Consider the following 268,859-nt stretch of genomic DNA (forward strand, 5'->3'; position numbering starts at 1 on the left):
AGATCCAAAAGGTGGAGGATCTGGAGAACCGCTCCAGAAGACAAAACTTACTGATCGTAAGTTTGCCCGAAGGCATTGAGGAGCGTTTGCTGGCATGTATGCGGCCAAGATGTTGGAAAAGCTGATGAGGGAGGGGGCTTTCAAGCGGCCCATGGATATCGACCGAAAACAGAGGGCGCTGATGAGGAGGCCTCGAGGTTTCAGGGGTGGCAGTTGATTGAGCTGTTTGTTGTCTGTTCGCAGGGAGCAGCTTTGCGAGCTTAGAGGACCTGGAAGAAGAATATGCCCAAGGGGAATGATATCAGGTACTTACAGATCGGGATTTTGTAAGGAGGGAGGTGCCTCCTTCTTGTAAGGAAGGGTTGCCTTTCGGGCTGCTTGTTAAGGTGCTGTCGAGGGAGGGGGTAGGGGAGGGGAAAGTCTCTGAGGTTTATAGGGAGCTGATGGACTGGGAGGGATGTTTGGGATTCTGGCAGGGGTTTGCGTACGTAATGTCCGATATGTTGGGGGAAAAGGTGGCTCAGAGGTAGTGATGTTTGGAGTGTCGGGAATCCGGGGGGTGAGAGAGGATGATCTTTTGGCCTTTGCCTCCCTGAAAACCTAGTGACGGAATTTGCTTGGGTGGAGGGACACGGTGCTGCTGAAAGCGGGGGTGTGGGTGAGTGACCTGGCAGAATTCCTGAGGTTGGAAAAGATCAATTATGTCTTGAGAGAGAGTCAGTTGATGGGTTCACCCGGAGGTGGAAGCGTTCATTGACTTTTCCGGAGAATTGAGGTGTCAGCAGAGGGGAAAAAGGTGGTGGTGGAGGATGGTGATGATGAGGGTTAAAATGGGAAGGCAGGAGGGGAAGGGCGGGTTGGGGGGATGTGGGTGATGGTTATTTATTATGTTGTACAATTTTGCTTCCACTCTTATTTGTTGTGTTTGTTTATATAAACAAACAAAATATTTAAAAAAAAATTATTGTACTGTCCAACACCTTAATTGAATAGCATTCTGATGCAGCAGTGTGGACTAACTATAGTCATGAAAATTAAGCTCGTATTCAAAATAGCAGTTCATTATTTGCTATTGTTTATTCTGGAAAAATAAGTTGTGTGAATATATTTTAAGACATAAAGGAACTCTTGTTCACGGAAAGGGCATAACAACCCTTTAGAAAATTGCATTTCCAATCCTTTCAAAATAAATGTTTTCTATAATATAACATTTGCACAAGAAAACAAGTTATAGCTGCAATATTAAATACAGAGCAAATCTGCTTATTACCAAAAATTCCACAGTAAAATAAGTTTTAACACTGTCCATGGCTTTATAGCTTCCATCATGTTCATCGCTGAATGGAGCTCCATTTCACTCTCAAATCAAACATTCCTCCAAACATCTGCTTTTCAATAACCAGTATTGAAAGTGATGCAAAGCTGAAATTGCTAAGTAAACAGCCAATTCCAAGCAGTATACATTCAAACCAGAACTAATATTTGCATTTTCCACCACAGAAGTTTACTATGGAGTTTTCTTCAACTTGTACTTATTCATAGCTGCCCACATAAATTTGACTGGTGCTTTGTAATTGCAATGTTTCACAATTATCTTAAAACACTCTTGTAGTGGTAGGAAAACCTTGTTAGATATATAATTCTTCTGTTATTTTGCTGCAAAGATAAATACATAATCCTTGCCAGGTCTCATATATGAACTTGCAGCTGGAAGAGTTTGATATCCAAGACAGGATACAAATATACAGACTGGAATGAACGCCTAAATTCTTCACTGTACAAACAAAATGCTTCCACATTCTTTTGCTGCTGGGAGACTTTGTGTGGCCAGTTTTGTTTTGTAATCTGATGGATGTTTTGGAAGAAACTAGTCTGATCAGATGTCCACCAGCATTTTGTTCACTGCATATTTCAGTCTGCCGAGTATAGCTGGAGGCTAGACTGCTCAGTGGTGGCTGGCCGGTATCTGTTGAACCCGAGCATGCATTATACAGATATGTGTGTGTAGGGATAATACCTGTTTATTCAGAGGGACGATAGTTTGTAAATCTGTTAAAGAAACTCCCGAGTTGCTTGACCGTTATCAGTTTTGTAGGCCATAGCAATGCAGTGATTATTGCAATGTTTAATTGTACCATCTCAGTCACGCTTGACTCTAAAGCAATCAGCCTTGTTGTGCCGTGGGTCAATGGGTGTTGAGCTGTGGCTTCCCTTGTTAAGCAGGTGCTTTGAAACGTTGTGCAGCCCATGACTGATCTCAGATAAATGGCACAGTTTGCAAGGATTAGGCATGATATTTAAAATTTCTGCTCTCAACAACCTTATTCTCTTCATCAAGCAAATTTATTTAAAAATCTACCAGTTTTGAGCTTTGTCTCAGAAAATAGCCTTGCATGGTCTGGTGGAAATTATCTTTCTGAAGACCTGAACTTGAAATATTGGTTAATATGTAAGAAGCCAGTGCAGATTGTGGTTCCACTGTACCTGTGCCTGAGTAGTTGGTTGCCAATGTACACTTTGGTTCCAATGTTTGCAACAACAGGATTGCACAGAAAATGGGCTTGAGAGATCTAAGTAACACACTTATCCTGATGGATCAGGGTTGATCTTTGTTTTGAGGCACATTCTCTTGGTATTCCCCTCTCTGATATAATTATGCGAGTGTTCTGTTTTATTATTAATACTGCTAATGTTGAGAGGTCATATTAAATGAGTGCTAATTAATAAGCAGTTTCCCAAAATTGAATCTGTTTGCACAGAGACATAAAAATTCTAGACGGCATGTAAACCCGAAGGAAAGATTTGACAGAAATTCACAACATTGAAATGACTGTTAGGTGCACGGATTTTTGAGAAGCATGGTTTTACAATTAATAGTCCTTCAGCTACATCTGAGCTTTTACATAAGAAGACATTAATTCAAGTTCCTTTAAATAAATCCATGAATCTGCAAATAAGTGAGTCCTCTATTCTGAACTCCGAGTCTGATTATGGTGATGCATCCGATGTCCTGCACGCACCCGAACCTTGCGGATCTTCTTTACTCTCCTTCCTCGCGTCAGGAGCACATTGATGGGCTTACGTCCAAATTCTTCCATGATTTGCTGAATTCTGTGCCAATTGGATTTGCGTAAATTGAAATTGCACTGTGTGGCCTCATTCTCGTAACCCACATGGCATACACGTGTGCTGGTTGCATAACCCTGTGCTTTCACAGTCACTTGATAGTCGCCAGGGTTTAGTATTCGCCAGTAGTCCCCATCACTTGCTGTAAGATGCAATAAATAAAATATTAATCATATGATTTGCTGGAACCATTCAGCTAGTCAAACCGTATCTGTGGAGGGTGAAATAGTTACCAGTTCAGGCGAATTATCTTGTATCAAAACTGGTTATTAATTTGCTTTTGTTAAAACGTTTATCAACTTTCTCTATCTCACCATCAGTTTACAAACATGAAAAGAATGAAACTTTCATCTCGACTAATCCTCACGGTAGCACAGTAGTTAGCACTGTTGCTTCACAGCGCCAAGGACCTGGGTTCGATTGGCTCACTATCTGCGGAGTCTGCATGTTATCCCCATGTCTGCGTGGGTTTCCTCCAGGTGCTCCGGTTTCCGCCCGCAAGTCCCGAAAGACGTGCTTGTTAGGTGAATTGGTGTGGTGGTCGGTATTAGGGGTATTACGGTACCCTGAATAATGCTGTAAGACCATTGGTGTGGGAGGTACCTGAGACTGCTATTTTCATTGGTGAAGCCTGCCTGCTGGTTCTGCCCAGTAAGGCGGAGTATAAGAGCCTGAGTCTCCCCAGTAGCTGCATTCTGTACCTGTGCTGCTGGGGGAAACATCTAGTGCAATAAAGCCTTCAATTGTCTCCAATCTCGTCTCAGGAGTTATTGATCGAGCATCAATTTGACATTCTGAATTCTCCCTCCGTGTACCCGAAAAGACTCCGCCGGAGTGTGGCGACTAGGGGATTTTCACAGTAACTTCATTGCAGTGTTAATGTAAGCCTACTTGTCACACTAATAAAGATTATTATTATTAATGTGATTAAACACAAATAAAAAGGAAAAAAAAGCTTTTCTTTAAAATCCGAGATTGGGACCTCCAGAGTTTGGGAACTACATTTCCCAGTGAGCCTCAAGAGGGCTCTGCTGTTGCTGTCTGGAGTATGGCCGCATATGAGCAGTTTGTGTTTCTTTTCCATTTCCACATTTCCTGCGCATTCGTCAGCTGGAGAATGGCCGCACCTGAAGTTGCTGCGTTTTCTCATTTCTAGATTGGGAAATGGCCCTGTGCGCATGCTCAGGTTATTTCTGAATTTCCTTAGCTGGAAACACACCTCCAAGGAAGAAAGTGAAACAGCGTGACAAGGTCAGATGACCTGGAAGAGCAGTACCATTCCGAAGGTGTCCAAAGGAGCAGGACACTGTAGAGGTCAGGAACCATGTCCCAAACCTGCCTAATCAGAAAATGAGGTGCTGTTCCTTCAGTTTGTGCTGGAATTCACTGGAACATTGCAGCAAGCCAATGATAGACATGTAGACATGAGAGCAGGATGGAGAGTTGAAATGGCAAGCAACGAAAAGGTCTGGGTCCTGCTTGCGGAAGGACCAATATGTTCTGCAAAGCGGTCACCCAGTCTGCAATTAGTTTCTCCAGTAGAGTAGGCCGTATTGTGATTACATGGGTCAGTGCTGTGGGAAGAAGGTGAGGTGTTGGGGGTGATGGAGGAGTGGACCAGTGGAAACCGTCACTGGAATGCTGATGGCATCATGCTGGAGTTGATGGAACTGGCGGAGGATGATTCTTTGAATCAGGGGCTGGTGGGGTGAAAAATTAGGGGAATTGTTGTGAATGCTGGAATCTGAAAAAAAATCAGAAAACATTGGACATCTCAGCAGGTTTGACAGCATCTGAAGAGATAGAAGGGAGCGACGGTGTCCGACCAGGGCATGCGGATCGCCTCGCTCGAGGCCGAGGTAGCACTGTTGTTAACAACCTCGAAAGAGGTCAAGAGGAAAGTTGGTGATCAGTAGAATCGGTCCCGCTGGCAGAACTTGAGAACTGTCGGGCTACCAGAGGGCGCAGAAGGAAGCAACCCAACAGAATACGTCGCCAGGATGTTTGGGAAACTGGTCGGAGAGGAAGGCTCTGCCAAATCCCCAGAGGTCAATCCGGCAGAAGCCCAAGCCAGGAGATCACCGATGCACAACTGTCAAGATAAAGAGCGGGTGCTTAAGTGGACGAGAAGCACACAGTTGTGTTGCTGGAAAGGACAAACAATCCGCAACTGCCAGGACATTTGAGCTGACCTGGCCAAGAGTTTAACGGGGCCAAAACGGCATTATTTAAAAGTAAGGTGTGGGGTGGACCCGGCGAGACTATAGGTCATGTTCAACAGTAAAGAACATTACTTTAACACGCCGGAGGAAGCAAAAGAGTTCATCTGAAAACGGACTTGGAGGGCAAAAATAAGGGACAGTCGGGAACTTTAAACCTTGACTTTCTTTTTGTTCTCTTAAAAATCTATACAATGTGGAAGAGGGAGGGTAGAGAGGGCCTACATGATCTGAGAGAGGGGAGAGTGGTGAGCTTACAAAATCTGAGTGGGGGAAACAGAAAACAAATGGGCCAAAAGTGAAAAGAATTGTTCCTGGAAGGAGCCACCATACTGGTGGGGAGGCAATCGGGTTATGGGTAAAGGGAAGAGGGGGCTTTTAGATCAAAGGGGCATGGGGGTTAGAGGGGGTCGGTCTGCAGCGCGTTAGGGCAGATAATTCAATATTTCCACTCCCTTTTGTGAAAACGTTGTTTCAATATTGGGAATTGTAACGGAGTGATATGAACTTGTAATTTTACCAGTGAACCAAATATATGCTGAACTGTTTAAATAGAACCTTTGAAAGACAAGAAAAAAACACTGATCAAAGATGGCTACCACAAGTCACCTGATGTCTGATCGTGTATGTTGACCACTTTTCTCAAAAAGCTCCTCAACAGATTGCACTGCAGACATGCCCTGACATGTTGGAATTTCACACCTAAGGATGTCACAGATGTAATGGAACTACAGAAATGAATGGAATACCGTATTTGCGATACTATTTTTCCAGCAGTGACCACAGATCTATGAGGACAATAGCTACCTGGAAGTGGGTCATCACAATCGATCGTGACTCTTTAAGGAGTACATGACCGGGATAATATGAGTCATATAACAAAAGCCAGATTCAGACATCCAGATAAACATAGCCCTTCTGAATCCCTTGTAGGAAGAGAAGGTCATGTGGAGTCACCATTTTGAAATTACTTTAAAACATCGACTAAGCTCAAAAATAACAGTAGTCTGGAGAAGCTGCCAATGGAGCTGTAAAGAAGCCCCTTCTCTCTCTCTTCTTAAAATTCTATCTCTGCAGTCTAAAAATCCACAACCGAGATGGTGAATATCCATCAAAGGAACTTCAAGAAAAAAACTAAGATTTTCCTTCATTGGAAAAGAAGAATTGGGTACTCTAAATTTATAAAATAAAAAAAATATTTAAAAACAAAACATCCTAAATTTACAAACAAACCTGTCCTGGTCTGACCTGGAGCGGTAAATTAGGGAGTAAATCTTCCAACCCCCCCACCCCCCTCCCCCCATCTCACTTGGTTGTAACAAAATGCCCATTTTTTTCTATTCCTTTATAAATTAGCTCGCATGATAGGATTATATTAATCCCCATGTTTTCAATTCGGTCCATGCTGCCTTGTTCCCCTCCCTCTCAATCTTTAAATTCTTTTTCCAATTACAGGGTAATTTAGCGTGTCCAACCCCCTACCCTGCACATCTTTGGATTGTGGGGGTGAGACCCACACAAACACGGGGAGAATGTGCAAACTCCACAGTGACCCAGTGCCGGGATTGAACCCGGTCCTCGGCGCTGTGAGGCAACAGTGCTAACCATTGCGCCACCGTATCGGTTACTCAATCTTTCTTAACTCAATGTTAAAATTCTCTTAGCCACAAATTCTCTGAACGTGACTGATCTCCAAATTAATTAACCAATTCAAGGTGCATCAGCTTTAATCTGAACCTTTCTTTGAAGTTTTCAGGAATTGTCAACTTTTACAAGACCAGAACAATAACACACTGCAGTACTAGTGGATACAGTGGCCAATTTGTCTCTTACTGTAACTCTTTTAGATATTATGTGTCTTAGTCTTCATTTCTTCCATTGTGCTTTTCAAACCCAAGCCTGGTATAATTTTATTAATACTGCATGATTTGTGTATCTACTCTTTTTCTGCCTCAGTGTCCTGCTTTGCTCTTCCTCTTGGTGTGGATAAATTGCATCTGTTGCAATTCTGAAGGGATTTGATTACCTGTTAGCACGTCATGGTTTATCCCTTCAGCTGACACTGTGGCATTTGCAATTGCATTTCCCTCCAAATCACGAACAAATCCTTTGATTCCACGATGGACCTGAAACAAAATACATGAGCTAAAGGTCCTTCCATTCAGCATACTTGGGAATAACATTCTTGATTTTCAGATCCTGCTTCCAAGAAGTTGTTAATAAGACAAGGCCAGTAAAACAAACAATACAGTGCCATCAGGCTTCAAATTGATCATTTAGAATTTTGCCTGTAAATCCAAACCTTTCTGAACCAGATCCTGAGCTTTGTTGAATGGTCCAATTGTGTATTACAGCACATGGGAAAATATTACTTGAGTAGTTAATGGTTCTAAACAAGAAATCATTTTGTGCACTTCTATCTTTTGGCTTGTTTTCCTGATAATTAGACCCTCTAGTTTGTCCCTTTGACTTAATTTGGTATGAATGCCTCCCTCCACATTATTTATAAAACTATGAATGAATTTGACATTTGATTTTCTTTTCCCAATTAAAATAATATCTTTCTCCATTTTTCTCTTTTAATGTGTGACCTGAAACTTTGATCACTGTATTTTCTCCTTTCCTCTCCATAATTCTACAGGTGCTGCCTGCTACCCACTATGTAACTTCACTCATGGCTATAGACTTGAATATTAACATTGTGCGGCAGTCCAATACCTGTTCCATAAAAAAGAGCAATGCCTCCTGGCTGTTCTCCCATTCCTTTGCCAGCTCACTTTCATGAGGGAATTTGTCACACCCAACATAAATGGAGAGCTGAAAGCAGTTGGTGTGCAGGTAGCTGAAATCATTCATAGCTGCAGAGAAGACAACAATTTTCAGGAGGCGAGAAGCAACTGAAGCAACACACCTATTTCAAAGAACTTGCAAGATTTTCTCTACTCTCAGCAGAGCATTGTGGCATCCACTCTGAGAATACTTCAAGATGGAATGGAGTAAGCCTGAGATAATTAATTAATAAGAAATAGGAGCAGCAATAGCAGGCCATCTGGCCCATTGAGTCTGTTCCACCATTCGATAAGATCATGGATGATTTGCCTGTGGCTTTAACTCAATTTTCTTGCCTGCCTCCCTATTCCTTGACTCCCTTGATGAACAATTAGGCTGCACGGAGGGACATTGGTTAGCACTACTGCCTCACAGTGCCAGGGACCCAGGTTCGATTCCGACCTTGGGTGAATGTGTGGCGTTTGTATGCTCTCTCCCTGTGTGGGTTTCCTCCAGTTTCTTCCCACAATCCACAGATGTGCAGATTTAGGTGGATTAGCCATGCTAAATTGCCTGTTCGTGTTCAGATGTGCAGGTTAGGTCGGGGCGAGGGAGCCGTCTCAGGTATGGTGCTCTTTCAAAGGGTCAGTGCAGACCCGATGGGCCTTCTATGAATCTAACTCAGCCCTGAACATGTGCAATGACCCAGCCTCCACTGCTCTCTCTGGTTGAGAATGCCAAGATTCATGAAACTCTGAGAGACTTTGTGCTGTGGTTCTGCTTCAGAGTGGTTTCTGGCTAGTTAGATTTATTAGCACTTTTAACCACCAGAGGGCAAGCGCACCATTATTCCAGCAGTGTGGAGAGCCTGCACCAAGCCAAATCTCTCATCCTCTGTGGGAGATGATTGCAGCCCCTCAGTTTGTGCAAATTAACTCGACACAACTCTCATCACCTGCTACAAGCTAAGCAGCAAGACTTTCACGACCACCGGATGTCTGAAAACGCTCTGTTTTGGTAGCGTAGTCATTGATGCAACATAGGGAATGTGGCAGCAATTTGTACACAGCAAATGGGAATTTTTGAAAAGATTAAGTGCTTGCTTTGCAGTCAGTCCAACCTAATTTATGTGAAATAGATAATATTTGCAATGTCTCCCTCTTTATTCAGGATGGATGCGATGTATTAGATAACTTCTCTGCTTACTCTCTGGAAAAGGAGTATTCACTGTCCACAGAGGACAGAATCCCTGTCACATTGTGGGTTATATTCCTATGTGTGCATAGTAAAGTAATTCATACTTACTACCACTAGATGGATGCCATGCGCCACCATTGATGATTCCAAAACCATTAGTAAAATCATCAGTATGACATTTGCCTCGATATGTTTCTGTCATTGTAAGATGCGCAGAAGCATAAGAAATAGCCAGCCACTGGAATATTGCGTCATCTGGTGTTTCCATGTAACGTAACCGTTCATCTGCATCTTCTTCATAATCATCTACTCTCTGTGGCCTTTGCATTATCTCTTCCTCCTCCTCCTCCTGAGATCTGCCCATGTTGTATGGAAATGTCACCACTTGTTCGCCTCCAAGGAAGTTGGCTCCAAGCACAAAAGGTATTTTTTCTAACCATGCTACAACAGCATGCGTTTCCATAGCAACCTGAAAAAAAATTGAAACGTTTGAGTGAAAAGGTTGTTCACAAACACTGTTTTCACAGTGTGAAATTAAACTACTTGTTCCACAGTTCACTTATCTTTTCGTAGTTTACCCACAGTAAACCACAGGACACTGTTCCCACACCCTGCATTCTTTAAAGTCATTCACTTTGTGAGAGAGAGTGAGATTGAGATCGAGAAACAGACACACACACACACGTTGATGATTTTTCAGATGGAGGAGGAGAGGGTGAACAAAGTTGAGGAATTTAACAGGGTGGAAGGCAAGAATGATTCATTGACAAAAGTGATCATCTTGTTCATCCTTCAAGACGGAGGTGACTATGTTCATCATCTGCAGTACATGATAGGTTTCGATGGGTGACTACTAAAGCAGATCTGCACCAGGAAGGTTCTGCTGCAGCGGACAGGTTACTGATGATGATTTGAGTTTTGGACAAGTTGCTAGCTCCAAATTTCCACACCTTGCATTTTCAAAAGTGCTATTAGTGCAAAAGCGGGTGGTAATGAAATGTAATGGGACAAGTACAAAAACTAAAACTGACTCTTGTGAGCTGTAAACGGTAACCAAAGACCCGCTTTTCGAAGAATTGCAACGCGTGGTTATCCGCTGGAATTTTTGAACTTGTTTTGAGTCCAAATGCTGAAAGGGGATGGGAGAAAGCGTTAGTGGTGCCATCACACTGGAAGTAGTGGAACGAGCAGAGTATGTTGAGACTGGTGGCGAGTGGTGAGGACAATTCTTGTGGAACGTAAATCCTGCTGTGGATCTGGGTGGGAGGATAAAGGCGTGCCAGAAGAACAGGAAATGGGACACAGTCGAGAGAATCCTTGGCTGAGGCGAAAGGAAGATATATCAGAAACAATGGTACCAATAATTCTGTGTTATCATCAGAACAGATTAGAAGAAGACTGAGAAACTAGCGAGAATGGAATAGGATAGTTACAGGAAACCAGGAGGCATAAAGTGAAACATTGAGCACTATTTAACGGCCACGTTACGTCCGGCGAGGATTGGGGCCAGTCAGCTAGATTACGGGAGAGGCGAAAATCGGGACCTCTGCTGGGCCCCAGTCAGCTTCCAATCTAACCGGCTTGCCCCCATTGGCGTGATCCGGATCATGTCTAAATGTGGAGAGAAACCAATACTCACCAATTAAAGCCAACCACAGCATTAATGGGAAGGACCCCAACTAACGGCCTCCCATGATCTTCCCGGCTCCCCAGTGGGAAGTCACGCGGCCCTGATTAGTATAGGTCCACGCAAACAAGCATGGACCAAGCATCACGGCATCTGGGGCGCTTTCGGGCCATCAAAGGCCCCTGGGTGGTCAGGGATAGGGCAGGGTGGCCCCCTGGCCCTTCCCCTGGAATGTGAGGACTATGGCACTGCCAGGTTGGCACCGCCAAGGTGCCCAGATTGCACCGCAAAGCCGGTAGGAGCACCCAGGGTGGCATTGCCAAGGGTCAGGGCCTGACGGGGGCTGTGGCCATGAAAAAAGGGTGGGGGCGTCGGTATGAAGGGTGGGCAGGAGCAGGATGGGTATGAAGAGACCAATAAAAGATTGGGGGGGGGGGGGGGGTGAAGGAGGGGGCCCTGGATGTGGGTGGCCCGAAAGGGTCTGTGGGAAGAGGGAGAGCCCTCAGTGACATCCCCACTACGTGCCATGTGTGAAGGGGGTGACATTGCCTGTGGGTGGGAGGCCCTGAAGTTCACTTGGAGATAGGAGCGCTCTTTCAAAATGACATCCTGGGGCGCAATTCTCCCATCGGGAGACTAAGTCCCGACGCCGGAGTGAAAACCGGAGTGTTTCACTCCGGCGTCGGAGGCTGTTCCCAGCCCCCGATTCTCCTGCCCCCGGGGAGCTAGGAGTGGCGCCGCGTCATTTACGCGCGCCGGGCCTTGGCGCTGCGTAAAAGCGGCGGCGCATAAATGACGTCACCTGCGCATGCGCGGTTGCCGTCCTTCCCGCGGCTGCCCCGCAAGATGGCAGATCGATCTTGCGGGGCAGCGGAGGAAAGGAGGTCCTCCTTCAGAGAGGCCGGCCCACCGATCGGTGGGCACCAATCGCGGGCCAGACCCCTTTTGAGCCCCCCCCATTTCCCCCCCCCCCGGTGCAGGAACCCCCCTCGCCCCCCCACAGGCCGCCCCCCCAGCGTTCCCGTGCTGTTCCCGCCAGCAGCGACCAGGTGTAGATGGCACTGGTGGGAACCTGTCGTGTTGGGCAGGCTGCTCAGCCCATCCGGGCCGGAGAATCACCGCTCGCCCATTATCAACAGCAAGTGGCGATTCTCCCAGTGGCCAGCCGTGATTCACGCCGCGCCAGTTTGGGGGGGTGGGAGAATCGCGTCGGGACGGCATGGCGGGACTCGCGAGGCGCTCGGGCGATTCTCCCACCCGGCGTGGGTGGGGGGAGAATTCCGCCCCTCATCTCTGGGGAGCCAGCAGGTTCAGTGTGGGCTAAACTGGTGAGAAGCTCCTCAGGGCCAAAGAGGTTATGTAGCAGTCGTGAACCTGCTGACAGAGCTGGCGGGATACACCCAGAAAAACCCACAACCATTGGGTTTCCACTAGATCGTGCCCATCAACTAAGTGCTGAGGGGATTTATGGACCAGATAGGAGGGGTGGACCCTTGGAGATTTGCCATGCCGGGGGCTAGGGTATTTTCATTCTTCTCACATGTCCATAAGGTTTATTCCCGGATCGACTTTTTTATTTTGAGCATGGTGCTGATAGCGAGAGGAGAGGATACCGAGGACTCGGCGATAGCCATTGCAGATCATGCCCCGCATTGGGTGGACTTAGAGCTGGGGAAGGAGAGGGACCAGCGCCCGCTGTGGCACTTGGAGGTGGGGCTGTTGGCGGACGAGGAGGTGAGTGAGCGGGTCCGAGGAAGCATAGAGAGATACCTGGAGGCCAACGATAACGGGGAGGTCCGAGTTGGGATGGTATGGGAGGCGCTGAAGGCGCTGGTTAAGGGAGAGCTGATATCCATTAGGGCCCACAAGGAGAGGAGGGAGCAGAGGGAGAGGGAGAGGTTGGTGGGGAAGATGGTGAGGGTAGACAGGAGGTATGCGGAGGTGCTAGAGGAAGGACTGTTGGGAAGAGGCACAGCCTTCAGGCCGAATTCGACCTGGTGACCACCAGGAAGGCGGAGGTGCCGGGAAGAGCGAGTTGTTCGTGGTTCACCCAGGAAACCAGGAGAGGGGGATTGGCGAGCTCCCACTAAAAAGGGCGGAGAGGAGCTTCAGGTATTTGGGGGTCCAGGTCGCCAGGAGCTGGGGGGCCCTGCATAGGCTTAATTTCACAAGGCTGGTGGAGCAAATGGAGGAATTCAAGAGGTGGGACGCTTTGCCGCTGTCCTTGGCGGGTAAGGTGCAGTCAGTCAAAATGACAGTGCTCCCAAGGTTTTTGTTCCTGTTCCAGTGCCTCCACGTGTTTATCCCGAAGGCCTTTTTATGGTGGGTTAACAGGAGTATAATGGGGTTTGTGTGGGCGCGAGAGACTCCGAGGGTGAGAAGGGTGTTCCTGGAGCGGAGTAGAGATATGGGGGGGGGGGGGGGGGGGGGGGGGCTGGCGCTGCCCAACCTCTGTGGGTACTACTGGGCCGCCAATGCAACGATGGTGCGCAAGTGGGCGATGGAGGGGGCTGCATGGAAGAGGCTGGAGACGGCGTCTTGTGTGGGTACGAGTCTGGGGGCGCTGGGAACGGCGCCGCTGCCGTTCCCTCCAAGGAGGTATACCACGAGCCCGGTGGTGGTGACTGCCCTCAAAATCTGGGGGCAGTGGAGGCGGCACAGTTGGGGCCTCGGTGTGGACCCCAGTACGGGGGAACCACCGGTTTGTCCCAGGCAGATGGAGGGTTTTCGGGGTGGCACAGGGCAGGGATACGAAGGTCGGGGGACCTGTTTGTGGACGGGAAGTTCGCGACCCTGGGTGAGCTGGAGGAGAAGTATGGGCTCCCCCCGGGAACACCTTCAGGTACTTACAGGTAAGGGCGTTTGCCAGGCAGCAGGTGGTAGAATTCCCGCGGCTGCTGCCACGCACAGTACAGGACAGGGTGCTCTCGGGGGGGTGGGTGGGAGTGGTGAAGATCTCGGAAACCTACCAGGTGATGCAGGAGGAGGACGAGGCCTCGTGGTGGAGGTGAAAGGTAAGTGGGAGGAGGAGTTGGCAGAGGAGATCGAGGAAGGAACGTGGGCAGATGCCTCATCGTGCGCGAGACTCAGCCTCATACAGTTTAAGGTGCTGCACAGGGCACACATGACCGGGACAAGAATGAGCCGGTTCTTTGGGGGCAAGGACAGGTGTCTTAGGGCTGGGGGCTCGCAATATTTGGGGTTGCAGAGGAGCCGGGAGTACAGGAGACGAAAGAGGCCGGTATTCTGGCCTTTGCGTCCCTGGTAGCCCAGCGAAGGATTCTTCTTCAGTGGAAGGATGCGAGGCCCCCAAGCGTGGAATCCTGGATCAACGATATGGCGGGGTTTATTAAGTTGGAGAGGGTGAAATTCGCCTTGAGAGGGTCGGTACAAGGGTTCTTTAGGTGGTGGCAACCGTTCCTAGACTTCCTGGCAGAAAGGTAGACATTGGTCAATGGCAGCAGCAACTCGGGGGGGGCGGGGGGATTTACTTTATTTTTGTTTTTGTTATTTACACTGAGGGGGTGTATATATTTGTTGTGCTAAGTCGGGGTGTTAGTGTTAATTTATTATTTATGTACAGGGGGGAGGGGTTTAATGGAGGGTTGCTTTTTTGGACTATGTTTTGTACTATGTTTTCATTTTGTTATTGATATTTTATGAAAACCTTAATAAAAATTATTTTTTTAAAAAAACGTCTTCCTGTAGATACTGCCAGACTTACTGAGTACCTCTGAAATCTTCTGTTTATTTAAACAGATTCACAGCAGCCGCAGTATTTTGCTTTTGTATGAGAGTCTACTTTCACTCCTCGAGCTCAGCCAGACCACACCATCACTTCCTGAGCCCACAAACGGTCATAATAGATATCTTGCAATTTTATTCATCCAATAATGAATAAATAGGATTCAGACAAAACAACCCCCTTGTAACAAATATTCCATACGGTTGACATGTAACTGCTGCGAACTCACTGCACTTTCTTCTGATTGATATTCTTCTGGTATAGGAATATGGTGATTGGGGACTCTTTGATGACCTCTTCTTTGGTCTTTTGCACCCCAGATCATTGAAGTCAGGTCAGGAAAATTGTCACTGAGGTCATATCCTTCTTCTGTCCAGTACCCTAGTGCCCAGCTGCTGAGTTCTGATCCCTGTGGCAGAATGAAAATATTTGATTATTTTCTTTCTTGTGGTCCCTTCCAATTTTTGAGACCAACAACTTTTGGTTTTGCACCAAAATGACATGTTTTCACTCATTTTATTCATTCATAGGGGCTGGTTTAGCACAGTGGGCTAAACAGCTGGCTTGCAAAGCAGAACAAGGCCATCAGCGCGGGTTCAATTCCCGTACCAGCCTCCCCGAACAGGTGCTGGAATGCGGTGACTAGGGGCTTTTCACAGTAACTTCATTTAAAGCCTACTTGTGACAATAAGCGATTTTCAATTCATTTTCATTTTTGGAAACTGCCAATCTAGTCTCATTAAGATTGCAACATGGATGCCCATGCATGAAAGATGAATTTTTAGATTGACAGTCATTTCCAACAAGGCAAGTATTCACTGCCATGGAAACATTTTAGAAGATGTTGAACAATGCACATTTAATCAATCAGAAGTACATTTTCCAACTCCACATTTTAAGCCCCATCGACTCGTTAAAAGACTCTTGGACTGTATTCCAATCAGGTGCTCACTATTTCATATGCCAGTTCGTAACCATCTGGATTGAGAGAGGGTACAAGGTGTATTCTTGTGCTATCGATTAAATGTGTGATCCGGGGGTTTCCATAGGTGTATTCCGTACACAGGAATTGCATTAGTAGCAACAGTAACTCGCGGCCTAAAACTTCGTTGCCATGCATCCCAGCTGTGTAATGAAATTCAGGCTCCCCTGCAAAACATCAATTTATCACAATTAGGTGTGAGCTTGAGGACAGTGTTAAAATAGTAACTAATCTCAAAGGTAATGATTGCATCCAAAAGAATTTTAGTCAATAATTAATTTGACTTATTTATTTTCATTCCTCCTCTGGCTGTGGTGATAATTTATGCAGGACAGTTTCAACAAATCCTCTCAAACAGCTACTGTGAGCTGAACAGTCAGTTTTTGGGGGCCCTTTTAATCATAGAATTCCATTCCTACAATGCAAAAGGAAGCCGTTCGGCCCATTGAGTGCATCGACCGTCCGAAAGAGCACCCTTTCCTAGGCCCAGTCCCCCACCCTCTCCCCATAATACCACATGACCATTGGACACTAAGGGGCAATTTAACCTGAGCAATCCACCGAACCCAAACACCTTTGGGCTGTGGCAGCACTCGGAGGCCACGCAAGGCTGCAGGCAGGCTGTCCAACCTGGCGGAATTTCTCAAGCTAAAGAAAATAAAATACGCCATTAGAGGATCAGGGGAAGGCTTCCACAAAACGTGGAGGCTGTTCACCAACTTGTTCCAAGACCTATTTGGAACCAGCAACCAATAAAGTAGGGAAGGGACACACACACACACACACAAGAGCAGAGCATGAAACAATGAAACAGGGAGGGGTGTGCGGGGGTGGGGGACGAAACCACAGGAAATACAGGGCAAGCAGGAGGGAACTGGAAGAGACAAAGAGCAGTAGGCAAAAAAGTGTGAGCAGCCCCTATGTGCTCCCCCCCCCAATCCCACCATCACCAAGCACAGCCCAGTGCCAGGACAAAACCAAGGCGGGGGACAAGGCCGCACAGTAAACAGGGAACCCCTCCAAAAAAAAACTAAATGAAAGCTCCCTCCCAGGGGAGCACAGCAAGCAATCGGTCTCATGTGACCCAGAGGGCACACCTCGGGCCCAGATGGCATCAGCAGCCGTTTTTTTCTGTAAATTCTTTTTCCTTTTGTATCTTTCTCTATGTATGATAATCAAAGCTACAGATGTTGTTGTAATTGGTGTTGATGCATGTGTGGGTTCTGTCTTACTCTGTAACTTCTGATATTAAGTGTTAAAAATCCATTAAAAATATATATATTTTAATAAATTTAGAGTACCCAATTATCTTTTAACAATTAAGGGGCAATGTAGCGTGCCCAATCCACCTAGCCTGCACAACTTTTGGGCTGTGGGGGTGAGTCCCACGCAGACACGAGGAGAATGTGCAAACTCCACACGGACAGTGACCCGGGGCCGGGATTGAATGCAGGTCCTCTGCACCGTGAGGACGCTATTCTAACCATTGGCAATGATCTTTTCGTCCTCACTGTCAACAGGGGTGGTACCAGGGGATTGGAGAGTGGCGAATGTCATGCCCCTGTTCAAAAAAGGGACTAGGGATAACCCTGGGAATTACAGGCCAGTTAGTCTTACTTCGGTGGTAGGTAAAATAATGGAAAGGGTACTGAAGGATAGGATTTCTGAGCATCTGGAAAGACACTGCTTGATTAGGGATAGTCAGCATGGATTTGTGAGGGGTAGGTCTTGCCTTACAAGTCTTATTGAATTCTTTGAGGAGGTGACCAAGCATGTGGATGAAGGTAAAGCAGTGGATGTAGTGTACATGGATTTTAGTAAGGCATTTGATAAGGTTCCCCATGGTAAGCTTCTGCAGAAAGTAAGGAGGCATGGGATAGTGGGAAATTTGGCCAGTTGGATAACGAACTGGCTAACCGATAGAAGTCAGAGAGTGGTGGTGGATGGCAAATATTCAGCCTGGATCCCAGTTACCAGTGGCGTACCGCAGGGATCAGTTCTGGGTCCTCTGCTGTTTGTGATTTTCATTAATGACTTGGATGAGGGAGTTGGAGGGTGGGTCAGTAAATTTGCAGACGATACGAAGATTGGTGGAGTTGTGGATAGTAAGGACGGCTGTTGTCGGCTGCAAAGAGACATAGATAGGATGGAGAGCTGGGCTGAGAAGTGGCAGATGGCGTTTAACCCTGAAAAGTGTGAGGTTGTCCATTTTGGAAGGACAAATATGAATGCGGAATACAGGGTTAACGGTAGAGTTCTTGGCAATGTGGAGGAGCAGAGAGATCTTGGGGTCTATGTTCATACATCTTTGAAAGTTGCCACTCAAGTGGATAGAGCTGTGAAGAAGGCCTATGGTGTGCTCGCGTTCATTAACAGAGGGACTGAATTTAAGAGCCGTGAGGTGATGATGCAGCTGTACAAAACTTTGGTACGGCCACATTTGGAGTACTGTGTACAGTTCTTGTCGTCTCATTTTAGGAAGGATGTGGAAGCTTTGGAAAAGGTGCAAAGGAGATTTACCAGGATGTTGCCTGGAATGGAGAGTAGGTCTTACGAGGAAAGGCTGAGGGTGCTAGGCCTTTTCTCGTTAGAATGGAGAAGGATGAGGGGCGACTTGATAGAGGTTTATAAGATGATCAGGGGAATAGATAGAGTAGACAGTCAGAGACTTTTTCCCCGGGTGGAACAAACCATTACAAGGGGACATAAATTTAAGGTGAAAGGTGGAAGATATAGGAGGGATATCAGAGGTAGGTTCTTTACCCAGAGAGTAGTGGGGGCATGGAATGCACTGCCTGTGGAAGTAGTTGAGTCGGAAACATTAGGGACCTTCAAGCAGCTATTGGACAGGTACATGGATTATGGTAAAATGATATAGTGTAGATTTATTTGTTCTTAAGGGCCCCAGGTTCGATTCCGGCTTGGATCACGGTCTGTGCGGAGTCTGCACATCCTTCCCGTGTCTGCGTGGGTTTCCTCCGGGTGCTCTGGTTTCCTCCCACAGTCCAAAGATGTGCAGGTTAGGTGAATTGGCCAATGTTAAATTACCCTTAATGTCCAAAATTGCCCTTGGTGTTGGGTGGAGGTGTTGAGTTTGGGTAGGGTGCTCTTTCCAAGAGCCGGTGCAGACTCAAAGGGCCGAATGGCCTCCTGCTGCACTGTAAAGTCAATGATAATCTATGATTAATCTAGGACAAAGGTTCGGCACAACATCGTGGGCCGAAGGGCCTGTTCTGTGCTGTATTTTCTATGTTCGAACCACTGTGCTAATGTGCCACCCTTAAAAATATTTTTCAAAGCAAAAATTAAAGATATTTAGCTCCCATATGAAGAAAGTTTAATAGTGAGCAGCTGGAGGGCACTAAAGTGCTCATATTATTTTGGAATAAAAGATGACTCACCAAAAATGAGCTATGAGTGAAAGTATATGAAAGTGTTATTTCAATAAACCAGTTAAGCATAGATTCGGCACCACAGAAATGATCACAAATTCGCCTAGGATAAACAGAATGAAGATATTATTTTTCTCTCCCAGGTGAGAGAGACTTGTCTCGTAAACTAGCCTACTGATGAATGACCAAAAGCAGAACTAAAGAGAGCTAAGATGCGGAGCCAACAGCCCAAACATTGAAACCCAGTCAATGAGTTAAGTCCAGAGTCTGGAAGAAGAGTTACGAGGCAGAATTTTACCTCTCTGTCGCAGAGGAGGTAGGCCATTCTAATGTTCATTGACTTCAGTGGAACTTCCGTAATTCGGCCCACGGAGTGACAGAATACGAGAAGTTAATGTTGACAAACCGATTTTCAACATTTCTTTTAGGATTCGGTGCAGCATTTGTGAGAAAGGGCTTAAAAATCCTCACTTGTCAACCTGGTAGCTTTTGGCCAAGACAGTGAACTGTAACATGAGCCACAGTTATCTGAGGGCATATGCAGTCACCAGCACTGATTAAATTGTCCTTAAACCATTCCTGCAACATGCAGAAATCTACAATTTGTTACCCTAATTTGGATCAGGGAGAGTATAATAAATACTGACGGATATTACCAGGTTCGTGCTCTCCTGGGTTATCTGACAACTCCATGGCATAGATCTTCAGTCCTTGTGAAGTTTTCCCAATGTTATAAATCCTGGTAATATTTGGACACCGCTCATTCACAACCTTCATCAGCTAAAGAGAGAATTAAAATTAAAGTTTTTTTTTTTCATTTGTCCAAATATTGATGTACTCAACAAGGCACTGATTGAGTGAAGAACCAACAGGGAAAACCGTTGAGAAGTTAACATGCTGTCAAACGTCCCTTGACTCTGGAAAACTATGAAGGAATAGGCAGAAGATACCATTGGGGGGGAATTTTCCAATGGTTTCCAATGGTTCTCGCCAGTGGGATCTTCCGGTCCTGTTGGCGGCAAACCCCAGCTACTGGTTTCCCGACAGCGGTGGGTGGGGTCTATGGGAAATCCCATTGATAGCGGCGGGGCCAGAAGATAAAGGTAAATTCCCTCCCATTTACCTGCAACTGTCAAATATTTAAGCATAGACATTTGCTGGCAGAAACAAATAAGGGAGTACAGAAAACTGAGGTGGGAATTAAGAGCTAAATGTAGACAATTTAAGAAGTGGACACTTGCGTACAGTGCATAAAAATGTTAATTAGCATGTTGTGATTCAATTATTTGTCTTGACAACTAAAGTTCACTGCTGTTAAATGAGCTCTTGAGCCCAACGTACAGGAATATGATTGCATGCCCAAAACCTGATACACATTGGTCTGACTGTACCTGCCGCATATCCTTATAGTTGTGATGCCTGAAGTCAAGACCTTCTTCTGCAGTCAGTTCATTGGGTTCATATTGATTGGAGGCTGTGAGAGAGGCAGAGCAAGTTTTATGGTTTCAAGTTTTATATGATTGTTGTAATCAGTTGATCAGATCTGCGGTTTTCAAAATTAAGAAATACTGAGAGGCAAAATAGTGGAGCATTATTTTTTTTTTAATTTAGAGTACACAATTATTTTTTGGCCAATTAAGGGGTAATTTGGTGTGGCCAATCCATCTACCCTGCACATCTTTGGGCTGTGGCAGTGAGACCCACGCAGACACGGGGAGAATGTGTAAACTCCACACGGACAGTGGCCCAGGGCTGGGATCAAACCCGGGTCCTCAGCGCTGTAGGTTGCAGTGCTAACCACTGTGACACCGATCCGCCCTGTGAAACATTATTTTGTTAGTTGGCAAATTGCCATTGTGGATAGATGAAAATTACTATTGTAAGTAATAAGGGGGAGATTACAAAAAGTGTCTTCACATGGAATGCTTTCTCCAAGAGGTGAGTGAGAGACATCATCTTGTTGCGTATACATAGTGTTTTTAGGGTTTCCTCACAAGCAGCCTTGTAGCTGAAATGGGGTACTTTTAAGAGAATGATTGCGTGACATCATCGGCCATTTGCGCTGAAAATAATGGGGAGTCTAAAATCATAGCCTGTAGTGTTAACATCTTCTAAATAAAGCTCTATGTTTTGGTTGAACCTCCATAGCCTGCAGATTCAATCTTGAACCCACCACAAGTCTAAAACATAGAACCAAGCCACTTGGCTCATCTGGTCTATGCTGGTGTTTAATGCTCCACTCAAGTCTCTTCCCACCCATCTGAACCCATCAACAGGCTCATCTGTACCTTTCTCCCTCATGTACTCATCTTGCTTCCTATGAAAATGAAGACAAGATAATATTGAGGAAACAAACTGGCAGTGCAGTCACTAAAGTTGGAACTGTTAGAAGGATAAAATGTTAATTTAAATGGGAATGGCCTGAGTGTTGTAATAAGACTCCAGTGGACTTGCATAGTAACAACTGCTGACACTGAAATATGAAGGTAACTTGTAGAATCAATAAACATTCATATATTTATCATTATGTATTTCATAGCACAGAGTAAACTTGTGTATTGGTTGTAAATATTTAGTGCACACAGTGTATACCCACATACTGTTGTGTTTCCGAGAGTACACAAGGAAAATACGCCTCAACTTGTACCTAAATGCTGAGGTAAACATTGCAGGTAGACAGATTTTTGCTGATTTGAGTCAGAGGACGTTATTACCTGACACTGAACAACCGAGTACCTCCATTCTCATACACAGGCTTCCATTCCAGGTTTGTGGATTAATTCGGATGTAGCGAGCAACAACCGTTTCTGGGAATTCATTCAGAACTGGTGTGTCAGTATCCACATTTCCATAAAATAGCTACAGAAATTGAAAAGAATCAGTAAACTACCTGTTAACAGCCATGGTTATTGTCTTTATAATATTATTTTTAGCAATCATGCTGTGAGGAAATATCACTTGTACAAATCTCTGTTTTCTTCAGGATATGTGAGAATTCCAGATAATGAACACGCAGGTAGGTGCCATGGGGCTTAAACTGCTATTTTCAGGCACAGATCAGACTTTATTAGTCCTGGGGTTAGGTATCTGGGCTATTTTTCATTTGTGAAGTGATGTCGTTTGTGACTGTGCAAGAGTGACAAATCTGGGGCGAAATTCTCCGTTATCGGCGGAAAGTCCGCCGATCGGCGCAAAAAACGGCGCAAATCCGACTTGCGTCACATTGGAAAAATGGGTCGATAGTCTCCGGCCCGAATGGGCTAGCAGCGACGTAACGGGATCCGCGGTTGCGCAGTGGTTCACGCCGTGCAGCGTCATACGCGCTGCACAGCGTGACGGCTCATAAGGCCGCGCTGCTCCCCCCCACCCGACCGGAAACACCCGACCGCAACACCCGACTGGATGGCTGGCCGTCGCTCAGCCCCGAGGTTCGAGTCACGCGATGTGGAGGCGCTCCTGGACGCGGTGGAGCAGAGGAGGGACGCCCTGTATCCCGGGCACGGCCGCAGAGTTGCCCCACGCCACAGCCGGCGTCTGTGGAGGGAAGTGGCAGAGGCCGTCACCGCTGTGGCCCTGACACCACGGACAGGCACCCAGTGCCACAAGAAGGTGAACGACCTCGTCAGAGCAGGCAGGGTGAGCCTCCCCCATATCCCCCATATCCCCCCTCCCCCATATCCTCCCCTCCCCCATATCCCCCCCATCCCCCATATCCCCCCCTCCCATATCCCCCCTCCCCATATCCCCCTCCCTCCATATCCCCCTCCCCCATATCCCCCTCCCCATATCCCCCCTCCCCCATATCCCCCCTCCCCCATATCCCCCCTCCCTCCATATCCCCCATATCCCCCCAATCCCCCATCCCCCCTCCCCATCTCCCCATATCCCCCCTCCCCATACCTCCCCCTCCCCATATCCCCCCTCCCCCATATCCCTCCCCTCACCCATATCCCCCCTCCCCCATATCCCCCCTCCCCCATATCCCCCTCCCCATCCCCATATCCTCCCTCCCCAATATCCCCCTCTACTCCCCCATATCCCCAAGTGAATCCAGCCCTAACCTTAACCTCTGCAATGCACGCGCAACCGATGGCGTGCATTCATATACCTGCCTAACAGTGTTGCCTTTTACCCCTGCCACCCCCCCCCCCCCCCAGGAGAAGCGCGCACACAACAATAGGGAGCATGTGAGGACTGGAGGAGGGCCCGCTGATGAGAGGCCACTGATCGTACACGAGGAAAGGGCCCTGGAACTGGCTGGCGGACCTGAGGACCGGGAGGTTGCTGATGCAGAGGTCGGGGGCGTACTAGCGAGTGAGCCACCGACAGCCCGTCCCCATATCCCCCCTCCCCTATATCCCCCTCCCCCGTATCACCTGATCACTGCCTGATGTCTAACCATGCATGCTTCATTGTGTATTGCAGGACCAAATGTCCAGGCACCCATCCCCGCAGATGCAGACCGCCCGCAGGATGCCCCTCGGAGACCACAGGAGACGGAGAGACCCGCACCCTCCAGCATGCGACGCCCGCAGGATGCCCCTCGGAGACCACAGGAGACGGAGAGACCCGCACCCTCCAGCATGCGACGCCCGCAGGATGCCCCTCGCACACCACAGGAGACGGAGAGACCTGGAGCAACAGGGAGACGACACCCCCGTCACGTGCGGGAGCGACCACCCAGCGATGAGGGGGGCAGCCACAGGCCCCCGTCACATCCGAGCCAGGACACCACTACCCAGGACACCACTACCCAGGACACCACTACCCAGGACACCCCTACCCAGGACACCCCTACCCGGGACAGCACTACCCAGGACACCCCTACCAGGGACAGCACTACCCGGGACAGCACTACCCAGGAAGACGAAATACCGGACAGTGACTCAGAGTGGATGGGTGGAGACGAACCCCCACCCCAAAGTGCCATGGACTCAGAGTGGGACGAAGAGCACGACACAACGCCACTGCTGTCACCAACACCCTCCACCATCGCAGAAACACTCACCACGGTTGGGCACTTTAGTGATGAGGCGTCTGGTACACTCACTGGTGCGCACAACACAGCCGTCCCGGTACAGCAGGTGGAGGTAGGAGCAGCAGAGGGACCGGGCGGTCGGAGGGCAGCCCAGGCCAAGCGAACATCTGCCGCCCAGATGGATCCCGGGTTCCTGCAGTTACCACACCCACACATAGATCCGATGCAACCACCGACCCGGAGACGAGCGAAGAGGGTGACGGGCGGCTTGCGGCGGCTGCGGTCGCAGGTGGAGGAGTCCACCCGCGTCCAGGAGCTGGGAGTGGTGCCGGTCATGCGTGCCACCCAGGCTGACACCGCACGGGTGGCATCCGCGGTGGAGGCAATGGGTGCGACGGTGTCAGACATGGGGAACGGTTTGCGAGGCCTGGGGCCTTCCGTGCAGGCGGCGTCTGTGGCCCAGGAAATGGCTGCCCTCTCACAGGAGGCCATGAGCCAGTGCCAGCGCCAGATGGCAGAGGCGCTCAACGCCATAGCCCATTCTCTGCAGGCCATGGCCCAGTCTCAGCAGGCCATGGCCCAGTCTCAGCAGGCCATGGCCCAGTCTCAGCAGGCCATGGCCCAGTCTCTGCAGGCCATCGCTGAGGGCATCGGCGCCAGCGGCCATGTGCGAGCCGCCGTCGCACTGTCACAGACAGGGTTTGCCAACACCCTGGGCTCCATGGCTGCAAACCTGCAGACCCCTGTCGATACCAGCACGGGCCTCCAGGACTGGCAGCGCCAGATGTCGGGGGGGGCGTCGGATGGCCAGTCCGTTCGCATCCCCCACCCATGTAGAGGCCTGGGGGCCATCGGGCACCCCGAGGGAGGAGGAGGTGGTGTGGTCCGTCCCGGCTCCCTCTGTAGGGGGGGTCCCAGTACACCGCGACACCTCGGACTCCCCCCCTTCCGTCCCAGGTGCATCGGGTGGGCAACGGGCAGGACAGGCTGGCAGCTCGCCATCCCAGTCGCCCGGGCCGCAGCCTGGCCCATCTAGGCCAGGACGCCCCAGGAAACGGCCGCCAAAGGGAACCAGTGTCAGAGGGCAGGAATCACAGGAGTCCACCTCCAGTTCTGCTGTACCGTCTGGGGAACCACGTCGACGTAGTCAAAGGGCCCGTAAGGCCAAACAATTAGACACTGAGTAAGTTGGCACGGGTGCAGGGCACAGATGAGTTTTAGGGGCTAGGGCATGTGCATGAACTCCTTTGGTTATTAAAGTCAATGTTACACCTACCGAAGCTGCCTTTGTGCTCTGTCCAAAGTGTGCGGGGGTGTCATGTACGTTGAGCGCAAGTGTGTGTGTGAGGGGTGGTCTTACCTCAGCCCCAGGTGAGTCTGCCCCCTTCCCCCTGGGCCGCCATCAACGTCCCCCGGGCAGAGGACGGGACCGTGCGCTGCAGTGTCACAGCCGCATGCAGGGATGGTCTGGGTGGATGGTGGTACTGTGGCCATGGGTCAGACATAGTCCAACGATGTAGAGCCAGGAGCTCATCGCAGGGCGGGTTGTCATCATCCTCCATGGCCTGCGATAGACACGCGTCCACCCGCAACTGTGTGAGCCCGGCCCGTTGTGCCGCAGGTGGATCGGCAATGGGGGGGGGGGTGGTGTGCATGCGGGTGGGGTGGGTGGGGTTGGGGAGGGGGGTGAGGGTGCTGGGTGGGTGGATGGGTGGGGGCTGTGGGTGGTCGGCTGTTGCCATGGTGTGCGGTCTGTGGCCATACTACCCGATTCCCACGCCCATCTAGTCAGTGAAGCGGGCGTCTATCAGTCTGTCCCGTGCCCGCTGGGCCAGCCGGTAACAGTGGACAGCCACCCGCCTGTGTCTACCCCGTCTGCCCTGACCATTGCCCCCATCCCCCTCATCTGGGGAGGACTGGGCCTCTTCCTGCTGCTCCTCCACTCCGCCCTCCTCTGCCTGCGGCACATCGCCCCTCTGCTGGGCTATGTTGTGCAGGACGCAGCACACCACAATGATGCGGCCGACCCTATCTGACCGATACTGGAGGGCGCCCCCAGAGAGGTCCAGGCACCTGAAACGCATCTTCAGCACGCCAAAGCACCTCTCGATCACTCCCCTTGTCGCTCCATGGGCAGCATTGTAGCGGTTCTCCGCCTCATTGCGTGGCCTCCGTATAGGCGTCATCAGCCACGATCGCAATGGGTAGCCCCTGTCGCCCAGCAACCAGCCCCTCAGCCGGGGATGGCGTCCCTCGTACATGCCGGGGATGGATGACCGCGACAACACGAATGAGTCGTGTACACTGCCTGGGTGACGGGCGCAGACGTGCAGGATCATCATGCGGTGGTCGCAGACCACCTGTACGTTCATCGAATAGGTCCCCTTCCTATTAGTGAACACGGCCCTGTTATCTGCAGGTGGCCGCACGGCGACGTGCATCCCATCGATCGCGCCCTGGACCATGGGGAACCCGGCAACGGCAGAGAAGCCCACGGCCCGGGCATCTTGGCTGGCCCGGTCCACGGGGAAGCGGTTGTAGCGGTGCGCCATGGCATATAGGGCATCTGTCACCGCCCCGATGCACCGATGTCTGCGATATGCCGGACAGGTCCCCACTCGGTGCCTGGAATGACCCCGTTGCATAAAAGTTCAGGGCCACCGTAACCTTGACGGACACGGGGAGAGGGTGTCCCCCGCCAGTGCCACGCGGTGACAGGTGTGCCAGCAGGTGGCAGATGTGTGCTACGGTTTCCCGGCTCATCCGGAGTCTCCTCCTGCATTCCCGGTCCGTGAGGTCCTGGTATGACTGCCGGGGCCGGTACACACGGGGCGCCCTCGGGTGCCTCCGTTGCCGTGGGGCCGCGACGTCCTCCTCCCCCTCCTCGTCCTGTCGGTCAGGTGTCCCTCCAGCCTGGGCGGCTGCCGCCTGCCCCTCTGCGGCAGCCTGCGCCGCCTCTCTGGAACGGCTCCTCCTCCTCCTCCTCATCCAGGGCAACATAGACATGAGCGGCTGCCACCACGGCAGCCAACATCGCTGGATGATCTGAAAACATGAAGGCCTGGTGGGGGGGGAGGGGAACGACGACATGTCATCATTGCCCATATCCCCTCCTCCCCCCAGCCAGGTGGCATGGACCGCATGGGTCCAACTGTTGGAGGCTGGCACCTGGCCAGGTGGACCAACTCACTTGCCCTCCCATCCCCCCCAACCCGGCACGGACCCCCCCAACCTCCACCCCAGCACGGACCCCCCCCCCCCAACCTCCACCCCGGCACGGACCCCCCCCAACCTCCACCCCAGCATGGACCCAACCCCCAACCTCCACCCCGGCACGAACCCCCCCCCCCCCCCAACCTCCACCCCGTCACGGCACGGACCCCCCCCCAACCTCCACCCCAGCACGGACCCCCCCCCCCAACCTCCACCCCAGCACGGACCAACCCCCAACCTCCACCCCGGCACGGACCCCCCCCCCCCCCAACCTCCACCCCGGCACGGACGCCCTCCCGGCACTCCCCCGGAGCCCAGCCTACTCTAACCACCCCCCCCCGCCGCACACACACACACACAACCCGAGACACACCTCTCCTCACGCAATCAGACTGTGGCCACGCCATTTCCTGCCCAGAGCCAACCCCCCAGGCCGTCACTCACCTCCACGCTGGTCGGCGTGAGCCTGGAGCACCGGGTCACGCCGATGAAAAGGAGGTTTGATTCACGTCGACGTGAACGGTCATCTCGTCGACGGGACTTCGGCCCATCCGGAAGGGAGAATATCGGCAGGCCGAAAATCGGCTGCCTTGTGCAGACCCGTGACATTCTCCGCGGCAGCGGCGCCATTAACGCCCCGCCGACTTTTCTCCCTTCGGAGACTTCGGCGGGGGCGGGGGCGGGATTCACGCGGCAAACGGCCATTCTCCGACCCTCTGGGGGGGGCGGAGAATGACGCCCCAGATCCTATCTTCTCAATTTCTTGCCCTGGCTGAGATCATTTAACTCAGCCCAGATTGGAGATTGAACCCACAATTTTCTTGATCCTCATGTGACTTTGTTCCACATTCAGCAGAGTCTTTGGAGAGTCCTGTAACCTTGTTTTATGTATTAAAGCCACATGAACCTCTGCAGCAGTTTATTGTGATCCACGTAACACTGATAGGAAAAATATCTGGATATAAAATTCATCCATGAACAAACCACACATATCAGTGAGTCAGCCTTAACAGTTACCTTGTGTGATACTTATTATATCTGTCATCTTAAATGGCACACACTTAGTCATAGCCCTTATCTATGTGATACTTCACCTATGTTATCTTTCAACTTCTGGATAGTCAGGACTGTCAACTTGTCTGATGCATAGCTAATAAAACCTGTCAGCAGGTGATTCCCACACACTATATATCCAGTTACTGCTGTTCATTGGTGTACCTCATACTTAATCACATTGGTCATTGTATGTGGTATGTAACCATTCATACCAATCTGTGTGATGATGTACCCAGTCACATCTGTCAGTTTCAGTTATGAAATATTTCAGATACATTTTCAGTTATGTCTATCAGGTTTTTAGACACATACCCAATCGTAATATCCATCTGAGTATGTCATCCATCCACGGCTGTCATTGCTGAACTGCACATAGAATGAGTTCACCCAGTCATTGCTGTCAGTAAAAAGATCTGATTGTTAGCTCCAAAGATATTTGTGGGATCACTGGTTTTCAAATTCTTTATCGTCAATGATGGCATGAATTCAGTTCTGGTATGATTTGACTGTTGGGTATTTTTGAAGAACATACAATTGACAATGAAAGGTGAAGCATCCCTCTTAACTGAGGGAACCAGAATGAATGACAAGGTCAAAAACACAAGAAATGATCGAAATTGAAAGGAAGATGAGTTCACCAGGATGTAGTGATTAGTTGATCCAAGCAAGGGCTTTAGAAGTCTGAAGATTGTCAGGAAAGGGAAATTAAGAAGTCAGAACTTTGATGCCCTGATGAAAGAAGGGGTTTTGGTGACATTCTGATGAGTTTTAAAGAAAGGAGGAATGTATGTATATATATGATATATGATATACAATATATATAGATATACATTGAGAGCTTTGGAACAGCAGAGAAAAACAGTAATTTTCTTGTTGAAATAGAAATTGACAAGAAACGTTACATTGAGGAAAGAGGTATTGAAAGCTGGAGGTGAAAAAATAAATATCTATTCTGTATGATGACAAAGCGTTTTCACAGCACCACTGTGAGAGAGTACTGGGCCATTATTCCAAATTTCAGACTGACTTCGACCTGAGTGAAGAATTATTGAGTGTAAAAGAAGCATTTGGCATAAAACAGTAAAGCAAACATCTTGTTGACACTTAGAGCCATGCATAAGATGTAGAAATTCCATCTGAGATCGGGAGAAAAATTGAGGCCACAAATGTCAACCACCAGACAACGGCATTAATTTTGTTCTCAGAATGTGAGCAGCACTGTCAAGGGTACATTTATGCTATCCCGTGAGAATGTGGAAATGGGCTTTTTCACAAGCACTGCAATCCATGAACTGATGGGAGTGCCCACAACAGTGCTTGGGAGGAATTTACAGATATTGACCCAGTGGCAATAATGAAATGGCGTATGGCTTGAGAGGAATTCAGAAGTGATGGTTGTATCATGATATTGTTGCTGCAGTCCCACCGGCAGATGTCACAGGGGAGCATTCTGAAAATTAAGCGTGCTCGTTTATGGTTAAACTTGTGAAGGATATGTAAAAAACTGTGTTTCAAGTATCAAAACACAAAAATGCAATTGTCCTTTAGAAGACAATTCATATCAATTACATATGATTCAGCCACTGCATAGGTCTTGAGCCTTGAGGCCATAAAATTGAAAGGAAATTAATTGAAAATGAAATCATAAACACACAGGTGGATATAATTGGATGATGTGTGAGTGATCTGATGTCAATAAGATGGTAATGGTAACAATAGATTACACGTTCTCTTAAGAGTAACAGTTAAGACTGCACTTTGGTGTCACTAGCTCTTATCCGAGCCTTATTTGCCCAAGCCTGAAGGATCTAATAGGGGGCAAACTATCCACTGTTTTGAGCATGTGATTTGACAGAAACTGGATAGCCGTGAATGGAGCTCAAGTGAAAGCTCATAAAATGGTATTTGTTGGAAGTTGTAAAATGTTCAAACGTAACTACTGCCAAACTATTGGATCAAAGTTAAGTAGGACAAACAAAAAAGTCACCAGTAGATTGGCTATGCCCAAAACCATACTGACAATTAAGAATTAGATCAAAACTTTAAAGGTGATGGATTATCAATTTCCTTTTCATGGTATCTTATCCTTTCTATTATCCTCAAGATACATGTCTCCAAACTCAGCTCTGAATTAGACATTCTCATCATCCCCCATTACATTTTTCCTTTTCTTGGAGATTCGCCATTTCTAATCCAAAGAAAGGTGATGTCAAATACCTTTATAAATTTGCTTGTTTCCTTCACACCAGTACTTTCTAAAGGTATGGAAACTACCTTGAATGTTCAGATTAACAATCTATTAAGATTAAGGTTTTCAGCATGACGGGCAATTTTCTTGCCAATACTTAGGTAATTTAGAAATCATGGGCGTCATTCTCCGCCGGCGGGAGTCTCCGTTTTGCCGGCGCCCGGGGGTTTCCCGACGGCGTGGGGCTGCCCCACAATGGGAAACCCCATTGACCGGCCGGTGTTACGGAGACTCCCGCCGGCCGGTCGGGGCAGAAATGTGGCGGGGCGGGTAGGAGAATTTCGCCCCATGTTCCTGTAAAGATTTCCCATCTCAGACACAGAATCCTTTAATTTCGCCACTATAAAATTGCAACAATCATTGGAGCTAAAGGATAGACAATGAGGCGATAAACTTAGCCATTAGGAAACAGGAGGAATGGTTTAATCAACATACTGCAGCAATGAATCCCGGCCCTGGGTGATCACTCCACTGAATTCAATCAGTTTTCTGGCATCCAATTCAATCCACTGTGACTGGTCCTCTGTATGAGCGCACCAGGCCCCATCAAAGTAATCCTCTTCGTCCTCATCCTCAGCACCTGCCTATAAATATCAGAAGCAATTTCATTAAGGATTGGGAGGATTTTACATATCAGAGGAGGAGCAGGAAATTGAGAAGGAAAGGGAAAAAAAGAACATGAGAGTAGATGAACAAGACACATAAAACCACATTGTAAGTGTTTCTAATGGTATGTAAATCGTGAGAAGGGGCAAATAGACTCTCCTCTATTCAACCTCCTTGGCAGGTCACAGCAAAGCGTAAGTTGCTTTCTTTAAAAAATAATTTTTATTAGGATTTTCACAAAATATCAACAACAGAATGAAAAAGAAACCCAATAGAATTAAATACAGAACAAAGTAAAACAACCCCCGTGCCCCCCTCCCCCTATACATAAATAATAAATTAACAACCCGAGCTAACACAAAGGAAACAGCAAATATATACACCCCCTCAGATCCCCCAGGGTAAATAAACAAAAATAAAATAGAACCCCGCCCCCCCGCGGGTTGCTGCTGCTGCTGACCATTTTCTATCCTTCTGCCAGGAAGTCCAAGAACGGTTGCCACCACCTAAAGATCCCTTGTACCGATCCCCTTAAGGCGAATTTCACCCTCTCCAATTTAATAAACCCCACCATATCGTTGATCCAGGATTCCACGCTTAGGGGCCTCGCATCCCTCCACTGAAGAAGAATCCTTCGCCGGTCTACCAGGGACGCAAAGGCCAGAATACCGGCCTCTTTCGCCTCCTGCACTCCCGGCTCCCCTGCAACCCCAAATATTGCGAGCCCCCAGCCCGGCTTGACCCTGGATCCTACCACCACTGACACCGTCCTCACCATGCCCTTCCAAAATTCCTCCAGCGCTGGGCATGCCCAGAACATATGGGTGTGATTTGCTGGGCTCCCTGAGCACCTAACACACCTGCCCTCTCCCCCAAAGAATCGGCTCATCCTTGTCCCGGTCATGTGTCCCCTGTGCAGCACCTTAAACTGTATGAGGCTGAGCCTCGCGCACGAAGAGGAAGAGTTCACCCTCCCTAAGGCATCTGCCCATGTCCCCTCTTCGATCTCCTCTCCCAACTTCTCCTCCCACCTACCTTTCAACTCAACCACCGAGGCCTCCTCCTCCTCCCGCATCACCTGGTAAGTTTCCGAGATCTTCCCCACTCCAACCCACCCCCCCCCTTGAGCATCCTGTCCTGTACTGTGTGTGGCATCAGTCGCGGGAATTCCACCACTTGCCGCCTGGCAAATGCCCTTACCTGTAAATATCAGAAGGTGTTCCCCGGGGGGAGCCCATACATCTCCTCCAGTTCACCCAGGGTCGCAAACTTCCCGTCCACAAACAAGTCCCCCAACCTTCTTATCGCTGCCCTGTGCCACCCGAAAACCCTCCACCTATTCTCCCTGGGACAAACTGGTGGTTTTCCCGTATTGGGGTCCACACCGAGGCCCCAACTTCCCCCCTGTGCCGCCTCCACTGCCCCCAGATTTTGAGGGTAGCCGCCACGACTGGGCTTGTGGTATACCTCATTGGAGGGAGCGGCAGCGGCGCCGTTGCCAGCGCCTCCAGACTCGTGCCCTCACAAGACGCCGTCTCCAGCCTCTTCCATGCAGCCCCCTTCCCCTCCATCACCCACTTGCGCACAATCCGCGCATTGGCGGCCCAGTAGTATCCACAGAGGTTGGGCAGTGCCAGCCCCTCCCCATTCCTACTCCGCTCCAGAAACACCCTTCACACCCTCGGAGTCCCTCGCGCCCACACAAACCCCGTTATGCTCCTGTTGACCCACCTAAAGAAGGCATTTGGGATAAACATGGGGAGGCACTGGAACAGGAACAAAAATCTTGGGAGCACCGTCATCTTAACTGACTGCACCGTACCCACCAGGGACAGCGGCAACGCGTCCCACCTCTTGAACCCCTCCTCCATTTGCTCCACCAGCCTCGTGAAATTAAGTCTATGCAGGGCCCCCCAGCTCCTGGCCACCTGGACCCCCAAGTACCTGAAGCTCCTCTCCGCCCTTTTAAGTGGGAGCCTGCCAATCCCCCTCTCCTGGTCCCCTGGGTGAACCACGAACAACTCGCTCTTCCCCATGTTGAGCTTGTACCTTGAGAAATCCCCGAACTCCCTGAGGATCCTCATTAACCTCTCTTAGGGGGAGGGTGAGCAGCCAGAAGTCGTGGTGCACATTGGTATCAACGACATCGGTAGGAAAAGGGGTGTGGAGGTAATAAACAAGTTTAGGGAGTTAGGCTGGAAGTTAAAAGCCAGGACAGACAGAGTTGTCATCTCTGGTTTGTTGCCGGTGCCACGTGATAGCGAGGCTAGGAATAGGGAGAGAGTGCAGTTGAACACGTGGCTGCAGGAATGGTGTAGGAGGGAGGGCTTCAGGTATTTGGATAATTGGAGCGCATTCAGGGGAAGGTGGGACCTGTACAAGCAGGACGGGTTGCATCTGAACCAGAGGGGCACCAATATCCTGGGAGGGAGGTTTTCTAGTACTCTTCGGGAGGGTTTAAACTAATTTGGCAGGGGAATGGGAACCGGATTTGTAGTCCAGCAACTAAGGTAGCCGATATTCAGGACACCAAAGCGTGTAATGAGGCAGTGGGGAAGGGAACACTGACAAAGGAGAGTACTTGCAGGCACGGAGATGGGTTGAAGTGTGTATACTTCAACGCAAGAAGCATCAGGAATAAGGTGGGTGAACTTCAGGCATGGATCGGTACTTGGGACTACGATGTGGTGGCCATCATGGAAACTTGGATAGAAGAGGGGCAGAAATGGTTGTTGGAGGTCCCTGGTTATAGATGTTTCAATAAGATTAGGGAGGGTGGTAAAAGAGGTGGGGGGGGGGGGGGTGGCATTATTAATTAGAGATAGAAAACAGCTGCAGAAAGGCAGTTCGAGGAGTATCACCCTATTGAGGTAGTATGGGTTGAAGTCAAAAATAGGAAATGAGCAGTCACCTTGTTAGGAGTTTTCTATAGGCCCCCCAATAGTAGCAGAGATGTGGAGGAACAGATTGGGAAACAGATTTTGGAAAGGTGCAGAAATCATAGGGTAGTAGTCATGGGCGACTTTAACTTCCCAAATATTAAGTGGAAACTCTTTAGATCAAATAGTTTGGATGGGGTGGTGTTTGTGCAGTGTGTCCAGGAAGCTTTTCTAACACAGTATGTAGATTGTCCGACCAGAGGAGGGGCAATATTGGATTTAGTACTTGGTAATGAACCAAGGCAAGTGATAGATTTGTTAGTGGGGGAGCATTTTGGAGATAGTGACCACAATTCTGTGACTTTCACTTTAGTAATGGAGAGGGATAGGTACGTGCAACAGGGCAAGGTTTACAATTGGGGAAGGGTAAATACGATGTTGTCAGACAAGAATTGAAGTGCATAAGTTGGGAACATAGGCTGGCAGGGAAGGACACAAGTGAAATGTGGAACTTGTTCAAGGAACATGTACTACGTGTCCTTGATATGTATGTCCCTGTCAGGCAGGGAAGAGATGGTCGAGTGAGGGAACCATGGTTGACAAGAGAGGTTGAATGTCTTGTTAAGAGGAAAAAGGAGACTTATGTAAGGCTGAGGAAACAAGGTTCAGACAGGGCATTGGAGGGATACAAGATAGCCAGGAGGGAACTGAAGAAAGAGATTAGGAGAGCTAAGAGAGGGCATGAACAATCTTTGGCGGGTAGCATCAAGGAAAACCCCAAGGCCTTTTACACATATGTGAGAAATATGAGAATGACTAGAGCGAGGGTAGGTCCGATCAAGGACAGTTGCGGGAGACTGTGTATTGAGTCTGAAGAGATAGGAGAGGTCTTGAACGAGTACTTTTCTTCTGTATTTACAAATGAGAGGGGCGATATTGTTGGAGAGGACAGTGTGAAACAGATTGGTAAGCTCGAGGAAATACTTGTTAGGAAGGAAGATGTGTTGGGCATTTTGAAAAACTTGAGGATAGACAAGTCCCCCGGGCCTGACGGGATATATCCAAGGATTCTATGGGAAGCAAGAGATGAAATTGCAGAGCCGTTGGCAATGATCTTTTCGTCTTCACTGTCAACAGGGGTGGTATCAGGGGATTGGAGAGTGGCGAATGTCGTGCCCCTGTTCAAAAAAGGGACTAGGGATAACCCTGGGAATTACAGGCCAGTTAGTCTTACTTCGGTGGTAGGCAAAGTAATGGAAAGGGTACTGAAGGATAGGATTTCTGAGCACCTGGAAAGACACTGCTTGATTAGGGATAGTCAGCACGGATTTGTGAGGGGTAGGTCTTGCCTTACAAGTCTTATTGAATTCTTTGAGGAGGTGACCAAGCATGTGGATGAAGGTAAAGCAGTGGATGTAGTGTACATGGATTTTAGTAAGGCATTTGATAAAGTTCCCCATGGTAGGCTTCTGCACAAAGTAAGGAGGCATGGAATAGTGGGAAATTTGGCCAGTTGGATAACGAACTGGCTAACCGATAGAAGTCAGAGAGTGGTGGTGGATGGCAAATATTCAGCCTGGATCCCAGTTACCAGTGGCGTACCGCAGGGATCAGTTCTGGGTCCTCTGCTGTTTGTGATTTTCATTAATGACTTGGATGAGGGAGTTGAAGGGTGGGTCAGTAAATTTGCAGACGATACGAAGATTGGTGGAGTTGTGGATAGTAAGGAGGGCTGTTGTCGGCTGCAAAGAGACATAGATAGGATGCAGAGCTGGGCTGAGAAGTGACAGATGGAGTTTAACCCTGAAAAGTGTGAGGTTGTCCATTTTGGAAGGACAAATACGAATGCGGAATACAGGGTTAACGGTAGAGTTCTTGGCAATGTGGAGGAGCAGAGAGATCTTGGGGTCTATGTTCATTCATCTTTGAAAGTTGCCACTCAAGTGGATAGAGCTGTGAAGAAGGCCTATGGTGTGCTCACGTTCATTAACAGAGGGATTGAATTTAAGAGCCGTGAGGTGATGATGCAGCTGTACAAAACTTTGGTAAGGCCACATTTGGAGTACTGTGTACAGTTCTGGTCGCCTCATTTTAGGAAGGATGTGGAAGCTTTGGAAAAGGTGCAAAGAAGAATTATCAGGATGTTGCCTGGAATGGAGAGTAGGTCTTACGAGGAAAGGTCGAGGGTGCTAGGCCTTTTCTCATTAGAACGGAGAAGGATGAGGGGCGACTTGATAGAGGTTTATAAGATGATCAGGGGAATAGATAGAGTAGACAGTCAGAGACTTTTTCCCCGGGTGGAACAAACCATTACAAGGGGACATAAATTTAAGGTGAAAGGTGGAAGATATAGGAGGGATATCAGAGGTAGGTTCTTTACCCAGAGAGTAGTGGGGGCATGGAATGCACTGCCTGTGGAAGTAGTTGAGTCGGAAACATTAGGGACCTTCAAGCAGCTATTGGATAGGTACATGGATTACGGTAAAATGATATAGTGTAGATTTATTTGTTTTTAAGGGCAGCACAGTAGCATTATGGATAGCACAATTGCTTCACAGCTCCAGGGTCCCAGGTTCGATTCCGGCTTGGGTCACTGTCTGTGCGGAGTCTGCACGTTTTCCCCGTGTCTGCGTGGGTTTCCTCCGGGTGCTCCGGTTTCCTCCCACAGTCCAAAGATGTGCAGGTTAGGTGAATTGGCCAATGATAAATTGCCCTTAATGTCCAAAATTGCCCTTGGTGTTGGGTGGAGGTGTTGAGTTTGGGTAGGGTGCTCTTTCCAAGAGCCGGTGCAGACTCAAAGGGCCGAATGGCCTCCTTCTGCACTGTAAATTCAATGATAATCTATGATTAATCTTGGACAAAGGTTCGACACAACATCGTGGGCCGAAGGGCCTGTTCTGTGCTGTATTTTCTATGTTCTATTACATCCGGCATTCCCCCCACTGGGGCCGCCACATCTAGCAGCAAGTCGTCCGCATAGAGCGACACCCTATGCTCCTCCCCGCCCCGCACCAGCCCCCTCCAGCTCCTCGACTGCCTCAGGCCATAGCCAGGGGTTCAATCGCCAGTGCGAAGAGCAGGGGGGAACAGGGGACGCCCCTGCTTCGTCCCTCGATGCAACCGAAAGTACTCAGACCTCCTCTTATTCGTGGCCACACTCGGCATCAGGACCTCGTACAACAACCTAACCCACCTGACAAACCCCTCCCCCAACCCGAACCTCTTCAGCACCTCCCACAAGTACCCCCACTCTACCCTATCGAAGGCCTTCTCAGCGTCCATCGCCACCACTATCTCTGCCTCCCCCTCCCTTGCTGGCATCATAATAACGTTCAGGAGCCTCAACGGATGTGGACCGCACTATTCAGTGAATTTGCTGGAATTAATTAAGTTTATGCAAGACATCAGAGTCAAGAGTTTGCTAAAATTAAAGGCTGTTGGATAGGTTTCTGAGGTTTGTTCTTATAAGGATCGCCCCGAACATAGAGTGTTGCAGCAAAAGGTTATGTTGTTCTTGATGCCTTTGAATAGAACCAGCTGATCCACAGTTAGCAACACAAAAACCATTGAGATTATTCACTGATATTCAAAGAACACAGCTATGAAGGTGGCAATAAAACCAGCAGAAGTTTTTTACAGTTGGATGTGGGAAACAATTCAATGATGAGATTGGGCGGCACGGTAGCACAGAGGTTAGCACTGTTCCTTCACAGTTCCAGGGTCCCAGGTTCGATTCTCAACTTGGGTCACTGTCTGTGTGGAGTCTGCGCGTTTTCCCATGTCTGCGTAGGTTTCCTCCCACAATTCCCAAAAGACATGCTTGTTAGGTGAATTGGACTTTCTGAACACCCCCTCAATGTACCTGAACAGGCGCTGGAGTGTGGCGACTAGGGGATTTTCACAGTAAATTCATTGCAGTGTTAATAATAATAACTTAAATTAACACTCCAATGAGGTTACTGCGAAAGACCCCTCGTCGCCAGACTCCGACGCCTGTTCGGGTACACAGAGGGAGAATTCAGAATGTCCAAATTATCTAATAGCATGACTTTCGGGACTTGTGGGAGGAAACCGGAGCAGCCGGAGGAAACCCATGCAGACACAAGAGAACGTGCAGACTCCGTACAGGCAATGACCCAAGTCGGGAATCGAACCTGGGACCCTGGCCCTGTGAAGCCATAGTGCTAACCACTATGCTACCGTGCTGACCATGTAGGACTACTTGTGACAATAAAGATTATTATTATTAGGTGGCTCCCGCTGGAAACCTGACTTTTTATCCGAGACAGAGCCAAAATAGGAATTGGTCCGAAACCTGTCTACTGAATCTGAAGCCTCTCGGTGATCTACTAGAGGAAGATGGTGGAGTCTCCGTCTCAGGGCTGCATGGTAGCACAGTGGTTAGCACTGTTGCTTCACAGTGCCGATTCCCAGCTTGGGCCACTGTATGTGTGGAATCCGCACATTCTCCCCGTGTCTGCGTGGCTTTTCTCCGGGAGCTCCGGATTCCTCCCACATGTCCCGAAAGACGCGCTTGTTCGGTGAACTGGACATTCTGAATTCTCCCTCAATATACCTGAACAGGCGCCGGAATGTGGCGACCCGGGGATAATCAGGGATTTTCACAGTAATTTCATTGCAGTGTTAATGTAAGCCTACTTGTGACAATGATAAAGATTATTATCATTGTGGAGTAAACGGGGCCAATCTCGTACAAGATCAAGACCAGGGGAAAAATCATACGAAAACACGTGGACCACCTCAGGTGCAAGGAAACCCACCTTTGAATAAACCATGTCAGGTAAATCGGTACTCTCACATTCCTTCATGCCGTCCTACAGTCCAGAGGCACAGCCTGCCAGGCACCAACGTTCAAGGAAGACAAAGTCTCAGACTCCGATATTGACAGAGATGACAGAACTCCCAGGGGACACCATGGTGGAAGGTGAGCCCCCAACAGTGGCCTTTCCACACTCTGGGCAGAAAAGATGATCACCAAATCACTACACACCCCCTGACCTGCCGCTGGAAGACACGTGGCCATGTGCAACACGGTGGAGAAGGCCCCATCAGCAGTACGCTGAGGGGAAACATTCGGACTTTGGTGGGGAGGGATGTGATAATCCTCACGAGGTCTACAGGGATACACTGATAGATCTCCCCATGGGACTCATGGAATACGAGCTTCCCCGCTAGTGTAGCCACCTGAGTTGGCCACTTCCCGACTTAAAATGGAGAACCGCAAAGGCTGAAGGGAAATTCAGCCAACACAGGCAAAGACTAGAAATCATGTATATTGGAACCTGCAAAACAACCCGACAGCACTGAAACCAGCAGCCATCTGCATAGTAATGTAGCAGCCATCTACATATTAATGAGCGATCCCCAGGAACAATCAAAACATTTTAAGGTAAACAAAGCCAAGCCAGACTCCTCGGCGCCAGCAGTAGCCAACACAAAAGAGGTTAACGAACACTTAAAGACCGCCCAACGATCAGGGAACCACTTGAGCATTGGAGAAATCGAACCAAGTGATTGGAACAAAGTCCAATCACCTGAAACCAGGTACGGGGTCCGCCCCGAAGGGCGGTAAGCCCCTGGGGACTATAAAGCAAAGCCCCCAAGTTCAAATCATTCTTCTTGACAGGGTCACTCAGCAACGCGAAGCAACCCCTGAGAATGAACTGTCCAGCGGCCTCCAAACAAGTAAGTCTCAAGTCAACGCTCGCTACGAGATAGGCACTCCTAGCTACCAGTCCATATCAGCTTTTGAATCCTGCAGACTCAGGACTGAACGAAAGGCCATTTGTTCCCCTGACCTGGTGGGCCAGTCCGAAGCTAAGTATAGGCCTGTTAGTGATAGAAGTAGCCTAGAAAGTAGAGTTTATGCATGAGTAGCGATTTACTGTGTATAATAAATGTGTATTGATTTGAATCTTACTAATTGGTGTGTTGAGTTATTGATCATTACTTGAACTTGAACCTCGTGGCGGTATCATAAAGATACCTGGCGACTCTAGAGCAAAGGTTATAAAACAGAGCCAATTGAACCAACCAAAAGTTAGCAACACTAGTGAGCGTAGTTCTGTCCAGTTTTTTCTCGTGACTTAGCCCTTTAAATATTCGCCAGGTCTGGGATTCTTGCGAGTCCCCAACTGGGACCCTATTGTCTGCTGCGGTAGTGGTCTTAACTTCAGATTTACAATAAACTTAAGTAAATCTTTCATGTCCTCTTGGGCCATTATACTGAACAATGAGGAAGCTTGGTTGTTTTGAGGGGAAGGGAACAGATTGTGACCTTTGTTTGTGCCTGTCATAGGAGATGGACTGGTGAAACCTCAGCAAACTGCAGAGCAGTGAGTCAGGCAGCAGTGAGTGTAACATGCTGGTCTGGCCATATCAATCTCCTCCTCAGCACTGTCTCAGGAGTCTTGGTGCTCTGTGCCTTGTTCCTCCTGCAGGTCCAAGTTTCATTACTGTGCACTGTTCAGCACACTGCGATCCACCCGGAGACCCCAGCTGGTGCATACTGAAGGACGCCCTCACCTTTGTCTCAGGCACCTAAAGCGCATATTTAGCTAAATGGCTTGCTCAGTAACACATCTGGTTATCACGTGGATTTTATTGTCGATCCTGAACCTCATTGATTGGGTTCTTTAAGCGTGTTATCAGTCATGTTTTAAGTGGATATCCCTTGTCTGCAAGCAGCCAGCCGGTAAGTCTGCTTCACGATGTAAAGAGTTTAAGGAGGGCGAGCTACCACAGGATGCAAGCATCAGAGCTGCTGTCAGAACTTTTGCGATCACCTGCATCAAAGTTTGGATGTATATTGATGGAATGGAAGCCCGTGTTGTTGACAAAAACTACTGGGTGATCTGGGGGTACCTTAATTTACACATACATGCACCCGTGAGAGTCCAGATAGAGCCTCAACCTAAGCACCCACTCACTCTGACTGGCATCATTGGTGGGAAATAATTCATCAGTCATCTCTCTCATGAATTTGTTGGTTGCTGACTGCAAGATCCTGCAAGTGTTTCTGGCAGAGGCTGAAAAGGAAGCAGAGGTAAAGAAGCTGAGGGAGATGGTAACTTTGACTGCCACTGTAAAGTGTGGCTGCCAGGTTTACTTGGCAACAAACCTTGCTCCAGCATGCTGCAAGTACCTGCCACCACCTGACCAGCGACCTCAGTCTCCTGAGACATTGTTGTTCCAACACATCAAGGAAGTTGATCTTCCGTCTGCATTTCTTGAATTATGCATCCGGCTCCTTGAGAGCTACATGTTCATCTCCTCCCTTTTGTAGGGCAGCAGTTGACGTTGTGGACTGGTGATGTTGTGCTGCTGGTGGATAGTGAAGAAGGTTATCTAGGATTGCAACGGGATCTTGATCAATTAGGCCAGTGGGCTGACGAATGGCAGATGGAGTTTAATTTAGATAAATGTGAGGTGATGCATTTTGGCAGATCAAATCAGGCCAAGACCTACTCAGTTAATGATATGGCGTTGGGGAGAGTTATAGAACAAAGAGATCTAGAAGTACAGGTTCATAGATCCTTGAAGGTGGAGTCGTAGGTGGACAGGGTGGTGAAGAAGGCATTCGGCATGCTTGGTTTCATTGGTCAGAACATTGAATACAGGAGTTGGGACGTTTTGTTGAAGTTGTACAAGACATTGGTAAGGCCACACTTGGAATACTGTGTGCAGTTCTGGTCACCCTATTATAGAAAGGATATTATTAAACTAGAAAGAGTGCAGAAAAGATTTACTAGGATGTTACCGGGTCTTGATGGTTTCAGTTATAAGGAGAGGCTGGATAGACTGGGACTTTTTTCCCTGGAGCGTAGGAGGCTTAGGGGGGTGATCTTATAGAGGTCTATAAAATAATGAGGGGCATAGATAAGGTAGATAGTCAACATCTTTTCCCAAAGGTAGGAGCGTCTAAAACTAGAGGGCATAGGTTTAAGGTGGGAGGGGAGAGATTCAGAAGGGCCCAGAGGGGCAATTTCTTCACTCAGAGGGTAGTGAGTGTCTGGAATGTGCTGCCAGAGGTAGTAGTAGAGGCGGGTACAATTGTGTCTTTTAAAAAGCATTTAGATAGTTACATGGGTAAGATGGGTATAGAGGGTTATGGGCCAAGTGCGGGCAACTGGGACTAGCTTAATGGTAAAAACTGGGCGGCATGGACTGGTTGGGCCGAAGGGCCTGTTTCCATGCTGTAAACTTCTATGATTCTATGATTCTACAGAGAGAGACAGAGGTACAGAGACACAGTGAGATACAGAAAGACAGAGAGACACAGAGAGACAGAGGTACAGAGACACAGGGAGATACAGAAAGACAGAGAGACACAGAGAGACAGAGGTACAGAGACACAGAGAGATACAGAAAGACAGAGAGACACAGAGGTACAGACACACAGGGAGACACAGAAAGACAGAGAGACACAGAGGTACAGAGACACAGGGAGACACAGAAAGACAGAGAGACACAGAGGTACAGAGACACAGGGAGATACAGAAAGACAGGGAGACACAGAGGTACAGAGACACGGGGAGATACAGAAAGACAGGGAGACACAGAGAGACAGAGACACAGGGAGATACAGAAAGACAGAGAGACACAGAGAAACAGGGGTACAGAGACACAGGGAGATACAGAAAGACAGAGAGACCGAGAGACACAGAGGTACAGAGACAGAGGGAGATACAGAAAGACAGAGAGAGACAGAGGTACAGAGACACAGGGAGATACAGAAAGACAGAGAGACACAGAGAAACAGGGGTACAGAGACACAGGGAGATACAGAAAGACAGAGAGACACAGACAGACAGAGGTACAGAGACAGAGGGAGATACAGAAAGACAGAGAGACACAGAGAGACGGAGACACAGGGAGATACAGAAAGACAGGGAGACAGAGAGAGACAGAGGTACAGAGACACAGGGAGATACAGAAAGACAGAGAGACACAGAGGTACAGAGACACAGGGAGATACAGAAAGACAAGGAGACACAGGGAGATACAGAAAGACAGAGAGACACAGAGAGACAGAGGTACAGAGACACAGGGAGATACAGAAAGACAGAGAGACACAGAGGTACAGAGACACAGGGAGATACAGAAAGACAAGGAGACACAGGGAGATACAGAAAGACAAGGAGACACAGAGGTACAGAGACACAGGGAGATACAGAAAGACAGAGAGACACAGAGAGACAGAGGTACAGAAACACAGTGAGATACAGAATGACAGAGAGACCGAGAGACACAGAGACACAGGGAGATACAGTAAGACAAGGAGACACAGAGAGACAGAGGTACAGAGACACAGGGAGATACAGAAAGACAGAGAGACACAGAGAGACAGAGGTACAGAGACACAGGGAGATACTGAAAGACAGAGAGACCGAGAGACACAGAGGTACAGAGACACAGGGAGATACAGAGAGACAGAGAGACACAGATGTACAGAGACACAGGGAGATACAGAAAGACAGAGAGACAGAGAGAAAGAAAGTGGAGATTCAGGGAGACAGAGAGATACATAGCTTATGGAAATCCAGAGAGGCAACCAGATACAGAGACACAGTAAGATAAAGGGAGATACAGGGACATCGGGAGTTGAGAGATACAGGGACACAAGAAGATACAGGAAATATAGAGAGACAAGGAGATGCAGGGAGAACCGAGAGATTGAGAGAGAGATAGGGAGATACAGAGACACAGGGAGATACAGAGACACAGGGAGATATAGAGACACAGGGAGATACAGAGACACAAGGAGATATAGAGACACAGGGAGATACAGAGACACAGGGAGATACAGAGAGACAGCGAGATATAGAGACACAGGGAGATACAGAGACACAGGGAGATACAGAGACACAGGGAGATACAGAGACACAGGGAGATACAGAGACACAGGGAGATACACAGAGACAGGGAGATACAGAGACACAGGGAGATACAGAGAGACAGCGAGATATAGAGACACAGGGAGATACAGAGACACAAGGAGATACAGAGACACAGGGAGATACAGAGACACAGGGAGATACAGAGACACAGGGAGATATAGAGACACAGGGAGAAAGAGACACAAGGAGATACAGAGACACAGGGAGATACAGAGAGACAGGGAGATACAGAGACACAGGGAGATACAGAGAGACAGCGAGATATATAGACACCTGGAGATACAGAGAGACAGGGAGATCCGGAGAGACAGGAATATATAGAGTCACAGGGAGATAGAGAGACACAGGGAGACACAGAGGTACAGAGACACAGGGAGATACAGAAAGACAGAGAGACACAGAGGTACAGAGACACGGGGAGATACAGAAAGACAGAGAGACAGAGAGGTACAGAGGTACAGAGACACAGGGAGATACAGAAAGACAGAGAGACACAGAGAGACAGAGGTACAGAGACACAGGGAGATACAGAAAGACAAGGAGACACAGAGGTACAGAGACACAGGGAGATACAGAAAGACAGAGAGACCGAGAGACACAGAGGTACAGAGACACAGGGAGATACAGAAAGACAGAGAGACCGAGAGACACAGAGACACAGAGGTACAGAGACACAGGGAGATACAGAGAGACAGAGAGACACAGAGATACAGGGAGATACAGAAAGACAGAGAGACCGAGAGACACAGAGGTACAGAGACACAGAGAGATACAGAAAGACAGAGAGACACAGAGAGACAGAGGTACAGAGACACAGGGAGATACAGAGAGACAGAGAGACCGAGAGACACAGAGATACAGGGAGATACAGAAAGACAGAGAGACAGAGAGAAAGAAAGTGGAGATTCAGGGAGACAGAGAGATACATAGCTTATGGAAATCCAGAGAGGCAACCAGATACAGAGACACAGTAAGATAAAGGGAGATACAGGGACATCGGGAGTTGAGAGATACAGGGACACAAGAAGATACAGGAAATATAGAGAGACAAGGAGATGCAGGGAGAACCGAGAGACTGAGAGAGAGATAGGGAGATACAGAGACACAGGGAGATATAGAGACACAGGGAGAAAGAGACACAAGGAGATACAGAGACACAGGGAGATACAGAGAGACAGGGAGATACAGAGACACAGGGAGATACAGAGAGACAGCGAGATATATAGACACCTAGAGAGACTGGGAGATCCGGAGAGACAGGAATATATAGAGTCACAGGGAGATAGAGAGACACAGGGAGACACAGAGGTACAGAGACACAGGGAGATACAGAAAGACAGAGAGACACAGAGGTACAGAGACACAGGGAGATACAGAAAGACAGAGAGACACAGAGGTACAGAGACACGGGGAGATACAGAAAGACAAGGAGACACAGAGGTACAGAGACACAGGGAGAGACAGAGAGGTACAGAGACACAGGGAGATACAGAAAGACAGAGAGACACAGAGAGACAGAGGTACAGAGACACAGGGAGATACAGAAAGATAGAGAGACACAGAGGTATAGAGGCACAGGGAGATGCAGAAAGACAAGGAGACACAGAGGTACAGAGACACAGGGAGATACAGAAAGACAGATTAATGATTTAGATGAGAATTTAGGAGGCATGGTTAGTAAGTTTGCAGATGACACCAAGATTGGTGGCACAGTGGATAGTGAAGAAGGTTATCTAGGATTGCAACGGGATCTTGATCAATTAGGCCAGTGGGCTGACGAATGGCAGATGGAGTTTAATTTAGATAAATGTGAGGTGATGCATTTTGGCAGATCAAATCAGGCCAGGACCTACTCAGTTAATGGTATGGCGTTGGGGAGAGTTATAGAACAAAGAGATCTAGGAGTACAGGTTCATAGATCCTTGAAGGTGGAGTCGCAGGTGGACAGGGTGGTGAAGAAGGCATTCGGCATGCTTGGTTTCATTGGTCAGAACATTGAACACAGGAGTTGGGATGTCTTGTTGAAGTTGTACAAGACATTGGTACGGCCACACTTGGAATATTGTGTGCAGTTCTGGTCACCCTATTATAGAAAGGATATTATTAAACTAGAAAGAGTGCAGAAAAGATTTACTAGGATGTTACCGGGTCTTGATGGTTTGAGTTATAAGGAGAGGCTGGATAGACTGGGACTTTTTTCCCTGGAGCGTAGGAGGCTTAGGGGTGATCTTATAGAGGTCTATAAAATAATGAGGGGCATAGATAAGGTAGATAGTCAACATCTTTTCCCAAAGGTAGGGGAGTCTAAAACTAGAGGGCATAGGTTTAAGGTGAGAGGGGAGAGATTCAGAAGGGCCCAGAGGGGCAATGTCTTCACTCAGAGGGTAGTGAGTGTGGAATGTGCTGCCAGAGGTAGTAGTAGAGGCGGGTACAATTGTGTCTTTTAAAAAGCATTTAGATAGTTACATGGGTAAGATGGGTATAGAGGGTTATGGGCCAAGTGCGGGCAACTGGGACTAGCTTAATGGTAAAAACTGGGCGGCATGGACTGGTTGGGCCGAAGGGCCTGTTTCCATGCTGTAAACTTCTATGATTCTATGGTCACCTTGGTCCTCATCCGAGGTTCCAAGCACACAGCACAAGCAGTAGTCATGCAGATCTGACGAATCAGGGGCAAGATTCTCCGACCCCCCGCCGGGTTGGAGAATCGGCGGGGGCTGGCGTGAATCCCGCACCCGATGGTTGCCGAAGTCTCCGCCACCGGATATTCGGCGGGGGCGGGGATCGCGCCGTGCTGGTTGGCGGGGCCCCCCGCTCGATTCTCCTGCCCGGATGGGCCGAAGTCCCGCTGCTAAAATGCCTGTCCTGCCGGCGTAAATTAAACCACCTACCTTACCGGCGGGACAAGGCGGCGCGGGCGGGGTCCGGGGTCCTGGGGGGAGCGCGGGGCGATCTGGCCCCGGGGGGTGCCCTCACGGTGGCCTGGCCCGCGATCAGGGCCCACCGATCCGCGGGCGGGCCTGTGCCGTGGGGGCACTCTTTCCCTTCCGCCACGGTCTCCACCATGGCGGAGGCAGAAGAGACTCCCTCCACTGCGCATGCGCGGGAATGCCGTCAGCGGCCGCTAACTCTCCCGCGCATGCGTCGCCCGGAGATGTCATTTCCGCGCCAGCTGGCGGGGCACCAAATGCCTTTTCCGCCAGCTGGCGGGGCGGAAATTCTTCCGGCGCCGACCTAGCCCCTCAAGGCTGGGGCTCAGCCCCCAAAGATGCGGAGCATTCCGCACGTTTGGGGCGGCGCGATGCCCGCCTGATTTGCGCCGTTTTGGGCGCCAGTCGGCGGACATCGCGCCGTTTCCGGAGAATTTCGCCCCAGATCTCATATTCAAGCCTCCAAAGTTGTGAAAGTAACTTCTGAAGTTTTTAAAGTAACCACTCAGCACAAATACTGTGAACAAAGCCTTTCACACAGTCAGGCAATAAGCAGGTGAAATTTCAGTACTGATTGGCACATTTTCCCAACATATCTTCAGCTCCCTAAATTGCTGCTGCGCTTTTGCTTTGCTTTCACAAGCAGATTCCAGGAAACTCGAGGACCTAACACAGCCTATGTTACTGTCACTGTAATTGAGCAATTAACAAAGCGGAATTGATAACGCACCCCTCCCAAAGTTGTTCGCAGGTAGCCTAATGTGCTGCAGTTAAATAGGAAAGATAATGGATGTTAGAGAAGCCTGCCTGATGTGCTGTAAATTTCCTGGGGTTTAATCCCCATCTGCTCCCAAATGCACTCACCCCTGCAAGTCAAAATTTAGCCCATTCAGTCTGCTGCTGTAAAAACTTTAGTTAGTTCCAAGCTAATAAAACCATATTGGAATGTTTCTTGCTGCGCAGATCAAAATAAACAATGAGCTCAGCTTTTGAACAGATTGTACCCTGGTTTTCAGCCTGCCCACCAAAACTCTACTATTGAGTCAGTTTAATACAGTGTTTCTGAAGTTTTAAAGATAATTTACTGCACTTTGTTGACATCAGCTTAATTGCTGGAAAGAATGTTTGGGATGAAAACTGGGAGAGTTAAAAATGCTTATCTAGAAGACATATCAGTGGTTGGGGGGCGATATGATAATGATGACATCATCGGTGCTCAGAAGGAAAAAATAACATTCCTATTCCTTTATATAAATTACTTTCTACCTGGGATTTATGAGTTCTCGACTGCACTACTGTTACTGTCCCAAACCGAGAACAAATGGAGATTATATGCTACACGCATCAGCATTAAAGAATGGTGTCGAGAGGAGTAACTTTGTGACAGAATATTGTGCATTCAAATCCTTCTCCTGTGAGTTGAGCACAACAATTTAAGTTGACACTGACAGTGCTGCATTATCAGAAGGATTGGGATGAATTCTCTGTCTTCCCAGCCACGGGGGGCGGGATTTTCCAATAATAGGGCTATGTCCCCACACCGCGTGAAAACCGGCGGCAACCACTCCGGTGTCATCGGCCCCCAAAAGTGAGGAATTCTCCCCTTTTTAAGGGGCTAGGTTGGCGGCGGAGTGGTTCCCGCAGCTCCAGCCGGCACAGAACGGCCCACGCGAGTTTGCACATGCGCGCAACGGCCGGTGTATTTCCGCGCATGCGCGGGGTTTCCCTTCTCCGCGTCGGCCCCCGGGCAATATGGCGGAGCCCTACTGGGCCCGGCGCGGAGTAAAGTAGGCCCCCACGGAACCAGCCCGCCTGCCGATCGGTAGGCCCCAATCGCGGGCCAGGCCACCATGGGGGCCCCACCCTCCCCGGGATCGGATCCCCTTCCCAAGAACGGCCCCCGCACACTTACCTTCCAGGTCCCGCTGTATGTGAGGTGAGTAATCCACGCTGGCGGGACTCAGGCCACTCGGCCCTTCGGGGCCCGGAGAATCGCCGGGGGGGGGGCGGCAACAGCTCCCGACCGGCGCGGCAGGTGTTCCGCCGACGCCCGAAAAACGGCACCGGAGAATAGGGAAGCCAGTGGAGGGGCGGGATTCGCGCCTCCCCCCCGGGGATTCTCTGACCCAGCGCAGGGTCGGAGAATCCGGGCCATGTTTCTTGGTGGTGCGCCGTCGTTGGTCAAAGGGATTTCCCATTGTAGCTACCCCACGCCGCCAGAAAACCCACGGGTGGGGGTGTGCTGCCGGCAGAATGGAGAATCCCGCCGGCGGAGAATTCACCACACTGTCTTTCAGATGAAGCTTTTCTGGCAAATGTAAAAGATCCCGAGGCACTATTTCAAAGAAGAACGTGGTTACCCCTGAGATTCTGGCCAATATTTATCTTTCAAGTAACCACTGAAACAGACCATTTCCTCATTATTGCACTGCTGTTTGTGGAAGCCTGCTATTCACGCATTGGCTGCATATTTCCTGCACTGCTACAGCAGCTAAATTTCAAAAGTACTTCATTGGCTCTTGAGTGCTTGGGATGCCATGAAGTCATGAAAAGCTCTGTATAAATCCAGAACAGTTTCCCAATTTTTACTGCACAAAATAAGGCATACATTTATTTGACAGTACAAAATGGGCAGTATTGCATTGAGCTCTGTTATTTGACCAATCATATATACCATACTGTTGAAGTCAGTTGGACTGAATATTGGGTGGGGCATATGTATCACTGACGACTGTCGATAATGCTGCCTGTTTTGCATCCCTACTAATATCTAATTTCACCTCCAATTATTGGAAAACAATAACGTCAGCATGTGTGAAACTGGTAGGATCTCAGGAGCTTTGTTCTGATACTGCTACTTCAAGTTTTCACAGGTTTTCCAGGTGGGAGCTGGCACATGGCCCTTGCAATCCCCATGATTGGTAAATTTGCACTGACTGTACAGCTATGATATATTCCACCTTGGATACGAAGCTGTTTATCTTTGTGTTTCAGGTCCCTGTTAACGTTTTCTAGCCCAGTGTAGTATGAAAGCCTTCATAGCAGCACTGAGGACTTTAATTGAATGTTGTGAGGTTGAACATTATCATCATTCTGTACTTTTGCCTGTTGCTGCATTGGTGTGCATAATACCAATTTTATTGGGTTTGCTGAGCTCGTGGGTTTGTTTGTCTGAATGGTTGAATGTTTGAAGATTAGCAGTGTCTAGGTATGCTCTCAAATCTGGGGATGCACGATGCTTTGTTGTAGCTACTGTATTATCTTGTTCCTTGAATGTTGTGCTGTGCCGTTAGTCTTTGGAATAAATTAAAAAATACAACTTTTAATGGCAATATGAAGGAACTTTGCTTGTGTGTTGAAGTGGATGTGTGCTAGAAATCTAAGCCCCCACTTCCGATTGCGGCTATGCAGAACTAAGTCGCACATTTGGCAGCTCCCGCTAAAAATGGACTTTTGGGCTCTTTTCAGGGCCCCCAACAGCATTTTTCCGATGTTTCCCGGTGTGAGAAGGAAATTACAATAGTTCCCCGACAGTGTATGGCTTGGACCAGGAGCGGGGCGACTAAAATAGTGGTGGTGAACCCAAAGAAGGTGCGAGGGAAGAAGAGAAAAATGGCGGTAGGCGGGGACCAGGCAGCATGGATGCAGTGGGCGCAGGAGCAGCAGGAGGTTATCAAGCGCTGCTTCAGGGAGATTAAAGCGGACCTGCTGGAGCCGATGAAGGCTTCTATAGACAAGCTGCTGGAGACCCAGAATGCCCAGGGGGTGGCGATCCGCGAGGTCCGACAAAGGGTCTCCGACAACGAGGACGAGATCTTAGGTCTTGCGGTAAAGGTGGAGGCGCACCACAAGAAATGGCAGGAACGGTTCGAGGAGATGGAGAATCATTCGAGGCGGAAGAATTTGCGGATTCTGGGCCTCCCCGAGGGGCTGGAGGGGTCGGACGTGGGGGCCTATGTGGTCACCATGCTAAACTCGCTGGAGCAGCAGGTGGGAGAACGGGGAGGTTCGAATATACCAGGACTGGAGTGCGGAGGTGGCGAAGAAGAGTGCCGGGTACAATCGGGCGAAGGCGGTGCTGCACAGAAAGGGGGTGAAGTTTGGCATGCTGCAGCCGGCGCGTCTGTGGGTCACCTATAAGGACCGGCACCATTATTTTGAGTCTCCGGAGGAGGCGTGGGCCTTTGTCTAGGCCGAGAAACTGGACACAAATTGAGGGTCAGGATGGGTAGTCGGGGATTGTTGTTGGGGCGTTACACTTTGAGGGGGGGTTCTTTGCTCTTATTTCTGTTTGGTTCGGTGAGCGTGGTTAGGGTGGGTTGGGCACTGTTTTGGCTGGGTCTGTCGAGTGGGCTCTTTGAGGGGGATAAGTAAATGGAGTAGGGGTGGATGGCCGGTAGGGGGCGGGTGAGGCCCGAGTCGGGGGTGAGGGGACTGGGCCTGTAAAAGGAGCGGCGACATTGGTGGCGGGACCGGGCAGGTGGAAAGCGCGGGTTTTTTCCCGCGCTGGAGGGGGCGGGGCCGGGGCGGGGAAGCGAGGGTTATTTCCCGCGCTTGGGATGGAAGGGGGAGGCGGGGAGCCTGTGGATGGGTAATGGAGGAGGAGGATATGTCCCACAATGGGAGGAGTCGAAGGAGAGGCGGGAGTAGCCGGGGTCAGCAGGAGTCAGCTGACTTGCGGGAGTGCAATGGGGGGAGTAAAGCAGCGAGGAGGGATCCTAGCGGGGGTGGTGGGGGTTGGGGGGGTGGGTAGGGGGGAACTGGGTTGCTGCTGCTATGGTCAAGGGGGAGCTGGAGCGAGTCGAGGGTGTTGGGACGGGGGTCTGCCGCCGTGGGGAATGGGTCGGGCGTGGGGTGCGGGCGCGTGGCTGGCCAAGGAGAGGTTATGGCTAGTCGGCGGAGGAGGGGGGCGGGTGCCCCCCCAATCCGGCTGATAACCTGGAATGTAAGGGGACTGAACGGGCCGGTCAAGCGGGCCCGGGTGTTCGCGCACCTGAAGGGGCTGAAGGCGGATGTGGTCATGCTCCAGGAGACATACCTGAAGGTGGCAGACCAGGTAAGATTGAGGAAGGGGTGGGTAGGTCAGGTGTTTCACTCAGGGTTGGATGCCAAAAGTCGGGGGGTGGCGATCTTGGTGGGAAAGAGGGTGTCGTTCGAGGCGTTGAGCATTGTGACAGACAATGGCGGCAAGTATGTAATGGTAAGTGGTAAGCTGCAAGGGGAGTTGGCATTGGTGCTGGTCAATGCTTATGGCCCGAACTGGGACGATGCGGGTTTTATGTGGCGCATGTTGGGTCGGATCCTGGACTTGGAAGTGGGGGGTCCTGATAATGGCGGGGGGGACTTTAACACGGTGTTGGATCCTGCACTGGATCGCTCCAGGTCTAGGACGGGTAGGAAACCGGCGGCGGCTAAGGTGCTGAGGGGGTTTATGGACCAGATGGGAGGGATGGACCCTTGGAGATTTGCAAGGCCGGGGACTAGGGAATATTCATTCTTCTTGCATGTCCATAAGGCTTATTCTTGGATCGACTTCTTTATTATGAGTAGGGCGCTGATAGCGAGAGTAGAGGATAGTGAGTACTCAGCGATAGCCATTTCGGATCACGCCCCGCATTGGGTAGACCTAAAGCTGGGGGAGGAGAGGGACCAGCGCCCATTGTGGCGCTTGGAGGTGGGGCTGTTGGCGGACGAGGAGGTGAGTGAGCGGGTCCGAGGAAGCATAGAGAGATACCTGGAGGCCAACGATAACGGGGAGGTCCGAGTGGGGATGGTATGGGAGGCGCTGAAGGCGGTGGTTAGGGGAGAGCTGATCTCCATCAGGGCCCACAAGGAGAGGAGAAAGTAGAGGGAGAGGGAGAGGCTGGTGGGGGAGATGGTGAGGGTAGACAGGAGGAATGCGGAAGCGCCGGAGGAGGGACTGCTGAGGAAGAGGCGTAGCCTACAGGCCAAATTCGACCTGTTGACCACCAGGAAGGTGGAGGTGCAGTGGAGGAAGGCCCAGGTGGCGATTTATGAGTATGGGGAAAAGGCAAGTCGGATGCTGGAGCATGAACTTCGGAAGCGGGACACAGCTAGGAAGATCAGGGGAGATAAGGATAGGGGAGGGAGTATGGTGCGGAGTGGGGTTGACATCAATGGGGTCTTCAGGGACTTTTATGAGGAATTGTATCGGTCGGAGCCACCACGGGAGGAGGGAGGGATGGGCCGCTTTCTGGACCGAGTGAGGTTTCTGAAGGTGGAGGAGGGACTGGTAGCGGGATTGGGGGCCCCGATTGGGCTGGAGGAGCTGGCCAAAGTGATAGGGAGCATGGAGGTGGGGAAGGCACCGGGGCCGGACGGTTTCCCGGTCGAATTCTACAAGAAATATGTGGACCTGTTGGGCCCGTTGCTTGTTCGGACCTTCAATAAGGCAAGCGATGGGGGGGGGCTTTGCCCCCGACGATGTCCCGGGCACTGATCTCCTTGATCCTGCAGTGTGGGTCTTACTGGCCGATTTTGTTGTTAAATGTAGATGCCAAGGTGCTGGCAAAGGTCACGAGAATTGAGGATTGTGTGCCGCAGGTGATCCACGAAGACCAGATGGGATTCGTGAAGGAGAGGTTAGGGAACGCAAATGTGCGGAGGCTCCTGAACGTTATTATGATGCCGGCGAGGGAGGGGGAGGCAGAGATAGTGATGGCGATGGACGCTGAGAAGGCCTTCGATAGGGTAGAGTGGGGGTACTTGTGGGAGGTGCTGAAGAGGTTCGGGTTTGGGGAGGGGTTTGTCAGGTGGGTTAGGTTGTTGTACGAGGTCCCGATGGCGAGTGTGGCCACGAACAAGAGGAGGTCTGAGTACTTTCGGTTGCATCGAGGGACGAGGCAGGGGTGTCCCCTGTCCCCCCTGCTCTTCGCGCTGGCGATTGAACACCTGGCTATGGCCTGAGGGAGTCGAGGAACTGGAGGGGGCTGGTGCGGGGCGGGGAGGAGCATAGGGTGTCGCTCTATGCAGACGACTTGCTGCTAGATGTGGCGGACCCGGTGGGGGGAATGCCGGAGGTAATGAGGATCCTCAGGGAGTTCGGGGATTTCTCAGGGTACAAGCTCAACATGGGGAAGAGCGAGTTGTTCGTGGTTCACCCAGGGTACCAGGGGAGGGAGATTGGCGAGCTCCCACTAAAAAGGGCGGAGAGGAGCTTCAGGTACTTGGGGGTCCAGGTGGCCAGGAGCTGGGGGGCCCTGCATAGACTTAATTTCACGAGGCTGGTGGAGCAAATGGAGGAGGAGTTCAAGAGGTGGGATGCGCTGCCGCTGTCCCTGGCGGGTAGGGTGCAGTCAGTTAAGATGACGGTGCTCCCAAGGATTTTGTTTTTGTTCCATTGCCTCCCTATTTTTATCCCGAAGGCCTTCTTTGGGCGCTTCAACAGGAGCATAACGGGGTTTGTGTGGGCGCGAGGGACTCCAACGGTGAGAAGGGTGTTCCTGGAGCGGAGTAGGGATGGGGGGGGGCTGGCACTGCCCAACCTCTGTGGGTACTACTGGGCCGCCAATGCGGCGATGGTGCGCAAGTGGGTGATGGAGGGGGAGGGGGCTGCATAGAAGAGGCTGGAGACGGCGTCTTGTGAGGGTACGAATCTGGAGGCGCTGGCAATGGTGCCGCTGCCGCTCCCTCCAATGAGGTATACCACAAGTCCGATAGTGGCGGCTACCCTCAAAATCTGGGGTCAGTGGAGGTGGCACAGGGGGGAAGTTGGGGCCTCGGTGTGGACCCCAACACGGGGAACCAGGTTTGTCCCAGGGAGAATAGATGGAGGGTTTTCGGGGTCGCACAGGGCAGGGATAAGAAGGTTGGGGGACCTGTTTGTAGACGGGAAGTTCGCGAGCCTGGGTGAACTGGAGGAGAAGTATTGCCTCCCCCCTGGGGAACACCTTCAGATATTTACAGGTAAGGGCGTTTGCCAGGCGGCAAGTGGTGGAATTCCCATGACTGCTGCCACGCACAGTACAGGACAGGGTGCTCAAGGGGGGGTGGGTTGGAGTGGGGAAGATCTCGGAAACTTACCAGGTGATGCAGGAGGAGGAGGTGGCCTCGGTGGTGTTGAAAGGCACGTGGGAGGAGGAGTTGGGAAAGGAGATCGAAGAGGGGACATGGGCAGATGCCCTAGGGAAGGTGAACTCTTCCTCATCGTGCGTGAGGCTCAGCCTCATACAGTTTAAAGTGCTGCACAGGGCACACATTACCGGGACAAGGATGAGCCGGTTTTTTGGGGGTGAGGACAGGTGTGTTAGGTGCTCAGGGAGCCCAGCAAATCAGACTCATATGTTCTGGGCTGGAGGAATTTTGGAAGGGCGTAGCGAGGACGGGTGGTAGGATCCAGGGTCAGGCCGGGCTGGGGGCTCGCAATATTTGGGGTCGCAGGGGAGCCGTGAGTGCAGGAGGTGAAAGAGGCCGGTATTCTGGCCTTTGCGTCCCTGGTAGCCCGACGAAGGATTCTTCTTCAGTGGAGGGATGCGAGGCCCCCAAGCGCGGAATCCTGGATCAACGATATGGCGGGGTTTATTAAATTGGAGAGGGTGAAATTCGCCTTAAGGGGATCGGTACAAGGGTTCTTTAGGCGGTGGCAACCGTTCTTGGACTTCCTGGCAGAACGGTAGACATTGGTCAATGGCAGCAGCAACCCGGGGGAGGGGGGGGGGGTCTATTTCATTTTTGTTTATTTACCCTGGGGGATCTGAGGGGGTATATATATTTGCTATGTTTGCTTTGTGTTAACTCGGGGTGTTAATTTATTATTTATGTATGGGGGGAGGGGGGTACGGGGGTTGTTTTAATTTGTTCTGTATTTAATTTTATTGGGTTTCTTTTTCATTCTGTTTTTGATATTTTGTGAAAACCCGAATAAAAATTATTTTAAAAAAGAAAAGAAATCTGAGCCCCCTCACCTGCATGTTAAGTCGAATACGATGAGGGCCAAGTCCATGTCGCAGAAAGGAAGATGCTGTTAATTGTTCATCAACAACTTCATGGGACTCGAGACCCAGGGGAGGACATTCTGAAAATGAGAGATGGAGTTAGGTGATGAACTACAGATGGGAGAATTGGATTTTAATACAAATGTGTACGATTCACACAGGAGATTGTCTGATGACAGAATTCTCTGTTTGGTGATGTCTGAACACAGAAATGGCTCTTTTGTAAGATTGCGAATGTGTTCACTGAACGAGTCTCCTTTTAATCATTCCAGCCATTAAAAAGGATATTTCCAAATTAAATCTTTCTTTACATCGAAAAGAAATAGCTGGTGACCCAGCCAATATTCCACAAACCAATTATATCAAATGCTCTTGCAGCTTGGCAATGTATATAATTCAGTGCTTCCACGTTTATACGCCGCACAGAAGATGCACATCAAAACTATGCAAGGGGAGATGAGCACTGCATACAAGTGCTTTGCTATGAATCTAGTGTTTGCATATTCATGCTCTGTCAGGACCATCTGGGGCGGCACAGTGGTTAGCACTGCTGCCTCACAGCGACGTGGTCCCGGGACTGTCTTTTTAAAAAAAAATTTGAGTACCCAATTCATTTTTTTCCCAATTGAGGGGCAATTTAGTGTGGTCAATCTACCTACTCTGCACCTCTTTGCGTTGCGGGAACAAGACCCACACAGACACGGGGAGAATATGCAAACTCCACACGGACAGTGACCCAGGGCCGGGATCGAACCCGGGTCCTTGGCACTGTGAGGCAGCAGTGCTAACCGCTGTGCCGCCCCATCTCGGATCAATGTGGAGTTTACACATTCTCCTGTGTCTGCGTGGGTTTCTCCCAAAGATGTACAGGTCAGGTGGATTGGCCATGCTAAGTTGCCCCTTAGGATCTAAAGATGTACAGGTTCGGTGCGGTTACGGGGATAGGGTGAAATATTGGGCCCAAGTAGGGTGCTCTTTTGAAGGGTCGGTGCAGATTCAATGGGCCGAATGACCTCCCTCTGCACTCTAGCATTTCTATGATCTAGTACCTCCATCTCCCTGCTCAGTCAAGACAATCTAGTGCCCATTCACCCTGGCTCCATCATGGCAGTCTGTTGCCTACAAAGCTATACTTGTCCAGAACATGCATGTCAATTACTGGAATTACTGTAGAAGAAAAACTTGAAATCAAAATTGAGCAAACAACACAAGGAACAGTTTAATCTTTTGATCATTTAACCTAAGTCATGAGAGGAACACAAAGTCTGCAGTGGGCACTTTGAGAACAAATTGTTTACTTGTGTTAGTTCTAAAATTGGAATCGAACATACTGCACAGTGCTAAAACATAACTTTTAAATTCTTAATCTAATTAATGAATGCAGTGTATCCTCCAGAGAGCCAAGTCTTGAAACCATTACTATCACAATCTTTGTGCTTGGCCAACTAAATAGTATGTCCAGTAAAATCCAGGAAACTGGATTAAAAACAGGAAACTGGAAACAACTGTGGTGATAGGATGAGAGTACAATCAGCAGAAATGACAATCGAGCACCATACTACTAACTAGTGCAATAATGAAATACAGGGGGCGCGATTCTCCGCTCCCGCGACTAAGTGCCCACGCCGTCGTGACGACGGTGCGAAACGGTCACCATCGATTCAGGGCCCGAAAATGGGCTGGGAGCGGGGCCGCGAGGAACTCGGGGGGCGTGGCGCGAAAGCAGCGTCGTAAGCGCGCGACGCCCGAATGACACGGTGCTGCGCCATAAATGGCGCGATCCACGCACGGAAGGACCCAGGAGGAGGAGAAGGAGGAGAGATAGCTGAGCCCCGACGAGCCGCACCGAGGTTCTGGGACACGGACCTGGACACCCTCCTCGATGAGGTTGAAAGCCGAAGGGCCACCATCTGCCCAAGACGTGGGCATCACCAGCTGTCCAGCAGGATGAGGCACGGTTGGCGTGAAGTTGGCACCGCTGTGGGTGCTGTGGGGCACACCCCCCGGTCCGGGGAGCAGTGTCGGAAGAAGCTGCATGACCTCACTCGGGCTGCCAAGGTAAGTGCCATGAGGGTGCCCCCGGGTCACAACCCCCCCCCCCTTCCCATGCACAAGGGAGGGTGGGGGAGGGTTCAGGGTGCACAACGTTGTACTCGACCCACAAGAGCACCGGGACCCCCCCTGGATAGATGCCATGGCGTGGCTCCAACTGTCTCCTCACCCAGCATTAATATAGCTTATATCTGCACGCCCTGATGATACCCGCCTAATTCTGATGCTTTATCCTCTCAGTCTGGGACGCTGGATGGGGACGCACATACGACGGCCAGAGACAATACTGAGGGGCACAGGATGGACAGTGAAGATTACGCACAGAGAATGGTCACACAGTCCACGGATTCACCTGGAGGGCAACATGACATGGGCCGCATGCACCTAGCGCCGGGCCATGAGGGGGACCAGTACACACCAGACTTCCTAACGGACGATGACCTCGAGCTAGCGGCACTGCTGTCTCCCACACCATCCACCATCGCAGAGACACTCACCTCGGTTGGGCAGATAAATGATGAGGCTCCCGGGTCACGGTCTGGTGCGCACCACACAACCGAGCAGGTACAGCAGGTGGAGTTTAGAGCAGCCGAGGGGTTGGACGGTTGGAGGGCAGCCCAGGCCCAGCACACAGTTCCCGGGTTCCTGGATGTACTTGACCCACCTGGACAACCGATGCATGTGGACACCGAGGGACTGAATAACAGGATGAGGGCCATCTTTCAGGACCTGCACACGCAGTTGGAGGAGTCCATTCGCGTCGAGGAGCAGGGAGTGGTGCCGCTCATCGCAACTACCCAGGCCGACACTGCACGGGTGGCGTCTGCGGTGGAGGCAATGGGTGAAACGGTTTTGGCCATTGGTCAGGTTCTGCAAGGCGTTGGGCTTCACGTGCACGCGTCATCCATGGCCCAGGAGAGGGCTGCCCTCTCACAGGCAGCCATCTCACAGAGCCAACAGGACATTGCCGCCGCTCTCCAGGCCCTGGCCGAGTCTCACCATGCCATGGCCCAGTCCCAGCAGGCGATGGCACAGTCCCAGCAGTCAGTCGCGGTGAGCATAGACCGCCTGGCGCACGTGATGGATGGCGTAGTGCACTCACAGGTTGAGATAGCACAGTCCATGGCAGGAATGTCGCACTCCCTGAGCTCCGTCTCTGCGAACATTCGGATAGTGGCCGATACTGCTGTAGGGCTCCAGGACTGGCAGCGCCAGGTGTCAGTGGTGCGACGGGGCATGTTTCTGAGCGCACCTCCGTCCCACAGTGAGGTCCGGGGGCCACAGGGCTCCCCGAGGGAGGAGGAGGTTCTGGGGCCCATCCCGGTAACTCCAGCAAGGGACATCCCGGAACACTCGGCCTCCCCCCGTTCCGTCCCTGGCGCATCTGGTGGGCAGCGGGCAGGACAGGGTGGCACCACGCCATCCAGCACGCCCGCCGAGCAGCCTGGCCCATCGAAGCCGGTCCGCCACAGGAAATGCGTGCCGACGGGGAGCCATGTCGCAGGGCGCGATTCTCAGCAGTCCGCCTCCACTCCTGTTGTACCATCTGGGGAGACACCTAGACGTAGTGGTAGGGCCCGTAATGCAAAGAAGTTAGGCACATAATAAGTTGGCACGGGTGCAGGGCACAGTTTAGTTGTAGGGGCAGGGCACCTGTATGTGAATGTCACAAGTAAACTCACTGTTGCACTTAACTTGTAAGACTCTGTGCTATGTCCGGTGTCGGGGGCTCGTGAGGGTGACCGAGTGGCGCTGTGGTTAACGAGCGGTTCAACGTCGGTGCCGGATGTGCTGTCCCTTTCCCCCCTGCCTCCCAAAATCGGACACCGTAGTCCTCGGCACTCCGCCACCTACCCCACACGGGCATGTGATGAAATGTCCGTTATGAAGGCTGTGACCACCGGAGTGCATGGTTCAGCTATAGCCATGAGTCAGACCTTGGCTGGCCAATCTCAGCTCACAGCTCATCGCAGAGCGGGCTGTCATCATTCAACATGGCACTGATCACAACCGCTTACACAATCATCAATGTTGTGCAATCCCGTAGTGCCGCAGTGGTAAGGTGATGTGGAATTGGTGCCGTGTACGCGGTGGGGGGGGGGGTGCGGTGGATGCAGTGTGGTGCCCGTGTGCAGGACTGGCGGTGCATGTGGCAGTGTTCAGCGAATCCCTCCCACATGGTGCGTGAACCGTGCGGCCACCAACGCGTCACGTGCCCACTGTCCTTGACGGTGCCGTCACGCAGCCTCCTGGACGTAACCAGCACCCGGGCAGTGTCTGTGTCCTGCACCCCTCCCCCCACCCTGATGCACACCACCCTCCTCCCCTTCGTTTGCGTCAGCTCCGGTGCCGTCGGGTCCTCCCTCCGACTCCTCCACCAGTGCATCTCCCGTCTTTGTGGCAATGTTGTGCAGCGCACAGCAGACCACAACTATGCGACAGGGCTCCTCCGGAGCGGTCCAGGCATCTGAATCGCACCTTCAGCAGGCCGAAGCACCGCTCCACCACACCCCTGGTTGCTGCATGTGCCTCGTTGTATAGGCTCTCCGCGTTGGTCTGAGGCCTCCGTATTGGCGTCATCAGCCATGACCTCAATGGATAGCCCCTGTCGTTCAGCAACCAGCCCCTCAGCCGGGTGGGGCATCCATCGAACATTGCGGGGATGGACGACTGTGCCAGAATGTACGCGTCATGCACACTCCCGGGGTACCTTGCACACACGTGCATGATCTTCATGTGGGGGTCGCACACCACCTGAATGTTCATGGAGTATGCGCCCTTCCTGTTCATGAACACTTTCCTGTTGTCTGCAGGCCGGCGCATGGGGACGTGCACACCATCGATGACACCCTGGACCATCGGTATCCCGGCCACCTTGGCGAATCCACGTGCCCGTGCTTCCTGCTGTGCTCGGTCCTTGGGGAATTTAATGTACCTGTCCGCGATGGCGTACAAGGCGTCGGTCATGGCCCTGATGCAGATGCACCTGTGGACCGATGCCTGTGAGATCCCGGATAGGTCCCCGCTCGGCACCTGGAAGGAACCGGGAGCGTAAAAGTTTCGGGCCACCGTCACCTTGACGGAGACTGGTATCGCATGTCCTCCACCCATTCCAAGTGGTGCGAGGTGCGCCACGAGGTGGCATATATGTGCGACCGTCTCCCTGCTGAACCATAGTCTCCTCCTGCATGTGATGTCCGGTAGGGCCTCGAACGACATTCTGTCACAGTACACCCTAGGCCTTGCTGGATGCCTGTGGCGCCCTGGCACCACCATCAGTGGCTCCTCCTCCTCCTCCCCCCCAAGCACTTCGATATCAGTGCCCGCTTCCTGTGCATTCCTCGCCGTCGGGGGGTCAATGTTCCCCTCGGCATCCCCCTGGACATTCCGGGCCTGAGCGCCTGCGGCCTGCACGACGACGACGGGCCACTCCGCGGCCATCCCCTCTGCTGCAGCAGCAGCAGCCGTTGCATCTGCAGTCACTCTTGGCCGTCTGCGTCTACGCTGCCGGATGGCCACCTGCAGAGCTGCGGCTCCAACCACGGCAGTGAACATCGCTGTCTGGTTGGCATACATGGTGACCTGCAGGAGGGTGGTGGGGGGCAGAGAAACAACATGTTACACGGAGGTTCTTCCACACTTCGCCAGCCGGGTTGCATGGGATATCTGTGTGCCCCGGTGGCCTGGTCGCGCTGCAGATACGCAGCCAGCCTAACGCCTGGTTACTGTCTGAGTCCAACAGGCAGTTCACACCGTCCTCCTCACCAGTGTGCCAGTCGCCTGTGCCCATCAGCCACACGACAACCTGCGGCCGTGTCCTCGTCACCGTCCTGCCATATCAGGGTGGCTGACATGTGGCATCCGCGGATGGCGACACCCTCCACACTCTCCCTCACCCCCTCCCACCTCCACTCCCTCCCTCACCCCCCCTCCCACCCCCACCCCCGTTGGCCGCAGCGTTCTCGGGGAAGCCGACCCGGTCTGCAGGAGCTCCGGAACAGTCCGCTCACCTCCTCACTGCTCAGCGTCAGCCAGCACGACTGGCTGACGACTTTATTTACCAGGTGTGAATGGCGAAGGTGTGAACTGGGGTCATGCCGTCAGGACTTCGGTCCACCCGGGCCGGAGAATAGCGGGGGTAGCGGGGAATTGCCATTTTGGGTGTCTTGGGCGATTCTCCGGCCTGCGCCGCGCAGAACTCGACGGGGCCGATCGCGCCGTTTGGGTGAATCGCGGGAGGGCGTCGGACCGGCGGCGCGGGGAAAAATGGCGCGGCAGGCGATTTTCCCAACCGGCGCGGCATCGGAGAATCACGCCCATTACATTGGTCAGAACTGCTATTCGGCAACAATAACTAGCAATAGAGTACAAGGTTAGTATTTAGGGGTAATAAAATAATGATAAAATGCTATTTGTGATCTGTAACAACACGGTACTTCAATGATAGCAATGAGCGAGCAATGAATATCTGGGGCTGGTTTAGCACATTGGGCTAAATCGCTGTCTTTTAAAGACGACCAAGGCAGGCCAGCAGCACGGTTCAATTCCCGTACCAGCCTCCCAGAACAGGCGCCGGAATGTGGCGACTAGGGGCTTTTCACAGTAACTTCATTGAAGCCTACTTGTGACAATAAGCGATTTTCATTTCATTTCATTCACTACAGAACTGGTTTGCTCTTCAGAGACAAGAACTAGTAGGAGCAGTATGGATTATTATTCCAGTGCAATAACTGGCAGGAGAGCCTGGACTGTTGTTCAGGGGCAATAATTAGCACCACAGAACTGGATTATTACTCAGATATCCTGGTAGCCTTCTTGGTTGCCATCATTGGTTCAGATGACAGGTCGTCGAAGCATTGAATTTCTCCTGGGAGCTGATTTGGAGTATCGCAGGGAATCTGGAATATCTCACTGGTCATTGGCAAGTTAAACTCAGGGTCTGATATACCTTTAATGGGTGTCTAGTTCCAGACTTAATTCCAACTGCAATCCCTTGGGCACATACTTAGGAGAGAGAAACTAGAAAATCTGGCAGCAACTGGTGAAATTGAGGGCAGCAGAGCAATAAGATGGTGAATAAGGAAATACACTGACAAGCCTAAGAAACAGAACAGGTCCAAGATTTGAGAAAAACAGCAAGATGTTGGCCATTACAAAAGACTGTAAAAGTAGAGAACCAATCACCGATATTACAAAATGTGGCACCTGAAGGAAAAGAATTGCAGATAGCCTTGGGCAGAGCCTCACTACCTTGAATAGGGCCTTGTGTTATTTGTATCAAAACTCGACAGCTGTTTTGATTGTTGGTACTGATATCAGTGTATGCATTTATTATCTCCATATTTGTTAATAACTTGTCATTTTTGTCACAAATTTCGATTACATTCTTTAAGTAGCTATGTGCAGATGTTGGAAAAGGATAAATTTTTGTCGATGTTTTTCATGTTAAAGCTGAGGCCTTTTCTACTATATATTGTTTGAGATTGCGATATGTGGTGATCTTTTAGAGCAGGTAGCATTGTGTTATTTGTCATTGTTGTGTGCCTCCTCCTTCAGGTACCATGGCCTAAGTGGGTGTTGGCGACCATTGTCTTCCATTGGATTGGTCCAGGATTAGGCTTGGCAAAATACTGCAATGGTTTGCCATTGCTTTAAGGGCAGCATGGTAGCACAAGTGGATAGCACTGTGGCTTCACAGCGCCAGGGTCCCAGGTTCGATTCCCCGCTGTGTCACTGTCTGTGCGGAGTCTGCACGTTCTCCCCGTGTCTGCGTGCGTTTCCTCAAGGTGCTCCGGTTTCCTCCCACAGTCCAAAGATTTGCAGGTTAGGTGGATTGGCTATGATAAATTGCCCTTCGTGACCAAAAAGGTTAGGAGGTGTTATTGGGTTAAGGGGATAGGGTGGAACTGAGGGCTTAAGTGGGTCGGTGCAGACACGATGGGCTGAATGGCCTCCTTCTGCACTGTTTGTTCTAAGTTCTATGTATGTTCTATGTATGGCTGACCAGGAATCTGTCCCACTCGCCAACAGGCATATTGGAAGGATTTACAGGTTTCTAATCAACCTGTTTGACCACGTTATGAATGCACCAGAGTGAGACCAGTGGTACCACTGTATGTGCCATGAAAGAAAACAAATGTAATTTATATGAATGGAGGAAGGGAATAATATTCAGCTGCAACAAATTTAAAGCTTTGAAATGGTTAACCTCATGCAGTCTGCAGTAACCCAAAGCACAATGGGTTTTCACTTTGTCAATTGCAATTAATTGTTTGACATGAAATGTCATGATTGGAATTTTATTTTTCTGTTGTTAGGACCACCAGCACTCTGCACTGTGTCAGCATCCAGAAGCTACCAGGTCCACTGAAGGGGAATTAGGACAATCCTGTCACAGCAGGCAAGTCTGGAACCGTGGGAGAGTTAAAATCCATTATATAACATGGTAGCATAGTGGTCAGCACAGTTGCTTCACAGCTCCAGGGTCTCAGGTTCGATTCCGGGCTTGTGTCACTGTCTGTGTGGCGTCTGCACGTTCTCCCCGTGTGCGTGGGTTTCCTCCGGGTGCTCCTGTTTCCTTCCACAGTCCAAAGACATGCAGGTTAGGTAGATTGGCTATTCTAAATTGCCCTTAGTGTCCAAAAAAAGGTTCGGTGGGGTTACTGGGTTCCGGGGATAAAGGGGGATAGGGTGGAGGCGTGGGGCTTAAGTAGGGTGCTCTTTCCAAGGGCTGGTGCAGACTCGATGGGCTGAATGGACTCCTTCTGCACTGTAAATTCTATGATTCTATTCTAAATTCTAGATATTATCCATGTACTTCTGGCGGGTACAATGGTGCTATATTGCGTCTGGTCTGGCTTTGGCTTAGAGTTGGTGACGTATGTGGCAGTTCAATGAAAAGGTGGGCATTAATGCCAACAATAATGCAACACTTTCTAAAATCTCAAGAAATATTGACTTTGGGTGAGGTTAGTACCATAACGGTATTTAGGAACAAAATCAGATCAGAGTTAGTGGCAGTCATTATAAACATACTATGCTTGAGGAAATACATGTCATATTATGAAAGACATGTGAAAATTTGGGCTGCTGCTTCACACAACACATCAATGGCAGTCTTTGAACAGAGGGTGTACAGATCTCGGACTTTAGACTTAACTTGGAGACACTATGACTCCATGGTCGTTTTCTTTCTTCTGGAGATGTTAAAACAGCAACCAAATGAATACAACAATCTGTCTGCACTATTTTGTCAGCTGATATTAAAGGAAGTGAGTATAGAATCGAGTGGAATCTCTAACATCTCATAAGAGTGTGAGACTGGCGGGGCAGCACGGTGGCACAGTGGTTAGCACATGGCGCCTCATGGCGCCGAGGTCCCAGGTTCGATCCCGGCTCTGGGTCACTGTCCGTGTGGAGTTTGCACATTCTCCCCGTGTTTGCGTGGGTTTCGCCCCACAACCCAAAAGATGTGCAGGGTAGGTGGATTGGCCACGCTAAATTGCCCCTTAATTGGAAAAATGAATTGGGTACTCTAAATTTATTTTTAATAAAAGAAACAAAAATGTAAAAAAACTTCCCCTTAGTTGGAAAAAATGTAGAAGGTACTCTAAATTAACAAAAAAAAGAGTGAGACTGTGGGCCAGATTTCTTTAGAGTTAGGACGACTTCTGATACCATTTAAAATGGTAGGTCGGACCTGGAGGCAGAAGTCCCAGAACCATTTCCGGCCGCTACCATTTTTGATGGCAGACGATACTGGCTGTGAATCACACAGCAGAAACTGTTGCTGTTTCAAGGGTCTTATCCTGCAGGTGGAATCATGAATTTATGAAGGAGGTATAAATGCTCTTGAAGGATGGTCCGTTTAAATGTCAAATCTGCTGAAGTTCATTGTTGACATTTCCCAAGGGCTGTTGTTATAGTGGAACCAGTCATGAATGCTTGACCGAGTTTCAAAAGGTCCAAATTTTGAAAATGTTTGACAGCCTTCTGGATAAAAGAGTTGCAGATCATTACTCGCCTCCGAAGGAAAATATTGCTTCCTGATTTGACTCCACTCAACCCTGTTGACACTTTAAAAGACTTGAACATATCTTCTGGACTGGACAGTGAGTGTAGCTGGCCTGTACCACTGAACTGAATAAAGTACAATGCGAACTGGACAAATGAATGGGGATAAATATTAACAGTAAAGTCCAAACAATCAATCCCTCAAAAGAATTTCTCTCACTTTTTCCAAGTGGTGGCAAATATTCATCTGGGTCTATCTCTTCAGGAGTCTTCTTATCTGGTTTCTTGGGTTCCACTGCAAAATATAGAACAATATGTCACTGCAGCCATTCTTATGCACCCGTAATCATCTGAATCACAAGTGTACAGTGCTTTTCATAACCATTTGAATCGTGTGTCAATCCATTTTGCAACCCCACCACCTAAATTGTCCAGTCCATATTGTAACCCTCAGTCTAAGCTTATCCAGTCCATTTCCTAACCCTAAATTCTAGAGTCCAGACCTTAAGTCTCTGAGCACTCAGTACACCTTTCTTTTCCAAAATTTTTCCCTGTTGAAGGCAATGACTGTGGAAAACATTTTTGTGGTCTGGACACCCATGGTCCAGAAGAATGCCACCCAAGTAGCCATTATTTAGATGTGAGTGTTCAAGATTGATGTTGGCATCCAATTTGATGGAGGTGAGCACAGGTAGTCTAATTCTGTTCTCATTTGATATTCACACATGCATGCTTTTCAGCTGGTGTCAATGAATAATGATCAGTGATGGAATTCCGAACTAATATCTTTCCTTTCAAGCCCAGCGGTGTTGGGGACGAATATACTTTCCCAAATGCTGCTGGATTGATGATTAAATCTTGGATCTCCTAATCTCTATGATTTTGTCCCATAACAGGTGGGACTCCCTCATTATTATTATTCAATTTATAAAACATTTAATCTTACAAGGATTCAATGTCAAATATACCTTTTATAACTTAATTATTTCAAACATTGCAATTTACTTATTTATTATCATTTGGAATCCCCTGCAGTGTCTGTTCTCTTGTTGGAACAAACTGCAACAAAGATCATGGAATGATTCTGACCTGAGTCACCGAAGGTAATACTCAAGGAAAAGAGTACAATAAATCCATCATTGCAGCAATAAATTCCCAAAATGTGCTGAAATGTAGAAGGGTGCTTACTGTCATTAGTTTGCGTTCTATCTCTGCTAACAACGTCTGAAAAATTCCATCACTGTTCAAATAACTTCATTGACAGAAGTGTCAACTATTGTCATCCTATCTCTCTCCACTGGTCACTTATGACAATTTGCTAAGGCTGTCTCTTGTGTCCCGCTGAGAAGGCATGAAGAAGAAAGAAATTGTTTCACTTCCATATTCTCGTCTTTAAATTCTGTTTTTTTAAGAAAGAACAAATAGCTTCACTGATAAATTGTCCACAGCTGACCACATGATGATAATTCTGGCAGTTTCTGATGATGGACTCACCCAACTCCTGGAATGCAACCCCTTTCATTGTATAAATCTTCCAACCATGTCAACAGAATGGATTAGAAGAAGAGACTTCTGTACCAGCCAATTATGGACAAAGGCATAACCACCAGGACTCCTCATCTCCAAAGTCGTGCTGATGGTTCTACAGTGACTGCTCAAAACACAATGGGTTTTATTAAGCTAAATAGCTCCACCTGAAACCATCATGTCATATGATCTAGAATTGGGCTCTTTGAATTGCTTTAATTGTACAGCTTTTGGATTCCGTTGTCAGTCGCTGTTTGACCTCAAGTGAAACAGAACTCCAGGCTCTGCCTGCCATCTACCATTGAAAGCAGCAACAGAAACCAATCTCTCTCCAGGTTAAGGCCCTCATCTGCATTGTTTTCTACTGGAATGTCTGAACTTCTTTACCACTGCCTGCTCATCTCTATGTGCTCCCATTGCTGACGTCAGCGCTGCTGGAAAGGCGGGTCACCCTGCATCAGTTTCAGCCAGATAACCTATCTCAAGGAACACACCTTATACCTTTTGATTCTGGCCTCTGGACTCGCTTGAAACAATCATTCTTATTTGGTAAGTGGTCTTTTCCCTGTACCTATTTATTTTGCTTATACCCTCTTTTATTGTATGCATGCAAAGGGGGGACATTGCGTACCCCTTTTCTGCATTTTGAGTGTGTGCAAAATAAACTAACCCTCTTATTTTATCTTAACTCAAGTTTGGTTATTAATAGACGATTGGATCATCCCAAAACTGAAGGTTTGGGGAAAATACATCGCCACTAATAAGAAGGAAATCAAAAATCAAAACACCTTTTTTTTTAATGGATAGGTGGTGAGAGAAGAAATCAGAGCTGTTAAATTAATTCTCCTCCTGTCTGTAATACATAGAACATAGAACATACAGTGCAGAAGGAGGCCATTCGGCCCATCGAGTCTGCACCCACCCACTTACGCCCTCACTTCCACCTTATCCCCGTAACCCAATAACCCCTCCCAACCTTTTTGGTCACTAAGGGCAATTTATCATGAACAATCCACCTAACCTGCACGTCTTTGGACTGTGGGAGGAAACCGGGGCACCCGGGGGAAACCCACGCAGACGTGGGGAGAACGTGCAGACTCCGCACAGACAGTGACCCAGCGGGGAATCGAACCTGGGACCCTGGCGCTGTGAAGCCACTGTGCTATCCACTTGTGCTACCATGCTGCCCAAACATGAATTCTCCTTGTTACTTGAAACATGAATTCTCCTTGTCAATCTCATCAATGACATTTTAGACTCACTTTGCCTTTCTAACTGTACAGTTGATCTGCGGAAAGAACCATTCTCTACTGCTCCTATATTGCTCTATCAGTTTTTAAATATGTGCCATTTGTATCAGATCCCTGGCTTCCTGGACAGTAATAAGGCTTCCAGTTCAGATGACATGTTTCTGTTGGGCGAAAGTTTTATACCTGTGGACCTTTTCTTATTCCACACCACTTACTCATTCACTTTTATTTATTTTCTCGTTGAAAATTTACTCATTGTTACCCTGTCCCCTGATTCCTTTGTGCTGACATAAAGTTCCTTCTAAACTTATGGAAATTCTTGTCGACTTGAAGTAATCCTTGCAAGACTTCATTGCAGTGTTAATGTAAGCCTACTTGTGACGCTAATAAAGATTGTTATTATTATTTTAAAACTACCACCACGCGGTTGTCCATCTAAGATATTTCAGGGTGTTTGAAGGTACTTTCAGATAGCTCTATTTATACTGAAAGTAGTCATCATCTTATTTCTTTCAACATCAACTCAGTGATTCTGCACAGCTCCGTCCTCTTTTCCAGTTTATTCCTTCTGTGGTATTAACCACTCATTTTTCTCGGAGATATTCTGTTGCTAATTTTGGACTCTGAATTCATCACCTTCTTTCAGAGCACTGAACTATGACTGTGTCTGTACTGTAATGGACTTGAATCATCATCGATTTATCTCCTTCTGCCCTTTGATGGGGCAGTAGAAATCTAGATTTGCTCAGTTCTTTGGAAGCGCACCTTCATGCTAAATCTGGCATGTCCTGTTGGCAGCCTCCACCTTTGTCTTTTGATAGCTTCACCGTAGTTCTTCTTTGTGAAGGGAAATTCTTGGGCTCACTCCTTCCTCTGAATTCAAATAAAATTCCTATATGTCCTCTCATGCTGACACTGCATCTCGGAAACTTAGCTACATCTTCATGGCATACTTCTCCTTCCCCCTCTATACAGTAGAACTCTATAACAATGTGTTCAAAACATATAGATTGTGCCCAAATGTGGGAAGACATCTAACAACTGTCTCGGACTTTTGACTAGAAGCATGTTATCTATCTAGGTATACTTACATCACCTCCAATCATCCCCTCTTTTTCATAACCTTATTGTTTTATTGATACAGCTATGATGCCTCAATTCAATTCTTCTGGTTTAACTTCAAAAAGATCATTGTGAATGTTCCTCCACTTTCCACTCTCTCTTCATTCATACCCAATCCTCATTTCACTCCTTGGCTGAGTGCCAACCCTGACCCATCCCATGGACTGCGACGGTGGCCACCAGCTCCCCTGAGTTCCACCCCTCGGATGAGGTCGCGTCTCGAAGTTAGCACAAAGGACAGGGCTGTATGGCTGTGCATGTGCCATCAACAAGTGAGCCGGGGCCCTCCGGCCCCAGAGGACGGCCGTCAGGGGTATCGGAGGCCACGGGACAAGGTAAGCTGCTGGCTGTCTCCACTTCAGTTGTGCATCCGGGGGAGATGTAGGTGTAGAGCTAGGAGGGCCAAGCACATTGAGGATCACTGAGGGCACCGGGGGAGGGGGGTGGGGGTAGGTAGGTGTGGGCGCCCCATCATGAGAGGTGGGATTTGTATTACACATTAAACACCCTTGTGCACAACCAGTATGATGCCTCTGTCACTTTCTTCTGAAATGCGGGCCCACCTCCGAACCCTTGGCCCATCTCTCCAGGCATCTCCCCCTCCCCGTGGCACCCACCCACCCTCCGGCCGTGGACAGGTCCCCGGAACTGTGTCCTATCTCCTGGGCGTTCGGATGTTGTCTCCACCAGTGTTCAAGCATAGTGTCCAGGCATCAAGATGCAATGCTAGGCAATGACACCCACCCATGGGAATCCACTTGGGATGTGTGAAGTGCCCACTTAACCACAATTGCCAATTCCCTATTAGCGATAGCCTTCAGCCGCACGGCCAGAGACCTCGGCAGCCTGGGGGTTACGGGTAGTCGGTGTCAGATGGGCAGGGACAGGAGTTGCCGCCAGAACGGGTACACATGATCCAGGGATTGGCATGGTGGTGCAGGGCGCGGTTTACCCCTCCCCCCACCCCGCCCCCCCCGATTTCCCCCCAGTACCTCCCCCCACCCTCTTATGGCGGCCCACCCCTGCGGTGGGTCCCCCCACCTCCAGCCGAGCACAGGGGCAGGAATCCCAGCATCCCCGGGCTCTTTGCCTGTGAGCAAAGATGGCTCCTCACCTCCTCAGCTCTCCACAGAAGCCCTTCGCCAGGTTCACGTTTTTCAAAGGAGGACTATTCGGCGCCAGCATGACCGCTTGCTGGGGAGGCCGATGAAGGACGGGCGGCCGTTGGATATGGGGTGGCTCTCATTAATTGTACAGAAATTGGGCTTAAGTGGTGATAATTGGTTTCTCGCCACGCTACGGCAAGATCCCGATTTCGCCTCGGGGAGTGGGCCAGTTGCATCGCAAATTGTTTGGCGCCCGGCGCGGTTCTCATTTTTGGCCTCTCACTATTCACCGACCTCGTTTCGCTTTTTTATAATGGTACACAAACTGAAATTTTCAGTATTTTCTAACTGTATTAAGTGTCTCTTATTGGGATTGGTTTGTATCTGTTTCGCCTATGGTGCATGATTCGAGCAACTGAGGAACCAAACAATGTTATTGTGCCTTATGCCACTTAGTCTACCTTCAGGAAGGTCAGAGTAACATGTGTATCAAGGCACAGGATCCAGTTCGGATCTCTGTACACTCGCAATTCTTGCTACCACATCGGCCAAAATAACAAACAATTGACAAGATTACTTATGGGAGCAACTAATCAAGAATATATCTGTGGCATACCTGAATTCCTGGTGGTCTTGGTTAGTTTGACATTTTAGGTACAGACTGAAAGCTGTCTTTGAAATTTATCGTATTGGCAAATATATTTAAATGGAGAAATATTTCATAAAACTGGTAGCTTGTGAGTGCATGTTGATCCAATTTAGTTCTGAGCGATGCAGTTCTCCGCAGCTTTTTATTTCAGTGTACCTATAAGATATTGAATGAAATACCCAAGACTAACAATTTCAGAAGCCTGTCAAAGGAGTTTGAAGACAGCAGGAGTGACTGTACTAGATCTGACTCCATGTCAGCGTTTAGCCATGCAAGAAATGAATGACTTTGATTCGAATGTAGAGTGAAACGCAGCACAGGGAGAAACATCCTGTTGCTTTCACTCCGAGGAAGCAGTGACAAGGCAGTCACCATTCTGACATCACATTATTTTTGATTTTAAGTGGGAATTGAAGAAATTAGAAAGATCATCTATGTTGTTGGGGATCCCGGGAAATATCACAGACAGAAAACAACAGCATGTATCACCATCATAAAAAATACCTACAGTTATCTTCGAACCAAGGGTATTCCTCCCAGAGATCGTCATAGTTGTCTATTTCATCAGATTCGGGCTCTTTCGGTTGCACTGAAAAACACACAATCCATTTCATGTTGCATTAATCAGTATTTGCTTTCGAGCCAGGAATACTTCTGGATTCAAGGTGATATACCTCAGTTTCATTCATTGCTGTTCACAGCTCGACAATTTGTCTTGGTGAATATTGTGCATTGTTTTGGAATTGTGAAAGCCCACAAGCAAGTGGAAGACTGCAAACTCATTTTGTCTAGGATCTTTACCGGCATCCCACTTTCACCATAGATGCCATCTAACTAAATTTGTTCTAAGTGTGGTAGGAGGAGGAAATGCCGGAGGTTTCCCGACAGCCGACCTGGCATGGCCAGCACCGGTGTCTTAACGTTAATTAGACCACTTAATGGAGCCCCACGGGCTTGATGCTGCAAATGACTATCCCGCCGGCTGATTCGCCAGGACTGCGCTCGGCAGCTCACCACTAACGAGGTGGAGCAACACTTGAACATATTCCACGGAGCAAACCACTGACAGCTCGTTGCCATGCCAGCGTGCAGACCAGTTCCATGATTTGGAAATGCCAACCTGGCCAGGCTCATGGATGTAGTGGAGTCAAGGTGGGACACCCTGGGCGTCATTCTCCGACCCCCCGCCGGGTCGGAGAATGGCCGTTGGCCGCCGTGAATCCCGCCTCTGCCCCCGCCGAAGTCTCCGGTACCGGAGATTGGGCGGGGGCGGGAATCGGGCCGCGCTGGTTGGCGGGGCCCCCGCTCAATTCCGCCCAGAAATTGCCTGTCCCGCCGGCGTAAATCAAAGCTGGTATTTACCGGCGGGATCAGGCGGCGTGGGCGGGCTCCGGGGTCCTGGGGGGACGCGGGGCGATCTGACCCCGGGGGGTGCCCCCACGGTGGCCTGGCCCGCGATCGGGGCCCACCGATCCGCGGGCGGGCCTGTGCCGTGGGGGCACTCTTTCCCTTCCGCCTCCGCCACGGCCTCCACCATGGCGGAGGCGGAAGAGATTCTCCCCACTGCGCATGCGCGGGAAACTGTCGGCGGCCGCTGACGCTCCCGCGCATGCGCCGCATTTCTGCGCCAGCTGGCGGGGCAACAAACGCCATTTCCGCCAGCTGGCGGGGCAACAAACGTCATTTCCGCCAGCTGGCGGGGCACCAAACGCCATTTCAGCCAGCTGGCGGGGCGGAAATCCCTCCGCCGCCGGCCTAGCCCCTCAATGTTGGGGCTCGGCCCCCAAAGATGCGGAGCATTCCGCACCTTTGGGCCGGCGCGATGCCCGTCTGATTGGCGCCGTTTTTGGCGCCATTCGGCGGACATCAAGCCGTTGGGGGAGAATTTCGCCCCCTGTTCCTCCGAGGAGGTCGGAGGATCAGCCACAGGGCAGTCAGTGTGGCTTGGGAGGCAGCGGGGGGGGGGGGGGGGGGGGGGGGGGCGTCAGCTCGAGGAGTATGACCAGGAGACCACCAAACAGTGCCGTAAGAAGCTCAAGAATCTCCACTGGGCTGCATGGGTGAGTTGGCATCAGCCCTTGGCACTGGTTCCACCGGCTAGCCACAAGCCCTCGCACACACTGACATCCATCAGCACACCCCAGCACATGCATGACCAGCAGTAGTTCCCCCATCATGCAGCCCCCCGCATCACACACCCGCAATGCATGAACGCGCGGCTTATGATGCCCTCTCTCTGTCTCCGCAGGAGAAGTTGGCCGACAACTGACGAGAGTGCCCAGACAGGCATTGGGGTGCCGGACCTCAGGGTCCCCACCCCTTTCGAGGAACGGGTTCTGGAGGTATGGAGTTAGTGGGAGTAACCGAGGAGACATCGAGATCGGCCACTACCGTGGAGGTAAAGATCCACCGGCCTCCACCCAGATGATCTGTCACATGTGAGTTGTTCATGTCAGGATGATGATGACAATGGTGCTGGCCCATCCGGGGTTCAATTCAGCTGCCCCTCCGTCCCAAGGTGACCCCAGGTCCTACGGGCAACAATCGGGAGGAGGGAGTGCTGGAAGCCGTCCTGGAGCCCCCCTATAGAGAGATGGCTCTCCCGAGTCCACCCCACCGACAACAACACGTCTCAGAGTCAACATGGCGATGGCACGGCCAGGCATGTGTCACCACTAACTTGGGAGGGGCCTTTGGCCCCAAGCCCTCCAGAGGATGCCCGTCAGGAGCATCAAAGGCCACAGGGCGTGGTAAGCAGCAGGCTGCCTCCACCTCTGATGTGTATCCTGGGGACAGACCCAAGCGTAATGGTAGAGCACGGAGGGCTAAGATCGATGAGCATTTGGTGGGGGCGGCACCATTGCGGACGCAGGACGGTTGGGCTCACTTTTCTCCCATTAGACAGACGTTACACCTGAGTCATGTGGAGCCTCTGTCACGACGTGGGGCTGGAATATCCCACTGGCATTAACAGCCGGTAAATCCCACCCGTTATGAAGTGCATATAGCACTTATGATCACTGAAGCAGTGTCAGACTGATAAACAGAGTCACACAGTAGCTAACTTACACTCTCCATATTCATCTGGTTCAACTTCTTCAATCTCCAACTCAAATTCTAGCTCCTTCTCAAGTGCTGTGTCATATGGTTCTTTTGGTTTTTCCTCTGGTATGCTCCACCCATCTGTAACAAAGAACAAAATTTGGTTAGAATGGGACCTTCACTTTCCGTTTCTTACATGCTGATTCTCAAAACTCTTGAAAAAAGTCACAGCTGTTGCTTAGTTAAATAAAAGAGATGGCAATACACTTAACTATACTGAACAAGGGCAGTATTAGTTATTTGAAAAGACAGACTAGAAATAAAGGAGGGAGCATTGTAAGAATCTTTGAATTTCCTCACAGCGCCGTGAACCCGGGTTCGATCCCAGCCCCGGTTCACTGTTGTTGTGGAGTTTGCACATTCTCCCCATGTCTGCATGGGTCTCACCTCCACAACCCAAAGATGTGCAGTGTAGATGGATTGGCCAAGCTAATTTACCCCTTAATTGGAAAAAAAAGAATTGGGTACTCTCAATTTATTTTTAAAAATAGATAGATCCAGACGACAAGTTGCATGTTAAATGTGCAAGTTCCTTCAGCAATCTGGACTACTCGAGCGAACTGTAACATACCACCGCCACTCTGCTTAACATCAGGAGTCAGAAGGTTGTGGGCTTTGAGACTGGATCACAAAATTTATGCTGACACAAGATTGAAAAGTTACATTTAAAAAGTACTTCAGAACACTTTGGAATGACAGGTTGTGAAATGTGTAATATGAAACCAAATATTTCTACTGAAATGTTGCTATATTTGGATATTCGTTCTGAATTTGATACTCAACCCTTAATGTGTGAAGAAATATATTTCTACTTTCATGGAGGCATAGAATATAAAACACAGAAGAAGGCCATTTGACTCTGCCACAACTGTGCCAGTAGACTGATCACCCTACCCTAAGCCCATTTCCCCCTCCATCATTTCTTTGTTAAGTATTTAACCAATTTCTTTCAAATTATGTTGTGGCCTATGTCTCAAAAGCCACTTTCCTCCATTCTTCCAGTGATTATCCTGAAGGCGGCACTCGGCGCAGTGGGTAGCACTGGGACTATGGCGCTGAGGACCCGGGAGCGTATGTGCTTCTGTTCGGGATTTGCTAACCAATGAAACACAATCTTTCACTGTTTAGCCTCTATAACGGTTCATAATTTGAAAAGCTTTGTAAAAAAATCTCTCAATCATTTCTGTTTCAGTCGAAAAAGTCTCAGTTGTTATGGCTTTTCTTTATAGCTACTTAGTATGTTTTCATATTTAAAAATCAAGGCATTTAGTTTCAGTTAAAATATTGATACTTCACCCACTAATTTTCTGGGAACCAAGAATAAATATACATACAAAGCAGGACTTTGAAGCTGGAATGTGCTGCAGAGGCTGTGTCTCTTAAATTTCTTGAAATATAGCCTCTGTTAATCAGAAAATGGCTGCACTCAAACTGTTAAAGAAACTAATAATGTTATTTTTTTAAGTATCTGATTTTGGGACACAAAGGATGATTCATCCTGCAGGAGGTTTTCTGGAACTTGCGTAAGAGTGCTGGCTGATGTTCTGACACCATAAATGAGACCGTTTTTGCGAAATGACTTCCTGACATTTTTTTCCCTTAGATTTTGATTAACCCCTTCAATGTTAGCTCTCCTCTCAAGGAGACACTGCGCATGATTCTCCCCCCAAAAATGACTGAGGGCGGGATTCTCCGGCTGCGTTCGCCCGGCGACTGGAGAATCCCACCCGATGTCAGTGAAGTTCTCCATTAAACTAATGTGGCAGGGGGATGGGAACCGATGTAGGAAGTCAGTGGGGACAGAAACAAAAAGCAGGAAGGGAGAGTGTGTAAAGCATGACCTGAGAAAGCAGGGCAGAGAGCAAGGAAGGTCTACATTAAACTGCATTTATTTCAATGCAAGGGGCCTGACGGGCAAAGCGGATGAACTCAGGGCATGGACGGGCACATGGGACTGGGATATTATAGCTATGACTGAAACATGGCTAAGGGAGGGGCAGGACTGGCAGCTCAATGTTCCGGGGTACAGATGCTATAGAAAGGATAGAACAGGAGGTAAGAGAGGAGGGGGAGTGGCGTTTTTTATTAGGGAGAACATCACGGCAGTACTTAGAGGGGATATATCCGAGGGTTCGCTCACTGAGTCTATATGGGTGGAACTGAAAAATAAGAAGGGAGAGATCACCTTGGTTGGACTGTACTACAGGCCCCCAAATAGTCAGCGGGAAATTGAGGAGCAAATATGTAAGGAGATTACAGATAGCTGCAAGAATAATAGGGTGGTAGTAGTAGAGGACTTTAACTTTCCCAACATTGACTGGGACAGCCATAGCATTAGGGACTTGGATGGAGGGAGATTTGTTGAGTGTATTCAGGAGGAATTTCTCATTCAGTATGTGGATGGACCGACTAGAGAGGGGGCAAAACTTGACCTCGTCTTGGGAAATAAGGAAGGGCAAGTGACAGAAGTGCTAGTGAGAGATCACTTTGGGACAAGTGACCATAACTCCATTAGTTTTAAGATAGCTATGGAGAATGATAGGTCTGGCCCAAGAGTTAAAATTCTTAATTGGGGCAAGGCCAATTTTGATAGTATCAGACAGGAACTTGCAGAGGTAGATTGGGGGAGACTGTTGGCAGGCAAAGGGACGGCTGGTAAATGGGAGGCTTTTAAAAATGTGTTAACCAGGGTGCAGGGTAAGCACATTCCCTTTAGAGTGAAGGGCAAGGCTGGTAGAAGTTGGGAACCCTGGATGACTCGAGATATTGAGACTCTGGTCAAAAAGAAGAAGGAGGCATATGGCGTACATAAGCAACTGGGATCAAGTGGATCCCTTGAAGAGTATAGAGATTGTCGAAATAGAGTTAAGAGGGAAATCAGGAGGGCAAAAAGGGGACATGAAATTGCTTTGGCAAATAATGCAAGGGAGAATCCAAAGAGATTCTACAAATACATAAAGGGGAAAAGAGTAACTAGGGACAGAGTAGGGCCTCTTAAGGATCAACAAGGGCATCTATGTGCAGAGCCACAAGAGTTGGGTGAGATCCTGAATGAATATTTCTCATCGGTATTCACGGTGGAGAAAGGCATGGATGTTAGGAAACTAAGGGAAATAAATAGTGATGTCTTGAGAAGTGTGCATATTACAGAGGAGGAGGTGCTGGAAGTCTTAAAGCGCATCAAGGTAGATAAATCCCCGGGACCTGATGAAATGTATCCCAGGATGTTGAGGGAGGGAATTGCGGGTCCCTAACAGAGATATTTGAATCATCGGCAGCCACAGGTGAGGTGCCTGAAGATTGGAGAGTGGCGAATGTTGTGCCCTTGTTTAAGAAGGGCAGCAGGGAAAAGCCTGGGAACTACAGACCGGTGAGCCTAACGTCTGTAGTAGGTAAGTTGCTAGAAGGTATTCTGAGAGACAGGATCTACAAGCATTTAGAGAGGCAAGGACTGATTCGGGGCAGTCAGCATGGCTTTGTGTGTGGAAAATCATGTCTCACAAATTTGATTGAGTTTTTGGAGGGGGTGACCAAGAAGGTAGATGAGGGCAGTGCAGTAGACGTTGTCTACATGGACTTTAGCAAAGCCTTTGACAAGGTACCGCATGGTAGGTTGTTGCAGAAGGTTAAAGCTCACGGGATCCAGGGTGAGGTTGCCAATTGGATTCAAAATTGGCTGGACGACAGAAGGCAGAGGGTGGTTGTAGAGGGTTGTTTTTCAAACTGGAGGCCTGTGACCAGTGGTGTGCCTCAGGGATCGGTGCTGGGTCCACTGTTATTAGTGATTTATATTAATGATTTGGATGAGAAATTAGGAGGCATGGTTAGTAAGTTTGCAGATGACACCAAGATTGGTGGCACAGTGGATAGTGAAGAAGGTTATCTAGGATTGCAACGGGATCTTGATCAATTAGGCCAGTGGGCCGACGAATGGCAGATGGAGTTTAATTTAGATAAATGTGAGGTGATGCATTTTGGCAGATCGAATCAGGCCAGGACCTACTCAGTTAATGGCATGGCGTTGGGGAGAGTTATAGAACAAAGAGATCTAGGAGTACAGGTTCATAGCTCCTTGAAGGTGGAGTCGCAGGTGGACAGGGTGGTGAAGAAGGCATTCGGCATGCTTGGTTTCATTGGTCAGAACATTGAATACAGGACTTGGGGCGTCTTGTTGAAGTTGTACAAGACATTGGTACGGCCACACTTGGAATACTGTGTGCAGTTCTGGTCACCCTATTATAGAAAGGATATTATTAAACTGGAAAGAGTGCAGAAAAGATTTACTAGGATGTTGCCGGGACTTGATGGTTTGAGTTATAAGGAGAGGCTGGATAGACTGGGACTTTTTTCCTTGGAGCGTAGGAGGCTTAGGGGTGATCTTATAGAGGTCTATAAAATAATGAGGGGCATAGATAAGGTCGATAGTCAACATCTTTTCCCAAAGGCAGGGGAGTCTAAAACTAGAGGGCATAGGTTTAAGGTGAGAGGGGAGAGATTCAGAAGGGCCCAGAGGGGCAATTTCTTCACTCAGAGGGTAGTGAGTGTCTGGAAAGGGCTGCTAGAGGTAGTAGTAGAGGCGGGTACAATTGTGTCTTTTAAAGAACATTTAGATAGTTACATGGTTAAGATGGGTATAGAGGGTTATGGGCCAAGTGCAGGCAACTGGGACTAGCTTAATGGTAAAAACTGGGCGGCATGAACTGGTTGGGCCGAAGGGCCTGTTTCCATGCTGTAAACGTCTATGATTCTACGCAGCTCACCCATGGCGTTCTTGCGGCGGGGGGTTGGGAGAATCCAGCCTTAGGCAGGTTTGGCCGGGTGATTCGCGCCAGGTGTTTTGGTGCGATCCAGACCGGTATTCTCCCACGCTTAGTCACTGGGGTGAATTCTCTGCCGACGGAATTCTCCATTCCGCCGGAAGAAGACTCCGCCCACAGGTTTCCCGGCGGCGTGGGGTGCCTACAATGGGAAATCCATTTGGCCAGTGGCAGGAATGGAGAATCCTGCTGCCAGCGACAGCGCGCTGCCCAGAAACACGTGGCTAGGGGACCGGACAAGCGTGATCATTTTCTTTGGAGTTCAAGGAGCTTCTCACTGGTAAATCCCACATTTTCCACAGACCTGTAGCTTGACATCAATTATGGGAAAACGGATGGAGGCCATAATATGGGATGAGATAAATATACACTTCGAGAAAAATAAGTTCATACTAGACAGTCAACATGGCTTTGTCAAGTGCAGGTCACGTCAAACAAACTTAATTGAGTTCTTTGACAGGGTGACACAGGTGGATGAGGGTAGTGCCGTGGATGTTGTATATTTGGACTTTCAGAAAGCATTTGATGCAGTGTCACATGGCAGGTTGGGTAGCAAATTTAAAATGTCTGGGATTGATAGGTCCTTGGCAGCATGGATTAGAAGTTGGCTAAGAGATAGGAAATAGAGGGTAGGTATAGATGGAAATTTCTCAGACTGGAGACAAGTTGAAAGAGGTGATCCTCAGGGCTCAGTGTTGGGACCCTTGCTTTTTCTGATTTATATAAATGATTTTGAAGTGGGCATTGAGGGCAAAATCTCTAAAATTGCAGATGATACTAAGCTAGGGAATTGTGAGGATGACGCTGAGTGATAGGACTGGAGAATGGGACTAGCTAGGTTGCTGTTTTGGGAACCAGTGCAGACACAATAGGCTGAAAGGCCTCCTGTGCTGTAAATAACGACAATAACAATCTCAAATTTTTTTCTGCAGTGCAAACTAAAGAGTGCCATTTTTAAAGGGTGCCCAGATCTCAAAGTGAGGTTGAGGGTCCCCCACATCCCCCAGCTATGGACATTGCGATCTCCCACATCATGGGCAACAGTCCCAACCCGTGACTCCAGAGGGCAATCTCCACCCCATCACTAAACGTCTGCGTGACCCTCACACCATCCAGGCATGAGCGTGACCCAGCCCCACACCCATCCATCCTGTCAGTGCCACCGTGTCAGTGCTAACCTGGCACTGCCCTGCTCTGATCACCCAGGTGAGCTCCAAAGCCCCCCCCACTGCCCATGGTTCATTTAATTATGATCATCTGGATCATCCCCAGCGAGGGGGTGATCCAAATCGCACCGGGCATAGCAGGTTGGGTGCACCGCCTGCGGCTCAGCACCAGGCGCAAAACCAATTTTGGGCCTCTTCCACTAACGGCGGCGGGGGCAACGGGGTGGGAAAATCATGCCCACTGTGTCCACTCAACAATGCGTTGATGTAACATTTCACTTGTATCCACTAATTTAGTCGAAAGTACAAATGAGTACAGAGGTTTCCATTTTGTAGCTCTGCACTTTTTTTTTGCTTTTGCAAGCGAAGAAAATATTGCTTTGAACACACATTCGTCCACGGCTTCATCTATTCCATAATCATAATTCTCTCCATACGACTCAGTTGGAATTTCTGTCGGTTCAGCTGTAAAAGGAAGAAAAATTTTAATTGAATACTTCTCATCCAAGAATGGAATTAACTGAGGTACACGGAACATAGCAAGATGAAGAGAGCCTAATATACACCAATAAATTTCAGAAATGGTCACATAGAGCAGCTATTCAGCCCATAATGCCTGTGCTGATCCCTAGAAACTGCTAACACTCCTCTCTCTTCTCCTTGCGACATGCAATTTATGTTTTATTTTAACTATGTGCTATTATGAGTTAGATCCTAGAACGAAGAGGGCTCCAGTTGCCAAAATTGTGATAAATATATTCCTCTTAGCTCATGCCTGCCATCAGCTTGAATATACTGTTGATTGCTCCCCACGATTGCTTTAATTTCACCTCGACTTCCGATTTTGTTGAGTTGCACTGTCGAGTCACATCGCATCTCATGTGCCTTTCATAATGGTTCTCATTCAATTGAGGATGAAATTCACTTTGGGGCAATAATGACGTGACTGCACATTGCGTACCCCTTCCAATTTTCTTTTCCACTGGGATCAGGTTTATAATAGTGACTCATTTACTGTCATCTGTTTTGTGCTCCTTCCTCCTAAAGTTAAATTTTACCCTCTTTTCTATTTATTGCCCCAATTCAGTAGTTCTCACAATGTTTTCCTCAAAGGACCCCTTTTCAAATGAAAAAGTAATTTGTCTAAATCAATGATACAATAAACATGCTGCATGTAAACAAAGTTTTGATAATACTTTTAAGTAAACAGACACTTCCTTCCAATTATTTTTACTTGCCGATTACATTCATATACAGCCATCTCCCCGCTGTTTTTAACATTCTTTCATGCAGGCTCCCCTCCTCTTGTGAAACAATCAGCTCACTCTACATTGCACATGTGGCAGCCACACTCCACTTCCGTCTCGACTCATGCCAAGCCTGCCTCTGGCTGCCTATTTGAGCACTTTTTCATTATCTTACAGACCTTTATTCTTGAGAACCACTGCCCTAATTATTTCTGCACTGTTTGTCAGATCTCCTTTCTCATTAGTTTTCTTCCAGTCCCTCACTATCTTTATCCAACCACACCATGGGCGCGATTCAACTAAATGGAATAAAGTCCCATAGCGAGTAGGTTTAGCCGCATGTTTCCCGGCACTCGCAGCACCGAGAAACACATGGCTATACAACACCACTCGCATTAGGTAAGAGGCCTCAGCGGGGAACGAGCGGCCAAGGCCACACATAGCCCCGTTGTCTACACTGAGGAGCTCTGCTCACCGGAGCTTCTCAGTAGAGCGAGAGATCGGGATGCCATTTTTAAAGGGTGTCCCAATCTCTGAAACCCCTGCTGTGTCCACGAACCCCCCCCCCCCCCCCAAGCCCCAATGCAATATGGAGGTGCTCCCTCCCCCCCGGTTTGATTGCCAGCGTACAGAAAATGCCAGCCTGACACCTTTGGAATGCCAGATGACACTGCCAGGGTGCCAGGCTCACAATATTAGGGTGCTCAGGTGGCACCAACAATGTCAGGGTACTACTCTGCCCAAAGGGCATGCACCTGGGGGCCTCCGATTCCATTTTGTGGGGCCAGTGCTGCATGGCGCTCGCCCGAGGTCTCCGAGGCGAAGGTGATAAATCCCAACGCCTCGAGTGCATCGGGAATCTGCATGTTAAACTGAGACTAGCTGTCTCGCTTTAATATGCAGGTTTTCTAAAATGCGATCTTGCCCACAATGGGCGGGATTTACATCGCAACGTCTTGTGAGATCGCATTAGATCTCGTGAGGCGTTGCGGGCTGGGTAGATTCCGGGAGAGGGGTCTCCCATCTTTTATTGGCCACGCTGCACCGCGGTGAGCAGCCATTTGGGCGCAGCATAGCCATTGGATCGCGCCCCATGTTTCTCAGTTAAAACTACAGAAAGAATGCGAAAGGCCTTTTGGTTAATTAAAAACACACTTGTAATGCAAGGGTGGATTGGCTCAGCTTTCTGATATTGCCACACATCCTCACTCAATCACAGTGGGAGAAATCTTGATATTCCTTCTCTCCAATGGACAAATGAGTGAAGAGAAGCGCAGGACCCTGTTGCAACCCCACCTAAGGCACTTTGAACATTAGAGCATTGTGATGCCTGACTCCACCTGGAACTGACTCCATCCATAGGTGTTCAGCTGATATTCTCTCAATCGTTCTGTTCTGAATAGTAAGGGCAATGTAATGAACCTACCCATTTTCTCCCCTTCAGTGATTTCCATTTCCCCAGTGTTGTAAGGAGATGCACTGAATGGCTTGGTGGGGGGTTCAGTTGGCCACAAGTCATAATCAACTGGGAAAAGAAAAGCAGATTTTGGTTATTTTCCCCTCGGTTCTGCCTTCACAGCACAGGTATCATTCATTTATACCAGCAGTACTCAGGAATTCCAATCTCCCAGGTCCCCAGGTGAACATCAAGATCCAGCAAGACTTGAATTTACCTTTATATTTTCTGATGTAGTGTGCCTAATAAATTGCATCTTAAATTGGTGAATGCTAGCCCATCTGTTTCCTTCCCCCAAGGAGACACCAGGGTTTCCTCCTTCTTTAAAATGTCAGCTTCAGGTCTTTCTCTGGGTTCTCAGTCTGGTTGCTACATCTGCATTCAATTGATTTTTTAAAATATATGTAACAACCCATAGGACTACATAAAGAGAGCTGGAACTGTTCAGATCTGAATTTGAATAGATCTTTCCAATGATGTTTTGTTTCCTTTTCCCCATTGGTCACAGTGAGGGGGTGAGGCATTCATTCCACTTTGAAATGGGACCACGAGAGAATGGAACTCTGAATACCTTCAAGGAACCTGAAAAATAGTCGTGTTGATTCTATTTGACCTGGAAGATCTGATGCAAAGAGCTAAATGCAGGAACTGACAAACATCTGATAAAAATGTTGAGCTGACACTTGCAAATGGAACGGTGCAATGGGGTAATTCTTCAGTGCAGATTTATTACGTTTGGTACTTTCTGTAATGGAAATTCACATTGCTAGAAAATTGCTTTCTTGTCCAAGTCATTCTCTGAGAGTTAACCTTCAGGCTGCCAGCAGCCTCAGTGAATTCCAGTTGCTCACGCCTGACCACTTTTTTCAAAAAAGACTTTAATCTTACACACAGTGATGCTGAAACAAGACATCAGAAGAAGAAATGTCTGCAGTATCGCTGTAATGCTAACCCGACTTCGAACAGTTCAAAGAGTTGAGCTCCTCACCGATAGCGTGGCTGTGGATGCTAGTGTGAAGGTTGGCTCAGACTCAGAGGTGATTTCTCTTACAGACGTATAATCTGTCTGCACTCACTGGCTCGGTAATATGGGGCAAGTAACTGTCAACATGTCAAACAGGACATCAGCAAAAGTCAATATACCATATATACTTGAGTAACAGTAGATCTCATGTAAAAGTCAAGCTCTGGCTTTTGGCCATAAAAAAAAAATTAATTCTTCAGAACTTGGGCGAAATTCTCCGTTATCGGCGGAAAGTCCGCCGATCGGCGCAAAAATCGGCGCAAATCCGACTTGCGTCACGTCGGAAAAATGGGTCGATAGTCTCCGGCCTGAAATGGGCTAGCAGCGATGTAACGGGATCCGCGCTTGCGCAGTGGTTCACGCCGTGCAGCGTCATACGCGCCGCACGGCGTGACGGCTCATAAGGCCGCGCTGCTCCCCCCACCCGACCGGAACACCCGACCGCAACACCCGACTGGATGGCTGGCCGCCGCTCAGCCCCGAGGTTCGAGTCACGCGATGTGGAGGCGCTCTTGGACGCGGTGGAGCAGAGGAGGGACGCCCTGTATCCCGGGCACGGCCGCAGAGTTGCCCCACGCCACAGCCGGCGTCTGTGGAGGGAAGTGGCAGAGGCCGTCACCGCTGTGGCCCTGACACCACGGACAGGCACCCAGTGCCACAAGAAGGTGAACAACCTCGTCAGAGCAGGCAGGGTGAGCCTCCCCATATCCCCCCTCCCCCATATCCCCCCTCCCCCATATCCCCCCTCCCCCACATCCCCCCTCCCCCATATCCCCCCCTCCCCCATATCCCCCCTCCCCCATATCCCCCCTCCCCCATATCCCCCATATCCCCCTCCCCATATCCCCCCTCCCCCATATCCCCCCTCCCCCATATCCCCAAGTGAATCCAGCCCTAACTTTAACCTCTGCAATGCACGCGCAACCGATGGCGTGCATTCATATACCTGCCGAACAGTGTTGCCTTTTACCCCTGCCACACCCCCACCCCCCCGCCCCCCACCCCCCACAGGAGAAGCGCGCACACAACAATAGGGAGCATGTGAGGAATGGAGGAGGCCCCGCTGATGAGAGACCACTGACCGAACACCAGGAAAGGGCCCTGGAACTGGCTGGTGGACCTGAGGACCGGGAGGTTGCTGATGCAGAGGTCGGGGGCGTAGTAGCAAGTGAGCCACCGACAGCCCGTCCCCATATCCCCCCTCCCCTATATCCCCCTCCCCCGTATCACCTGATCACTGCCTGATGTCTCACCATGCATCTTCATTGTGTATCGCAGGACCAAACGTCCAGGCACCCATCCCCGCAGATGCAGACCGCCCGCAGGATGCCCCTCGGAGGCCACGGGAGACGGAGAGACCCGGACCCTCCGGCATGTGACGCCCGCAGGATGCCCGTCGGAGACCACGGGAGACGGAGAGACCCGCACCCTCCGGCATGCGACGCCCGCAGGATGCCCCTCGGAGACCACGGGAAACGGAGAGACCCGCACCCTCCAGCATGCGACGCCCGCAGGATGCCCCTCGCACACCACGGGAGACGGAGAGACCTGGAGCAACAGGGAGACGACACCCCCGTCACGTGCGGGAGCGACCACCCAGCGTTGAGGGGGGCAGCCACTGGCCCCCGTCACATCCGAGCCAGGACACCACTACCCAGGACACCACTACCCAGGACACCACTACCCAGGACACCACTACCCGGGACAGCAGTACCCGGGACAGCACTACCCAGGAAGACGAAATACCGGACAGTGACTCAGAGTGGATGGGTGGAGACGAACCCCCACCCCAAAGTGCCATGGACTCAGAGTGGGACGAAGAGCACGACACAACGCCACTGCTGTCACCAACACCCTCCACCATCGCAGAAACACTCACCACGGTTGGGCACTTTAGTGATGAGGGGTCTGGTACACTCACTGGTGCGCACAACACAGCCGTCCCGGTACAGCAGGTAGAGGTAGGAGCAGCAGAGGGGCCGGGCGGTCGGAGGGCAGCCCAGCCCAAGCGAACATCTGCCGCCCAGATGGATCCCGGGTTCCTGGAGTTACCACACCCACACATAGATCCAATGCAACCATCGACCCGGAGACAAGCGAAGAGGGTGATGGGCGGCTTGCGGCGGCTGTGGTCGCAGGTGGAGGAGTCCACCCGCGTCCAGGAGCTGGGAGTGGTGCCGGTCATGCGTGCCACCCAGGCCGACACCGCACGGGTGGCGTACGCGGTGGAGGCAATGGGTGCGACGGTGTCAGACATGGGGAACGGTTTGCGAGGCCTGGGGCTTTCCGTGCAGGCGGCGTCTGTGGCCCAGGAAATGGCTGCCCTCTCACAGGAGGCCATGAGCCAGTGCCAGCGCCAGATGGCAGAGGCGCTCAAGGCCATAGCCCAGTCTCAGCAGGCCATGGCCCAGTCTCAGCAGGCCATGGCCCAGTCTCTGCAGGCCATCGCTGAGTGCATCGGCGCCAGTGGCCATGTGCGAGCCGGCGTCGCACTGTCACAGACAGGGTTTGCCAACCCCCTGGGCTCCATGGCTGCAAACCCCTGTCGATACCAGCACGGGCCTCCAGGACTGGCAGCGCCAGATGTCGGGGGGGCGTCGGATGGCCAGTCCGTTCGCATCCCCACCCATGTAGAGGCCTGAGGGCCATCGGGCACCCTGAGGGAGGAGGAGGTGGTGTGGTCCGTCCCGGCTCCCTCTGTAGGGGAGGTCCCGGTACACCGCGACACCTCGGACTCCCCCCCTTCCGTCCCAGGTGCATCGGGTGGGCAACGGGCAGGACAGGCTGGCAGCTCGCCATCCCAGTCGCCCGGGCCGCAGCCTGGCCCATCTAGGCCAGGACGCCCCAGGAAACGGCCGCCAAAGGGATCCAGTGTCAGAGGGCAGGAATCACAGGAGTCCACCTCCAGATCTGCTGTACCGTCTGGGGAACCACGTAGACGTAGTCAAAGGGCCCGTAAGGCCAAACAATTAGACACTGAGTAAGTTGGCACGGTTGCAGGGCACAGATGAGTTTTAGGGGCTAGGGCACGTGCATGAACTCCTTTGGTTATTAAAGTCAATGTTACACCTACAGAAGCTGCCTTTGTGCTCTGTCCAAAGTGTGCGGGGGTGTCATGTACGTTGAGCGCAAGTGTGTGAGTGAGGGGTGGTCTTACCTCAGCCCCAGGTGAGTCTGCCCCCTTCCCCCTGGGCCGCCATCAACATCCCCCGGGCAGAGGACGGGACCGTGCGCTGCAGTGTCACAGCCGCATGCAGGGATGGTCCGGGTGGATGGTGGTACTGTGGCCATGGGTCAGACATAGTCCAACGATGTAGAGCCAGGAGCTCACCGCAGGGCGGGTTGTCATCATCCTCCATGGCCTGCGATAGACACGCGTCCACCCGCAACTGTGTGAGCCCGGCCCGTTGTGCCGCAGGTGGATCGGCAATGGGGGGGGGGGGTGGTGTGCATGCGGGTGGGGTGGGTGGGGTTGGGGAGGGGGCTGAGGGTGCTGGGTGGGTGGATGGGTGGGGGGTGTGGGTGGTCGGCTGTTGCCATGGTGTGCGGTCTGTGGCCATACTACCCGATTCCCACGCCCATTTAGTCAGTGAAGCGGGCGTCTATCAGTCTGTCCCGTGCCCGCTGGGCCAGCCGGTAACGGTGGACAGCCACCCGCCTGTGTCTACCCCGTCTGCCCTGACCATTACCCCCATCCCCCTCATCTGGGGAGGACTGCGCCTCTTCCTGCTGCTCCTCCACTCTGCCCTCCTCTGCCTGCGGCACAGCGCCCCTCTGTTGGGCTATGTTGTGCAGGACGCATCACACCACAATGATGCGGCCGACCCGATCTGACCGATACTGGAGGGCGCCCCCAGAGAGGTCCAGGCACCTGAAATGCATCTTCAGCACGCCAAAGCACCTCTCTATCACTCCCCTTGTCGCTACATGGGCATCATTATCATGGTTCTCCGCCTCATTGCGTGGCCTCCGTATAGGCGTCATCAGCCACGATCGCAATGGGTAGCCCCTGTCGCCCAGCAACCAGCCACTCAGCCGGGGATGGCGTCCCTCGTACATGCCGGGGATGGATGACCGTGACAACACGAATGAGTCGTGTACACTGCCTGGGTGACGGGCGCAGACGTGCAGGATCATCATGCGGTGGTCGCAGACCACCTGTACGTTCATCGAATAGGTCCCCTTCCTATTAGTGAACACGGCCCTGTTATCTGCAGGTGGCCGCACGGCGACGTGCATCCCATCGATCGCACCCTGGACCATGGGGAACCCGGCCACGGCAGAGAAGCCCACGGCCCGGGCATCTTGGCTGGCCCGGTCCACGGGGAAGCGGATGTAGCGGTGCGCCATGGCATATAGGGCATCAGTCACTGCCCGGATGCACCGGTGCACCGATGTCTGCGATATGCCGGACAGGTCCCCACTCGGTGCCTGGAATGACCCCGTTGCATAAAAGTTCAGGGCCACCGTAACCTTGACGGACACGGGGAGAGGGTGTCCCCCGCCAGTGCCACGCGGTGACAGGTGTGCCAGCAGGTGGCAGATGTGTGCCACGGTTTCCCGGCTCATCCGGAGTCTCCTCCTGCATTCCCGGTCCGTGAGGTCCTGGTATGACTGCCGGGGCCGGTACACACGGGCGCCCTCGGGTGCCTCCGTGGCCGTGGGGCCGCGACGTCCTCCTCCCCCTCCTCGTCCTGTCGGTCGGGTGTCCCTCCAGCCTGGGCGGCTGCCGCCTGCCCCTCTGCAGCAGCCTGCGCCGCCTCTCTGGCAAGCTCCTCCTCCTCCTCATCCAGGGCAACATAGACATGAGCGGCTGCCGCCACAGCGGCCAACATCGCTGGATGATCTGAAAGCATGACTTGCCCTCCCATCCCCCTCCCCAGCAGGGACCCCCCCCGGCACGGACCCCCCCCCCCAACCTCCACCCCGGCACGGACCCCCCCCCCCCCAACCTCCACCCCGGCACGGACACCCCCATCCCCCTCACCGGCACAGACCCCCCCCCCCCCCCCCCCAACCTCCACTCCGGCACGGACACCCCCATCCCCCTCCCCGGCACGGACCCCCCCCAACCTCCACCCCGGCACGGACCCCCCCATCCCCCTCCCCGGCACGGACCCCCCCCAACCTCCACCCCGGCACGGACACCCCCATCCCACTCCCCGGCACAGACTCCCCCCCAACCTCCACCCCGGCACGGACCCCCCCACCCCCCTCCCCGGCACGGACCCCCCCATCCCCCTCCCCGGCACGGACCCAACCTCCACCCCGGCACGGACCCCCCTCCCCCTCCCCGGCACGGACCCCCCCCCCCAACTTCCACCCCGGCACGGACACCCCCATCCCCCTCCCCGGCACGGACCCCCCCCCAACCTCCACCCCGGCACGGACCCCCCCATCCCCCTCCCCGGCACGGACCCCCCCCATTCTCCTCCCCGGCAGGGACCCCCCCCCCCAACCTCCACCCCGGCACGGACCCCCCCATCCCCCTCCCCGGCACGGACCCCCCCCAACCTCCACCCCGGCACGGACCCCCCCCCCAACCTCCACCCCGGCACGGACTCTCCCTCCCCGGCACGGACCCCCCCCCCAACCTCCACCCCGGCACGGACCCCCCCCACCCAACCTCCGCCCCGGCACGGACCCCCCCATCCCCCTCCCCGGCACGGACCCCCCCCCAACCTCCACCCCGGCACGGACTCATCCCCCAACCTCCACCCCGGCACGAACCCCCCCATCCCCCTCCCCGGCATGGACCCCCCCAACCTCCACCCCGGCACGGACCCCCCCCCCATCCCCCTCCCCGGCACGGACCCCCCCCAACCTCCACCCCGGCACGGATCCCCCCATCCCCCTCCCCGGCACGGACCCCCCCCAACCTCCACCCCGGCACGGACCCCCTCCCGGCACTCCCCCGGAGCCCAGCCTATTCTAATCACCCACCCCGCCCCCCCTACCGCACACACACACACAAGCCGAGACACACCTCTCCTCACGCATTCAGACTGCGGCCACGCCATCGCCTGCCCAGAGCCAACCCCCCAGGCCGTCACTCACCTCCACGCTGGTCGGCGTGAACCTGGAGCACAGGGTCACGCCGATGAAAAGGAGGTTTAATTTACGTCGACGTGAACGGTCATCACGTCGACGGGACTTCGGCCCATCCGGAAGGGAGAATATCGGCAGGCCGAAAATCGGCTGCCTTGCGCAGACCCGTGACATTCTCCGACGGCAGCGGCGACATTAACGCCCCGCCGACTTTTCTCCCTTCGGAGACTTCGGCAACCGGCGGGGGCGGGATTCACGGCGGCCAACGGCCATTCTCCGACCCTCTGGGGGGTCGGAGAGTGACGCCCCAGGTGTGTTAATCGACCCCAGCTTTTAGCCAAATATTCCAAACTCCTGCTTACCACCCACTTGCCGCTGAAGTCAAGCTTGCTCTACCAACTCATTTATCGAATCATAAAATAGCACATCATTGAGCATGGCTGCTCAGTCCTCGTGTCTGCGCATGTCAGCATTAAAAATATTTTTTTACTTCTTTTGTGCTACTTTTGATGGCAGGGGTGGAGGGAACAGTCCCCAACCTGGCAACTCTGTTCCACTGAGAAGATGGGAGAGGGTGGATTTCAGCCCTCAGAACTATTACTCGTGTAAAAGTCGACCCCTTACCTTTGAGCTAAAAATTTTGTCTCAGAAACTTTACATGAGTATGTGCTGTACTCTGCAGGGGCGGGAGGAACATAAAGATTCAAAAAAGTAGACTGTGAAGCCATTAAAACCACTTTAAATAAAAAGTGCTCTCACTTCCGTTGGCCCTATTTCTGCTTCTTCCATTCCCTTCCATTTATGTGTATTTAGTAGTCATTGATAATCTGGTGATCGATAAATTGTACCAACAAAATGTCAACTTTTGATCTAATTTACCACCAGCAGACAGGGGAGCACGATCATTGGCTTGCGAGGTCAAACCAACAATTTCAAGGGACTAGGACGGCAGACCTCAGAACAGCTGTGATTTAATGGCAACAGTCTAGGATTGGCCGCTTGCTTTTGTATTGCTTTGTGATAGAAAAAACACAGGTATTTTGTTTGGCAGCATTAGGATTAGCACTGGAACTATACTGAATCTTCAATTAACTACCTCCACTTTTAGCACAGTGGGCTAAACAGCTGGCTTGTAATGCAGAACAATGCCAGCAGCGCAGGTTCAATTCCCATACTGGCCTCCCCGAACAGGCGCCGGAATGTGGTGACTAGGGGCTTTTCACAGTAACTTCATTGAAGCCTACTTGTGACAAGAAGCGATTATTATAATTATTATTATTCAACACGATTCTGTTTGATCCTGATTATACTTACATATTTCCATGCCAGTGATAATTTCTTCCAGCATTTCTGTGACAGGCTCAGTGGGGATTTCTGTAAATCAGAAATAACCAAAAATCTTTTTAAACCAACACTTTTGTTTAAAGAAAGATCTTATAATATATGCTCTTTTTTAACCTCATATTTAAAACTGAAAGTGTCGTCATTCACATAGAGTTATATAGCTGAGGTTATTTAGCTCTTTGTGCCTGTTTCTCATCTTGGGAAACCATGGAGGCACTTTATCCTCACGTTTGATGCCAACTGTGTTGTGTTCTGTGATCTCACCGTTGTAATGATGTACACAGAACATCTAGTTGTTTAACTGGAACGATGATTTATTAGCAAACACGTGGAAAGATAACTAACAGATTACTATCCAGACAGTTACTCAATGAGTTCGGTGAACCCTCCTGGAGCTATTCTAAGTGTAGACTATCCTGTTGTACATCTTACTACCAACTGCGTCACATAATGGATGTCTGACGCCGCCAGCTGGTTGGAGATCGCATTACTAACTACATACAAAATTATACATAGGCATATCACCATAAACTGTACCTCAAACATGATCATGACAGAGCCTCACAGCAAAAACTCTCACATTATATTGGGCATAAATTATTTTCCCCCTTTTGTCAGCAGCTGTTTACTTTGAATAAAAACAAAGCCTGCAAATTCTTACCTGCCACAGCATTAATACAAATATCATCCTGATTATAGTTTTTGCTTATTAATGTTCAGTTCTATTCAGAATGCAGAAAGACATACCTTCGGGAGCTAAATTAATTCACAGGACACATTTTTTTCTCTGCATGCTTTTCATTTGGCTTTTTCAGAGGAGGAAAAGCAAAAAGCAGCGGCGAGATTCTCCGTTTCTGAGACTAAGTGTTGACGCCAACGCAGAATTCGTGACTTTCACTACAGAAAAGCTGGCGCCACACCTGGACCGATTCTGCTACTGTTGAGGGGCTAGCAATGGTGCCAGGTGGAACACAATCGATTCTAATGAGAAATGGTGCCGGATTCGCTAGTTTGACGATTGACACTCAGGAGGCTGACAAGCTGCAGCCGCATATACACACTGCACTACCCACACACACCCCAGCCAACAGGTGGCAGCGAGGGCAGCAGCCCCGAGGTTTACCGCGTGGGGAAGACCACGCACAACCACCGGGAGCGGGAGAAGACTGTAGGGGGACTGCTGGACCTGCGGCCCCTCATCATGGCTGAGCAGAGGGCCCTGGATGTGATCGGCGGGTGGAGCTCAGCGGCAGGTGAGGAAGTGAGACCCTGCTGAGTTGCGTTTCCCCATAACTCGTGTGCCAACTCCACGCCCCCGCCCTCACCACCACACCACACTCACATGCTAAACCCCCCCCCCCCCCCCGGCCCATGGTCTAATCATGCGTCTTGTCTTGTGTCTTACAGGACCTGCTGGGGATGGGGCTGGTCCATCAGGCGTCCCCCGCCCCAGCCAGGGCCATAGCCGCCCCCTCTGGTGAGCCGAGCACTGATGGGGATGGCAGCTCGGACACAAGCCTTCCGCCCGAGACTCAGGAGGCCCCGGAGCTCGGGTCGGAGGATGACAGTAATTTTCCTTCACGGCTGCCTCCAACACCCTGCACCATCCCATCGGTTCGGCATGTTAGTGAAGAAGCTCCTGGGACACTATCTGGTGCGCACCACACAGTTGACCCGGTATAGCAGGTGGAGGTAGGAACACCCGAGGGGACAGATGGTCGGAGGGCAGGCCAACCCGAGAAACTAGTTGTCATCCAGACAGGACTCAAGCTTCTGGAACAAACAGTCCCAGCTATAGTGGAGATGCAGTCGCAGAGCCAGGGGACTACATGAGGGATTGACGGCGAGCATCCAGTACCTGCAGGCACAGTTGGAGGAAATGGGTGGACCCTGTGGGTGGTCCGTGCTCCCCCCTCCTCCACCCCCCCCGTCCTCCCCACCCCTGACCATCCCCACCACCGCCGTCCCAGGGATCAGATGGAATGGTCAACTCGCATGCAGGGATCATCCAGGTGGACGGTGGAAAATGCTACCATTGCCATACGATGCAGAGCACTGGTGCTTATCGCAGAGCAGATTGTCATCATCCTCCATCCCATGGATCAGATGCGCTGTTACTGCCAACCGAGGGCCCGCATCGCGTAGTGCATCACGGAGGGAGTTTCAGGCGGGTTGGCCCGGGGAGGCGTGACGGTGGGATGCGGAGTCCGTGCCCCTGGCCAGTTACCCCCTCCACCTCGTTACCCCCTCCACCTCCTTACCCCCCCAGTTGGTGAACCTGGAGGCAATAAGAGCATCACATGCGCGTTGGCCCTGGCGCATAATGTCGTGAGGTCCCCCCCCCCGCGCCTGCCTGGGTCCCATGTTCTACCCACCCTACCCCTCCCCCCCATCCTCCTCATCAGATGAGGCCTTCCGTTCCACCTTCCCCTCCAACACATCGCCTCTCTGCTGTGCGATGTTGTGGAGGATGCAGCAGGCTGCCACAATGCGGGCAACCCACTCAGCATCATACTGGAGGGCCCCTGGACCAGGCACCGAACCGCATCTTCAAGAGGCTGAAACACCACCCGATCACGCTCCTGATTGCTGCATGGGCTTTGTTGTAGCGGGTCACTGCGTTGCTCTGTGCCCTCTGGATACGCGTCATCAGCCACGACCCCATTGGATAACCCCTGTCGCCCGAGAGCCACTCCCCGTCTTGTGGGGGGGCATCTCGAACATGACAGGAATCGTCGAGTGTGCCAGGATGAAGGCATCGTGCACACTGCCTGGGTATCAGGCGCAGATGTGTATGATGCGCAGTTGATGGTCACATATCAGCTGCACGTTCATTGAGTGGTACCCCTTTCGGTTTGTGTACAGCGGCCTGTCATCTGCAGGTGCTCGTAGGGGGACTTGCATCCCATCGATCACCCTCTAGACCTGAGACATCCCGGCGATGGCTGCGAACCCTGCTGCCCGGGCATCCTGGTGGGCTCGGTCCACATTGAATTGAATGGATTGAACTGCCCGGGCATACAGGGCTACCGTGATGGCGCAGATGCAACTGTGCACCAAGTTCTGTGAGATCCCGGACAGGTCACCACTTGGTCTGGAAGTTAAGGGCGACCGTTGCATAGAAAGTCATGGCGACCGTCACATTGATGGCCACCGGGGGTGGGTGTCCTCTCCCGCGGTCCCAGATGTGCCATCATCTGGCAGATATGTCGCACTGGCTTCGGCGGCATGCCCAGTCCGGCAGGTCCTCGAATGACAGGCAGTGCCATTGCACGCGAGACCCCATGCAGCGTCTCCTTGGCACCTCATCCTCCTCGGCCTGTTGGGCAGCCGGTTCTCCAAACTGCGTGGCTGCCACTTGTCCCTCTGCGGCACATTCCACTGCTGCGCTCTCAGCTGCTGCAGGTTCCTCCTCCTCCTCGAGCAGCGCCCGCTCGTGCAGCCCCGAGCATCCCCCAGGGCTGTGGCGACTATCAGGAAGGCAACCAATGCTGGTTGAATTCCAATATCCATTGTCTGCAGGGGTTGAAAGGCCGACATGTTAGCATGATGCGTACCCCTCCATGGGCAGCACGGTGATGCAGTGGTTAGCAGTGCTGCCTCACTGCGCCGAGGTCCCAGGTTCGATCCCGGCTCTGGGTCACTGTCCGTGTGGTGTTTGCACGTTCTCCCCGTATTTGTGTGGGTTTTTCCCCCACAATCCAAAGATATGCAGGGTAGGTAGATTGGCCACGCAAAATTGCCCCTTAATTGGAAAAAATGAATTGAGTACACTATATATATATATTTTTAATTATGCATACCCCCGTGCCCAGCCAGGTCCACCGGGCTCCATGGTGGTCCCGGTTGGCACCGTGGACTCTGTCTCGCATGTCCCTCCCTCCCCCCAATACCCGCACCCCTGGCCTCGTCGGTGGCCTCTAACCTTGGCACCCGTCCCTGATGCCAGGAGTACTGTTGGCTGACTTCCGGTTGCGGCTATGCCTAGGTAGGTCGCACGTTCGGCAGCTCCCGCCGGGAACGGACTTTTGGGCTCTCTAGAGGGGCCCCAATGGCAATTGTTCGACGGCTTCCAGTGTGGGAAGGTGACAGAAAGGTCCCCCTGACATTATATGGATTGGACCAGGAGTGGAGCGGTGAAAAAGGTGGTCTTGGAGCAGCGAAAAGTGAGAGGGAGAAAAAACAAGATGGCGGCGGGTGGAGACCATGCAGCATGGGCGCAGGGGTTGCAGGAGCAGCAGAGGCTGCTTTGAGGACTGAAAACCGAAATGCTGGCGCCAATGAAGGCGGCCATTGAGAAGCTAGTGGAGACCCAGAAGGCCCAAGGGGCGGCGATCCGGGAGGTGCGGCAAAAAGCCTCGGAGAACGAGGACGAGATATTGGGCCTGGCAGTGAAAGTGGAGGCGCACAAGGCGCTGCACAAGAGGTGGGCGGAAAGATTTGAGGACCTGGAGAATAGGTCGAGGAGGAAGAATCTTCGGATTCTGGGTCTCCCTGAAGGAGTGGAGGGGCCCGATGCTGGGGCATATGTGAGCACGATGCTCAATTCGCTGATGGGCGCGGGAGCCTTCCCGAGGCCTCTGGAGCTAGATGGGGCTCACCGGGTCCTAGCAAGGAGACCCAAGGCCAACGAGCAGCCAAGGGCTGTAGCGGTGAGGTTTCACCGCTTAATGGACAGAGAATGTGTCCTGAGATGGGCCAAGAAAGAGCGGAGCAGCAGGTGGGAGAACACGGAGATCCGAATCTATCAGGACTGGAGTGCAGAGGTGGCTAAGAAGAGAGCTGGTTTCAATCGGGCTAAGGCGGTGCTCCATCGGAAGGGGGTGAAGTTCAGTAAGCTGCAGCCAGCGCGATTGTGGGTCACGTTCCAGCATGGAGTTTAATACGGACTGAAAAGTTGGACTCAAATTGAGGGTTTGTTGTGGGGGGATGTTTACTGTGTATATAATGTTTATTACGTTTAGGGAATGTTCCTCTGGTTTGGGTGCTGGATGGGGATGGGTGAAAGGATTGGATGGGGAGACTGTGAGAGAGTGTGGGCATCAGTGTTGGAGGGGCAGACCCCCACGAAGGAAGAGGGGGAGTGGAGGCCCGGGGATGGGGAATTGGGGTAAGGCCGCAAAAGGAGCTGCGCCAGAGGGGCCGGGCCGGCTCAGGAAAGCGCGGGCTTTTTCCCGCGCTAGGGAAGGAGGGGGGTGGGCGGTGCTGAAGAGGAGCGCACACTGACTGCCAGGGAGGGGGAGGGGGGATTCTCACATTGGAGGGGGTCGATGGAATGGCGGGAGAGGCAGGGGTCAGCAGGAGTCAGCTGACTTACGGGAGTGTTATGGGGGAGCAAAAGGGCTAGATGTGGACCTAGCGGGGGGAGGGGGAGGGGAGAGGGGGGGTATAGGGTTGCTGCTGCATTGACCAAAGGGGAGCTGGAAGTAGGAGAGGTGGTTGGGGCGGGGGTCCGTCGTCTGGGGGACTGGTGGGTGCGGGAGGCGTGGACACGTGGCTGGCCTAGAAAAGTAGAAGGCTAGTCAGCGGTGGGGGTGGGGGGTGGGGGGGGGGGGGGTGGTGAGAGCAGCCCCCCAATCCGGCTGATAACTTGGAATGTGAGGGGCCTGAACGGGCCGGTCAAGAGGGCCCGGGTGTTCGCGCACTTAAAGGGACTGAAGGCAGACGTGGTTATGCTCCAGGAGACACATTTGAAGGTGGCAGATCAGGTTAGGCTGAGAAAGGGATGGGTAGGACAGGTATTCCATTCAGGGCTGGATGCGAAGAACAGAGGAGTTGCAATACTGGTGGGGAAGCGGGTGTCGTTTGAGGCAATGAATATTGTAGTAGATAATGGGGGTCGATATGTGATGGTGAGCGGTAGGTTGCAGGGGGTGCGGGTGGTACTGGTAAACGTATATGCCCCGAACTGGGATGATGCCGGATTTATGAAACGCATACTGGGTCGGATTCCGGACCTGGAGGTAGGAAGCTTGATAATGGGGAGGGATTTCAACACGGTGCTGGACCCAGCACTGGATCGCTCTAGGTCCAGGACGGGTAAGAGGCCGGCTGCGGCCAAGGTGCTTTGGGGGTTTATGGACCAGATGGGGGGAGTGGATCCATGGAGGTTTGTCAGGCCCTAGGCCAGGGAATTTTCCTTCTTTTCCCACGTCCACAGAGCCTACTCCCGGGATAAGAGTTTTTTATTTTGAGTAGGGCGCTAATCCCAAAAGTGGAGGGAACGGAGTATTCGGCCATAGCCATCTCTGACCACGCCCCGCACTGGGTGGAGCTGGAGTTAGGAGAGGAGAGGGACCAGCACCCGCTGTGGCGTCTAGATGTGGGATTATTGGCGGATGAGGAGGTGTGCGGGCGGGTGCGGGGGTGCATTGAAAGATATTTGGAGGCCAATGACAACGGGGAGGTGCAGGTGGGGGTAGTCTGGGAGGCGCTGAAGGCGGTGGTCAGGGGAGAGTTGGTCTCCATCGGGGCCCACGGGGAGAGGAGTGAGGGCAGGGAGGGGGAGAGGTTGGTGGGGGAGATCTTGGGGGTGGACAGGAGATGTGTAGAGGCCCCCTGGGAGGGTCTACTCGGGGAGCGGCGGATCCTCCAGGCTGAGTTTGACCTGTTGACCACGGGGAAAGTGGAGGTGCAGTGGAGGAAAGCGCAGGGGGCGATGTATGAGTATGGGGAGAAGGTGAGTCGGATGCTGGCACACCAGCTTTGTAAGAGGGAGGCAGCGAGGGAGATAGGTGAGTTAAGGATAGCGGGGGGAGTACGGTGCGGAGTGCGGTGAGAATAAATGAGGTATTTAGGGAACTCTATGGGGATCTGTAAAGATCTGAGCCCCCAGCGGGGGGAGAGGGGATGCAACGATTTTTGGATCAGCTGAGGCTCCCGAGGGTGGAGGAGCAGGAGGTGGCTGGTTTAGGGGTGCCAATTGGGCTGGAGGAGCTGGTTAAAGGATTGGGGAGCATGCAGGCGGGGAAGGCCCCGGGGCCAGATGGGTTCCCGGTCGAGTTTTACAGGAAATACGTGGACCTGCTAGGCCCGTTGCCAGTGAGGACTTTCAATAAGGCAAGGGAGGGGGGGACCTTGCCCCCGACAATGTCCGAGGTGCTGACCTCTCTGATCCTGAAGCGGGCCAAGGACCCACTGCAGTGTGGGTCATATAGACCGATCTCGCTCCTCAATGTGGATGCTAAGTTGCTGGCAAAAGTGCTGGCTACGAGAAATGAGGACTGTGTCCCGGGGGTGATTCATGAGGACCAGATGGGATTTGGAAGGGGCAGGCAGCTAAACACTAATATGCGGAGGCTCCTCAATGTGATTATGATGCCCTCGGTGGAGGGAGAAGCGGAGCTAGTGGCAGCTATGGACGCGGAGAAGGCCTTCAACCGGGTGGAGTGGGAGTATCTTTGGGAAGTGTTGCGGCGGTTTGGGTTCGGGGAGGGGTTCATCGGCTGGGTCAGATTGCTAGAGAGACCCGGTGGCGAGTGTGGCTACGAATCGGCGGAGGTCGGAGTACTTTCGGCTGTACCGAGGGACGAGGCAGGGGTGCCCCCTGTCCCCCTTGCTGTTTGCATTGGCAATTGAGCCTCTGGCCATGGCGCTAAGGGAGTCCAGGAAATGGAGGGGATTGGTCCGAGGGGGAGAGGAACACCGGGCGTCGCTGTATGCGGACGACCTGTTGCTGTATGTGGCAGATCCAGTGGAGGGGATGGCGGAGGTCATGCGGATCTTAAGGGAGTTTGGGGACTTCTTGGGGTATAAGCTTAATGTAGGGAAAAGTGAGCTCTTTGTGGTACATCCAGGGGACCAGGGAAGGGGGATAGATGATTTGCCGTTGAAGAGGGCGGAAAGGAGCTTTCAGTACTTAGGGATCCAGGTGGCTGGGAGTTGGGGGGCCCTGCACAAACTCAATTTGACGCGGTTGGTGGAGCAGATGGAGGAGGATTTAAAAAGATGGGATGTGCTGCCACTCTCGCTAGCCGGCAGGGTGCAGTCGGTTAAACTGATAGTCCTCCCGAGGTTTCTTTTTGTGTTCCAGTGCCTTCCTATTATGATTCCCAAGGCCTTTTTTAAACGGGTAGGTAGGAGTATCATGGGTTTTGTGTGGGCAAATAAGACCCTGAGGGTAAAGAGGGTGTTTCTGGAGCGTAGTAGGGACAGGGGAGGGCTGGCTCTGCCGAATTTGTGCGACTAAGGAGTACTGTTGGCTGGCACTGGCCTTGCCAAGGGTATGCACTGCAGCCCACGTAGGAGCTGCTGTGTGTTGCCCTGCGTGGGCTGCGGGTGGGCAGAGGGGTGTGGGCGGCACCCATATGGCCTGTGTCAGTCTGCAGAACCAGGGGTCAAGATGGGCGGTCAGTGGGTGCTTAGCAAGTTAGCCGCCATAATGCCGGGCCCTACCTGGGCACTGCCCCAGTCCTGTGGGGGTCACCCCGGCCACTCGGCCTGATCCCCCTGTTTCCCCCCCCCCCCCCACCCCAGCCAGCCTGGCCAGTGCCCGAACTCGGAGGCCTGTAGTCGCTCTTCTCCATGTCCTACCTCATCTCTCTCTCCCTCAGCAGCCACCACGCCGGTTTCACGATTTTTCAAAGCACAAGTGAATCGTGCTATCGGGAACTCAGCCCATCGGAGGAGGAGAATCGCGGAGGCCCTGGAGAATACCACGTCGGGCCCTCTAATAATGTGCAAACGGTGTTTACTGTACATGCGTTCTGGTACTCACTGACGCCGCTGTCGAGGTGACGGAGAATCGCGATTTGGTGTCAAATCGGCGCCTCCACTTTCACTGCCAGGCCCAAGATCTCGTCCTCATTCTCCGAGGCTTTTTGCCGCACCTCCCGGATCGCCGCCCCTTGGGCCTTCTGGGTCTCCACTAGCTTCTCAATGGCCGCCTTCATTGGTGCCAGCATTTCGGTTTTTAGCTCCTCAAAGCAGCGTCTCAGAAACCTCTGCTGCTCCTGCGACCCCTGCGCCCATGCTGCTTGGTCTCCACCCGCCGCCATCTTGTTTTTTCTCCCTTTCTCCCTTTCACTTTTCGCTGCTCCAAGACCATCTTTTTCACCGCTCCACTCCTTGTCCAATCCATATAACGTCAGGGGGACCTTTCTGTCACCTTCGCACACTGGAAGCCGTCGAACAATTGCCATTGGTGCCCCTCTAGAGAGCCCACAAGTCCGTTCCCGGCGGGAGCTGCTGAACGTGCGACCTACCTAGGCATAGCCGCAACCGGAAGTCAGCCAACAGTACTCCTGGCATCAGGGACGGGTGCCAAGGTTAGAGGCCACCGACGAGGCCAGGGGTACGGGTATTGGGGGGAGGGAGGGACATGCGTCGGAGCGGCATGGCGGGAATCTTTGTTGTCAACGGCGATTCTCCGACCCTGTGCGGGCTCGGAGAATCCTGGCCCTCACTTTACTCCATACCACCCTACGACAAAACAGTTCAGGCTAGAATCTCATCTCGTTGCACAAACTGTGAAAATGCACTCTAGAATTCTGTGACTAAAAATCCCGCCACACCGCTCCGATGCCAGGACGCGATTCTCTGGCGACTGGAGAATCGGCGGCAGTCGCGCATGCGCCATCGATGCGGCGCAGGTCGGGGGCCGTTGAAAGAGGCCCCCGCGGCGATTCTCCGAAGTCGACCAGCCGAGTTCCTGCCTAGTGGTTCACATATGGCACCAAGCGGGAGCTCGGACCCGCGAACGCGGTGGCCGTCCTTGGGGGGACGGGGATCAGATCCGGGGGAGGGGGGCCTCCACGACGGCCAGGCCCACGATCGGGGGCTACCGAACAGCAGGCGTGCGCGATCTGGGGGGGGGGACCTACCTTCTGCGCGGGCCCACAGTGTCGCTACGCCATGTTGTGCGTCGCCGGCGTGGAAACGGGCACCATGCGCAGGTGCGGAAACGTCCGTTGCGCGCATGCGCCGACCCACGCCAGCAGTGCAGAGCTGCGTATCGGCACCGGTGCTGCGTGGAGCACTCCAGTGTTTACGCCGGCATCAACACTTAGCCGGAATTTTGGAGAATCCCGGCCGAGGTCTTTAAGTACAGAGAGAGCCAAGTGAAGGTGAGTTGAAACTGCACAAGCAGCTTAAAAAAAAGCCGACTCTGTATTTATTCGTTCCCAGAGCTGTTGGGGAGGGTTTAAACTAATGTGGCAGGGGGATGGGATCCAATGTAGGAAGTCAGGGGGGGGGAAGTAAAACAGGGCCAGAAACAAAAAGTAGTAAGGGGGAAAGTGTAAGGCAGAGAAGCCATAGTCAAAAATCAAAAAGGGCCACAGAATAGGGTACAGTGACTGAGGAGAGTGTGAAAATGGCCAATACAGGATTGAGGGTGTTGTACCTAAATGCGCGCAGTATATGGAACAAGGTAAATGAGCTTGTTGTGCACACTGAAATTGGTCGGTACGATGTTGTGGGCATCACAGAGACGTGGCTGCAAGGGGATCAGGGCTGGGATCTAAATAGCCAAGGATATCCAAAGGACAGGCAGATGGGCAAAGGGGATGGGGTTGCATTGTTAGTTAGGAATGAAGTTAAATCGATAGCAAGGAGCGATATAGGATCAGAAGGCATAGAATCTCTGTGGGTAGAGTTGAGGAATGGCAAAGGTAAAAAGACCCTGATAGGAGTTATGTGCAGGACTCCTAGCAGTAGTCAGGATGTGGCAGAAAATAAATCAGGAGATAGAAAGGGCATGTAAGAAAGGCAATATTACAATAATCATGGGGGACTTCAATATGCAGGTGGACTGGGAAAATGAGGTTGGTAGTGGATCCCAAGAAATGGAATTTGTGGAATGTCTATGACCGCTCCGCGGACAGTGGCAGGTGGGGAGTTTGACTGGGGCGGTACACCTGTCACACCGTAACGCAGGTGTCCTAAGGCGAGCTCAGGGAGGACAGAAACCTCTCGTGGAGCAGAAAAGGGGCAGCACGGTAGCATTGTGGATAGCACAATTGCTTCACAGCTCCAGGGTCCCAGGTTCGATTCCGGCTTGGGTCACTGTCTGTGCGGAGTCTGCACATCCTCCCCGTGTGTGCGTGGGTTTCCTCCGGGTGCTCAGGTTTCCTCCCACAGCCCAAAGATGTGCAGGTTAGGTGGATTGGCCATGATAAATTGCCCTTAGTGTCCAAAATTGCTCTTCGTGTTGGGTGGGGTTACTGGTTAGAGGGATAGGGTGGAGGTGTTGACCTTGGGTAGGGTGCTCTTTCCAAGAGCCGGTGCAGAATCGATGGGCCGAATGGCCTCCTTCTGCACTGTAAATTCTATGAAATCTATGAGATGGTTTTTTGGAGCAACTTATGACAGAGCCTACTAGGGGACAGGCAGTTCTGGATTTGGTGATGTGTAATGAGGCAGACTTGATTAGGGAACTTAACATAGAACATAGAACATAGAAAATACAGCACAGAACAGGCCCTTCGGCCCACGATGTTGTGCCGAACCTTTGTCCTAGATTAATCATAGATTATCATTGAATTTACAGTGCAGAAGGAGGCCATTCGGCCCTTTGAGTCTGCACCGGCTCTTGGAAAGAGCACCCCACCCAAACTCAACACCTCCACCCAACACCAAGGGCAATTTGGACCTTAAGGGCAATTTATCATTGGCCAATTCACCTAACCCGCACATCTTTGGACTGTGGGAGGAAACCGGAGCACCCGGAGGAAACCCACGCAGACACGGGGAGGACGTGCAGACTCCGCACAGGCAGTGACCCAAGCCGGAATCGAACCTGGGACCCTGGAGCTGTGAAGCAATTGTGCTATCCACAATGCTACCGTGCTGCCCTTGAGAACAAATATATCTACACTATATCATTTTACCGTAATCCATGTACCTATCCAATAGCTGCTTGAAGGTCCCCAATGTTTCCGACTCAACTACTTCCATAGGCAGTGCATTCCATGCCCCCACTACTCTCTGGGTAAAGAACCTACCTCTGATATCCCTCCTATATCTTCCACCTTTCACCTTAAATTTATGTCCCCTTGTAATGGTTTGTTCCACCCGGGGAAAAAGTCTCTGACTGTCTACTCTATCTATTCCCCTGATCATCTTATAAACCTCTATCAAGTCGCCCCTCATCCTTCTCCGTTCTAATGAGAAAAGGCCTAGCACCCTCAACCTTTCCTCGTAAGACCTACTCTCCATTCCAGGCAACATCCTGGTAAATCTTCTTTGCACCTTTTCCAAAGCTTCCACATCCTTCCTAAAATGAGGCGACCAAAACTGTACACAGTACTCCAAATGTGGCCTTACCAAAGTTTTGTACAGCTGCATCATCACCTCACGGCTCTTAAATTCAATCCCTCTGTTAATGAACGCGAGCACACCATAGGCCTTCTTCACAGCTCTATCCACTTGAGTGGCAACTTTCAAAGATGTATGAACATAGACCCCAAGATCTCTCTGCTCCTCCACATTGCCAAGAACTCTACCGTTAACCCTGTATTCCGCATTCATATTTGTCCTTCCAAAATGGACAACCTCACACTTTTCAGGGTTAAACTCCATCTGCCACTTCTCAGCCCAGCTCTGCATAAGGTGAAGGAACCCTTAGGGAGCAGTGACCACAATATGATAGAATTTACCCTGCAATTTGAGAGGGAGAAGCTGCAATCAAATGTAACGGTATTACAATTAAATAAGGGTAACTACAAAGACATGAGGGAGGAGCTGGCCAGAGTTGATTGGAGAATGGCCTAGCAGGGAAGACAGTGGAACAGCAATGGCAGGAGTTATTGGGGGTTATTAGGGAGGCACAACAGAAATTAATCCCAAGGAGGAGGAAACATGCTAAGGGGAGGACAAGGCATCCATGGCTGACGAGGGATGTCAAGGACAGCATAAAGGCTAAAGAAAAAGCATTACAAAGTGGTGAGGATTAGTGGGAAACCAGAGGATTGGGAAGCCTTTAAAAGCGAGCAGAGGACAACTAAAAAAGCAATAAAGGGGGAGAAGATGAAGTACGAGTGCAAGCTAGGTAGTAATATAAAGGAAGATAGGAAGAGATGTTTTCAATATATAAAAGGTAAAAGAGAGGCAAAAATAGACATTAGACCACTAGAAAATGTGGCTGGAGAAGTAATAATCGGAAACAAAGAAATCGCAGACGAACTGAATAGTTACTTTGCATCAGTCTTCACGGTGGAAGACACCAGTGGGATGCCAGAGCTCCAGGAGAACCAGGGGGCAGAGGTGAGTGCAGTAACCATTACTAAGGAGAAGGTTCTGGGGAAACTGAAAGGTCTGAAGGTGGATAATCACCTGGACCGGATGGACTAACCCCAGGGTCCTAAAAGAGATAGCTGAGGAAATTGTGGAGGCATTAGTGATGATCTTTCAGGAATCACTGGAGGCAGGAAGGGTCCCAGAGGACTGGAAGGTGAAGAATGTAACACCACTGTTTAGGAAGGGAGGGAGGCAGAAGACGGGAAATTATAGGCCGGTTAGCCTGATTTTGGTCATTGGAAAGATTTTAGAGTCTGTTATTAAAGATGAGATTGCGAAGCACTTGGAAGTGCATGGTAAAATAGGACTGAGTCAGCACGGCTTTGTCATAGGGAGGTTGTGTCTGACAAATCTGTTAGAGTTCTTTGAGGAGGTAACAAGCAAGTTAGACAAAGGAGAACCAGTGGACGTAATTTATTTAGATTTCCAGAAGGCCTTTGACAAGGTGCCGCATAGGAGACTGTTAAATAAGTTAAGAGCTCATGGTGTTCAGGGCAAGATCCTGGCATGGATAGAGGATTGGCTGACTGGCAGAAGGCAACGAGTGGGGATAAAGGGGTCTTTTTCAGGATGGCAGCCGGTGACTAGTGGTATGCCTCAGGGGTCTGTGCTGGGACCACAACATTTTACAATATACATGAATGATCTGGAAGAAGGTACTGAAGGCACTGTTGCTAAGTTTGCAGATGATACAAAGATCTGTAGAGGTAGTATTGAGGAAGCAAAGGGGCTGCAGAAGGACTTGGACAAGCTAGGAGAGTGGTCAATGAAGTGGCAAATGAAATACAATGTGAAAAAGTGTGAGGTTATGCACTTTGGAAGGAGGAATCTAGGCATAGACTATTTTCTAAATGGGGAAATGCTTCAGAAAGCAGAAACACAAAGGGACTTGGGAGTCCTTGTTCACAATTCTCTTAAGGTTAATGTGCAGGTTTAGTCAGCAATTAAGAAGGCAAATGCAATGTTAGCATTCATGTCAAGAGGGCTAGAATACAAGACCAGGGAAGTACTTCTGAGGCTGTATAAGGCTCTGGTCAGACCCCATTTGGAGTATTGTGAGCAGTTTTGGGCCCGATATCTAAAGAAGGATGTGCTGGTCTTGGAAAGGGTCCAGAGGAGGTTCACAAGAATGATCCCTGGAATGAAGAACTTGTCGTATGAGGAACGTTTGAGGACTCTGGGTCTGTGCTCGTTGGAGTTTCGAAGGATGAGAGGGGATCTTATTGAAACGTGCAAGAAACTGCGAGGCCTGGATGGAGTGGACGTAGAGAGGATGTTTCCACTTGTAGGAAAAACTAGAACCAGAGGACACCATCTCAGATTAAAGGGACGATCCTTCAAAACAGAGATGAGGAATTTCTTCAGCCAGAGGGTGGTGAATCTGTGGAACTCTTTGCCGCAGAAGGCTGTGGAGACCAATTCACTGAGTGTCTTTAAGACAGAGATAGATAGGTTCTTGATTAATAAGGGGATCAGGGGTTATGGGGAGAAGGCAGGAGAATGGGGATGAGAAAATATCAGCCATGATTGAATGACGGAGCAGACTCGATGGGCCAAGTGGCCTAATTCTGCTCCTATGTCTTATGGTCTTAGCAGGCTTTGTAACTGCCTCGAGGAGTTGTGATCCATGCATGAATTATTTATTGTGAATAAATGATAAAACAGCTGATCCTAGTCAAAAAAATCCAAAATATCCTGAGACATACTCCCTCACTTCCAGTGCTGGGCACAGCCCACTTCTCCCTCATCACATGTTCCTGGGATTTCTACCACATCTGAAGATTCTTCCACACATCATAATTCATTTGTTGGTGCTCTTTCAGAATCTGAGCAGACCACCATCTGAGGCTCTTTACAATCCCATTTAAATGTTTCTAATCTCACACAAAGAAACAATTCAATGTTAAATCTACGTACATCTAGTAAATCTTGTCGTTATAGCACTGTATCAGAATACAGTTCAGAAATATTAAATCATTGGAAATCTGAAGTCAAGTAATTCTGAGTGAAAAGTGCGTCTATCTGAATGTTGCACACAAGAGATGATTTCTAGCTGACATATCAAACCATACTGCCACAGTGTGAACACTGCAATTCTTGTTGTCTTATCACTGTTGCTATGAGCAGCAAAGTTCAGTTGGAAGAATGTCAGTGCTGTAATTCATCAGAGTGCAGGATGTAAGTGAAGTCAGAATGATGCAGCATGAACCTTGGCATGCTGTGAGGCCTTGAGAGGGAAGAACAGAAAAGGGCAAAAAATGTCAACACACAAGAGTTGAAAAGCCTGAAACGTACACTAGAATGGAACAAGGCTCGCAGCATCTAAAGAAATAGTTTGCCAATTAAAGATCAGCAGGAAGGAACATTGTGTAGACAATTGTAGACAATCAAAAATTCTGCACAGTAAACAACAGGGATGTGTGATAAAATGTAATCTAACTGAGCTGGTGAACAGAATACTAAGGTATTTTATTCATTTTTCTCTCCTTTTTCTCACTACATATGTCTAGCTGCAGAAATAAATGCAAAAGCAACCCACCAAGGACTCCGTCTCTGATTTTTCATCCTGAATGATCCCCTTCAGTGCCTATTCACAACATTACAGCTAAAATGGGGACTTCATGAGTGCAGCTGATCAAATCAGAATTGTTTGCAGCTGCCCATCATTACATCTCCACACACCTTAAGTGAAATGGAATAGAGTGCTTCTCCAATGGCTCAGTGAGTTCATCTAATAATTAGCTGACTCATACAGGCCAGGATGCCCATTTGGTGGATCACTTGTCTCCTGAAGGAGGGCTCCCACTCCTGATCATCATATGATGATTCCTGCTGGAAAGTGCATGTGTGTGGCTGTCATGTTGCTGTATGTTGTTGGATATCCTATGACACTTGTCAAGGATGTGATGAAGATTTTCGGCGGGAGCAGTGTCCAGGGGCCTGTCGGGAAGGTAAGAATAACTTTAAATACTTACCTTTGCAGCTGCAGGAAGTCGGCCGTGGGGATTTCTGGGAAGATTTGTGAGTACCTGTATATAAGTTGGGCGGTTGCTAAACCCGAGACACTACACTTGTAGTGTCCCCACCCTTTCACCTCCTCTAACCTAAGGGGTTGAGTGAATATCAGGTAAGCTCTTCCTTTTTATTGTTTTATCTAGAGGGGATGGCAGGGAAGGCAGTACAATGTTCCTCCTGCAGAATGTTTGAGGTGAGGGACACCGTCAGTGTCCCTGCTGATTTCATCTGCGGGAAGTGCACCCATCTCCAGCTCCTCAGAAACCGTGTTAGGGAACTGGAGCTGGAGCTGGATGAACTTCGGATCATTCGGGAGGCAGAGGTGGTTATAGATAGAAGCTTCAGGGATGTAGTAACTCCGAAGAATAAAGATAGATGGGTGACGGTGAGAGGGGCTGGGAGGAAGCAGTCAGTACAGGGATCCCCTGTGGTCGTTCACCTTAGGAACGAGTATACTGCTTTGGATACTGTTGGGAGGGGGGACTTACCAGGGGTAATCCATGGGGTGCAGGTCTCTGGCACAGAGTCTGTCCCTGTTGCTCAGAAGGGAAGGGGGGAGAGGAGTAGAGCATTAGCCATTAGAGACTCCATAGTTAGGGGGATAGATAGGAGATTCTGTGGGAACGAGAGAGACTCGCGGTTGGTGTGTTGCCTCCCAGGTGCCAGGGTTCTCGATGTCTCGGATCGTGTTTTCGGGATCCTTAAGGGGGAGGGGGAGCAGCCCCAAGTCGTGGTCCACATAGGTACCAACGACATAGGTAGGAAAAGGGATAGGGATGTAAGGCAGGAATTCAGGGAGCTAGGGTGGAAACTTAGATCTAGGACAAACAGAGTTATTATCTCTGGGTTGTTACCCGTGCCACGTGATAGCGAGACGAGGAATAGGGAGAGAGAGCAGTTGAACACGTGGCTACAGGGTTGGTGCAGGAGGAAGGGTTTCAGATTTCTGGATAATTGGGGCTCATTCTGGGGTCGGTGGGACCTCTACAAACGGGATGGTCTACACCTGGACCAGAGGGGTACCAATATCCTGGGGGGGATACTTGCTAATGCTCTCCGGGAGAGTTCAAACTAGTTCAGCAGGGGATTGGGTACCTGAATTGTAGCTCCAATATACAGGAGGTTGAGAGTAGTGAGGTCATGAGTAAGGTTTCAAAGTTGCAGGAGTGTACCGGCAGACAGGAAGGTGGTTTAAAGTGTGTCTACTTCAATGCCAGGAGCATCCGGAATAAGGTGGGTGAACTTGCGGCATGGGTTGGTACCTGGGACTTCGATGTTGTGGCCATCTCGGAGACATGGATAGAGCAGGGACAGGAATGGTTGTTGCAGGTGCCGGGGTTTAGATGCTTCAGTAAGCTCAGGGAAGATGGTAAAAGAGGGGGAGGGGTGGCATTGTTAGTCAAGGACAGTATTACGGTGGCAGAAAGAACGTTTGATGAGGACTCGTCTACTGAGGTAGTATGGGCTGAAGTTAGAAACAGGACCGGTGAGGTCACCCTGTTAGGGGTTTTCTATAGGCCTCCGAAAAGTTGCAGAGATGTAGAGGAAAGGATTGCAAAGATGATTCTGGATAGGAGCGAAAGTAACAGGGTAGTTGTTATGAGGGACTTTAACTTTCCAAATATTGACCGTAAACACTATCGTTCGAGTACTTTAGATGGGTCCGATTTTGTCCAATGTGTGCAGGAGGGTTTCCTGACGCAGTATGTAGGTAGGCCAATGAGAGGCGAGGCCATATTGGATTTGGTTCTGGGTAATGAACCAGGACAGGTGTTAGATGTGGAGGTAGGTGAGCACTTTGGTGATAGTGACCACAATTCGATTATGTTTACTTTAGTGATGGAAAGGGATAGGTATATACTGCAGGGCAAGAGTTATATCTGTAGGAAATGCAATTTTGATGCGATGAGGCAAGACTTAGGATGCATTGGATGGAGAGGAAAACTGCATGGGATGGGCACAATGGAAAGTGTCCTTGATAAGTATGTACCTGTCAGGCAGGGAGGATGTGGTCGAGCGAGGGAACCGTGGTTTACTAAAGCAGTTGAAACACTTGTCAAGAGGAAGTAGGAGGCTTATATAAAGATGAGACTTGAAGGTTCAGTTAGGGCGCTCGAGAGTTACAAGTTAGCGAGGAAGGACCTAAAGAGAGAGCTATGAAGAGCCAGGAAGGGAAATGAGACGTCTTTGGCAGGTAGGATCAAGGGTAACCCTAAATCTTTCTATAGATATGTCAGGAATAAAAGATTGACTAGGGTAAGAGTAGGGCCAGTCAAGGACAGAAGTGGGAAGTTGTACGTGGAGTCCGAGGAGATAGGAGAGGTGCTAAATAAATATTTTTCGTCAGTATTCACACAGGAAAAGGACAATGTTGTCAAGGAGAATACTGAGATACAGGCTACTAGACTAGAAGAGCTTGAGGTTCATAAGGAGGAGGTGTTAGCAATTCTGGAAAGTGTGAAAGTCCCCTGGGCCGGATGGGATTTATCCTAGGATTCTCTGGGACGCTAGGGAGGAGATTGCTGAGCCTTTGGCTTTGATCTTTAAGTCATCTCTGTCTACAGGAATAGTGCTAGAAGACTGGAGGATAGCAAATGTTGTCCCCTTGTTCAAGAAGGGGAGTAGAGAATCCCGGTAACTATAGACCAGTGAGCCTTACTTCTGTTGTGGGCAAAGTCTTGGAAAGGTTTATAAGAAATAGGATGTATAATCATCTGGAAAGGAATAATTTGATTAGAGATAGTCAAAACGGTTTTTTGTGAAGGGTAGGTCATGCCTCACAAACCTTATTGAGTTATTTGAGAAGGTGACCAAATAGGTGGATGAGGGTGAAGCAGTTGATGTGGTGTATATGATTTGCAGTAAAGCATTTGATAAGGTTCCCCACTATAGGCTATTGCAGAAATACGGAGGCATGGGATTCAGGGTGATTTAGCAGTTTGGATCAGAAATTGGCTAGCTGGAAGAAGACAAAGGGTGGTGGTTGATGGGAAATGTTCAGACTGGAGTCCAGTTACTAGTGGTGTACCACAAGGATCTGTTTTGGGGCCACTGCTGTTTGTCATTTTTATAAATGACCTGGAGGAGGGCGTAGAAGGATGGGTGAGTAAATTTGCAGATGACACGAAAGCCAGTGGAGTTGTGGACAGTGCGGAAGGATGTTACAAGTTACAGAGGGACATAGATAAGCTGCAGCGCTGGGCTGAGAGGTGGCGAATGGAGTTTAATGCAGAAAAGTGTGAGGTGATTCATTTTGGAAGGAATAACAGGAAGACTGAGTACTGGGCTAATGGTAAGATTCTTGGCAGTGTGGATGAGCAGAGAGATCTCGGTGTCCATGTACATAGATCCCTGAAAGTTGCCACCCAGGTTGAGAGGGTTGTTAAGAAGGCGTACGGTGTGTTAGCTTTTATTGGTAGAGGGATTGAGTTTCGGAGCCATGAGGTCATGTTGCAGCTGTACAAACACTGGTGCGGCCGCATTTGGAGTATTGCGTGCAGTTCTGGTCGCCGCATTATAGGAAGGATGTGGAAGCATTGGAAAGGGTGCAGAGGAGATTTACCAGAATGTTGCCTGGTATGGAGGGAAGATCTTATGAAGGAAGGCTGAGGGACTTGAGGCTGTTTTCGTTTGAGCGAAGAAGATTAAGAGGTGACTTAATTGAGGCATACAAGATGATCAGAGGGTTGGATAGGGTGGACAGTGAGAGCCTTTTTCCTCAGATGGTGATGTCCAGCACGAGGGGACATAGCTTTAAATATAGATATAGAGATAGATATAGGACAGATGTCAGAGGTAGGTTCTTTATTCAGAGAGTAGTAAGGGTGTGGAATGCCCTGCCAGCAACAGTAGTGGACTCGCCAACATAAAGGGCATTCAAATGGTCATTGGATAGTCATATGGACGATAAGGGAATAGTGTAGATGGGCTTTAGAGTGGTTTCACAGGTCGGCGCAACATCGAGGGCCGCAGGGCCTGTACTGCGCTGCAATGTTCTATGTTCTAATGCCTACATCGGCAAGGTACCAGAGAGAACAGGATATTATTTTTACTGGAATATTCACAATTTTAACTCTGAATATTGCAATTAAATATCGTTGTGGTTTTCTCAAGCTCACCTCATCCCTGACTGGATCTCCTAACGGTCAGTTCTCAGCAGTGAGAGCAGGCATTCCGATCCTGTTGTGGAAGCAGCTTCCTCCCCATGAGCAACTGTCCATTCTGATGGAATGTTTTGCTGTTGATCTTTACTTTGCTGTCTCAATGTGGCTGACCTCAGTTGGTCAGTGAGTGGAGCCTCTCCAAAGCCCCATTGTATCAGTATACAGTATGCCCCAGTATATCACTACATACTGGGGCTCCAGTATATCACTACACACTGGGGCTCCAGTATATCACTACATACTGGGGCTCCAGTATATCACTACACACTGGGGCTCCAGCTCATGTGCTGGGTCTTTCGAACTTTGTTTTTAAAAATTCAGCGATAAGGCTTGCTACGGTTTTTGAAGATGTTCACAGAAAGAGAGTAACTTTTGACAAGACAGGAAAATACAATGAAGGGCATGAAAATCTAAGGAAACTGGGCAGCACGGTAGCACAAGTGGCTAGCACTGTGGCTTCACAGCACCAGGGTCCCAGGTTCGATTCCCCGCTGGGTCACTATCTGTGCGGAGTCTGCACGTTCTCCCCGTGTCTGCGTGTGTTTCCTCCGGGTGCTCCGGTTTTCTCCCACAGTCCAAAGACGTGCAGGTTAGGTGGATTGGCCATGCTAAATTGCCCTTAGTGTCCAAAATGTTTAGGAGTGGTTATTGGGTCAGGGGGATTGGGTGGAAGTGAGGGCTTAAATGGGTCGGTGCAGACTCCTTCTGCACTGTATGTTCTCTGTTCTAATTGATACTCCAGATTCCTTTCATAAAATAAAGTAATCTCTCCCAAATATTCCCAAAGCTTAATTTGAACAAAAGCTCTCCAACCTGTCACACATCTGAATTTTAGTAGTTGTAATGAACCCCATTTGGAGTATTGTGAACAGTTGTGGGCCCATATCTAAGGAAGGATGTGCTAGCCTCGGAAATGGTCCAGAGGAGGTTCACAAGAATGGTTCCTGGAATGAAGAGCTTGTCGTATGAGGAACGGTTGAGGTCACTGGGTCTGTACTCGTTGGAGTTGAGAAAGATGAGGGGGGGGATCTTATTGAAACTTACAGGAGACTGCGAGGCCTGGATAGAGTGGATGTGGAGAGGATGTTTCCACTTGTAGGAAAAACTGGAACCAGAGAACACAATCTCAGACTAAAGGGACGATCCTTTCAAACAGAGATAAGGAGGAATTTCTGTAGCCAGAGGGTGGTGAATCTATGGAACTCTGGCACAGAAAGCTGTGGAGACCAAATCACTTTGTGTCTTTAAGACAGAAATAGATAGTGTGGTAAACCACTGTGTTCTTATATTTAGGGTTGTACGGTATCCTTGTGCTGCTGGGTGGACAAGATGGCGGTGCCCGGAGGTCCTGGGGATTACAAAATGGCGGCGCCCATGGAACGCACGTTGCGGGGATGGAGCAAGATGGCGGCGCCCATGAAACGCACGTGTTGTGTGGGGGAGAAGATGGCGGCGCCCATTGCTCGCACTACAGGTTCACCTGGGCCCCTGCATACTAGCTCCGCCCAGGAGCCGGGTTATAAATATGCGTGGCCTCCAGCACGCAGCCATTTCGTCAGCTGCTGTGGGAGGCCACACATCTGATACTAATAAAGCCTCAGTTTAGATTCAACTTCGTCTCCAGTCAAATTGATCGTGCCTCAATTTATTAGTATCAGATTCAGAAGATGGACCTCCGGATTAAACCAGATCGCCTGCAGCTGGATCCACACGCAAGTGATGCCAGAAAGGACTTTCAGCACTGGCAAGCTTGTTTTGAAGCATATATCAACGCGGCGCCGACCCCTGTTCCAGAGGCTCAGAAGATTAAAATATTGTACTCCAGACTCAGCTCCAAAGTCTTCCCGCTGATCCAGGAGGTGCCCAATTACGCTGATGCCATGACTCAACTCAAAGAAAATTATGAGCAGAAGACGAACATGCTCTTCGCCAGACACGCGCTCGCAACGCGTACTCAACTACCTAGTGAGTCAATCGAGGACTTCTGCAGGGCTAGTGCGGGACTGTGACTGCCAGGACGTTACAGTTAAGGAGCACTCAGATCTCCTTATGCGGGACGCTTTTGTAACTGGGATTGGGTCTGATGTTATCAGGCAGCTGCTCCTAGAAGGGGCCACGCGCGACCTCGCAGAGACTAAAACAGTAGCGCTTTCCATGACGGTCGCCCTGCGCAATGTCCAGTCCTACGCCCACAACCGCGCGGCGCACTCCTACGCTTTATGGGCCCCACAGGCAGCCGCCCCAGCGGGGGTGCTACAGTGATCTCCGCAGGGCCCCGATGCTATTTTTGCGGCCAGCAAAGACGCCCCCGCCAATGCTGCCCAGCCCGCGCTGCCCTTTGTAAGGCCTGCGGGAATAAGGGCCACCACGCAGCGGTGTGCCAGGCCTACTCAGCGGCTGCGGTCGCCCCCCCCCCGGTCACAGACAATGGGCGCCGCTATCCTACTCACCTCCCCAGGCCATGTGCGAGTAATGGGCGCCGCCATCTTCTCCCCCACACAACACGTGCGTTTCATGGGCGCCGCCATCTTGCTCCATCCCCGCAACGTGCGTTCCATGGGCGCCGCCATTTTGTACTCCCCAGGACCTCCGTGCACCGCCATCTTGTCCACCCAGCAGCACAAGGATACCGTCTCCTTCAGGGACCTGGCACCAGCAGGTTCCACCCCCACACCACCCCTGGCGCCACCCTCCCCTCCCCCGCCGCCCCCATCTGTCCTGATCCACCCATGTTGACGCTACCACCAAGAAAGCACAACAGCGCCTATACTTCCTCAGGAAACTAAGGAAATTCGGCATGTCCACATTAACCCTTACCAACTCTTACAGATGCACCATAGAAAGCATCCTATCGGGCTGCATCACAGCCTGTTATGGCAACTGCTCAGCCCAGGACCGCAAGAAACTTCAGAGAGTCGTGAACACCGCCCAGTCCATCACACGAACCTGCCTCCCATCCATTGACTCCATCTACACCTCCCGCTGGCTGGGGAAAGCGGGCAGCATAATCAAAGATCCCTCCCACCTGGCTTACTCACTCTTCCAACTTCTTCCATCAGGCAGGAGATACAGAAGTCTGAAAACACGCACGAACAGACTCAAAAACAGCTTCTTCCCCACTGTCACCAGACTCCTAAATGACCCTCTTATGGACTGACTTCATTAACACTACACCCCTGTATGCTTCATCCGATGCCAGTGCTTATGTAGTTACATTGTATATGTTGTGTTGCCCTATTATGTATTTTCTTTTATTCCCTTTTCTTCCCATGTATTTAATGATCTGTTGAGCTGCTCGCAGAACAATACTTTTCACTGTACCTTGGTACACGTGACAATAAACAAATCCAATCCAATCCAATCCGAAGAACGAATCTAGTGTCATCCAAACATAGGAGAAACTAACAAGCAGGTGGGGAATATACAGAGTACCAGCTTGTTGCATGCTTCGCTGGACCCTATAAATCCAGATGTGTTCACAAATTGAGCCAAAGTCAGGAATCCCATTGCAATCAAAGGACGTGCTTCAGATGTCAGTGATGTCTTACAGTGACCAAGCAGCAAACATAAGACTCAAAATTGAGATAGCTTAAAAAGTATTTTTTTTAAAAAACAGCATATTTTGGAAATATTACAATTAAATAAAGAAGTAGTTCCCTTAAACTTTACATCCCCCTGACAGATTTAAGGTCTTCCTCGTGATGTAATACAGTAAATGAAGGTTGGAGATAATTTGCTTCATGAAACAGGGAAACTCCAGAAAGTTGAAACTGTGCCAGATCAAGTATCATATTACATGAACCCTGTAAGCCAGCTGCAGTAAAGCTTTTATCTTTCAGCAGCCTTAACAGGCTCTGCTGTAAGCTTGTTTAATTGCACTGAAGCCACTTTGGATAGGTCGGTTCTCAACCTTTGTTGGATGCAGGACTGAAATTTCATAAATTGTCTGTGAAATGGCTTCATATCTGTAACCTGGCCAATATTTAGCCCTCAACCAACTTCACTCTGCAGATTATTTGGCTATTGTCACATTACTGTTTATGAGTCTGTGCTTCGTGCAAATTGGCGGTGGTGTCTCTCATAATACAACAGTGGCTGCACTGCAAAAGTGCCTCACTAGCTGATTAGGATGTCCGAGATCATGAAATATAAATCCAAGTCTTTCTTTCTTAGATTCTAGCTTCACATGATTAATTTTAATGACTGTATCTGATTTAATGAATTTAAAGAACCAAGAACTGTGAGATGCTTCTTCAATTATCTCGTCAGAGTTTCCAAATTTTTCTGTTGACAGAGTAGTTTGGGTTTATTCTTCATGAGAAATAAAAAGAAAAAGGGATTTCAAAATACAGATTTTGTCTTTTCATATTAATTGGCCAGAGAAATATTTGAAAACAAGGAGAAAACAACAAATCATTTGGCCTGTCCCAAAGTTCCCAATTTTCACTGTCAGGTTCTTCTTCAGTAATATGGAAACTGGTGATCAAGAGGAAATTCAGAGCTGGATTATAAGATTCATTTTTGAAAGAAATTGGTTCATTTTCAGTTGAGCAAATTAGATTTCTTGGAACTGCAGATATGTGTGCGAGTTTTGATGTCAGCAAAGTAACTGGGCAAGAATGAAACGTACAATTTATATTACACAGATAAGCCCTGGTGGATGAGCTGTCATCCACTGTCAGTGAGATGGGGGTCATAAAAGTGCAGATAGCTGCAGTAAAGCAGTTGAGAAATTACAGGGTTCTAACATTCTCTGTAAACTTATCAAAGGAAATGCTCACGGCAATGCCCTCATCAATTGTAAACAGACTATTTTTTACATACCCTTGTATTCTTCCACTGGCTGGACCTTTTCTTCCTCTTCCTCCAAAGGTTGATGAGGTTCCTCTTCCTCCAAAGGTTGATGAGGCTTCTCTTCTTCTTCCTCCAAAGGTTGATGAGGCTTCTCTTCTTCTTCTTCCAAAGGTTGATGAGGCTTCTCTTCTTCTTCCTCCAAAGGTTGATGAGACTTCTCTTCTTCTTCCTCCAAAGGTTGATGAGGCTTCTCTCCCTGCAGAGCACCCTCGGTTTCATCAAGTTTTTCAGCTGGTTTCTTGGGTCTCTTCTCTTTCTTAGGTTTTGGCTGCTTTTCTTTCGGCTTTTTCTCCTTTTTTGGTTTCAAGTTTTTACCTTTGGGTTTTTTCTCTTTCTTGGGCTTTGGAGACTTCTCGTTGGTTTTTTTCTCTTTCTTGGGCGTCTTTATTTTGGGCTTCTTCTCTTTTTTGGCCTTTTTGGGTGTCCCTGTCGGGGTTGTCATTTTGGCAGCTGTGACTACAGACACAACACCTGATTCTGCACGCCTCTTTCTTGCTTGTGGAAGAGTTTTTTCTGTGTCTTTTATCTTTCCTGGGGACTCCCTGGGTTTTACTGTTGAAAGAGAAGAATATGAAGTACTGAAGAAAGAAAACGTCAACAGCAGAGATGAAGAAGATAGGCACATAACCTAAATTAGTCTGTAGAACTGTAAAAGTATAATTAAGTAAAATACAGGAAAGCGTATTCCCTGTATTATGATTGAGACACTGAATAAGTAGTTTGGTTTACTCTAAAAATTATGGCACAGAGTATGTGACTGAAAAGGGACAGGAGGAGACAATGGAGACAACCGTAGATCGGAGAGCAGCACTGAAAAATCGTAAAGTGCGAAACATATTGTGTTTGATGCCGTGTACCCTGGAATGCAGAGAGACTTCAGAGGGGAAACAATAGTTTTGCAATCATACGGAAAATTCAGATGTAAATTTTAACTTAAATTCACAGATGTTGATAAAGTATGCAGAGAATTTCCTTCCCCACTGTTTATCCCCATCAAACGATCTTATTTCAGATGCAGGTTACCACCTGTTATTCATCAACAAGATGACTTTAGATTCTAATGCATTATTTCTGAATCCCAGCCCAATACCTCATCAAGGCAATGGAAAAGACCTGAATTGCTCTTCTCAGATAAATGGAGTGTTATTTCTAAAAAGATCAGCTTAAAGCCTGAATGTGCATTCTATGTGCCTCAGCGCAAGACAAGTATTCACACACCCAGTGGTGCACCAACATATTTTTCCTGAAACAGGTTGCTAGCCTGTCAGAGGCTTATAGTTTGAGGGTTGCCACACTGCATCAAGCATGGCTGACAATAGAATTCGTACAGTGCAGAAGGAGACCGTTCAGCCCATCGAGTCTGCACTGACCTTCTGAAAGAACACTCTACCCAGGTTCAAAACAGCTTCTTCCCCGCTGTTACCAGACTCCTGAATGACCCTCTTATGGACTGAACTGATCTCTTCACACATCCTCTCTACTGAGTAGTACTGCACTCTGTATGCTCATCTGTTGCCTGTGTATTTACATTGTGTATTTATGTATGTCGTATGTTTTTTTCCATTATGGAACGATCTGTCTGGACTGTACGCAGAACAGTAATTTTCACTGTACCTCGGTTAATCCCACTCCTCCGCCTTATCCCTGTAACCCCATCTCACCTGCACATCTATGGACAATAAGGTGGCAATTTTAGCATGACCAATCCACCTAACCCGCGGATCTTTGGACTGTGGGAGGAAACCGGAGGAAACCCACGCAGGCACGGGGAGAACGTGCAAACTCCAAACAGACAGTCACCCAAGGCCGGAATTGTACCTGGGCCTTTGGCGCTGTGAGGAAGCAGTGCTAACCACTGTGCCCCGCTTACTGCCTGTCACTGGCATCTGTTGGAAGGATTTGCAGGCTGGTCCTCAACCTGTTGGCCATGTTATGAACGCAACTTCCTTGACCATCAAGTTCTGGCGTGGACTTGAACCTGGGGTTTACTGGCCCCAAGGCTACCCACTGTGCACAAGACCTCCACTAGCTAAGTATGATGCTGTCTATATTGCGGAAACCGCCCCAGGATACGTTAGTTTATTTATTCATGCTTACTGCCCATAGACATTCCCAGTATACCTGCAGCAGGATCTATATTCTTCACATTTGACTGACACTTACCAGGATAAGTTTCATTGGAATCACTCTCAACTGTCAGTATCCTCAAGGGTCCTGCTGCATTCTCTGTTCCGGAGGGAGGGCGAGAGTCAGGAGACAGTGCCGCTGCCTTCTCTTCATTCCCCTGGGTGGGTCTGACTTGGTAATGAGAGTCTTGCAGGGGAAGATGAGACTGAGCGAAATCAGCGTTGCTCAGAGCCAGGAGGAGGGTCAGGACTGTCAGGGGGTAGGCACCGCACTTTGTCATCTCGGCTGGGTGCGGGAGAGACCCGGGCAAAGCTACAAAGAGCGAAGGAACAACGGACTGTGCAGAAACCCCACCGGTGCAGCAGCGAGACAGCGGCTGCTGGGCCAAGTAGAAGTTGTTCAATGCAGCAGGAGCAGAAGCGAAACCGGCACCGATACTCCCGAAACAGGGGCACTTGAGCCACAATTCAGACACAACCCGATATGTTTTGAAAATCAAAGTTTTATCAAACCCTTGCCACGTTGAAAATCGTTTATATGTGCAAAAAAAGTTACTGCAGGGTGAATTTCCGGCCCCGGTGAACACGATTGATCGGCGGTAATAAAACTCCTTTGAATGGTGGAGAGATTTTTCAATTGAGCTGGGATGGAGCCTGAAGATCAGAGTTCCCGGGCAATGACTGGACTTCCCTCTTTGATGCTGAACTGTGGCTGCTTTGAAATGCCCCCTTCACTCCTCGTCTGGCTGCCGCTCTCCTCTGCTGGCTGCCTGGGTTTGGCAGCTGTACTTTTTTTGTCATAAACAAGGAAGGAAATTAAAACCCCCCACCCGGTCAATACATACTCAGAGCCTGAATTGCGAAAAGGGAGGGAAAATGCTTGGCACAAATCCTCCCAATTCAACAGCCAACATAAATCAGAAAGGAGATTAATTTGCAAGTGAGTTATTTGCAGATACCCCAGGCACCAGAATGCATTATTGAGAGTTAATCATTAAAGCGATGATACAGCCTTCTGTGATTTCTCCCATCAATACACAAAGGAGCAATGATCAGGTGTATAAACAGCAGTGCTGTCTCTCTAAAGCTCTCCAGTGGTTGGAAAGTGGTGCAGTTCATACTTGTTTGAATAACAAAGTACCGTTTTACGGCATTTTCCTCCTGACGTTTTTTTAAATAAATTTAGAGTACCCAATTCTTTTTTTCCCAATTAAGGTACAATTTAGCTTGGCCCATTCACCTACCCTGCACATCTTTGGGTTGTGGAGGTGGGACCCATGTAGACACGGGAGAATGTGCAAACTCCACACGGAGAGTGACCCAGGGCCGGGATCAAACCCGGATCCTCGCCGCCGTGAGGCAGCAGTGCTCATCCTCTTGACATTTTAAAGACATTTCTCTCCAGGCATTGTTGATCTTCTGTTCCTCCAGACTTAATTACATCTCCTAATGCAGTGGCTGGGGGAATGCAACAGGAATATCGTAAACAACAGCAGGCCATTTAGCCCCTCAGGCCTATTCTTCCATTCAGTGAGGTCGCAGCTGATCTCTAACCCAACTCCATATGCTCACTCTCCCCCTATTCCCTCTGATTAACAAAATATATAAATCTCAGTTCGAAATGTGACTATCGATCTATGATTATTTGCCATTTGTGGAAAAAGGACCAGATTCCTACCATCCTTCACTTTTTCCATGATAACAAGAGTCTGAAGCTCCAGGAATGTATTGCTGAAATGTTGACTGCACATGGCGGGCGCCGGTTTCCCGCCAAATCACAATTCTCCAGTGCCTCAACAGTGGCGTCAATGCATTCTATTCCTCGTGTAAAGTAAACGCCATTGGCATATCATTAGCGGGCCTGATCCGGTGTTCTGCGGGGTCTCCGCAATGCTCCACCTCCAATGGGGCGAATTCTCGACGGCGAGGTTCACTTGTGCTTTTAAAAATGCTGAAACAGGCGCCGTGGTTGCTGAGGGAGAGCAAGAGGGGATACGGAAAGTGTCCAACATCGCTATAGTTTGCTGACAGTTGTTCCACTGGTTGGAGGCTTCAGCCAGGGCCAGGCAGAGTAGCGGGGTTGTGGCCAGGAGGTGCGCTGTGGGGTTGGGGTGGACAGGCACGGAACACCATTGCCATAGCCTGCAAGGCAGCCATGCAGTTGCGCATGTTGCTGACTGCCCACTATGAACTTAGGACCACAGGTCGTATGGGTGACCCCTCAGGACACGCCCCTAGGTGCTCTCTCCCCCCAGCAGACCCATCAGCGGGATGGGCACGCTCCAGCACAACCTGTGCCATCTTGTTGGCTGGGATGAGTTTATGTGGGAGTGAAGTGTGTATATGCGGCTGCAGCTTGTCAGCCTCCTGAGTGTCAATCACGGATCCGGCAAACCCCGCACCGTTTCTCATTGGAATTGATGGTGGTGCCGGTGCTAGCCCCTCAACTGTTGCTGAATTGGTCCAGGTACGATGTCAGTTTTGCTGTCGTAGAAGTCCACAAATCCTGCCCCGGCGTCAACACTTAGTCTCAGGAACGGAGAATTCCGCTGTATGACTTTGGGAGATGCTGCAAAGGAAATTGGGTGACTGAAGTGGATTTTGTTGATTGTAGACACTTCAGCTACAGTGTGCTCATGGTCAAGGGAGTAGATATTTCATCCAATGGATAGTTGCTGTACCAGTGAATTGTTTTATTCTGGATGGTAGCCAGCTGCTGGATGTTGTACATGTGTCCCCCATTGAGGCAACTGGAGAGTATTCCATCATAATCCTGACTTGTAGCTGGAGGATGGGCTTTGAGAATCAGGAGGTGAGCCACTTGCCACAGAATTGCAAGTCCCTCAGCTGCTTCAGCAGCCTCAGCATTTTTGTGGCTGGTTCAGCTGAGTTCCTGGTCATTGGTAATCCCAAGATGTAGTTCTGGGGGCTTAGCAATGAGAATGCTATGGGGAGATAGTTGGGCAGGATTTTCCACATGCCCCACAGCATGTTTTGTGACAGCGGAGGTTGCCCGCCATTGGCTGGTGGCTGTTGTTTGGCGTGAGGAATGGAAGATCCCAATAGTTCCATTTATCGGTGTACCAATACCGATCACCTGTTTATTAATGTAACTGCCAGAGAACAAAGTGATTGCCACTAGATCACATCAGTGTAATTAATAAGACATTGACAGAGGGAACTACCCTGAGGAACTTCTGCAGCAATCTTGTGAGAATGAGATGATTGGCCTCTAACAACTACAACAAACGTTCTCTGTGCTCAGAATGATTTCACCCACTGGAAAGTTTACTTCTGGATTGCCTTTGGCTTCAGTTTTGGTTGGACTCCTCGGTGCCATACTTGGTCAAATGCTGCCATGATGTGAAGGTCAATCATTCTCACTTCTGGAATTCAACTCTCCTGCTCATGTTTGGATCAAGGTTGTAATGAAGCCTGGAGCCATGATCCCAGCTAAACTCAAACTGAGCATCAGTGAGCAGGTTTATAACACTTACGATGACTCCTTCCCTTGCAATTCTGTTGATTGCAAGTTGGCTGATGAGCAGATTTCTCCTGCATATGTGACAATTTTCCACATTACCTGGCCAACGCCAATTTTGTAGTTGTTCTGGAAAATCTTGGCCGGAAACCCGGCTAGTTCTGAATCATGGACATTCAGCATTATTGCAAGGATCTTTTTGGGGCCCATTGCATTGGCTATGGTTCATTAAAAGTTAAAAGCAACCAGTAATGAAAATATTTACTGCAGATTTTGCTTAGGTTATGCCCCTTCAGATACAAAAATATTGAAAGATGCAATAATTTGCTAACTAATTTGTAGTAGTGGTGAATGGGGTCCATCATCTATGACACACAACTGATAAGAAAAGATTTAGATTTGGGTTACAATGCACGCAAAAGCTTCAATGTTTCTGTGAATGATTACTTAACAATTTGCAGAAGCTTTAGGGAATGTAGATTCTACCCCCTACTCAGAAGAACTAATCTGTAACATAAAGAATTCAAAGACATCCACATTGCAAATGCTACAAAAGGAGCAAATGGAGTTTGGATGAACTTGCTCTTTTTACACCAACATCCCATCACTGTGGAACAATGGAGTGCGCCCAAACATTGCTGCAGAAATATGATTTTTATGAATTTCCTCACATTTTTTCTCTTGATCTTGACAGATGCAGCAATGCTGTTTAGGCAACAGCCACTGACATCTTTCCACAGTGTCCAGAGTACGTGCTGTCAAGAAAATAACACCAACAGCAGTTTGATTTTATTCCTTCCTGACTGGGTGCCAGAAGAATTTTTAGTCTTGCATCATTCAAATTTCTGACCTAGGTTCCCGCCATCTCAACAGTGAAAACTACAGGCACCATTCGGACTAAAATCTACTGCTTTCTTCTTCTTTCTGCTGTCTACATCCTTAGAACTCCCAAATTGTGGCACAATGACTGGGTTATTTGAAGTTCAGCCATTGTGGTTATGTGGTGAAATAGAGCAACCAGTTTGCTCACAGCAAGGCCCAAAACAGTGCATAAATTAATAATTAAGTAATCTGAATCTTTTTGCTGATATTTGCTGAGGGAGGAATGTTGGCCAGCACTGTTTCGAACTCCTTGCTATTCCTTGAACAGTGCCAAGCAATCTTTTACATCTATCTAATCAGATAGCTGAGGCCTTGATTTAATCTCTTCTCTAAAAGGTGGCACAATAATGCAGCAATCCTTACACTGGGAACATATCCTCAGCTGCTTCTCAATTCTGCAACAAAACATTGGTTGCCAAGCCGAACAAGAATTGGTTGGGAGAGACAAACAAGAGGCTTTGTCAAAGAGGTGGATTTTAAGCAGAGTTCTAAAGGAGGAGAGCGACATGGAGAGGCAGAAAGGTTTTGGAGGAAAACCAACACGAGTTGAATCCAAATTGCTAAAGTAAATTGAATTGAATATGCATGAGCCACCAGAGGGGAACTGAAACATTTGGAGACCATAGGTGTGGATTGGGCTGCAGAGTAGGGATGAGGTCTAGGTGAGGTTTAAATATAGGGAGAAGAGTTATGGTTTAATCTTAATTTGTCAAGCAATTTATCCGGTCCCCACAGACTGTGCGGAGTCTGCACGTTCTCCCCGTGTGTGCGTGGGTTTCCTCCGGGTGCTCCGGTTTCCTCCCACAGTCCAAAGACGTGCAGGTTAGGTGGATTGGACATGCTAAATTGCCCTTCGTGAACAAAAAGGTTAGGAGGGGTTATTGGGTTACGGGGATAGTGGGGAAGTGAGGGCTTAAGTGGGTCGGTGCAGACCTGATGGGCAGAATGGCCTCCTTCTGCACTGTATGTTCTATGTTAAATAAGGACTGTCGTCCAGACTTAAAGATCCATAGAAAATCCATTTGACTCATCAAGTCTGCACTGCCCCTCCGAAAGAGCACCCTACCCTAGCCCACTCCCCTGCCCTATCCCTGGAATCCCATAACCCCATTTAACCTGCACATTTTTGGATGCTAAGGGGCAATTTAGCATGGCCAATCCACCTAATCTGCACATTTTTGGACAGTGGGAGGAAACCAGAGCACCCGGAGGAAACCTACGCAGACATGGGAGAACGTGCAAACCCCACACAGACAATCACTCAAGGCTGGAATCAAACCCGGGTCCTTGGTGCTGTGAGGCGCTGTTCCACCCTGCTGACATTACTGACTTAGCTGAAGATATGGAATAAAGGGCAGCAATTTCTACAGGTATTCTGCAGGATCCAGAGACTATGCCTGTGGTCCATAATTTAAATATGTCATAAATGGTTATAAGTAACTTATGCTTATGCTTGTTAGACCCTTCAAGGCCCAATTTTACAGGCTGGTTTTATTCCCTTGGTTGCAACATGTTTGGAGTCAGTGAATTCTCCTCCTAAAATCAATGAGAAAACACCATACTGGAGGATATTAAACCAGAAGACCAACTGTAATGGTGTGGGGAATAGCAGGAGTTCCTTCCCTTTTGTGAGGGAAAGAGGATTTCGGGATATGTGTTGATGGGTCGTTGGGGTTTGTTGATGCATCCTCCTGATGATTAAACGTTGGTTTGAGTGTGAACAAAATTCTGTTCCTTCTTGCTATTTCCTTTTGGAAATGGACTGCTTTCTTTTTGTGCAGTTCTGTTTATTCTATTTTAAATATTCTATCCATATAATGTTTTTGTGTGTCTCACAGAATTAGAGAAGTTGCAGTACAGATATAGAAAGCACCTGGAGTACAGTGTGTAGTTTTGGTCTCCACATTGAAGGAAGGAAATACTTGCATTGGAGGTAGTAAGGTTCAATATTTGGTCCCTGGAATGAGACGGTTGCCTTTTGCTGAGAGGCAGAGCAAATTTGGCCCATGTTATATTGAGCTTAGAAGAATGAGAGGTTATTGCATTGAAACATACAATATTTTGAACAGGTTCGACAGGGTTGATACTAAGAGATCGTCCCATTGGCTGGGGAATTTAGAACATGAGGTGGGACGGGGGGGGTTGGTGTTTATAACCCGCACGAGTCTTACAGGGTAGGAATAATTAACTACCTCGTGGATCTTACAGAGTATGAGCTCCCCCGATAAGGGGGCGGGGGATCCTTAACAACGTTGGTTTGGCAAATAGAGCCAGCCAGTGAGGCACCAACCAGGAGCAGTAAGGGCATTGCCCCACGATGTCGACATTCCAGGCACTTTGTACCAGGTGACTCGGTGTTTGTTTGAAACTTCGCTGATGGAGCCCAGTGGATCTCCGGCGTTATGCTCCGGTAGACAGGGTCAGTTTCTTACCTAGTGCAAGCCCAGGGTCGCAAGTACTGTGACCACATTAGGTCCAGGCGACCGCTTCTTCAGAAAGTTCCTCATCCTTGGAAACTTCTTCTTAAATCACATCTATTGCCTGATCAAGCCACGGCAGGATCTCGTCTTTGGAAATCTCTTCTAGAACCACATCTGCTGCCTGTGCGGGCCTCAGCGGGACCCCAAACGGGTCAGGACGCCGAGATGACTGAGGTCGTCGACTCGGATGAAGATGGGAACACAGGAAGTCTCCAACGGGGAACCCTTGGATCCACAGCCTTGGGAATGGCAACCACCGCGACGTTTGTGTCAGAAGTGGTGTTCGCTTTCAGGATACAGACCGCCCGACCCAGCATCTTGGGTGCTCAACACCAAGCCAGATGCCAAAAGGGTCTGTTGCCCTCCTTCGCCACTGTCTTCGGAGGATTCTTTGGACTTTGGGGTGGAGGGATATTACCACCTGCACAGGTCTTAAGGAATAGGGATGATTAACTACCCGATGGATCTTGCAGGGTATGAGCTCCTCCGATAAGAGGGCAGAGGCCTTAACAACGTTGGTTTGTGTAAATAATCGGACAGTAAGGCATCAACTAGAGAAGACCCAGTAAGGAACTCCTGGAGCTGTACATAATACTCAAGTGTAAAAAAAAGTAAGTTTTTCTTTTCGATCAAACTTGGTGTGGACTCTTTGTGCCCTTACAAAAGGGGGCGGGGCTCTGTCTCAGGAAAATAGGTCGATCATTTAGGACTGATATGAGCAGAACGTCTTCATTCAAAATGTTGTCAATTTCTGGAATTCTCTACCCCAGAGGGTTGTGAATCTTCCATTGTTGACTACATTTAAAACTGGGATAGACAGATTTATGTATCTTGTAGAGTCAAGGGATATGGGAAGCGGATAGCAAAGTGCATTGAAGCCCAAAAGCAATTCTGATTGTATTGAATGGTGGAGCAGGCTTAATCAGCCATTTGGTCTACTCCTGCTCCTATCCCTCGTTCTTTTTATTCTCAGTTTAGCAAATCTCTTTCCTGAAGTTCCTTTGTCCTGCCAATTGAATCCTTCCCATTTTGCTTTGTCTTGGCATCCACTATTTAGTTCTGCTCACGTTTTAAAACATGAACAGAACTTTGAAACATCTTCTTGTGTCTGAGGAATTTTGAGAAATGCAAGTGACGCTGTAGTTTTGGTGGGCCAGATCTCACAAAGCTCTGGTACGAGTTGTTTTTGTGGCTAATAATGCGCTTAAATTATGTGTTAGTCATGGGCAGTCACAGGTTCTGAAATAACATTGTTGTGCAATGTGCAGATCTACACACGTTTTCCATTAAATTTGGTGAGACCCACATTTCTGTCATATTTTTGTCATCTATGTTCAATGAAGTTTGCAAAACATAATGCAGAACTTGTGAAGGTTCACATGGGTTCTAATCAGTTTATATTGGGCTGGATTCTCTGTCCCGCGGTGCCGTCAACGCGGATTGTGATTGGATGGAGAATTGGACGTCCGGCATTGTGCACCAAACTGACCGCTATGCTCCAGCCCCTGTACCAGTCATGATACCACCCTTGCCAAAACCGTCAGCACTTCCTACTGCCATATCCCTTTATACCCATCTATCCATGGATTTGTCGAGATGCCTTTTGAACGCCGTTAATGTATCTGCTTTCACAACCTCCCCTGGCAGCGTTCCAGGCACTCACCACCCTCTGTGTAAAAAAACCTGCCTCGCTCATCTTCTCTAAACTTTGCCCCAAGGACCTTAAAGCTATGTCCCCTAGTGACTGACCCCTCCATCCTGGGAAAGAGTGCCTGCCCATCCACTCTACCCATGCCCCTTATAATCTTGTAGACCTCTATCAGGTCACCCCTTAACCTCCGTCTTTCTAATGAAAACAGTCTGAGACTATTCAGCCTCTCCACATAGCTACCATCCTCCATACCAGACAACATCCTAGTAAACCTCCTCTGCACCCTCTCCAAAGCCTCCACATCCTTCTGGTAGGGTGGCGACCAGAATTGTGCACAATATTCCAAGTGCGGCCTTATCAAGGTTCTATTCAACTGCAGCATGACTTGCCAGTTTTTATATTCGATGCCCCGTCCAATGAAGGCAAACATTCCATATGTTTTCTTGACTACCTTGTCCACTTGTGTTGCCACTTTCAAAGATCTGTGAACCTGTACGCCCAGATCACTCTGACTCTCTATATTCCTAAGAATTTTGCCATTTACTGTATATTTCCCCTCTATGTTAGACCTACCAAAATACATTACCTCATGTTTGTCCGGATTAAACTCCATTTGCCATTTCTCTGAACAAGTCTCCAAACTATCTATGTCTTGCTGTGTCCACTGACAGTCCTCAACACTATCTACCAATCCACCAATCTTGGTGTCATCAGCGAACATACTAACCAGACCAGCTATATCTTCCTCCAAATTGTTTATGTATACTACAAACAACAGAGGCCCAAGCACAGATCTCTGTGAAACACCACTAGTCACAACCTTCTATTCAGAAAAACACCCTTCTACTGCTATCCTCTGCCTTCTGAGACCAAGCCAGTTCTGTATTGCCGGTTGATTTTTATACTCTTTTCAATGTTTCAAAGGTCGACTTATGTGATAAGAAAATTCCTCTTTGAAATAATGCCATGGGATCTTTTACGTCCACTTGAGAGGGCAGGTGGAGCCTTGGTTTAAAGTCCTATCTGAAAGACAGCACCTCCAGCAGTGCAGAATTTTCTCAGTGATCCACTGGAGCGTCAGATTTGATTTCTGTGCTCAAGTGCTGGACTTGAATTTTAGGCTCGTCGGGTGAGCATGATTGGTGGGACTGGAAACGGATGTGGAATCCACTCCTGGTAGTGATCAGCTTCCGATACTTCAACTTCACACTGGCTGGCCAATTAATGCGTGCTGAGACAGGCTTAGTGCTGCTGGATGGGCACCAGAATGAATGAAGGTGTCAGTCAGGGATTTAAAAAGAGCTCCATGATGGCTGACAATCATTGTGGAGCTGCTTCAGGGAACTGCTGAAAATTTCCAAGGGTCAGAATAATGTTTTGAGATCCTGTGCCAGAAAGTGTGGCTGGAATGCCTTTCGGCCCCGGAGCCCATGCCAAGTAGGATGAAAATGGCTGGAGCCAGTTGAACCTCTGCTTTTAAGGTGAGTGCCTGCAGGTTCTACTGGAGGCTGTTAGTACATGACAGGGGATACTGCAGCCGCAAGACAGCAAGAAGAGGCCACAGGACTTAACAAAGAAAGCATGGACTGAGGTGTCAACTCTGGTCAGCAGACATGGTGTAGTTTGAGGGACCTGTATAAAACGCAGGATGAGGTTCAATGACCTGCGCACTACCAGGATGAGTACTGATTCCAGATGTAACTGTAGAGAGATGTGCTTATGTGCAACAGCACTTGTTGGGGCTCACTGGTGTGAAATCCTGAGCTTAACTGGCGCATCTTCCTGTGGCCTTAAAGACTGCATGTGATTAAAATGGACCCTGGGATCGTGCCTTCAGACAACCGGCCTTCTCCCTCCTCTTCTGATGTGGTTCTCCTGCTGAGTACACAATCCCCATGAAAGACCTGATAGTTGCTCATGTTTCAGCACTGAAGGGGCTGTGTAAATATTTAACCCTTCTTGAATTACCCAAACCAACCAGAACATTCCATAAACTGTTATTCCAGTATCTATCCTTGATAAAAGGCTCATGATTGCACCGTGAAAAGTTCGAGCATGTGAGGTGACTTCTTTGAAAAATATGGGAACATTTTTCAATGTTTGAGCGTAGACCATAGAAAAAGCAATGCTTTTCTCTGTTATTCATACACTGTTGTTGATAAAAAATCTGCTGTGACTTCCGCAAGGTTTGGACTTTGTAATATTGTGCCAAAGGAAAGATAATGATCTTTAGGACAGGCTTCGGATATACAATCCACATGTACATCTATTTTTAGTCTTCAAAGGATGAGTAAAGAAAAGGCATGAAGCTCTCTCACAGATCTGGTTGAATCATGCCCCATCTCTGCTGGCTCAAAGGGAGCCTTTGTATTCTGACATTGAATAGGTAACAAAATCTCATCGGGTTCATAGCCTAACCTGAGGGACTGCTGTGTGTCATCGGGGAAAAAAAATTGTTTTTAGATGTCAAATGAAGTTGATAAAGTGCTGAGGAAGAACGTAAAAAGGGAAATGTACATTACACTATCCCAAGAATAGGTTATGGAGACTTTAAAACTGGGGTGTGTCTGAAGGAATCATAACAATATGTGGATTTCTTTCTGCAGGCCAGGCAGTTGTCAGTCGCAACACTGAGGGACAGGGTAGCCTCTTATCCATGACCGGTACTGATGCTAATGGTATGCTAATCATATTGTTAAGGTTAAGGAAATATAAGTGGAATGTATTGATTGATTAAGTGTCTTGAGCACAGACAAAGAGAGACTTGCCCCATGCCAAGGGATGGTGGCAGTGTCATGGTATGGTTTTTGGACTAGGAATCCACACAACCAGGGTAAAGGCCTGGGGACCCAGGTTCGAATGCTACCATCGCAGATGGTGAAATTTAATTCAATAAAAATCTATGAAGAGATACTTCTGGGACACTAGGGGTGGGATTCTCTAAAATGGAGGCAGAGTGTTCGTGCCACCATGAACGCCGTCGTGTGGGCGTGGGCACTACCGATTCTGGCCCCAACAGGGGGCCAGCACGGCGCTGGAGCGGTTCACGCCGCTCCAGCTTCCCTTCCGAGTGCCAACCGGGCGTCGCGCCAACCCGCGCATGCGGAGTTGGGCCACGCCAACCCGTGAATGCGCGGGGGACTTCCTCAACGCGCTGGCCCCGACGCAACATGGCATGGGGGTCCAGGGGCCAGCCGCGTAATAAAATAGGGCCGGGGCTGGAGAGGCCGGCCCGCCGATTGGTGGGCCCCGATTGCGGGCCAGACCTCATCGGGCCCCCCCCCCCAGTGAAGGAGCGCTTTTCCCTGCCCCACAGGCCGCCCCCCGACCCTATGCGCAGAGTTCCCGCCGGCTGTGAGCAGGTGTGAACGGCGCCGGCAGGACTCTGCCGTTTCCGTGCGGCCGCTCGGCCCATCAAAGCCGGAGAATCGGCAGCCCGGCCGCGTACAGCGGCCCGCGACCGGCACCACGCCAAACGCGCTGGCGCAAATGGCGCCAATTCTCCGCTCCTCGGAGAATCTCCTGCCCGTGTCGGACCGGCGCTGCGGGAAAAAATGGCTCGAACGCCGATTCTCCCATACGGCGCGGCATGGGAGAATCCCGCCCTCGGTGTTGGTTAGAGAGGAGAAATGTAATGCTGCATTCTGCAAATAAATCTAGTGTTAAATAAATAGATCGGCATCTGCTTTCATAATTCACCATCTGACTTCTGAATTAGTTATCAATGAAGACGCAGGTCAACAGTTTCCATGGTGGGTACTGAGGGATAGGCCAGGCTTTTGTACAATGTGGATGCTTGAGGGACTAGCCATCAGTTACCCGTAATGGGATGGAACTGAGTGACAAGTCAAGCAGTTGTCCACAGGAGGCTATTGGGAGACAGGCCAGGCACGTTAACTAAACTGAACAGATTTTTGTTAACAGTGCAACAACATGAATTTCTGTTACAGAGGAGAAATAAGTACACACCGCAAGAAAGGACCATTTTTCATAGAGGGAAGAATAATTGAATTGAGATTGGAGATTATCATAGAATCAGAGAATTTACAGTGCAGAAGGAGGCCATTTGGCCCATTGAGTCTGCACCAGCCTTGGAAAGAGCACCCGATTTTCGCCCACACCTCCACCCTACCCCCGTTACCCAGTAGTCCCGCCTACCCTTTTTTTTGGACACTAAGGGTAATTTAGCATGGCCAATCCACCTAACCTGCACATCTTTGGACTTGTGGGAGGAAACCGGAGCACCCGGAGGAAACCCACGCAGACACGGGGAGAACATACAGAGTCCACAAGGACAATCACCCAAGCCCGCGTGGGCAGCACGGTAGCACAAGTGGCTAGCACTGTGGCTTCACAGCGCCAGGGTCCCAGGTTCGATTCTCCGCTGGGTCACTGTCTGTGCACCAAAAAAAGGTTCGGAGGGGTTATTGGGTTACGGGGATAGGGTGGAAGTGAGGGCTTAAGTGGGCCGGTGCAGACTCGATGGTGGCCTGGAAGTGACCGTGCTAACCACTGCACTACCATGTCACCCATATGAATAATCTCAGCTGGTTTAGGAATTGAACCCGCTCTGCTGGCCTCACTCTGCATCACAAACCAACTGAGCTAAACCAGACCCCACTGATAATTTAGCCTGTTGTAATCATCAAATGGAGTATGCTTTGAAGGCTTTCTGAAATGACTTGTTCAACCATAATTATCTTTGTGAGAATAATTTACAGGTACTGCCGTCTTGAATAGCAGTAAGTTTGGCTGTAATAGTCGTGGCGGGGAATCAGTGGGTGATTGCACAATGAGGTGTGGTGTTAAAGCACACAAATCAGATTTGAATCCTGCTTTGGTTCCCCAACATTGGTGATGACCATTTGGCATTTTTCAGTGTGTGAGATGGATGGGAAAACAAAATAATCTGAAGACAGGGAGGTTAGTGACCATGAGTCTGCATTTTTCGAGAGTTCTAGACCACACATTCTTCACTTCCGCTGCATTCATGGAATTATTGTTATCCGTGCTGTGTGAGTTTTGAAAGCTGTTCTACATTCTTCTGGTTGACAGGGTTAAGCAATAAGATAATTGTCCATATTATATGACAAGAACAGTAATAATTTTGTAGGTGATATTGTTTAAGAAAACTTCCGAACAAGGACTCCCTGCAGTCCCTTAAAATCCTGCCTAATGATAGCATGGGAGTGAAGTGCCTTGCAGATGGCCCCCATCCATCTGTCTCTTGTTAAGTTGAAAGTGACAGCCTTCCTTGGCTGCAGTTCAGTATCATTAAAAAAGCACAAGTTTGTCCAACAGACTTTAGTTTCTTCAGTATTTGGCAAATTACTTCTTAAAATGGACTTTACAGTGGGGCAGAGTTCGCAATTAAAAATAATTTTAAAAAAATAATCTTTCCAGGCATAAAACAGATGATAAATAATCCTAGGAGTTCTCTCCAACTACTCGCCCCAATGAACATTTGACAACAAGACTCAGATTTATGTCACTTCATAGTTTCTAAACCCCCTACTCAATAACCCTCACTACAGGACAAATAGAAATCTGGGGCTGGATTCTCCAGTCGCCCAGCAACATGTTTCTCGATGGTGCGCTGTTCGCTGGTGTCGGAATTCTATACTCCTGCTGTTTGTCAATGGGATTTCCCATTGAATCCACCCCTCGCCGCTTGAAAAACCTACGGACAGGGATGCGCTGCTGGCGGGAAAACTAAACCGCAACGTCCAGAGAATTCCAGTCCTGAAATCAAACTCCAGTTTGATTGATGAGTAAAACTCCAGCAGGTCCAGTAGGATGGGATTGTGAATACAAACGTCAGGAGCACTGATGGAATACTAACTTGAGCATTCTGAGAACCCTCAGCTTATGAACTACCAAGATTGAGACGTTCTTGCTTTCTGGTACCCATGTACCCTGTAACCAGTGTTATCCAGCAGCAGAGCTGAGAGAATCTTACCTGCTACTACTTAACCTTTCCTGTAAATAAATTGATACATCTCATCCTAATAGATGACAAGAGGGCTAGAGTAATAGTAACCCGTGGAGTTGAAACCATCACTTGATTGGGAACGAAATAACAAAGCCATGTCACCATCTCCTGGCGTTTCTGTGACACTTTAATATCCGGGGTGTTTCACAGGAGTAAAATCAAAAATAATCAATAGCGAGGAGTAATATGACTCTTACCTTTGAGTCAGGAGGTCGTGACTTCAGCTGCTACTCCTAGAACATAATCTAGCTGATCAGTGCAGTGCACAGGGAGTGGTGCACTGTTGGAGATTCCTTCTTTCAGGTACAACATTAATCGGGAGGCACGGTGGCACTGTTGCCTCACTGCTCCGGGGCCCCGGGTTCAATTCCCACCTCGAGTGACTCTGTGCATTTGCCCATTCTTCCCGTTTCTGTGTGGGTTTCCCGATCCGGGTGCACCAGTTTCCTCCTATAGTCCAAAGATGTGCAGGTTAGGTGGATAGGCTAAATTGCCCCTCAGTGTCCAAAAGATTAGATGGGGATACTAGGATGGAGGCATGGGCTTAAGAAGGGTGCTCTTTCCAAGGGCCGGTGTAGACTTGATGGGTCGAATGGCTATCTTCTGCACTGTTAATTCTATGATCTATAAAGGAATGCCTCATATGCTCTCTCAATTGAATATCATATATCCATCCCATCATGTTTTTTGTAGAATAGCAGGGCTGTTATCCTGATTTCTTGGTCAATAGTTACTTCTTAAACAATGTTATTTAAAAACATGAGCTGGCCATTCATCCTTGCAGTTTTCATTCATTGGATTTGGGAGTCACACTCAATGCATGCTTTTGTTACCCATCCTTAATTACATTGAACTTAGTGACTTGCTAAGCCATTGTATAGGGCAATTAAGAATCAACCTTTTGCTATTGGTGTGAAGTCACATGTAGATCAAGTCAGGAAAGGATGACATTTATTTTCCTGGAGGACATCAGTGAACCAGATGGGTTTTTGCAGCAAACAATAATGGTTTCATTTTTTACGGTATAACTTTTCATCAGAGTTTTTCTGTGTAACCCAATATTCAGAAAAGACAGTGGCCGGTATTTTCCAGCCAATGCAATTCCCTTTTCCAGCCAGCAGTGCATCCTCGCCAGCGGGTTTCCCAGTAGCGTGCGGTGGCTTCAATGGGAAATCCCAATGACAAGCGGTGGGAGTATGAAATCCCACCGTCAGCGAATGGCGTGCTGCCGAGCAACATGGGGCTGGGGCATGGGAGAATCCAGCCCAGTGTCTCATGTTCCAAGCTGTTTAATTTGTGCACATGGGTATATGATTGGACAAATAAAATACTGGATATTGGCAGATTTATGGGGAAAGAGGGTACATTTGCAGAGTAATGTCAAAGTTGTGTATGAAAATTATGTTGCATCGTAACATAATAATAATCTTTATTGTCACAAGTAGGGTTACATTAATACTGCAATGAAGTTACCCTGAAAAGCCCCTAGTCGCCACACTCCGGCACCTGTTCGGGTACGCAGAGGGAGAATTCTGAATGTCCAATTCACCTAACAAGCCCGTCTTTCGGGTCTTGTGGGAGGAAACCGGAGCACCCAGAGGAAACCCACGCAGACACGGGGAGAACGTGCAGACTCCACACAGTGGCCCAAGTGGGAATCGAACCTGGGACCCTGGCGCTGTGAAGCAACAGTACTAACCACTGTGCTACTGTGCCTACCGATGCATGCAGTGAAGTAATCACTTGTACTCCATGAGTGTTATTGGCTGCTACGGGAGGGGATTGTACGCCCAGAGTAATACAGGATAAAGTGCAAGAGGAATTTGTATTCCCAAAGTAACATTGGATGTGATACAATAACATTGGATGCAATACAGCCGAGATTGTACTCTCAGAGTTACATTGGATATTGTACATGGTTCCATTCCAAAGGAAAAAACTGTACTGGATGGAGCTATGTGGGCCCTAAAGGCACCAATGGTGAATTCTCAGTGAGTTGCTCCAACCCTTTACCTAATTTACTGTGCAAAAAACACTTGGCTAAAACACTGTTTAACACACCTTCATGTAGTGTTCAGTTAATCTTAGATTTTAATAAATTCTTTTGAGTCATTAGCTATGATGAGATAACTGTAACCATCTGGGAGAGACTATAATAACCAAGCCAAGTTAAACTTGAACAAGAACACTCACATAAACTGGGGCTTAATCGGATGCCTCACAGCATATAGGCTACTGTTCAGGAAATGGAAATTTGTCAGCCCCTGTAATGCTGTAGCACCTCTTGGGGCAGACAAATCATGAAATTTGATGTGAGAACTGTTCTAGGCACTCAGGACATGTGCAGCTCCCTTCAAATATTCCTCTGTCAAAACACTGCAGGGCAGAATGGTTTGACTTAAACATGCAAACCGTGAAAATTGACCCACCTCCACCCCAAAATGAAAAATAGAAGCCCTCGAAACACAGAGGGAAAGAAGAGCATCCCTATACTCCGTGATGCCCGGGGAGCTGAGCGAGCGCTGAATGCAGCAGCGGAACTCCTCAAGCATTGAGTAAGTGCTTCTGGGTGCAAACATTACAGCACAGTACTTTTGTAGTGTCAATTAATAGATTATTGATTGGATTAAAATTACTTTATCAAGTAAGCGAAGTTTGATCATTCGTCATTGAAGTTTGATCATTGATTTTGACCTTGGATGACTGTGTGGAGCTTGCATGTTCTCCCCGTGTCTTTGTGGGTTTCTTCCGAGTTCTCTGATTTCCTCCCACAGATGTGCAGGTTAGGTGGATTGGCCATGATCAATTGTCCCTTAGGTTCCAAAGGTTAGTTGGGGTTGAGGCACGATCAATTTGGCTGGAGACGAAGTTGAATTCAAACTGAGGCTTTATTAGTATCTGAAGTGTGGCCTCCGACAGCAGCTGACAAAATGGCTGCTAGCTGAAGGCCACGCATATTTATAACCCGGCTCCTGGGCGGAGCTAGCATGCAGGGGCCCAGGTGAACCTGTAGTGCCGTACAACCCTTACTATAGGAACACAGTGGTTTACCACATTCAGCCCCTGTTAAAATTGAGTCCAGAGGGGGTGGTGGATAACTATATACAATTTGCAATCTTTAATATTTACAGAACAGTGAAAAAAAAATGTCTCTGGTCATCCGGTGGGCTGGTTAGAGGTTCAGCAGGTCCACCGCTTTGTGGAGCCGCACATGTTTATGGAGAAGCACGGTTCCCGGAGCTGTGAGCCAAGTTGGGAGTGATACCCAGGATGTGGACTTCCTGGGGAAGGCAAAAAGGCATTCATGCGGTGTACTGTTAGCAGCAGTGCAAAGTAATGAGCGAATGGAATGTCGTGCATCAGGGAAGACCTCTTGCCAGCAGGAGACCGGGAGATTTCTGGACGGTAGGGCCAGCTGGACGGCCCTCCATACCATCCCATTCTCCCTTTCTACCTGTCCGTTTCCCCGGGGGTTGTAGCTCGTCGTTCTGCTGGAGGCGATACCCCTGCTGAGCAGGAACTGGCGTAGCTCATCACTCATGAATGAGGATCCCCTGTCACTGTGGATGAAGCCGAACAGAGTGAAGATAGAATTAAGGGTTTTAATGACGGTGGCAGACGTCATGTCGGGGCATGGGATGGCGAAGGGAAAACGGGAGTATTCATCGACCACACTGAGGAAATACGTGTGTCGGTCGGAGGAGGGAGGGGGCCTTTGAAATTCACGCTGAGGCGTTCAAAGGGGCGGGAGGCCTTCACCAGGTGCGCGCAGTCCGGCTGGTAGAAGTGCGGTTTGCACTCCGCACAGACCTAGCAATCCTTGGTGATCGTCCTTACTTTCTCGACGGAGGAGGGCAAATTTTGTGCCTTAATGAAGTGGTACAATCGAGTGACCCCTGGATGACAAAGGCTGTCGTGCAGGGTCTGGAGTCGGTCTCCCTGTGCGCTGGCACATGTACCTCGGGATAGGGCGTCTGGGGGCTCGTTGAGTTTGCCAGGGCGATACTTCATCTCGTAGTTATAGGTGGAGAGCTCGATTCTCCACCACAAGATTTTGTCATTTTTGATCTTGCCTCGCTGTGTGTTGTTGAACATGAAGGCTACCGACCGTTGGTCAGTGAGGAGAGTGAATCTCCTGCCGGCCAGGTAATGCCTCCAATGTCGCACAGCCTCAACGATAGCCTGGGCCTCCTTTTCGACGGATGAGTGCTGCATTTCGGAGGCATGGAGGGTACGGGAAAAGAATGCCACAGGCCTGCCTGCCTGGTTGAGGGTGGCGGCAAGGGCGATGTCCGATGCGTCGCTTTCTACTTGGAAAGGAAGTGTTTCGTCTACAGCGTGCATTGTGGCCTTGGCAAGATCAGCTCTGATTCGGGCGAAGGTCTGTTGGGCCTCTGCCGTCAGGGGGAAATGAGAGGACTGTATGAGTGGGCGGGCCTTGTCCGCATAGTTTGGGACCCACTGAGCGTAATACGAGAAGAACCCCAGGCAGCGTTTGAGGGCCTTGGGGCAGTGGGGGAGGGGAAGCTCCATGAGGGGGCACATGCGGTCGGGATCAGGCCCCAGAACTCCGTTCTGGACCACGTAGCCAAGGATGGCTAAGCGGTTTGTACGGAACACACAATTTTCCTTGTTGTACGTGAGGTTGAGGAGAGTGGCGGTGCGTAGAAATTTAGCGAGGTTAGTGTCGTGGTCCTGCTGATCATGGCCGCAGATGGTCACATTGTCTAGGTATGGAAACGTGGCCTGCAAGCCGTACCGGTCGACCATTCGGTCCATCTCCCTTTGGAAAACCGAAACCCCATTGGTGACGCCGAAGGAAACCCTAAAGAAGTGACATAGCCAGCTGTCTGCCTCGAAGGCGGTGTATGACCGGTCCGATTTACGGATGGGGAGCTGGTGGTATGTGGATTTTAGGTCCACCGTTGAGAAGACCCAGTACTGTGCAATCTGGTTAACTATGTCAGATATGCGTGGGAGGGGGTACACGTCGAGCTGCGTGTACCTGTTGATGGTCTGGCTGTAGTCCACGACCATTCGATTTTGACCCCAGACTTAACCACTACCACTTGAGCTCTCCAGGGGCTGTTGCTGGCATCGATGAGTCCCTCCTGAAGCAACCGCTGGACCTCGGACCTGATGAAGGCCTTATCCTGGGCGCTGTACCGTCTGCTCCTGGTGGCGACGGGTTTGCAATCTGGAGTTAGATTGGCAAAGAGGGAAAGAGGATCGATCTTTAGGGTTGCGAGGTGGCACACAGTGAGGGGTGGTAAGGGTCCGCCGAATTTAAGGGTCAGGCTCTGGGGGTTTCACTGAAAATGCAGGCCAAGGATAAGTGCAGCGCAGAGATTAGGGAGGACGTAGAGGCAAAAACCGTGGAACTCTACGCCTTGGACTGTGAGCGTGACCGTGCAGTACCCCCGGATCGCTATGCGATGGGATCCGGATGCCAGGGAGATACTTTGATTGGTAGGGTGTACCTTAAGGGAGCAGCGCCTTAACGTATTTGGATGTACAAAGCTCTCGGTGCTCCCGGAGTCCAGTAGACAGGAGGTCATGTGGACGTTGACTTTCACGCTGGTGGATGTGTTGGTCAGAGTGTGTGGTCTGGACTGGTCGATTACCATGGATGCGAGCCGTGGTTGATCATCGGGTAGTGAGGCGGCCGCTTTGTCCGGGTCCTGAAACGCCGTTGGTCTTCTTGTGTTGCGGGGTGGACAAGATGGTGGCGCCCGGAGGTCCTGGGGGGTCACAAAATGGCGGCGCCCATGGAACGCACGTGTTGTGCGGGGAAGAAGATGGCGACGCCCATTGCTCGCACATGGCCTGGGGAGGAGGGGAGGATAGCGGCGCCTATTGTCCGTGACCGGGGGGGGGGGGGGGGGGGCGACCGCTGCCGCTGAGCGGGCCTAGCACGCCGCTGCGTAGTGGCCCTTCCCGCCAGCCTTACAAAGGGCAGCGTGGGCCGGGCAGCTTTGGCGGGGGTGTCTTTGTTGACCGCTGTGGTATTATCAGGTATTGCTGTACCTAAGAGGCTGATGACCATTGATTAAGCCTAGGAGTTTACCATTGGCTGTTGATACGTAGCTCCGCCCTGACAGGTGGAGTATAAGAACCGGTGCCGTCCCAGCAGCCTTCACTTTCTGTACCGAAGCTGCTGGGGAACAAGTTCTAGTCGATTAAAGCCTTCAGTTATGAAATCACTTCGTCTTGAGTGTAATTGATCGTGCATCAATTTAATCGACTAGACTTAAGCTGGAAAGATAGATCTCCAAATCAAACCGGATTGCCTACAACTCAGCCCCCACGCGGAGAACTCGGCTGCAATATTTAAACACTGGCTGGCGTGCTTTAAAGGCTACCTCGAGACGGCCGGAGGCAACCCCTCAGGAGAACAGAAAATGCATCTCCTGCACTCAAGGGTCAGCCCTGGGATCTACACCCTTATCGAGGAGGTGGAGGTCTATGATGCCACGATTGAACTGTTAAAAGGACATTATATCCGCCCTGTAAATCAGATGTACGCACGACATCTGCTTGCAACTAGACGGCAAAGCCCCGGGGAATCGTTGGAGGATTTCTACCGGGCGCTACTGGTGCTGGGCCAAAACTGTGGCTGCCCGCAAGTTACGGTGAGCGAGCACACGGAACTTTTAATCAGGGTGCCTTCGTAGCAGGTATGAGCTCCTCAGAGATCCGCCAAATACTCCTAGAAAAGGACACCCTGGGACTTAGAGAGTCACGGGCCTTGGCAGGGTCCATGGACGCAGCCTCCCAAAACACGCAGTCCTACGCACCCGGCCACGTGGCGGCCCCCTGGGCTGCGTGGCACCCCACAGCGGCAGCCCCACAGACCTTCCCCCTGACCCCGCGGGCCTGCTCTGCGAGACGGCCCGTTAACGCCGCCGGGCCCCGCTGTTTCTTCTGCGGGCAGGCGAATCATCCCCGCCCGCGCTGCTCGGCCCACACCGCCACCTGCAAAGGGTGCGGCAAGAAGGGCCACTTTGTGGGGGTCTGCCAGACCCGCGCCGTGGCCGCGGTCTCCAGCGACTCCGGACTGCCGCGGCAACCCCCCCCTTCAGGCCCCGACCGGCCAGCGCTCACCGCCACCCCCCTATCCTAGGGCCACGTGCGACCCATGGGCGCGGCCATCTTGCCCCCCCGGACACCACGCTGGACGGGTGGGTGCCGCCATTTTGTCCATCCCCGCCGCCATCTTGTCCAACCCCGACCACCATGTGCGACCCATAGGAGACGCCATCGTGGATGGGGCCCCAGGCCCCCAGCACGGCCGACTACACGCTGCCCAATCAGAACTCGCAACTGCTTCATTTGGCCTCGGTGACACTGGACCAAAGTCGACCTCGTACACTCGCAACAGCAACAACAACGGTCTTCATCAACGGCCACGAGATGTCTTGCCTCATTGACTCTGGGAGCACGGAAAGCTTTGTTCACCCCGACATGGTAAGGCGCTGTTCACTTGTTAACCACCCTGTAAACCAAAGGATCTCCCTGGCCTCCGGGTCACAATCGGTGGAGATAAAGGGGTTCTGCCTAGCGAACCTCACTGTCCAAGGCAGGAGATTCAACAATTTCCGCCTTTATGTCCTGCCGCACCTCTGCGCGGCTACACTCCTGGGGTTGGACTTCCAATGTAACTTGCAAAGCCTGACCTTTAAATTCGGCGGCCCTATACCCCCCCTTACTGTCTGCGGCCTCGCGACCCTTAAGGTCGACCCGCCTTCCCTGTTTGCGAACCTCACCCCGGATTGCAAACCCGTCGCCACCAGGAGCAGACGGTACAGTGCCCAGGACCGGACCTTCATCAGGTCAGAGGTCCAAAGGCTGCTGAGGGAAGGGGTCATCGAAGCGAGCAACAGTCCCTGGAGAGCTCAAGCAGTGGTGGTAAAGACCGGGGAGAAACATAGGATGGTCATTGACTATAGTCAGACCATCAACAGGTTTACGCAGCTGGACGCGTACCCTCTTCCCCCGTATAGCCGACCTGGTAAACAGGATCGCGCATTACAAGGTCTTCTCCACGGTGGATCTCAAGTCCGCCTACCACCAGCTACCCCTCCGTAATAGTGACCGCAAGTGCACTGCCTTCGAAGCAGATGGGCGGCTCTATCAATTTTTAAGAGTTCCCTTTGGTGTCACTAATGGGGTCTCGGTCTTCCAGCGAGAGATGGACAGAATGGTTGACCGGTACGGCTTACACGCAACGTTCCCATATCTGGATAACGTCACCATCTGCGGCCATGACCAGCAGGACCATGACACCAACCTCCGCAAATTTCTCTAGACCGCGAAAATCCTTAACTTAACGTACAATAAGGATAAATGCGTATTTAGCACTGACCGTCTAGCCATTCTAGGCTGCGTAGTGCGAAATGGAGTTATAGGCCCCGGCCCTGAGCGCATGCGCCTTCTTATGGAGTTCCCCCTCCCTCACTGCCCCAAGGCCCTGAAGCGCTGCCTCGTGTTTTTCAGTTACTACGCCCAGCGGGTCCCTAACTACGCAGACAAAGCCCGACCCCTAATCCAGTCCACAACCTTCACCCTGTCGACGGAGGCCCGTCAAGCCTTCAGCCGCATCAAAGCAGACATTGCAAAGGCTATGATGCGCGCCATCGACGAGTCCCTCCCCTTCCAGGTCGAGAGCGATGCGTCCGACGTAGCTCTGGCGGCCACCCTCAACCAAGCGGGCAGGTCCGTGGCCTTCTTCTCCTGTACTCTCCATGCTTCCGAAATTCACCATTTCTCAGTCGAAAAAGAGGCACAAGCCATAGTTGAAGCTGTGAGACATTGGAGGCATTAACTGGCCAGCAGGAGATTCACTCTCCTCACGGACCAACGGTCGGTTGCTTTCATGTTCGATAATGCACAGAGGGGCAAGATTAAAAACGACAAGGTCTTGCGATGGAGGATAGAACTCTCCACCTTCAACTATGAGATCTTGTACCGTCCGGGGAAACTAAACGAGCCTCCTGATGCACTGTCCCGCGGCACTTGTGCCACTGCACAAGTGGACCGCCTCCGAGCCCACCACGAGGACCTCTGCCACCCGGGGGTCACTCGTTTCTTCCACTTCATCAAGACCCGCAACCTGCCCTACTCCATCGAGGAGGTCAGGACAGTCACCAGGGACTGCCAAATCTGAACGGAGTGCAAACCGCACTTCTACCGGCCAGAGAGGGCGCACCCGATAAAGGCTTCCCGTCCCTTTGAACGCCTCAGCATGGATTTCAAAGGCCCCGCTCCCCTCCACCGACTGCAACACGTATTTCTTGAACGTGATTGACGAGTACTCCCGGTTCCCATTCGCCATCCCCTGCCCAGACATGACCGCAACCACCATCATCAAGGTCCTTCAGGGTATCTTTACACTGTTCGGTTTCCCCACGTACATACACAGTGATAGGGGGTCCTCCTTTATGAGCGACGAACTGCGTCAATTCCTGCTCAGCAGGGGCATTGCCTCAAGCAGGACGACCAGTTACAACTCCCAGGGAAACGGACAGGTGGAGAGGGAGAATGGAACGGTCTGGAAGACTCTTCTACTGGCCCTACGGTCCAGGACTCTCCCCGTCTCCCGCTGGCAAGAAGTCCTCCCAGTGGCCCTCCACGCCATCCGGTCGCTGCTCTGTACAACTACCAATCAGACACCTCATGAACGTCTCCTAGTTTTTCCCAGGAAGTCCTCCTCCGGGACCTCACTCCCAACCTGGCTAGCAACGCCCAGACCCATCCTGCTTCGGAAGCACGTGCGGGCGCACAAGTCGGACCCGTTGGTCGAGAGGGTCCACCTGCTGCACTCTAACCCCCAGTACGTGGCATTCCCTGACGGCCGGTAAGATACAGTCGCCCTTCGGGACCTGGCGCCCGCCGGAACCCCACGCGCATCCGAACCATTACCACCCCCCCCCCCCCCCCTCTCACTGGAGGGTCAGTACTCCCGCTGCTCCTGTCTAGGCCCGCCCACCCACCGACACCCCCTACAGGCCCCCCCCCCCCCACCGTTTACCCCAACAGCGCCGCCTAGGGGTGACGAAGCTGCCAGGGAGGCCGAAACCACGCTCCCGGAGTCGCAACCACCTGGACCCCCACCAGAATCACCACCAAAGCCCAGACGATCCAGAAGGATGACCAGGCCACCCGATCGACTGATTGCTTCGCTGTGACTTTAACCGTGAACAAACACTTTGTAAATATTCTCGACAGCCCTGTAAGGAGGTATCACGGTACCTCCATATCTGATCATACCATGTTAAAGGCGACTGTTACCACTGGCCACCACCCCGCCGGACTCTTTTTTAACAGGCGGTGAATGTGATATTATCAGGTATTGCTGTACCTAAGAGGCTGATGACCATTGATTAAGCCTAGGAGTTTACCATTGGCTGTTGATACGTAGCTCCGCCCTGACAGGTGGAGTATAAGAACCGGTGCCGTCCCAGCAGCCTTCACTTTCTGTACCGAAGCTGCTGGGGAACAAGTTCTAGTCGATTAAAGCCTTCAGTTATGAAATCACTTCGTCTTGAGTGTAATTGATCGTGCATTAGCCGCAAAAATAGCATCGGGGCCCCCCAGAGATCACCGGCTGGTGAGTAGCGCAGGCGTACTGGGTAGGTAGCGCCCCCGCTGGGGCGGCTGCCTGTGGGGCCCATGAAGCGTAGGAGGAGTGGGCCACGCGGTTGGGGGTGTAGGACTGTACATTGCGCAGGGAAGACCGTCATGGAAAACGCTCGTGTTTTAGTCTCTGCGAGGTCGCGCGTGGCCCCTTCTAGGAGCCGCTGCCTGATAACATCGGACCTAATCCCAGTTACAAAAGCATCCCTGAACTATTGGGATCAGGGTTCTCCAGAGGCCCTCGATTGACTCCCCAGGTAGTTGAGTATGCGTTGCGAGCGCGTGTCTGGCGAAGAGCGTGTTCGTCTTCTGCTCATAACCCTCTTTGAGTCGAGTCATAGCGTCAGTGTAATTGGGCGCATCCTGGATCAACGGGAAGATTTTAAAGTTGAGTCTGGAGTACAAGATTTGAATCTTCTGAGCCTCTGGAACAGGGGTCGGCGCCGCATTGGTATACGCTTCAAAACAAGCTTGCCAGTGCTGAAAGTCCTTTCTGGCGTCGCTTGCGTGTGGATCCAGCTGCAGTCGATCTGGTTTAATCCGGAGGTCCACCTTCTGAATCTGATACTAATAAATTGAGGCACGATCAATTTGGCTGGAGACGAAGTTGAATTCAAACTGAGGCTTTATTAGTGTCTGAAGTGTGGCCTCCTACAGCAGCTGACGAAATGGCTGTGTGCTGGAGGCCACGCATATTTATAACCCGGCTCCTGGGCGGAGCTAGCATGCAGGGGCCCAGGTGAACCTGTAGTGCAGGTTCTACCATACAACCCTTAATATAGGAACACAGTGGTTTACCACAGTGGTTATGGAGATAGGGTGGGGGAAATGGGCCGAATGGCTTTGTTCTGCACGGCAGTGAGTCTATCTAACCTGTTTATGTGGAATTCATTACATGTCTATAAGAATAGGAACAAATTGGAGAAATATCTTTGTTAAAGGCTACTTCAATTTCCTCAAACAGGAAAATGGACAACATGACTGAGAGAAGAGAGGGAAAAGAATACCTGGAGAATTGTGAAAACCTCAGAGTAGTTTACTGTGGCAAGTGGGTTTGGGGACACTGAATGGCCAGTATCATTCATGCCATTATATATCATAAACCCTACAGAGGAGAGAGAGCTATCTGCAGCATGAGGTTGGCTGCAACAGAGCCCATGTTATCTGGAGTTGATGAGCAGATTGAAGATAATGGTTTGTTCCTGCTTTTTGTCTGTTCCTAATAACAGCTTACTCTCATTCTGCTATTTGTCATGAGCTAACTGCAGATGGGAACACCATGGACCTCTTGGTTTCTATACCACCCCCTCTCCCCTCACCCCAGCCTCCTGCTTCAGCTGTCTGCCCAGCCACAGCAACCTCAGCATGAGGAGAGAGAGGTCAACAGCACTGATGAAGATACTCCATCTTGATCTGACACTCACAACCAGCAGTGTAGTTACTGGTGCTCACTTTGGGGCAGTATATATTTAGGACCTGTTTGAGCGAACTGCAACAATGCTGGGGGAACGGTTGTTTGTGTGCCAACTCCTCGGAGGGTGAGCTTGCAGATGAGTTCTGCTGCAGAGTACTCCGATATGAACCTTGATGGGACTGCATACAGGAGAATGACGATGGTAGCACTGTGGGTTGCACAATTGCTTCACAGCTCCAGGGTCCCAGGTTTGATTCCTGACTTGGTTCACTGTCTGTGCGGAGTCTGTACATCCTCCCCGTGTCTGCGTGGGTTTCCTCCGGGTGCTCCGGTTTCCTCCCACAGTCCAAAGATGTGCAGGTTAGGTGGATTGGCCATGATAAATTGCCCTTAGTGTCCAAAATTGCCCTTAGTGTTGGGTGGGGTTAGTGGGTTATGGGGATAGTGTGAAGGTGTTGACCTTGGGTAGAGTGCTCTTTCCCCAAGAGCCGGTGCAGACTCGGTGGGCCGAATGGCCTCCTTCTGCACTGTAAATTCTATGATAATCTATGAAATGCCGTGTGCGTTGATTGACTTGTCCTCTTCACAGCTCTCCTTCACAGCTCTGTTCTGCAGTTTCAGAGGCACTGCAACTCTAGTCTCCGAAGTGTTGCAGCCTTTGTATGGATAGGTCACCCACTACTTTGACCTCCCTCTGAGGGCGCAGCAAAACCTCCTGCCAAGGAGCTCACCACAATAACAAAAAACCATCCTCCTTGCAACTCAACATATTCTTTGGCGAATGACAGTGAATTAATTGAATCGTTCATGGTTCTGCTTTGAAAATAGGGCTGTAATGATTACACCAGTTCAGTAGTACGCTGGGCACTGCTACACCAGTGTCCTCCTCAACATGGGGCCTGCTGCAGGTTTAGCATTGTAGCAGCAGAAGGATGTTCAGTTTCTGTTGTGCCATCTACAGAGATGCTGCCAGATCTAGTTGTGCCAGGAAGTCTTATGCATGAGATGTTCAACAGCGGCTCTGTTCAGTTGGATGTAAAACATCCCTTGAGGAAGAGCAGAAGAATATTTTCTGCGTCATGGCCAATATTCATCTCTTCGGCATGTTCACCAAAACAGATTAACTGGTTATTTATCTCTTTTTTGCTAACGGAACAATGCTGCTTTCAAACTGCATAACAACAGTGTCCGCATTTCAAGGAGAAATTGCTGCAAACAATTTTGGATGACCTGAGGACATGAAAGAAGCTCTACAAATACATGCATAGAGAGTAAGAGCGTCCTGTTATTTCTGAATTATTCTCTGCGAGTTCTTCCTTTGTTGCCATAGGGCCTTCAAAGAGAGTTTAAAACTGAAAAATATCACTGCTGGCATCTTCAGTGAAATAGTTTACACGGACGTGTGCCAGCATTTAGAGTTTGAAACAATATTGGCAGCCCTGTTGCACTGTCTTGAGAGGGCTTCAACTGATCAGTGTTGATGCTGGCACAGCATCCAGAATTGCCCAATTGCTACTCGTGTGAAGAAAACAAAAGTAAGATTGTGAATAATGTTAACTCATAGAATATAGATCATTTAAAACATCTGTGTTTGAACTGCATACTGGCATCTTTGGAGCTCAAAGGGGCCAAGCATGACAACAAGATTCCTTACTTTGAGTTAATTTTGAAGCAGTTGGACTTCCAGTGGCGGCCATGAGCTGAGCGGTCACACGAAAGGTGGCTCGCGCATGAAATCCTCGATTACGACTTCTCAACTCCAGCAAACGGGCACCAAAAAGATTTACAACCCCCTCCTGCAAACCACATCGACAAGGAAAAGAGAAAAAAAGTGGGAAACGTCAGCAAGGACGAGGGGAGGGAAACCTCCACCCTGGAGCCGACAGCAACAAGAGATAGCATGGAAGGGGAAGGGCCGATCCCATAGAGTTCTCATTGCAGACCCAGGCTCTGATGGACAAACTTGTGGGCTTCATCACCTCCGAGCTCCAAAGACATAGGGAGGAGTCGAAGAAAGACCTCCTGGCAGCGGTCGAGACAGTAATGGAGGTTGTGACGGCCCCCATGTGGGAAGCACCTTCGAGAAGGCCGCCACGGAGCAAGGGGACTGGATGGCGGCACTTGAAGCCAAGATGGCAAGCTTGATTAAGACCCAGAAGGGGCGAAAAGAAAAAATTGACGATCAGGAGATCAGGTCACGTGGTCAAAACTTAAGAGTTGTGGGACTGCCAGAAGGAATGGAGGGGAGGAATGCCCAGGAGTATATAGTGTCAATGCTTGGGACACTGGTCGGTGAGGAGGGCTTCACCAAGTCCCCGGAGGTTGACTGCGCCCACAGGGCACTTGTCAGCGACCCAAAGCTGGGGAACCACTGCAGGCGACAATTGTGTGGCTTCACAACCACCAGCCCCGCCAGGCACCGGGGGCTTTTACGAACACGGAGACAAAGCCAGTTGAATGCTGGCACACCAGTTGAGAATACAGACGTCCGCAAAAGAGATACCTCAAGTTAGGGACAGTAATGTAGGATGGTAGCGGACCCAAATGAGGTCAATAAGGTCTTTACGAAAGCTTACCAAGGGCTGTACACCTACAAGCCCCAGGAGGGGGCCTCGGGACTGGAACAGTTCCTCAAAAGGCTGGATATACCAGGGTAGGGGAGGACAGGAAACAAGTACTGGGAGCACCACTAGAGCTGGACAAAACTCCATGCATTCAGGGAAAGTGCTGGGCCAGATGGGTTCCTGGTAGACTTTTACAAAAAATTCTCAGCAGCGCTGGCCCCGCATCCGTGGGAGATGTTCAATGACTCATTGTCGAAGGGGGCCCAGACCTCGATCTCATTGATCCTCAAAAAGGAAAAAGACCCAACAGAGTGTGTATCATACAGACCCGTCTCTCTCTTAAATACTGATGCAAAAGTCTGAACGGAAGCAGTGGCGAACCAAATGGAGAGTTGCCTGCCAGAAGTGATTGTGGAAAATCAGATCGGGTTTGTATGATGTGCTGCTCTATGTGTTCGAACCCCCTAGCCAGGATGGGAAAGATAATTGGACTCCTTAGAGTTCAGCGCCTTCTCAGGTTACAAACTCAGCCTAGGAAAGAGTGAAACCTTCCTGGTAAATCCCCGGGAAGTTGGCGCGGAGCTGGAAGGACAGCCGTTTAAAATAACCTAGACCAAGTTCAGGTACTTGGGGATCCAGGTAGCCCACACCTGGAAGAGGCTCCACAAATGTAACCTCTCCAGCCTGGTGGAGGAGGTGAAGAGGGACCTGCAAAGATGGGATTCGCTCCCGGTTTCGCTGGCCGGAAGGGTACAGATGGTCAAAATTAATTGGCTGCATTGGTTCCTCTTTGTATTCCGATCACTCCCGATCTTCATCCCCAAGTTCTTCTTCACTAGGGTCGACAAGTTAATCTAGAGGGAGGGAAGCTCGCGAGGAACAGAGTTAGAACAGGCAGGAGGGCCACCCACAGAGGGGAACCCAAATCCCTCCCAAACGGGGAGAAACCATGGAAACAAATGGACCCACATCCCTCGAAAACCCAAACTCAAGGGGGGAACGGAACCACCCCCCACCAATTAAACGGAGACACAAGCGAGCGATGGGAAGGATCCCAACAATATCTGTACGTATGTGGGTAATGCTGGGTGCAACTCCTACCGCCAAGCGTTATGAGGCCCAGTAGGAACCCTTCACAACACTGTAAAAATTAAGGCTACTGTAAAAATGTAAATTGATATTGGAGCCTCAGCCATGGTTATGGTGACAGTGAGGGGCTCATGTCTTGCTGTTTCTATCTTTGTCATCGTTGTTGTGTTGTCATTTATATGCAAAATTCTGTTTTCTAACTCCAAATTCCAATAAAAATTATTTAAAATTGTTTTTGAAGCAGTTCCTTATCTTGCTGAAGCTCCAGACGGTTCACTGGTGGAGTCAGAGCTCATATAAAGCTTTGCACAGAATGTTTCACAATTGGCTTCTGAAAGACAAATCGTCTGCAATCACAAATTGACTCCAGGGGCGTCATTCTCCGACCCCCCGCCGGGTTGGAGAATCGCCGGGGGCTGCCGTGAATCCCGCCCCCGCCGGTTGCCGAAGTCTCCGGTACCGGATATTCGGCGGGGGCGGGAATCGGGCCGCGCCGGTTGGCGGGCCCCCCCGCTGGATTCTCCGGCCCGAATGGGCCGAAGTCCCGCCGATAAATTGCCTGTCCCGCCACCGTGGATTAAACCACCTTTTGAACGGCGGGACAAGGCAGGGTGGGTGGGCTCCGGGGTCCTGGGGGGGGCGCGGGGCGATCTGACCCCGGGGGGTGCCCCCATGGTGGCCTGGCCCGCGATCGGGGCCCACTGATCCGCGGGCGGGCCTGAGCTGTGGGGGCACTCTTTCCCTTCCGCCTCCGCCACGGTCTCCACCATGGTGGAGGCGGAAGAGACTCCCTCCACTGCGCATGCGCGGGGAACTTTCAGCGGCCGCTGATGCTCCCGCGCATGCGCCGCCCCGACATGTCATTTCCGCGTCAGCTGGCGGGGCAACAAAGGCCGTTTCCGCCAGCTGGCGGGGCGGAAATTCCTCCGGCGTCGGCCTAGCCCCACAATGTTGGGGCTCGGCCCCCAAAGATGCCCGTCTGATTGGCGGCAGTCGGCGGACATCGCGCCGTTTCGGGAGAATTTTGCCCCAGAATCCTGTAATTTGCAGAAGGATTTTTGGTGATCCTGCTCTGAAGCAAATGACCAAATATCACTAATTCTCAAGTATATGAACACAGCTTCCAAAATCTTGTCCTTCAGAACATATTTGGTTCTGTAATTTACCCCCCAAACTCTGCTATGATTTTGGAGACTATTTTACAAGCAATCATGAATCGAGTGGATGTAGCTGATGAATCCTGGATGTTAATGGACCCAAGGAAGAAGATGCTCATTCTCTCAGACAAGACAGATCTGATAGGATTTAGATCTAGTAAATCTATTGCACCATAGATTCCATTTGGTTGAGCCAGTTTAGATTGCCTCTTGGAGACCTTGGAAAGGATTAACATTTCTCTGTATTTCAGTTTGCGTTGCTCAACACAGGCACAGCAGCAAGTCAACTGCATATTTCAGTGCTGAGAAGTTAAATAGTGTATGACTGAACCACCGCATTACTTTTAAGACACAAATCAGTACATGTCTGGACCACAGGGCCACATGTCTGGAAAGGCTGTTTCACCAGCTGAAAAAGTAGTGTCAGGATTTGTTAAAATGAAACTTTCTGCACAACATGCCCATACTGTGAACATCTGAGACATTGAGTGTAGGGGGCGGGGGTGATGGTGTTTGGACAAGATGGAATGGTGACAAACCTAGCAGAGAAAGATAAATAGAAAGAGAAGAGAGGGAAGTAAAAGGGAAGGAAACAGTAAAGCAGCAAATCACAAATCTGCAAATAAGCTGTTCGGTTATTCATTGCTATCTTGTGCACGAGTGTCACAAGCATCTTGGAATTCCTCACCCTCTCTCTGTCTTGACACTAAGGATGCCATTATAGTTCTAATATCCTCACAGCTTGATTGCTCTTGTTCCAAATTTTCCAACATGTAGCCTATAAGGTTAGTCTGGAACTTTACAATAAATGGATAAGAGTTTTCTTCCCTGTTCTTTTTTTTATTTTAAAAAATAAATTTAGAGTACCCAATTCATTTTTTCCAATGAAGGGGCAATTTAGCGTGGCCAGTCCACCTATCCTGCACATCTTTGGGTCTTGGGGGCAAAACCCACACAAACACGGGGAGAATGTGCAAAACTCCACACAGACAGTGTCCCAGAGCTGGAATTGAACCTAAGACCTCGGCGCTGTGAGACAGCAGTGCTAACCACTGCGCCACCATGCTGCCCAACTTCCATGTTCTACCGACTGTTTCAAATTTGTTCCCATATTGCTCAGTGTCGATGGGCTGATGTGACACAACCTAAGGTGGATGAATGCACCATGTGCTGTGTGGGAGTATATTGTGGCGTTTCTGATTTCTGCTTACTCAGTGCTAACCATTTCGGAAGGAATTTATGAGTATGGAATGAGCTGAATCGGTATAGATTCTGAAATGTCTGTTGGAATTTAGGCTGATCCTTTTCCCTTCTGTAATGATGAATAAGTGAGCTTGTGAAATAGCAGCCAGCCAGTCTTTGAATGTGGTCTGGTTATACAATTAACTTAGATGATGATTTAGATTTTGGACTGTCATCTCTGGCCTGCCCATTGTGCTCCGTCCTCAGTCAGGTCCTAACCCGAGTCCGGGAAATAAGGACCGGGATTCTCCCTCCTGGGGACTAAGTCCCCACGCCGGCGGGAGAACCGGCGCCAACCAATCCGGCGTCAACAGCCCCCGAAAGTGCTGAACGGACGGCGCGAGTTCGCGCATGCACCGAAGGGCCGGCATGTTCTCGCGCATGCACGGAACCGCTGGCTTAGTTCCACGCATGCGCAGACCGGCTGGCGTATTTTGGCGCATGCGCGGGGGAGTTCTCTTCTCATCGCTGGCCATGGCGAAGTCCTACAGAGGCCGGCGTGGAAGGAAGAAGTGCCCCCCCTGGGTTCGAACACCCCCCCGCACTCCCCCCGAGGACCGCCCTCGCCGACTTACCTGCCAGGTCCCGCCGCTACGTGAGTTGAGTGATTCACGCCGGTGGGACTGGCCAAAAACGGACAGCCGCTCGGCGCATTGGGGCCCGGAGAATTGCCGGGGGAGGCCGCTGGCAACGGTCCCCGACCGGTGTGGCGTGAATCCCACCCCCGCCTGAAAAACAACGCTGGAGAATACGGCAGCCGGCATGGGAGCGGCGGGGCGGGATTCGTGCGCCCCCCCCCCGAGGTTTCTCCGACCTGGGGGGGGGGGGGGGGGGTCGGAGAATCCCGCCCAAGATTCTTGGACCTCTATGAACAAAGCCTGGGTGGTTTTCTGTTGCCTTCTTCATGGACTGCAACCAAAGCCAAACAATCAGCTACCGATCCACACCCTTTGTAAGCAAATTCATCCACTTATTAGGGTTGTGGACTCAAACCAAGACTCTCTGGCTTTGAGGTGGAAATGCCATGGAGCCAGTAGTGACTCCTGCTGGATCAACCCAGTATTCAGAGAGTGAGGTGTACAGTTCTCAGTTTGGGCGAGTTAATTTGTCTGAAATGGACCCAATGCTCAAGGAATTTTCATCACAAGTTCCCCTACCGTTTTGCGCCAGTGTAAGAAATGGCTGAGTTGATGTCACGACTGCAGAGGCTGCACTTCAAAGATGGCGCAGATAATGTGGAAGTGGAGGAACTATTAACACAAATCTACATGATCAAACTGTGTACAATAAAGTGCCGTAGTCAAGTTATTAAAACTGGAGAAGTTAACGATTAGCGGAGTTTGAAACCCTTTCAATTTTCCCAAAACTTGAAGAAGAAAATATTCATGGAAACTTTGTTTCAATCAACCAACTGAAACCAAGAGAAGAAAGTTGACTGTTTATGGACAAAATAAAAGTTTGTTTTTGATTGAAAAAGGAGAAGAATTGGATGCAGTGTGTGCAAAGTGCTTGAGGCGTGCCGTTGGACTCGAGGCATGGGACTTGGTTCGCAGACAGATTGTAGACATACTCTGGTGATCTACATAACACTGTTTGTTAGTACATCTAAACAGGTTACAGAATAGGCAGGTTGCTCCATGGCATAATTCCAACATCACACACTGACTGATGTCAGTCGTACATCGTTATCTACCTTATCTCATCTGTTAACTCTTTATATTGCACTGAATGCAAACGTGTAACTGTTCCTGATGCCGGGTGGATCGGCATTAGGAGTTGCAGCATCAAAAGATATCATGCTGGAAGCTGACCCCTCCCAAAAAACTAGCCATGCCGACAGGTTGAATTAAACAGCATAGCGAGTTTCCTCTGATTGTGCCTGTTTGCAACCCTTTAAAGAGGCAATTTTGATTGTTTTTAGTTGTAGGGGCACTAATAGGCACCTTTTAAATCCGATTAAAAATATTTACTTTCCTGAGAAATGATGAGAATGCACCAATTAAACAAGTATCAGGGGCGGGATTCTCCGACCCCCCGCCGGGTCGGAGAATCGCCGGGGGCTGGCGTGAATCCCGCCGGTTGCCGAATTCTCCGGATATTCAGCGGGGGCGGGAATCACGCCACGCTGGTTGGCGGCCCCCCCCCCCGCCGATTCTCCGGCCCAGATGGGCCGAAGTCCCGCTGCTGGAATGCCTGTCTTACCGGCGGGACAAGGCGGCGCGGGCGGGCTCTGGGGTCCTGGGGGGGCGCGGGGCGATCTGGCCCCGGCATGCGCCGCCCGGCAAAGTCAGTTTTGCGCCAGCTGGTGGGGCACCAAAGGCCTTTCCCGCCAACTGGCGGCGCAGAAATCAGTCCGGCGCGGGCCTAGCCCCTCAAGGTTAGGGCTCGGCCGCTCAAGATACAGAGGATTCCGCACCTTTGGGGCGGCTCGATGCCGGACTGATTCGCGCCGTTTTTGGCGCCGGTCGGCGGACATCGCGCCAATTGCGGAGAATTCCACCCCAGATTTTGAAATCTTTTTCAGTTAATCAAAATCTGACTATTTAAAGGACTAGGCACTTTGATTAAAAATGCCAAAATTGTATGAGAAACATATTTTCAGCTCTCTTGATAAAGCCAGTAATAACTACATAATATTTTTACTGCAAGAAGGAAAGGAACAATTATGTGAGAATCATGGGCGGGATTCTCTGACCCCCCGCCCCACCGGCCGGGTTGGGGAATCGGCGGGGGGCGGCGTGATTCCCGCTCCGACGCCGGCTGCCGAATTCTCCGGCGCCAGTTTTCGGGCGGGGACGGGGATCACGCCTTTGGCAGCGCCCCCCCCCCCCTGGCATTTCTCCGGGCCCCGATGGGCCGAGCGGCCACCCGTTTTCGGCCAGTCCCACCGGCGTGAAATGGACATGGTCCATGACGGCGGGACCAGGCTAGAAGGCCTTCTACCGGAGTCCTGGGGGGGGGGGGGGAGGGGGGAGGATCTGGCCTGTCCCGTGATTGGGGCCAACTGATCTGCGGGCGGGCCTGTGCCGTGGGGGCACTCTTTCCCTCCGCGCGGCCTCTGTAGGGCTCCGCCATGGCCTGCGCGGAGGTAAAGAGTGCCCCCACGGCGCGGAGAAGAAACCCCCTGCGCATGGGCAAGAACACACTGGCGGTTCTGTGCATGCGCCAACTCGCGCCGGCCCTATGGCGACAACCCCTCCGGCGCCGGCCTAGTTCCCGGATGTGCGGAGGATTCCGCAACTTCCGGGCGGCCCAATGCCGGAGTGGTTCGCGCCACTCTTGGCGCCGCCGACGGGCCATTCGGCCAGTTGAGGAGAATCCCGCCCATTGTGTGCAGTTCTGGAATCTACATGACAGGAGGAATGTGATTGCATGGAAAGGGTGCAGAGACGATTTGCCAGGATGTTGCCTGGGCTGGAGAGTTAGTTATGAAGAGAGATTGGATAGACTGTTTTTTTTCCCCTTGAGCAGAGGAGACTGAGGAGGGTGATGATTGAGATGTATAAAATTATCAGGGGCATAGATAGAGTAGACAGGAAGAAATTTTTCCCCTTGCTGGAGGGATCAATTATCTTATCAAAAAATAGATGAGAATTTGCTCTCGATTATTCCTCTGTACCGCAGTTGTAAAATGTGAGTGTGCACTTAGAATGATATTACATTCCTGAGCTTTTCCAAATTTTGAGTGAAAGAACCAAGAGATGCTCCTGTTTTATCTGTGATTTAAATGCTGTTGACTGCAGTAAATTGAATGTGTTTGGTGTATTTTGGTGACTAGAATTAGCATGAACAATCTTTACAATCTGTGGGCGAAAGAGGATGTATATTTTTCCACAAAATCCCACCTCACATTATTTTTTAAAAAATCTTTTTATTCTCCATTTTCACATTTTCCTTCAAAATTTACACCCCACCCACAAACAGTAAACGGTAACAAATACAAAATCAATCCCCTTAACAATACCAACGATCCCATCCTCCCACCACCCCAAACAACGGCCCACCTGTCAATATATGCATCCAATAAAACAAACTCTCCCACGGTGGAAACAAAAAACAAAGGAGAAAAAGAAAAAGGAGTCCGGGACCGCCCGTGGTCACCATTAACCTATAGAGTCCACACCCCCTCCCCCCCTTACACTCAACGCCATCCAACCTCTGAAAGAGTACCGTTCATGATACATAAGAGTTGTTCACCACCCCCCCCCCCCCCAGTCTCCAACTCCTCCCGTCCACTGCCTCTTGTAAAACTCCTCCCCCCAACCTCGGTTCCTTCCCCCCCAACTTTCCACCCCGGCTAGACCACTCGGACCCTGTTCTGTCAGGCTCCGATGGCCGCAGCCCCTCCCCCCACCTTACTCCCGTTCACTGGCCGGCTTAAATCGGAACGTGTGGAGGCCCCCGCCCGGGTCCCTTTCTCCCTTGCCTGGCCCCAGGAAAGCCCAGAAATCCTCTTTTAGCACACAAACCCCGCATATCCACCTACACCCCAAAGAGCCCTCATTTTGAGTGAAAGTCCCATCATTTCCCTTGTCCAAATATATACAACATTGGCTCCTTTAGCCCATACACCCGCACGCAGTGAAACAAAAAAGAAGAAAATACAGTCATGAGGTTACATCGCAACATGGCCATTTCTCAATTTCTCAGTTCTGCCACAGTCCTTCTGCCTTCGCAAACTCCTCCGCTGCTTCCGCCGTTCCAAAATAAAAGTCCCTGAGCTTGTAAGTCACCCTCAGCTTCGCTGGATATACAATGCCGCACTGCACCTTGCTAATGTACAGTGCCCTCTTCACCCGGTTGAAGGCAGCCCGCCTCCTCGCCAGCTCCACCGTAAAGTCCTGGTATACATGTATTCCAGCTCCAGCCCACTGCACCACCCGCTTCTGCTTGGCCCAGCTCAGGACCTTCTCCTTCACACTGTACCTATGGAAGCACAGAGTCACTACCCTTGGCGGCTTACTCGCCTTTGGTACAGGCCTCCACGACCGATGAGCCTGATCACGTTCATATCGGGAGGGATCCTCCCCCTCCCCCAATAGTTTTGCCAGCATCGCGCCAAATACTCAGTCGGCCTCGGTCCTTCAACTCCTTCGGGCAGCCCCACAATCCTCAAATTCTGTCGCCTGGATCTGTTTTCCAGGTCTTGCATTTTTCCTCGCAGATCCTTGTTAATGTCCATCACCTTCTGCATCGCCTTCCCCATCGAGGCAAGTTGATCACCGTCTTTGACGGACAAACAAATAACACCTCCTCCACATCCTTCAGCGCCTCCCCTTGCTCTCGCACCTCCGCCACTGCCGTCGTCACCGGGGAAATCCCCTCCTCCACCAGCACACTCAAAACCTCTCTCATCTCCTTCCTCATTGTCTCCATGTATTTTGTAAACCGCCTTTCGAATTCCGCAGCCATCACCGTAGTTATTTCTTCAGCCGTAAGCAATGCGGCCTCCCCTGGTGCTCCAGCCTCCATTTTCCTTGGTGACCCCGCGGTGACCTTTCCACTCCCCGACGGACCTTCAGCTGTTTTCTTTACGGACGTTTTTTTGCTCACCCTCGACATTTTTCTCCACTGTGCCGCCACTGTGCCTTCTCCCTGCCTTTGCCGCCTCCGTGGACCCTGGGACCGGGCTTAAAGTCCGGAAAATGCAATTCCCGAACGGGAGCCCTCCCGCCCGCCGTCACCAGAAGTCCCCACCTCACATTATTGTGTTTAATCTTACAAACTTTCTGAATAAAATGACAGTTCTAAACCAATTTAAAACACCAAACAAATTTCCCTAATTTTACCTTTGTGGCAGGATTGTTAGTGCAATGCATGCCTTCAATCAACCAACCCCTGCGAGGGGTTCCTTTTGATTCTACAGTAAAGTTCCATTTGTGGCTGATGTGAATTCCATCCAGGAGCCAGGAATCTATGAGTGCTTAGTAAAACTGAAGGCATTCAGACAGCCAGAGGGAGTTAATAATAATAATCAGACTGCAAGACCAGGTTTTCAAAAGACCAAAGAGCTTTAAAGCTGTGTTTAAATTGCTCTTTTGGAATCAATTTATAACTTAATTTCATCAAATGCAAATTGTTTAAAATAAATCTTTCTTAAGAGACTTGCACAGAGATGTAATTGACTACGGGCGTGATCTAACTCAAAAAATTAGAGTCAATTCTGGGTGGGATTAGCGGGGTTTTTCCAGTGCTGGTAACGGCAAAAATGACCCCGTTATTTAATGTACTCTGTTTTTTTAGTGTCCCAGCGGGTAACGCCCTCCTGAGACCACACTGATTTCTCAGGGCAGCAATGGAGTTCCAATCTCTCGACCCCCTGACATGACCCCTGGACCTTCCCCCCGTGCCCCAACATACCTATAAGGGGGTTCTCTGGGCCCCCAGCACCCCACCTGACATGGGTAGGGCCCCTTCCAGCCTGGCTGTGCCACCTGGGCACTCTGGCAATGCCAGGCTGACACCCGGATGGCACTGCCAGGGTGCGAAGCTGGCATTTTGCCTGCACCAGAGGTCAGGCCAAGGTGACCAGGTGGCACCAGCAGTGCCAGGGTGCCACCCTGCCCAGAGGCTGACTACCCCGGGGCCTCTGATCACCTGGGAGACAGGTACTGTACCACCTGGTGTCCGTTTGTACTGAACGGTGCTTGGTTGGGGTCTCCTCGGCGAGGCCAGTAGATGCCGGGTGGCCAATCTCTCCGGCAGCAACATGGCTAATTGGGTTCTTAAACTTACCTAGCTGTGCAAGATTGGGTCTCGCCCATTGTGGGCAGGATCCAGATCGCAACGTCTCGCGAGGCGTAGCAGTCGTCAGGAATCCTGGGGGAGGCCTCTCCTGGGATCTACCGGCCTGTCTCACCCTGGTTCTGGCAGGACACAGTCGGTAGAGCGCGCCTTCCATTTTCATCTGCTCCATATCGTTTGATGCGGTTCTCATATCTTGGGCGAAATTCTCCGTTATCGGCGCAAAGTCCGCTGATCGGCGCAAAAAACGGCGCAAATCCGACTTGCGTCACGTCGGAAAAATGGGTCGAAAGTCTCCGGCCCGAAATGGTCTAGCAGCGACGTAACGGGATCCGCGCTTGCGCACGTGGTTGACGCCGTGCAGCGTCATACGCGCCGCACGGCGTGGCGGCTCATAAGGCCGCGTTGCTCCCCCCACCCGACCGGAACACCCGACTGGATGGCTGGCCGCCGCTCAGCCCCGAAGTTCGAGTCACGGTATGTGGAGGCGCTCCTGGATGCGGTGGAGCAGAGGAGGGACGCCCTGTATCCCGGGCCGCAGAGTTGCCCCACGCCACAGCCGGCGTTTGTGGGGGGAAGTGGCAGAGGCCGTCACCGCTGTGGCCCTGACACCACGGACAGGCACCCAGTGCCACAAGAAGGTGAACGACCTCGTCAGAGCAGGCAGGGTGAGCCTCCCCCATATCCCCCCTCCCCCATATCCCCCCTCCCCCATATCCCTCCCTCCCCCATATCCCCATCCCCCATATCCCCCCTCCCCCATATCCCCCATATCCCCCCTCCCCCATATCCCCCTCCCCCATATCCCCCCTCCCCCATATCCCCCTCCCCCATATCCCCCCTCCCCATATCCCCCCTCCCCCATATCCCCCCTCCCCCATATCCCCCCTCCCCCATATCCCCCCTCCCCCATATCCCCACTCCCCCATATCCCCCTCCCCATATCCCCCCTCCCCATATCCCCCATATCCCCAAGTGAATCCAGCCCTAACCTTAACCTCTGCAATGCACGCGCAACCGATGGCGTGCATTCATATACCTGCCTAACAGTGTTGCCTTTTACCCCTGCCCCCCCGCCCCCCCCCCCCCCCCCCCACAGGAGAAGCGCGCACACAACAATAGGGAGCATGTGAGGACTGGAGGAGGCCCCGCTGATGAGAGGCCACTGACCGAACACGAGGAAAGGGCCCTGGAACTGGCTAGCGGACCTGAGGACCAGGAGGCTGCTGATGCAGAGGTCGGGGGCGTACTAGCAAGTGAGCCACCGACAGCCCGTCCCCATATCCCCCCTCCCCCATATCACCTGATCACTGCCTGCGTGTCTAAACATGCATGCTTCATTGTGTATCGCAGGACCAAACGTCCAGGCACCCATCCCCGCAGATGCTGACCGCCCGCAGGATGCCCCTCGGAGGCCACAGGAGACAGAGAGACCCGGACCCTCCAGCATGCGATGCCCACATGATGCCCCTTGCACACCACGGGAGACGGAAAGACCTGGAGCAACAGGGAGACGACACCCCCGTCACGTGCGGGAGCGACCACCCAGCGACGAGGGGGGCAGCCACAGGCCCCCGTCACATCCGAGCCAAGACACCACTACCCAGGACACCACTACCCAGGACACCACTACCCAGGACACCACTACCCAGGACACCACTACCCGGGACAGCACTGCCCAGGACACCCCTACCCGGGACAGCACTACCCAGGAAGACAAAATACCGGACAGTGACTCAGAGTGGATGGGTGGAGACGAACCCCCACCCCAAAGTGCCATGGACTCAGAATGGGACGAAGAGCACGACACAACGCCACTGCTATCACCAACACCTCCACCATCGCAGAAACGCTCACCTCGGTTGGGCACTTTAGTGATGAGGCGTCTGCTACACTCACTGGTGCGCACAACACAGCTGTCCCGGTACAGCAGGTGGAGGTACGAGCAGCAGAGGGGCCGGGCGGTCGGAGGGCAGCCCAGCCCAAGCGAACATCTGCCGCCCAGATGGATCCCGGGTTCCTGGAGTTACCACACCCACACATAGATCCGATGCAACCACCGACCCGGAGACGAGCAAAGAGGGTGACGGCCGGCTTGCGGCGGCTGCAGTCGCAGGTGGAGGAGTCCACCCGCGTCCAGGAGCTGGGAGTGGTGCCGGTCATGCGTGCCACCCAGGCCGACACCGCACGGGTGGCGTCCACGGTGGAGGCAATGGGTGCGACGGTGTCAGACATGGGGAACGGTTTGCGAGGCCTGGGGCTTTCCGTGCAGGCGGCGTCTGTGGCCCAGGAAATGGCTGCCCTCTCACAGGAGGCCATGAGCCAGTGCCAGCGCCAGACGGCAGAGGCGCTCAACACCATAGCCCAGTCTCAGCAGGCCATGGCCCAGTCTCTGCAGGCCATGGCCCAGTCTCTGCAGGCCATCGCTGAGGCCATCGGCGCCAGTGGCCATGTGCGAGCCGGCGTCGCACTGTCACAGACAGGGTTTGCCAACCCCCTGGGCTCCTTGGCTGCAAACCTGCAGACCCCTGTCGATACCAGCACGGGCCTCCAGGACTGGCAGCGCCAGATGTCGGGGGGGCGTCGGATGGCCAGTCCGTTCGCATCCCCCACCCATGCAGAGGCTTGGGGGCCATCGGGCACCCCGAGGGAGGAGGAGGTGGTGTGGTCCGTCCCGGCTCCCCCTGTAGGGGAGGTCCCGGTACACCGCGACACCTCGGACTCCCCCCCCCCCCCTTCCGTCCCAGGTGCATCGGGTGGGCAACGGGCAGGACAGGCTGGCAGCTCGCCATCCCAGTCGCCCGGGCCACAGCCTGGCCCATCTAGGCCAGGACGCCCCAGGAAACGGCCGCCAAAGGGATCCAGTGTCAGAGGGCAGGAATCACAGGAGTCCACCTCCAGTTCTGCTGTACCGTCTGGGGAACCACATAGACGTAGTCAAAGGGCCCGTAAGGCCAAACAATTAGACACTGAGTAAGTTGGCACGGGTGCAGGGCACAGATGAGTTTTAGGGGCTAGGGCACGTGCATGAACTCCTTTGGTTATTAAAGTCAATGTTACACCTACAGAAGCTGCCTTTGTGCTCTGTCCAAAGCGTGCGGGGGTGTCATGTACGTTGAGCGCAAGTGTGTGTGTGAGGGGTGGTCTTACCTCAGCCCCAGGTGAGTCTGCCCCGTTCCCCCTGGGCCGCCATCAACATCCCCCCGGGCAGAAGACGGGACCGTGCGCTGCAGTGTCACAGCCGCATGCAGGGATGGTCCGGGTGGATGGTGGTACTGTGGCCATGGGTCAGACATAGTCCAACGATGTGGAGCCAGGGGCTCACCGCAGAGCGGGTTGTCATCATCCTCCATGGCCTGCAATCAACACGCGTCCACCCGCAACTGTGTGAGCCCGGCCCGTTGTGCCGCAGGTGGATCGGCAATGGGGGGGGGTGGTGTGCATGCGGGTGGGGTGGGTGGGTGGGTGGATGGGTGGGGGGTGTGGGTGGTCGGCTGTTGCCATGGTGTGCGGTCTGTGGCCATACTACCCGATTCCCACGCCCATCTAGTCAGTGAAGCAGGCGGCTGTCAGTCTGCCCTGTGCCTGCTGGGCCAGCCGGTAACGGTGGACAGCCACCCGCCTGTGTCTACCCCATCTGCCCTGACCATTACCCCCATCCCCCTCATCTGGGGAGGACTGCGCCTCTTCCTGCTGCTCCTCCACTCCGCCCTCCTCTGCCTGCGGCACATCGCCCCTCTGCTGGGCTATGTTGTGCAGGACGCAGCACACCACAATGATGCGGCCGACCCTATCTGACCGATACTGGAGGGCGCCCCCAGAGAGGTCCAGGCACCTGAAACGCATCTTCAGCACGCCAAAGCACCTCCCTATCACTCCCCTTGTCGCTACATGGGCATCATTGTAGCGGTTCTCCGCCTCATTGCGTGGCCTCCGTATAGGCGTCATCAGCCACGATCGCAATGGGTAGCCCCTGTCGCCCAGCAACCAGCCCCTCAGCCGGGGATGGCGTCCCTCGTACATGCTGGGGATGGATGACCGCGACAACACGTATGAGTCGTGTACACTGCCTGGGTAACGGGCGCAGACTTGCAGGATCATCATGCGGTGGTCGCAGACCACCTGTACATTCATCGAATAGGTCCCCTTCCTATTGGTGAACACGGCCCTGTTATCTGCAGGTGGCCGCATGGCGACGTGCATCCCATCAATCGCGCCCTGGACCATGGGGAACCCGGCCACGGCAGAGAAGCCCACGGCCCGGGCATCTTGGCTGGCCCGGTCCACAGGGAAGCGGATGTAGCGGTGCGCCATGGCATATAGGGCATCTGTCACTGCCCGGATGCACCGTTGCACCGATGTCTGCGATATGCCGGACAGGTCCCCACTCGGTGCCTGGAATGACCCCGTTGCATAAAAGTTCAGGGCCACCGTAACCTTGACGGACACGGGGAGAGGGTGTCCCCCGCCAGTGCCACGCGGTGACAGGTGTGCCAGCAGGTGGCAGATGTGTGCCACGGTTTCCCGCCTCATCCGGAGTCTCCTCCTGCATTCCCGGTCCGTGAGGTCCTGGTATGACTGCCGGGGCCGGTACACACGGGGCGCCCTCAGGTGCCTCCGTTGCCGTGGGGCCGCGACGTCCTCCTCCCCCTCCTCGTCCTGTCGGTCAGGTGTCCCTCCAGCCTGGGCGGCTGCCGCCTGCCCCTCTGCGGCAGCCTGCGCCGCCTCTCTGGCACGCTCCTCCTCCTCCTCCTCATCCAGGGCAACATGGATTAGCAACAACAACAACAACAACAAGTTGGCAACAACATTAGCGGCTGCCGCCACGGCGGCCAACATCGCTGGATGATCGGAAAACATGACGGCCTGGTTGGGGGGGGGGGGTGGAAACGACAACATGTCACCATTGCCCATATCCCCTCCTTCCCCCCAGCCAGGAGGTGGCATGGACCGCATGGGTCCAACTGTTGGAGGCTGGCACCTGGCCAGGTGGACCAACTCACTTGCCCTCGCACCCCCCTCCCCAGCACGGACCCCCCCCATTCCCCTCCCCGGCACGGACCTGCCATCCCCCTCCCCGGCTCGGGGCCCCCCCATTCCACCCCCGGCCCGGACCCCCCATCCCCCTCCCCGGCACGGACCCCAACCTCCTCCCCGGCACGGCCTCCCCCCCATCCCCCTCCCCGGCACGGACCCCCCAACCTCCTCCCCGGCACGGACATCCCCCTCCCCGGCACGGACCCCCCTCCCGGCACTCCCCCGGAGCCCAGCCCACTCTAACCACCCCCCCCCCCGCCGCACTCACACACACACAACCCGAGACACACCTCTCCCCACACATTCAGACTGCGGCCACGCCATCGCCTGCCCAGCGGCCAACCCCTCCAGAACCAGGAGCACAGGTTCACGCTGATGAAATGGAGGTTTGATTTACGTCGACGTGAACGGTCATCATGTCGACGGGACTTCGGCCCATCCGGAAGGGAGAATATCGGCAGGCCCAAAATCGGCTGCCTTGCGCAGACCCGTGCCATTCTCCGACGTCAGCGGCGCCATTAACGCCCCGCCGACTTTTCTCCCTTCGGAGATTTCGGCAACCAGCGGGGGCGGGATTCACAGCGGCCAACGGCCATTCTCCGACCCGCTGGGGGGTCGGAGAGTGACGCCCCTTGTCTCTTTCCACTTCGAAGTGTAAATTTATCTTGTCTTACAAAATTGAACATCACCCTTCTTCATCGGCATGCAGATCAGACTCTAAATGTCCTACTTTCTTCCTTTATTTATATTCTTGGCCTCACTAGATGCTGTTAAATCGAACTCCCATCCCTCCTTGATTGATGAAGATGTAGTAAAATATTTATTATTCGGCATGCTCAGGTGTCATTTAATCCAAATTGCTGGGGAACAGGTAGTTCAATTTGTCAATAGAATACAGTGAAATACATGCAGGATGAACTAATATGCAAGTACTCCGCAAGTAAAGAACAGTATTTTTTTACTTCTAATTTACAACAGTACAATTAAAAAATAAATTAAAATATAAAATAATACAGTGTACAGGCCGGTTCTTGTTGCTTCTGGGTTTGTTAATTGATGATTCGTATCAGGGTAACATCAAAAATTCAGAGGAAGGAATTCTGCTTGGTAGAGTGCCGGAAAACATAAAGTTTACTGTACTTAGTTCCTTCTTGTGTTCCAAACTGTTATGTGTGTCTCATGACACTCTATCATCCAGTTCCGGGATCTGGAATTCTTTTCAACGGCCCTCTCAGTTCTGTGCAGAATGTATGTCAATGTCTGTCATTTGATAGGTGATCCTTCTCTGACCGCTGACTTCTAAAGTCCCTGGTGGAAGAATGAATTTGAAACAGTCTATTTTTCAACTCTCCAATCATTAGGTACGATTGCCCAGTGCCCTGTCCCATTGAGGCAGGCAGCACACAAACTTTGCTAATTTAGATGATTTCAACAAGTAGTCCACTGTGGATCGTGCAGATGACTGGGTGTCCACTCAACAGGTGGCCCAGCTACGTATGTGTTTAGTGCAACATTGACATAGCCTGAACTTCTAAAGCCAGCCGAAATTCCTGAGGAGCTGCTCAGTCAACAGAAGCTGTCAAATCTGTCTGTGAAAAGTTTGGCTGGAAGGGAAAGCACAGCAAATGAAGCAGTAGGCAAGAGAAAAGGCTTCCAGGTTTTGTGATGTCACCGAGGATGGAAAACAGGAGAGATGTCGGGCCGGATTCTCCATAAGGGAGACCAACAGTGTGATCGAACGGCCCCGCTGCGCCCGAAAAGCAGCTCAACGTGGCCGATAGAAGCCAGGAGACGCCTCCCACAGGATCTCCCTGGCTCGTAACGCTGCACGAGATCAAACGTGATCTCATGAGACGTTGTAATGTAAATCCCACCCATTGTGGGCTGGATCACTTTTTGGCAAATCTGCGAGTCAGCTAATTTCACTCGAATATGCAGTTTCCCGAAGAAACCCCACAAACAGGCACCAGACAGAACGGCACTTGGGGTCCCCCAGGGGATCGGAGGCCCCCAGGTGCATGTCCTTTGGGAAGGGTGATACTCTGGCCCTGCTGGTGCCACCCAATCACTCTGGTAGTGCCAACCTGTGCCAGCATGCATTGGAAGCAATTCCCATCCCCGCTGACGGCGGAACCGCTAAGGCTGGAATTCGTGCTAAAGAGCCTGACAAGCTGGAGCTGCTTCCAAACGCTCCACTCACCACATACTCATTCTAGCCACGAAGGCTCAAGAGGAGAGCTGCCTCCCGATTTTGGGAGTCTGAAGTGGACCCACTGCTCAATGCCTATGAGGAGAGGAGGGACACCTTCTTCCCAACGTGGTCTGGATACTCAAGCCTGCCCTCCAGAGCAGCGTCTGGGAGGAGGCAGATGTAGTCAGTGCTGCCAGCCTCAACAGGAGACAGCTTGTAATCCTTTAAAAAAAATACATTTAGAGTATCCCATTCTTTTTTTTCCAATTAAGGGGCAATTTAGCGTGGCGAATTCACCTACTCTGCACATTTTTTTTGGGTTGAGGGGTGAGACCTCTGCAAACATGAGGAGAATGTGCAAACTCCACATGGACAGTGACCCAGGGCTGGGATCGGACCCGGGTCCTCAGTGTCGTTACAGCTCGTGATCCTGAAGAGTGGGTGTCACTGGTGAGGCCTCTACTCTAAGTGTGAGATGCAGGTGTCCTTTGGTTGTGGTGAGCTCTACTGATCCCCTGCTTCCTCTGCAGTGGGGCTGCGCTTCTGAGAAGTGCCAACACCTGGTGGGCCACTGATTGAGCTTTGCCATGCCCATCTCCTTGATGATACTGCTGGAGTACGGTGGGTTTCCAGAGGGGTGGCCTGGGTAGCTTCACACCAGACCAGAGGCTCTTTGAGTATTTATGGGACACAGTGACCAGTCAAAAATGTGAACAGTAGGGCAGCACGGTGGCACAGTGGGTTAGCCCTGCTGCCTCACGGCGCCGAGGTCCCAGTTTCGATCCCGGCTCTGGGTCACTGTCCGTATGGAGTTTGCACATTCTCCCCGTGTTTGCGTGGGTTTTGCCCCCACAACCCAAAGATGTGCAGGATAGGTGGATTGGCCTCGATAAATTGCCCCTTAATTGTAAAAAATGAATTGGGTACTCTAAATTTATTTTTAAAAAAGAAGAAAAAAAAGTGTGAACAGCCAGGGGCTTGGAAGTAGCACCAGAGGGCTGCATTTAAATCACATACTGCAGCAATGGCAGTCCGAGCCAGGACACCTCAATCACGAGGGGCACCTTGGGTGCTCAGGCTTGGACCAAGTCATTCGCCGCTACTCCCCCGGCGCAGGCAGCCACCTCCCAGCAAACCCGATATGTTTTGAGAGTTCCTGAGAGTTTCTTTTCCCCCCACCTCAACAGCCACGGTGCCCAGACCCCACTTGCACCACATGACCTCCGCCTGAGAGGGGTGGCGCACCTAGGAAGGGCGGAGCAGATTTGTGTGCGACCCACCAATGAGAGTTAAATCCATGCAAATGATAGTTTTGCATGGGCCCACAGGCATGGGCATGAACCTCTCTAATGCCGCCAGTAGGGGTACCAGACCATGGCATCAGAATCGGTGCCAGGGGCAAATCATGCTTTTTCTGTTGTGCACTATTCTCTGTCCGATTGCAAATCTAGCTGTTGGTGTCGGAAGGTGCAGAATCCAGCCCATTATGTTTTTGCAATGGACTGGGAGGCCCTCAAGGCACACCCCGAGAAAAACAGTGAGACAGGAACGTGTGGTGAAGGCGGAGGAACAGGGAAGGTTGTGAGAGACCATGGGGAAGTAGGCACCACTTGGAAGGGTGGAGGGGAGGTATGGGAAGGTGGGCTAGAGCAAGGGGGCTGCCGGAGGCTAGGCCTCTTAATTGGCAAATCGGGAGATGACGTGTTGTCCCGTGTGTGGCAGCCCTGGGGCACACATTGGAGGGCCCCACCCGGTTCTTCCTGGACATCCTCCTCATCCTCGTTTTCAGATGAGGCCGGGTGCTCTTCCTCCTCCTCCAGCATGTACCCCCTCTGCTGCACAATGTTGTGCAGGATGCAGTTGGCCATCACAATGTTAGAGACCCTCCTGGGGCTCTATTGGACAGACCCATCAGAGCGGTCCAGGCATAGGAAGCGCATCTTGAGGATGCCAATGCACCACTCAATGATGCTCTTGGGTGTCGTTATAACGGGTCTCTGTGTCAGTCTGGGGCCTTGTGGTAGTCACCACTATTGTATTATATTGTATATACTGCACTGCATACGAGGGTATTACGGTGAGGCCTCTGTACTACAGGTACGGGGGTAGATCCCTGCCTGCTGGCTCTGCCCGGTAGGCGGAGTATAAATGTATGTGCTCTCCGAACTGCAGCCATTTCGGCAGCAGCTGTAGGAGACCACACATCTCTGTGTAATAAAGCCTTGATTACTCTACTCTCGTCTCGTCGTAATTGATAGTGCATCAATTTATTACACAGAGATTTTACAAAAATGGATCTCCGCATCAAGCCGGATCACCTGCAGCTGCAGCCTCAAGCAGACAATGCCAAAAAGGACGTTGCACATTGGCTAGCTTGCTTTGAAGCATGCATCGGATCTGCGACAGACCCAATCCCAGAAGCATAGAAGCTCCAGATTCTATACATGCGGCTGAGCTCCAATGTCTTTCCCCTCGTCCAGGACGCGCCTACCTACGCAGAGGCCATGGCGCTACTGAAGGAGAACTACGCTCAGTAGACCAACAAGATCTACGGCAGGCACCTCCTGTCCACGCAGCACCAACTTCCCGGTGAGTCTGTGGAAGATTTGTGGCGTGCCCTGCTCGTTCTGGTGAGAGACTGTGATTGCCAGGCCGTTTCGGCCGCTGAACATTTTAACCTGCTAATGAGAGACGCGTTCATTACGGGTATAGGATCGGTCTACATCCGCCAGCGCCTCTTAGAAGGGGCTACGCTTGACCTCGCGGCAACTAAGAAACTAGCACTCACGCAACGTACAGGCGTATGCCCCCGACCGCACGGCCCACCCCTCCTGGGCATCATGGACCCCGACAGCAGCCACCCCATCGTGGACCCCATCAGTGATCGCCCCCAGCCAACCCCAAGCCTGCGCCGCGCGGCAGCCAACCAACCCTGGGGGACCCAAGTGCTGCTTCTGTGGACAGACAAAACACCCCTGGCAGCGCTGCCTGGCGCGGAGTGAGCTCTGCAAGGCCTGCGGCAAGAAAGGACATTTCGCTGCAGTGTGCCAGGCCCGCTCAATCGCCTGTATTGTCCCGACAGCCCACGCTTGCGGCCAGTGGGCGCCGCCATCTTCCTCGCCTCAGACCACGTGCGGCCCATGGGCGCTGCCATCTTGCTCCCCTCACAACACGTGCGGCCCGAGGGCGCCGCCATCTTGCCTGCCTCAGGACACGTGCGGCCCGTGGGCGCCGCCATCATCCCTGCCTCAGGACCCCTGCCCGTCGGGCACCTCATTGGGCTGCTCATTGTCTGCAACCGCCGACGATCAGCCGCGTCTCGCCTCCGTCACGATCGGCCAGTCCCGACCGCACAACCTCACGACCGCGTCGACAAAGGTGAAGGTCGACGGGCATGAGATATCCTGCCTTCTGGCCTCCGGGAGCCCTGAGAGCTTCATCCACCCCGATACGGTAAGGCGCTGCTCCCTCGCGGTACACCCCATTAACCAAAGAATCTCCCTGGCCTCCAGATCCCACTCCGTGGCGATCCGGGGGTACTGCATTGTCACCGGCTCTACGTCCTCCCCAACTTCTGCGCTGCCTTGCTACTTGGCCTGGACTTCCAGTGCAACCTCCAGACCCTAACACTGAAATTTGGCAGGCCTCTACCATCCCTTACTGGATGCGACCTCACGACCCTTAAGGTCGACCCGCCTTCTCTGTTTGCAAACCTCACCCCAGATTGCAAACCCGTCGCCACCAGGAGCAGACGGTACAGCGCCCAGGACAGGACCTTCATCAGGTCTGAGGTCCAGGGCTGCTGCGGAAAGGTATCATCGAGGCCAGCAACAGCCCCTGGAGAGCCCAAGTGGTAGTGGTGAAAACGGGGGAGAAAAACAGGATGGTGGTTGACTCCTGTCAGACCATCAGTCGGTACACGCAGCTCGACGCGTACCCCCTCCCACGCATATCTGATATGGTCAATCAGATTGCACAGTACCAGGTCTTCTCGACAGCGGACCGGAAATCTGCCTACCACCAGCTCCCCATTCGCAAGGCGGACGGCCGCCTTTACCATTTCCTTAGGGTTCCCTTCGGCGTCACTAACGGGAGATGGACCGAATGGTTGACTGGTACGGACTGTGGGCCACTTTCCCATACCTGGATAACGTCACCATGTGCGGCCACGACCAGCAGGCCCACAACGCTAACCTTTCCAAATTTCTCCACACCGGCAAACTCCTCAACCTAACCTACAGCAAGGAGAAGTGTGAGTTCAGCACAAACCGATTAGCCATCCTCGGCTATGTGGTTCAGAACGGAGTTCTAGGGCCCGACCCCGATCGCATGCGCCCCCTCATGGATCTCCCCCTTCCCCACTGCCCCATGGCTCTCAAACGATGCCTGGGGTTCTTTTCGTACTACGCCCAGTGGATCCCGAACTATGCGGACAAGGCCCGCCCACTCATCCACTCCACCAGTTTCCCACTGACAGCCGAGGCTCACCAGGCCTTCAACCGTATCAAGGCCGACATCGCCAAGGCCGCGATGCACGCGGTCGACGTGACGCTCCCCTTCCAAGTCGAGACTGATGCATCAGACGTTGCTCTGGCCGCCACCCTCAACCAGGCAGGCAGGCCCGTGGCATTCTTTTCCCGCACCCTCCATGCTTCCGGAATTCGGCACTCCTCCGTCGAAAAGGAGGCCCAAGCTATCGTTGAAGCTGTGCGGCACTGGAGGCATTACCTGGCCAGCAGGAGATTCACTCTCCTCACAGACCAACGGTCGGTTGCCTTCATGTTTAACAACACACAGTGGGGTAAGATCAAAAATGATAAGATCTTGCGGTGGTGGATCGAGCTGTCCACCTTTAATTGTGAGATTTTGTATCGCCACGGTAAGCTCAACGAGCCCCCCCGATGCCCTATCCCGAGGTACATGTGCCAGCGCACAAGTGGACCGACTCCGGACCCTGCACGACGATCTCTGTCACCCAGGGGTCACCCGCTTTTATCACTTCATTAAGGCCCGCAATCTGCCCTACTCCATCGAGGAAGTCAGGGCTGTCACCAGAGACTGCCAGGTCTGCGCGGAGTGTAAACCGCACTTCTACCGGCCAAACCGTGCGCGTCGGGTGAAGGCCTCCCGTCCCTTTGAATGTCTCAGCGTGGACGTCAAAGGGCCCCTCCCCTCCACCGACTGCAACACGTATTTTCTCAATGTGGTCGACGAATATTCCAGATTCCCCTTCGCCTATCCATGCCCCGAAATGGCGTCTGCCACTGTCATCAAAGCCCTGAACACAATCTTTGCTCTGTTCGGTTTCCCTGTCTACGTCACAGCGACCGGGGATCCTCATTTATGAGCGATGAGCTGTGCCAGTACCTGCTCAACAGGGGCATTGCCTCTAGCAGGTCGACCAGCTGCAACCCCCGGGGCAGGTGGAGCGGGAGAATGGGACGGTCTGGAAGGCCGTCCAGCTGGCCCTACGGTCCAGAAATCTCCCGGCCTCCTGCTGGCAGGAGGTCCTCCCCGATACGCTTCACTCCATTCCGTCGCTCCTGTGCACGGTGACTAATGAAACCCCCCATGAATGTCTCTTTGCCTTCCCCAGGAAGTCCACCTCCGGGGTTTCGCTCCCAAAGTGGCTGGCAGCTCCAGGACCCGTATTCCTCCGCAAGCACGCGATGCTCCACAAGGCGGACCCGTTGGTTGAGAGGGTAAAGCTACTCCATGCAAACCCGCAGTACGCCTATGTAGCGTACCCCGACGGCAGCCAAGACACAGTCTCCCTCAGGGACCTGGCACCAGCTGGGTCCCCACACCCCACCCCTCTGCCCCGGCACACTCTCCCTTCCCCCAGCGCACCCCACCACAGCCCCCACTCCAGGACAGTCCGTCCTCCCCTTGGTCCCACCAGGGGAAGAAGAGGATGTCGACACGCTCCCGGAGTCACCGACGACCGAGCCGACGCCTGACTCGCCACCAGCACTGCGGCGCTCTCAACGATGGATCAAGGCGCCCGACCGTCTAAATTTGTAACCTTCTCTGAAATTTTAATGACAACCTGTATATAAATAGATTTCCACCATCCCCGCTGGACTCATTTTTAACAGTGGGTGAATGTGGTAGTCACCACTGTTGTATTATATTGTCTATACTGCACTGTATACGAGGGTATTACGGTAAGGACCCTGTACTACAGGTTCGGGGGTAGATCCCTGCCTGCTGGCTCCGCCCAGTAGGCGGAGTATAAATGTGTGTGCTCTCCGAACTGCAGCCATTTTGACAGCAGCTGTAGGAGACCACACATCTCTGTGTAATAAAGCCTCGATTACTCTACTCTCGTCTCGTCGTAATTGATAGTGCATCAGGCCTCATGAGAGGCGTCATTAGCGAAAACCTCAGCAGGTATCCTTATCGCCCAAGAGCCAACCCCTGAGGGTTGTGCCTCGAAGGTGCCAGGAACCTCAGAGTGCGCCAGGATGTATATGCCATGCATTCTGCCTGGGTACTGGTGTTCAGCTGGTGGTCACGCATTCCATCGATCATTCCCTGGACCTGTGGCATTCCAGCAATGGTGGCAAATCCTGCTACCCGGTTTCCTGGTGTGCCTGGTCCAAGCTGAAGTTTATATAGTCTGAGGTCTGGGCGCATGGGCATCTATCACAGTGCGGATGCACCACTGTGCAGATGTCTGAGAGATCCAAGACAGGTCCCCATTCAGCCTCTGGAAAGACCCAGAGGCATAAACGTTCAGGTCGACAGTTACTTGATGGCCACTGGAAGTGGTTGTCCTCCTCGAAACCCCTGCGGTGCCAGGTGCACTACCATTTGGCACACTTCTCCCTGGTTAGCCAAGGTTTTCAGTGGCAGGTGCGCTCCACAGCTCCTTGAAGGACAGGTGCTGTCGGCATACACATGCCCTCCTTCGCACCTCCTCCTCAGCCTGTTGGACGGCCGGCAGTCAAGCCTCACTGGTTGGCCCCTGCTCTTGCTTTTTTAATAATCTTTATTGTCACTAGTAGGCTTACATTGCAATTAAGTTACTGTGAAAATCCCCTAGTCGCCACATTCCGGCGCCTATTCGGGTACACTGAGGGAGAATTCAGAATGTCAAAATTACCTAACAGCGTGTCTTTTGGGACTAGTGGGAGGAAACCGGAGCACCCGGAGGAAACCCATGGAGACACGGAAGAACGTGCAGACTCGGGACAGACAGTGGCCCAGCCGGGAATCGAACCTTTGACCCTGGCGCTGTGAAGCCACAGGGCTAACCACTGTGCTACCGTGCTACCCCAGCTCCTCTTGTGCAGGGTCCTCCCTGAGCAGGCCCTGTGCCTCCAGTCTCCTTGCATCCCTAACGGCATATGCGGCCAGGTAGATTGCCTGGTGGAACTTAAAGCTATCGACCATCTCCACTACGGAGCCATTGATGTCGTGCTATACTTTCTGAAGTCGATAATCAGTTCCTTGGTTTTGACGACATTTAGAGAGAGCTTGTTTTCGGTTCATCATGCAACAGAGTGTAGTCTGATTCGTCGTTTGAGGTATGATCCACCACAGTCGTATCCCCCGTAAACTTAGAGATCGAATTGGAGTAAAATCTTACCACACAGTCGTGTGTATTTTGTGAGCACAGTAGAGGACTGAGCGCACATCCTTGCAGGGCCCCAGTGTTGAGGACTATTGTGGAGGAGGTGCTGTTACCTATTTTGACAGATTGCGGTCTATTGGTGAGGAAGCCAAGGATCCAGCTGCACAGGAAGGGGTAAAATCCAAGATTGCAGAATCTAGTTATTAGTCGTGTCGGGATAATGGTGTTGAAGACGGAGCTGCAGGGCGGGATTCTCCGGTCGCCGACGCCGAAATCAGGGGCGTCATTCTCCGACCCCCCGCCGGGTCGGAGAATGGCCGTTGGCCGCCGTGAATCCCGCCCCCGCCGAAGTCTCCGGTACCGGAGATTGGGCGGGGGCGGGAATCGGGCCGCGCCGGTTAGCGGGACCCCCCGTTCAATTCTCCGGCCCGGATGGGCCGAAGTCCCGCCCAGAAATTGCCTGTCCCGCCGGCGTAAATCAAACTTGGTATTTACTGGCGGGACCAGGCGGCGTGGGCGGGCTCCGGGGTCCTGGGGGGGGGCGCGGGGCGATCTGACCCCGGGGGGTGCCCCCACGGTGGCCTGGCCCGCGATCGGGGCCCACCATCCGCGGGAGGGCCTGTGCCGTGGGGGCACTCTTTCCCTTCCGCCTCCGCTACGGCCTCCACCATGGCGGAGGCGGAAGAGACTCTCCCCACTGCGCATGCGCAGGAAACTTTCAGCGGCCGCTGACACTCCCACGCATGCGCCGGGAAACTGTCAGCGGCCGCTGATGCTCCCGCGCATGCGCCGCATTTCCGCGCCAGCTGGCGGGGCAACAAACACCATTTCCGCCAGCTGGCGGGGCGGAAATCCCTCCGGCGTCGGCCTAGCCCCTCAATGTTGGGGCTAGGCCGCCAAAGATGCAGAGCATTCCGCACCTTTGGGCCGGCGCGATGCCCGTCTGATTGGTGCCGTTTTTGGCGCCAGTCGGCGGACATTGCGCCGTTGGGGGAGAATTTCGCATCATGTTCGGCGATCGGCCGGAGAATCCCCGTTTACACCGAAATCGAGGGCGGCACCGCTTTTGCGATGCCCCGTCCCCTCAAAAATGGCATACTCGAAAAGTACGCTGCACGCCGTCAAGACGGCCTCAGGGCGTCCCCTGAGGCCCTCCCCTGGTGGGCCGAATTCCCAACTGCGTGGAACACTTACGGTACTTTTTTTTTCGTGAACCCCGTGTTCGGCTGCGGGCTGTGTCCAGCGCTGCCACAGTCAGGTGGGGGGGGCCCGTGCCACTGGCCATGGGAGGGGTGCCCGTGCCACTGGCCATGGGAGGGGGCATCAGTGGGGGCTGGTGAGACTGGAGGGGAGTTACAGAGGGGCAGATATTGGCAGGATGGGTCTGCGCACAGGCTGCCGTCGTGCACATGCGCGGCCACGGACCTGGCCATTCTCCGGCCGTATCCGCAAATAAAGCCGGGGGATGAACACTGCGCGGCTGCTAGCCCCCCACCGGATGGAGGATCGGTGCAGCTTTTGCGCTGTTTTTTCTGGCATAAAACGCCACTGTTCCCAAGCCTGCGTCAGCACTTAGTCTGCAAATCGGAAAATCCAGCCCGTAGTCTATGAACAGCAGTCTGACGTAGGTTTCCTTGTTATCGAGGCGTTCGAGTGTTGATTGTAGGGCCAGGGAGATAGCACCTGCTGTGTCCGGTGGCGGCGATAGGCAAACTGCAATGGATCAAGACCGTCTGGGAGACTGCTGCAGGAAAAGCTCTACCACAATTGTCTGGAGAGGGTCAAGTCTGGCGGAGGCGTGCCGGACGTAAGAATCTTTACCTCCTTCGAGGAGCGGGCCCTGGAGGTGATCAGTGGGCGAGGACAGAATGGTCACTAACGTGGAGGCTGGTGGGCGCCACAGAGGCGAGGAATCATCGGGCTCCACCCGGAGGACCTGTCAAATACAAGTTGTTATTATCTTCCTGACTGACCCATCCCTCCCACTGACCACATGTCCATTCTCCCGCAGGTCCTCCTTCCGACGATACCAGTGCATTCTGGGTGGCCCTTTCTCCTGCCTCCCAGGAGAACACCTCGGAGGAATGTTCCAAGGATGCCACCATAATAGTTGCAGCAGAGCTGTCATTCCACCCTCCATCAGGGCAGGTACAAGCACCTTGGTGGGAAATGTTTGTGGTCAGGCTTCTGGGGCGCATTCTGGTGAGTACTTCACAGTTGCTGATGTACATCAGGTGGAGGCAGGAGCTCCCAGGCGAGACGGCAGTAGGAGTTCTGCTGGATCCCGGACCCAGCTGGGTCCTCGTGTAGCCATCTAAGATGGCCACCTGCAAAGGACCGTGGCCAACCCAGGACTCAGACAGATACACAGCCTATGTGTATCTAAAACACAGGTAACCAGATCTGATCGAAACCCCCGCTCGTTTGCATTTTAATGGCCTATTTTCCCAGGACAATAGAACTCCAATCAAGCAACCGGTACAGCCACAGACTGATCGGCGCCATCCCCCTTACTCAGAAAGCACAACTGCCAAGGTCAATGACCGCTAAGCACCCGCCCCTTTATTGGCCGAAATCGAAGAGAGTGATCAGAGCCCTGTCGAACTATTGGGTCCAAGGTTAAGGACCGCCCCAAAGAGCGCGAAATCCCATTGGGATAAAAGAGAGCACAGCCATGTGTTCTGTCTCTTTTGGATCCGTCCTGTGCCAACCCAATTGCAGCAAGAACAGCCAGCTAAGTTCAAGACTAATGAGCGCTACCTGACGGATGAGCCCAGCAGAGCCACTTTCTTTGAACCAGCCAAGTGAAATTCAGATAAAGGCCGTATCCATTTTCACAGTGCCGGTTGCCCTGAAGTTAAGTATAGGCTATTGCAGCTGATAGGTGTAGTTTAACTCGTAGTAGATATTGTGTTTGCATGTTCAGATAACTCTTGTGTATGTAAATAAACCATTTTTGGAACTAACCAACTGGTTGCATGGTCATTTGATCGATATAAGGGAAGGCTTGTGGTTCACTAAGATAAATAGAAATACCCACAGTATTGGTACGCTGTTGGGACCGAAACAGAGCAACACTAGCCTGATGCTGAACCTCTGGAAGAGGTCACCCCAGAGCTGGTGGAGGCATTAGGGTGCGGTTGGAACATTCAGAGGGAGATGTCGCCGCCAGAGGCTACTCGCACTGAGTGGCGACAGTGGGCATCCACTCTTCTGATGATGCCGCGTCTCACAGCCAGCACACTGGACAGGGTGCCAGGCCCAGAAGACGCCCGCCAGTGGATTGGCCACACTTTCAAGTCATTTTGGAAATGAGGATTAGACAAGTTGCAGATTTTCCCCTTAATTGGAAAAAATGAATTGGGTACTCTAAATTTAAAAAATAAAATAAAATGAATCAAAAACACTCAAAATATTTAGCATATCTGGCAGCACCTGATCATTTGATTCGACCCTTGAAGCATTAAACTGTCTTCCTGCCTCCAGAAATGCTGTCCAACCTGCTAAGAATTTCCAACATTGTTTGTTTTCACGTCACATTTCCATTATCTGCAGTATTTTGCCATTTACCATGAAATGAATCTCAGTTTGGGAGACTGTAAAGGTGACTATGAAGATGAAAGAGTTTCTTGCAAAAATATATTAATCTTACGAGTCCTGTGCCACATTTAGCTGCCATTCTGGGTGATTTGAACCAGCTTGGAGGCAGGGCTGGAAATTGAAAAGAACCCTATTCTCATAAACCTGAGAACCAAACTGTATTGACTGGAGTCAATATAGTTTTACTCCCTGTAAGTCCAAAAGAAACCTCAGGATTTGCAGGTGCTGAGGAGATATTTAAGTATCTTCTTGAGAAAGGATGCACACTGCAGTTTTGTGGGAGGAAATCCTGCAACGTTCACTGTTTTCAGCAATAATCCCAGATTTGTGATCAAAGGAAGACTGGGGAATCTAGCTCTCAAAGTCCCTTGTGGGAAATTACAGCATTTTTCCAGGTTACTGTCTCTTGAGTTGAATAACTCACAGTGCAACAATGAATAACAGTGCAGAGATCAGTATATTGACCCGTCTATAGACCGCTACTTTTAAATTTTTCAACCAAGGTTTTTGTGGATTTGACTGTTCTCACAGTTACAGTGAAATCATGGCATTGCTGCAGGAGGTTTAATGTTCAATGTCTGGTGTCTGTAAAACTCAGATGTTAAACACGTTGCAAAAAGAAGTCTGCTGTTTTGCGAGCTGGCTTCCGTATATTACCACTCAAGATTTCTACGTGAAAGTAATTGTTGCTGAGTTTAGTGATTTTTAGGTAAGTTTTGTTTCATTGACATGTCGCTGTTTATTTTCTGATTCTTGAAACCCGAAAGCCAGCTTACCAATACAATGAGAAATTGTGGTACTGCGGTCTTATTACTGGAGGCCTGGACATTTGACCAGTTCAAATCCTGTTATGTGAGTTGAAGAAATTAAATTCAATTAATAAAATAATCTGGAAGAAAATCTAGTCTTTTAAAAAATAAATTTAGAGTACCCAATTTTTTCCAATTAAGGGGCAATTTAGTGTGGCCACCTCGCCTGCACATCTTTGGGTTGTGGGGGCGAAACCCACGCAAACATGGGGAGAATGTGCAAACTCCACGCAGACAGTGACCCAGAGCCGGGATCGAACCTGGGACCTCGGTACCGTGAGGCAGCAGAAGAAAATCTAGTCTTGGTGACCATGGAAAAACCCACCTGTTCACTAAAATTCTTCAGAGAAAGAAATCTGCCACCCCATCTAGTTTGCTCCAGAGTTGACTCCAGACCCGTAACAGTGGTTGACACTTAACTGTTCTCTGAAATACCCATGTAAACTAGCCAGTTAAGGTCAATTAATAAATGCTGGTCTTGCCTGTGATGCCCACAAGTCTTGAATGATTAAAAAAGTGAACAGGATGAAGCCATTCTGACCAATTGCAGTGTGGTCAGGGCTGCTCTGTAACTCTTTCAATTAACCTGTGCTAGCTCCATTTCCTTTTATGCTCTTTTATGCTTGTAAAAAAACCATCAATCTCAGAGTTAAAATTATTAAGTGAGTTCGCATCAACTGATTTTCGACACCACACTTCTACCACCATTTGTATGAAAAGTTTAATCTAATCTCTGTCGAGAGGCTTGGCTCTAATTTTAATGTTGGGTTTTCTTGTCCAAATCTCCCCACCAGCAGGAAAAAAAATGTCTCAACTTCCATATATGTAGTGTCGTTAAATGTTCCATATCGGTACTCCACAGGAGGTTTTTGAAGAAAGTTTGACACCAGGGGCGAAATCCTCCCGAAACGGCGCGATGTCCGCCAACTGGCGCCCAAAACGGCGCCAATCAGACGGGCATCGCGCCGCCCCAAAGGTGCGGAATGCTCCGCATCTTTGGGGGCCGAGCCCCAACATTGAGGGGCTAGGCCGACGCCGGAGGAATTTCCGTTCCGCCAGCTGGCAGAAACGGCCTTTGTTGCCCCGCCAGCTGGCGCGGAAATGACATCTCGGGGTGGCGCATGCGCGGGAGCGTCAGCTGACCGTTTCCCACGCATGCGCAGTGGAGGGAGTCTCTTCCGCCTCTGCCATGGTGGAGACCGTGGCGGAGGCGGAAGGGAAAGAGTGCCCCCACGGCACAGGCCCGCCCGCGGATCGGTGGGCCCCAATCGCGGGCCAGGCCACCGTGGGGGCACCCCACAGGGCCAGATCGCCCCGCGCCCCCCCCAGGACCCCGGAGCCTGCCCGCGCCGCCTTGTCCCGCCGTTCAAAAGGTGGTTTAATCCACGCCGGCCGGACAGGCAATTTATCGGCGGGACTTCGGCCCATCCGGGCCGGAGAATCGAGCGGGGGGGCCCGCCAACCGGCGCGGCCCGATTCCCGCCCCTGCCGAATATCCGGTGCCGGAGACCTCGGCAATCGGCGGCGGCGGGATTCACGGCAGCCCCCGGCGATTCTCCAACCCGGCGGGGGGTCGGAGAATGACGCCCCAGATGCAGAAAGTGATCTTGGGACAGGTGACCAAAGATTTAATCAAGGAAGTAGGTGTAAAGGAGCATCTTGAAGTCGGAAACATTGAAAATAGGAGCAGGGGTAGGCCATTCCGCCCTTCAAACCTGCTCCACCATTAAATATGACCATAGCTGATCCTATATATCAACACCAAAGTCCCGCTCTCTCCCCATACCCCTTGACACCCTTGGAGTCCAGGACATAATTTCTTGTCCATCCAGAATTACACTTGAGACGAGTGTTTTGCTCGGATGTTTCAGAGGGTAGTTTACAGTCAACCACATTGCTATGGTTCTTCAGTCATATCTCGGCCTGACTGGGTAAGGACGGCAGATTGCCTTCTTTAAAGGACATTAATGAACTAGAAGGGGGTTTTACAACACTCAATGATAATTTCATGGTCATCATTCAGTTCAAGGTTTATTCATTGAACTTAAATTCCGCCAGCTGCCATGAGGCATGGCGGCATGGCATGTTAAGTAATGAGTTAAGAGACACTGCAATTAGTTGTCTCATTTATGTTAAGTATCCATTAATTGACACTGATATGTAAAGGGGCTTCAGGTGGCCTCTGTCAGGTGATGTACAGTGAGAGTTTTGTGCAAAGGCTGTTGGAAGGAAATAAATGTGTGTTAGTGAAAAAGGAACAGAACTTTAGACTCTTCATATCACAGCAACTAAAACATCTAACATGGCATGAGCCTTTGCCACTGGATTATTAGTTCAGTGACATTATCACCATCCACTGTCTCCCTTATTCTGTGGCACTCAGCATTTGGTCCATGAATGCCCTTGTAACTCTCAAAGAAAATTAATTTTTCTCTGAGGACTTGGCTTCACAGGGCTTCGAACCTTATGAAAACAGAATAAGATGAGTCCTCTAGCTGCTGGATCAGTTTTCTTCATTGTCCCTGCTGCATAAAGTGCCCTGGAAATGTAACTCTCTTCCTTCAACCATCTAATTTCTTTGGTTCTCTCAAACTTTTATTCTTTACAGAAAGTGTTGCCAAGAAATCTGCAACTTGTCTAATCCTCATTTCCAAAATGACTTGAGAGTCTGGTGCATTTAAAGAAAAATGATGCTCAAAGTGCTGAAATAACTGCACTGAAAATAGAAAACAGCGCACTGCTGTCTTAAATCAGAAAAACATGAGCTGGCAATTGCGATTAGAGCAAACATAAGGATGGTCAGAGTGCGATCAGTGGGTGGCAAAGTACGTCCTCGGAGACCTTGGTCTTTGCCTGGAGCTGTCTCAAATTGAGCAGTTTCCCATCCATGTGATATCTAATTTCAATGCCAGATAAACATCGTGAAAGACATTGGAGAGCATGGCAGATAAAAACATGCTGAAATGGGTTAGCACTAGCAAGCAGCTTTGCCAGGGAATGGGAATGGGTCAGGAGCCATGTCCACATGAACTCTTCCCAACTTTTACAGATGCACATAGAAAGCATCCTATCTGGCTGCATCACAGCCTGGTATGGCAACTGCTCGGCCCAAGACCGCAAGAAACTTCAGAGAGTCGTGAACACCGCCCAGTCCATCACACGATCCTGCCTCCCATCCATTGACTCCATCTACACCTCCCGCTGCCTGGGGAAAGCGGGCAGCCTAATCAAAGACCCCCTCCCACCCGGCTTACTCACTCTTCCAACTTCGTAACTTCTTCCATCGGGCAAGAGATACAAAAGTCTGAGAACACGCACAAACAGACTCAAAAACATCTTCTTCCCCGCTGTTAGCAGACTCCTAAACGATCCTCTTATGGACTGACCTCATTCACACTACACCCCTGTATGCTTCACCCAATGACGGTGTCTATGTATTTACATTGTGTACCTTGTGTTGCCCTATCATGTATTTTATTTTATTTTATTTTCCTTTCCTGTACTTAATGATCTGTTGAGCTGCTCACAGATAAATACTTTTCACTGTACCTTGGTACACGTGACTAAACAAATCCAATCCAATCCAAGGAGACTCACCATCATCTAGGACACATGTGAGCATGCTGCACGGAACTGTTGAACCGTTGTGATGAATTTCTCTGGGTGGCCAAACTTTTCCATTACCTGAAGTCCAACACAACTGACTGTGTCGAAGGATCCGGTCAGATCAGCAAATGTGGTGCAGAGGGCCCTGTTCTGTTCTTGGCATTTCTCCTGGAACTGCCTGATTGCAAACATAATATCAGTAGTTCTTTGACCTTTTCTAAAGCTGCTCTGACTTTCTGGCAGCAGATCTTGGGCAAGATGTTGCACTGAGTGGTTCAAAATGATTCTGGTGAAGATCTTGCTGGCAATAGAGATGAGTGAGATTCCTCTGTGATTGTCGCAAGATTGGCGATTTCCTATACAGGTGAACAAAGGAGGCATCTTCATATTTTCACAGATGGTCCCTTGCTTCCAAATAGATTGAAAGAATTCCATGAGCTTCTTGATCATTGACCTCCAGCCAAGGACATATTTCACAATTTCCTGTTTGCCGTTGACTGTGCACCAGCTGCTGGGTCAGAGCTGACACATGGACTGGTTCCTTAGTGCATGCTGCAACTTTGGCCTGATGATCAGCATGAAGAAAAGTGAAGTAATGCACCAGCCTGCTCCATGGGATCTCTGTATTGAGCCCGAGTTTTAGTTCATATCAGAACCTGTCAGCAGCAGAAAGGTTCACTTATCTCGACAGCACTCTGACGATATGTCTAAAACGATGACACAGCACATGCAAGAATTGCCAAAGCAAGTTTAGCCTTCAGCAAAGTTTGAACGTCAATCTGGGAACGAAGAGGAGTAGGTCTGCCTATCAAACTATAACTCCATCAAGAAATAGTCCTGCCCACTCTGCTTTACATGATGTACCAACATCATGCCAAGAAACTTTCACGTAAGTTGCCTTTGGAAGACCTTTTCAATCAGTTGGCAGAACAAAATACCAGACACTGAGTGCTCACTTGAGCTGAAGTGCCAAACATCCACACTATATTGAGACGTTCACAACTGATTTGGGCTAATGTAGCTAGAATACCTGACACTCACTTACCAAAACGAGTTTGGAATACACCCTCATGGTAGTCAAAGGTTAAAAGGAGACTCTGAAGGCTTTTCTAGGGAGCTTTAATATCAACAGGGAGTCTTGGGAGCTCATCCATTGTCACTGCACCTGGCACAACCAAATAAAAAGTGTGCGGTTTCCTTCGAAGGCAAGTGCCTATCAGAGGCTGAGACGAAATCACGAGCCAACATTTCCTTCAATATTCAATTGTCTGTGATATCCTGATCCAATTGCAGTCGAACATTCTGGGCACAGATCGGCCTGAGCAGTCACCTACATACCCAGCAGAACCCTTGCAAACAACCCAGGCGATGAACATGACCATCTTCGCCTTGAAGGGTGAACAACAATGGGTTGCATTTATAATTTCGGACTCAATTTTTGTCCACCAGTTTTTCTAGCATTATTTGCTGAAGGCACTGACTCTTGCTGCTGCATTTAACTATGGCAGTGGGGGTAACCTCAGGAACCATGAATTGCATTCTTCATGTGTGACTGTGCAGGTGTGACAGTGATGCAACAGCAGTAGATGCAGCACAATTGAGTCCAAACTTATCTTCAGGTTAAGGTACCCACACCTGCATTCTTTCCAGCTTGAATCACTGGATGTCAATCAGAAGCAGAAACCCTGTTTGAATTTCCTTTATTTAGCCCAGCGACAGACACCAACTTCAAGTTGACCAGTAGAAACCAGGAACTGAACCTGAGATTATCTACTTTGACTCAGCTCATGATTGCCTTGATGATCCATGCTATCATGGAAACTCAGTCACATTTGATCATCCTGCTCCCCAAAATGCATGTGTAACTGGAAGTTTATGTATGTTATCAGGTCAGGTCAGGTCAGTGCCTTTCAAAAACACAGGTTCAATTTAGCTCAGGCCAGAAACATGGCAGAGTGTGTGATCATTTAACAACTGGGGTTCTTTTTTTTGGAATGCAGGTCTAAAGGTTTTACTGACAGTGAGTGATATGAACAAGCATTATTTAACGTATTTCTCAGCGATCTGTGAAAATACCATTTCCCACATTCTCTTAAGGCTGATTTACTGCCGATCTTAAGCTAAGTTAATGTCTTGATTCAAATTGCAACATTTTCTGTTTTCAATTAACATAGTTTTGTACTTGACTGAAAACCACATGAAACTCTTTTGTAATTGTTTTGCCTTCCTGTATGTTAGCTCATACTGTATCTGGAAACATATGTCTTCTGAAACTTGCCCACATTTTGTACAGTTTTGGCTGCAGCAGAAATCAAGGCCAAGCAAGGCACTGCATCAAAAGTTTTTAATTTGTAACTTGTGTTTTCTTTCAAATGAATAAAAACAACAACATGATTTGATTCTAGTTAAGAACAGAGCTAGGAAAATTTGAAGAGGCATCGTCCAATGTTGTCTTAATTCCTGTACGTTAAATGCAGCAATACATTTCAAATTTTAGGAGAAAATTCAAGGCTGTTCTGTTCCCACTGTTATTTATGACACCTTACTTACAGTTTTGGTAGACATACTATCTGCCTGTATTTTAAACCAGGGTTTTTTAAGTACTGCCACAAACATTAAATATAATATATATTACTTTCTACATTCATCACAATGGTGTATTCCCAAAGAACACAAGAAATAGCAGCAGGAATAGACCATGTGGCCTCTTGAGTTGCTCCATCATTTATTAAGATTATCAACTCCACTTTCCTGCTCTATCCCAATATCCTTTGGTTTCCTGGGCATTTCATGATCGGAATTGCTTGGTTTGAACAATCTGTTACACCTTGAGAATCTTGCAGAGGATTCAGTGCCCCATACTCTATTATATCAGCCCTCTGCAACAGAATTCAGTGACTTTAACCAATGCTACCTTCTGTACAAACCTCCTCCTTAGGTGCAACAGCAAGATATCTTCCTGGGATAAAGTTCCACCAGCACATAACACTTGATTGTAGTTTGTCCATGTGTCCATCATTTACATGAATATATGCAGTGATTGCTTGCAGACTATCTGATCATGGAGACCACCACAGATGAATCTCAAATTGTCCTCAACTGGCAACAACGCTCATATACTTTCCAACAAGGGTTAACTGAGTAGAATGGGCCCCTGTTCACTGGAGTTTCAAAGAATAAGAGGTGACTTGATTAAAACACAGAAGATTCTAAGAGGACTTGATGGGATAAATGCTGAGAGGCTGTTTTCCCTTTCTCAGGATGAGGAATTGGTCATTGCTTCCCAGCATTTTGTATCTTTGGAATTCTGAATTCCAAAGATACACTCAAAGTTCAGTATATTCAAGGCTGAGATCAATAATGTTTTGGACTTTAAGGAAACCAAAGGATATTGGGTTAGAGCAGGAAAGTGGAGTTGATAATCTTATTAAATGATGGAGCAGCTCAAGAGGCCACATGATCTATTCCTGCTGCTATTTCTTGTGTTCTTTGGGAATACACCATTGTGATGAATGTAGAAAGTAATATATATTATATTTAATATTTGTGGCAGTACTTAAAAAACCCTGGTTTAAAATACATACAGATAGGATGTCTACCAAAACTGCAATTAAGGTGTCATAAAAGGTAAGGTCATAATTGATTCCAACCACTTACTTAGTTACAGATAAAGAGTTAATTTAATCATGTTTTGATTGCTGGAGATTCCCTGGAGTGTGGATAATATATGGGGGTGAGTGGTGTTTAGTTGTCGCTCAGAAGGTCATGGTACCTAGTGGGTACAGATGATGTAATCAATGGGAGGAGTCAGATCTGCCTGTTGTTTTGTGGTCTGCTATCGAATTTGAAGTTAAACAGCAGTTTTGCCAAATGCTATTAGATTGAGCAGAAGTGTACTGATCTGCACTAGAAAGGAACTTTTCCCCAAAGGTCTGCTAAGCAAGTAACACTGTTATGTTAACTTTATTTATATGTGGCATTTGAACTGTATTGGGTTGTTAATTGGAATTCATGGCAGGTGCAGTAAGTAAGTTCACGTTTTTCCTTTTGTTTTGTAACTGTTGAACTGATTATTGTAAAGCGATTTCTTTGATGTTGTGGTTAATTCTGTGTTTAAATTAAAGTTTGTTTTAACATAAAAGGTACGTAATGGTGATGGTCATCACTCCTGAAGTGAAGTGTCCTTTCCTCACAGTTTTACAAATTTTAAAAGAGGTTTGGGGTTCTCACCTGGTATCCTAACAAATGTTGGGGTCTGGTTCAGTAACCTAACATAAGGAATGGGAACAATGGGAGATTCTGTCCTCCCGAAACCAGTCCCACTTTTCATCCAGTTGGGACACACAAAGATGAGCATTTAACCCAGCACCTTCCTTTCTATGTAGTTCAGTTACAGACCAGCTTAACAGGCTCGCCATTACATGTCAACAAAGAACAGTACAGCACAGGAACAGGCCCTTCGGCCCTCCAAGCCTGAGCCGATCACGTTGCCTGTCTAAACAAATATCTTCTGCACTTCCGGGATCCATATTCCTCTCTTGAATCCATTCAATATTACTACATTGATATCATGATCTCCAGGGATATTCATTTTCACTCTGAAACTTATCTTTATCACATGTTACTCAGAGAGAGTTTATTTTCTTGCAATTCAACAACGAGTCCTCCACAAAATCAACTTAAGAAGCTTTTCTGAATTAAGTGTCTCATATCTGGACCTCCTTTTATTTCTACTTCAGAAAGAATTTTCAAATGTGAGACAGACAAAAGTACAGGCAGACAGATATCAAAATGGAGGTAAAAATTATGAACATCGTGTAACAAAGATCATTTGACTACTGCAGTGCCTAAATCATTTTGCATTATGTGCATGCGCGGATGACGTCCGTTATGCGGCGCCGGCCGCGTCATCTATGCGGCGCCGCTTTTACGCGGGCGACAAGGCGTGGCGCGGGTAGATGACGCGGCCCCGATACTGGCCCATTTTCAGGGCCTGAATCGGTCGGGACCGGGGCCGTTCCGCGCCGTCGTGAACCTCGACGGCGTTCACGACGGCGCGGCCACTTCGGCGTGGGAGTGGAGAATCCCGCCCCATGTTTGTAAATTCAACACAAATAACCTTTTATTACTGAACAGTGTAGTCACCTTCACCCGGCCCATGGAGGGGTAACCTAATCGATCTCCCGGTGGGTCTCGTGGAATACGAGCTTCCCTGCTAATTGGCGGAGGCCTGCCCAGCTGGGGCTTGTTATTCGATTATATAAAATCTGGTCTGGCCTGGGACTGGCATTCCGGTAGTGCTGACAGGGACTTATTGTGTGCGTATGCCACTGTGGTGGTCGTTTCTATTGACTTAAATAAACTACCATTTTCTTTCCTATTCGGGCCTCCCCAGTCTTCATTCTGGCGATGAGTTAAAAGCAGCAATTACATTTCTGAATGTCCCAGTCGCATCATGAACCGTGTTCAGTGAAGTGTAAATATTAGAGGCCTTTGATGCAGGCCTGGAGGATTGGGCTCAATACACCGAGCAAATGCTTTACTTCTTTCAGACGAGGACCGACGGAAGGGCTCCAACCTTCGGCGTAATCAAAAGCCGAACATATCCGGCAGCCTATGACTCAAAGTCCTTTGATGAACTAGGGAAGTTGGTGTCCAATCATTATGACCCGAAATTGTCCATAATTATGCAACGGTACCGATTGAACACAGCTGTGCGGACTCCGGGGGCCACCAGAACCAGTGTGGCACCTCCTTGGAGACAATGGGGACGACCTGCGACAATGCCAGACCCGCAGAATGCGCGGCACCCAAGGCCGCCTGACTCGGAAAAGAGCGCGCCACCTTGAGCAGAGGGCAGGGTTGGGGTTGCCTCGAGCCTGAGGAGGATGACCTGATGCAGCTGAATTGCATCACGACCCCTAAAGTGGCACCAATTTGGATTGTACGTCAAGTCAACGGGCACCCACTGATAATGGAGATCAACATGGGGGCTGCTGTCTGCGTCATCGGTCAACACGCCTACCGCCGACTTTGCACGTCCATCCTGCTCTTGTGCTTGCCTGATACCATAGCCCGATTGTTCATTATAGGGACCACCGAGACCCCAGTCACCCATGGGCAACACACAGTCAGGCTGCCGCTAATAGCGGTGTAGGGGCCGGGACTCAACCTGTTGGACTGTGATTGGCTGCGAGTACTTAATTTGGATTGGCAGCAAATCTTCCAGTTGGGCCTGTACGAAGTCCTCTGGAGGTTTTCCAGGATGACCTAGGTAAAATAAAAGGTGCCATGGCAAGAATGTACGTTGACCGGGAGGCCCAGCCCAAATACTTCTGAGCATGACCCGTCCTCCACGCCTTGTTCGGGAAGGTGGAAACTGAATTACGAAGCTTGGAGAGCTTGGGCATCCTGCGCCCGGTCCAATTTGCAGAGTGGGCTGCACCAGTGGTCCCAGTGTTGAAACCAGATAAGTTGGTTTGCCTCTGCAGCGAAATCCTGGAACTCCCTCCCTAACAGCACTGTGGGTGAACCTACATCTCAGGGACTGCTGCTCACTGCCACTTTCTGAAGAGCAACGAGGGATGGGCAATTAATGCTGGCCTAACCAGCGACACCCACATCGTGTAAATGATTTAAAAATATTTATTGACAGTGAACAGGGCCTCCCACCTGGACTAATATTCCATGCCTCGTGTAGAGGATCTGTACACAAAGCTAGCAGCGGGTCACAAAACTGGATATGAGCCACGTGTATCTCCAATTAGAGCTCAACATGTAATCTTGAAAGTATGTGACCATCAATATCCATGGGGCCAAAACGAGTATACTCGTTTCCTGATCTGGTCTCATCCATGTGAGCAATATTCCAGAAGGTGGTGGAAGGCATCCTCCAGGGGCTATCCAAAGTGGTGGTCTACCTGGACAATATTCTCATTATGGGGACCACCGAGAAGGAACAAAGAACAAAGAACAAAGAAATGTACAGCCCAGGAACAGGCCGTTCGGCCCTCCAAGCCCGTGCCGACCATGCTGCCCGACTAAACTACAATCTTCTACACTTCCTGGGTCCGTATCCCTCTATTCCCATCCTATTCATGTATTTGTCAAGATGCCCCTTAAATGTCACTATCGTCCCTGCTTCCACCACCTTCTCCGGTAGCGAGTTCCAGGCACCCACTACCCTCTGCGTAAAAAACGTGCCTCGTACATCTACTCTAAACCTTGCCCCTCTCACCTTAAACCTATGCCCCCTAGTAATTGACCCCTCTACCCTGGGGAAAAGCCTCTGACTATCCACTCTGTCTATGCCCCTCATAATTTTGTATACCTCTATCAGGTCTCCCCTCAACCTCCTTCGTTCCAGTGAGAAAAAAACGAGTTTATTCAACCGCTCCTCATAGCTAATGCCCTCCATACCAGGCAACATTCTGGTAAATCTCTTCTGCACCCTCTCTAAAGCTTCCACATCCTTCTGGTAGTGTGGCGACCAGAATTGAACACTATACTCCAAGTGTGGCCTAACTAAGGTTCTATACAGCTGCAACATGACTTGCCAATTCTTATACTCAATGCCCCGGCCAATGAAGGCAAGCATGCCGTATGCCTTCTTGACTACCTTCTCCACCTGTGTTGCCCCTTTCAATGACCTGTGGACCTGTACTCCTAGATCTCTTTGACTTTCAATACTCTTGAGGGTTCTACCATTCACTGTATATTCCCTACCTGCATTAGACCTTCCAAAATGCATTACCTCACATTTGTCCGGATTAAACTCCATCTGCCATCTCTCCGCCCAAGTCTCCAAACAATCTAAATCCTGCTGTATCCTCCGACAGTCCTCATCGCTATCCGCAATTCCACCAACCTTTGTGTCGGCTGCAAACTTACTAATCAGACCAGTTACATTTTCCTCCAAATCATTTATATATACTACAAAGAGCAAAGGTCCCAGCACTGATCCCTGTGGAACACCACTGGTCACAGCCCTCCAATTAGAAAAGCATCCTTCCATTGCTACTCTCTGCCTTCTATGGCCTAGCCAGTTCTGTATCCACCTTGCCAGCTCACCCCTGATCCCGTGTGACTTCACCTTTTGTACTAGTCTACCATGAGGGACCTTGTCAAAGGCCTTACTGAAGTCCATATAGACAACATCCACTGCCCTACCTGCATCAATCATCTTAGTGATGACTTCCTCGAAAAACTCTATCAAGTTAGTGAGACACGACCTTCCCTTCACAAAACTGTGCTGCCTCTCACTAATACGTCCATTTGCTTCCAAATGGGAGTAGATCCTGTCTCGAAGAATTCTCTCCAGTAATTTCCCGACCACTGAAGTAAGGCTCACCGGCCTTTAGATCCCGGGATTATCCTTGCTACCCTTCTTAAACAAAAAGGAAAATCCCAAGGCTTTTTACACATACATAAAAAGCAAGAGGGTAGCCAGGGAAAGGGTTGGCCCACTGAAGGATAGGCAAGGGAATCTATGTGTGGAGCCAGAGGAAATGGGCGAGGTACTAAATGAATACTTTGCATCAGTATTCACCAAAGAGAAGGAATTGGTGGATGTTGAGTCTGGAGAAGGGTGTGTAGATAGCCCTGAGATCCAAAAAGACGTGGTGTTGGGCGTCTTGAAAAATATTAAGGTAGATAAGTCCCCAGGGCTGGATGGGATCTACCCCAGAATACTGAAGGAGGCTAGAGAGGAAATTGCTGAAGCCTTGACAGAAATCTTTGGAGCCTCGCTGTCTTCAGGTGATGTCCTGGAGGACTGGAGAATAGTCAATGGTGTTCCTTTGTTTAAGAAGGGTAGCAAGGATAATTCAGGGAACTACAGGCCGGTGAGTCTTACGTCAGTGGTAGGGAAATTACTGGACAGAATTCTTCGAGACAGGATCTACTCCCATTTGGAAGCAAATGGATGTATTAGTGAGAGGCAGCATGGTTTTGTGAAGGGGAGGTCGTGTCTCACTAACTTGATAGAGTTTTTCCGAAGAGGTCACAAAGATGATTGATGCAGGTAGGGCAGTGGATGTTGTCTATATGGACCTCAGTAAGGCCTTTGACAAGGTCCCTCATGGTAGACTGGTACAAAAGGTGAAGTCACACGGGATCAGGGGTGAGCTGGCAAGGTGGATACAGAACTGGCTAGGTCATAGAAGGCAGAGAGTAGCAATGAAAGGGTGCTTTTCTAATTGGAGGGCTGTGACTAGTGGTGTTCCGCAGGGATCAGTGCTGGGACCTTTGCTGTTCGTAGTATTTCTAAATGATTTGGAGGGAAATGTAACTGGTCTGATTAGTAAGTTTGCAGCCGACACAAAGGTTGGTGGAATTGCGGATAGCAATGAGGATTGTCAGAGGATACAGCAGGATTTAGATCGTTTGGAGACTTGGGTGGAGAGCTGGCAGATGGATTTTAATCCAGACAAATGTGAGGTAATGCATTTTGGAAGGTCTAATGCAGGGAGGGAATATCCAGTGAATGGTAGAACCCTCAAGAGTATTGAAAGTCAGAGAGATCTAGGCGTACTGGTCTACAGGTCACTGAAAGGGGCAACACAGGTGGAGGAGGTAGTCAAGAAGGCATACGGCATGCTTGCTTTCATTGGTCGGGGCATTGAGTATCAAAATTAGCAAGTCATGTTGCAGCTGTATAGAACCTTCGTTAGACCACACTTGGAGTATAGTGTTCAATTATTTTCGCACACTGCCAGAAGGATGTGGAGGCTTTAGATAGGGTGCAGAAGAGATTTACCAGGATGTTGCCTGGTATGGAGGGCATTAGCTATGAGGAGCGGTTGAATAAACTCGGTTTGTTCTCACTGGAACGACGGAGGTTGAGGGGCGACCTGATAGAGGTCTGCAAAATTATGAGGGGCATAGACAGAGTGGTAGTCAGAGGCTTTTCCCCAGGGTAGAGGGGTCAATTACTAGGGGGCATAGGTTTAAGGTGCGAGGGGCAAGGTTGAGAGGAGATGTACGAGGCAAGTTTTTTTACACAGAGGGTAGTGGGGGCCTGGAACTCGCTGCCGGAGATGGTGGTGGAAGCAGGGACGATAGTGACATTTAAGGGCATCTTGACAAATACATGAATAGGATGGGAATAGAGGGATATGGACCCAGGAAGTGTAGAAGGTTGTAGTTTAGACGGGCAGAATGGTCGGCATGGGCTTGGAGGGCCGAAGGGCCTGTTCCTGTGCTGTACTTTGTTCTTTGTTCACCCTGCTGAAGAAGAATCAAAGATGGGCATAGGGAGCACCATAAGAGGAAGTGTTTGCAAGGGTGAAGAGGCAGCTACTATCCTCCCAGCAGTTGACAGATTCCTATCCTTCAAGGCTGATCATTCTCATGTGTGAGGCCTCCCATATGGCATTGAAGCAGTACTGTCCCATCGATGGGATGATGGCACGGAATGCTCAATAGCGTATGACTCTAGGACCCTAGAGGAATGAAGATGCGGAATGCCGCTACACCCAGATAGAGAAAGATGAGTTGCGTGATATTTGCAGTGAGAAAATGTCATCAGTATGTCTACAGGCGCTACTTCTTTATCATCACAGACCATAGCCCCTGCTGGGCTTCTTCGAGGAAGAGAAGGGGATTCTCCCATAGCCTCAGGCCAGCACTGGGCCTTATTCTTAACGGCGTACGAATAGACGTTTCAACATCGCCCGGGTGTGCAGATAGCAAACATTCAGTCGATTCCCGCTGCTTGTGAGTAATGAACGAAGTTGTGGCAATGCTGAACTTCATGAATACTCTTTCCTGTGTCAGCCACGCAGGTCTGTAGGTGGATCCAGAGGAATCCTGCATTGGCAAAACTATGCCACATCTTCCTGCACGGTGGGTTACAGACAAGCACCCCATCAGCCCTCCATCATGAAGCAGGAGCTCAGTGTGCATAACGGTTTCCTCCAAGCGGAGCTCATGTGGTCGTCCTGCAGTCGGGTCAAGAGATGATCCTGCAGGACCTGCGTAGTGGACACCCTGGGACCTCGAAGGCAAAGATGCTAGCCAGGAGCTATGTGTGGTACCTGGACTAGATGGTGACATTGGGAGCATGGTAAAATGGTGCCCAGCATGCTAGAACAAAAGAACAAAAGTCTGGAGTTTTGGTAATGCACGCATTGGGTCCCCGGGGCCGTGTTGAAGAAAAAGGGCCCATTCCGTACAATTGGGAAGCCATTGGGAAACATGTGGACCACCTCGGCGGAAGCTCCCACGCCAGGCAGATCAGTGCCTCTCCGTCTCTGGTACCGCCACACAGTCAAGAGTCACAATGCACCGTGGTTCAGCATCCGGATGGACAGGATGACGATGACTCAGCCTCAGACATGGAGAAGGAAGCATCTGCACTTACGACTAGGGCCAAGCTACCTGCAGTGACACTCCATCGTTCACCGTGAAAATGGCGGTCAGCAAATCAATACACACCCCGTGACCCAGCCCAACCACTGGCAGAAGCGGCGGAGATGGCCCCCTCAGCTGGCCATTGAAAGGAAATTTCAGACTTGGGGGAAAGGGAGTGTAATGACCCTCACAAAGCCCAAGGTGATACCCTATGTCATGTGAGAGTTCCTTTAAGAAATGGGTGTTTAAGAAATGTACCTTTTCGAAATGGGTGTTTATCAGTGATGTCAGAGTGTGGGTGGAGCTGGGCTGTCTGTCAGCTTTTTACTTTTGTTTTAGGCTGTTTGCTGCAGGGTGTGTTTTAGTTTCGTTTTCAGAGCTGGATAGCTGCAGTCACAACCAGAAGGGGTATTTGACTCTCTCTGTAATGTAAAAACTGTAAATCAATCCTGGTGATTTAAAACTAATAACTGCTCTCAGTAGTGACTTTAACCTGCTGTGCTTCTGTTAAAGTTTTGTTTTAAGTCTTATGGATGTTAAAAGGACAGCTTAAGGATTACTTAGTGTTGTATTCTTTGGGGGTTGTATTTGAATTAATGGTTGCTAAGATGTTCACTGTATGTTTTAAAAAGGTTAACTTGAGTTCATAGAATAAACATTGTTTTGCTTTAAAAAATACTTTTCCATTTCTGCTGTACCACACCTGTAGAGTGGGCCGTGTGCTCCCCATACAAAAATCTATTAAAAGTTATGGGTCAGGTAAACTCCATGATACACTTTGGGGTTCTCTAAACGCTGGCCCATAACATCCTTCATGCACTAAAGCTCATTTCTGAAAATTCGCAGCCTTGAGGGGGGAAAAATGATGATAAAGTGAAAAGGATAAAAGATCTCTGATGCACTATGAAGGTTTTCAGTTGAAGCTTTTCAGGAGTTCAAGCTTTCGCTTCTATGCTTCTTCCTTCTGAACTTGAGAGGGTTTTCTCTGGCAAGGCTGTCTACTTTCTTTGTAGATTCAAAATAATTTCAAATATATAGTAAAGATATGCCAGGCACTCACTGGTTTTGGAATAAAAAGCAGTTCTTGACATCAGCATGGAGAGAGAGTTCCTTCTTCATTCAAGGTCCAATTACTTCTGCCCACCTCTCCCAAAAGCATCCCACAGGAGCAAATCACTGACTGTTGTCAGCCGAACACTGCCCCTGGCCAACGACCAGCCAATCGGACCGACTTCCTCCAAATCTGGTTCTTAAGATTTCCTCAGTGCTGATGATCTGTATTCTCCTCTCCTGAACAATCCTGGAACACAATGCCCTGATTAGTAGGCTGCCTAACATTAAGTCCACTGCTTAAATGTGCGATCCGATTATGAGTTCACAGACCAAATATAATAAAATAAAACAAGAAATGGGAACAAAGGGAAATCAAAAGGAAGGACCGCAACAGAAGATGAATGTAAGATCTTGGAAAATGTGGACCATTTGCCTGTCTTGGGGACCTTTTCACAATAAAGACAGACATACACCCCAAAATTCATCATTACCTCTGAAGTGGGAAATGGTTCAGAAGGGCACTTGGCACAGAAGGTGGCTGCCTGACACACAAGATGGAGACACAGAGAATAAAGCAAACATAACTGATGCCTGGAGCCCAGCGGGGTGCCAGTGGGACAGATAGGAACAGATCCAGGACAAAGGGAGCCAGACAGGAAGATTAAGAAATACATAAATGCGGGACACCACTTGAATAAAGCTGACTTCAACCAAGGTGTACACAATGATATGCTAATACGAATGTCTTGGGCCATTTCCTAAAACAAAGGGACAATCGATACTGCTTTCCTACTGCTACCTGTAACCTGTAAAACCTCTTTAACTATAACCATGTGTAAATGGCAAAACGCTTACAAATAGCGATGTACAATCTATAAAATGTTTAAAGATAACAAGGTGATAATTGTTTTGTATCTGGGCGCATTGTGAACCCGAAGTGGCTGTTTAAAGATAACAAGGTGATAATTGTTTTGTATCTGGGCTCATTGTGAACCCAAAGTATAAAATGAATGACTGCCATTCAAACCATGGGAAAGGCTGGCTACCGTACCGTGGGGTACGTACGCTTTCTCCCAAAGCTTTGTGTAACAATAAACTGCACTAATTGGACACAGCAAGTCTGACTCCTGAAGTGGTTAATTTTCCCACAACATATTTGCGTAGTCGGCAGGATTTTACTTCTGGTGAGTTCCGATTGAAGGCCTCGATCAGAAAGCCGGGGTAAAGATCGTTTCGAATCTGCAGGAGTCAGACAGGTCAAAAGGTGCAGTTTAAAATAAGGTACCTATAGTGATAAGCATAGTGATATAAGTCTTGACTGTATAGTGACATGATAATAGATCAGGTTCGGTACTAACTTCTGATAGTATTAAGGATTTGTGGCTTGTGCTGATCAACAAATGGACAAGGTAGTGCTGCCCCAAACGCCCAGCCTTAGACTGGCTGTCAAGAGGAGGAATCTCGCACGCGAAGGTCAGGATTTGAAGTGGGTATTGAGACACCAAAGGCACTAAGGATTGTGAAGCACAAGTGGCAGAAATCGGCTAACCCCGAACTCTGTAGTGGCAAACAAACGCAGAGATCTTGTATGAAAGTAGAGCAGAGGTTGGGGACTGCGCTGTCAAATGTCTTATTAGCGGTGCGGAAAAGGAGCTGATCAACTCTGACCTAGAGCTAAACTCCGGTGGAGAAGCACTTTGCCGAGGCGGTAATAGTGGACACCGTGAGTATAAGTCAAACCCTGAGAGACGGTAGCGATAGCGCGGCGCTGGAATAGTAATAGTGGCTGGGGGGGGGGTAGTGAAGTCCCTTCAGTAGAGAGCACACTTGGCTAGGAGACAGCTGCGGCCATACAGACGGTGCTCGGGTAGTAATAGTGGCTAGGGGGGTAGTGAAGTCCCTCCAGTAGAGAGCACACTTTACTCATAGTAACCGGGGGTATTGAAGTCTGCGAGATGGCAGGCAAAGATATAAAAAGGGGATCTGCAGGTTCTCTTATCGAGACATATATGACAGACAGACAAGTGTTGATAAAAAAGATGAAGAAGGACGGCTGGTTCACTTCCCAGACCTTAGAACAACAGAGGGGTTGGATAGACAAAGAGAAGAGAAACAAGACTAAAAAGATATGGATAATGTTAGTACATCAGTTAGCAGGACTAATTGAACAAGTAGGCACCTCGACTGAAAAGTGGAAGGAAGACAAAGAGAAGATCAGGGAATTAGAATCTAGAGTAAGGGAACTGGAGAAACACAACCACGTGTTGAGAGAACAACAAGGGAGGGGGGAAACTGATCCTCTACCCCCTTACGAGCCTACACAGCAGGGGCCAACTGCCCCTCCGGCAGGGTGGGGTGCATTAGAATACAATTTAGCGCCAGTAACCCGAGTGGGGACAGTTGCGCAGCCAAAAGCAAATTATAAACCCTTTACCCCAGGTGAGAGACAGCAGATAATGGCTTCCCTGGGCAAATTACAACCTAGAAGCGCAAACAACAAATTCTGGGAAGAATTAGACACAATCTGGGTAGGACACCAGTTACACCTAAGAGACGTACACCAGCTGGCCAGGGCAGCCTGTCCAGCAGATAAGTGGAGGCAGGTAGCTGGCGGACCCGCCACTCCTGCAGCCCAGGATTATAATGGGGGATGGTGGACACATGCCGTCGCTTTAACAGCAGAGATAGATGCACAGCAGGACCCCTTCGCCCAAATTAAAACGGAAATCCAGAGAGTGTTAGGGAACGCTCCCACTAACTGGAGCAAGATCACTACCACAAGACAGCAGAAGGGGAAGGAGCTCCTGAATACGGGGAACAATTGTTCCACGTGTACCAAGAGTGCTCAGGGCAAGGGAACCCATGCCGTGGGGATCGGGTGTTCATCCAAGCTTTTAAAGATGGACTCTCTAGTGCCCACCAGGCTATCCTAAAAATGGGAGTGATTATGTCCCAGGATTACGACGAGTTGGTAGAGTGGGCTAGCGGTGTAAAGGTAGAGGAGACATCCCAGGTCAGAGCAAGACCAGAAAGAGTAGCAACCCCCAGTAACGGGAACTTGGCCAAGCCGAAACTGACCTGCCACAATTGTGGCCAGCAAGGGCACTATGCGAGGGATTGCGGGGCCCCACAGAAAGGAGACAGACCAGGAGACAGTGGGAAGCATTGCAGCCACTGTAATAAGTATGGACACTCAGAGGCAGTGTGTTGGGAGAAGCATGGGAGACCCCGGACCCGATCCAGGACCACCACAGAACAGGAAGGATCACGGAACCTCCGAGGTCAGCAGGGCTGACTGTCTGCAGCCCCCACTCACAAGGGTAAAAAGGAGGGAAGAATTTATGTGTCTGCACTAGTAGGGGGCAGACAATGTGAGGTGCTAGTGGACACAGGAGCGTCCATATCTGTTACCAACCTACCCTGACCCCATACAAACAAAATGATTCACCTAACCGGGATAGGAGGGAACAAAACACCCGCCTACCTGAGCGAAACCATGTTAGTAGAAATAAATAATTTGTACATACCCATGAGATTCTATGTATGCCAAAATAGCGATGGTACAATAATGGGAAATGATTTAATGAAGGAATATAAAGTTTTAATAGATTGTGGAAAGGGAGAATTGATTTGGCCAAGACAGGACGGTCAGAAAACTAAAATAGGGAAACTTACAAATCACTTGGAAACCATTAAGGTGGCCACAGTCACTGCCATAAATTGGGAATTAGAGACAGGGGGGTTCGGAGGCATCTGTGCTTCCATCCCCAGAGTGTGGGCGGAGACAAAATTAGATACTGGACTGACTAAAATGGACCCGATAAAGGTACCAGGACCAGAGCATAAGCCCCACCGACAGTATCCAATTAAGCCAGAGGCAGAAAAGGCCGTAGTAGAAATAGTCAAAGGGTTAGTGGAGAGGGGAATCCTAAGGGAGACCACAAGCACCACTAACTCCCCAACCTGGCCAGTAATCAAGCCTGATGGGAGCTATAGGCTCACGATAGACAATACCGGACTTAATAAAGTCATGCCCAAATTGCACCCCATTGTAGCAAACCCCTCGACAATCCTGAACGGACTGTCGCAGGAACATAAAATATTCACAGTATTGGACATAGCCAATGGATTCTGGTCCCTACAATTGGATCCAGAATCCCAGGACAAATTCACCTTTACAGTAGGGGACAGACAATACATGTGGACTCGCCTACCACAGGGATTCCACAACAGCCCCGCTATCTTCCATCGGGTAATGAGTGACATCCTGAGTAGGGTAGAACTACCAGAGGGCAGCATGGCCCTACAATATGTAGACGATATCCTAATAGCTTCAGGGTCCAAGTTGGGACACCAGGAAGCACTGTACCTAATCCTACACGAGTTAGAAACTGCAGGGTTAAAGGTAAGCCCCAAGAAGGCACAAATCGGGAAGGCACAGGTCCTATATCTAGGACACCTTATATCCCAAGGACTTAAAGAAATACCAACAGATCGGAAGCAGGCAATTCAACAAATGCCGCGACCCGTCACCATAAGAGGGGTCAGGAAGGTGTTAGGGTTATTCAACTGGAGCAAAAGTTTTATCCCGGGGTTCGCAAAATTGGCCGAACCAATACAGGGACTAGTCAAAGGGGGAAAACCAGTGTTAGAGCCCGTAAAATGGGAACCGGAGCAGGAAGAGGCTTACAGTAAACTAAAAACAGAACTAATACCAGCCCCTGGACTAAGGTTACCAGATTCGAATAAAGACTTTCATATCCATTGTAGCAATGAGGGAGGGTTCTATTCCGCAGTAGTGACACAGGACCATGGCGACAAGAGGAGACCCATAGGGTACTATTTGACTGCAGAGGGACCGACACTCACCGGGTTGCCAAGATGCATAGCCGCTTTAGATTGTGCCGCCTGGGCCGTAAGAATTAGCGAACCAGTAGTGATGGCAGGGAACATAATCCTCCACACCAAGCACACCTTGGTGGAAATGTTAAATACGGGGAAATTGAAGTCAGTCTCGAACATAAGGAGGGCCAAGTGGGAAGCTGTCCTCCTACCCCAAGCAAGTCCGTAGTAATAGTAAGCGATATAGAGGAGAATACAGCAGAAGGGATTTTAGGTACAGGAGAGCCACACACCTGTGGAGATGTAGACAGAGATGAAGGAGAAGGTGAATAAAAGACACACCATTAACAACAGCTGAGGAGACCCTCTTTGTAGGTGGGTCACGAAAATATGTGGAAGGATCACCCCAGACAGGGTGGGCAGTAGTGAATGATAAGTTAGAAACCATAAGGTCAGGAAGGATTGACGGAGGTCAATCCGCACAAGTAGCTGAACTAGCGGAGCTCACACAGGCACTAGAGTTATCTGAGGGAAAAACCGTGAACATATACACGGATAGCCGATATGCATTTGGAATTATACGTGATTACATGACAACATGGGGAAGGAGAGGGTTCATAACCACTGGCGGAACCCCTATCAAACATCAGCAAAGAATTAAGGCGCTATTAAAAGCCAGCGAGAAACCCCGAGAAGCCGCAGTAATCAAAATTAAAGCGCACCAGAAGGAGCCAGGAAGAGATAACCCGGATTGGTTGAATTTCAAAGGAAACCAAGCAGCTGATGCATGTAGCCACCTAAAATGGCTGATTCCCGATTTATTTGGCCAAAACCCGATATAAAATAGCAAACCGAAAAGGCTGATGGGAAAAGCAGCCAACAGGGCACAAACGGACAGCTGCAGACAGAATAGCGTATTCGGCTCTGGGGAAGCCGGCCCAGATCGATACCTGCGACCATTAGCAGCACATCAAGACAGACATCTGCAGTTTAATCGGCTATCCCCGGGAACAATTGCAACATATTAGCAATTGAATGCCGGGCCAGACCTCTCGGCGCCAGCAGTGGCCGAAACAAAGACAGGTGAACGACCACCCCCCGATCGAGGAATTGCCCCATTATTGGAGTGTATCGAACCCAGTGATTGGGAACAGGTCCAATCACTTGGGACTCAGGGTCAAGGTCCGCTCGGAGAGGCGGGAAGCCCCTGGGCCCTATAAATTGAGGGGCCAAGTTCAGATCGCTCTCTCTCCCTTCTTCTCCTGCTCGCAACCTTCGCAAGAACCATCGATCAGAAACAGTAAGTTTGACTCCAGCGATCGCTACCCGATAGAGACTCCTGGCCATCGACCCGTATCAGCTTTTGAATCCCGCAGGCCAGACCCAATTCGATAAGCCATTCGTTTCCCTGACCTGGTGGGCTGTCCCCAAAAGTTAAGTATTGGCCAGTAGTGGTAGGTAGTGATATACAAAGTAGGATTATTGTGTAAGTATTTATTGCTGTACATAATAAATGACCGTTGATTTCAATCTTACTAAGCGGTGTGCTGACTTATTAATCATAACTCGAGCTTGAACCACGTGATGGTATCAGAAAGATACCTGGCGACTCGTGAGCAAAGGTGACATAATCAGAGCTAATAAAACTAAGGCTAATAAGAGCAACATGCAGCAGCACAACTGGCTCTCGAACAAAAAACAATTGGCGAGCTACCAATAGCAGCTACAGAAACAGCAGAAGAAGATATAGATATTAGGGAATTACGGAGAACACCCCAAGTGAGGAGAGAGAGAGAGATGGGAAGCGCAGGGTGCAGCTAAAGGGGCTGATAATGTTTGGAGACGAGAGGATAAGGTGATAGCACCGGCATGCATACAGAACACCCTAATGGAATTACACCATGGGCTCTCGCATGTGGGTAGAGAGGCCATGATAACCAGCTTAGGAAGAGAATGGTGGTGGAAAGGGATGGGAAGAGACGTAGCCTGACACTGCCACCGATGCGTGATATGTGCACAACACAACCCTGGTAAACCCATAAAAATTAAAATGGGACACCAACCCAGACGCAAGGGACCCTGGAAACACCTGCAAATGGATTTCACAGGGCCACTACCACAATCCCATGGAAAAACTTATTTTCTGGTTATCAAAGACCAATTCACCCAGTGGGTAGAATCATTCCCTACCAGAAATTGTACTGCTACCACGGTAGCCAGAATATTGGCAGAGGACGTAATCCCTAGATGGGGAGTGCCCCTACAAATTGATTCGGACCAGGGGACACACTTCACTGGGAAAGTGATGAAAACAGTATGTAAGCTGATGGGGATAAAACAAAAATTCCATGTCCCCTATCATCCACAGAGTTCTAGGATAGTGGAACTTATGAATAGAACACTTAAGAATACATTAGCTAAAGCCATACAAACATCGGGAAAAATGTGGACAGAGGTATTGCCCACTATACTAATGAGGCTAAGAGCTACCACAAACCGGACAACCGGATTAACCCCTTATGAGCTAATGACAGGATGGGCGATGCAATTACCAGAAAGCATCATAACAGGTGGGACCGATGTAGGTCCGCTAAAAGACAGAATCAGGAGATATGTTTCGGAACTGAGCACCCAGCTAAAAGGGATGCGCAAATTCGTAAAAGACAATCAGGAACAAAAAGGCACACAAAGGGAGCTTGAAATATTCCCTGATGTCCCAGCAGCGGGAAGTCGCGTCCTAATAAAAACACTACCTGTTAAGCCAGGATTTGCCCCAAAATGGAATGGGCCATATGAAGTCATAATTAGTGGAGACACCTGTGCCTGTATTGACATAAAAGGGAAGGGAACTGGAAACACTGGACCTGGCTAAAATTGTATAAACCTGAACATGAATGAACTAATCCGATTGCTTTCCCCCAAACACAGGAGGAGACCGCGACGCGAGCGAAGGATCAGTGTACTCGGAAAGTGTAGAACAGTTCTGCAACCAAGCATACAGACAGATTATAAACCATAGTGTTAGAATTGATACTTGCTCGTTGTAAAAATGTGTGTAACCACGGGTGTGATTATGATACTTTGCATTGTCACGACTGTAAATTTGACTGGGCTAGAGGATAATCTATTTTACAAAGCCCACATAAACTTACACGGGAATCGAACTGTATGCTACCCATGAGCGCAGTCGGTAGAAGCCCTATTTGTAGCCACCCCTGGGCGGATCCTGAGCAATTTATATATAATTGATACATCAGGTGCACCCTGTAAGGGAGAAATCGGAAAGTATAAAAAGGGGATACAGGGGAGATGTGTGAAACTTGTAAATCCCACCGACTCTGGGGGCGGGGAGCTCCAAAAGGAGGGAGGGAAAGCTGGTCAAGATACAGCAAGCTATTCGCTTTGTTTCACAGGGCAGGGGTGGGAATGTGCCTATGCCCTGGTCCCCACAAATAATTCCTGCATACAGACGCAGTGCATCTGCCAGCATTGTCGGGTTAATAAAGGACAGTTTACTTGCACCTGCAATTAAACAAAATGCATGAACATAACCGCAGGAAGACAGCTCATGTGTGGGCAGTGCAATGGGATTCACGTAAGCTCAGCCACATGGACATACCCGTTTGATACTTACCAGGTGGTGGAATCAAACGGGGAGTCAGGGGAATCGAGAAAATGGGAATACAGGCAGACTCTTAATCAGGACACTACATGCTACCGGGCAAAGGAGGGGTACGTCTTCCTCCTCAATGGAATGTAAGCGACAGAAACACTAGATCTCCCAGGCCTTTTTGCAGTGGGAACCATAGGACCACTCACCGTACCATGCCCTCAGAAGGGACATATTCGGAGAAGAATAGTGACCCGGGCTATCAGCAAGGAATTCTGCGCTGATTGGGAAACCCCGGGCACATTAGGATCATCTCTGGGGTACGGGTTCCTCGGGACTCTATCTCTGGGGGGAGCAGCAGGAGTGATTAGTGCTCAGAACAGAAATGTAATTGTTTGTGGATTAACAATCTTGGGAAACAGTACCTCAAAAGCGCTAGAGGCTGTCAACCAAGAAATGGCTGAACTCAGATTATATGCACAACAGACACGGTATGCAGTAGACTACCAGTTAGCCCAACAAGGGGGAGTGTGTACAATCACAGGAGATAAATGTATAACCCATGTCATAGACGAATCCTATAATATTACAGAAGCCATTCACAATATCAGGGAACAACTGGAAAACTTCAGACAGGGACCCACAAAAGGAAGTAGCTGGCTAGAGTGGCTAGTGGGGAATACCTGGGGACCCTATTTAATACACGGACTGGTCATGTTCATATCGGTCACACTGGTGTGCTGCCTTAGCTTTGGGTGTCTAAAAATCTGCTGTAGTACCGTAACAAAGGTTGTGTCAGGAGCCAGTGTCATCCTTAACGAAACCACGATATTCCCCGAAGACTCCAGGATGTGCGGAGAAAGACGGGAAGTTGCGGACCTGTACCTATGAGAGGTACCGTGGTGTTGGTCTACGGGTCTGTTGGGGCGACAACAGACCCAGAACCTTTTGGTTCAACCCGGAACAAAAGGAGGGGTTGAAGTGGGAAATGGGTCAGAAGGGCACTTGGCACAGAAGGTGGCTGCCTGACACACAAGATGGAGACACAGAGAATAAAGCAGACATAACTGATGCCTGGAGCCCAGTGGGGTGCCAGTGGGACAGATAGGAACAGATCCAGGACAAAGGGAGCCAGACAGGAAGATTAAGAAATACATAAATGCGGGACACCACTTGAATAAAGCTGACTTCAACCAAGGTGTACACAATGATATGCTAATACGAATGTCTTGGGCCATTTCCTAAAACAAAGGGACAATCGATACTGCTTTCCTGCTGCTACCTGTAACCTGTAAAACTTCTTTAACTATAACCATGTGTAAATGGCAAAACGCTTACAAATAGCGATGTACAATCTATAAAATGTTTAAAGATAACAAGGTGATAATTGTTTTGTATCTGGGCTCATTGTGAACCCAAAGTATAAAATGAATGACTGCCATTCAAACCACGAGAAAGGCTGGCTACCGTACCGCGGGGTACGTATGCTTTCTCCCAAAGCTTCGTGTAACAATAAAACTGCACTAATTGGACACAGCAAGTCTGACTCCTGAAGTCGTTGATTTTCCCACAACACCTCCAATGTGCCAGCTTAGCCTTCAGCTGACTGAGGAAGAGTATGAGGACCAGAATCTTAAAACCAAGACCAAGGTCATGGTTCCCAGGCAGCAATGAACCTTGCTCTCTTATATGCTTCAGAGATTTGGACAACCTACAGCAGGCACCTCAAAGCACTGGAGAAGTAACATCAGAGGTGCTTTTATAATATCCCCCAAATCATGTGACAAGAAAGGCAGTCAAAAAAACTGTCCTCTCCCAAGCCAACATGCCCAGCATTGATGTGTGCAGCCATCTGGGATGGCCATTTACAACAAGAAACATGGACGTTCGTAAAGCCTAAAGGGAAATATGGACAATGTAAGATTCAGGCAGACACAGAGCCTGCATGTATATTCGTGAGCAGAGAATCCAGACAGCATCGAAACCCCCAACCGATTAGCATTTAATGGCCCATCTCTGTCAGACAAAGGATTGATACTCAAGTAACCGATACAAGCCCAGACATTTCGGCGCCACTCCCTTTACTCAGGAAACATAAACAGCAAGGTCAATAACCGCTTAGGACATGCCCAGCCATCAAGGCCCCCGCCCCTTTCTTGGTTCAGATTGAAGGCAGTGATCGAGAACTGCCCAATTAATTGGGTCCAAACCTAAGGACCGCCCAAAAGAGCGCAAAACCCCCAAGGATAAAGAGAGACACTGCCATGTGTTCGATCTCTATTGGACCTGGCGCTCCGGCATCGTCCATCTCCAACTGCAGCACCACGACCAGAAGCAAGTTCAAGTTCAACGCTCGCCACCAGACGGATGATCCTAGCCGAACCGTAGTTACTTCTCCAGATCCAGCCGATCCAGATTCGAACAAAGGCCACTGTTCCTCTGACCTAAGCCGGGTGCCTGAAGTTAAGTACAGGTTGTCATAGTTGTTAGGTGTAGTTTAGCTCGTAGTGTTTATGTTGCATGTGTAAGTTAATCTTGTGTGTAAATAAAATACCATTGATCTTGAACTAACTGACTGGTTGTTTGGCTCTTTGATCGATACACGGTTGAACCTTGTGGCGGTATAATTTGATACCTGGCGACACTGAAAGCATATCATATCACTATCTAGATAAAAGAAGGGCAACCTTATTGACTGCAATATTTAGAGCAAGTAAAGATAGCAACATGTGTTAATCACTCAATACCAGCTCTGCTGTCTGGGGTGTGTCATTTGTGTAACTGACATGGGTGACCCTGGCTTGTGACCAACCAAAATGAAGAAGGCTCATTGGGGAAGGCATCGAAGATATTGAGTAATGTTGGCAGGAACTGGGGGCGGGATTCTCTAATCCCGCAGCAGAGTGTCCACGCCGTCGTTTTATGACGGCATGAACGGGCCGACCTGACATCTAATTCTGGCCCCTACAGGGGGCCAGCACGGCACTGGAGCGGTTCACGCCTCTCCAGCTGCTGATCCTGGCGCGAACTGGGTGCCGCGGGATCCGCGCATGCGCAGTGGCGCCGGAGCCAACGCATGTGCAGTGGTTTCCTTCAACGCGCCGGCTCCAAAGCAACATGGCGCAGGACTACAGGAACCGGAGCGTAGGAAAGGAGGCCCCCAGCCAGAGAGGCCGGCCCGCCGATCAGTGGACCCCGATTACGGGCCAGGCCACATCAGAAGCCCCCCCTGGGTCAGAACCCCCACCCCCCCAACACAGGCCGCCCCCCCGACCCTTCCATGCCGAGGTCCTGCTGGCTGAGAGCAGGTGTGGACGGCGCCGGCTGGACTCAGCGTTTTCACGACGGCCGCTCGGCCCATCCCAGCCGCTCAGCCCATCCCGGCCGAGAATCGACGTGGTGGCCCCATAGAGCGGCCCCCGACCGGCGCAGCGCCAACCACGCCGGCGCCGATTCTCCGCTCTGCGGAGAATCGCGTGCCGGCTTCGGGGCGGCATGGCGCAATTCACGCCAATCGTGAGGATTCTCCAGCCCGGCCCCGGGCTGAGAGAATCCCGCCCATGAAGAGGAAAAATCGAGGCATTGGAGAGAGTGTATGTATCTTCATTTACCTAACTCTTCAAGCACCACCTGCCCACATGTGGCAAAGTCTGCATATTGCACATCGGGCCAGAGTGGAAGCAACTCATCGTTGATCCCAAGGGACTGCCGAAAGAAGAATATATTAAAAACATTATGACTAGTGCACACATAAATATTAAATCCCACATGTGCTGTTTTATTACAGATGTAAAACCGTTTTAAAATGATGAATGCTTCAGAATTGTAGCCTGACAAGCACAATCTAAGCTGCTAAGTTCCTTCACCAAGTACAATTCTGAATTATTTTAGGCTGTGTGCACTTTATAACCTGAATGGGGCTGCAAGCTTCAAGCAGCGTGCCTAAAGTAGAAGAATGCATTGTGAATTGTCTGGTCCTTGTTAAATGTCAACTGACTTAACTTGAGCAACACTATATGATATTAATAAAATCATTCTCCTATTTTGAACATTGTACACACTTGACCTCCAAAATGACAATGGTTTTGAGCTGTATAGCCAATAATCACAATGATTTTGAGCTGTGGACTTGCAGAGCTGAATGTGTTTTTGTTTGTAATATATTTGCCTCTTATCTCACAGGGTTCCAGGTCCACCCCAGTATTTAAGTCCAGAAATCAAGGCTGACACTGCAGCGCAGTACCGAGGGAGATGTTGGAGGTGCTGTCTTGGATGAGGCATTGAACCATCTGTCTGCTCGGGTGCGTGAAATTGTAAATGATCTCTTGCCACTTTAAGGATCACAGAGGAGTTACCCCTGCTGTCCTGACCAATATTTACCCCACAATCAGCTTCACAAAAAACAGATGATCTGGTTTAAACGTTGTGCATTCATGGGAGTTTGCTGAATGCAAATCGGCTGCTGCATTACAAGGGCCATCATACTTCAAATAATGCTTTGGCTGTAATATCCAGTGCACATCAGAAGTGCTCTTTAAATACAAGCCCTTACTTTCCCTTTTGTCTTTGTGATGCAGATTGTTAAAATGTGACGAGTTCTCAATATGTGGATGTACATTTTGGAAAGTTACCAAACTAATGAGCCTGAAGTGGGACAAGAGAATTGAGTTGTAGCTTGTGGTAGTATGCATTAGGGGTCATGTGGGACTGTGAAGCCGTGATGTCATTGGCTGACAGATCCCGGGTCCTGGTTGGCCGTTGACCTCTTGCTCCGCCCTGAAGGCGGAGTATAAGAACCAGGAGTCGAACAGTCACGCTTAATAAAGCCTCATTGACTTCACTCTATTCGTCTCTCGGAGTCTTTGTGCGCTACAATTTATTAAGCGTGACTAAAGGACTATGGAGCTCAGGATCATCCCGGAATGCCTGAGGATCAGCCCCCACGCAGTGAACGCAGCAGCAGCTTTCAAGCACTGGCAGACTTTTTTCGAGGCCTACCTCAGAACGGCCCCCGGCCGGGTCACAGAAGACCAAAAACTACAGGTCCTGCACTCGAGGTTAAGCACGGAGATTTTCTCTCTCATCGAAGACGCAGAGGATTTTCAGACGGCGTTCGCAGCACTAAAAAGTCTCTATGTTCGCCCAGTAAACCAGATCTACGCTCGCTATCAACTCGCAACGAGACGGCAAAGTCCCGGAGAATCGATAGATGAATTCTACGCCACGCTACTAATTTTGGGACGGGCCTGCAGCTGCCCGCCGGTGAACGCAAATGAACACACGGACATGTTAATGCGCGATGCTTTTGTGGCAGGTATGAACTCCTCCCAAATCCGCCAAAGACTTTTAGAAAAAGAGTCGCTAGGACTCTCAGAGGCACGGGCCCTAGCAGCCTCCCTGGACGTGGCCGCGCGAAACGCCCGCGCCTATGGCCCCGACCGCGCGGCAGCCCATTGGGCTCCGTACGCACCCGTCGGGACAAACCCACCCCCCCCCCGGACACCCCACAGGCTTGCGCGGTTCAAACGCCAAGTCGCACCGGGGGAGCCCGCTGCTATTTCTGCGGCCAGGCGAAACACCCCCGGCAGCGCTGCCCGGCCCGCGCAGCGATCTGTAAGAGCTGCGGGAAAAAGGGCCATTTCGCGGCTGTGTGCCGGTCCCGGAGGTCGCCGCTGTCCCAGGAGAACAGGGAGCCCTGCACGCCTTTTACGCTCCCCAACCCCCCCAGCGCCCCATGTACGACCCGCAGGCGCAACCACTTTGGGTCCCGACCACCGCTCTCCCCGGAGAAGAGGGAGTTCTGCGCGTCTCTAACGCTCCCCAAACCCCCCCCGCGCCCCATGTATGACCCGCCGGCGCTACCACTTTGGGTCCTGGCCACCGCTGTCCCCAGAGAAGAGGGAGTCCTGCGTGTTCCTAACGCTCCCCAACCCCCCCAGCGCCCCATGTGCGACCCGCAGGCGCCGCCATTTTGGGTCCCGGCCACCACAAGGGGAGGAGGGGCGCCGCCATCTTGGACCACCCCAGACCTGTGCGACGCATGGGGGCGGCCATTTTGTCCACCCCCGCCGCCATCTTGTGACCCCCCAGCCATGTGCGATGCATGGGGGCAGCCATCTTGTTCACCCCCGACGCCATCTTGGACGGCAACAACGGACCCCAGTGTCGACGGCTCCACGGGGTTCGAAGAAGACGCTCAACCATTACGACCACATCTGGCTTCAATGACGCTGGACCAAGCACGGCCCCGGACGCTCCAGACGACGACGACAACGGTGCTGATAAACGGGCACGAGACACCATGCCTGGTCGACTCCGGGAGCACGGAGAGCTTTATCCACCCCGACACGGTAAGACGCTGTTCTTTGACCATCCGTCCCAGCGCACAAAAGATTTCCCTAGCTGCAGGATCCCACTCCGTACAGATCAAAGGCTTCTGCATAGTTACCCTAACGGTGCAAGGGAGGGAGTTCAAAAACTACAGGCTCTACGTCCTTCCCCAACTCTGCGCCCCCACATTACTGGGATTAGACTTCCAGTGCAATCTACAGAGCCTAACCTTCAAATTCGGCGGCCCAATACCCCTACTCACTATCTGCGGCCTCGCAACCCTCAAGGTTCAACCCCCATCCTTGTTTGCAAACCTCACCCCGGATTGCAAACCCATCACCACTAGGAGCAGACGGTACAGCGCCCAGGACCGGACCTTCATTCGGTCCGAAGTCCAGCGGCTACTGAAGGAAGGCATAATCCAGGCCAGCAATAGTCCCTGGAGAGCACAGGTGGTAGTAGTAAAGACAGGGGAGAAGCAAAGGATGGTCATAGACTATAGCCAGACCATCAACCGGCACACACAACTAGACGCGTACCCTCTCCCCCGCATATCCGACATGGTCAATCGGATTGCCCAATATAAGGTCTTCTCCACCGTGGACCTCAAGTCCGCCTACCATCAGCTCCCCATCCGCCCAAGTGACCGCAAGTACACAGCCTTCGAGGCAGACGGGCGATTATACCACTTCCTAAGGGTCCCATTTGGCGTCACAAACGGGGTCTCGGTCTTCCAACGAGAGATGGACCGAATGGTTGATCAACACGGGTTGCGGGCCACGTTCCCGTATCTCGACAATGTAACCATCTGCGGCCACGATCAGCAGGACCACGACGCCAACCTCCAAAAATTCCTCCAGACCGCTAAAGCCTTGAACCTCACGTACAACGAGGACAAGTGCGTTTTTAGCACCAACCGGCTAGCCATCCTGGGCTACGTAGTGCGCAATGGGATAATAGGCCCCGACCCCGAACGTATGCGCTCCCTCATGGAATTTCCCCTCCCGCACTGCTCAAAAGCCCTAAAACGCTGCCTGGGGTTCTTTTCATACTACGCCCAGTGGGTCCCCCAGTACGCAGACAAGGCCCGCCCTCTAATACAGACCACGACCTTCCCTCTGTCAACAGAGACTTGCCAGGCCTTCAGCCGCATCAAAGCGGATATCGCAAAGGCCACGATGCGCGCCATCGACGAGTCCCTCCCCTTCCAGGTCGAGAGCGACGCCTCCGACGTAGCTCTAGCGGCCACCCTTAACCAAGCGGGCAGACCCGTGGCCTTTTTCTCCCGAACCCTCCACGCTTCAGAAATCCGCCACTCCTCAGTGGAAAAGGAAGCCCAAGCCATAGTGGAAGCGGTGCGACATTGGAGGCATTACCTGGCCGGCAGGAGATTCACTCTCCTCACGGACCAACGGTCGGTAGCCTTCATGTTCGATAATGCACAGCGGGGCAAAATCAAAAACGACAAGATCTTAAGGTGGAGGATCGAGCTCTCCACCTTCAACTACGAGATCTTGTATCGTCCCGGAAAGCTGAACGAGCCGTCCGATGCCCTATCCCGCGGCACATGTGCCAACGCACAAATTAACCGCCTCCAAATCCTCCACGAGGACCTCTGCCACCCGGGGGTCACTCGGTTCTACCACTTTATTAAGTCCCGCAACCTCCCATACTCTTTGGAGGAGGTCCGTACAGTCACAAGGAACTGCCACATCTGCGCTGAGTGCAAACCGCATTTTTTCAGGCCGGATGGTGCGCACCTGATTAAGGCTTTCCGCCCCTTTGAACGCCTTAGTCTGGATTTCAAAGGACCCCTCCCCTCCACCGACCGCAACACATACTTCCTTAATGTGGTGGACGAGTACTCCCGCTTCCCATTCGCCATCCCCTGCCCTGACATGACCGCGGCCACAGTCATTAAAGCCCTGAACACCATATTCACACTGTTCGGTTGCCCCGCATACGTCCACAGCGACAGGGGGTCCTCCTTCATGAGTGACGAGCTGCGCCAGTTCCTGCTCAGCAACGGTATAGCCTCGAGCAGGACGACCAGCTACAACCCCCGGGGGAACGGGCAAGTAGAGAGGGAGAACGGCACGGTCTGGAAGACCGTCCTACTGGCCCATGGTCCAGGGACCTCCCAGTTTCACGGTGGCAGGAGGTCCTCCCGGAAGCCCTCCACTCCATCCGGTCACTACTGTGTACTAGCACTAACCAAACACCTCATGAGCGCCTCCTTGTCTTCCCCAGGAAGTCCTCCTCTGGAACGTCGCTGCCGACCTGGCTGGCGGCCCCAGGACCCATCTTGCTCCGAAAACATGTGCGGGCGCACAAGTCGGACCCGTTGGTCGAAAGGGTTCACCTCCTTCACGCGAACCCGCAGTACGCTTACGTGGAGTACCCCGACGGCCGACAGGACACGGTCTCCCTGCGAGATCTGGCGCCCGCCGGCAACACACACTCACCCCCGACACCAATCACCCCCTTCCTGCCACCGCCGCACCCCGCGACCGCCCCCTTCCCAGGAGGATCGGTCCTCCTCCCAGGCCCGACCAGGAGTGAAGCCAAGCTGAAACCGTATGGCTCCCGGAGACGACAACACCGGAACAAGCACCACCACCACCACCGGGGCCGAGGCGATCGACACGGACGACCAGACCGTCCGACCGACTCGTGGCGTCGATCTAACACTACAATATGTGGACTTTTAACGAGAACATTTTGTCTTTTTCTCCTGACGATTACTGTAAATAGTTCGAAACAAAAAAAAACCTTGTACATACTGTAATAACATGCAAAAGTTTTCCTCCCAGGACCAGCCTTGTAAACCCTCACCACCATGCGAAGCATCACCCCGCCGGGTTCATTTTTAACAAGGGGTGAATGTGGTAGTATGCATTAGGGGTCATGTGGGACTGTGAAGCCGTGATGTCATTGGCTGACAGATCCCGGGTCCTGGTTGGCCGTTGACCTCTAGCTCCGCCCTGAAGGCGGAGTATAAGAACCAGGAGTCCTCCCCCGCAGGCAGTCTACTACTGAACTGCGGGGGAACAGTCATGCTTAATAAAGCCTCATCGACTTCACTCTATTCATCTCTCGGAGTCTTTGTGCGCTACATAGCTAAAATAAACTTTCTCCACAAACTCCTTGTGTAAGGATTGTACTGCGACGCAGTCTCCAGGAATTGCTGTTAAATTTCCAATAAAAACATTGCTGTGTGTGACCCAAGAGAAAATCTACGGAGGCATTGAATAAATTGATAGTATTTTTCTTTTTTTTTGCACACCTGTTGTTTGTCAGTTAGGGAATCAAGAGCACTACTCTCTGATGGTCCAATGGCAATAACTCCAGGAATCAAACCAGAGTGGGTAACCTTAAAAGTGAACAATAATGAAAACAGAAAACGCGAGAAATATTCAGCAGGTCAGGCAGCATTTGTGGAGAGATGAATAAAAGTAATCTTTCAGGTAGTTGGAAACGTTCACTAATATTTAGGGTAGAAAGGAGAGGGGACAAACCGGCAGTCAAGACTGCTGGCCATTTTTTATATTTTACATGCAGTCATTTGGGTCAGTTAAAAATGCCAAGTCTGCTTTTCATTTCATTGTGCATGAGAATGATTATAACTGACGGAAATATACATTTGACTGTCTGCCAAAGTTTGGCGGAAAAAAATTAAATATGATTGTTTGCATTCATGTCCATGAGTCATAATTTCTAAGTGGTGCTTGGTCCTTTTGAGTTTCGCGTTGTCGTCCTTCCTGTCTCCTACGCCTTCCTGTAAGGCAGTCTCAGTGAGCTCTGTTTCGGGGCTGGACTCCGTGGAGACGATGTGGGGGTGGGGTGAGCACCGCTCTGCCCCCTGGGAAATGCAGTCTCTTTGATCTGGTGCTCCATTGGAAAAGCCAGCAAAACGACTACAGCCCCCGGTCTGCCCCGCGAGTCCGGCGCACGCGCAGTTGGCGCGCGACTCTGAAATAGCGGCTGAGATTGAAGCGAGAGCCAGAGTGGAGGTAAAGGAAACATTGTAAAAATAATCTTGAGGAAAAAAATATTCAAAATATAATCCGTTTCCGTTTGATAAGGCGCGAACAGCAACACAGCCCGATAAATCAATAGTTTATCACAAGGAGTTCACAAATCTCGAGATACCGTCGTTAAATCTGACACATTGAAATTATATAGGGTGAAGTATAAATTGTTGTGCAGATGATGTTGCATTGGCTCAGTTTTACATCAGCAGTTCTTGCATTTCCATTCTCATTGCCTTATTGTTGTACCTGGGGCAGCCTCACACTCTTGGGGGGACTGCTGAAGCCAGTCTGGCCTTTTATCCATGCCGTTCCCCCAAAGTTATCGAACTCGGCCTCAATGACAGTTACGGTCCAGGCTCACCATGGGGAGTCGCCAGCCATCAGGGCTCGCTGCCACCCAAGCCTCAGCCAAGAGTCAGACCTTGCCTAACAGGAGGCACACTGGAGAAAGATGGCAGCAGCTAGGTAATGGGACCAAATGGGTTAGAAATGCACAGGAGTGGGCATGGCATCACCATCTGGGTTGCTGGAAGGGGTGGTGTCAAATTAGTTAAAAGTGTACTTGGAAAAGCATTGCATTTACTAGATTGAGGTAAACTGGGGGCAATGATACCACGGTACTCAACTACTGTCTCTGAAGAACGGCAGGTATATATTTCCCTTTTGGTGTTTTATTTTCTCTCCTGCACCCATTTCCTTTCCTGGCAGTTGACAGGGCTGGTTGACGCAAATAGGCTTTTCCCTGTGTTAGTGTGTGAAAAGAGGAAATACACCCGAGTTAATTTTCCCAGACCTGTTGTTGCCTGACTTATTGTGTTGCTGACGTAATATATTTTCCCGTAAGCACCATGCAGGCATTAAACATAACATTAATCCTCATTAGCAGGAAGCTAATTGAGCATGTATTTGTTGGGCAAAAAGGTCATTATCATACTGACTTTTCTGACCTCATAGTTTTGGCTTGATTGGTTAATGATGATTCCATGCTTTATCATTATACACATGATCCTGTGGAAGTATGCTGGATCAAGGGAATGAATAATTGTGTCACACTGGTGATGAATGTAATAGTAAATGTATGACAGCATAATAATGCTAACTTGGTGACCATAGCATAATTGCTATGTTAACAGTGATATTGAAGTCACAACAATGAAAGTGGAAGATGAACAGTACAATAGAGACAGCAGAGTGACAATGTCACAATAACATGGAACAGATTGATATAAACCAAGCTGAAAAGGAAATCTTTATAGTATGACAGGAAAGCATAGAATTGAGGAAATCCACAAACATTTGTTGCAGGGAAAGAAAAGACTTGCATCAAAATCAGGTTTAGACACACTGCATTTAACATGTCTCGCACTTTTAAAAGGGAAATCTTGTTCTGATTCTCTGTTTTCATTACAATTTTCAATTTCCCAACACTGACATTGTTCCCAAGGTCGGAACCTGTGCCCAACTCACTGTAATCTACCTCCCTCTCTGAATTTTCAGAACTCCATTTTCTGAGGTGCAACCCTAACATTTTCACTTCACCTACTGACAAGGGCACCGCTGTTCTCTGAAAGGTCGACTGACTGTCCCCTGGAAAATGACAACAACTCATATGGCGTCTTTACCATGATAAGGCGTACCAAGGCACGCCACCGTTTATAACAAAGTGTGACACAGAGACGTTAGGTCAGATGACCAAACGCTTGGTCAAAGAGGCAAGTGTCTTGAAGAAAGAACGGAAGTGAGATAGAGAGGCAAAGAATTGCTTTGAGGTTATTCCAGAACTTCGGGCCTAGCCAACTGAATGTGCGGCCATAAGTGATGGAATGAATGAAATACGGGATGCACAAGAGGACCGATATCTCACAATAACCCCATTACCAACCATAATTTCAAAGACTCATTGAATCTTCTTTCTGTGACATCCAACCTCACTAGTCCCCAATCCTGAATAGCTTACTGTCACAAGTAGGCTTCAATGAAGTTACTGTGAAAAGCCCCTAGTCGCCACATTCCGGCACCTGTTCGGGGAGGCCGGTACGGGAATTGAACCCGCGCTGCTGGCCTTGTTCTTCATTACAAGCCAGCTGTTTAGCCCACTGTGCTAAACCAGCCCCTAATCCACAAAGACTGCCCTGTTAGACCCATCATTTTTGCCTTTTCCCTTTGGAACTAATTATTTTCCTATCTCAATTCTATTTTTCTCCCTTTAACCTTTCTTTTCCTACCCACATCCTCAACTCTTTCAATGTCATTTGCCACTTTGATTGTCCTGCCCTAACCATCTCCTTTCCACCATGAATGTCAAAATTATTTTGACTTTGTCCACCACGAGAGCACTCTGAGGGCCCTTCCTTTCTACCTTGAACAGAGACTCAGCCACCATAACCATCCTTTGCCTGACTTTGTTCAGTAAAAGGTGTTTTTTGGAAGGCAGCACGGTGGCGCAGTGGGTTAGCCCTGCAGCCTCACGGTGCCGAGGTCACAGGTTCGATCCCGGCTCTGGGTCACTGTCTGTGTGGAGTTTGCACATTCTCCCCATGTCTGTGTGGGTTTTGCTCCCACAACCCAAAGATGTGCAGGCTAGGTGGATTGGCCACGCTAAATTGCCCCTTAATTGGAAAAATTAATTGGGTACACTAAATTTATAAAAAGAAAAAGGTGTTTTGGGGAAACCGGAAATGTCCTAGCTATGCCTGCCTTTTTGAGGGATATGTGGAACATTCTTTGGGTTCCTTCCCTGACATCAGTTTCCAGCTGTGATGACTTTCAGTGCCATTTATTCCTCTCACCCGCAACTGTATTCTGATGGTGTTACTTTTCATACCAGTGCTTTGGATGTGTCTTCCTTTTTCCTCAAATGAGGATTCTTTCCACTGTAACTAACTAGGCCCTTGACCATGTCCATTCCATTTCCCGCACCTCTGCCTTCGTACCAACAGGGTTCTCCTTGTCCTCATCTTCCACCACAGCAACCTTCACCGTCATTCGGTCATCCTCCAACTCCAGCAAGATGTCAGCACCCAACACATCTTCCCCATCCCTTTCAGCATGATGCTCTTCCCTCCACAACACCTAGTCACTCCGTAGTCATCCTGAACACTCTCTCCCCCTTAAGTGCAGGGAATGCAACACAAGCCCTTTTAAATCTTCCATTCCTATCCTCCAGTGCCCTAATACTCCTTCCATTTGAAGCAGCTGTTTTGCTATATTTATTTCGAGTTAATGCATTGTATTTGCTGCTCATGATGTGATCTTCCTCAAATTGGGGAAACCAGATGCAGTTTGGGTGACCATTTTGCTGAACACATCTGTTTTACCCACAAATATGACCCAGAGGTTTTGGTTTCCTGTCTTTTAAATTCTCCTCCCTAATCCCACGCTGACTCGACCTGCAACACTTTCAATGTGCAATCATCAGCAAACATCCCACTGCTGACCTTATGATGAAAGGAGGCCACTGATGAAACAGCAGAAGATGGTTGGGCCTCGGACAGTACCCTGAGGAACCTTTGCAATGATGTCCTGGAACAGAGATGACCTCGAACAGCCACATCCATCTTTGTTTGTTCTAGCTATGACTCTAAACAGCAGAGTATCCCCCCTGATTCCCATTGATGCCAATTTTGCTCGGACTCCTTGATGCTACACAGGGCCAAATGCTGCCTTAATGTCAAGGGCAGTCACTCTAACCTCACATCTGGAGTTCAGCTCTAGGGGCTGGTTTAGCACACTGAGCTAAATCGCTGGCTTTTAAAGCAGACCAAGGCAGACCAGCAGCATGGTTCAATTCCTGTACCAGCCTCCCCGAACAGGCGCTGGAATGTGGCTACTAGGGGCTTTTCACAATAAGAGATATTCATTTCATTTCATTCATTTTGTCCATTTTTGAACCAAAGCAGTAATGACATCAGAAGCTGAGTGACTCTGGCAGAACCCAAACTGAGCATCAGCGAGCAGGTTAATACTAAGTGCTGCTTGATAGCACTATGGATGACCACTTCTATTACTTAACTGATGATCAGGAGTGGACTGCTAGGGTGGTAAATAGCTGTGTTCGAATTGTCTACTTTTTGTGTACTGGATATATCTGATCAATTTTCTATATTGCCAGGCACACACCAGTGTTGTAGTTATACCACAACAGCTAGGCTAGGGATGCAACAAGGTGTGGAGCACAAGTCTTCAGTACTGTTGCCAGAATATTGTCAGGGTCCATAGCCGTTGCAGTATCCAGCACCATCAGCCATTTCTTGAGTGGAGTGAATTGAATTAGCTGAAGACTGGCATCAGTGATGCTGGGAACCTCCATAGGAGGCAGAGATGGGTCAACCACCTGGCTCAAGATTGTTGTGAGTATTTCTGCCTTATCTTTTGCACTGGTGTGCTGGGCTACTCCATCACTGAAGATGGCAATATTTGTGGAGCCTCCTCCAGTGAGTTGTTTAGTTGTTCATTACCATTCATGACTGCATGTGGCAGGACTCCAGAATGTAAATCTGATCTGTTGGTTTTGAGATTGCTTAGTTCTGTCTTATCAGTTGCTGCATATTTTCTTTGGCATGCATACTGTCGTGTGTTGTAGCTTCATCAGATTGACACCTCCTTTTTAGTAATGCCTGGTGCTGCACCTGGCATACCCTTCTGCATTCTTCATTCAACCTGGGTTGATTCCCTGGATTGATGGTCATGGTAGAATTAGGGATATGCCGGACCATGAGGTTACAGATTGTGTTTGAGTACAATTCTGCTGCTGCTGATGGACAACAGTGCCCCACGGATGCCCATTCTTGAGTTGCTAGATCTGTTCAAAATCTACCTCATTTAGCATGTGGCGGTGCCACACAAAATGATAGGGGGAGGGGTTGGCAGAAAGATAGGTATCCTCACAGTGAAGACGGACTTTGTCTCCACAAGGACTGTGTGGTAGGCACTCTTCCGATACTGTCATGGGCAGATGTAGTTTTAAAAAAAATATATATTTTATTGAAATTTTTTTCCCTGCGCAAAATTTTTCCCGCTTACAAAACAAGCGAAACGATAACAGTAACAAAACAGACATTTTTAAACTTTTTAACAATAATAATAATAGTAGTAATAATATACAAGTAACAAAACCTCGTACTCTATTGACCTATACTCAACTGCCTCCGCCCCCCCCCCCCCCCCCGCTAGATCCCTATCTAGCTTGATTGCTCCCCCCATATCACTTCCGTAAGTCAGCTGACTTCAACTGACCCCGGCTACTCCTGCTCGCTCCTCGGCCCCCCCCGGTGTGAGGGAACTCCCATCCGCCTTGCGCCTGTTTTCCCGCCTTATTTTTTCTGGCACGGGAACATCCCTTTACCTGTCCCGCCTCTTATGGCGCAGCTCCCTTTCCCCTCCCCCTCTCCTTCCCCATTCTCTGACTATGTCCCGCCTCTCCCCCCTCACCGGCGCCCACATTTCCCCAGTGTCCCCCCCCTTCCCTGTTTACTTCTCGCTTAACTTTCACCATCCCATTAACAAAAACAATAATAACAACAATAACAGTTCCCTGCAGCATCAGTCCCTCAGTTCCGGTCCAGTTTCTCTTCATTGATGAAGGACCATGCTTCCTCCGCCGTCTCAAAATAATATTGTCTCTCCTGATGCGTGACCCATAGTCTTGCCGGCTGCAGCATCCCAAACTTCACCTTCCTTTTGTGCAAAACCTCTTTGGCTCGGTTGAAGCTCGCCCTCCTCGCCACCTCCGCACTCCAATCCTGGTAGATCCTTACCACCGCATTCTCCCATCTGCTACTCCGCACCTTTTTGGCCCATCTCAGGACCTCTTCTCTGTCCTTAAGGCGGTAGAATCGCACGATTATCGCCCTCGGTGGTTCTCCCGCTTTTGGTCTTCTCGCCGGGATCTGATTTGCCCACTCCACCTCCATGGGGCCCGCAGGGGCCTCAGCACCCATCAGTGAGCTCAGCATCTTACTTGCGTACGCTCCACAGTCCACTCCTTCCACACCCTCCGGGAGACCTAGTATCCTAAGGTTCTTCCTTCGCGCTCCATTTTCAAGGGCCTCAATCCTGTCAGCACACTTTTTATGAAGTGCCTCGTGTGTCTGAGTCTTGACCGCCAGGCCCAGGACCTCGTCCTCAATACCTGACACCTTCTGCTCCACCACGCAAAGTTCCGTCTCCTGGGTCTTTAAAGTCTCCTTAAGCCCCTCAATTGCCTGTAACAACGGGGTCATTACCTCCTTCTTCAGCAGGTCCACGCACCGTCTCACCACCTCATCCTGCTCAGGCCCCCATGTCACCTGTGGTTTCTCCGCCGCCATTTTGTTTCACTCCCTCTCTCTCTCTCTCTCTGATCTTCTGGCTGCAAATTCTTTGGGCTGCAGCTGCCGCCGCCGGTTTTTCCCTCCGTCTTTCGGGGGGGGGCTCCCTTCCCTCACGCCTCGCACCGGGTTTTACGGCCGTCCAAGTCCCCGTTGGGGCTCTTAAAAGAGCCCGAAGTTCCGTCGGAGCTGGAGCCGCCGAAACGTGCGGCTAGCTCATCCCTGCCGCAACCGGAAGTTGGGCAGATGTATATGCAGCAGGCAGATGCTCAGGACAAAGTCAAGTACGTTTTTCCCTCTTGTTGGTTTCCCCTCCATCTGCCACAGACTCAGTCTAGCAGCTATGTCCTTTAGACCTCAGTCAGGTCTGTGGTGGTGCTACCAAGCCATTCTTAGTGATAGGCATTGAAATCCTCTCTTGCCACACTCAGTGCTTCCTCCAAGTGGTGTTGAATACTGATTCATCAACTGGGAGGAGGGAGGGAGAGCTGGTGGTGAGGAGAACGATACTTGTTAATCAGTCGGAGGTTTCCTTCCCTATGTATTCACTGATGCTATGAGACTTTATGGGGTCTAGAGTCAATGTTGGGGACTTCCAGGGCAACTTCTCTTGTTAGTATAGCACTGTACCAGCATCTCTGCTGGGATAATGATGGAGGTGTCTAGGATGTGATCTGAAAGGTATGATTCTGTGTTGCTTGACTCGTCTGTGAGGCAGCTGTCACAATGCTGACACAAGCCCCCAGATGTTAACCAAGAGGACATTGCAGGAGTTTACCATTGTTATCTCCAGTAATCGGGTGGTCTGTCTGCTTTCATTCCTTTTTATTTACTTTTTAGCCGTTTGATACCCGAGTGGTTGCTCAGCCATTTCAGAGGGTATTTATTTGGTTTGATTTATTGTCACATATATTAGTATACAGTGAAAAGTATTGTTCCTTGCATGCTATACAGACAGCACACACCGTACATCGGGAAGGAAAGAGAGACTGCAGAATGTAATGTGAAAGTCATAGCTCAGGTGTATAGCAAAGATCAACTTAATACTAGGTAGGTCCATTCAAAAGTCTGATGGCAGCAGGGAAGAAGCAGTTGGTACGTGACCTCAAACTTTTGTATCTTTTTCCTGAGGGAAGAAGGTGGAAGAAAATATGTCCAGGATGCGTGGCACCCTTAATTATGCTGGCTACCTTTCCAAGGCAGCGGGAATTGTAGACCGATGGGAGGCTGGTTTGCGTGATGGATTGGGCTACATTCACGACCGTTTGTAGTTACCTGCGGTCTTGGGCAGAGCAGCCTCCATTCCAAGCTGTGATGCAACCAGAAAGAATGCTTTCTATGATGCATCTGTAAAAGTTGGTGAGAGTCGTAGCTGACGTGCTAAATTTCCTTAGTCGTCTGAGAAAGTAGAGTAGTTGGTGGACACCACACAGTTGCGGATCTGGAGTCACATGTAAGCCAGACCGGGTGAGGACGACAGATTTCCTTCCCGAAAGAACTGGAGTAAACCAGATGGGTTTTTATGCCAATCAACATCATCATTGGACTTCTAGTTCCAGATTTTTATTAAATTCAAATTCTGCTGTTGTGGAAATTGAGCCCGGGTCGCCAGAACATTACACTGGGTCTCTGGATTACTTGTCCAGCCTCCTCATTCACTTCATCATCGCCTCCTCATAATTCTGCAATAGGAACAGTCTGAAAAAGTGTGATATGATATTCATAAAAGCATGATAATTTAATCTTTTGCAACCTGTTGTGTACTGTGACCCTGAGAAGGAAGGCCGAGGGGCTCTCCTAGTACTTTTCTGTGACATGCTGAGAATGAAGGATTCTGGAAATTTGGCTGAAAATTTAAAAGAATAGAGTCCAGTACTGGGGACATGCTAGACTATGAAAAAATCAAACAGGCTCTGTGAGAGCCACCGTTGTTTTATTTATGAAAGTTTTGATTCAACTGGATACTTAAGATTTTATTTCCTTCTCCATTGAGGTTAATCATGTCAAGGTGAAATTTTAATGAGAGTTTCTTGGAGTTCATTGTTATGAGTGTGAGACTTGCTGTCAGGCAGAGTATGCTTTGACTGAGGGTCGGATCCAGTTACTATCTGCTATTCAGGTTCTGAATCCAATATTGGAATAAACACTAGGAACGGTAAGTTCTGAGTATGACACCACTTGGAAAAGAATATGGTTTTGCGAATGTGCGGCTTTTGAGAGTGTTCTTAGGAAGAGTCTACCTGAACCACTAACCTGTCTTTTCTCTTTCAGGTAGCGATTGACCTGTTGTGTACCTCTATTTTGTGACATATTCCAGTTTGATATGAACAGCAGAGGGTTTAATGGGAATTGAATAGCTGCGAGTGGTAGTAGAAAAAAAAGAGTCTCCATTGTTTAATCACATAAAAGTGGTGATTCCACTGTCCCCCACCTCTCCCTCAAGCTGTTGAGAAGACAAAAAATCTTCAGCAAAGACTGTGCTTTCCCAATAAAATCTTTCTTGTTGTTTTGTCCCATTATTGATTGAGCCCTTTTACTCAAAAACTATAAAATATCCATTTCCTGTCAAGTGATTACATGCTGAACTGTTGTTATTGAATGAACAAGACTCAGTTCCTGGGGCCATTGTCAATGAAAAGATACCCAAAGGATCTCAGCCATGTTTTCTGCTCCCGATTACCACCTACTCACATACTGGAGGGTTTGGGTGGATATTGTCTGAGGACAGGATCTGACTTGTCTGCGATATCTGAGGTCAGATTGCCTGAGTAACATTGAGTAACTGCCCAAATGCTGAACAGCCGTTTGAAATGTCAATGTGTGAGTAGTGCCCATGCAACTCTTATCTTGCCAATGCACGTGAGTGAAACGGAGAAAAAAGGTGAGGAACATGAATAATTTTGTGGATTAATCCTTCTTTCCTGAATTACAAGGAGCAGGAGAGGCCAAACAGGGAAAAAAAGTTTGTTATTCAATCCAATTTTCATATTTTTGTGCTATTTTCCTCCCCAGAAGACTCTGCTTCCGTTGAATTTCATCTCGATATTCGAAAGCATAAGCACTTCCTTGAAAATCTCTGTGTTCTAAGGAATCCTTCAATCTTCTGGCACAAAGCAATTAATGTAAGGCCACAAGCTGTGCAGCTTTGAACATCATCAAAAAAAATGTTTGTACCAGATTTTGCGGCTCAATGGCTGGCATACAAAGAATAGTGTTTCTCACACAACTGTAACAGAGATTTCCCTTTGTACTATACACATCAAATTAAATGGCTGCATTTTGTAATAAATTCATTGTCAGCTTCCTGTGCTGTATATGAGCTGGCCAGTGCTTATCATCACTGCACACGCAACAGGAACTCCAGCTGCACCTTCCTTAACGATACAACCACTGAACAGGAGAACGTCACTTAATACAGTCAATAACATTCTACATAAGCATCACAGTGCTTTCTTGTACAAGACTCAGGACCATTTGGCTGTGAAGATGTTGTGCAAATTGATCTGGGCTCAAATCCAGACCTCGATTATTGTGGAGTTTTGGTTTTGTTCACTACTGCTCAGCTGCCACCCTGAACCCTAAGCACTTTGTTGACTTGAGGGATTTGAAGACTTAAAAGATTCCCGATTTCAACCTGCATTTCAGTGAGGAGCATATGGTTTGAAAACCTTCCCAGAATCCCTGAAAGAAGCAACACCAATTGCCATTGGAACTTGTGAAAAACAATGGATGGGGACCAGTACTGTAGAACTGAGGTGAAGGAGAAGGTATGTGAAACAATCAAAGCGGCTTCAGTTCCGCTTTGTGTACAAATATTTCATAGTAAAACCTCCTGCTATTTTATTTCTAGTGTAGATATAAACTTAAACTTACACTATCCTACAGTGAGACTGTTGTGTGAGCTAATACTGGCACAGTACGCTATGCTGTTCGTGTGTCCTTAGTGTGAGTGCACCTCATGCTGTGCGCATGTCCCATTCTGCGGGTACATCCACTGTGGTTTTCTGTAATTCAGTGACTTGCATTGATGACCTACCCTGCTTGCCTGCGTTGTTGGAATATCCTGCACCACTATCACGTGATCTTGCATATTCAACATTTTAATTTTCCTGTTCCAATGGTGTAGCCCATATTGTTATGGTACCCAATTTTGTTTTGTCGGAAGATAAATGAAATTTAACAAAACAAGCCAAAAAGGGGAGATTTTTTGCCACACTGGCTGCTGAAGCTGGTGAGCCTTGAAATTCCAGCCATCTGTCCCAATTTTGTCATGACCAGGTATCACAAATTACTGAGTCCTGTTGTAACAGTACATGTTTTCTGTGCAGGTGTTGAACTTTCCTGGCATCGGAAATTGTTCTCCTGGGACCCTTCAAGAACAGCACAGTTACAAAAATGTAAGTTTTATATTTCTGCATCTTAACACAGCTAGTAGTGGGGGGAGGTGTTTTTCAGTGAAAATGTCTTCAGCTGAGACTGTGAATAGGTTACAAAAGATTGAATGCAACGGGAATGATTTAGGTTGTTGGCCTTTGTCTCTGAAGGTACGTACAGTTGTTGTTGTAAGATAGGCATCCAGTAACTGAACTTATAAAACCTCTTGTGTGTTTCAGAACAAAAGTATTAGTCATTTCTTAAACTAAACACCAGCAAGTGACAAAAATATATCACAAAACTTCTTGAGTCACTGAAGGAAATGGAAAAGATCTACAAATTTGAGGCCAGAACTGAGAGATTACAACTATCAGGAAAGAATAAAGAAGCTGGAGTTATTGTCTGTAGAAAAGAGAAGGGGGAGGAGTAACCTAATTGATGGGGGAGACATGTTGACAATTTTGATTGGTACGACATTTATGATTCCAAAGAACTCCAAAAGGAGGGGTCATGATAATCACTAACAAATGAATCGGGATTCCAAAAGAAACTCTTTCACCAAAGACTGATTAGAATACAGAACTTGCTGCCACATGACAGTCATGGATGCATTTAAGGGCAGGCTTGAACAGCACAAGGGAAAATTGAATGGAAGTTTATGCAATTGAGTTACGTGAAGTCACTGGCTGATACCTCGCACCTTCCTCGCATCTGATCTCCATTCTTGTTCCTCAGAACCCCCGGCACCCACCAGCATAGCCCCTTCATGTCCAGTTGCGGTATCCATATATGCCACCTGTTATAGACCCCCCCCCCCCCGATCCATCAAGTGCGTGTCTCACAATGACCTCTGTTTGTCCCAGCAGAGGATAGCCCATAATATGCAAAAATAGACAGGGGTGGACTACCAGAAATCCGAGTCCTCGCCTCTTATTCAGAACGGACCCTGGAAATTGTGGGGTTGGCAGAGGAGAGAGCTGTCACCGACAGCGAGGTTGGCCTGTGCTGCGGAGGTGAGGATCCACTGCCCCTTCACCCAGATGACCTGTCTCAATTGATTTGTTCATGTCAGACAAAGTAATTCTTCCATCTCACTGACCACATGTCCATTTTCTCGCAGGATCTGCATCTAATGCAGCCGGGCCATCTGGAGTCATCCTCCCTCTGCCACCCAAGAGATGACCTTGGAGGAGTTCTCTGACGAGACCACCATCGAGGCGTCACAGTTATCATCCACACCTACCACCAGTGCAGACAAATACACCTCGGTAGGCGACATTAGGCTTCTGAGGCACAATCTGGTGAGCACCACACAGTTGCTGATGCACATCATGTAGAGGCAGGAACATCCAAGGAACCAACAGTCGGGGACGTCTGCTGGATCTCAAGAGCTTAGCTGAGTCTCAGTCAGGTGCCAAGTCTCTGGACAAGGTTATTCCAGAGCTGATGCAAATGCTAGGACACGGCCGTGAGATTCAGGAGGGGATGTCAGCGACATTCCAATGAGTGCATAGCTGATTGGAGGATTCTTAAAGGCTGTGCAGGAAATGATGCCAACAATGTGTGGCACCGATACTGCAAGGGTGGTGACCGCAGTGGAAAGCCTGCAACACGAGGTCATCGCCTTGAGTGGTGCTGTCCAAAGCATGGCTCAGTCTGTGACGATCATGGCTGAGGGCCTCGACATGATGTTCCAGTCGCTGAAGGACATATCCCGGATGCAGGTGGACATTGCTGTGGCACTGCAAAGCGTGGCCCATTCACTGAGGAGCATCGTGGAGGGTGTCAACACCATGGTGCAGACAATGGGGAGGGGGCCAGGGCTGGTAGAGCAAGATGACACAGAGGCCTCTGAAGCTCACTCCAGCTGACCCTCCATCCCATGAGGACCCACAGTGCCGCAACATGCGACGATGAGGCTTTGGAGGCTAACCCGGAGCCTGCAGCCAAGGAGACAACGGCGATCTCCTGTTCTCCGAAATCCCTCCCTTGCTGACTCCAGCACAGCGGGAAGAAGAGGGTGGCAAGGCGAAGCCAGTGACACTGGTAAGTTGGCCGGGGCCCTCTGGCTCCAGGCCTTTCAGAGGTCGTCTACAAAGGGCATCAAAGGCCACAAGGCATGAAAAGTAGCAGGCTGTCTCCATCTCTGATGTGCATCTCAGGAATACAGCTAGATGTCTGACCAGTAGACCAGATAAGGTCATGAAGATTGAGGACCGCTGATTGGGCATGGGGCGGGAGTGGGGTGTGAGCTCACTATCTGTAGCTAGGGGGATTAGAACAGACAAATGTTCACAATTAAACATTTACATGTGATACATGTGAAGCCTCTGTCACGTACACCTTCACAGCCACCTGCCTCCGCCCCCCCCCCCCCCCCCCCCCCCCCCCCAAGGGCACAGTGGTCCAAGATCAAATGCCCCCCAATGCAGACCCCATTCAGAGGATGTGTGTGAGCGCGCTGTCAGTAGAAAGACAGGAGTCAGACTTAACATAAACAGAAGCACCAGAGCTTACCGCACACTGCATGACCGTCACTCTATTCCCTTGTATATTGACCCGATGACAGTGCCGTCACAGGCCCATCACCCTGGGGTGATGTTACACAGACCCTGGGAGAGTGGCAAGGGTTGTGGGGGGGGGGGGGAGGAAGGAGGGGATGGAAGGGAATGGGGTGGGGGTGATGAGCTGCTGGACAATGCCTTGTCCTGTGAGTATTGGGTGAGGATGACGACCTCCCTGGTCCTAGACCCTTGCAGCCGCCTATTCTCCATCCTCCCGCTCCACTTGCATGTACTCCACGGACCCGTCCTCCATCGTCTCCTGCTCCGCTTCCTCCTCAGATGAGGCCTGAAGATCCTCCTCCAGCACGTCTCCCTGCTACTGTGTCAGGTTGTGGAGGGCACAGCAGACAATCACAAGGTGGGAGATTGTCTGGGGCGTGTACTGCAGTGCATCACCAGACCAGTCCAGAAATTGGAACTGCATCTTGAGCACCACTCAATGACAGCACGGCTGGCAACATGGGCCTCGACATATTGGGCCTCCACCTTGGTCTGTGGCCCCTGCACTGGCGTCATCAGCTGCAACCCTAAGAGCCAACCTGTCATCCTGGGGTGATCCTCGAAGTCGCCAGGGTTCTCCGAGTGTCCCAGGATGTATCTGTCATCCATACTACCTGGGAAGCATATACACACATGCATTATCCGGAGGTGGTGGCCGCACAGGAGTTGATCAGTCAGGGAACCCCTTCCTGTTATTGAAGGGCACTCCCTGATGCCCCGGTGTATGCAAGGCGACATGCGTGCCATCAAATACCCCCTGAACCTGGGGCATCCGGCAAAGGCGAAGAATACTGCAGCCCGGATATCTTGATGGGCTTGGTCCAGCTCAAAGTTGATAAATTCTGATGTCTGGGAACACAGGGCATCCGTGACCTCACGGACCCATTTGTGAGCTGTAGCTTGTGAAGTGCCTCGCATGTCCCCATTGAGCCCTGGAATGAACTGGTGGTATAGAAGTACAGGGCTGCGGTGACCTTCACGGCCACCAGGAGGGGGTGTCCTCCACAAAGTGCTAAGTCTGCGAGGACATGGCACAGATGCCGCACTGTCTCTTTGTTGAGACAGAGTCTCCTGTGGCACATGCTCTCCATCATTTTGAAAGACCAACAACATCTGTACACTTTAGGCTCGCACTGGTGTCCCCCTCTGGGTTCCTCCTCGGTCTGATTGGCAGCCAGGTCTTCAGGGTGTACGATGGCTCCCTGCACAGGGGGTGCCACCTACAGCCTGTTTCGGCGCTGCTGCCTTCTTTGGCATCTGGCTTCCTGGGCTGCCACCAGCACCGTGAGGGCATCCTCTGTGGGACTGACACCACCATCCATTTTGGTATCTGTAAGGAATTGGAGAAGGAGAGGGACTGACAATCAGTTCGGGCTTCCACCCCAGGACCCTCAAATCCCCCAAGCCTCCCTCACCCAACGTGTCCCGCCTTCTCTCAGAGTGTCATTCAGCGAGCCAGTTGTGCTGGAGAACCTTGCTCTGCATACTCACCCCGGATACATCAGGAGCCCCTAGATCCCAGACGCCTGCCGGGCACATTAGGGAGACACTGCTCAGGTGGCTTCCCCTGATCCTCACACTTTTTCCATGGTCGCAAGGATATCCACAGTGCTGAAGCCCAGCTCATGAGTATTTGACTATTGGCTGCTACTTCTATGATGCTGACACTTCTAGAGGTCAGGCAAACTGTTCAGGCTTCAAAGTTTAATTGAAAAGCAATGCAATAATCATCATCTGAGACATGGCACTTGTATACATCAGAATCCACCTGAGAATATTTTGTTTATTAACCGGTCAACAGTACCATTATACAAAAAAGTGACCACAAACTACCTAACAGTCCATAATCATACTAACCATTAACCGAAAGGGAAAAGGCACTGTGCCATACACACAGGTACCTTTTCGCTACAGAATATTGGTACAAACACAAAGATAAAGCAGTTCACATAAACATTAAATAATCAACAGTACAATAGGATCACCAGCAATCTGCAAAAGTATTTCTTCAACGGTACGGCTCCCGGTCGGCAACAGCATTTTGGGGGCTTTAAGCCCGGTCCCAGGGTCTGCGGAGGCGGCAGAAGAAGGGAGAAGGCACGGAGGAGGCACAGTGAAGACACAGGAGGAAAAAAGGCACAGAGAAAAATGTCAAGGGTGAGCAAAAAAACGTCCGAAAAAAAAACAGCTGGAGGTCCGTCGGAGAGTGGAAAGGTCACCGCGGGATCACCAAGAAAAATGGAGGCTGGAGCACCAGGGAAGGCCGCACTGCTTACGGCTGAAGAAATAACTAAGGTGATGGCTGCGGAATTTGAAAAGCAGTTGGCGCAGATTGTGAAATGCATGGAGACGGTGAGGAAGGAGATGAGGGAGGTTTCGAGTGTACTGGTGGAGGAGGCGGTTTCCCCGGTGAGGACGGAGGTGGCGAGCGCAGTGATGGAGGTGCGAGAGCAAGGGGAGGCGCTGAAGGAAGTGGAGGAGACGTTATTGCAGCACGGTGATCAACTTGCCTCGACGGGGAAAGAGATGCGGAAGGTGATGGATACTAACAAGGATCTGCAAGGAAAAATGGAACACCTGGAAAACAGATCCAGGCGACAGAATTTGAGGATTGTGGGGCTGCCCGAAGGAGTTGAAGGACCGAAGCCGACTGAGTATTTTGCCGCGATGCTGGCAAAACTATTGGGGGAGGGGGAGGATCCCTCCCGATATGAAGTGGATCGAGCCTATACCAAAGGCGAGTGAGCCGCCAAGGGCAGTGACTCTGTGCTTCCGTAGGTACAGGGTGAAGGAGAAGGTCCTGAGCTGGGCCAAGCAGAAGCGGGTGGTGCAGTGGGCTGGAGCTGGAATACATGTATACCAGGACTTTACGGTGGAGCTGGCAAGGAGGCGGGCTGCCTTCAACCGGGTGAAGAGGGCACTGTACATTAGCAAGGTGCGGTGCGGCATTGTATGTCCAGCGAAGCTGAGGGTGACTTACAAGCTCAGGGACTTTTATTTTGGAACGGCGGAAGCAGCGGAGGAGTTTGCAAAAGCAGAAGGACTGTGGCAGAACTGACAAATTGAGGAATGGCCATGTGCCGATGTAACCTCATGACTGTATTTTCTTCTTTTTTGTATCACTGCGCGCGGGTGTAGAGATTAAAGGAGCCAATGTGGTGTATATTTGGACAAGGGAAGGGACGGGACTTTCACTCGAAAGGAGAGTTCTTTGGGGTGTAGGTGGATATGCGGGGTTTGTGTACTAAAAGGGGATCTCTGGGCTTTCCTAGGCCGGGCAAGTGGGAAAGGGACCCGGGCGGGGGCCTCCACGCTGGCCGGTTTAAGCCGGCCAGTGAATGGGAGTGAGGTGGGGGGAGGGGCTGCGGCCATCGGAGCCTGGCAGAACAGGGTCCGAGTGGTCTAGCCGGGGTGGAAAGTTGGGGGGAAGGAACCGATGTTGGGAGGAGGAGTTTTACAAGAGGCAGTGGACAGGAGGAGCTGGAGACCTGCGGTGGGGGGAGAGCTGTGTAAGATTAAGGGTGACTACGGGTAATCCCTGATTCCTTTTTGCCATTTGTTTATGTAAACATGCGGGTTGAGGTTTGGGGGTTGGTGGGCGGATGGGATCGTTGTTATTATGGGGATTGACATATCTTGCTGATTATTGCAAAGGGGTGGCAACAATAAACACAGAGCCTCCAGGCAGCTGCAGCTGCATTTGGATCAATCCACTGCTCTCTCTCTCCCTCCTGCAGCTCCCAGCATTAGACTCGCAAAAGTGGAAGCCAAACCGGAAAGGCCCACCGACGCAGAGCACGCCAGAAGGGAGAACGAGCAATCCTTCCCCCCTCTCCAACACTGGCAGCAGGTCACATTACATCTTCCCTTTCCTTACGAAAGAGAAAATGCTGGAAAATCTCATCAGGTCTGGCAGCATCTGTAGGGAGAGAAAAGAGCTAACGTTTCGAGTCCGATGACTCTTTGTCAAAGCTAAGTGAGAAAGTGGGAAATATTTATACTGTGGAGTGAGAATGAAATAGCCACAGAAACCCAGGGAAACTGGGTGCTAATGGCCACAGAAACCAAGGGGAAAGAGTGCTGATGGCAGTCCCCAGAGAGAACAAAGATGTGAAAGGTCAAACAGCAGGGAAACATCAGAGGATGAACTGTAGATGTTGGGGGAGGGGAAGGGGGAAGCAAAGAAGAGAAAGGTGAAGGAAAGGTGGATAAGATTGGGGAGGGGGAATTAAATATTTATTAAGAAAGAAAGAAATGGTAAAAGACAGTTAAAATGAAATGGGATGAAAACAAATGGGTCGAGGTGGGGTGGAGCTGATCATCTGAAGTTGTTGAATTCGATGTTCAGGCTGGAAGGCCTGAAGATGCCTTCCAGCCTGTCTGAACGTGCCTAACCGGAAGATGAGATGTTGTTCCTCCAGTTTGCGTTGAGCTTCACTGGAACATTGCAGCAGGCCAAGAACAGACATGTGGGCATGGGAGCAGGGTCTTTTGTTAAAATGGCAAGCAACAGGGAGGTCAGGGTCCTGAATGCGCACTTCCCTTTCCTTACTCCAGGCCATAGAAAGAAAAGAGGCGGCACCAAATAACACACAACTTTCAGGCATTTGCAGTTACAAGCAGGAGCAATCAGCAGACAGCACCTGTGGCACGACTTGAGAATACTTCATTTATTAAATGGTCAACAGTAAGATTTGAAAATTAACTACTTAATATTCCACATATCACACTAACCATTGAACAAAATGAAATGTCACCATTCCATATTGGAACAATTCAAAGCTATACTGGCTCATTTTCACAAAAAAACACAAACACACGATATTACTCTTCGCAAGTCCTGAACAGAAATGGAGGATAAGCCTGTGAATGTGCTATCATGTCCAGAACTTTGTTGTAGAAATTATCTTTCCATCAATGCGTGATTTGTTCCACATATCAGTGCCATTCTCCGTCCAGGAGCCACAGCTGTGCAGGCCTTCCAACACCGCCCAATCCTGGCATCCAGATAGTCCATTGGCGCTCAAGGTGCAGTTGAACATCCTTGACTTCCGGCGTGTTTAATCCGTGGTGACGTATCAATTACATGCAGCACTCAGTACACCAGCAGCAAAAGCATCAGCAATCTGCAAAATCAGTTCTCCAGCGGTATCATCAGGTGGCCCATTTGGATTAATGCCGTCCACCAGTTCCTGCGCCGTCTTTGTGCTTCAAACCGGACTGTCTTCTGGACTCATATGTGCCCCTGAGCCCGGTGTTCAAGGTCCCAGGTATCTTAAGAAAATATTTTCCTTCTTTCTGGTTACAGAAAAGGAAGAAAACAGCAACAGCAGCCTCCAGCATTTTCAGCCACCAGCAGGAACAAGCGGCAAACACAACCTGCAGCTGTGAAATGCTTTCACAACTAATAAGGCTAATTCCTTATTAGTAATAGCCTTCAACTGTGAAGCTAGAGGCTGCTCACAGTCAAAAGGGAGTTAAAGTGACTGTCAGCATCTAACCAAGAACAGGGCTCTGTCCTGGAAGTGTTTGGTTGGACAGACAGGCAGCAGTTGTAGTTGCCCCTGTTATGGGTATCCACAATATTTAAAGATAACTTTAATGCCTCACAGATGGAAAGCCACTTACCACCCCTCCCTGTGCCAGGGGTGACTCCTGATCTGGTACGCTACTGTCCCTGACCAAGGCTATCCCCCCTAAGGGGTCCCCACCTCCCCCGAGCACTGGGGCACAGCTCCCGTGCCCTTGAGCTGAATGGCCGAAAATGGAAGTAACTACTCACCACTTCAGTTCTCCTCAGCAGCCATTGTGCCAGCTTCACGGTTTTAAAAAGGAGTGCTAAACGATGCCCGTGTGATTTCTCACTGGGGAGCCAGTTAATTTCCGGGAGGCCATTACACTCAACCAATAGGAATGCAGTTGCAGAATTTAAGGAGGTATTTCAGAATACGCAGCAGATATACATTCCACCGAGAAAGAAAAATTCCAAGGGCAGGTCCCACCACCCATGGTTAATTACAAAATTTAAAGATAGTATCAAACTTAAAGAAAAAGCAAATAATTGTGCACAACTTAGTGGCAGGTCAGAAGATTGGGCAAAATATTTAAAAAAACAGCAAAAAATGACACAAAAATTAATAAGGAGGAAAAATTAGAGAATGAGGGAAAGATCGCTAGAAATAAAGACATAGTAAGAGTTTCTATAGCTATTAAAAAAGAAAAGATTTAACAACATTTAAGAAGCATTGAGATGAGCATTGAAATATCAAAGCATACAAGGCTCTGGACCAAGTGCTGGACAATGGGATTAGATAAGAAAGGTGCTCGATGGCCAGCATAGACACGATGGGCTGAAGGGCTTTTTTTTGTGCTGTCAACTCTACGACTTCAATCTCACTAATGAGATGGTAATCAATGCAAATTGGAATTAATGATGTGCTCACCATTTTTCGGCGAGGTCCAGAATTTGTCATCAGGAGCGAGCCAGTTAGATGGCCAACTGGGCGTGAATCTTGATTTTGGCCTTCCTGCTGTTTAACCGGCGTGCCCAGATCTGCAGCAGGCGCAATGCCGTGGCTAAATCGTGTGACTGATTTCTTAATTTTAAAAAGGATGCCTATTCTTTGCCTGGGTTTCTGTCAGGTTTAACAAGAGGCCTGTTAGCTTTGATGCAAGATGAGCGTTGTGCTGCATGGATTCCACATCACCTTTTGTAAAATACTTTTGATAAGAAAGTCACAGGAGATGAATGTGAATGAATGAAATCTGCTGTTTGGTAGAGCAGCTACCTCATCTCTCTCTGTGCTGGACTGGTTCTGCAGTCAGTGATGTTCTCTCTTGTACTGCTTTTCAGGGTTTACTTGGTATGTGTCTGCGCCCACATGTGACCGACGATTCTTGCAATGGGAATGTGGTGCTGAAATCAACACCTGTGAGTAGTAAGAACCTTGTCGATTAACAGTGAAAGTATTAGAGTCCATCAGATATGTGGGTATTTCAACTGTAAATGCTCACATTAGGAGCTCTGCAAGGTTTTGGTTTTTGAATCAATGTTGGTTTCTTTCCAGATTTCTACATTGAAGCAAAATGGCATTTTACAATCTCTTACAGCTGGAGCGGATGAAAATAAACATGAAGGTGAGTCTGTTTCCAGAGTGTGGACACGTTTTAGTTTTTGTAAAGATTGATTTCTGCAGAAACTGCACTTCACCCAAGTAACATTCTTTTAACACATTGTGGGTGAAAGCTTGAGTCGAGACTGGAATGATCAGAATGGAGGTGGGCTAGTTGGTATTTCAGACAGTGAAATGAAGGCAAAAAGTGAGACATGTTGTTTAACTTTTAAAAAGTGCACCATTTGCAAGTCAGCAGGATGAATATGAAACATGTAAATGAAAAGTATTTAAGCTGGTGGAAAAGAAAAGAGATTTGGGTGTTCTCCTCCAAAGATCACAAAATGTTTGTGCCCAATGCCATGAAGTGATTGTTGGAGAGAATAGAGTGTATTTATAGATTCACTGATTATAAGACAATGCATCTTAATCTGAGTTTGTACTAGACTTTTGTTGGGAGATTTAAAATATAGTGTCTGGTATTGGTCTCTTAAAATGCTGGGTGATACTGTCAGCAGGAAAGAGGAAAGTCAGAAGATTAATATTCAGTTAAAAGTATTTTAGTTGAAAGGTAGGCTAAGAAAACTGGGTAAAGTAATTAACCACAGTCCATGAGGGACTGTAGACATCCCTTTCTGTTAGAAAGAGACAAATGTTTATCTGGCTTAAGTGACATCACTCTGCATCAACCACAGGGCAAAACAGAGGCAGCCCTCCATGAACGACCACAGCTGGTACAGGGATTGAACCTGTGCTGTTGCTATTATTCTGCACCACATTCCACCCTTCTAGCTAACTGAGCAAACCAACCTCTTCAAACCAGTACGGACTCAACACTTCAGGAAAAGAAGCATTCTTGGGTATTTTATCAAGGTTTATAATCTACATTTATATAAATCTGAACTAGGTTTGATGTTGGTACATCTAAGAGAAGAGTGGACACTTGGAACAGGCTGCTGGCATGTGTGCTGAATACATAAACCCTTCAAAGTATTTTAGATGCACCAGTATGGTAGAGGTGGAGATCAGCTCAAATAAACACAGGTATGGCATACCATCAATGAGAGCCAGATAGTCTCCTGGACTACTTCTGCTTGTCTAAAGGGGTCAAATGGGAATTTTTCCCATGTTTTGTCCTAATTGGCCAGGGCTTCCATCTGTTTTCTCACCTCCCCAGATTATTATATGGATTGTGGGCAAGGTGGGATTTTTGCATATATTGTGGTGAAAAAGGCATTGGAGTTGTGTGGGTTTGGCTGAATGGACCAGTGAGTCTTCTCCTGTCTGCCATTTTCTTATGATGGTACATCTTCAATGTTATTATTGCAATAATTTATGGATATCAAAGAATTTGATGCAAGCAAGAATTATGTTGGTGGACAAGAATCATTAGTTAAGGCAAAAGCAGTTTGAAGTTCCACAATATGCCGTTATCTTGTTCTTATTAGATGATAACAGGAGACAAAAAAGTAATTTAGTTTAGATAATCTGCTGAAACAAGTTTAAGTCTTAGGAGCAGGTGTAAAATCTGAATTAGGAAGATAGCTGCCTCTGTAATTAAAGAGAAGATTTTGAGATGTGAAAAGAAGGAATTTGCAAACCTTAATGAAACAAACTGAGTGTTCTTTTTTATTCATGCTGTAGAGGTAACTTTGGAGGTGTTGCAGGCAGAGGCAGAATGGGAAGCTTTGGAAACAGTTCACAGAGGTGAGATATTAATCTTTCAGGTTCTGCTATTTTTAAATTAGACAGTAGATAGACACAGTATCTGTCAGGCCATATCACTGGCTGTTCAATAATGTTTAACTCTTTATCCTTAACATGTTCAATCAAAAATACTTGCTTCCGTCAAATCCCACATCCTGTAATAAATTGCTTTTACTGTGATTTAAATTAAAGATTAGGGCAATAGAGACTTGCAATGTCAAAAGTCACCAGACGTCAGATGTTGCAGAATGTCAGTAGTGTCGCTCCTCACATAGTGTGATGCTAAAGAATAGATAATAATAAGAACCTTGACGTGGTAATTTTAGACATGGCAATGTATAATGAGACAGGATTAGTTAATGACCTCATTATAAAGGATCTTTCAGGTAGGAGTGAACAAAACATGATCAAATTTATTTTTTAGTTTGAGGGTGAGATATTTGGATCTGAAACTAGTGTCTTTTTTAAAATATAAATTTAGAGTACCCAATCCTTTTATTTTCTAATTAAGGGGCAATTTAGTGTGGCCAATTCACCTACCCTGCACGTCTTTATGGGTTGTGGGAGTGAGACCCACGCACACGGGAAGAATGTGCAAACTCTACATGGGCATTGACCTGGGGCCGAGATCGAACCTTGGGCCGAGATTGAACCTGGGTCCTCGGCAAATGAGGCAGTAATCCTAACCACTGCGACACCGTACCGCCCTTTGAAACTAATGTCTTAAACGTAAATAAAGACAATCGCAAGGACATGAAGAAAGAGTTAGCTGGAGTGAAATGGGAAAATAACTGAAAAGTTAAGATGTTAGAGGGATTATGGCAGAAATTTCAGGAGATATGTCAAAACTCTCAACAAAGATATACTCCGCTGAGATAATAAGACACTATGAAAAGGATGCACTAGGTTTTTAAGGAAGATATTGGGCGGGATTTACCGACCAACCCACTGCGTGTTTTTTGGTGGGGGGGAGGGGCCTGCCAGCAGGATTTACTGGTCCCGCTGTTGTCAACGGTATTTCCCGTTGACTGCACCCCTTGTCGCCAGGAAACCTCTGCACCAGCATGGGACTGGAATATCCCGCTGGCGTGAACATCCAGTAAAATCCGCCCATTGTATCAAATTGAAGTAAAATATGCTGTAACAATTAGTGGTTGGCCCCAGTAGATTGGGAACATTTTTAAAAATAGCAAAGGGTGACCAAAAAGATAATAAAGAGGGAGAAACTTGAGTCTGAGAGAAAACTATCAAGTGATATAAAAAGAACAGTAAAAGCTTTCAGAAGGATATGAGAAGGTAAAGATTGGCTAAAGTAAGTATTAGTCCAGGGGGGGGGGGGGGGGGTGGTGCGATTGGGAATTAATAATAGGAAACAAGGAAATGGCTAGGGAATCAAGAGACAAAAGGGAGGGAAGTATCATCGAATTCATAGAATTTACAGTGCAGAAGGAGGCCATTCGACCCATCGAGTCTACACCTGAAAGAGCACTCCTACCTAAGCCCACACTTCCGTCCTATCCCCGTAACCCAGCAACTCCACCTAACATTTGGACATTACGGGGCAATTTAGCGTGACCAATCCACCTAACCTGCACATCTTTGGACTGTGGGAAGAAACCGGAGCACCCGGAGGAAACCCAAGCAGACACGGGGAGAATGTGCAGACTCCGCACAGACAGTGACTCAAGCCGGGAATCGAACCCGGGTCCCTGGTGCTGTGAAGCAGCAGTGCTCACCACTGACTTAATACAATCATGATCACTGGAAAAAAAGTACCAGGAAAATTAATGAAATAAATTCCCTGGAGTTTACTGGCCTTCACTTGAGGATCTCTGAAGAAGTGGCACAAGAGATGGTCTATGCATTCTTGTAATTCTCCAAAATTCTCTAGAATCTGGAACGGTCCTTATGGATTGGAAAACTGCAAATGTAACGCTGCTATTCAAGAAGGGAAAGAGACAGAAAGCAGGAAATGACAGGCCATTTAGTCTACATTTATCACGAGGAAAATGCTATAATTAATTCTTAAAGAGATAGTGGCAGGGCATTTAGAAAATCATAACACAATAAGGCAGAGTGAAATTTTGACTAATTTATAATTGTTCTTTGAGAATATAACAATTAGGGTGTATAAAGGAGAACCAGTAGGTGTTGTATATTTGGATTTTGAAAAGACATTTGATTACTGCACAAGATGAGAGCTTGTGTTGTTGGGGATGAATATGACCATGGACAGAGGATTGGCTGACTAACAGAAAACAGAGGGTTGGGAAAAAGGGTAATTTTCAGTTTGGCAGTGCTGCAGGAATCAATGCAAAGGCTTTGACTATCCACGATCTTTATGAATGAGTTGAATGAATGGGCAAGCTGTATTTTAGCCAATTTGCTGATGATACAAAAATAAATCGGAAAGCAAGTTGTGAGAAGGGTACAAAGGGTCGACAAAGGGATATGGATAGGTGAAGTGAGTGGGTGAAAAAACTGGCAGAATATTGTAAAATGCGAGGAATATTATTTAAATAGCGAGATACTGAAGATTGCTTCTATACAGAAGGATCTGAATGTCCCTGTACATGAGTTACAAAGCAATAGTAAGCAGACACAGCAACTATCAGGAAGGAAAATGGAATGTTGGTCTTGCGTGCTCCATGCCCCTTGCAATAAAGTAGGGAAGTTCACCACAACTGGAGAGGGCATTGGTGAGACCACATCTGTAGTACTCTGTGCTTAAGTGGAATATAGTTCCATTGGAAGCAAGCCAGAGAAGCTTTACTAAGCTGATTCCTGGGATGAAGCGGTTGTCTTAGGATGAAAGGTTGAGCAGGGAGAGCCTCTACTCATTGGAATTGTTATGGGCCAGGGTTTAGAAAACTCCAAAGTATATCATGGCGTTCACCTGACCTACAACTGTTTATTGATTTTGGTTACGATGACCACAAGAGACTGCCTTTCAGGTGTTATTCAACAGAGGTCTTTTAATCAAACACAAACTTTATTCTACGAATTTAGTTAACATTTTTATAAACGCACACAGTAAACATTTTTATCAACTACAAACAGAAAGCTCCAGTAACCTATGTATAACCGTTAATAAATTCTCCCTTTAACTGTTCCAATTCAATAACAAGATCCCATAAAACAAAAAAAAGACCTTTTCAAAGGTGTAGCCCAGCACACGGCATACTTACTGTCTTTAAGACTTGTTATTGATACTCTGTTTCCCTTTTCTAAACAGCAGGTTTGAATTCCTTCCGGGAAGCAGTTATCTCTTTTAAGCTATCAAGCAATCTGGAAACAGCTTTTAAAATGAAGTTAGAGAAACACTTCTTTTCAACCTGTGCAGTACAAAACCAGTCCAAACTCAAAGCGAAAGTAAAACTCAGAGCCACAGCCAGCTCCCAACCCAAACGAAAGTAAAAACTCACAGAGCCACAGCCCAGCTCCACCCACACAATGGCATCATTGAAGTCATGTGATAAGCCAAAAACATTTCTGAAAGGGACACTCACATGACAGAACTTAGAAGAATGAGAGGAAATCTTATTTAAATAAATAAAATTCTGAGGAGGCTTGGCAGGGTAGATGCTGAGTGGATGTTTCCCCTCTTGGTAGAATCTAGAACTAGTGGACATGGTTTAAAAATAAGGGGCCGGTTTCTCTGTCCTGCTGCACCACATTTCTGGTTCAGCACCCCTTCCGGATTTTCCGTTTCGCCGACTGGTCATTGGGGTTTCCCATTGTGGGACAGCCCCAGGCCGCTGGGAAACCCGGGGTGCCGGCAAAACGGAGAGTCCCGACCGCGGAAAATTCAGCCCAAGGAGTTTCCCAATTAAGATGGAGATGAGGAGGAATTTCCTCTCTCAGAGGGTCGTTAGTCTTTGGAATCCTCTTTCCCAATTAGAAGTTGAGGCTGGATTAATTTATATATTAAAGGCTGAGTTAGATAGATTTTTGATTGACAAATGAGTCAAGGGTTCTGGGTTGGAGGGGGTTTAGCAGTGTGGGTGGGTGGTGGTCGGCTATAAAGTGGAGTTAAAGCCACAATCAGGTCAGCATTGATCATACTGCTTGGTCGAGCAGGGCCAATAAGCTTCTGCTCCTATTTCTTATCATCTTATGCAACTTGCAGTGGTCACAGATGAGTTTGAATATTCAGATTCAATCGTGCTCCCAGTTACAGTTCAGCAGAAAGAAATGTCCGGTTATTTATAAGCTGAGAGAATTCACTGGGGAGGGGTGGAACCACAGTCATCAGCACTCTGCGTGTCAACTCAGCTCCAGGATTGTTGGAGTTAGACATTAATAACTCCAGTTCATTTCCAGTCTTTTTTTAAATGAGGCCCATTCTACACAGTCCAGTGTGTGTGTTGTGAAAAAATTAGAGTCGGGTCAATTATTCTCTGAATTATTCTCCAGCCAATAGGAAGTTCTTGGCTGGGCCATTCTTTTTATTGACTGCAAACCCAAGTCATTAACAAAATGTTTTTCAGTTCATTTTATTGACTAATGAACTCAGCTTTGCAGTGGTATCGCATTTACACATGGTTGCAGAGCCAGTGAAGTTGTCACCTCATCAGTCCAGTATCACAGTGGCCTTATTCCACTTTAAGAACCACCTAACATTTGTTTAAACAAAACGTGGCTCTTTTTTTGTGTTTGTATGTGTAATTTGTTCCTGCTTAACCAAACTGTTGATCTTTTTGTACCAGTGGAGTGAATATTTGAGTTCTCTGCTTTGCAGATGGTCATAATAGAGAAAACTCCCATTTCACATATGGTCCACAGAATGCAAGTAGATTCAGAGCAAAATAAACAGCCAGGTCAGGAAAGATGGGAACTTTGATGAATGCATTCAGGCTGATATACAAACAAAGAAAATAAAGGACTTAATTGAAAGATTTGGAATTACAAGTAATTCACTGGCTCCCTAGTTGTGCGTACACAAAAAAGAAATCCGAGTGTTGACTGGGATCACAGATATCCTGGCTTCACACACCTTGGAATGAAATGGTTTCTCCTCATCTCAGTCCAAAATGATCCATCCTTTATCCTGAGACTGTGCCCCATGCTCTAGATTCTTCAACCAGGGGAAACAACTTCTCAGTTTCTGCCTTTCAAGCCCTATCTTATTTGGCTAGTGAGGATTCACTGTTGAACCTTGTCACACCCCACCCACCCTTCCCAAGAGGAGGTTCCCCAGCAGTGACACTACATAATGCCTCTTTTTTCTGTTCCACGTGCATCTTGACCCACAATGATTTTTGTGTGTATGATGCCTTTAACGGTGATGGTAGACAGTAAAGGCAGCTGATTACATAGTTCATAGCAGGTTACTAAGTTATTGTTGACCTGAAGGAGACTTCATATTAATTTTGTTTCCTTAAACGGGAACAGTGGGGCTGAGATCAACATCCTGGTGATTACCATTGACCAGTAAGTGACTGGATTAGCATATAAATACTGCGGTGGGGGAGCAGATCAGAGACTAGTAATCCTGCGGCGAATAACTCACCTCCTTACACCTCAAAGCCTGTCCACTATCTAGAAGGCACAAGTCAGGACTCCCCTGGATGAGTGCAGCTCCAACAACACTCAAGAAACTTGACACCATCCAGGACAAAGCAGACCACCTGTTTGGCACGCCATCCAGAAACATTCCCTCCTTTCACCATCGATGCACAGTGACAGCAACGTGCACCATAAGATGCACTGCAGCAACTCACCAAAGTTCCTTAGACAGTACCTTCTAAACCCACGACTGCTACCATACAGAATGACAAGGGCAGCATGTATTTAGGAACACCATCACCCTCCAAGCCACTCAACACCCTTAGAAAGATATCGCTGTTCTTTCCCTATCGCTGGGTCAAAATCATGGAACTCCCTCCCTAATTGTGGGTTTACTTACACCATATGGACTGCAGCAGTTCAAGAAGGCAGTTCACTACCATCTTCTCAAGGGCAGTTACAGATGGCAATAGACGCTAGCTTAGCCAGCAATATTCACATCCCATCTCATAGGGGAGAAGGTGGCACAGGAGTATTGTTACTGGACTGGTAATCCAGAGACCTCGGGTAATGCACCAGGGCAGATAGTGGAATTTGAATTCACTAAAAATCTGGTTCACTGATATCCTTGAGGAAATCTGCCGTCTGTCCTCGGTGTGATCCCAAACCTTCAGCAATGTGGTTGACGCTTAACTGCCCCAGAAATTAATTTGCAAATTCTGATGCCGAGATATAGACAGGTTAGATAAATGGGTAAGAGTGATGGAAGATGAAGAATAATGCGGGAAAGTACGATGTTATTCACTTTGGTAGTCAGAACAGAATAGCAAGGGCAGCATGGTGGCGCAGTGGTTAGCATTGCTGCCTCACGGTGCTGACGTCACAGGTTCGATCCCGGCTCTGGGTCACTGTCGATGTGGAGTTTGCACATTCTCCCAGTGTTTGCATTGGTTTTGCCCCCACAACCCAAAGTTGTGCAGGGTAGGTGGATTGGCCATGCTAAATTGGCCCTTAATTGGAAAAAATGAATTGGGTGCTCTAAATTTATTTTAAAAAATGAACAGAATAGCAAAACTTTTTTTAAAAGATGGAATCTTATACATCTTGCTGTTCAGACATTTGCATATACTTGTGCAATTAACACTAAATCTATTAGGAAAGCAAATTGCATGTTGGCCTTTATTGCATGAGGAAGAGAGTGCAAGATTAAGGAAGTCTTGCTATCATTGCACAGGGCTTTGGTGAGTAAATGTCGTCACAGTCCCAGAGGATCATAGGCTGCTCTCCCCTTTGAGAGCTGACTCATTTTAACCTGGCGGTTACCATACCTCAGGCGAGGGGCAAGGATGAGAAAGTGGGGCCTTCATGAATAACCTCAGCCAGTATGGGAATTGAATCCACACTGTTGCCGTTGCTCCACATCATGAACCAGCTGTCCAGCCAACTGAGCTAACTAACCCCCAAAAGACCACACCGAGAATCATAGAATCTCTACAGTGTTGAAGGGGGTCATTCGGCCCATCGAGTCTGCTCCGATCCTCTGAAAGAGCAATTCATATCTTGGCCTACTCCTCCGCCCTTTCCTCATAACCTCACCTAATCTGCACACTCCTGGACACTACGGGGCAGTTTTACCATGGCCAATCCACCTAACCTGTACATCTTTGGACTGTGGGAGGAAACCAGAGCACCCAGAGGAAACCCAAGCAGACACTGTGAGAAAGTGGAAACTCCACATGGACAGTCGCACAAGGCCGGCATTGAACCCAGGTCCCTGGCCTTGTGAGGCAGCAGTGCTAACCACTGTGCCACGGTACCTGGTGCAGTTTTGGTCTCCATTTTTGAGTCATTTACTTGCATGGGAGGTGGTACAGTGAAGGGTCACTAGGTTAGTTCTTGGAATGAGTGTTCTATGATGAGAGACCTTTATTCTCTGCAGTTTAGATTAACGAGGGGTGATCTTATTGAAACACGAATCACTGAAGGGACTTGACGAGGCATTGAGAGGTCTTTTTCACTGTGGCGAGGGAATCTAGAACGTGGGGATATAGTCTCAAAATAAGAGATTGATCATTTCAGAATAGGGTGAGGAGAAACCTATTCATTCAAAGTATTGTGAATGTACGGATTCTTTACCCCAGAGTGTTGTGCTTCATTGTTGAATATACTGAAGACAGAGGGAGACAGATTTTTGGTCTCTGGGAATTAAGGCATACGGAAAGTGGGAGGGAAAGAGGAGCTGTGGCAAAAGATTGGCCATGATCGTATTTAATGACAGAGCAGACTTGAGGTGCCAAATGGTCACCATTTGCTCCTGTTTCTTATGTTCTTAAGTTCTCTTGCCCTCACATATTGAATGGGAGATCATGAAAGAAAAAAAATTAATAAATGGGAAAATTCAACATGTTAATTCAATGAGTAAAGTTTTGTGTATTTGCTTCAACTTTGGCTGAGTGATTTTCTTTGCTTTCAGAGTTTCCGGTGGAGGAACAGGAAGGTAAGGATTTCTCTGCAGAGCCACATGGCTTTCTTATGTTGTATGCTAATGACATTCAACATTGTGACTCCACAATTGCTCAGATCGCCAAAGATAAATGCCATGGGCACGATTCTCCAGAAAAGTTCAAATGTTAGTTTGTGGCGGGTTTTTCAGGGGGCTTCCTGCTGGCACGTTCCCCACCACTATTCAATGACACTTAGTCATTCTTTCGGGCCCTGCGGAGTTTCTCACCGGTTTAGTGTACACTTAGAATTTTTTTTAGTGCTGGGGAGCTGAACTCAGAGATTGGGCCGCCATTTAGGAAGGGTGCCCCGATCTCTAAGTGAGCTTGTGGGTCCCCCACACGTCCCCCTACAGCAACCCTCCCTTCTAGGACCCCCCTCATCCCCCAACTTATCTGTCCTGCACACCCCCAATCTCATTTCATGGGCATGGCCCCCCTTCAGGCCCTGATCCTCAGGCCTTCAGGCACCTGGGCACCCTTACACTGCCACCCTGGCACCCAGGCAGTGCTCCTGTCAGCTTGGTAGTGCCATTTAGGCATCTTGGCAGTGTCGAGGTGCCCGCATTCCAGGGGGAGGGCCAGGGAGCTATCCTGTACTGACCCTGTCCACCCAGGGGTCTCTGATGGCCCTGGAGACACTCCAGGGTGCCGTTCCGCCTGTTCCATGTTTGTGTGCTTGAGCAGAACCCTTGAAGACAATTGCACCCCATAGCAACATGGCAAACACATTTGGAATGACATCTAAGCGTGCTTGTTACCTCGTTAAAATAACATGGAAACGTCAGAAGAATGTCCCAGTACAGTTGGCAACATGACCCTGCACCCAATCAACTCCGTGCTGGAGCGGATAAAAATTCACCATCAGAAGACTGGCCTGAGAAATGAATGGTTCAGTGCGGCTTGAGTAAGTTACCCTGGAAATGAGGGCTCTTTGGGGTGTAGGTGGCTATGCGGGGTTTGTGTGCTAAAAGGGGATTTCTGGGCCTTCCTAGGGCCGGGCAAGGGGGAAAGGGACCCGGGCGGGGGCATCCACGCTGGCCAGTTAAGGCCGGCCAGTGAACGGGAGTGAGGTGGGGGGGAGGCGCTGCGGCCATTGGAGCCTGGCAGAACAGGGTCCGAGTGGTCTAGCCGGGGTGGAAAGTTGGGGGGAAGGAACCGAGGTTGGAGGGAGAAGTTTTACAAGAGGCAGTGGACGGGAGGCGTTGGAGACTTTGGGGGGGGGTACAACTCTTGGGTATCATGTACGGTACTCTTTCAGAGGTTGGATGGCGTTGAGTGTAAGGGGGGGAGGGGGGGGAAGAGACTCTACAGGTCAATGGTGACCATGGGCGGTCCCGGACGCCTTTTTCTTTTACTCCTTTGTTTTTTGTTTCCACCGTGGGAGAGTTTGTTTTATTGGATGCATATATTGACAGGTGGGCCGTTGTTTGGGGTGGTGGGAGGATGGGATCGTTGGTATTGTTAAGGGGATTGATTTTGTATTTGTTACCGTTTACTGTTTGTGGGTGGAATGTAAATTTTGAAGGAAAATGTGAAAATGGAGAATAAAAACATTTTTTCAAAAAAGAGTAAGTTACCTGGTTCTGGTTACCTTGTCAGTCCCACAAAGTGTTTTGCAGTGGAATGAACATGCTGCAATCACAGCCGCTGTGAATAAACTTCTAAAACTTGAAGTGAAACTGAACCTGGTAGAGAGTTTGAGATTTTGTCTGCTTCTGTGAAAGGTTGTCTGGAGGTTATTGTCATTAATTGCTGTCAATATTTGTTGTTCTCGGGGACTTCCGGGTGCGGCGATGACCAGCTGAGTCGCACGTTTCGGCAGCTCCCTGTGAAACGGACTTTTGGGCTCTTGATAGGAGCCCCAACGGCAATTTTGACGGCTAAAAACACTGTGCGGTAAACCAGAAGGGAATCCCCCCTGGATACGGATGGAAAAAGGAGGAGAGAGTGGCCAGATTGCAGTGGATCCTTTAGAACAGCGGCAAGGAAGGCAAGCAAAAACCAAGATGGCGTCGGAAGGTGGCAGTTTAACATGGGGCCCTGAACAACAAGAGTTCTTGAAATGCTGTGTGGAAGAGATCAAAAAGGAAATGAAGAAAGAGCTGTTGGCCCCGATACTACAGGCGATCGAAGGGCTAAAGGAGGAACAAAAGACCCAGGAGCGGGAGCTTCGGGTCGTGAAGGCAAAGGCAGCCGAGAATGAGGACGATATACAGGGCCTGGTGGTGAAGACGGAGACGCAGGAGGCACATCAGAAACGATGTGTGGAAAGGTTGGAGGCACTGGAAAACAACGCAAGGAGGAACAACCTGAGGATTCTTGGTCTTCCTGAAGGTGTGGAGGGAGCGGACGTCGGGGCATATGTGAGCACGATGCTGCACTCGTTAATGGGAGCGGAGGCCCCGGCGGGTCCGTTGGAGGTGGAGGGAGCATACCGAGTGATGGCGCGAGGACCGAGAGCAGGAGAAATTCCCAGAGCCATAGTGGTGAGATTCCTCCGTTTTAAGGATAGAGAAATGGTCCTTAGATGGGTGAAGAAAACTCGGAGCAGTAAATGGGAGAACGCGGTGATCCGCGTTTATCAAGACTGGAGTGCGGAGGTGGCGAGAAGGAGGGCGAGCTTTAATCGGGCCAAGGCGGTGCTTCATAAAAAGAAGATAAAATTTGGAATGCTGCAACCGGCAAGACTGGGTCACATATCGAGGGAGGCACCACTACAAGACATTTTATAAAAAATTATATGAAGCTCAACCCCCGGATGGGAGGGAGAGAATGATGGGCTTCTTGGATCGGCTGGAATTTCCCAAGGTGGAAGAGCAGGAAAGGGTGGGACTGGGAGCACAGATCGAGGTAAAAGAAGTGGTGAAAGGAATTAGGAGCATGCAGGCGGGAAAGGCCCTGGGACCGGATGGATTCCCAGTCGAATTCTATAGAAAATATGTGGACTTGCTCGCCCCGGTACTGACGAGGACCTTTAATGAGGCAAAGGAAAGGGGACAACTGCCCCCGACTATGTCTGAAGCAACGATATCGCTTCTCTTAAAGAAGGAAAAGGACCCGCTACAATGCGGGTCCTATAGACCTATTTCCCTCCTAAATGTAGATGCCAAGGTCCTGGCCAAGGTAATGGCAATGAGAATAGAGGAATGTGTCCCGGGGGTGGTCCACGAGGACCAAACTGGGTTTGTGAAGGGGAGACAGCTGAACACGAATATACGGAGGTTGTTAGGGGTAATGATGATGGCCCCACCAGAGGGAGAAACGGCGATAGTAGTGGCGATGGATGCCGAGAAAGCATTTGATAGAGTGGAGTGGGATTATTTGTGGGAGGTGTTGAGGAGATTTGGTTTTGGAGAGGGGTATGTTAGATGGGTGCAGCTGTTGTATAGGGCCCCAGTGGCGAGCGTGGTCACGAATGGACGGGGATCTGCATATTTTCGGCTCCATAGAGGGACAAGGCAGGGATGCCCTCTGTCCCCATTATTGTTTGCACTGGCGATTGAGCCCCTGGCGATAGCGTTGAGGGGTTCCAAGAAGTGGAGGGGAGTACTTAGGGGAGGAGAAGAGCACCGGGTATCTTTGTATGCGGACGATTTGCTACTATACGTGGCGGACCCGGCGGAGGGGATGCCAGAAATAATGCGGATACTTGGGGAGTTTGGGGATTTTCCAGAAGGACTCTCAGGGTTGTTAATATATACTGTATAGTATGTATAGGTCGTTGCTACAGATAATTATATATTGGACTGTTAAATTATATTTTTGGAGAGTGTTACTTGTGACAAGGCAGTTGCCAATTAGGGCTAGTTTTCATTTTTGTTATTTATTATTTATTCATTTTTTGTTTATAAAATAGGTCATTGTTATTTGTGTTGTTATAATATTGTGTAAAGGATGCACAATGTACTGTGTTGGTTGACCAAAAATTTTCAATAAAATATTTAATAAAAAAAAAAATATTTGTTGTTCTCTTCTAGGTCCAAATGACATAACTGGAAGCACCCCGCTCATCTCCTTCAATGAAGCACTTCAGCATTTTCAAACGGCTGATCTCTGTGAATATAGGGTAAGCACACTATAAGAGAAGGAAACCAAAAGTACAACACTCAGTTTTTGTTCATTTCGATGGTTTGTTGAAGAAAATTACTTTTCAAAGTGCTCCTTGCAGATTTGTCCCAAAACCTAATTAGTCATGCAAAAGGTTTGAGTGAATGATTGCTCTACCGTATAAAATCAGACTGCTGCCCTTGACATTTTCCTTGGGGAGAATGCTCAAATATGTGACAGTTTCAGAGGTCTTTTGGCAGACACGTTCAATGTGAGGTGGTCTTAAGACTTGCAGGAGGGTCCTCAAGACCAGATCCGTCAGGAAGCACAAAGGCAGATTGTTTCATATGTGATGGTATATGCGATTTGAAAATCAGACGCTTCATGGCCAGCAGTGCGTAGGCTAAATGGCAGGATGTTCTAGACATGACAGAATCTGGAGGTTTGTGGATAGCATTCCAGAATTGATAGGGTCTGGCTTTTTATTTGCACTTACAGAAAAACATCCAGCCAACTGTGCGGAGGACAGGATTTTCTGCTATCACTCATTTTCTCTTTGGCCCTCCGCGGTTGCACAAGGAATTACAGGAGGAGCGGGACTTGGTGTTTGCGATTGGCCAGTGTGAGTATGGCAAGCAGTTCATTTAATTTGAAGTAAGACTGCATCTTGTTTCAATATGCTGTACATTTTATTGTGAGGCATATGTGAGACACTGAGACTGCGAATTTCTGACGGCGGAGGCAACTTGCCGTTTGTTACTGGCGGTATCTTCTGGTTCTGCCGAGGTCCATGGTGGGTGCATGGCCCTCCTGCACCATGCCAGGGAACCTGCCTGGGGATCACCTTCTGCGGGACGGGGGAATATACTGTCTTCGTGAAGGACCAGAAAATCCTGCTCTCAGTGTTTTGCACCACAATCAGGATGTGGCACTCAAATTGATACTGCTTTTTTTTCTTTTTACCTGGAAACCATTTCTTTCACGTTTTCCCACGTGAAGCAATGTCACTGTCAGTTATGGCTCAATGGATAGAACTCTGAGCCACAAGGATCCGGGTTCAAGTCCCACTCCAGAACTTGGGCACCAAAGTCAAGCCTGGCACTCCATCTCTGAGCGAGTTCTACACTGTTGGACATGCCACTTTTCGGATGACTTAAACCAAAGCTCCATCTGCCAGCTCAGGTAGATGTAAACTAACCCATGGAACTACTTCAAAGAACAGGCGGGTTATCCCCATTGTTTCAGCCTATGTGTATCCCACAATCAGCATCACAAAACCAGATTATCTGACTATTATCACATTTTTTGTGAGAGTTTGCTTTGTGCACATTGGCTGCAACATGTCCTGCATTAGAAAAGGAGCTGACCTTCAAAAAGTACTTCAATGACTAAGGCATTTTGTGAAGTCCGGTGGTCGTGAAAAGTGCCATTTAAAAGCAAGTCTTTCTTTCTTTAAGTTTAATTTGTGCTATCGCCCGAAGGCGGATCCTGCTGGGATGGAGAGCAGCCTCTCCACCCAGTGCCCTGGCGTGGCGGGGGGACCTCTTGGAATACTTGATCCTTGAGAAGGTTAAGTTCGAACTGAGGGGAAGCTCGGAGGGTTCTACAAGTCATGGGCACTATTTATTATGCACTTTCAAGAACTGGATAACATCGAACATTACTTGGGAGGGGGGGGGGGGGGTGGGGGGGGATGGGCGGCTGTGTATATTAAGGGTGACTATGGGTAATCCCTGATTCCTTTTTGTCATTTGTTTATGTAAACATGCGGGCTGATGTTTGGGGGTTGGTGGGAGGATGGGAGCGTTGTTACTGTTATGGGGATTGACATATCTTTTGCTGATTATTGTTTATTGTTGATGGGTGTAAATGCAGGAGGAAATGTGAAAAAGGAGGAGAATAAAAATTTTATTAAAAAAAAGTTTAATTTGTGCTCCATTGTAATGAGCTGCATGAGACACTTCAATGAGCTAGCAGTGTGTGCCAGCACAGAGTTAGTCGGTATAACTGGGTATTCAGGATGAATAGACAGGGTGGTTGACATCACAAGATAGTTGGAGGATCTCAGACTAATGAAAAAAAAAATGTTTTTGTTCACTCATTTGTTGCACAAAGTAAGTATCCTAGGTTTGAAATTGTTACTCATAGGGTTGTAAAACCTAAAATCTAATGAAAAACAAAAATTACTTGCTACACTTTAATTGTACAAGATGTTGATGTGTTCTTTTGGCGCAGGCTCCCTGGACAATGATCAGAAAGTTCACATTCGAGTTTTGCAGACAATTTACAAGAAACTGACTGGGGCGAAGTTTGACTGTGCACGATATGGATCACATTGGGAACAATTAGGATTTCAAGGTCAGAGCAAGGAAACATTCTTCTTTTCAGTTTATTCACGTTGCAATGATCCCAATGCCTTTCAGGCTGGAGTTCAACAGGGAATTTTATCGAAGAACAAATGTATTCTGTTGGCAGTCTTAAATGTGTGAAATGTAGCAAAATGTGTTCATCGTGTTTACACTGAGGTTGAGCAATGCAACTGCACAAGTGTTATATCTGGCAGCAATAAGTATGGATATGTAACAGTGTTATAGCAGTGTTATAGCAGTGATACACTTCAGTTGGTTTGTTAAACTGGCTGTTTTACATTCTGATAGGTGTACTACATCGAGAAAACTGCTGTAATTTCTTCAAATTATGTCTGACAGATAACAAAACCCAGTAATGTGCTTTCCTAAGTGTATGCATGTGAACGAGCAAAATAGTGAATAAGTTTGACTTTCATGTTTGCTCATGAATTTTGTACTGTTACTAGGTACAGATCCAGGGACTGACCTACGAGGGACAGGATTCCTGGGGCTGATGCATACGTTGTATATGGTGATGGACCTGCAAACTTTACCTTTGGCTCGTGCTATCTACAAATTGTCACAGCATCCAATACAAGTTAGTCAACATTACCAGTTGGTTTGAAATTCAAAAGATGGAGCCTTGTCATGGACAGAATTTATGTGTTTTCATCACTGCCTAATTGGTATGCTAGGGACTAAATTAAAGAACAGGTCCTCCAGGGTTATAATCTCTGGATTACTATCCGAGCCACGTGCCAATTGGCATAGGGTTGAGAAAATTAGGGAAGTTAACACGTGGCTAAAGGAGTGGTGCGGGAAAGAGGGATTCCATTTCATGGGGCATTGGCATCAGTACTGGGGCAGGAGGGACCTGTAGCGTTGGGACGGTCTTCACCTGAACCATTCTGGGACCAGTGTTCTAGCGAATAGGATAAATAGGTTGGTCACAAGGACTTTAAACTAGCAAGTTGGGGGGGAAGGGAAGTGTAAAGCTATGGACAGTATAATGGTTAATGGAGATCAAGGCAGCAGGTTACGTGACAGGTTATTATGTAGAGATATGGGTTCAAAGACAAGGAAAATTAGGAGAAAGGGTAAAAGGAAAAATAAATTGCGAAAAGTTACTGATCAAGGTGTTAGGATTCATAACAAAGACATAAAAAACAGCATAAGTGTACTTTACCTGAATGCACGTAGTATACGAAATAAGGTAAATGAGTTGATGGCGCAAATCATCGTGAATGACTATGATTTAGTGGCCATTACTGAAACATGGTTAAAAGATGGTCACGACTGGGAGTTAATTATCCAAGGGTATCAGACTATACGAAAGGATAGAATGGACGGTAAGGGCGGTGGTGTAGCTTTGTTGTTTAAGGTTGGCATCCAGGCACTAGTAAGGGATGATATTGTTGCTATGGAGGACAAGGTTGAATCAATTTGGGTGGAAATCAGGAATAGTAAGGCGAAAAGGTCACTGATAGGAGTAGTCTATAGGCCACCAAATAGTAACAGGATGGTAGGGCAGGCAATAGGCAAAGAAATAACGGATGCATGTAGAAATGGTACAGCGGTTATCATGGGAGATTTTAATCTGCATATCGATTGGTTTAACCAGGTTGGTAAAGGCAGCCTTGAGGAGGAGTTTATAGAATGTGCCCGGGATAATTTCCTGGAACAGTATGTAATGGAACCTACAAGGGAACAAGCGGTCCTAGATCTGGTCCTGTGTAATGAAGCAGGATTGATTAATGATCTCATAGTTCGGGATCCTCTTGGAAGGAGCGACCACAATATAGTGGAATTTAAAATACAGTTGGAGGATGACAAGGTAAAATCAAACACTAGTGTTTTGTGCTTAAACAAAGGCGATTACAATGGGATGAGAGAAGAACTAGCTAAGGTAGACTGGGAGCAAAGACTTCATGGTGAAGCAGTTGAGGAACAGTGGAGAACCTTCCGAGCGATCTTTCACAGTGTTCAGAAAAGGTTCATACCGACAAATAAGAAAGACGATAGAAAGGGGAAAAATCGACCGTGGATATCTAAGGAGGTGAGGGAGAGTATCAAATTGAAGGAAAAAACATACAAAGTGGCAAAAATTAGTGGGAGACTAGAGGACTGGGAAGTCTTTAGGGGACAACAGAAAGCTACTAAAAAAGCTATAAAGAAGAGTAAGGTAGACTATGAAAGTAAACTGGCTCAGAACATAAAAGCAGATAGTAAAAGCTTCTACAAATATATAAGACAAAAAAGAGTGGCTAAGGTAAATATTGGTCCTTTGGAAGATGAGAAGGGAGATTTAATAATAGGAGACGGGGAAATGGCTGAGGAGCTGAACAGGTTTTTTGGGTCAGTCTTCACAGTGGAGGACACAAATAACATGCCAGTGACTGATGGAAATAAAGATATGATAGGTGAGGACCTTGAGATGATTGTAATCACTAAGGAGGCAGTGTTGGGCAAGCTAATGGGGCTGAAGGTAGACAAGTCTCCTGGCCCTGATGGGATGCATCCCAGAGTGTTAATAGAGATGGCTAGGGAAATTGTAAACGCACTAGTGATAATTTATCAAAATTCACTAGACTCTGGGGTGGTCCCAGAGGATTGGAAAGTAGCAAACGTGACACCACTGTTTAAAAAAGGAGGTTGGCAGAAAGCGGGTAATTATAGGCCGGTAAGCTTAACTTCGGTTGTAGGGAAAATGCTGGGATCTATCATTAAGGGGGAAATAGCGGGGCACCTGGAGGGAAATTGTCCCATTGGGCAGACGCAGCATGGGTTCACAAAGGGTAGGTCGTGTCTGACTAATTTGGTAGAATTTTTTGAGGACGTTACCAGTGCAGTAGATAACGGGGAGCCAATGGATGTGGTATATCTGGATTTCCAGAAAGCTTTTGACAAGGTGCCACACAAAAGGTTGCTGCATAAACTAAAGATGCATGGCATTGAGGGTAAAGTGGTAGCATGGGGAGAGGATTGGTTAACTAACAGAAAGCAGAGAGTGGGGATAAATGGGTGTTTCTCTGGTTGGCAACCTGTAACTAGTGGGGTCCCTCAAGGATCAGTGTTGGGCCCGCAGTTGTTCACAATTTACATCGACGATTTGGAGTTGGGGACCAAGTGCAATGTGTCAAAGTTTGCAGACGACACTAAGATGAGTGGTAAAGCAAAAAGTGCAGAGGATACCAGAAGTCTGCAGAAGGATTTGGATAGGTTAGGTGAATGGGCTAGGGTCTGGCAGATGGAATTCAATGTTGCCAAGTGTGAGGTAATCCATTTTGGGAGGAATAACAGCAGAATGGATTATTATTTAAACGGTAAGATGTTAAAACATGCTGCTGTGCAGAGGGACCTGGGTGTGCTGGTGCACGAGTCGCAAAAAGTTGGTGTGCAGGTGCCACAGGTGATTAAGAAGGCTAATCGAGTTTTGTCTTTCGTTGCTAGAGGGATGGAGTTCAAGACTAGTGAGGTTATGCTGCAATTGTATAGGGTGTTGGTGAGGCCGCATCTGGAGTATTGTGTTCAGTTTTGGTCTCCTTACCTGAGAAAGGACATATTGGCACTGGAGGGAGTGCAGAGGAGATTCACTAGGTTGATCCCAGAGTTGAGGGGATTAGATTATGACGAGAGGTTGAGTAGACTGGGACTGTACTCATTGGAGTTTAGAAGGATGCGGGGGGATCTGATTGAAACATATAAAATTATGAAGGGAATAGATAGGATAGATGCAGGCAGGTTATTTCCACTGGTCAGGGAAAGCAGAACTAGGGGGCATAGCCTCAAAATAAGGTGAAGTAGGTTTAGGACGGAGTGTAGGAGGAACCTCTTCATCCAAAGGGTTGTGAATCTCTGGAATTCCTTGCCCAGTGAAACAGTTGAGGCTCCTTCTTTAAACGTTTTTAAGAAAAAGATAGATACCTTTCTAAAGAATAAAGGGATTCGGGGATATGGTGTACGGGCCGGAGAAGAGCTGAGTCTACAAAGATCAGCCATGATCTCATTAAATGGCGGAGCAGGCTCGAGGGGCCAGATGGCCTACTCCTGTTCCTAGTTCTTATGTAAGAGATATGGGGCGCATTTTAACCAAAACATTTCTAAGTGTCGTTTTGGTGTGTTTGGCTGGGTGTTTCCTGCTGGCTTTTTGGGTGAGATCCACACTGGTATTCACCCTTAAGTAATTTTTTGGGGCCTTGGGCAGTTTCTCCCTTCTCTAGCCCACACTTTGAACTTTTTTTTCAGTAATAGAGAGCTGAACCCGCCAGCGAGACTGGCTCCTCAGAGATCAGGCCACCATTTTGAAAGGGTGCACCGATCCCGAAGTGAGCTTGAGGGTCCCTCACCCACAGGCAATGTCATCTCCCGCACACAGGGGCATTACCCCCCCCACCCCTCTAAAGTGATGACACCCTGCTATGGAGTTGCTGAGGTCTCCCCTCCCCATTTTCAGGTCTCTCTCTTCCCCCCCCCCCCAACCCCCTTTATTCGTCTCACAAACAAAGATGAGATACACTTGAAGGTAATATACTATCATAACTTATAATTATCTCAGTCTGTCTTGTGGCAGGCCTGGACTCAAGTTGTTGCTTTAAAATTGAAATGAATTCTTGTAAAGTGAAGTATTTTCAGCAGCGTTTTAGGTTTTTTTGTAGTCAGATTACTCAGAGGTTGGTTCTCAGATGAACTTAAACTGGAATGGGGTTGAGGAGTACGACTCTCTGTGGGATCTCTCTCACTTTCAAGGAATTTGCTGTTCATTACCTTGGCTGTTTGATGGCTTTTTGTGCAACTCTGCAAACATCCTCTTGCTTTCAAAAGCGGACAGAAAACACATGTGATATTTACAAGTTCAAAGCCCTTTACTAAATAAATTGGGTGGTCATGTTGATCACGCATCCTGTGTTATAGGTTCAACACGTTGAGAGTTTGAGACATCCAGTGTATTTGTGTTTGAATGACCCATTCAATTTGATAATACCCAGTTTCAGGAAAGGGAAAGGGCCAATCAGCATTGGTCTCGAGTGCTCCTTTTGATCCCTCTTCACACAAGGAAGCGGTTTAATTCCACAAATGAAGTCAGGTCCCCTCGAGTGGCCATCATTTTCAGCCTTTTGTGTTCAGTTTTAAAAGATAAGAATTGACTGAAAGTGCATATTATGTTGGGATGACAGTCTGTTTTGAGTAAGGCCTGCAAGGACTTGCTTCTGTATTTTGAGGCAAGCTGAATAAATTGATTTATTTGAAAGTCAGTTTTCAATTTGGTAGAACATTAAGTTGAGCCATGTCATTTTAGGTTTGATACACTGCAACTTTGGAATGCTGGACCAGGATTCGTCGCTGTGGGTTTCAACACTTATGTTTGTCATCTTTCTGCCATAATGCAGAGACTCAGTGCTTCCTTATGGATTGGGAGAGAGAGGAATTGAGGGTTGTTCATCCAAAGCTTCAATATTGTAGGCTAACAACATTGGCCATTGGATGTATCAATTGCCTGTTTCCCAGGCTAATTGGTTTGCTTGATTTATTGTTCATTTGGTACAGCATGATGACTAGTGGGGAGGGTGTGTTAGATTTATAGAATGGAAACTGCTTTAACACAAATGGTTTAGCTTCACATGTAAACTTGTACAAGATGTGATTTATAGTCAATGCTCAGATCAAATGGAATTTCTGATTATAATCTTTACCTTCAGTGGATAATGTGTCTATCCTAAGCAACCAATTACATCAGCACTAAATTTGATATATCAGGCACACCGATTTTGGAGATGTCCTGAAAAGTATATGTGCTGCCCATTTTGATACTGAACTGCACTTTGCAATAGACCAATGGTTCTCTTCCTGCTCTGTGGAGAGTTAACTGATATCAGTCAAGGCCGGAGGTCTCCAGGGGGAATTTAACTAGAGTTCCTATTTCTGTTCACTATCCATGCTGCGAAGTGCATTCATGACCATCAGGTGAGGAGATAACAAAGCTTAGCTATGATTCCACCACCATGGTCAAATCTGCAAACATTCAATGCTTCGGTTGACATGAAAAATGACCACTTGGGTGAGTTACTTGGAGGATACTCTGTGTCTGTAGTGCTAAACTGCAGGAAGAGGCAGCATTTTCAGCAAATGAGGAACAGAAAAAGACTTTTAATTCCTCAGTTTCGAAAAGGCAATATTACAGAGCAAATTCAGTATTTTGAAAAGTGATGTTGCTTCGCTGTCATGACTTGTCGATTATACACAGGGCCGATAGTTTTAAAAATAAATTTAGAGTACCCAATTCTTTTTTTTTTAAATTAAGGGGCAATTTAGTGTGGCCAATCCACCTACCATGCGTATCTTTGAATTGTGGGGGCGAGACCCACGCAGGCATAGGGAGAATGTGCAAACTCCACATGGACAGTGACCAGGGCTGGAGCGAACCCGGGTCCTCGGCGCCGTGAGGCAGCAGTGCTAACCACTGCGCCACCGTACCGCCCAACACAGGGCTGATGTTAACAAAATATGTCAAAACCCTAAATATGGATATTTTCTATGAGTTTAGTTTGTGCATTTCGGTGAATAAATCATTTAATTTAATCGTACAGTAATGTGTGCACACACATATAACAAATGCAATTGAGGGAACATTGACGCTGGCAAACTGCACTAATTGTGGAAGATTTCAGAAAAAATGTTTCTATCACATTTGGAAAATAAACAGACTTTTTTGATAGGTGCTTCCATGCATAATATTCACCTCACAGATTTGTTGTAGATGAACTGTGTATTTCTAGCATCTATTTTTTAAAATCACACATTATTGTAAGATTAAAATATGTTTAAAAACCTTCTGAATCATTTTCATTTAAATGCAATTTGAACTTCATTTTGGTGAGAGTTTTAAACTGATTCCGCAGTTTGCTGAGACAGTGTATAATGAGTATCTCATCTGTACAGTGCTGGCTTTCACTTCAACCATATTTTCTTTATTTTGTTGCAGAATTTCCCTTTTTGTCTGATGTCCATTAACATCACCAGAATCACAATCCAGGCATTGAGGGAAGAATGTTTATCCAAGTAGGTGAAATAAAATATGAAATACTGATGTCAATTTGTTCCTGTCAGATGAGATGGCATTTAGAAGCCAAACACGAGAACAGAAGAATAGTACTCCTTTTGGGAGTAAGATGAAATGCTTCCTCATCCTCCCAAAAAATGTACCAGTGGGCACAGTTTGGTTAAGCGTCTACATCCTTGCGTGAGTCAATTGAGACCCACTATGTTTCAAGCTTTGTCTCAGTCGAATTGCATTTCATGAGGTCTCACGTTGACTGTTCATTTGGATGATAAGCTCTGCCCAATGAATGAGGAAAACTGCAGTGAAAGTATTGTTCATGTGTAGCTTGCCCTCCAGGTCATCCTTAAAATATGTGGCAGGGCAGACAACTCCCAGAGACACAGGCAGCAGTCTCTGCTCCATTAACATAGGTGGCAGAATGTTTGCCTGCCTGAGTGGTGCACCGGGGAAGAAATGAGGACAAAGGTGAAGTTGAGCTGAGGGAATTGGAGGCTTTGGAAATATGTGGTACAAAAAATGCTGTGACCTTGTTCACTTCTTGTTGTAGTGTAAGTGATGTCTGTTTTGTGGCAGAGAATGTAACCGGAGGCAGCAAGTGATTGGAGTCCTTAATGATTTCTATGTGGCAGCATTCTTGCATCTTTATCAGATTTGGAAAACCCAGCACAAAACCATCTCTGATTCAGGATTTGTTCTTAAAGGTGAGAAATTGAGATCGAAGTAATCTTCTGTGAAATATATTTAACTTATATTGAACACTGCATCGTTACTGGGTTAAGGGAATTGTCAAACTTGCTTGATTCTATGTTAAACACCTAAAATACTGAAAGTAACACTTATGAAAAACATTGTTGCCTAGCTACTAAGCTAAGCCCAATTAAGATGCAGCAAGACTGAAATAGAACCTAAGAGATTAGATATACCTCTAAAATCTGTTTGAAATTACATTTCAATTTCCGCATGACTTGCATGACTGCTTCAAATACTTTTCCTGTTTCCTTGTAGGGATTGAACTGTTTGCCAAAAAGAATCCAAAGCAACTCCTGAAAAGGCTGGAAACATACTTGTCCGAACGTCAGAATGGAACGGTCTTGACGGCAGACAAGCTGTCCTCAACTTCAGATCACACTATGGCTGGGATGAGACCAAACCAAACATCTGCCACAAACACCAAAGAGATGAATTTTATGGGAGTATGTGAGCTGGAGCCAGAACCTGAGGGCGAGGTGCAGTTAATCTGAAACTGATGTGAGTGATGGAAAGTAAGAAAGAAAGATAATGAACGTCACCATGTAGCAGGGATGTGATACTTGATTGTGGCATGCACTACACAAGTACTGGACATTATATGTCAACATAAACCATATACGACAACATCTGTAGAACTTCAGCTTTTCCGAATAACAGTGACTTGCAAATGTGTCAATGTTGTAAGCGTGTTGTCCTCGCTCAAAATATTCAGTGCTACTCTAGCTTGAGTGCTGTTTCCAGATAATGCTCGCAAATCAATACTTTCTGCTACCTTTTAAAAACAGTTGTGCTAAACTCTCACCAGGAATTCACTACCCGACTCAGGAGCAGAGAATGTATTTGTTTCCTTTTGCAGTGGTGCAGTCTGTACTGGACATAGGTTGTCCTCTACATTTTAAATGATGCTAATTAACATTATTTCTGAATTAGTGTTGTGACCAACAATACAGAGAGTGTAAAGGTTCAATCCCACTCTTATTTTTGTTCAGGGAAGTGGGATAAATGGCTTGGGCTGTTGTCAATCTGCTGAATGAAAAAAATTTCCTTTGGGATATTTCCCTCCCTGCCTGATTTTAACTTAACTGCACAAGTAAGTTGACGCTTATCTATGCGAAATATAAGAAAGCAAGAAGCACATGACATCTGACTGTCTCACATAGAATCCCTACTGTGCATTGGTAGGCCATTCAGCCCATCTAGTCTGCACCGATCCTCTGAAAGATCATACTAGAAAAGTCCATGGCCCCAATCTATCCCCGTAAACCTACCTAACCATTGGACACGAAGGGGCAATTTAGCATGGCCAATCCACCTAACCTGCAAGTCTTTGGACATGATTCAACTGCACCTGATTAATTCTGGGCTTTGTTACAATTCACCATTCGGCAGTATCTGTTCTCAATGTAAGCTTTGGGCCAGACAAGAAGAATCTGATGGTCAGAAAACTTGTTAAAACCCATGAAAAATTTGAAGCTTTTAATAAAGTTAACGTCCAATCGTTGGCTGCTGACACCAGTCTTGTGACATTAAAAGAAATAGTCCTGTGCGCAGGCCAATTTTTAGATTATATTATATTTTATTCCTTCATATTCTTTTTAAAACACACTCCCAGGGTATCTAGCTGGACAAATTGTTAGTCCTTCATGTGCCTTGCATTTTAACTAATGGTTTTTAACTACTGGTCTTGTTGTTCCCTTCCTTCAACACTCCTTATTGCAAAATAAATTACTTTGAAGAACCTTCAATCAGACAAGTGGTAAGCCCACCACCCTGTGTAGTTACTGGTCAGTTCACGTATGTAATATTGACTCTTCAGGGAGCACAGATATTTCTCATAGGTGAGTTCAGCAACACAGATGGGTTGTGGTATTCATAGCTGAAAAAAGAAGACTGCTACAAATTCCACATTTTAGTGATTCCCAGCAGTGCGGTACAACCTTGTTCGGAGCTAGTTGATATCTTGTACTGATGAATGTAGAGTAAGCTCAGCAGTACAGGACTCATTTGAGAGTGAGATGGTTGATTAACAGTTACTATTTTGTCACTCTGGGATCCCTGTGAGCCCCATGTCATTCTTTGGGCAAGAAGTCAATTTGACTGCTGTCTGCCTAGCTGTACAAAGCGTATGCTGGTGCTCCAGTTACCTACTCCCACAGGGACTGTGCTTCACTGTATCTCCCTTTGCTGAGGTCAGGAATGGAATTCAAACATGCGACAATTATTAATACTCTTCACTGTTCTTGCAGTTTAATGCTGAAATACCATGTACGGAAGATGCATTTAACTAATGTGTGAACATAAGAGTCTGGTGATGGGCTCCTCGGTGAGTTGCAAAAGTCTATAAGGTTTTTAAAATATGCTTAAATCAAGAATACATTACATACCTTAGATTTCCATTCAAAAAATTCCATTCTTGAGAGATGCATCACAAAGTTGATTGAAAAGTAGAAATGCCGGTTGACATTGAACATGCCGCATCAATGTAAAGCAGCAAACAATAAAGTCAATAGAAAATTGAATTAAATCAGAATAAATAGTGATCAGATGGCAATGGTCAATTTGTGCCTTGAATAGTTTGACTGCCTCTGGCTGCAGAAGCATTCTAGTGCGAGAGTCATAGCAGAGAAGAATAACGAGGCAGAACCTCTGTGTTAAAAATTTGAGAAATGAGGAAAGACTGGAAAAGTTTGGGCCTTTTGTCTTGAAAGAAGGAACTTGAATGGTGACCTTGAGGATGTTGAAAGTGGTAAATAGTATAGAAATGGTAGATCCTGGAAATTACTTTCAATTGTGAACATAGAAGAACGGAATACAGGATAGCATGTGTGCCTGTCGATCCAGGCACCAGGTCACTATCTGTGGGGGGTTTGCACATTTTCCCCATGTCTGCATGGGTCTCACTTCCACAAACCCAAAAGGATGTGCAGGGTAGGTCAATTGGCCATGCTAAATTGCCCTTAATTAGAAAAAATATAATTGGGTACTCTAAATTTTAAAAAAAAGAACGGAATACAACTTCAGACCAGTAAAAAGCAAATTTAGGATTGATGGAGGAAGTGCTTTTTCACGCAGAGAGTAACTAACACATGGAACCTGGATCTCGCAAAGGAGGTGAAGGCACTTGAATCATTTAAAAAAAAGATGTATGTTGCAGTTGGAGGGGATACTTCAGGGTAATTCTGAATGAATGACCGAAGGTGAACTAATTTACCTTCCTCACTTGCAATTATCTAGTTATCTAGGGCTGTTACCCCTGTGAGTTACAATCAGTTGAATGGAAATTGTACATGTTGAAGATTGCTAGACTCTGTGAAGACTTGATTGTCATGACAAAGAAAAGTTATGTCTGCTGTGAAGGCTAATTGCACCACTTTGATCGGATACCAAATCTTCATTAATAATCTCAAGTCAGCCATACTGAGAGTGTCATCAAGTACAGCCCTCTCACCTGTGAGAAGGGACGTTTGGACTGTGCAACTCCATGACATAATTCGAGGCCAGTTTAGCAAAAGCGTGTTCTCTGACACCAGCAGTAATGTGCTCTTGAGATCTTGATGTGATGTGGTATGTTGTGATGTTGCAATATCCTGACAAACAGAAGGTAATTTCCTGGTGAATCAGGTAGGATTTGGCACATCCACTAGCAATGTGCTGCCGTGCATCATCATTTCTTTATTAGACCAGATATTAAATGAAAATCAAGTATTTTAGAAATGTAAAATACAGTTTGCAGTTATAGGAATTGCACCATGACTCTGTTCGCTTTTTAAAAAGAGAAAAACATGTTTTTGGTATGGACACTTTGTCAGAACCGATAGGATTGGTCCGGCAGAAAGGCCTGTTGAGAAGGACTGACCTAACAAAATAGTAAGAAGTCTTACAACACCAGGTTAAAGTCCAACAGGTTTGTTTCAAATCACTAGCTTTCGGAGCACTGCTCCTTCCTCAGGTGAATGAAGAGGTAGGTTCCAGAAACATATATATAGACAAAGTCATAGACACAAGATGATACTTTGAATGCGAGCATTTGCAGTTAATTAAGTCTTTACAGATCCAGAGAGAGGGGTAACCCCAGGTTAAAGAGGTGTGAATTGTCTCAAGCCAGAACAGTTGGTAGGATTTTGTAAGCCCAGGCCAGATGGTGGGGGATGAATGTAATGCGACATGAATCCAAGGTCCCGCTTAAGGCCTTACTCATGTGTGCGGAACTTGGCTATAAGTTTCTGCACGGCGACTCTGCGTTGTCGCGCGTCCTGAAGGCCGCCTTGGAAAACGCTTGCCCGAAGATCAGAGGCTGAATGCCCTTGACTGCTGAAGTGTTCCCCGACTGGAAGGGAACATTCCTTCCACTTCAGTAGTCAAGGGCATTCAGCCTCTGATCTTCGGGTAAGTGTTCTCCAAAGCAGCCTTCAGGATGCGCGACAACGCAGACTCGCCGAGCACAAACTTATACCTCTTCATTCACCTGAGGAAGGAGCAGTGCTCCAAAAGCTAGTGATTTGAAACAAACCTGTTGGACTTTAACCTGGTGTTGTAAGTCTTCTTACTGTGCTCACCCCAGTTCAACGCCGGTATCTCCACATCAAACAAAATAGGGGAGGGAGAAAAGGTTCAGGAGTACTTATGCATTATCAACTGGAGCAAAAATGTAACTTGTTTGGTTAACTTACGCGTGTGAAGATTTTCTTTTCAGAGCTGGAAATTGCTGTTAAAATGTGGACACAGACTCTGTCGGAGATGACCATTGCAGAGATGACCTGTTATTGTATTGTCCGTGTGCCAAAAATGATAATAGTCTAATAGGAATATGCACTATCTCGTGGATTGCTAAAAAATTTTATTGTTTGAACACTTAAATGATTCTTCTTGTTAAGTATTGAATTTCATTCTCTTTTCATAGAATCAAAGAATGGTTATAGCACAGAAGGAAGCCATTTAGCCTCTTGTCTTTGCAGACTCTCTGCAAGAGCAACTCACCTTATCCCACCTCCCCACTGATTTCTCCGTAGCCTATAACCTTTTTCTTCTAAAATAATTATCTAATTCTCTTTTGAAGGCTTTGAGTGCATCTAACCTGCATTCTCAGGCATTGCATTCTCAGGTATTGCATTCCAAATCCTGACCACTCGCTGCATCAAAACATTTCTTCCCCTGTCCCCATTGCTTCTTTTGCGACATGTTAAGTCAATATCCTCTGGTTCTCAATCCTTCCGCCGAGGGTAACAGTCTCTCCAGACTTCTCATGATTTTGAACACTTCTATCAAATCTCCTCTTAGTCTTCTCATCTCCAAGGAGGACAGCCTAAGCTGCTCCAATCAATCCCTATGTCTGAAGTTCCTCAGCCCTGGAAACATTCTCGCAATTCTTTTCTGCACCCTTTCCAATATCTCCACATCCAAAAACTTACAATTCGACACAAAAGTCCAGTACCTTTCCTTCCTTTTGTACTATATTTCCTGATTAATGAAGCTCAGAATTCTGTGTGCTTTATAAACCAGTTTCTTTTCAAACATCCAGAGGCATTTAGTGGTACATTTATAATCATTAGTCCACTACTCCTTACTCCACAAGTCCCCACTTCCCAAAACTGCTCTAAACAACCCTTTAAGTCAGCATACTCATGGGAAGCTTCATGCTGGCCAGACAATCAGCAACTTTGAGTTGGTTAAACTCCAGCAATATGCTGTGTACACTGAGAGGTTCCCAAGCTCAGCCTTTGGTCAAGCTGCACTTAAATTCTTTGGATTTACTTCAACAGGGTGTGTCCCTGCAGGGGGGAATGTGCACTCCATGGCGGGTGAAAAGAAACTCTACCATGTGGATTTTCCAGTGTTTGTGAAATACTTGTATGTGGTGACATCAATCTGACCAAAAGCAACACGACTAAGAATTTATTAAGTGTGATTGGAGGTGTGTGACATGTTAAGAGGCATTCAGCAGTAAAATTACAGATTTTGTTCTTCCAAACTTGGCCTTGTCTGCTGACAGGGTTTTGAGCTTGATTATATGAGATTGAAAAACTGCGAGATATAGAACTGTCACCAGCGGCGTGAAGCAAGGAATTAATAGCAGCACACAAAAAGCTTATCGCATACAGTTGAAGTGTTCAGAGGCTGCATGAAATTTTATGTAGGGCAGTGGTACCAAAATTAACTAATCAAGTTTGGTGACAACACTGGAAATGGTCCGTAGGAGGTTGAGAGTAGTTGGGACAGCACCGTTTGAGAATGAGAGATTTGAAGTTGTGTAGGCTCCTTACTGCACCTTTCTTTAGACTGCCCAGATTTGAGGTGAGGTCAGGACACTTCATGTTTTGGGAGATGAGCTCTTGGTCAGTTCAGTGATTAAAATAGATTTTGTATTTGAACAAGTTTGCACATGGATCCAAAGGACCTGGTAGAGACTAAATATGCTCTAAATGTTGTGTAGAAACAAAGTGTACTGGGAATCTGTGAATAACTCAAATTGTTTCAACTGATCTTTGAGCTGTTGAGGTGATTGCAGGTAATGTAGCATTGTTTCAAAAGTTTTACTTTTTACAGACCAGTCTCAGTTTTCCTGTAGTATTCCTTTGCACAAAGTAATGGGTTAACTGATGTTTATCGTCATCAGGATTTCACCAACGAGCACTGTGGCTGTATTCAGGATGTAATATTAACACTGTATTTGGATGTCATGGTAGCATAAGCACTAAACATCTTTATTTTTGCATCCATTAAATTTCATGTTTTTAAAATAAAAATGAATCTGCAGCTATTCACTGTTTTAGTAGCATTATTGTCACAAAATAAAGAAGAACGTTTCAAGATCGGCATTATTGAAAAGACTGTCTTCTGGTTGTATCCACTGTAATGTAATGTTATATTCTGCACAGAAAAAATACAAAGTAGACATAGCATCGTAAATAACGACAAAAACAAGAATTAAATTGTGCAACTCTTACTCAACATATCAACAGTATCACTCTTATGATCCAGTTAGGGCCCGTGAACATTTAAAGAGAAATCTAAACACCTTAGGCTGGATTTTCCGCTGTCGGGATTGTCCGTTTTGCCGGCAGCCCGGGGATTTCCCGACGGCATGGGGCAGCCCACAATGGGAAACCTTTTAGGCCGGCTGGCGAGACGGAGAATCCCACCCCTTGTTTTGATCAAAGGAACCTTGCTGCAAGATTTTTTTTATTTGTTCATGGGGATGTGAGCGTCGCCAGCTGGGCCAGCATTTATTGCCCATCCCTAATTGCCCTCGAGGGGGCATTTAAGAATCAACCACATTGCTGTGGGTCTGGAGTCACATGTAGGCCAGACCGGGTAAGGGCGGCAGATTTCCTTCCTTAAAGGACATTCGTGAACCAGATGGGTTTTTGTGACAATCGACAATGGTTTCATGTTCATCATTATTTCATTTTTATTTCATTCAAATGTCACCATCTGCAGTGGCGGGATATGATCCGAGGTTCCCAGAGCATTACTCTGGGTCTCTGAATTACTAGTCCAGTGACAATACCACCACGCCTCCGCCTCCCCTAATCTCACACTTTTAAACAAAAAGACAAACTACATTGCATGTAAAAGACTTAAACAAAACAAGAATTATTAACTTAATAATATGGTTTGTAATATGATATGTAATGCACTCAGATTTACTTCTTCTCTGAAGAATTACCTTGCAAGACACATCAATCTTAAAGTTATATAAAATAGAATAGAATGCAAATGCTGGAATCTGAAACAAAAACAGAAAATGCTGGAAAATCTGAGCAAGTCTGACAGAATCTGTGGAGAGAGACCAAAGCTAACGTTTCAACCTCGATGACTGTTCTGTCACGAAGCATGCTGGTGTTATCTGCGAGGGTATCCCAACTTAGAACACTGGTTCGTGGGGGTGTAGAGTTTTATTTTGTTTTGGTGTGAGGAGACAAGTGAAACCCCAGTGAGAATAAACAGCCCAGTCGCCGTGTAACAATTATTAATGACTATTTCTGAAAGTAGCGAAAAGACAAACACACACGAACAGGACTGCTCTACTCTCATCCAATTAAGATGAATGAATCACTCCAGGACAGGGAGGAGGCCGGCTGCGGCAAAGGAATTGAAGGGTTTTCTGGAACAGGTGGGGGGAGTACACCCATGGAGGTTTGCACGGCTGAGGACGAAGGAGTTTTCCTTTTTTCACATGTCCACAAGGTATACTCTCTCATCGACTTTTCTGTTCTGAGCAGGGCGCTAATACCAAAGGTGGTGGATACTGAGTACTCGGCAATTGCAGTGTCGGACCATGCCCCGCATTGGGTGGATCTATGGGTTAGTGTGGAGAGAGGGCAATGCCCGCTGTGGAGACTGGATGTGGGGTTGCTAGCGGACGAAGCGATCTGTGGGCAGGTTAACAAGTCCATCCAGAAACAAATGAGGTCTCTGCAGCGACGGTCTGGGAAGCTTTGAAGGCAGTAGTCAGAGGGGAATTAATCTCGATACGGGCCCACAGAGAAAAGGCGGAACGGGCTGAGAGGGACAGGTTGGTTGAGGAGACACTCCAGGTGGACAGGAGATACTCGGAGGCCCCAGACGCGAGGCTACTGAGGGAACGGCGGAGGTTACAGGTGGAGTTTGGGCTGTTGACCACAGGGAAAGCAGTGGAACAGTTGAGGAAGGCATGGGGGGAGGGGGCGATCTATGAGTACGGGGAAAAGGCAAGCAGAATGTTGGCGCACCAGCTCAGGAAAAGAGAGGCGGCCAGGGAGATAGGTAAAGTAAAGAGTAGAGACAGTAATACTGTCCTGGACCCAGTGGGGGTGAATGAGGTGTTTAAGGACTTTTATAGTAAATTATATGAGTCGGAGCCCCCGGCTGGGATGGAGGGGATGAGGTAGTTTCTCGATCAGTTGAGGTTCCCGAGTGTGGAGGAGGACATGGTGGAGGGGCTGGGAGCCCCAATTGAGATTGAGGAAATAATTAAGGGGCCGGAGGGCATGCAGTCGGGCAAGGCCCCGGGGCCTGATGGCTACCCGGTGGAATTCTATAAGAAGTTTTCAGAGATATTGAGCCCACTGCTGGTGAGGACATTTAACGAAGCAAGAGAGAAGGCAGTCTTCCCCCCAACAATGTCGCAGGCCTCGATTTAATTGATCTTGAAACGGGAGAAGGATCTGGAGCAATGCGGGTCAAACAGGCCGATTTCTCTACTGAATGTGGATGCCAAACTGCTGGCTAAGATAATGGCCACAAGGATAGAGAACTGTGTCCCGGAAGACCAGATGGGATTTTTTAAGGGCAGGCAACTCAAGGCCAATGTTCGAAGGCTTCTAAATGTTATTATGATGCCCTCAGAAGGAGAGGAGGTGGAGGTGGTGGTAGCGATGGATGCGGAGAAGGCTTTTGATCGGGTGGAGTGGAATTACCTGTGGGAGGCGCTGGGAAGGTTTGGGCTTGGTGAGGGCTTTATTGACTGGGTGCGGTTGCTCTATCAGGCACCAGTAGCGAGTGTGCGTACGAAGCGGCTGAGGTTGGGGTATTTTAAACTACACCGAGGGACGAGGCAAGGGTGTGTCCTCTCCCCATTACTGTTTGCTCTGGCCATAGAGCCATTGACCATGGCGTTAAGAGCCTCTCGGAACTGGAAAGGGCTGTTTTTTTTTGCGGGGGGATGGAGCAGCGGGTCTCGCTCTACGCAGATGACCTGTTCTTGTACATTTCGGACCCGTTGGAGGGGATGGGGGAAGTAATGCAAATCTTGGGGGAATTTGGTAATTTTTCGGCGTATAAATTGAACATGTGGAAAAGCGAGATGTTTGTGATCCAGGCAAGAGGACAGGAGAAGAGACTGGGAGAGCTGTCAATATCTGGATATCCAGGTGGCCCGGGAATGGGAGGCACTGCACAAGTTAAACCTATCCCGGTTTGTAGAACAAAAGAAGGGGACTTTAAGAGATGGGACATGCTCCCGCTATCACTGATGGGGAGAGTACAGACCGTGAAAATGACGGTCCTCCCCAGATTTCTGTTTGTCTTTCAGTGCCTCCCCATCTTCATCCCTAAGGCCTTTTTCAAGCGGGTGAATAAGATTATTTTGGGCTTTGTGTGGGCGAGTAAAACCCCGCGAGTGAAGAAAGTGTTGCTGTAGCACAGCCGGGAGGAGGGTGGGTTGGCGTTGCCGAACTTCTGCAATTACTACTGGGCGGCTAATATAGCCATGATTAGGAAGTGGGTAGTGGGGGAGGGGTCGGCATGGGAGCGGATGGAGGCGACGTCATGTAAAGACACCAGTTTGGGAGCACTGATAACGGCACCTCTGCCGTTCTCTCCGGCCCGTTGCATACAAAATGATCAGGGGGTTAGATAGGGTGGACAGTGAGAGCCTTCTCCCGCGGATGGAAATGGCTGGCACGAGGGGACATAGCTTTAAACTGAGGGGTAATAGATATAGGACAGAGGTCAGAGGTAGGTTCTTTACGCAAAGAGTAGTGAGGCCGTGGAATGCCCTACCTGCAACAGTAGTGAACCCGCCAACATTGAGGGCATTTAAAAGTTTATTGGATAAACATATGGATGATAATGGCATAGTGTTGGTTAGGTGGCTTTTGTTTCGGTGCAACATCGTGGGCCGAAGGGCCTGTACTGCGCTGTATCGTTCTATGTTCTATGTTCCACAAGTCTGGTGGTAGTGGCGGCTCTGAGGATCTGGGGGCAATGGAGGAGATATAAGAGAGGGGAGGAAGCATCGATTTGGACCCCGATTTAAAATAACCACAGGTTTGTACCGGGTCGGCTAGATGGCGGGTTCCGAAGTTGGCAGAGGGCAGGAATAAGAAGGATGGGGGATCTATTTATAGACGGGCGCTTTCCCAGCTTGAAAGCTTTGGAGGATAAATTTAAATTGCCAGCAGAGAATGGGTTTAGGTATTTGCAGATGTGAGACTTCCTGAGAAAACAGGCCTTTCCGCTGCTGCCGCCACGAGGGATACAGGATAGAGTAGTTTCCAGTACCTGTGTGGGAGAGGGGAAGGTATCGGATATTTACCAGGAGCTTTCGGACACTAAGGGCAATTTATCATGGCCAATCCACCTAACCTGCACATCTTTGGACTGTGGGAGAAAACCGGAGCACCCGGAGGAAACCCACGCACACACGGGGAGAACGTGCAGACTCCGCACAGACAGTGACCCAAGCTGGGAATCGAACCTGGGACACTGGAGCTGTGAAGCAATTGCGCTAACCACTATGCTACCGTATTAGCAGGTAATAAATTTGTTTGTTGCTTCGTCAGCAACTTTTCTGATATCGATCTCCAGTGATTTTTTTTTCAGTCTCAATACTGGAGAAGAACTCGTGTTCATCGAAGCAGTTCCCCTCTGCATTTTTACGGGTCAGCTGGTGTCAACAGCAGGTCGCCCCCTGTACTTCTAACCTTATCTGGCTTGGACCTATACCCTGTGACCTGATTACTTGCTAAAAGGTTTTTAACTTCAAAATGTGTAAATTATGGGATAAACGCACCACCTCATGTGTTTCTTTAGCTGGAAAGCAGTTGTCTCATATTTAACTGGTGTCAGCAGGATTTCACGCCTAATCATTTGTCACCCAATTCAAACCTAAGATCCTGGCTGTTCTTTTCTTAACTGTTCAGTAAAATAATGCACTTGTAAGGAAGTGTGAAATACTGTTCATATAACTTAAGAATTTAAATTGATCGAATGTCCTTTTAACTTGAAAAACAGGATGAGTTGTCCCGAACTGTGTTCTTTAATGCCTGTGAAGCTATCTGTATTTCAAACAAGCAGCTGCTGTTAACCCTTTGTGGGACCTTTCCCTTTCATTTAAAATCTCAGGCTTTTCCAGGCTTACTTTCATGGTTCAAATGAAATATTTTCCCATTTTTTTCATTACAAGGCGTGGTGCACACAGCCCAGGTGTCAGGTGCATGATGTGCAGGTCATGGTCGCACACCAGCTGCACGTTCATTGAGTGGAACTCTTCAGTTTGTGAAGACCGGCCTGTGATGAAAGATATTGGGAGCAAGATAAACAATGTTAAAAAGACAAACTTAACCT

At 49.3% G+C, this 268,859-nt stretch overlaps 2 protein-coding genes across 5 annotated transcripts; one reads left to right on the forward strand and one right to left on the reverse strand.

Moving 5' to 3' along the window:
* Window positions 1-1,058: 1,058 nt before the first annotated feature.
* On the reverse strand, window positions 1,059-119,997 carry LOC140396897 (inactive carboxypeptidase-like protein X2). Its single transcript, XM_072485744.1, has 20 exons — window positions 119,196-119,997; window positions 117,003-117,584; window positions 91,735-91,794; window positions 83,319-83,417; window positions 81,036-81,110; window positions 74,630-74,743; window positions 72,069-72,149; window positions 66,127-66,201; window positions 55,812-55,921; window positions 30,988-31,136; window positions 28,617-28,701; window positions 21,772-21,916; window positions 20,449-20,531; window positions 19,714-19,837; window positions 15,636-15,832; window positions 14,913-15,092; window positions 9,420-9,780; window positions 8,064-8,203; window positions 7,372-7,471; window positions 1,059-3,268 (listed from the first exon to the last, which is right to left on the reverse strand). Exons 1-20 carry the CDS (start codon window positions 119,437-119,439, stop codon window positions 2,967-2,969), a joined length of 3,306 nt encoding a protein of 1,101 aa, XP_072341845.1. The 5' UTR covers window positions 119,440-119,997; the 3' UTR covers window positions 1,059-2,966.
* A 92,453-nt stretch (window positions 119,998-212,450) lies between these two features.
* elmod3 (ELMO/CED-12 domain containing 3) lies at window positions 212,451-257,778 on the forward strand. 4 transcript variants are annotated; one of them, XM_072485747.1, is made up of 14 exons: window positions 212,451-212,511; window positions 221,853-222,607; window positions 223,169-223,237; window positions 232,632-232,709; window positions 232,846-232,915; window positions 234,535-234,597; window positions 242,579-242,602; window positions 246,587-246,675; window positions 247,155-247,278; window positions 248,892-249,014; window positions 249,472-249,602; window positions 255,984-256,060; window positions 256,635-256,762; window positions 257,067-257,778. In XM_072485747.1, exons 2-14 carry the CDS (start codon window positions 222,566-222,568, stop codon window positions 257,300-257,302), a joined length of 1,254 nt encoding a protein of 417 aa, XP_072341848.1. In that variant the 5' UTR covers window positions 212,451-212,511; window positions 221,853-222,565; the 3' UTR covers window positions 257,303-257,778. The 4 variants fall into 4 exon arrangements, with proteins under 4 accessions (XP_072341848.1, XP_072341846.1, XP_072341849.1 ...); XM_072485745.1 differs by having other exon boundaries at window positions 232,846-232,914; window positions 234,531-234,597; XM_072485746.1 differs by having other exon boundaries at window positions 212,465-212,511; window positions 221,856-222,607; window positions 232,846-232,914; window positions 234,531-234,597.
* The last annotated feature ends 11,081 nt before the right edge of the window (window positions 257,779-268,859 follow it).

The sequence above is a fragment of the Scyliorhinus torazame genome, chromosome 20 (assembly GCF_047496885.1).
Source record: "Scyliorhinus torazame isolate Kashiwa2021f chromosome 20, sScyTor2.1, whole genome shotgun sequence".
NCBI classification, from domain to species: Eukaryota; Metazoa; Chordata; class Chondrichthyes; order Carcharhiniformes; family Scyliorhinidae; genus Scyliorhinus; species Scyliorhinus torazame.

What these genes read in the sequence shown, in the direction of transcription:
- LOC140396897 (XM_072485744.1), bottom strand. Translation starts at nt 119,439, where the DNA reads ATGACAAAGTGCGGTGCCTACCCCCTGACAGTCCTGACCCTCCTCCTG. An exon ending in CAGATGGATATTACGATTGG is followed by an intron (nt 21,917 to 28,616) that starts GTATGTGTCTAA and finishes CAATTTCTGTAG; the next exon opens with CTATTTTATGGAAATGTGGA. An exon ending in TGCTCTTTTTTATGGAACAG is followed by an intron (nt 7,472 to 8,063) that starts GTATTGGACTGC and finishes ATTTTGTTTCAG; the next exon opens with GTCCATCGTGGAATCAAAGG.
- elmod3 (XM_072485745.1), top strand. Translation starts at nt 222,566, where the DNA reads ATGGATGGGGACCAGTACTGTAGAACTGAGGTGAAGGAGAAG. An exon ending in TCCGGTGGAGGAACAGGAAG is followed by an intron (nt 242,603 to 246,586) that starts GTAAGGATTTCT and finishes GTTCTCTTCTAG; the next exon opens with GTCCAAATGACATAACTGGA. An exon ending in AGGGAAGAATGTTTATCCAA is followed by an intron (nt 256,061 to 256,634) that starts GTAGGTGAAATA and finishes GTTTTGTGGCAG; the next exon opens with AGAATGTAACCGGAGGCAGC.